The sequence below is a fragment of the Lepidochelys kempii genome, chromosome 13 (assembly GCF_965140265.1).
Source record: "Lepidochelys kempii isolate rLepKem1 chromosome 13, rLepKem1.hap2, whole genome shotgun sequence".
NCBI lineage: Eukaryota > Metazoa > Chordata > Testudines > Cheloniidae > Lepidochelys > Lepidochelys kempii.
Genome location: NC_133268.1, coordinates 30,283,842 through 30,572,199, shown reverse-complemented (window position 1 = coordinate 30,572,199; position 288,358 = coordinate 30,283,842). Strand labels below are relative to the sequence as shown.

General features: G+C 45.5%; 2 protein-coding genes across 10 annotated transcripts in view; one reads left to right on the top strand and one right to left on the bottom strand.

Moving 5' to 3' along the window:
- Positions 1 to 113,341, bottom strand: part of NDRG3 (NDRG family member 3) — a 119,418-nt gene extending 6,077 nt beyond the window's left edge. The window contains exons 1-13 of one of the 4 annotated variants that reach the window (XM_073309972.1): positions 113,269 to 113,317; positions 75,979 to 76,051; positions 37,744 to 37,849; positions 30,749 to 30,784; positions 9,663 to 9,768; positions 8,489 to 8,609; positions 7,904 to 7,966; positions 7,520 to 7,580; positions 6,336 to 6,422; positions 5,866 to 5,922; positions 2,653 to 2,756; positions 1,728 to 1,793; positions 519 to 570 (exon numbers count right to left, since the gene is read on the bottom strand). In XM_073309972.1, the coding sequence (XP_073166073.1) occupies positions 519 to 570; positions 1,728 to 1,793; positions 2,653 to 2,756; positions 5,866 to 5,922; positions 6,336 to 6,422; positions 7,520 to 7,580; positions 7,904 to 7,966; positions 8,489 to 8,609; positions 9,663 to 9,768; positions 30,749 to 30,784; positions 37,744 to 37,849; positions 75,979 to 76,037 (918 nt within the window). In that variant the 5' untranslated portion in view covers positions 76,038 to 76,051; positions 113,269 to 113,317. Of the gene's footprint in view, positions 1 to 518; positions 571 to 1,727; positions 1,794 to 2,652; positions 2,757 to 5,865; positions 5,923 to 6,335; positions 6,423 to 7,519; positions 7,581 to 7,903; positions 7,967 to 8,488; positions 8,610 to 9,662; positions 9,769 to 30,748; positions 30,785 to 37,743; positions 37,850 to 75,978; positions 76,052 to 113,268 lie in introns of all 4 variants that reach the window. The other 3 variants (XM_073309975.1, XM_073309974.1, XM_073309973.1) reach the window with 3 other exon arrangements.
- A 34,105-nt stretch (positions 113,342 to 147,446) lies between these two features.
- RALGAPB (Ral GTPase activating protein non-catalytic subunit beta) lies at positions 147,447 to 258,757 on the top strand. Of its 6 annotated transcripts, XM_073309965.1 has the most exons (32): positions 147,447 to 147,710; positions 160,740 to 160,955; positions 161,978 to 162,180; positions 172,933 to 173,096; positions 173,855 to 174,041; positions 180,116 to 180,247; positions 188,172 to 188,350; positions 189,502 to 189,549; positions 192,944 to 193,092; positions 193,229 to 193,448; positions 206,046 to 206,081; positions 208,023 to 208,224; positions 210,839 to 211,006; positions 216,499 to 216,613; positions 217,406 to 217,556; positions 218,483 to 218,547; positions 218,749 to 218,881; positions 221,464 to 221,597; positions 225,265 to 225,447; positions 229,936 to 230,087; positions 231,451 to 231,638; positions 233,611 to 233,717; positions 235,386 to 235,538; positions 236,236 to 236,445; positions 237,524 to 237,682; positions 242,978 to 243,143; positions 244,971 to 245,093; positions 247,218 to 247,354; positions 252,208 to 252,316; positions 252,545 to 252,623; positions 253,334 to 253,482; positions 254,283 to 258,757. In XM_073309965.1, exons 2-32 carry the CDS (start codon positions 160,770 to 160,772, stop codon positions 254,474 to 254,476), a joined length of 4,581 nt encoding a protein of 1,526 aa, XP_073166066.1. In that variant the 5' UTR covers positions 147,447 to 147,710; positions 160,740 to 160,769; the 3' UTR covers positions 254,477 to 258,757. The 6 variants fall into 6 exon arrangements, with proteins under 6 accessions (XP_073166066.1, XP_073166067.1, XP_073166071.1 ...); XM_073309966.1 differs by lacking the exon at positions 189,502 to 189,549 and having other exon boundaries at positions 147,448 to 147,710; XM_073309970.1 differs by lacking the exons at positions 172,933 to 173,096; positions 173,855 to 174,041 and having other exon boundaries at positions 147,449 to 147,710.
- The last annotated feature ends 29,601 nt before the right edge of the window (positions 258,758 to 288,358 follow it).

Sequence of the window (288,358 nt, the reverse complement as noted above, 5' to 3'; positions counted from 1 at the left end):
TCCTGTCGCACCCCATTACCACCCTTCTGCTCTGCTGCTGATGGCGGCGCTGCCTTCAGAGCTGGGCGGCTGGAGAGCAGTGGCTGCTGGCCGGGGCGTTCATGTTTGCGGCGTGGGGTGGACTATTTTTCTTAATCCCGCTCCTGCCCAGCAATACCCACTCTATTTTTATCCTGCTCCCCCCATGGGATCCCAGTTTCTTCATGGCCCCCCCCCGCCCGCCCGAGAATCTCTTGAGCCTCCGCTGGGGGGTGCACTCCCCAGTTTGCACACCACTGCTCTAAGTAATAGCTGATCGCTCTCTCAACTTCCAGGGCATGAAGCCTGGTTTCTTCCTTTGGGAAACGCAAGCAGCGCTACTGACTAAAATAAATAAAAGACAAGCCCTGTTTGTGAGACATTTTGGGTGAGTGCTGAGTACTAGCCGGTCCATGAGACAGTAGGTGGGGTGGGGGGTTGCTAATTGCTCACTGGGACTAAGAAGAGCATTCAGCGCAAAAGAGACCTTGTATACATACCACAGCTTCAACGGCAGGCGAGCTGTCACCAACCACTAATAAGGCAGGGCACCTGGGCAAAAGCCAGCAGAGAAGTACATTAATTGCAGTGCAATTAATCTATCCATAGCTTTCATGGCTCCAGCTTAGTTCTATTCTCCTCTAGCCTCTCAAAAACCTTTGTTAATTTAGAGCATGGCTCGGGACCCCCATTGGGGAGCGGTGTGGGGTCCAGGATTAGTTGGGGATTGGTCCTGCTTTGAGCAGGGGGTTGGACTAGATGACCTCCTGAGGTCCCTTCCGACCCTGATATTCTAATGATTCTATGACCCCTGCTACTGCTCAGGGGGCGGGGGGCTGGGCAGCAGTGCGTGGCCCGGGACTCCTGCGACTGCTCGGGGATGCGGGGCGGGGCTGGCAGGCTCCTTACCTGGCTCCACGGGGCTCCTGGAAGCGGCCGCCATGTCCCTGCAGCCCCTAGATGGAAACGCAGCCTGGGGAGCTCTGCGCGCTGCCCCCGCCCTGAGCGCCCGCTCTGCAGCTCCCAGTGGCCAGGAACTGCGACCAATGGGAGCTGTGGGGGCGGCACCTGCAGACGGAGGCAGTGCATGGAGCTTCCTGGCTGCGCCTCCACCTAGGAGCCGGACATGCTGGCTGCTTCCGAGGAGCCCCCGAGCTAAGCGCCGCCCAGACCCCTCACCTGCTTCCATACCCCAACCCCCTCCCACTCCCAAACTCCTGCTGCTGCGAGTGGGGTCACAGCCTTACTTATGACTGAGTATTCAAAAATTTAAAAAAATAACATTAGTAAACTTAAAGTTAGCCTAGGACTTAGATTTTGCTATAACCCAGAAGTGGGTCAATTTTCAAATCTCAAAAAATCAAGACAGAAAAGTACATTAAAAAAATCTCCTAAAGGAGCTGCTTAGAACCCAGTAACAGAACATTAACGCTGCTCCTTAAGTAAATGCTGTGAGCTTGGGGAGGGGACACTGTCATCCATATGCAACAAAAGGGTATTTCCTTCTTAAGGGGCTCCTTAACCCTGGAGCCATGATGTGCCCCCACCACACTGCACTCTAGATTAATATTTCTGCATCCTGAGCACAGTGCTGCTGAATTCTTCTCAGCATTCAGGCTCTTGGGTCTCTTGCCGAGACGCAGCAGCCTCTCTGTGGAACTAACTCTGCAGTTTGAAATGGGTGCACAGAGCGATCCACAGCAACTTACTTGAATGTTTTTGTTGTGTTTTCACCAATGCCCAGAACTGGCCTCTCAATTTCCAGGTCCCTGCGGCTAGAAGACAAAGGAGAACAACTCTCCATCAGACCAACCCAGATAATCCGGGTGTGGTGGGTGCCAATGAGATCCTGTGGATTCCGTCTGGAGAGAGGGCCATGGAACGAGAGGACTCAGCCTCCCCAAAGGCTGAAAGGCTCAAAGGAGACCAAAATACGAAGTGACAAAGGTCACACACAGAGGAATCTGTGAGCCTCATCTGAAAACGCAGCACGATGCCCCATACCACATGCAGGTACTGCTCAGAGGAGCAGCAATAAGTCAGAAAACAGGGCCTGGTCTCCGAGCTTCAGAAACAACCTGGGCCTGACCCACAGAGGCGGTGGTGGCAGGTTAGCAAAGCCACGTGGCTCACTCAGCAGAGCACCCAAAGCACCGGTTTGCACTTAAGGGTCAAAACCTGAGAGGATACGAAGGGAAACAACAGGTGGATGTGAGCCCTTTTACCAAGCGTAAAGCGCTCCTGAGCCTCCACGTCTCCTGTTTCTGAAGTGCCCCGGAGGGCAGAAAGGCTGATCTGGGCAGAAAGGCTGAGGAGGCTCGATTTGTAATAGAAAATCATTAGTTACAAGAGTCCAGAGCAGTGAGCTGAAGTCAAGGAAGGGTTGGGCTCTGTAGGGAGCTTCACACAGAGTAGCTCATTGTGGAAGAGACTCACTGAAGAATATTAGGAGGCACTAGGAAAGATTTGAGGGCGCCCCCCCGCAGTGGAGCTGAACTATTCATCCCCCATGGATTCCTCCCCTGCTCCCTGGTGTTACATTTGCTGCAATGCTGTTTGTACCCAGTGATGCACAAGGCGTGAGGGTAACTCTGAGATCGGCCTTCTATGCACTGGCAGAATGGAGTCCTGTACCTGTTATATGAGGCAAGAAACATCTGAAGGTTCTCTTGGTTAATGTCCTGTGCAATATGGAGTCTGTAAGTCTGGATCAGGTCCAGATTAGCTTGCAGTTCTTCCTGCACATGTGGGGAGAGGAGTTTAGAAAAAGACATCGATCAACCTCGTTGTTACTATTATACATTTAAAAATGCAATTTGAGAAATGAACTTCACTGACCGTGCAACAAATTACTGAGCTGGGTTCAGTTAAGCAATTCATTCTGCTGATAAAGCAAATGGTAAAAATCCCAAACCACACTCAGGACTGATTTACACTACAAGTTTTGCTAATAGAACTAGGTCCATTAGGCGTATGATCTTTTACCAAGATGATTATATTGGTACAAGCTCTATGGAGATGCAGTTATATCAGTAGAAAGGTGCCTTATACCAGTGTAGCTTATCTTGGTTCCTGAACTGGACTATGCTGTATTGGCATAAGCACTCATATTGGTATAGCTGCCTCCAAATTAGCGGCTTTTGCCACCTTCTCTGTACCATACACAATTTTCTCACATAGACAAACCCTTTGATGGGTGTTATTTGCAGAGAAAAATCTTACCCCACTGTCCAGGCCTGTAAAGACGCTTCACCTGAGGTTAGTGCACACTCTGAAGTTTTGCCGGCATACCTATAGCAGTTAGGAGTGTGAAATCCCCCTCCCCCGCCGACACAGCTGTGCCGACAAACCCCAGCGTAGACGCAGAGCGCTCTTGTCGACACAGCTGATGTTGCTCCTGGAGGTGGTGTAGCTACGCTGGCAGAACTCCTCCTTCTGGAGGCTTACGCTGCCTCTCCACTAGGGGCCTGCTGGCACAGCACACCAGCAGGGATGTGTCGAGTAGAGAAGCCCTGACTGTGGGATCTGATTGTACGGGGAGGGTGAGAGAAAGGAGCAATGTGAGGAGCGGGCACGAGGAGGTGAAGTGGGCAGAGCAGAGCATACACTGAACAGTCACCTACAGAGGCGGGAGGTTTGGTGATTGTGACAGAGACCCACTAGGCATTCGCTCCTGCGTGTCAGCAACTCCTGCCAGGCCTGACATATTCACTACACCCAACTCACTACTGTCACAGTCTGTGTCGAAGGGGTGTGGAAGGTATCATACGTGAACTGGTCACATGCTGGTGATTAGTATCCTCATGAAATGTCTGTGTTAAGACCAGACAAGGAATTACTGAGCTTCACTAATATTATGCTTTAAAGTCTGTGACCAAACAAAGGGAGAGAACAGGATTTCTCCCACCTAGGAGGGAAGGCTGTGTCCTGTGTAATTTAGGCACAGTGGAATCAAAACAATGGCAGCCCCGTTCACGTACAAATCAGCAGGGGGGTGGGAAGCCCACAGGAATGGAAGAACAGTGTGAGGTCATCCTGAGTCGGGGACAAAACAGGGAGTTTGGGAAGATATAAGGAGAGAGGAGAAGTCATCACTGGACAGGCACAATGGCCAGAGCTCTTGCAAGCTGGGACAGATGGGTCCTTCGCCAAGGGGGCTGAAGTCCCCGGGAACTGAATATAAGTGGAAAGCCTATTTAGGCAAACCTCTTTTGCCTAGGAAGACAAGGGGAAGCATCACTTTGTACTTCTATGGAAGATCCTGATTGAGAGAAAGCCAGCCATGGCTGGAAAGAGAAAGACTGGTAAGAAATTACCTAGAACCAGTCAGCATCTAGAGAGAATCATTGTTTCCAAGACGCATGGATCTGTTTTTCCCCCTTCTGTAAAAACTAGTTTGGGAATGGCTCAGCAGGATGCGGCCCGGCCCTGCTGCCCCTGAGGTCAGGGAGGGGGGAAAAGAGCCTCGAGGGCAGCCCAGGGCTGCTGTTCCTGAGGTCAAAAGGAAGAGCTTGACAGGACGAGTAGGGCAGGTTAGTGCCTTGGTATGTGACTGGACACATTGTCCCACTGTCCCCCCCAACTCTCATAGCAAGTAAATGTCCCACTGTCCCCCCAACTCTCACAGCAAGTAAAATGTCTCCAGACTGAACACAAAGGAACCTGCCGGTCCCCTCTTATCAGCTGCGTTGGGCAAATTTGGAGGACAGTCAGGGCAACCACACACCAGGTGCCCACTGCACTAGTTTCCATGGACAGACCAGCAGCACAGGGTCTGCAGGGACTGGGAAAAGCTTAATTGTTGGGGCAGCAAAATGTCTGACCCTGTGTGGATTTGACAAACCCAGGAAAGTCCTGTTTGCAGGCTCACTTGCCACTCACACCCTCTGTTCATAGCAGCTGGGCACATCTGTAACTTCACCAACCGAACCTGTTTCTGGAGACACTAATGTAAATTCCTCAGACCTCTTAACCAGTGGGGGAATTCAGGGCAGAATTCAAAGCTAAGTAGCAGGGATAGCAAAAGGCAGCAGAGGGACAGCTGCTAAGTGGTGACACTTGGAGAAGAAGGATTGCACACAAAAGGCTCTGTTGGAACACACTGGCCTGGAAAACCCCTGTTTACTATAAAAGAGCGAGTTTGTTTGTAAAGAACTCACCCAGATTACTACATTCCTAAAAAAACATTGCACATGGCCGTGCAAGGGATGAGCTCAAACATTTCCTGAGTTCTGCCCAAATTCAGAGTTGCTCCCTAAATAAGTTCCCAAGAAATATAAGAGTTTATGGTGACGAGTGCAGACAGCTTCCTTTGTTGCTGGCTTTTTCCCAGAAGCCAGTGGAAACCTGCTCTGCACTGGGACCACAGAGGAATGGGAGCTGTGAGGAAAGAGTCTTGTTTTTAAGACCTGAGTTTGCATTGGCGGCCTATTATAAAGCTGCTGCTTCTCAGAGAGCTTCTAAATGCCTGGATGGCATCACAGCTGTGAGACTGGCATCCGCATATGCCACACGACCCTACCATTCCTTTCCTAGGTGCAGGCAGGGGACAGGGTTGTTTAGGAAATCAGCTCTTCAGCAGGAGAGAGTGGAATTCGTTCACATTTTACTGCCTTGCCTGACGCTGAGAATGGCGCGAGTGGGCAGGGCAGGTAATAGAATCTGCATGAATGTCATTAAAGGTGCCAAGTCCTGGCTGCAGGGTTGCCCAGCAGAGAACTTGGCACCACCTGTGGAAACAGTTGTTTGGCTCAGAGAGATCTCAAGATCTGAAGGACAGCTGAGTACAAAGTATAAGGCCTACACCTTGCCTAGTATCATCAGCTCTGCAGCCTGCAGGTTACTTACATGACCAAAATGGTGAGCCAAGACAATGTCCACTATGTTGGTCGTCCAGCCTGAAAACTGAAAAGTAACAAAAACATCTCATGCAAATTCCTATGAGAAACTTAGCGACAAATGACTGAAAAACTGTAAAGGCCAAACTAGCTTTAGGTACAGGGAATGAGCCCCCAGAGTTTCGGAAGGGCTTGGCTCCTGCCATAGAAGCATACAGAACACAGCTCCCTGGAGTTCACCAGCACATCCGAGAGAAATGTGCCAATCCCCTGTCCATGCTAGGACCTTGAGTGCTGTACTGACTCTGAGCTGACTGGTGATACCCAACATCACTTGCAGTAACCCAGGGTCTCCCAGTCATGCATGACCAATCCCAGCCCTGCTTCGTTTGAGAACCCAACCTGCGGGGCCTGGCTCTGTAACTTGTACAGGATGGTCTGCAGCACTCATGCACAGAAAGAGAGAGAGAAGAGTCTCACCTTGGCTGCTGCCCAGTCCATCCAGCCTTTTGCACATGGATCAACATTGATGAGCACAAGCCCCTCCACCAGGTCGGGGTGATTCAGCTGCAAGGAGAGAAACACAGCACATTCAGTGTGAGGGGCCCCAGGGGACCAGGAGGCACAATGGTTGGGGAACTCCCTGAGAGAGTCAGAGACAGCAAAATAAGAGGAGAACCTGTAACTGAAACCCTGATTGGATAATTGCTAACAATACTTCTCACAGAGCAAGGGCAGCAGCTTCACCCCATTCTACTGAAGCAAGAAAATCGAAGTGACTCTGCCAGGGTCACATGTAGGGAGTCCATAACAAAGCAGGAAGACATTTCCAGTGCTCCACCTTAACCATGGCCACACTCAGCCTCCTGTAAATTGCAGGCCCATGACATGGGACATGTTGTCAGCATCCAGAGTTTTCAGCAGGGACTGTTTGGGGAATATAGTTACATCTAGAGTCCACTCAGTTTTAATCCACTGATAGAAGGAAAGAAGCTGACTCGAGAAAGGCATGGGGAACTCAGCTATTGTGTTTACATCGCCCACACAGCTCTGCCACCACACTTGCCCACGGGGAAGAGACCAAGACAAGTTGAAACCACTTGAGATGTCCATTTTCTGGGCAGCTGGACACTGTCTAATACCTATGACCATGCTAGAACCTGAACCCAGACTGCTTACTGTGGGAAGTGAGAGCACCCACTGCTGCACTCGGAGACCCACAATGACAGCTTTCAGTCTGGATTTCCGATCCGCCTTGGATTACTGGACGCAGCACAGGAAAGCTGTTTATGGGGCTCTAAGTCTGAACTGCAGATTTTAGAAATGGGATTTATCTTTCTAGCTATGAATGCTGAGATGAGATTCAGTACAGTGTGACCATGGAGCATCTACTTGTCTCCCCTCCTACATGTGCGAGGGGCCAATCCCCAACCCCACTGACCTCTCCAGCATTTAATGGCAATTAACTGACTCTAATGGCATCCCTACGCCAGGCACTCCCCCCGAGTCTGGCAAGGCTGTAGAGCAGCCCTGGCTCTGTTTAACCCCTCAGGTACCCTAAGCAGCTCTCATTTGGATGTATCCTGAAATCCCTGCTTCTCTGCCTATGCCCTGCAAAGAGGCAGTATGGTTAGTGGGGGCAGGGTGGAAAAAAACCTACTTACTGCAAACCTGCTGAGGATGTGAGCACCAGCTCCAACGCCAATCCCAATGATGCTTTTCAGGCTGAAATACAGACGCATCAGAGTCAGAAGAGACACTTTAAACTCAAGCCCTGGGTACCCCCACCCCATCCAGACCTCAGACCAGCTTGCCTGGATCAAAGGCTTGTTCTCTTTTGGGCCCTGCAGTCACACAGCAGGCATGCGGTGGCACATGTCACTCCATGCCAAGGCTGTGTGGGCTGGGCAAGGGCCTGGGACAGCCAATGTCCATTGCACGCAGCCCAAGCAGAGCCCCGCAGGAGCACAGGCGGAGCTGCTGGAATGGCAGCATGCCCTCTTGCAATAATCTGACAGGAGTCAGCCTGGGCCCCTCTGCACACTCACCTCAGGTGGGTTAGAACAGCAGACAGCATTTCAGCCAGTTCATCCATACTAGGATAGTGGTACCTGAAACCCAAAGGAGAGGCTGGAATCGGCAAGCCTCCGAACACTGACCACCAGAGGGGACGCAGACACCAGCCTTCCGATGACATTCCAATAGGCAGGAGCGTTCGATCGGCGTGGGCTCGGGTAACTACGGTGCAGTGACACTGCAGCATGGCACATTACGGATCCCGCCCCGTAAGCTGTGTTCGCAGAGATCTCTCCAGCACAGATCCCATGCTGGAGAATGGAGGGATGGACCAAGCAACTCCAGCTATATCTTAGTTTGGGTCGGCTGGGATCATGTGCTAAATCAAAAGCTCCCAGCAGCATCACTTCCAGCACTGGCTCTTAGTGCCTCCTCTGCTCCAGAGGACAGAGACCCTGCTGGCTGGAGTGATCCCTCCCCCTACCGCCAGGGCTGACCAGGTGGCAGCCTGCCTCTGGCAGCATGGGGAGCCCCATTTGGATTAAATAGCATCTTGGTGTGAGCAGACCCTGAGCACACACCTGGAGCTCTGAGAAGGGGCTTCGGAGAGTTCTTACCCAGTCGGGAAAGGGGGAGCTCCCTCCTGCTGGCCTGGTGCATCCACATGGCACACAGCAAAGTGCTGGGTAATCTCCTGCATGTCTTCAAAGTTAAAGAATGCATTGAAACAGGATTTGTCTGCAAGAGAAATGCCTAGTGAGCCTTGGACCCGGCCCAAATTCTGCTACAACTCATGCTTGGAACAGCAGTGCCACCTGCCTGCACTGACCCAAACAGGCTGCTCTGGAAACCCCATTGCTGCTGTGCACTGTTTGGACACCCGAAGCCTGGTGGTGCATGGTGTGACCAGGGGTCTGTTAAAGTCCATGTGACAGCAATCTAGGGAGTGTTTGGTGTTGGGAGAGCAGCGGGAGGGGGTGGGGCAGAAACAATCGCAAGCTACCCTCACTGCCCAGCCAATCAGCCAGACACCACACTGCACAGCTCACACAGACTTAGTCAATAGCAAGAGGACACAGGACTGAGGAACACTGGGGTTTGCAGCCAGACCAAGAGATCCTGGTTACTCGTATACACAGGTGCTGGACTTTCCTAAGAACAGTTACGTGAGGGGCCTGGGAAGCTCCTGGGGGTAAAACCTTTTGGAAGAGGGGCTGGGGTGATGAGGACCTATAACAGCAGTGCCTGCCTTAGAGCAGTTCTCAGCACCACGCCACGTCTGCCGCTAACTAGTCTGCCCAGCCTCTCCGTAAAGGAGGGGGCGGCGCGTGGGAAGGCCTTGGGCAGGCAGCTCCATCAGTCAGTGCTCAACTCAGCTGGGCCTTTGACTGAACTGCTGGCCGCTCTGCATCCTCACTGAGACTCCCCCCACCGGGGCCTTCAAGGCCTGCAGAGATAGGGTGACCAGATAGCAACTGTGAAAAAATGGGACGGGGGTGGGGGGTAACAGGCACCTATATAAGAAAAAGTCCCAAAAAACAGGACTGTCCCTATAAAAACAGGACATCTGGTCACCCTATGCAGAGAGCTGCACTCCAGACAAAGGCCTTGTCATGTGCTCTGTCCCCGTCGCAGCTCCAGGCCAGCTTGATTTCTGTGCTCTCCACATCAGGGGACCAGGCGGCTCCCAGGGATCACTAAGACTCCGAGTCTTGCCTTAAAACCGGCCCTTTAGAGCCGATACAGGCTGATGGGGGAGAGCGAGAGTGTCTTTGGAGCAAGAGGACTTACGGTTGAGGCCAATGTCGTGGTAAGTGAGGATGACAGGTCTCTTCCCCTTCGGGGTGCCCCGCATGGTGACATGGACAACTCCAAAAGCTGTCTCGATGTCATGCTCCTGCAGAGAGAAGACAACAGTCTCACTACAGGGACGACACAGCCAGGGGCAGACTCAGTCTGACAGGGAAGCAGGGAGCCCAGGGAGGAGAGGGGCACCCAGGGCAGGAGCCTTGGTATGTTTCATATCTACTCCTGTTCCCACAGGGACCACTAACACTGGGAAAGCCACATGAACTCTCAGCTCCTCAGAGTCACAGCCCTACCCTCACGACTGCCCAGGGCGAGGCATCCCACAGTACTTCCCGCTCCATCTCGCTCACCGCTCTGCAGAGCCAGTGCTGGCCACAGCTACTAGGCAGTTATTACACTTCACTGGTGCACAGCTAGGATGATGGTTTGAGACCAGGCTGTCTGCAACGTTAAGGTCTCTTTTCAGTCACTTTAGCAGGGTCTTTCTGGTCACATGCTGGTACAAGGTTAGAAATTAACAGAACACAGCTTCTCCTCAGACGTTTTCACAGGGGAACCCACACAACAGAGACTGTTGCATGGGCACATTCACAACAGCATTGTGCCTGCTGGCCAAACAGTATTCCTGTGGCAATGGCACCCCCAGCCTTGGAGCAGCGACCCCAGGGGGCGGGTATGTCGCTGGGACTCCTCCGAGGATTTAACGTGGGAAATGTGAGCAGCCTGCACACCTCACACCACAGCCTGGGGGATTCCCCAGCTCTCTCCCTGCAGTTCTAGGGGCCCATCCCCCGGCGTGGACGTGATTACACTATTATAAAGGTGTTTATTACCCATATAGCTATTCCTGAACGGAAAGGGGAATAAAGGATGTTTATACGGGTCTAACTGCATCCATGTTAAGGCTTCCACCAGTATAACTAGCTCACCCGCCCAGCACAGTTACTCTGGTACAAAATGTGCACAGAGTAGGCCCCAGGCTCGCACTAGATGAGAGGATACGGCACGGTGACCAAAGCCATTCTCAAACTAAACGGCCAGAGAGAACGGGCGACAAGCCTAACTGTTGGAGACCAAAAGCAAGAGGTTGTTTTAGAAGCAGAGTGACTTGTAGACCAGGCAGAGGGTCACATACTCACAGGATTTACCACAGTCAGACTGAAGAGCTGGTGACAAGCACATTCAAACTCTACTGCAAATCAGAGCTGAGATCTCTAATGCAGAAGAATATGGCCATCCCAGAACCTGAGTTGCCTTCCTTCCCACAGGGGGCATAGCCCCTCGTATGCTTTGCTGTGTTCACAGATAATCAAACCTGTCTCTGTCCACGTCCCCTGGATCCCTGACTGCTGAGCCTGCTGGCTTCCTGGATCAAAGCCTAGATGCTTAAAAGCATCTGAATGCACAGCAACTGCCCCAACAGCCAGTACAGCAGCATCCTTCCAGACTGCAGCTCAACTGCAGGCGTTCCTGGGGGAGTTTTAAGTCCATTTGCAGGACAGCCGGCCAAGGTTTTCCCCCCAAACACAGAAAAAGGGAAGACACTGGTCTACCAATTACCAGCCTCCCTGCCTATCTAGTCTCATGTATTTTAGTCATCCACCTGCTTTTATATCTGCCATACTGCAGTACCCAAGAGCCAGTCAGTTAGGCCTTGGCTACAATACTCCGAACTCAGTCCTGTCCAGTGTCTTAACCACAGGACTGCAGCAATATGTTAAATAACAACATAAATGAAATGCAATAAAATCAGCTGAATGCAATGGGAAGGGTGTCAGATCAAAGAGACAAACTGCATGGTATTCCAGAAGTGAGACACTCTACCAGAACACTTGGCCACCCTGCACAGCCTGGGGAACGTTTGTGATGCATGGAGGAGAGAGCAGCGTACACAGATTTCCGTGCTACGTGTGTGCAACACAGCCACGTTCCTGCTCTGCAGGGATTGCAGGCACGCAGTTTGTGCACCCATTTAATGACAGTTCCAAGGCCTGCTCTACACACACTGCACCAGCTTAACAAAGGTGTTGTGCAGCACCAATTTAATCAAACCAGTGCAACTTCCTGCAGCCTGTCTGCACGGTGGTTAAACTGGGTTTGCATTGGTTGAGCTTGCAGCATGGGAAAGCTGACCCAACTAAGAGCACTCATGCACAAAGCGGCACTTAATGGAATCGGTTAATGCCACACCTGCAGTTACACTGGCATAACTGTGTGCAGACCAAGCCTTGGAACACGGGCGAAGTCACAGAGGGGTTGGCTCCCCAGTCTGACCTCTAACCCTTTTCCTGATGTAGGAAAGCCCTAAGGAGAGAGGGTTTGCCTGCTTGTAGAACCCCAAACAGTCCACATTTAAAACACGTTTTTAATTGGCTTTGGGTGAAAGCATAAGCATGGAAAATCTCAGCCTCAAAGTAATTTCCTAGAAAGTTCTGAGCAACTGGAAAAGGGGGATTAGAATGGGAGTGGAATTCAGCTTTGTCTCCCTCTCAGCATTGCTAATGTGTCCATTGCTAAGGATACGATTTAGTCACAGAGATCGTGGCAGCCACGGATTCCACGACTTTACCCCATCTCTGTGACTCCTTCAGCTGTCAGTGGCTGGGGCTGGGGTCGGAACTAGGGCTGTGCGCCCCTGCCCTGTGGCTGGGGCCTAGACTATGTGCGCTTTCCCTCCCTCCATGGCTGCGGTTGGGGCTATGCACCCCTGCCCCATGGCTGGGGCTGAAGCCGGGACTGTGCACCCACCCCCAACACGGCTTCAGTCAGGGCCATGCATCCCCACCCGTGGCTGGAGCTGTGTGCCCCTGCCCCACGGCTTCAGCCAGGGCTGAGTGCCCCCCCCATCCCGTGGCTGTGCCTCCCCCCTGGTGGTAGAGTTCATGCTGTCAGTCCCCCCCTCCCACCCCAGCCCTACCCTCTGGCTATTTTTAGTACAAGTCAAAGGCAGGTCACAGGCTCCTGTGAATTTTGTTTATTGCCCATGACCTGTCTGTGACTTGTACTAAAACTAACCAAGACAAAATCTGCACTTTAGCCATCATACAGAAACAAAGTTTACAGTGGCGTGGTAGAGGTGTGGAATGTGACCCTGGATACAACCATATATTCAAAAGACAGCCATCAAAAACCAGACTTCCAGAATGGCCATCACCCCTCATGAAAATATACAACCCACCTCTGATGCAGCCTTACCACAACATTATCGGTGTGCACATGAATACAATTTAGATTAGACTGTAATCTTCCTTAGACGGCAAACAGAGACCATCAGTTACAGGCTGTACAGTGCCTAGAACAATGTGACCTTGGCCCCCAGGTGCTATCACAATACCAATTAATCATCACAATCTCACACATACTTCAGCCTCATACCACATCCATAACTGGAGCAGAGGGATAAACACACTGACATTTTCTCCCTGGGTCTTGTTTGTCCTTGCGAAGTGTCCAGATATTTCAGCAGGATGTGAGAGAGGAAATTCCGCAGCTGTTCCACGGAGGGGCTGGAGCAACACTCAGTGCCAACGGGCCCTGAGCTGCAGAGACATCCACACACTGCCCAGAGAACCAGCCCTTAAATGGTGGCTTAAATCGGAGTGCTTTGCAGCTGCCTTCAACTCACTAATGGAGAGACGGTGCCCCTGGAGTTGGCAGAGCTCAGCATGCAGTGCTCCATTTTGAACCACATGGCAGGACTGCCTGGGTCACGCCTGAAGGACTGCATCTTGGGGCTTGTTCCTGTGGCCACATCTCCACGTTAGTGATGGAGGCAGCCACAGGACACTGTGCAGAACCCCCTGGCCTCCACCCAGCCAGTCCTGAACTACAGCTGTCTAAACTGGGCACACCACAACTAATAACCCATCAAAACAAAGCTAATGCAGAGTTTAGTTTTAAAAGTGTCTGAATTTTTTTTTAAAGAGTGAATTAGGATGTGACCCTGAAATCGTGGCCAAATGTGGTATAGGTAAAAAGAAATCAAAGTCTGGGGCAATGAACAGCAGATGGTGCCACCTCCCTCCCTGATAGCTGGGGGTTGGCCAGCCTGCTGACACTCCTTCTGGAAACCCAGCACCTGAGCTCTCCACTTCTGACTGCTGTCAGTAAGTACCTCGATGATCAGATGCAAGGCCATCCCCAGCCAGCCTGGAGTGAGTGATTACAATTCTCTCCTGTTCCAGGTGGGAACATGCTGCTGCTCCCATGTACTAAGTAAAGGAGAAAAAACCAAAGCACAACAAAGCTGCCATGCACATTACGGCCCAAACAATCCCCAGCTCGCTCCACACGTTCTCAAAGGCAACGAGGGCTCACTACGGAACCCACGGCTTTGTCACACTTCAAGGCAGGATCCTTAAAATTAGGCCCCAGTGCTCCAAGGTGTAAATTGATATTCTGCCCAATTCCTGCAAAGGAGCAGCCTAGCACTGTGTAGGGTTGCCAATTTTGGTTGGACGTATTCCTGGAGGTTTTATTCCTGGCCCAAGGAGGACTGAGATGGGTGCCTCCTGTTACTCCTGTCCCGCTTCCTATTATAATCCTGCCTGAGAGGAGCAGAGTAGAAGTGTAGGGCGGGCTGAGGTTTGAACAGCTTCCTTTGGGGGGGTCGGCGTGTGAATCCCCAGGGATTTAAGGGTTGCCCGCGAGTCCTTAAGGCTATGGAGCCTAGAGTCTATCTGCTCTGAAAAGAGTCCTGAACAGTCAAAGGCCCTGAATAGTATTCTGGACCTCATGCGGGAGCCCCGAGAGCTGAAGCCAGAAGCAGCATCTCATGGTTACAGCAGTAGCCATCGTGTGTGAGTGGCCGAATCTGCTGAGTCCAACATGGCCTATAGGCAGGTCCTTGCGATCACCTTGCCCTCCTCCACGACTGCCCCGAACTCAGAGCAGGGATTCTCCAGAAGCAATTAATGGAATTGGACAAGGTGTTCCAGGAATTGTAGCAATAACGGCTGAGGACTGCCTGCTGGTTTGATATGCGAAGCTGGAGCCCCCGCGATGGAGTACACCTTCTGACCAAAGACATCTAGCTATTTAACTTCCTGGGACTTGGAGGGGGGTCAGCCCCAACTGTCCCTGCCGTTCCTTGTGGTTAGCCACCTTCACCACCACAGTACCCAGCTGCGGGTGGGTGTATAGGTGTTCATACTCTTCAGACAGCACAAAGTACTTGCGTTCTATCCCTTTAGCCATGCGGGTAATACAGGTGAGTGTTTGCCACAAAACCTTGGTTCTGGATTGTCTTAATGAGGGGCAGGGCTAATCTCGAAGGACCTTCAGGGGCCAGAATGCCCTGCATGGGATCGGTCTCCTTTGAGACCACCTCTGCTTGCATATTCAGGTTCTGGGCCACCATCCTGAGCAGGTCCTGATACCCCCCTGGTGTCCACAGCAGGCAGTGTGGTGGAGGGGAGGATGAGGATGATGTCCTCTGGGGAACTGGGTCTTCTTGACCCTTTAGCTCACGGAGATCCCCGTGTGGCTACCCCTTGAGCGGTGCTGGGGACAGCACTGGTTCCTGATACCACACCAGTCTTTGTACCGGCGCAGTGCTGGGCCCTGCATCAGTGCCGGAGCTAACCTGGGGGGCCGTTTCTTGTCCACGCAAAGGCTCCCGGGTCACCGAGGTGGCAGAGGGAGGGATCTGCACCTCCAAAGCCACCGACACGGATCTGGAACCCAGGCCCTGGGCTTGTATCCAAAAGGGACATTGGGCTGGCCCCTGCCACTGTGGAGGCCAGGACGCCATAGGCAGTAGCTGCCCTTCATCCTGCCCTGAGCAGTGTCGGGATCAGCGCTGGGATCAGTACTGGCCCCTACTAGAGGCATAGGAGTCTGCCTCCACAAAGCAGTCTGATATCGGTGACCAGGGCAGCGCGGGCCAAGACGGTGCCGGGGAACGGTGCCGTGGAGATGGTGATTGGTCACAAATCAATGTAGGCTTGCCCCTGGAGGACACGGTGCCTCTTTGTAGGGCCAGCGCGCGAGCCGGAGTTATGGCGGTGGAATGCGCCATCACCACGATCAGGACCTGGCCACTTCAAATGGATCTGGCATGGACGGGGAGGGAGGGGTCTATATCCTCCTCCAGGTCCTCCCACACCAGGAAGTCCACCGGGACCATACTCGACAGACCTCCCCGCAAGGCTGGAGTCGACAGTGCCAGTATAGGCAGGGCTAAGGTTGGGTGTCCCGACACGTGACACACCCCACAGGTGCCTGCTTGCTCCGTTACTTTAGTGGGGAAACGCCCCCGTCTGCTCCCCTTTTCTTCTGTGGCACTGGCGAATTGGAACAGTGCCTGGCGTTTGCAGTAGAGGAGGTCTTCGGCGTCGGGGAATGGCGGTGCCGACAGTCCTTAGCGGAGTCTTTTCTCGGCGCTGAACCCTCCCCCACCAAGACCGGCGTGCTGCGCACCAAAGTGCCAGACGTGGGTCAGCTGGAGGCAGAGGTTTGACTCCATCAGGAGGAGTTTTAGCCGAAAGTCCCGTTCCTTTTTGGTTCTGGGCTTGAAGCCTTGGCAGATTTTACACTTGTCCGACTGGTGTGCCTCTCCCTGGCACTTCAGGCAGGAGTCGTGTGGGTCTCCCTTGGGCATAGGCTTCAGCTTGAAACCCTGAGACCGAGGCATGACCTGGTCTCTGGGACAGGAACGAAATGTTAGTGGGAACGAAATGGTCACTGGCGGTAAGAAGGAACTGAAGCAGCAGTGGGTCAGCAGGGACCTATATACACCGCCATGAAGGTGCCACTCCAGGGGCCTCCACAGCCGACCCGATGGGTACCGCTAAGGGGAAAACCTTCCAACGACTGTGCACGTGGCGCACACACACCTACTTGGAATCGACATGAGTAATCATTCAAGGAAGAATAAGGGGGCTGCAGGGTGTCGCAGTGGGATACTAGGGGAGGCTAGTTATGGTGACATAACAAACGGCAGCATCTAAACTGACACTTTGACGCTTAAACTTTGCCACAAAACGCTTTATGCGTCTCATTGAGGTGGTTTTGTTTTGTCGGCAAAACAGGAGAGTTTTGACAACAAAAGTAGCTTTGTGTGTGAACACCTCCCCTGTTTTGTCGGCAAACGCTCCTTTTTGCCGAAAAAACTGTGTAGCATAGACAAGGCCTAAGACTGTTGGAACTTGTGGTGAGAGAGACCTTTGTTTTGCATTCACTTAGCTTGTTAAATTAGGTATTAGTTGTGTTTTACCTTTTATTTCCTTGTAACCAATTCTGACTTTTATGCCTCACTACTTTAAATCACTTAAAATCTATCTTTCTGTAATTAATAAATTTGTTCTATTGTTTTATCTAAACCAGCATGTTTGGATTAAAATGTTTGGGAAACTTCATCTGGGATAACAGGATTTGTGCATATCATTTTCTATTTATGAAATGACTGACTATCTATGAGCTTGTATTGTCCAGGAGAGTGCGGGGCAGTATAACACATAGTTCTGGGGGGAAACTCTGGGACTGGGAGCAATTTACATGCTGGAGGCTGTTTGGGAGCAGACCAGGAGTGGTTGCTCTCGTGGCAAAGCAATGTAAAAGGCACCACAGGTGGAGAATTGAGGGGATACAGCCATCCATCAGTCAAGATTGTACCCTGGGTAATGTCACAGCCATCTGTATTAAAAACTCAGCAAACACATTTACTAGAGAATGGTGAAGTGTTTTCTTCTGCATAAAGTAAAAATTACTTTAATCCCACTCAGTGCTATCTTAGCTCTATAGGCCACATAACACTTCAGGCCTAGGATCTGATCAACCCCCTCCCCCCCATATTAAACCAGCATTGGGTGAAACTCATCATTAAAATAATAAAGAAAAAGAATGTTCTGCTGCTGTTAAAGCACCCTCCCCCGCCCGGAACGTGCCTAACAAAAGTTATCACCACCATGGTTGTAAAGTAAAGACACCTAGGTTCTGGGAAATTTTAGGAAGGATCTAAAGAGAGACTCAACAAATAGTATAATAATCTCTAAGCAGAGCTTTTATGCTGACCATCTGCTTGAACAAACAAAAAAATCACAAATATGTTACAATTTACACATAAAAAACAAAATGTAAAAGACTTAAGCAGGCAGGAGGACATGTAGGTGCCAGTGTATAATTGGTTCAAATTTTTGTTAATTAGGGATATGGGATAATGTGATAGGTTTAATAATTTTTTTGAAAGTAGTTAGTTTTACCTATATAATGCAAATTAAAAAAAAAGCTCTTTGGGAACTATTCCAGGACTGTGATTCAACATCAAGCTGCTGGAATTCTTACCCCTCTGCACAACAGTGATGTGCAGAGGCATCACTGGGAACCCCCGAGCGGATCATGACTGGCCATCGGGTGAAGTCTGTCTGAACACTGGGAGTGGTGAGCATAAAAGATTTGCTTGGCATATGTGTTCTTTGTGTACTGCTAACAAGTAGATGTTTAGAACACAGCTACGTAAGGCTCTTTCACTTGGAAAAGGTCCCGCAGACCAGGTCACGCCTTGAGCCCTTGGTAGGGTATAGGCGGGATGCCCTAGATTATGTGGGTAACACCACCACAAGAACAGCTCAGGTCATGAAGATAAGTCACAACAAGGCACAATTCGTTATACTTCACATTGGCACCTCAAGCTGACCCGAAGCTCAGACTCTGACTCCAACAGTCAACACTGCTGGTGGCATGAAAAAGGAAGGCTGATTCCAATGCACAAAGAGGATTGTTTCAGTTAGCCTCAGAGCGCTCCCCATCACAGGACCGGGAGGGGAGAGAGGCTGGCAGGGAGCAAACAGGAAGAGTGCACTGAAAAAGGGCTGTTTGGAAATCGCAGCAGTAAGGGCTCATGTTTTGTCTGCAGTGTCCATTTGAGTCTTGAGTGATTGGCAGATCCTGCACTCCCGGAGTCAGAAAAGCAAGTCACAGGAACACATGTTTAATGTGGGCTTGGGAATTCCCTTTGGAGAAGGTGCCAGCCACCATCAGCCTCAAAGGAAGTGTTTATTTCTAATCCACCAGCCCACAACATATTATGTAGTCCAGGTATCTGGGTCCCGAGTTAGGATTCCAATGGGTGAAGGTCCAGCAGAATGGGAGGGGTTGAATCATCTGCTCAAAACTAAAAGTGTATTGGAGAATGGGAGTAAATCAAAGGACAATGATGAACTCTGAGGAAAATGGAGATTCATAAACAGTGGAGGGTTGACTCAGAGCAGCTCCAAGATCCATGCCCAGAAAAGGTTTGCAGGTACAAGAGCCCACCCCACCACTACACCTATGTTTCAACTGGCATTAACTATGCAATTGGGGAGGTGAACATTGGGCTCTTCTGCCTGAAAGGAAGCCACTTATCGGAAGAGCCTCTGCTTCAGTGACCTCAGACTAAAGGCTATGTCTCCACCTCCGCAGTGTGATAGCTAACATGCTGTAAAACCCTAGTGTAAACAGACAAGCTGTAGTCGTGCCACAATGTAGCTGGTTGTGTTGCACCGGAATTTGAACCCCCTGTGTGTACCCCAGAACTTGACAGTTCTGCAGTCAGCCATTTTATATGTTCAGCCACTGCCAGCTGAAAACCAAACATCTCTTAGCTAGGAATAATAATACTAGAAATATTTTGAGATGAGTAGTTTGTTGAAATTAGGAGAATTGGTGACCCAGTAGAGGTTACTATGCTGACCCACAGAGAGTCATGGTAGGTTATATGTTTTGTTAGAGCAGTGGTTTTCAAACTTTTTGTATTGGTGACCCCTTTCACATAGCAAGCCTCTAAGCGTGACCCCCCTCTCAAAAGAAAGTCTGAACAGCCACGAGAGCCCTTGGCTGGCTGTATGACCCGTATGGATCCGAAACACTGCTGTAACAGCAAAGCAAGACAGTACAAGCTCTAGTTAGCAAGAAGTTTGAGATCCTTTCCTCTCAATCACTACAACACAAAGGAAATTCTCCAGGTGACTGTTGGAACCAGGAGTGTGCTGTAATGAAGTTCACCATCCACTGCTCAGCGATTGAATTCCCCTCTCCCCCAAGGTTACTCACGCCATGTCTTTCCTTTCTCTCTGAGGGGAAGAATTCTGGGAGGGCAGGTGTACACTTAAGAACTGCAGCAACCCAGCTACACCGGTGAAGCTGCGCTACTGTCGTGCTTCAGCGAAGACACTACTATGCCAATGGGAGAGCTTCTCCTGTTGGAGTAGTTACTCCACCTCCATGAGAGGCAGTAGCTATGTTGATGGGACAAGCCCTCCCGTCAACATAGCACTGTCTACACCGGGGGCTGCGTCAGTATAACCACATAGCTCAGGGGCACCCCTGAGCAATATAGTTATACCATGTAAGTTTACAGTGTAGACCTGGCCTCAGACTCCCATCACAAGAGGGGGCTAATTAAGGAGGGCTCAGTGGTTCGCAAGTGCACTTCCAGACCGCAGAGGAGTGACAATTGCCTGAGCAGTTCCACTCTCCGCAGTCATTCTCCTCCCCCACAACTCCCAATTGTTTATTGTTGAGCTACATTGTGCATAAATGGTGTATTCAGAAGGGCTCTCTCCGAAGCTGAAGCACACCACATGCCAGCAGCAGCACAATGAAAGATGTGAAAGCCAAGGACACAGCCAAGGTATCATACAGCTTTAAAAACATAACAACCATGTGTGTGTGTTAAAATAGCAAGTACATGAACTCTGAAAACAGACGAGAACAGCACAGTCATACTTTGTGCCTCCCGACCTCGACAGTGTCACTTTACACTAGAACAGAGTCCAGCTGCACATGGTAATAGCAGGTATTGAGATTCAATTACAACACAGACTAGAAAGTGTACAGAGCTAACTTTATATTATTTTTTATTACAAATATTTGCACTGTAAAAATGATAAACAAAAGAAATAGTATTTTTCAATTCACCTCATACAAGTCTCGTAGTGCAATCTCTTTGTCATGAAAGTGCAACTTACAAATATAGATATTTTGTTACATAACTGCACTCAAAAACAAAACAATGTAAAATTTTAGAGCCTACAAGTCCACTCAGTCCTACCTATTGTTCAGCCAATCACTAAGAGAAACATAAGCTAAAGATTCATATGCCGCTTTGTGCTTCAGCCACCGTTCCAGAGGATACGCTTCCATGCTGATGATACTCGTTAAAAAAATAATACATTAATTAAATTTGTGACTGAACTCCTTGGGGGAGAAGTGTATGTCCCCAGCTCTGTTTTACACGCATTCTGCCATACATTTCATGTTATAGCAGGCTCGGACGATGATCCAGCACACGTTCGTTTTAAGAACACTTTCACTGCAGATTTGACAAAACGCAAAGAAGGTACCAATGTGAGATTTCTATAGCACTTGACCCAAGGTTTAAGAATCTGAAGTGCCTTCCAAAATCGGAGAGGGACGAGGTGTGGAGCATGCTTTCAGAAGTCTTAGAAGAGCAACACTCTGATCTGGAAACTACAGAACCCGACCCACCGAAAAAGAAAATCAACCTTGTGCTGGTGGCATCTCACTCAGATGATGAAAACGAACACGTGTCAGCCCGCACTGCTTTGGACTATTATCGAGCAGAACCTGTCATCAGCATGGACGCATGTCCTCTGGAATGGTGGTTGAAGCATGAAGGGACATATGAATCTTTAGTGCACCTGGCACATAAATATCGTGTGGCATCAGCTACAACAGTGCCATGCGAACACCTGTTCTGACTTTCAGGTGACATTGTAAACAAGAAGCGGGCAGTATTATCTCCTGCAAATGTAAACAAACTTGTTTGTCTGAGTGATTGGCTGAACAAGAAGTAGGACTGAGTGGACTTGTAGACTCTAAAGTTTTACATTGTTTTATTTTTGGATGCAGTTTTTTTTTACATAATTCTACATTTGTAAGTTCAACTTTCATGACAGATTGCACTACTGTAATTGTATTAGGTGAATTGAAAAATACTATTTCTTTTGTTTTTTACAGTGCAAATATTTGTAATAAAAATAAATATAAAGTGAGAATTCTACACTTTGATTTCTGCGTTGTAACTGAAATCAATAATTTGAAAATGTAGAAAATATCCAGAAATATTTAAATAAATGGTAACAGCATGATTAATCTCACGATTAATTTTTTTAATTGCTTGACAGCCCTAAAAGCTACTTTAAGACAGAGTTAAGGTGGAGGGCACACATCAGTGATTTAGGGAAGAACTGTAATTACTGTAATTATCTCCAGCGCAACCATTATAAACTCGAGAAATACAGAGTTAAATGCAAACATAAAAGAAACCCAAACATGTTAAGGTGTGGAAATGCAATCAAAGCACCCACACAACTTTAACTCTGTCCTGTAGTGACATCCTGAAATAACCATACAACTATGATTAATACATAACAGCGTTCGTCATCCCAGAGTAAACTGATTTTTAAAGACAGTTTCTCATTTTTCCCCTCATGACCTTACCATGTCTGGATTTCTTTTCAGGTTAACCTGGACTCTGAATTTCCTGGCTTTACAATGCTGCTTGTTATTTTGGGCATTGCAGAATTCTGGCTTTCCAACCCCCGTGAACCATTTCAGCCAGGCAGCATGGTCAAGAAAGCAGTTCCAGGTCTCAGCTCACCTTTCATAAGTAGCATGCTGACATCAGCACCCCCTTTTCTCTCTCGGTGGGGGGAAAGGGAGCCGTACCAGAGACAGACTGGATTAAATGCTGTTGTGTGTCAGGCAGAGGTCACAGCCCTAGAGTGGATTTTTTTTAAACGACAACATACATTTCAAATGTCAGGAAAAGGAGGAGAATTTTATGTCAACAGGGCATTTGCCTCTCAAAGCAAACACAAAGGGTGTGCCGGCACAATAAAGACACAAACTCAGTTCCACTAACTGCAGGTCACCAACACCATCTGCCCATCAGCCAGCCAGCCAGCCCTCAACAAGATCATTTAATCTGCCATCTGCTTGCTAAGGGGGGGATAAGCTCAGCCCAGCATTTCATTAGAGCTCACAGAGCTGGAGTGTAATGGGGATCTGAGATTCTAGGTTAATACATTTTATTTCAGAGAATAAACTAGATTACTACTATTAATGAAAAAGGAAGAAATTTACCTAGGCCTGTAAGCAGTGTGCCAAACCTACCGTTTACTCTCACGTAAAATGGTTAGCAGATTATTCAGGGGTTGTTTTGAATGGAGTAATGGCACCCTGGCACACTGACCATTGTTATCAGCATCGAGTTGTGTTTAGTAGTGGCTAAATGCGTATCAAAAAAGGAGGACAATGTCCTCCATTGGTCAGCTGCAATGCAGGCAGACAGGCTGGGAGCCCCTCCACCCCACTCTGACCCAGAGAAACGAATCTCTGGAGCAAGAGAAGGGGCTTGCCATTTGGATTAGCATAGAACTGTTTCAGACCAGTCAGGCCAAGCCTAGATTTATTCATAACTGAAAATAAATACGCCAACCACCTGGGAAGTTAGTAACAGCTTACAAAAGGGGAAGTGTACATAGCCTCACAGCAGCCAGAATGCATGGCAAATATGAACAAAGGTATTCCTAAAGACAGCAATGAGCGCTGAAGCTTTAGTGAAAGCAGCATGTATAAAATGTGCACCACGCAGTTCAGAGGAACATCTCCCTCTACACGAAGGACATTCCAAGCAAGACTGAAAATAGCAGCTGGGACTCAATTAATTTATCTTCTTAGCAGCTAAATATTTATCCCAAAACATGAGCACCTGCAAACTAATGCAAAGCACTCTGAAACTCTAGCATTCACCTGGAACGAGTTCTGGATTTGCCATACCAGATCAGACATGGTGCCATCCAGTGTAATATTCTACCAAGAGAAAAGTTCACAGTGGCCCTGGTCAATTGTGAAAAGGAGGAAAATGACTTTCTTACCCTGCAGGCAAATCAGCTTATGGCCTGAAACATGAGATGTGCTTACCCACGGTTGGTACACTCCTGACCTCTGCTCTACTCAGTCCATGTCTCCTCATGCTTGATGTCTGGGCAAAGGCAAGACTCTGAACACCAAAGGGTTAATATGTTCCAGCAAGAGTGATCATGTAAGATTGAGTTCTCTCAAACCATCCTGCTGAAAAAGGATGTTCATAATATTAGCCCAGCTCAGTCCAAGGCACTTTCAGAGTAGAAGAGTGAGGAAAACTCACTTCTAGCATAGGCCTTGTCTGTGTGCCAATTTGCACCTATTTAGTTAAACCAGTGCAAACCCCTGTGGGAACACACTTATTTCCACTTACACCAGACTTATTTAGATTTCATTTAAACCTGTTCGTTATGGAATTAAGCTAAAGCAAAGAAGCCTGGTTTAAACTAATATCTCTGCTCATCCAGCCTTTGGCACCAGTTTAACTAAATCAATTTAAAAATCACACCATTAAGTTCAACCTGTGCCATTCTGCATGCAGACAAGCAGCCCCCAGGGTCTGTGAAAATTGTGATTGAAAGCTCAGTACTGAGACAAGTGCACTTGTGACAGTATTGGAAATCCATGAAGATGTATGTTGGAGGAGAAAAATAGGGACGTACCATATAACTCCACAGAAACATGGAGGGAAAGGGTGAAAAATCAGGCAAAGATACAGCCAGAGGGACAGGACTGTGAAAAACCAAAACTGAACAGTTTAATGGACAAGTCAGTGACTCCCATCTAGAGGGTGGCCTGGCTTCTCCAGGCAGCAATTTAAAGGGCCTGGGGCTCCCAGCAGTGGCTGGAGCCCCAGGCCCTTTAAATTGCCACCAGAGCCCTGTTGCTGGAGCCCTGGGGTAGCGGCAGCGGGGCTCCGGGGGCTATTTAAAGGGCCGGGGCTCCCGCTGCCTCTATTGCAATCTCCAAAGTGCCGTTCTATTCTGAAAATTGACTCAATGTATAGTGGGTTTTTAGGTCAATAACTTCAGACTGAACTTGCCCTTGTACTCCTGGTATCTGCCTGTGTTCCTCCAGCTTGGAGGAATTTGGGTCCCCTTCTATATATGTGTCTTTTAGGAAGATCGAGCTTGAAGCGCTTTTGCAGTTTCACTTACAATTCATGGCAAGTTGGGCAACTCACTGCATGAGCAAAGCACAGAAAGCCAGACAGCAGACTGGAAGGAGTTTACAGATGAGCCCTACAGGGTTTTTAAAAACTGGACATGTCCCTTTTTGATTTTGTTGTGATTTAAGGAGGCCTGGAAGAATTCCCTTCCCCCCACCCCCGCCCTCGCCCCTTTTGTATTTTGTTAAACATGAAGGAAAAGTTGCCCTTTTAAAGTGTCTGGTTAGCTGGGTCCACAGGGACAGGAGAGGCACAGCAATCGAGCCCATTTAACAATGTAAGCAGCATCTATTGCAATCGTTCCAAACTTTATTAATCCACATACCGCCTTTCTTTATAAGTTGTCGTGAAGTGAACTGATGGAACGTGAAACTCATGTACCACAGTTTGGTAACCCGGGATCTATGGCATGCAAACATATGAGCTGGATAAAGATGAATGTGTCAGACAACACCTGGCAACAATTGTAGGTGTTCAGTTAAACAAGAATCCTACACTGCTCACCAGCGAGTTCATAGCCGTCCTCCCAGCAACAGCCTAGCCTGCATTCCCACTCGGTGAAGCTATTCGTATCAGCCTGCATGCTCACACCGACGACTGACAAAGCTACATGAAGCCTTCATAGCAATAGCTTCTCATTCTGATGCAGCACAAAGCAATGCATGCTTCTGTGTCAACGGCTAACTTGTGACTGAAGAGGAGTTGAGTTGGTGCAGGCTTTATGCTGCTTGTGCTATGCCAAACAGCAGTCAGATGAAACCAGTCTCTTTCCAGCAGTGTCAGTTAGGAGATAATACACGTGGGAATACCTTCTTGGCCCAAGTCAGACGCATGACCAGGCTGCTTTCTGCACTAAATGAAAATGTTTTTCCAAGAGCCAAACAGAAGGGTAAATCTTATGGTGGTGGTTCAGGGACACCCCTCAGAACCCACAAGCTGAAAACGTGGGATATTTTGGGCAGTGTGTCCTGCATCCCCCCCTCCCCCCAATTCCTGTGGAGTGGGCCATTCTGTTTAAGGTCATGCTGTTTCCATAGGAACCGTCCCTGCCATGCAGGATCACTGGCCCATCTAGCCTGGGACCCTGTTCCTTTGCATCACTGTGACGGTACATGAGAATTTACCCACTAATGTCATTTCTGTGGGTCTAGGCAACAGCTGAGCCCATCAGAGACTAGACCTTTTGGCAGTTCTGGCCTTGCACCCATCCCTTGTGAGCCCTAGATTTCATTCTGACCTCGCACCGACCGAGTGGTAAGACAAATGAGACCAGACACTCCTCATGAAGAGGAAGCACTGACCAAAAATATGACACTATTCCACTCCTGGGAGAGCCTGAGGACTTGCTGTCTGGGGCCACAGGAGGAAAGATTTTACTTGCTAGGATCATTTCTGTGGCTCCAGTCTAGCCACCCCAAAGGAACTCATTACAGTGAAAAACCCAGGACAAGGAGAGTGGGACAGAAAAAAACCTCTCTACCTGCTTCACTTCACATCTGCCCGAAGGTGCACAGCTGAAGAGACAGTGAGCCAGTAGCTCTTAGTAAACACATGCACTAATATCAGGCAGCCACCCTGCAGATCTCCTGTTACGTGATTTCTCATATCCTTGCTCAGGGATTTGCTACAATCCTGGCAGAGTGGGCTCTAAGCCCGGCATGGCAGGGTACCCTAGCTTCGAGAAAGGTTTGGTTAGACAGGTTCCAATTCACTCAGATCATACATCTGGAAGCAGGAAAGCTTTTTTGGCTCCCTGCCAAGAAGAAATAGAGGGAATCTCATTTGCCTTCTGTTTTTACTTCTAGCTAGTAAAGGTTTAGATGTGTGTCATGCCCGTGGATGCGAGCAAAGCCCAAAGCACCTAAAGCCAGGGACAGTTTCCTAGTGATGGTAAAGAGGGATATCAACATCAGTCAGAAAGAAGGGAACGTTTATCAGACTATTTGAGGTGTGCATTAATGGAAATACTGGTGCCCCTATTCCTCAGCCATTAGTTTGTCAGTAGCTAGTTGTGTTTAGTGGTGGCTACTTGAGGGTTTTGTCCACTGGTCAGCTGGGATGCAAAAAGACAAGTGGAAAGCTTCTCCATGCTGCTCTGTTCCACGTATACACAAGAACAGTTGAGTTATGCAGACTTTAAAAAACCAGCATGACCCCCCGAAGGGATTATAGAGAACTTTGTGGTCCTCTACTACTTAAGAAAGTTGTCTGTCCATGGTCTAGAACGCCCTAGTTTTAGGGCTCGTTAATTTATCATTCGGGGAATTACAATAGCCAATGTATTAAGAACGAAGAAGAAATGCTGCTCTGGGTCCCAGGTTTGAACTCAGAAGAGCGTGTCCGGGCCGGATCACAGTTCTGAACCCAACAGGGGCAATGCTGCTGCCGCCATTTCAGAAAGAACAAGGCGAACGTCACACTGCTTAACGCAAAGTTAAACTCCCAAGTTAACGCATGAAGTAATGGCTTCAGAAACATCCTGCCAAGCCTAAAAGGGGTGAGTTAAGCTGGACAGGAAAGCTGGAATCAGGGCTAGCCAGCTTTAAGGGACACTGTTAATAGTGACTGCTGAAAAAGGTGAACCCTGGTCACAAATGAAATACATATTGAACAGGAACAACAACTATCCTCTCAATCCCAGAAAGAGACCCCTGCCCTCCAAACACAGGCAAAGCTACCCTCCTGCAGTGTCTGGACTCCGCCACTACCCCCAAGTGCTGCGTTTGATGCATCAGTTCCTCACAATCAGAGAACAACAGTTTTGTCCATTTCAGTTCCCAGTCTGCTGAGAAAGAGGCCAGTGAAACACACACGTAATCAAACCCGACTCTACAGGGCCGCGATTGGCAAGTAGCTCTTCGGCAGAGTTGTGCTACAGGCCTTGTTCACAGAGATATTTACAAAGAGGGATTTGGGGAGGATATGATGGAAGAGAATACTAATTATATACAGCCCTGTCACCAGGTGGCATCCTTTTGTACCCCCTTTATAAAAATTGCAGACCCCCTCCCAAGCCAAGAAAAAGCACAGCCCTTCCCCTCTCCCTCCAGCACTGCACAACTGGCTTATGGGTGTAGATTTCATGCTCCTTGCACAGGCCACTGTCACAGGCAGGAGACCCAATTAGACCAGCCTCAGGTCTGAGCTGATGTAACAGATATTATGCTCCAGCGGTGGTGGGAACCTAAAGACACTGCTTAGGTTTGATCCAGCATTCCTTGGTGTGCAGATGGCCGAGGCAGATAGCCGTGCCCCGCAGTGGCACTTGGCAGGAGGATGACGAGGAGGTGGTGGCAGCACGGAATCACAAAAGCAGCTGTAACTGGATGCTAAAAAGACACTACAATGAACTGAGAGCTCCTGCAAGCAGCATCCTGTCTCCTGCTCAACCGTTGCCATAGACACCGGTCCTCCACTGATCCAACCCACCCAGATCAGGCGTTCCTCCGCCAGTGCTCACTTCCCTGCTGGCTGTGGGGCTGCTTGGCAGCTCTGCCACAATTCAGCAGCGTGGGGTGAACAAAGGCCTCAGCTACTCTGCCACTTTGAGAGGGCCTGGGGCTGAAACAAGTGAGGGCAGAACAGGCCCGTGTGGAGCTCGTCCACACATGGCTTCGCTGGCTGTCCACCCTCTTTCTATGGGGTAGGGCTCCCCTGTGTTCCAAACACATCTAGTCAGTCTCTGCAGACTGGGGTGTGCCTTGGGGAGACCGTGTGGGAGGTTCTGTGGTTTGATGGGAAAGGGGGGCCGAAGAGAAGGGAGGCCTTTTATCCTATCATGGGGGCTTTCCTGACCCCCTCCCAGACCAGCACCTTCTGCCAAGCCTGGACAGCTGCCAGCCGGGAGAAAGAGGGAGCCAGCTCTGAACAGACAAAGCCAAGGCTGCTTTGGAGATTCAGAAGATGCCCAGGGAATGGTTAATACTGCCCTCTCCCGTCTCCTGGCCCCAGCACACCAGACCTGTGCTCCCCTTACTCACCACACACAGGCCCCAACAGGTAGGGCCTGTGCTCCACGCTCCCTGATCACTTCCTGACCCAAGCACACTGCACCAGTGCTCCCCTCCTAGGCCCAAGCCTGACAAACCGGTTTGCCTCTCCCCAGCGCAACCAGGCCTGGCACCTGAGCTCCCCTCACCCTTTCCTGTGCACAGACAGGATGGTGGGGGAAGCCTGTTTTCATTGCATTAGTTACTTTGAAGGCAACAAAAGCAAAGTGATTCAGAGTCACTGCTGCTGTCTTCCCCTGCCCCTCGGGACTCTGTGGCTGTATCAGAGTTTGATTAATGCTCTGAGGACTTCAGAATAATGGCAATTTTAAAAGCCACTTGCAGCTGGGATAAGTAGGCCCAGCAGGCAGAGTTAGAGCCCAGCTGCCCTGGACTGTCGCATCCTGCCCGCCCACAACCCAGTACTTTGTATGGTTTTGTAGGGCACCCCCAAAGACACTGCGAGACAAACTGCCTGATCGCGGCTGCATTTATGGCTCTGCCTTTTCACGCAGCCAGAGGAAGCATTCCCAGAAGCCCCTCTAAAAAGCTGAGTTTTATATAGAGTGGAGTCAGAAAGCCCTGGACAGCCCACTTCTGCAGCTACATTGCCAGCACTTCACAGCAGTGAGCTGGCCCTGCCCTTCACAAGCAGCAGAGTCCTCACAGCCGGGGAGGAAGAGCAGTCAGCAGGGAGAGCAGCCACGCATGGTTCCATGTGTTGCTCCAGTCTGTTTTGACTGGGTGCAGGATGGGGTGTCACTTGGCATAGCAGTTTGGGCCTGCCCCACGACAAGTCTGCCAGATAATACCAGTGTCATGTACTGTCCAAGGAAGAATCAGCCCAACTGCAATACAGGGAAGCCATGCAGTTTAATTGTTTCTCTATTGGGATCATTCTGTAGCAACAAGACAGAGACCATGGTGGTCTTCTGCACTGGTCTGTCAGGATGAATCGTATCAGGAGGAATTACTACAGCTTTACCATGAATTGTCCTCATGCAATCTGACCATCTCTGGGTCAACTGATCCCAACACTACTTAGCACTTCACATCTTCAGAGTGCAGAACCAACCAGAACTACTGCAGGAACAAGCCATTGCGCCATCTGCCCCCCTTGCCAGCCAATGCGCGGGGTGGGATCTGTGTCTTCAGACCAATCTGGTGGCACACGCAGCAGAGCTGCATGAATTTAGCATGTTGCAAGTAACAAACTTAACAGGAGACAAATTAGTCCAGCACTGGGTGTTGCTGCAACAGCAAACATGGTACAGTGCGCCAAAGGAGCAAGTCCACTAGCCATGTCTAGTGACAGCATCCAGCTCCACTCCCAGGCCTGTTTTACCAATAGAACTACACTGCTTATTTGCTGAGACTGGCACTTCAAAGGACAACAGGAATTACTCCATCCCCATCCTGCTCCCGCCTGCCCCGCCGGCACGTCAAGCTGCGTGCAGCAGCACAGCAAAGCTACACGCCCGTGCCCTGTGATAACGATACACTGCCAAACGGTAGAGCTCATGAGGAGAGGGCAGAGATGCAGGAAAGAGCAGGCACTGCCTGACTGATGCAGCGCATAGGTGGAACACACTGAGAACAAACCCAACTGTCCCACCATTTCCCTTCACTACTTTCGACATCCCTGAAAGGGTCTGATGGTATTAGGAATTTCCTTGCCAGCTCACTGAATCCTGCAGCTCACTGAGCCCTAATTTGACATTCCTGTCATGGAGCTCACTGTGTCACCATTTGGCACTGGGACGTCACTGCAGGGGAAGCTGAGCTGGGAGGGCGATGGTCTTGTTAACACAGACAGTAAACTGAGGGAGGGAGATGGCCCGGGAAAGGAGGCTGCTTCCCAGGAGATCTTCCAGTTCTGCTCAGCGAAATCTTAACAGGCTCAAGGCAGAAGACTGGACTAATAAAGGCCCATCTGAACTTGGATGGGTCATCTCTGTGTTGGTTATGACATAGGCCATTCGCTGCTTTCTGTGTGGAGGCTGGCAGTTACAGATCTCTTCTGGCTGCATGCTCCTTACCTGGCAGTCAAAGTCCTGGAAGTTCCGAGCAGCATTCTGTCAATGAGAAAAGAAAAACAGTCAGTGTTCAGCATGGCTCCCCCAGAACAATTGACAAATCTGCTGTCAACACCAAGGCAGGGGGCTCCCTTGGGGGCCTGCGCTCTGGTACAGCAGCTTGGACTTGCTGCTCTAAAGGCCAGTTTGTCACCAGAATGTGAGCTAAATAAAGGAAAAACAGTTGGTACTGCAGAGAAAACTCCTTGGAAACCCACTACCTCAGGGACCCATGTGGATCAGCCAATCAGCCCATCGAAGGCCTGGTCTACACTACTAAGTTTTGCCGGCATAGCTATGTCGGCAAAACCCCTTGTGTGGACACAGCTATGCCAACAGCAGAGTGCTACTGGCCACTTAGCTAATGCTGTTTGGGGAGGTAGTATGTAGGCCAGCACTCTCCTCCTGCCACTTTCCACTAGGGGCTCTGCTGGCATAGTGGTCAAGACTACTGCAGTGCTTCTCAACCAGGGGTACGTGCACCCCAGGGGTACGCAGAGGTCTTCCGGGGTACAGCAACTCCTCTAGATATTTGCCTACTTTTACAACAAGCTACCTAGAAAGCACTAGTAAAATCAGTACAAACTAAAATTTCATACAGACAGTGACTTGTTTACACTCTCTATATACTATACACTGAGTACAATATTTATATTCCAGTTGGTTTACTTTATAATTATATGGTAAAAATGAGAAAGTAAACAATGTTTCATTGATAGTGTGCTGTGACGCTTTTGTATTTTTACCGCTGATTTTGTAAGCAAATAGTTTTTAAGTGAGATGAAACTTGGGGTATGCAAGACAAGGAGTCTGGAAAGATTGAGACCCACTGCTCTACTGTACACAAGCCCTAAGTCTCTGACCATAGCCAGCATCAGAGGCAGGTTCAAGAACCCTTCAGTGAGTAATTATGTAATAACCTGTCCATAAGGGAAGTGACCTGGAGTGAATGAAGAACACTTGTTTTATTAGGAGGATCTGATCATCACAGCTGCCATTGTCAATTTGAATGCAGAATTACTTAAGGCAATACTGCTAAATCTTAGGTTCACAAAATTCTCCATTTCCCCGTTATATCCTAAATGAGACCCAACCCCCATTCACTTAGCGGGACGGTGAATATTTACCAATTCATAGATTAAGGCCAGAAGGGACGGTTATGACCAGCTAGTCTTACGTCCTGCATAGCACAGGCCAGAGAATCCACCCAGCAATTCCTGCATCAAACCCGTGACCACTGAACAAGGGCAGATCTTTTAGAAAGACGTCCAATCTTGATTTAAAGGTTTCAAGGGATAGAGGATCTGCCATGTCCCAAGGTTAGTTTTTCTAGTGGTTAATTATCCTCACTATTAAAAAGTTGGACCTTATTTCTAGTGTGAATTGGTCTAGCGTCAGCTTCTAGCTACTAATCAATCTTATTATGCCTTTGTCTGCCATTAAAGATCTTCTATTAAAAGATCTTCTTCCCATGTAGGTACTTAGAGATGGGTCAACTCACCTCTTAACCGTCTCTGATTTTAGACAGAGCAGGCAGCAATACCTCTAGCTAAGGTTGCCTAACACTTTCTATTATAAGACCGTGTTTTCAGTTACTTTCCCAAACTTTGACAGTTTAGGCTGAATGTCTGCCTCAGACTGAATTTCTGTTTCAAATATTTCAGCTGTACTGGTCCCACAGTTTCCAAGAACAAGGTTGCGGAAAAGTATGCTGTTTTCCCCACGTTAAAAATACTTACCATTTTGTTGAGAACCTCTACTGTCTTCCTGCTTTGGAGCAGGGTCAGATATGTATCTTTTGCTGTTGCTGTAAAAATTCCTGCAAATTTGTTGACACTTACACTTTGCATATGGTCAACAGAGGTTTTTCAGAAGCTGGCAGCTAAATTCTCAGCAGATTCCACAGGCACTTAGCATGCTCCAGCCCAGATCTGCAGGGGTTGTGCAGGCCTTTCCTTGCAGTTGATCCTCCCACTATTAGGCCTCAGAACTGAGAGCAGAGACACTGCCTTGTTCTCTCAATGTTCCCTTAGCAGATGGTACTCAGGCAGGATAGAGGAGAAGAAGAAAGCAGCCTGATTCAAATGCAGAGGGATGTGGAGCAGAAAGGGACCAGGACAGGGGGGGACAGAGGTTGTAGGGTCTATCCATAAACGAGACTTTACTCCAGAACCAGGAACAGAACCTAGGATTCCTGAGATCCAATATTCCTATGCTCCCAACAAACAACTGTGAAAGCCTCTGGCAAAGTGTGTCTCACTAATGGCTTGTCCCTCTAGAGTAGGGGTGGTCAAAGTACGGCCCAGGGGCCGCATCCGGCCCTCCAGATGTTTTAATCTGGCCCTTGAGCTCCTGCTGGGGAGTGGGGTCTGGGGCTTGCTCCGCTCTGGCACTCCAGCCAGGGAGCGAGATCAGGGGCTTGTCCCACTCTGTGTGGTTCCCGGAAGCAGCAGCATGTCCCCTCTTTGGCCCCTACATGTAGAGGCAGACAGGCGGCTTCGCACGCTGCCCCTGCCCCAAGCGCCTGTGAACAGGGCAGCGTGCAGAGCCACCTGGCTGCGCCTCCAAGAAGGAGTCAAAGGGGGGACTTGCTGCTGCTTCTGGGAGCTGCTTGAGGTAAGCATCGCCCAGAGCATGCACCCCTGCCCCACTCCCATGCCCCAACTCCAACCCAGAGCCCCCTCCCACACCCTGAATGCCTCATTTCTGGCCCCACCCCAGAGCCTGCACCCCAACTTTGTGAGCATTCATGGCCAGCCACACAATTTCCATACCCAGATGTGGCCCTCAGGCCACAAAGTTTGCCCACCCCTGATCTAGAGAATAATGGCCAACTAGTGCATGCAGGTAGCTCAAGTAGCAGACATCTGTGCTGTGGATCTAAAAGATTCCCTGATGATGACCCATTCAGGGGATCAATATAATGGAGTTTTCTCAGTTTACTCTTTTAAAAACCTTGGAAAATTACATGGAAGCTCTCCTCCCACCAATATTAAATACAAACATTTGCAAAATCAAGCACTCAGCTTTGCTTCTCTACAAACAGGACAGTGGGGTGGGAGGAGGTATTGGTTCATATTCTCTGTGTATATATAAAGTCTGCTGCAGTTTCCACGATATGCATCTGATGAAGTGAGCTGTAGCTCACGAAAGCTTATGCTCTAATAAATTGGTTAGTCTCTAAGGTGCCACAAGTACTCCTTTTCTTTTTGCGAATACAGACTAACACGGCTGTTACTCTGAAACCTAGAATTAAGACTGTGTAACTTTAATTCAATCCCCTTGTACATATGTATTATGTTACAGACTAATTACATCAGTGGTCTCCAACCTTTCTGTGGGAATAGCACATTGCTATTCCCAGAAGGCTGTGGCGGGCCCCGGACACTCCGCCGCCGAAATGCCGCCGCCAGAGAACCGGCTGTGGAAATGCTGCTGAAAAGCAGCAGCAGCAAGAAGTGGTGCCACCGAAATGCTGCCGAGAAACGGCAACGCTTCTCGGCGGCATTTCAGGGGGCGGTTCTCCGGCGGCGTGTCCTGCGGGCGCACAAAAACGCCCCGGCGGGCGCCATGGCATCCACAGGCACCATGTTGGGGACCACTGAATTACATGATCACCTGCTACTTTTCCACAGGATCCCTGCCACATTCAGTGCACAAGACGGATCTGCTCTGGGGATGAATCAGGGTTGTGGATGAAGGAGACTATCTTGTTTGTTGTAGAAATCAGAAACGGTGTAGTGACTGATGCAGGGGATTGCAGGAAGGGAAAGGATGGTCTCATGCTTAAGGCAGTTGAATGCTACCATGGAGAACTGGATTCAATCTCTGTCTCTGCCACAAAGTTACCAAGTGCATATGCCTCATTTTCTGGATGCCCAACTTGAGACACCTAGAACCTGATTTGCAGAAGCGCTGAGCACTCGTGGCTGCAATGTGAGACACCAGGAGCCGTGCTCTGAATGTAAGGTACCATGAACACACGACGAGACCACCACCTGGTCTGACAGGAGTGCTGTGCAGAGAAATCCAAGCACTCCAATACTAAGGCAATAAGCACCATATAAAAGCGCATGAGAAAATGAATAATTTTATCTCCAGTATAAGGGTTGGCATAATGTGCAATAAATAAGGGAAGGGCCACATGAACAACGAGGATAGAAAGACATAATTGCATCCGGTGCACCAAATGAGGCAGGGGTCATGTGAGAAAAACATTACCTGGCCACGTAACTCAAGAGTGCCATAATGCATATGCACAAGGGGGCTGAATTAAAGGTGCGCAGGAAACCTAAGATCAGGCATTTTCTAACCTTTGAGTTCTTGACATTAGTTATTTGTTTATCGGAAGCCCATCCCCCTCCCTATACTTCAGGGCCCAAGCTCCAGCCTGAGTCGCAGTTTCAAAGAGCTGTCTACACAGCTATTTTTATAGCCCTAGTGCATGCCCCCACTATCCCTCGCTTGTTGACAGTGGTTGGAAGGCTGGTTCCCTGGGCTCCAAAGCAGTGTGTAGACATAGCCTCGGTATTCTGTTGCACCCAGCACCCCAAGGAACAGGGGTAACGGACCTGAAGGAACAATCCCACCAATAAAGTGTTATTTTTCAAACAGAAGGTTTTTTTGTTTATGTTACAACTACTGTAGGTTTGACACGTTTAAAGTTGAATTTCTCTCCAGTAATGCTCTTCACTGCTTTAATTTCACTGAGCGTGGACAATGAGAACAGACTGATCAATCTAGTGGCTTTCATTTCACGCAGTCTCATGCTGCTGCAGGAGAGCTGAGGTGTGCAATCACCACAGGCCAAAGTTTACATTGGAACAGAAGTGTGCTTATCGTCTTTGAATCATCACACGCGTTATAATGGTTTGTTACTTTTAGGGTTGATGTGGTCCTTTCAGTTCAGCAAGAAATTCACAGTGGGGGGGTTTCCCCATTTTCCAGGCAGCTCTGCCATTTTCACATGCAGTTTGAGTGTTAAGTTGCCACCATCTCTCTAACCTTTAGTACCTTCCCCCACCTGGCAGAAGACCAAAAAAAGCCACCCAACACCCCCCATTAAGGAGAAGCTCTAGAGAAACACACCCTGGGAACTCTGTGCACATTAAGCACATTTTGGGCAGCTGTGTTCACACTGGCATGCGAGGTCCTGGTCTTGGAGATGATGTCAGCTTAGCCATCGAAGATCTGCATGCGCAATAGCATCAGCTCTTGGTTCTCTGCAAAACCTGACATACTGAACGAAAGTGGCCTGCTTTGTACGCTCCATTTACTGGTCTTGGAGAGAACGTGTACATTTCCCTACCAGCTCTGGAAGAGTTTCAAGCACTAATGAGGCTCCGATTTGCCTTTCTGAGAGACATGACCTCATCAAGACGTTTCGTTCTTGGACAAACATCAGCATTCTTTCCACCGAGGCCACCAATGGGGGAGGGAGCAGAGGAAAAGGCAACACAGAAACTGGGCCGATGAGAAGATTCTCAAGGGGACAGATGCCATTTGCTTCTCATTCCAATTCCTGGCAGAATGACAAGCTCCTGACTGGACATGGCTCTGGAGCACTGTCAGGCATGGAGCTGCCTGTTCCACCCTTTTTTTCCTCACTCTGATGGTAGCTCCTGTAACCTTTTGACCAACTAACTAAAGTGAATTAGGTGGCTTATCTGCGACTGTAGTTTGAAGGATGCACCAAGTACTCCCATAATGCCACAAGATCTGAATTAGTGGGGTGAGGGGGGATAGCGCTCTCCTTCAATGCAATGAGGAAGAGGCGCCCTCACGGGTGAGCTGGATCATTCTCTGGCCCAGCAGTGGATATCCATGCAATTGCTGGAACAACCAAACTGGGGGGTCTACATTTGGCTATTTACTAAGCATTGAAGAGTTGGGAGGTGCTAGGGCAAGAATCTCAGCTTGGTGATTAGCTCTGCTGCCTGTCACTCAAATGAGAAGGGATCTGAAATTTCCGCCTACCAATCAGTATCTGAGATGATAGATTCCCAGATCTTACCGGGGAAGCCCAGGAGAGTGCATGTCCTGGACAGTTATAGCTTCAGTGCAGCGTAGCATTAACTGGGCCAGAGTTTCCTTAACAGCACAGGCCAGTTCAGTGCCCTCATCAAAGACGATAGCATGAAAAGATTAAATACTTGCTGGGCTGTTGTAGCTTTTCCCAAGTGCCCCAGTACTGCACTACTTTGTCTTAAGAGGGCTACAGCAATGCTCTGCAGAATCCAGTTGGAATGCCAGGTGAGGTTCCCCTGTCATCAATCTCGTGTAGACAGCAGACTTTGAAAGCCAGTAGGCAGGTGGGTGAGGTAACATCTTTTATGGGACCAACTTCTGTTCGTGAAAGAGACAAGCTTTCGAGCCACACAGCTCTTCTTCAGGTCTAGGAAGGATATTCCCAGTCTCACAGCTAAATACAAGGTGGAACAGAGTGTTTAGCATAAGTAGTTAACACATATTGTAAGGACCATTCAGAAGTTGATCCCGTAAAACAAATTACCTCACCCATCTTATCTTCTAATATCCTGAGACCAACATGCTAAAGCTACATTGCATACAATAGGCAGGTAAGGAAGTCATGGCACCACGTCATGGGAGAGAAACCGGTATCTCCTATAATTTCTATCACCAGGATGGCCCTGCTAGAAACCTCTTACAGCCCAGGGTTTTAGTGATGCCACCTGCCACACAATTTCCACCCCCACCCACAGGACTTCATAGCATAGGCTGCATCACGTTGGCAGAGTTGGATGGGGTCCTCATCAGAGCCTATCAGTGCTGCTCCTTAATGGTCTTTGGGGAGTGGAGAGCAATTGCCATTTCTAAGCATTTAAGCTTGTTCACTCTGTGACTGGAGAGTCTGGCCCCCAGCATTCCTGACTGGCTGCGAGTGGACTCAGAGTTAGCGTGAGTCCAGCGAGTGAGAGCGGAGTGGCAGTAAGCATTACCTTATCGTTCAGAAGAGGTTTGATCTCTGTCAGCTGCACATCCTGTAGTTCATCCATGGCAACTGGTGTAGAGTCCTGTAATCTGCAGAGTGGTAAATCAGTGACCCTGGAACAGAAGGAGAGGACAGGGTTAGAGATGATGACATTTCAAAAGGATGCTCCCCACTGTGACTGATGGCTATGCTTACAGCACAGCTACTAGGACATGCTAATCCTGAAACCGCCTGGCCTTGTTCCCAGTGCAACATGGTACATCTACAACACAGAGGGGAAAGCAGCTTGGTTGAGTCACACACTGAGAGACCTCCCCACGCTGCAGGGAACCCCTGCTAGGAATCTCTCACCAGCTGAAACCTGTGCAACACACTGGCCTCCCCCCACACACAGTTCATCAGTTCTCACGCAGGAGATGTGCAGGGCACACAGCTCGGATGCTGTAGAGCTTCCCACTTGTGCAACACCACAGAATTTAACCTAGCAGGAAGATTGCGGCCCTGAGTATGTTGTATGGATCTGCTCTTTTAGTGGCACTGGTGCTTTAAGACTGCTCCACTCAACAAAAACCAGCTGAGAACCAGCACTTAGAAGGGATATTGGAGCAGACACAGTTCCAGTTGTGGCTGATCTGGTATTAAGTCCCAGCAGTCTCTGACGAATGCCATCACCATTTCCAATGGCACTCCTACACTATTCAGCTTAGCCAAGACCTGACCCACCAAGAGTAGACAGAGGAACTTCAGTAGAACCTAATCAAGCTACCCTCCTCAGGCAGGGACTGTGTTTTTGCTGTGTGTTCGTACAGTACCAAGCACAATAGGATCCTGGTCTATGATTGGGGTCCTCAGGAATTACCACAATACAATTAAACAACCATCCAGGTGAACGAACAGCACAATGATAGATGGAAATCACTGGTGACAAATGCAAAGTAACACACACTGGAAGGAATATTAAATACTCCCACACATGCTGGGTTCTGTACCAACTATAATCACCGAATAAGACCTGGGCATCGTTGTGGGCAGCTCAGTGGAAACCTACGGTCAATGTGCAGCAGTGATAGAAAACCACTAACATGTTTCCCTGGATCTGCAATTTCTGCATTAGGATGAGTTGGGAGATATTTTAAGACACATTTACACTACTTCTATGCTACGAGCTGGTACACATACTTGCAATAGCTCCAGGAGCACTAGCGTGAGTATAAATAGCGGCGTAGCATGGGCAGTGGCAATGCAGGCATGGCTGACTTGTGCCGTGTATGGACCCACCATTTTCTGGCACAGCTCAGCTGTGCCTGCCTTTGCAGCCCCTGCTCATGCTACCCTGCTATTCATGCAGTCACAGGACAGAAAGACGGGTTATGGGTTACAGATTGTTGCAGGTTTCAGAGTAGCAGCCGTGTTAGTCTGTATCCGCAAAAAGAAAAGGAGGACTTGTGGCACCTTAGAGACTAACCAATCTATTTAATAAGCCATAAATCCAGTGTCTGTTCAGTCCATGAGTTTTAGAGTCTAGCAGAGTTATGCATTTAAGCTTGCAGGCTCGTTTTTGAAAGGATTGTGCAGGTGTCCTTTCAGGATAAGGACCGGCAGGTTGGACAGAGTGATCGGTTTGTGAAAAGTGTTCACCCACAAGTGATAGGGTGTTTTTATGTTCTGTCAATTTCCTATTTCCTTCAACAGCCCTCTTTTTGTCCTGCAGAGGTGTTAATGGGCCACTCTATCTTGAATGGTCCCTCACAATACGTGCTAACTATTCATGCTAAACAATCTGTTCCACCGGGCATTTTGCTGTGATGCTAGGAGTACCTTTCCCAGACCTGAAGAGCTCAGTGTGGCTGGAAAACGTACACTGCAAACAGAATGGCTGCCCATTTGGCATTTCATCATATTACACGGATGTGCCTACCTGCATCTGACCAATCTACTGGATGAGCAAGAAGCTAAAATGATGATTACAGCTCACTGTGGTCTTTCTCACAGTTTTAAATTGGGTCACTCCCCGTGCCCACCCCAGAGTTCATCATCCTGTATTTCTGGTTTGCTATGAGGAGGCTTGCGATCAAGCTGTGAATTCAGTCTCTCCGTGCAGGACGCAGGAGCTTACTCTGGGTCTGCTTGCAGCAGATTCTTTTCATGCTCAAATAAAACAGTTCCTGTAGCACACACGTAAGTAAGGCCTTGTCAATACTACAGAGTTTTGTCGACGCAAGTTACGCCGACGATCAGAAATGGCTATAATTACATCGCTTCTGCATGTTCACACAACCCTCCTTGTGTCAGCAGAGCGGGCCCACAGTTGGCGCTTTAGCATTGACAGTGAGAGCAGTGCATTGTCGGTATCTATCCCACTGTGCTACTCACCACCTTCTGCAGCTAGGATTCGGGGGAAGGCAGAGTGGATCGCAGTGCACCATGAGCATGGGGTCAACAGCCCATGATGCAGTTTTTTTCATCCCATCATTTCATGGGCTTCCGACTGCGTTTCACGGCATTTTTCCACAGCCCCTGTTACTGTGCACCTGCCACCTTTGTCTGAAAGCATAGGATCCTACTCTGCTCTCTGCTTCTGTGGTCACTGCTTTGAACACCTTGTGGCTGGTCATGCAGTATATCATGAGCTCCCAATCTGAACAGGACTCAGATGCCTGACCTGCTGCATGCCATGGAAACAAACACCACCAGATTACTTTTGACATTCACAGAGCAGCTGCACAGGGTGGACCACCACTTTTGAGCTCAGGAAACAAGTACTGAGTGGTGGGATCACATTGTTATGCGTGAACTTTTGGATGCGCAAAGCCACCTTCCTGGAATTGTGTGTGGAGCTCGCCCCAGCCCTGCAGGGCAAGGACACCCAAATGAAAGCTGCCCTCTTCGTAGAGAAGGGTGTGGCAATCAACGTGTGGAAGCTGGCGACCCCAGACATCTAGCCGGGGGTTGTGAATCAGGTTGCAGTGGGGAAGTTTACCATTGGGGCTGTATTAATGCAAGTGTGCAGGGCCATTAATCACATCCTGCTACAAAGGACTGTGACTCTTGGCAATGTGTGCGAAACAGTGGATGGCTTTGCAGCAATGGGATTCCCAAACTGCGGAGGGGTGATCGATGGCAGGCATATCTCAATTTTGGCTTTGGACCATCTTGCAATGGAGTACATCAATAGGAAGGGCTACTTCTCTATGGTATTGCAGGAGCATGTGGATCACCGTGGGTGGGATTGTCCAGGAAGGTGCATGACGCAAGCATCTTCAGGAACACCGGTCTGTACAGAACGCTGCAAGCAGGGACTTTCTTGCTCGACCAGAAGATTCCAGTGGGGGGTGTTGAAATGCCCACAGTAATCCTGGGAGTCCCAGCATACCCCTTACTTCCATGGCTCATGAAGCCTTACACAGGAAACCTGGACAGCAGCAAGGAGCGCTTCAATAGGCTGAGCAGGTGCAGAATGACTGTAGAATGTGCCTTTAGCAGGAGGCTAAGGGTGAAAAGTTTCCCCTGGGGTGGTGCGCAGAGGCGGATCGCCTGATACCAGGGCTATTAGAGGGGCACAAAAGGGAGCTGTTCGAATCAGGGAGGCTTTGAGGCAACATTTTGACAATGTGCACCAGTAATGTGTCTTTCTATACAGCACTCTGCCATGCTTTGTTAACCTGCTGCCTTGCATGAAAATTTTAATGATTTGACTGTGATTTGTAGTCAGCAAATGATAAAATTGCAACTGTTTATTAATGCCAGCAGCAACCTGTGTGTAGGAGACAAACAAAGATTGGCTATCTTTCAGAGTATGTTTTTATTAAATACCTATTAACAACACACACAAAAGGCTTGATGGAGAGGGAGATAACAATGAAGGGCAGCGTACGCTCTGATAGCTGTGTTAAGTCCAGTTATAATTTTGGAAGCTGTCTGAAGGGGTAGAGTGAATGGGGTACTGAGACGGGCTCGGAAGTAGCAAGGAATGTATGTGGGGAGCAGGGCCGTCCTTAGGCATACGTAGCTGCATAGGGCACCTGAAAATTTGGGTCACACCTAGGCCTTAATGTCCACCCTCCCACCTCTTCCTATCCCTGTTCTGACCATTCCTACAGGCTGCCAGACCTATTAGCATAACCCTGAAACTGTTAAAGAGTCATTCAAGTGGTAATGAAGCCATTTAACAGGAATTTGCAAACCTCCAGTTATATACTGTCAGTTTCTGAATTTACTTACAAAAACAGTTGTGCATGACTGTAATATTTACTTAGAACATGTTAGTCTACAGGACCTTAGTTTAAAATTTGCTTTAAAAATCTTTCATTAGTGTGTTGCTGAAGATTATAAAATCACATCTCCAAACAATCCTTGCATAGTTTTTAGATGCACAATCTGAGTATTCATCTTTAGCCTTAAATGCTTGGATCTTCAGACATAGTTTTTTAAATAAATCCTTCAAAAGACCATCCTTATCTAAAATACAAATGTGAGCCCAGGCTGCCATCAGGCATAGGGGCACCAGTTTAATAATACTGCATAGGGCCCCATAAATCCTAAGGATGGCCCTGGTGGAGAGTTTGGGGAAGGCATGGAAAGCAGTTCTGTATCAGCTGCAGAGGGGGCTGAGAACACATGAATTCAGCCTGCAGTGTGATTAGAAACTTCAACGTCTCCATCTGCTTCTCCATCACTTTTATCATCCGCTCCTGGCCCATTAATATTCACTCCTGACTCTCCTTTCTGTCCTGTCTGCATTAAAATAAAATTATAAAGTCTCTCTCCACGCCCTGCATTTCTGTTTTTCAGCCTCTGAGGATTGGAGCATCTCTTGAAACATGTCCTCCTTGCTTCTCCTTGGTTGCTTCCTTATCTGGTGGAAACACTCTGCTGGTGTGTATGGGGTTCTCCTGAAGGCCACATTTGCATGATCACAAGAAATAATAAACAGAGCATGATTGTTAGTGCACGAACAGCACCAAATTATTATAGTAAGATGCACCTCTTTTTAAATATGAATCAGTTTCTCACTGTCTCTTTGCAAGCACACAGATCGGTGAATGCCCTCAACATGGTGAGTTCAGCCCGGGCAGGGGGACGCTCAAGATGGGGCACAGGGTCTAGCAGGTTTTTTAAGGGGATCACTTGCAGGTGACTAGGGACACTATTGTAAATTCTGCCACCATTTTCCACAAGCAGGGGTCATTGATGCCGATATCTCGCTCCTGAGGGTAAGCAAGGATGCAAACGGGCATCTCCTGCATGCATGCAGCTTCAGACCAGGTCCCTGTGCTGTTTGCCTGTGAGCTGCTTTGGTCCCTGTACAAATGACTGCCGATGGGTGCAGGAAATTTCCTACAATGGGGGAAGGAAGAAAGGAGCTCTGCGGAGTATCCTTCAGCAGAGGATTGGCAAGTACCTCCAGGAAAGTTTCCTAGAGATCTCTCTGGAGGATTCCCCTGAAATCTCAGTGTGCATTAACACACTGTTCCGCTACACTGCTTATCTGCACAAAGGAAGGTGGAGCACACTCAAACACAGCTAGTCTTGTACACTTCTATCCCGTCACCCAATTCTAGAACATACAAAGCAAAGGACAGCTCTACCTCATATAACCGAGCAGCATCAACTCAAAAAGATCACTTACCAGAGCTCTCCTCTCCTGCGTCAAGATGCCAGAGACGGATTACTGGGACTGGCGAGACCCCTCCGGAGTGGAAAAAGAGGTCCTGACTCACTGCGCCATCGGATGACCCTGCCGTTGGCTCCCCATCATCCTCCAATTCGACCTCCTTATCCATGACTTCATCCTTGGGGTTTAGTCTGCTGTTTGCTGTCTCTAGCCCCGCTGAAGTATACACAGAGCTCTTGGTGGTGGATGTGGGGTCACTGCCGATAATGGAATCCATATCCTAAGGTCTTTGGCGCAGCACCAGGGAGACGGTTTGACTCCCTTGCCTTCTGGTACATTTGCCTCAGCTCCTTTATCTTTGCACGGCACTGATGCGTGTCCCGTTTGTAGCCCTTATCCAATATGCCACGAGAAATCTGACCAGGTATTGAAGTTCCTATGGCTGGAGTGGAACTGGGACTGCACAGCCTCCTCTCCCCACGGTTCCCGCAGATCCAACAACTCAGGTGTGCTCCAGGCAGGAGTGTGTTTGCTGCATGGAGCTGCCATGGTCAGCTGGGAAAATGCAACGTGAGATCTCCATGCTGACCAAACAGGAAGTGGAATTTCAAAAATCCCCAGGCCTTTAAAGGAGGAGAGGCGGATGCCTGTGTACCTGGGTGCAGGGCAGTGGAGTTCAAACTGCTGACCTGAGCAATCAGGACTGGCATTGTGGGACACCTCCTGGAGGCCATTTACAGCGACATAAGCAAACACAGTGTCTACACTGATACTTTGTTGATATAACTTTGCTGCAAAAAGCTCTACGCCTCTTGGCAAGGTAGTTTTATTTTGTCGGCAAAGCAGGAGAGTTTTGATGGCAAAAAGAGCACTGTAGTGTGTACACCTCCACTGTTTTGTTGACAAAAAAGCAGACTTTTGTCGACAAAACTCTATGGCGTAGACAAGGCCTCAAATCCTCACAATGGTTCTGCCATTTCCCACTCACACAGGTATGATATATGGATAAAACAATACCTAAGTTAAAAGAACTAACAAGGGAACGCATCCCCTCCTGACTGCTACTAGGGAATTGGGGATGAGCTGTGATTTTTATTCTGAATTTAACTTCAACATGAGATGAAGCAACTCATAAGCCAGAAGCTGCCCTGCAAGACACAGACAGTCTGGCAGGTCGTTTCCATGATGTCAGCATAGTGCTCTCCCTCCTCCCAGAGCTAATGCCCTAGCAACAATAGAGAAGACGTAAATCAGCACAGAGCCAGAAAGATTTTATTCCAGCTTAATCTCTCTGCAGAGCTGCATCAAGAAAATCCATTGCCCCACTCTCCTCCTGCTGCCCTATTAGTCCTGTTCAGGGCACTCCCCCGCAACACAAGTGGTTGGAACAGTCTCACAAAGTGCAAAACTCCTGTATGTTCTCATCAGTCCTGCCTAATGAAGGATTAGCCCTTATCCAGGCGGCCTGGATAACGAAAAGAGGGGCTGGACTATCAGCAGATGCACTGCAGGCTACGCCCTGCTAGCTGAAATTCTGGAAAGGAAGTATGTAGAGCACAAGACCAAGAAAAATTAGATTGTACACAAATCTGATCACCCCCCACTTCCATCCTGCAACAGAATAAAGGGTCCTGCCCCCAGGATTTTACACTCTCCAGCTGCTGATGATCTGAAAGCAGAGCCAGAGTGGGTGAAGGTTACAGGAGCTGAATGGATTTTGAGAGGACAGCAGAAGGTGACAGAGTGTCCTTATATCAGGAGAGTTTACTCCCTGCAGCTGGCTTACTCTCCTCTGAAGGAGGATGTCCTTTGGGCCAGACATTGGCAGGAAGGGAATGCTGACAGGACCCGTGGAAGCTCTCTCCCATTTAGCAGAATGCTCCACGCCACTGTGCTCTGACACCTGAGAGTGACTGCTCTGGCGGCTGGCCAGGCAAAAGGCTTTAATGCCACCTTGGAAATCTCATTACTGTTGGACTCCCAATCCTCCTGCCTGGCCTAGATCTGCTGCCACACAGACAAGGAGTGCAGCTGGTGGAGAGCGGACTTTTGAGGCAAAAGTTCTCCCGGGTGCCACAGACCATGAAGAGGCATCTTCTCAGAGTCTCCTATGCAACCAACGCCATGCACAGCCTGAACACTTCTTTGCTTGGGTTCCTCCAACTGAAAACGCACTAGAAGGCTGCATCTGGGGTGGGAAGCCACATCTGATGGCTGCTCTGACCTACTGGTGGAGCAGTGAAAGGCTCAGGAACAACTTGGAGAGAGACTAGTGTCACCTGTAAAATGCAGATAATACTCCCTCTCTTGGCCTTGTCGATGTAGCTTGTAGCTTTCTGGGCTCTCTCATACAGCACCTAGCTTCCCCCCAATTTCAGACGCTAGATGCTACTGCAATACTGGTGATTAACAACAACAAAACACTGATGTTAGCCTGGTAACAGTTCACTTCCTACTCTCCTATTGTTCCCACTGCCTAGCATTAAATAAAAGTGATTTAACTTCCAAAAAAACAAACAAACAAATGAAATTAAAGTTTATGAACCAGCCGGTAGCTCTTTAGAAGATTAATCCAGCGCTTCACAACTTTAAACCTATCCACGCTGGGCAGCAGGCTTCCCAAGGCCCAATATTTAGTATGCAGCAGGCTGAGAACCATACAGATCATCTCCTCAAAGGGTAGTGGGGTCTAGTATCGCCTGCCTGCAACTGAAGAGGCAGACAGACCCAGTGGGTCCTTCAAGAGCAGTGCCAGTGACTAACAGGCATGGTTCTGTCTCCTACGCAACCTGAAGACCCCTTGGAAAGGAACTGCAGACTTTTTTGCTCAGCACACTGACTTGTGTGCTCACACAGAGTTAATGCAGACACTAGTATATCAAACAATACAACACATATAGCCTGGAACTGCACTCTGAGGGAAGGTTGGTTCTCATATCCCACTTCCTCCCCGTCATCTAAGTGACCAACAACCAACAAGCTAGGTTATAACATTAACCTTAGAGTACATTCAATATGACAGCAAAGAGAAGTGTCCAAAAGTGAGAGAAACACTCAAGTGAAAAGGAAGAGCTCTGCAGAAGGCAGGGTGCAGCTGAAGCAACAGGTTCGTATGGAATGATCTACACATACATTTCTCTTTGTATGGCTCAGTACATGTCCTGGGCAATTGCTCCCTACACTTGCATTTGCACACAGATGACTCTCTCAGGAAACTCCTCCTAAACCAGTTTTTCCTTCCCAAAGGCTTCTTGGAGACTTGGCTAGATCTGCACTCTCTGGAAATGGGTTACACAAGCATCAAGACAAAGTCACCTGGTGGATACATAATTGACAAGGGGCCTAGAGCCCTGAGCAGGGGGACAGGAAAGTCCTACAGGGGCAGGGGATGCAAATACCCTCTTGCAGACATCCTCAAACTCAAACAAGTCCTCAGTAAATCAGATCCTCGCTGCTGATAATAAGTGGAAGCTCCACTATCCTGCCAGAGCATTAACAACGCTCCCACTGAGGGCTTGCTTATGTGGAAACAGGAGTCAAAAGCATGCATGTACAAGCTATTTCAGAATAAGAGTACCCTAAATAGACAGGTAAAATTTTTATTGAAATTATACCGAAATAGAGTGCTCTTATTCTGAAAGAAGCACGTACACCCACAGAACACCACCAGGATAGCTGAAGGTGCGAATTACAACCCTCTTAGTTATTTTAACTCCAGTTTCTGTGCAGACAAGCCCTCAGAGTGCTGTTCCTCACTCAGAATCAGAGGCCTGAAACACTCACTAGCCTCTTGCAATGCACCTGCTTTAACATTCTCATGTATCACGGAAACAGAATCTCCCACACACCACCTGGAAGAAACGGGATAATTACTTTCCAGAGTCAGCCACTCTGGAACAAAATTTTGGGCTCTGCTGCTGCAAGTCCTTTTTCATTCATCATAACGAATCCAGTGCTTCTAATTTATCAGCTCCATGACTTGTCACACTCCTGCCTTTACAAATTACATTAGACTTGTCACATCTCTCACAGGGACAATTCTTTAATACAGTTATCAAGCTACGATGCAAAACATGTAAAAGTCACATCTGGGAAAATGTATACTTCTCTCAGTAAAAGATATTACCTCACCTACCTTGTCTCTCATATCCTGCTTGTCAGCTACAACACTACTTGTCTCTGACTGCCAGCTTAGCAGAGACTATGTGCCTTGGGAAGCCTGTTCTTCAGAGAGCGTGTAGGTTCAGAGCTGTAACAAACTGGGTCAGTCTTCCAAAGGGCTGCTTACTCTCCCTTACAGAATTGAGTAAGCAGGTCTTATGGATATGAGAAGCCAAGAAGGAAGTTCCTTCCAAAGGGGATCTGCGAGTGGAGATGGGACACAAGGTGAAAACTAGTGTTTGCAGACTGAGCAAGATACTCAGAAGCCTACTCATTTCCTTGCATCCTACTCATTTACTCAGCATTCACACTGCTGCAGCCTTGGAGAGGCTCTTCCTCAATTTTTATCTTCTGCAGAAAAATGTTTCTCCTGCACAGTGCTTGCCTTTGTTCCACACCCTGTTTTTGAGCCACATCCGATGAAGTGAGCTGTAGCTCACGAAAGCTCTTGCTCAGATAAATTGGTTAGTCTCTAAGGTGCCACAAGTCCTCCTTTACTTATTTCCAATAGTTGTTCATACAGCTCCTCTAGACCCCTTTGATTATGCGCACCTTAATCTTGGAACATTCCTCTTTTTCCAAGTAATAAACCCCTCATTTATAGCCCTGGAGACCCTTTATTATCCTTGCTGCCCTCTGCTTTTTCCTCAGTTCTTCACTAATTCTCCTTGAGCTGTCATTAGCCATTTATACAGGCCAGTCCAAGTCCTATATTTATACATGCAGGTTAACAGTAACCTTTCAGCTAGGGAGGTAAGGGTCCAAATTTCTTTTTCAATGTCTAAACACTCAACCAAGTTTGCTCCTCCCTCTTTATGCCCTAGCCCCTACATTTTTGGTGTTGTACCAGCAATGATGACTTCATATTCTACCACATTTCCAGTTTCTTGGCACACAAGTCAAATTGTCAGCATTCTGAGAGAGAACTGAAAAACTCCATCTAATCACTCCAGAACAATTGTTATACACAACAATTTTTTAAAGCATGAGGCTCTGGCTCCTCTAATTCATGGATATGGCCAGGCAAAGGAGAGCCAAGTCCCTGAGGGATAATTCAAATGACCTGAGCCTACATAAGATGTACATTTAGCATCTATTTGAGGGAAAGTGGTCATACGTATGTATGTGTGTGTGCGCATGTGTAAAAGTAATACCAACGAAGCCCACCACAGTCGTATTTAACTTCAGAAAGAGAACTACACAAAAATGAGGAAGCTAGTTAAACAAACAGTCATAAGAAGGTTTCAGAGTAGCAGCCGTGTTAGTCTGTATCCGGAAAAAGAACAGGAGGACTTGTGGCACCTTAGAGCCTAACAAATTTATTAGAGCATAAGCTTTCGTGGGCTACAGCCCACTTCATCGGATGCATAGAATGGAACATATATAAGATACATATATATACACACACACACACACATACAGATAAGTTGGAAGTTACCATATAAATTGTGAGAGGCTAATTAGTTAAGATGAGCTATTATCAGCAGGAGAAAAACACTTTTGTCGTGATAATCAAGTGATCATAAGAAGGAAATGCCTGCAAGCTGCAGGGAAACATTTTAAAAACACCTAATAGAGGTTCAAATTAAACATATACCCTAAATATTTTAAAAAATGCCACCATGGCTAAACAACAGAGTAAAAGAGGTGATTAGAGTCATCCTTTAAAAATTGGAAGTCAAATGCGACTGAGGAAAATAGAAAGGAGCATAAACTTTGGCAAGACAAGTGTAACAGTATAATTGGACAGGCCAAAAAAGAATTTGAACAGCAAGTAACAAAAGACTCAAAAACTAACAGCAAAAATATATTTAAATACACTAGAAGCAGGAAGCCTGTGAAACAATCAGTGGGACGACTAGACAATCAAGGGGCTAAAGGAGCACTCCAGGAAGACAAGACCATGCCGGAGAAGCTAAATGAATTCTGTACATTGACCATCACTGCTGAGGATGTGAGGGAGATTCCCACACCTGAGCCATTCTTTTTAGGTGACAAATCTGAGGAACTGTTCCAGATTGAGGTGTCAGACGAGGTTTTGGACCAAACTGATAAATTAAACAGCAATAAGTCACCAGACCAGATGGTATTCATCCAAGAGTTCTGAAGGAACTCAAATACGAAATTGCAAAACTATTAATCGAGGTATGTAACCTGTCACTTAAATCAGCTTCTGTACCAGATGACTGGAGGATAGCTAATGTGATGCCAATTTTAAAAAAAGGTTCCAGAGATGATCCTGGCATTTACAGGCTAGTAAGCCTGCCTTCAGTACCGGGCAAACCGGTTGAAACCATAGTAAAGGACAGAATTGTCTGACACATAGATGAACATGATTTGTGGGGGAAGAGTCAACACAGCTTTTGTAAAAGGAAATCATGCCTCACCAATCTATTAGAATTCTTTGAGCGGGTCAACAAACATGTGAATAAGGGTGATCCAGTGGATATAGTGTACTTGGACTTCCAGAAAGCCTTTGACAAGGTCCCTCACCAAAGGCTCCTAAGCATGGGATAAAAGGGAAGGTCCTGTCATGATTAGTAACTGGTTAAAAAGACAGGAAGCAAAGGGTAGGAATAAATGGTCAGTTTTCAGAATGGAAAGAAGTAAATAGCAATGCCCCCAGGGATCTGTACTGGGACCAGTGCTGTTCAACATATACATAGCTTATCTGGAAAAAGAGGTAAACAGTGAGGTGGTAAAGTTTGCAGATGATACAAAATTACTCAGGATAGTTAAGTCCAAAGCAGACTGCAAAGAGTTATAAGAGCGTGACGAAGTGGGAATGGTCTTAATATTTTCTCTGAATACTGTGTGGGTGCCTCAGTTTCCCCATGGCATTTCTTAAGTATCTAGGTGGTGGGATAAAGGTGTGTGATTGTTGCAGAGCCCTAGAGGGCCAGTGTGATGGTGTCTGCACAGAGAACGGCCGACACCCTGTCTCCAGGCAACTGATGGCCAGGGCCCCTCCCCTGCAAGGTGAACAAAGAGATCAGGTGGCCTCCTGGCCTGGGAAAGAGACTAAGACCAGAGGAAGGGCTGGAGGGGGTTTCAGTTTGGAGCTGTCTGGGGAAATGGAGGGAGGCCCAGATGGGGCTCTGGGCTCCCTGGCCCCCAAGATGGACCTGACTGAGGGGTCCTGTTTCCTGTACCTACAAGCTCTGTTTTAGACCGTGTTCCTGTCATCTAATAAACCTTCTGTTTTACTGGCTGGCTGAGAGTCATGTCTGACTGCGGAATTGGGGTGCAGGGCCCTCTGGCTTCCCCAGGAGCCCTGCCTGTGCGGACTCGCTGTGGGAAGCGCATGGTGTGAGAAGGGGATGCTGAATGCTCCGAGGTCAGACCCAGGAAGGTCGAAGCTGTGTAAGTTTCTTGCCTTGGAGACAGTATGCTCATAGAGAGGAGGCATGGTCCCTCAGAGCCCGTATGGAGTAGTTCCAGAGCATTGCCCGGTGACTCCGTGACAAAGAGTATCTCACAAAACTGGGTGACGGAGCAACAAAATGTGAGATGAAATTCAATGTTGATAAATGCAAAATAATGCATACTGGAAAACATAATCCCAACTATACATACAAAATGATGTGCTCTAAATTAGCTGTTACCACTCAAGAAAGAGATTTTGGAGTTACCATGGATAGTTCTTTGAAAACATCTGCTTAGTGTGCAGTGGCAGTCAAGCTAACAGAATGTTAGGAACCACTAGGGAAGGGTTAGAAAAGACGACCAAACATATAATGCCACTAAATAAATACATGGTACACGCACTCCTTGAATACTGCATGAAGCTCTGGTCACCTCATCTAAAAAAATATATATACTAGAATTGGAAAAAATATAGAGGAGGGCAACAAAAAGTATGGAACAGCTTACATCTGAGGAAAGCTTAAAAAGACGGGGACTATACAGCTTGGAAAAGAAATGAGTAAGGGAGGGGAAAATGATACAGGTCTATAAAATCATGAATCGTGTGGAGAAAGTGAACAAGTGTTATCTACCCCATTCACAGAACACAAGAACCAGGAGTCACTGAATGAAATTAATAGACAGCAGGTTTAAAACAAACAAAAGGAAGTACTTCTTCACACAACGCTCAGTCAGCCTGTGGAACTTCTTGTCAGGGGAGGTTGTAAAGGCCAAAACTATAACAGGGTTCAAAAAAGAACTAGATAAGTTCATGTCCATCAATGGCTATTGGCCAAAATGGTCAGGGATGCAACCCCATGCTCTGGGTGTCCCTAAGCCTCTTAGTGCCAGAAGCTGGGACTGGACTGCAGGGGATGGATCGCTTGATAACTGCCTTGTTCTGTTCATTCCCTTTGAAGCATCTGATATTGGCCATTGTCGAAAGAGAGGATACTGGGCTAGATGGACCATTGGTCTGACCCAGTATGGCCATTCTTATGTTCTTATGACACTTTCATTCTCTAAGTGTGGGAAATATTACATTGCCTCAGAGTGTAGCAGAGTGTGACAGTGTGCTGAGCAAAGGGTTGCTGATTCAGCCCTGTCACACCAGCTCCCATTTAGGGTAATAAATTAGAGGTGGCTGGAGATAACCTGGCCTTAATTGGGGAAGCAGAGACAACTGCCACCTAATTAGCCTGACTGTGTATAAAAGCCTCAGGACAAGGAAGCCATGGGAAGAGCAGAAAGGGAAAAGGCAGGGAGAGGAAGCAGGGAGGTAGCTCTTCCCTTCCCTTTGCCCACAGATGGTGAAGGACCAACTATACATGGTGAAACAGTGGTGGGAACAAGCTAGTGAACAAACTGCACCAGTGGATACTAACCCCAGGGTCTCAGAGTGATTTTGTGGACTTAGCAGAGGCAGAAGCCAAGGGGGCCCTGCCACGCTCTGCTACACAGAGAAAATACCTTTTAGCCACCTGTTTACACTAATAGTGCCTGACTACAAGACTGCTTAAACAAGGAGGCAAGAAAAATGAAATAATGCTCTCAAAATCTTTCTGTGATACCTAAACTATCACCAATGGGTGACACTAAGCCACGTTGAAACGTTCTTCTATTACAAGACCTTATACTGAAGACACCTAACCTAGAAAGATATCCTAGATATCATAGAATACTGGTGCAATTCCCTAATAGGAGTATCCACAGAGAGACTTTTTGGAGTATAAATCAGAAGAATTCCAGGTCAGAACCCTCATTTCTGACAATAAAACAAGATCTGGCTCATTGTCAAATGCAGTAAGTTAGATGCTGTGTTGTAGTTACCAAAAGTGAGACAGCATTTTCTGGCTTCATATTTCTGCCCAAGGCCTCTTTTATAAATGGCAGAGAAACAGCTCCCTCTTTGATAAGCTGTTCCCATCACTGTGAATTAAATCTGCCGTGGATATTGTTATTCATGACTATGAAAGTGCACAGCTCCCAGCTGGCATAGCACAGGCGGGTGCTCATGATAAAGTCAAAATCACACACATCTTCCTTGTGATCACTCTATGCCCTCTCTTACTCAATTGCAAAATTTAAAGCCAATGATTGAATTATCCAATAATGGCTCAAAAATCAAAATAATCTATTGATGTATTCCCCCCCACTTTCACACTGACGGCCACCATGACAGCACACAGCCTAGGACCCATTGGGAGGGGCTCCCCTTGGTTTCTTGGCAGTTGATTCAGTAACCAGATCAGAATGCCACATTTTTCTGGAACCAATCCTACAAAAGGGACATAACTTAAAAAAACAACACTTCTGCCTGAAAAGATTTTATCTACTCCAGAGATCACTATAACTGAAAGATTAAACCAAGAATATTCTACAGATATGGCGTACTCTGAGCACTTGACAGCACTGTGTCGAGTCACTTTCATGGTTTCCCCTTTTATTTGGATGGACACAGTAACGGAAGGGGGCTCTAAAAATACAGGCAAAGGTTATTCTAATGTCACACAAAATAGCAGGAGCAGGCATAATGCCTGAAACTACATTATGCTCATTCTTTTAAACTACAATTTTAATTTCACCACATCTGTTTAAAAACTCACACTTGTGCCAGTTATGATTCAGAAACCTGAAGTTTCGGAACTACAATATATTGGGAAAGTTTAAATTTAAGCACAGCCATCCAGCCTGACACACCGTGAGGGCCCAGCCCCAACGTGTCAACTCTCTTTCGTGGGACATAACCAACTTGAAATCTAACCAGCTTAAAAACAGAAGGGAAACAGTGCCACAGCCAGTCAGATACACCGTGTAAAGCAATTTCCCCCCCTCTAAACTAAATTTATAGGAATCTTAGGTGCTACCTGTAACAACGTGCATACTGGGATTGAGTTGGTGTCCCTCTGATGAAGACTTGCTTCTTTTTCAACTAGTTCCTGTTAGTTTGTTCTCTAGATTTACGGCTGAACTGATTTCTACTTTGTTTCAACTGCCTTCCATGATAACTGACACTGTGTTCTTTTGTTTTAGAGGTAAAAGCCCAGCTGAAGTTGAAGGACGCCTCCCTTTGAGTAATGCCCCACATACATAATTTCTTCCTGTTCCCTCTCTCTTTGAATAGGCCCAACTCTCACAGTCTTTCTTCAGAACAAGCTCTTCAATCCAGGCTTGTTCCCCAACCTCACCTAGCTCCTAAATAATCTTTTTTCTTGAGTTAGTGACAGTACTAAAAACAGTCGTCGCTGTCAAAAGGCTAGCTGTACCTGTCCCCTTTCTCATTTCTCAGTGCACCCCCTCTGATGTCAGGCAGAAAAAAAGTGCAGATCATGGATAAATATACTTGATGCTTTAATAGGGCCAATTTTACAAAGCTGAAAACAGTTGCAAGCCAAATCAGCTGTGAGGAAGAATTTAATCAGAAAAATGTGGATGATAATTAAGAATTATTTAAGGTCACCTTACTAGATGCACAAAAAGCCACAATCCCACAACCATGGAAGAAGGCTGTGCTTGTCAAAAAAAAAAAACCATCCTGGTTGAGAGGGGAAGTTAGGGCAGCTGTAAAAAATAAAATATAACAAATGAAAGAAAGGGGAAGTTGATAGTAATGAATATAAATCAGAAGATAAGAACTGTAGAAAAATTATTAGGGAAGGAAATGGACACAAGGAGAAATCTATGGCCAGCAGAGTTAATAATGTAAGACACAGTTTTTTAGATATATTAGGAACAAAAGGAACCCTGACAATGGTATTGGTCCATTACTAGATGAAACTGGTAGAATTATCAACAACAATGCAGAAAAGGCAGAAGTGTTAAATAAATATTTCTGTCCTGTATCTGAGGAAAATACACATTACATAGTCTCCACATATGGTGATAACACTCTTGCCATTTCACTAGTATGTTACAGAGAAACTAGTGAAGTTAGACATTTTTAAATCAGCGGGTGCGGTAAACTTGCTTCCAACAGTTTTAAAAGAGCTGGCTGAGGAGTTTGCTGGACCATTAATATTGATTTTCAATAAGCCTTGGAACACTGGGGAAGTTCCAGAGGACTGAATGAAAGATAATGTTATGCCAATATTTAATAAGGGTAAATGGAATGACCCAGATAATTATAGGCCTGCCTGCCTGACATAGCTGCTAGGCAAGATAATGGAGCAGCTGATACTGGACTTAAGAGAGAATTAAAGGAGAGTAACATACTTAATGCAAATCAACACGGATTTATGGAAAATATGTCTCGTAATCTCATAGAAAAAGAAAGTTAGTTTGACAAGTTTGGTTGAGTCAAAGCGGGTGAGGTAATATCTTTGATTGGACCAACTTCTATTGGTCAGAGAGACACGCTTTCGAGCTCTTCTTCTGGTCACAAAAGTGGGTACAGTAATCAATATGACATCACCCACCTTCTCTCTCTAATGTCCTGGGATTGACATGGCTACAACAATACTGCATACAAGTTTGGATGATAAAGGTAATGGCTGTGATCCAGCATGGCCAGAAGGCAGCAGGAGAGTGATATAGGAGAGATATGTAAGTCCCAGGATGAGGAGAAGCCTTATTCCCTGTAGAGGGAAGAAAGGTTTCTATAGATTATTAAAAGCACTGGAAGCCAATTAGAGCACCTGAAGCTAGTCACCTGATAAAACCCCCCTGCTTCAATTAACCAGGGGAAGGAGTTGGAGCAGAGTGCAGTTTGAAGGAGTTGAAGTAGAGGAGAGTTTGGAGAAGTGCCGTGGCTGGCTAGAAGACCAAGACCCTAGGTAAAGAGACACCCGGCTTGTGCAGAGAGAAGGAAGGAAGCCCCACAAGCTGAAGAGCAGGAGAGGAAAGTAGCCTAGGGGAAGGAAGCACTAGTTCAAGTGGTTTACCACTATCCCTAGGGCCCCTAGGCTGGGACCCGGAGTAGAGGTCAGGCCCGGGTCCCTCCCTCTCCACTACCTTTCTCTGGGTTACTAGTGGGACAGTAGATACCTTAGTCCAGGGGCAGGAAACTGCACCCTGAACCTTCCCCCAAGAAGAGGAAGCGTGGGACCCATCATAATCATACTAGCAATTTGCCACATGGCACTGACATAATGTACTTAGACTTCCCATGAAAATGGGAAATGATGGCCTAGGAAGGAGTACTGCTGAAAGAGAATTGGGGGTCATAGTGGATCACAAGCTAAATATGAGTCAACAGTGTAACTCTGTTGCAAAAAAAGCAAAGATCATTCTGGGATGTATCAGCAGGAGTGTTGTAAGCAAGACATGAGAGGTAATTCTTCCGCTCTACTCCGTGTTGGTAAGGCCTCAGCTGGAGTATTGTGTCCAGTTCTGGGTTCCACATTTCAGGAAAGACAGGGAGAAACTGGAGAAAGTCCAGAGAAAAGCAATAAAAAATAATTAAAGGTCTAGAAAACAATGACCTATGAGGAAAGATTGAAAAAAATGGGTGTGTTTAGTCTGGAGAAGACAAGACTGAGGGGGAACATGCGTATAGTTTTCAAGTACTGTATGTCAAAGATTGCTACAAGGAAGAGGGCGAAAAATTATTCTCCTTAACCTCTGAGGATAGGAAAAAAAGCAATGGTCTTAAATTTACACCTGGGGAATTCTGCACCAAAAAATTAAAAATTCTGCACACAACACTTTAAAATTCTGCATATTTTATTTGTCAAAATAAAGCAATATAATCACACTAGTTCCACTTATTTTGGTAATTTATTTCAAAATGCCTGTCAGCAAGTAACAATACAGACAACAACAAATATTTCCCCAGGAGAAGAGAGTTAAAGAAACCCCTACGACAACCCAGTTTCTGTTCCTCTATTCTTTGTTGAGCAATCAGTCTGGACGTGTCACACGTGCCAGCTGGGCAAATCTTGGAGGAAAGCTCTGCCCTTCTGGTCTTTTTTCATCAGTTTTTCATCAGTTTTTCACCCTGCTTCTGTAGGGTTACCATATAGACATTCCCAAAGAGAGGACACTGTCAGGGGAAGGGGGGAGCACAGTTGGGGGGTGTTAGAGGGGATATCTGAGGGTGCTGGAAGGGTGTGTGTACTGGGAGGGAGTATTTGGAGGTGGTGGAGGGGGCTGTGTGGAGCATCCCCAGCCAGACACCTGCATCCCTTTTCCCCAGAGCCCAGGGAGAAACAGTCTGACGCTGGGTCCCTGGCTTGTGTGAAGTTTCCTGCATGTCACCTCCTTCCTTCAAGGTGGGATGCGAACTGCAGCTGCTGGGAACCCACCAGCTCCCCCTCCCCCTGGCAGTGTTCTCTATTTGCGAGCTGGGGAGCCAGGCTCTGCAGGGCCCGGCGGCCCCTAATGGTGGCCAGGAGCTCTGCAGTGCCAATTCTGTGGGGGAAAAGTTAAATTCTGCGCAGAACATTAATTCTACACAAATTCTGCATTGCATAATTATGCAGAATTCCCCCAGGAGTATAAATTGCAGTAAGGGAGGTTTAGATTGGACAAACTTCCTAACTGTCAGGGTAGTTAAGCACTGGAACAAACTGCCTAGGGAGGCTGTGGAATCTGCATCATTTTGAGGTTTTTAAGAACAGGTTAGGCAAGGACCTGTCAGGAATGGTCTAGTTATTACTTAGTCTGCCTTGAGTGCAGGGGACTGGACTGGACTAGATGACATACTGAGGTCCCTTCCAATGCTACATTTCCATGATTCTATGATTATGTAGGGCATTTGACTTGGTGCAACACAGCATTTAGATTTACAAAACTAGAAAGATATAAAATTAACATGGCACACATTAAATAGAGTTACAACTGACTAGCTGATAGGTCTCAAAATGTAATTATAAACAGGAAATTGTCATCCTATGGAGTCTCACAGGGACTGGTTCTTGGCCCTATGCTATTTAACAGTTTTATCAATGACCTGGAAGAAAACAAGATCATGACTGATAAAGTTTGCAGATGACAAAAATAGGGAGTGTCGTAAATAAGGAAGAGGACAGGTCACTGATTCAGAGCAATCTGGATCACTTGGTACACTGGGCACAAGCAAACAATGTATTTGGATACAGATAAATGTAAATGTATTCATCTAGGAATAAAGAATGTAGACCATATTTACATGATAGGGGACTCTATCCTGGGAAGCAGTGACTCTGAAAAAGATTTGGGGGTCGTGGTGGATAATCATTTGAACATGAGCTCCCTATGTGATGACACTATGTCCAATTCTAGGATGCACAAACAGGGGAATCTCATGTAGGAGTAGAGAGGTTATTTTTACCTTTATTTGGCACTGGTGTGACCCCTGCTGGCAAACTGCGTTCAGTTCTGGTGCCCACAATTCAAGGATGGTGATAAATTGGAGAGGGTGTGGAGAAGAGCCACAAGAATGATTAAAAGATTAGAAAACATACCTTAGAGTGATAAACTCAGGGAGCTTAATCAAAGAGAAGGTTAAGGGGTGACTTCATTTCAGTCTAAACGTATCTACAGGGGGAACAAATATTTAATAATGGGTTCTTTGGTCTACTAGAGAAAGGTCTAATATGTTACAGTGGCTGGAAGTTGAAGCTAGACAAATTCAGACTGAAAATGAGGCATAAATTTTTAACAGTAAGAGTGAGTAACCACTGGAAACAATTTAACAAGGGTTGTGGTGGATTCTCCATCACTGACATTTTTTAAATTAAGATAGGATAGTTTTCCAAGATCTGCTCTAGGAATTATTTTGGGGAAGTTCTCTGACCTGTGTTATGCTGGAGGTTAGACTAGATGACAAGAACAGTCCCTTCTGGCCATAGAATCTATGAAATGTCAGACCTCAGGCCTTTATCTTTGGCAGGGTGGAATTCTACAATCCTCCCACTCTTCGACCAGGCCCCGTGTACCAACCATTCTCACCCCACATGTCTGAATAAATTCAGATACCTTCTTCCCTTCAGGAGCCTGTGACCAATAATGTACAGTCAGCAGCCTTCTTAAGAGTTGTGGATTTTTTTAAGCAGTAGGAACAAATCTTTTTAGAAAAAAAAGGGAATTTAAAATATAGTCTACATTCCCGTCTATCCTACCTATAGCCCTACCATCCTGGGATGGTGACCTAGTCTAGTTTCCCCAGATACCCTGACTGGGACCTGTGTCTCAGTCTGCTTCCCCGAAAGAATTACCGCCCCTCTTCAATTTTGCCAGAGTTCTTTTGTCTTTGTGTTCACAGGCTTTTTCCTGTCCTGCTCCAAACTAGTTGTGTAGATTGGCTGGAGAGGAGGTTTGGCGTGTACTAAGAGCTGGCGACCTTGGGTGGAGCTGGGTGGGATATGGTGTTCCCGTCCTGTAAATATCAGAATTCAGAAATTTTCCCTATCAGGATCAAACTGAAACCTTTCACAGGTTTTAATGATGAATCACAGAGTGCTCAACTATCTCACTTTCTGACCAGAAATTCCATCCTGGGCCTGAGAAACCCTTTCAGCGAGTTCTGGCGAACCTGGTACGTTCCTGCAAACGGTTTCAGTTTCAAGAAATTGGCTTTGTGTGTGTGTGGGGGGGGGGGGGGGGAGGGATCGTGAAAAGACAGCTCTAATCTTGAGCCATTCTTTTCCCTCATGCCCGTTTTTCCAGACTAATTCCAGTTGAGTTAAGCCAATACAGTGTAAAGCAGTGGTCTGAATGAGCTCTCTCCTGCCACCTACTTATGAACTGGGGGGAAAAGACCTCAAGAGCAGACCATATTTGCAGAGACACACCTACTTTCCCTTGGTGACCAGCAGGCATACCTGCTTTGCCAGAGTCATCAATTGTAGTTGTTTTGGGTTAAAATTCACATAAGTCTTGGCTGCAGGGATAGTGAAATATTGTTATCCTATTGTATCACTAAAGGGCAGCAGAATTGTACTTAATAGGCTCTAACTGGGGGGGAGGGGGGAACAGTTACCCTACCTCAATCTCACTTGCTAAGCAGGAGGCAGTGATGCCAAATCCAAGTGAAAGTCAGGGTGGGGGTGCGGACAGGTGCTCCTAACCCGGTGGCACAGACTGTTTTCTTAGTTGCCATTTGACCCTCCCCATCCAGTGTTTAAAGACCGCTGACTGGACTTGAGAGTCCTTGTTTCTCAGTGGTCGCTAGAGCTGAAATCTCGATAAGCTGGGCTAGGGGCTGAGCCCTAAGATAGTGTGGGGACAGTGTTGCAGAGAAAGGCAACGCAGAAGAGGCAGCAGCAGTGAGGTTCCCCACTAGCCAGTGAAATCACTAAGGACTGAGCTAGGTGGTAGAACCTCAGAACACGGAATCACAGATGAAGGCAGAGGGGGCAGCGACAGCGGTGAGCAGAGGCATCACTCAGCTGTGCCCTCCCCCCTCCAGCCCACCCAAATGCACCCACGGACTCTTGTGACTTGCTAGCCTTGGCCAACAAACAGTGAGTAGGGTGCAGCAGTGGGAAAGTGAACTGGCATGTTAAAGGGACATTTGTCCATCAGACTTTCACATCGCAGTGGGAGAAACTAACACAAAGCACTACTGCCCAAGATATTGTGGGATGGGTGTTGTACTTAATGTTTGCATACTTTTGCATCATTGTGGTGTTTTCCCAAGTTAATACTGGGTTCCCTCTCCTCTTACTAAAATTTTTACATACACAGTGCTTGCAAGTGGGGAAGTATTGCCTCTTAGAAGCACGCAGAGTTGGTGTTTGGTTTTCCTCGAGTTCCGGGGGGAAGGAGGAGACTGAGAAGTAGAAGAAGAGGGGCTCAAGCCAATTGTGTTTTGTAATGCTAAGAGGAACCCCAAGATACTGAACCCAGCCCTTGTTGCTGCCAACACACCTGGCAGACAGAAACCAGCACAATAGCCAAGCCGACACACAATATTCACAAATTACAGAGCAACTCCAAATGAGTCACAACAGTCTTTTCCCAAGTGGGGGAAGAGAAATGCTTTTTATACAGTAAAAGTATCATCTCTGGCTTAGTATTCTAGCCTACTGGCTAATACAGCCTTGCATCTGGCTGCTGTTAAATACAAGGCTAATGGGTTTCTGTGACTATTATTCCACATGCTAGTCTGATCAGCATGCTGGATAATTTAGTCACTATGTATTCCTTATTCAAAACATCCCGCATATTTTTACAGTCGCATTCTGAGAGTCTTTATCAGGTCTATAGCTCAAATGGTGGGTAACAACATATGGCAGAATTTCAGAGCTGAAACCTTCTTATTTTGCATTGGGTTTGCTTTGTTATTTTAAGAAAAAGGAATAAAAATGGTTAACAAGAGCTAAGACAAAAAAGGCGAAAAGATGTACAGAAACATGGTGCATAGTGATACAAAAGAGTATTAGAAACCATGCACAGACACTCAAAACCTCATCAACTGCCTCACATATTTTCAGTAAACAGAGAGCATACAAGTTACACATAGATATGAATTAATCTGTGGAGTCACTCTTCCAATGCTCGCACTCTGAGTCAAGGAATGTGTACAAGATGAACAATCACAATTTAGGCAAATGCAGTAGTTAATTCACTATACAAGAATGTTCCAGCCAGTTCTCCTAATTAACATTCATTACATGCCAAACCAGGAGGTTTGCACTAAGGCTTCATGAGAGGGCTACAAACAGGAGCAGCAGAAGCCCCCTAAAAGTTGGGGGGAGCCACAGGTGCCCGAACCATGGCCCCATCCCCGCACTGCCCCTTCTCCCTAAACCCCTACCCTCATGCCATTCATTCCCCCGAAGCCCCGCCCTCATGCCGCCCCTTCCCCCAAGACCCGGCCCCCACACTACCTCCTTCCCCCCACCCCAGGCCTGGTTGCCCCTCTTCCCCACAAGACCCTACCCCACCTCGCTCCTCTCCTCCCCGTTACACCTCGCTTCTCCCTTCTCCTTATGGCTTGTAAAACGTGGAAGGGCAGTGCCCTCCCACTTTTAAAAGTGATGGGGCCATGGCCCCCTGGCCCCCCAGCTACAAATCTACAGGAATCCTTTGAGAAAAGAGCCAAATAGGTAGTTATTGTGTGTCTCGTTTAAAAAGTCCAGGAACATGCATCTAGAACACACTGACAGACCTAAGGTTTTGTTTCACTCACGGTACAAAATCCTTGTTCAGTTACAGCAGCAGTTTGTAAACACCTGCAGGAACACAAAGGTCACATGATGGAAAATTCCATCTCCTAAGACAGTTCAGCAGTAAATCCAGGCAGCCTGGAGTATCTCTGGGGATCTTAGCCTGCCACAAGCTGTATTTTTCCCAGATACCCTTTTGAAAATGATACAGAGCAGTTAACCCTCTTAGGTTCTCTTAGGAGAGGTTTATATGCATCACACGCTGGTCTCTTTTTAAAGATAGAAACAAAATCCATATAGCTTCAAAGTCATTAGTGCCCTAGGGGCGAATTGTACTAGCAGAGTCCATTACAATAACTCATTCACTAAGATGCAGTACCCTTTAGAGAAACTCCCACTGGAATGAAACCTGCTCCAACAACAGTAATAACAGCTGTTACCGAGTGATTCTCCAAGCACTAAAACAATTTCCTCCTCAGTTAACAATCAGGTCACCATATGCATCCAAGGGAACGTGCCCACTCCTCATTGCTACATCTGTTCTAGCACACAGCGACAGTTTGTGGAGAAGCATTCTCTTTAGACTTTCAGGCTACACGTCTTTAGTGCACACAATCGAAACAGGGAGGGAGGAAGCACTGCCTAGTACAGTGGTTCTCACCGTTTCTTTCAGGATTAATCCACATCCCACAATCCTTTGCTGTTGCAAAGGGATGTGGGATTGGGGTCATGGTAAGAATTCACAGCTTCAGGGTAGCATATCTTGAAGAGGTTGTGGGGCCAGTTGCACAGGCTTTTGGAGTGCCTCAGAGCTGAGCACATGCAGGTGTGGGGCAGAGGAGCAGGGTTGAGGTGCTGCATTGGGACTGCGTTGAGAGGGGAGCTGGAGCAGCAGGAGGCCGCAAGCTGCTCCTAACTGCAGGAGTGAGATGCTGTGGTCATCCCCGCACAATTCATCCATTCAGAAGACTTTTCCTAGTGGTTAGGGCATAGGACCAGGACTGAAGAACTGGCACACGAGATTTCTAGTCCAGGAGTAAGGATCTTTAATAAAAATATCTATTTGGGGATAGTACTGAATGACCCAGGACTCCAGGGTTCTATTCCTGATCTTTCAGGGATTCACAGTATGACCATGAGCAACACACTTGACCTCTACAGCCTGCAGTAAGGGCTGATCGACACGCAAACTTGTACGGAAATAACAAAAGATGCAAATTAAAACTGAGTTATTTTGGTGCAAATATCTGTGCAGACACTAACCACTTTTATTCCAAAGTAAGAGCATCCACAAAGATCTGCACCTGAGTAACGACAACAGTTTTAGGGAACCAATTCAGTTCGGTCAGTGCAAGTCTGTCAGCAGGTCAGCCCTTAAATAGGAGCAACAATTCACCTGCCATCCAAAGGAGCTGTAGTGAGTGAAAAGCACTTTAGAAAGGAACTATATCCTGCGGTGGCCCCAGGGAGATGGACAGGAGGAGGTAACAGGTCTGCCATCTTTAACATTGGGGTCTGTGCTAAGCCACACTTGGAAGGGTTAAAGTGTCTGTAGCCCACTTAAAGGAAGAAAACAAGAAAGCAAGTCTATCTGCGGATTCCATTTATAAATATAATCCCCTAATGTTGATGCATTATGAAGGTGCCCAAAACTGGTATAGTTTATTTTCCTTCCCAAACAGAAATAGCTATACTGGTATAAGGCACCTTTATACACCTTTCAGCTACTTTATTATCATCACTGCAAAAGTATTAAGGGATATATAGAATCATAGGAGTGTAGGACTGGGAGGGACCTCAATAGGTCATCTAGTCCAGTGGGTCTCACCCAGGAGTGAGAGTCTAGATATCATCTACATCAATGCTTCTCAAGCTATCTGATGTGGGGGACCGGCAACTTTTTCCCCATTGTGCACGCAGACCAGCAGCCGATGGCTCGCGGACCGACACCGGTCCGCGGACCACCACTTTGAGTAGCACTGATCTAGATATTTGCCTAATTTTATAACAGGCTACATGAAAAGCACTAGCGAAGTCAGTACAAACTAAAGTTTCATACAGACCATGACTTATTTATACTGCTCTATATACTATACACTGAAATGTAAACACAATACTTATATTCCAATTAATTTATTTTATAATTATATGGTAAAAATAAATAAGCAATGTTTCAGTAATAGTGTGCTGTGACACTTCTGTATTTTTATGCCTGATTTTTGTAAGCAAGACGTTTTTAACTTGGCGTACACAAGACAAATCAGACTCCTGAAAGGGGTATAGTAGTCTGGAAAGGTTGAGCACTACTGATTTAGTCCAGCCCCCTGTCATGCATGGTTCATTCTCTCTTAATCTCTCTCCAGTAGAATTGTGTGTGTAGTGGAGCAGTCTGTTTTGGTAGGGTTTTGTGCATGTTTTAAATGTACACAGAGTGCTTGCATTAGAGAAGGCAGGTCCGAAAAGTGTTCCTGGCAGTTGGCATGGAAGGAAGTGAGGTTTGTGATGGTCCTGCATTTGGGAGTTCATTCCACAGACTCCCTCCCCCCAAAAGCTCCATCTTCTGCACAGATGGACTTTACACTCATGCTAGAAAATTCCAGCGTCCGAGTGGAGCTGTTGACCACAGTCCTCACCCCAGAGCTTTAGGTGACCTTTTAGATATGCTGGGCCCAGGAAATGGAGTGCCTTGAAGATAAGGACCAAGACCTTGAACATGATATTCTAGGGAAGCCAGCACAGAGAGTAGAGGACAGGTGTGATGTGCTTGCGGGAGCCTGTGTTGCCGATGAGATGCACTGCAGCATTCTGCACCAATAGGAGTTTCTTAAGGATTGATGCCTTCACGATCAGGTATATAGCATTGCTATAATTCAGACAGGTGGTGACAAAGGCACAAACAACTGAGGTCAAGTCATCATCTGCCATAATGTAGGACAGGTTCCTCACCAACCGGAGATGATAGAAAGCATTACTTATGCATGCATGCTATGTGAGAGCTCAGCGACAGTGAGAAATCCAGCAACATATGGACTGAATTGACCAACTGTGGGTGTTAATCTTCAACACAAGACTGCAGCATAGCTGCAAGCTCTTCAGTGCACTTTCCTCTACCCACCAGCATAACCTGTCTTGCTCAGGTTTTACTTCAACCAGCTGTTCTTCATCCATGAGCTGATCTCATCCAAGCACTGGGCATCTAGGTAGTGGTGCAGTCATACGTGGTGAAAGATAGATCAATCTGTGTCTCATCTGCATATTGCTGGCATACTGCTTATCTGACTAATTCATCTAGTGGCTGCATAGAGATCTTGATAAGTACTGGAAAGAAAATTGATCTAGGTGAGGGGTCTCCTAGTGAAGGTGCAGTTTCCCACCACTATTTGTTGGAAGGATTCAAACCATTACCCTGGACCGCACCATCTCTCTTAGGTGGGACAACAGCATCTCATGGCCAATGCTACAGAAAGATCTAGGCAGATGAAAATGGACGTTTGCCCTCTATACACTGACAACAGAAGATCTTCCATCAGTGCCACTAAAGCTGTTTCAATGCCATGTCCTGACCTGAATCCAGATCCAATCTAGGATATTAACTTCAGTTAGAATCGCTTGTAGTTGGCATTTGGCTAGCTTTTCTGTGAACTTGTGAAGGAATGGGAGATTTGACACTGAGCACTAGAACCGATGTATCTTCTGGGTTTCTTCAGTGTTTGTCAGACTATTGTGTGTTTAAGGAGGAAGAGGAGATTCCCTCCTTAAATGAGGTATTGGCTATTTTGGACAAGAGGGGCACCAGTTGCTCATGGCTCTCTTTCACCCAATAGAAAGGGCATGGGTCAGTTAACAGGTCTTGGGTTGAGACTCCTTTATTCACAGATTCCAAGTTCAGAAGGGACCACTGTAATCATCTAGTCTGACCTCCTGTAGAATACAGGCTAGAGACCTTCTCCAAAATAACTCCTAGAGCAAATCTGTTAGAAAAATATCCAATCTTGATTGAATAATTGTCAGTGATGCAGAATCAACCACGACGGTTGGTAAATTGTTCCAGTGGTTAATTCCTCTCACCGTTAACACCTTACTTTCAGTCTGAATTTGTCTAGCTTCAACTTCCAACCATTGGATCATGTTAGACCCTTCTCTGTTACACTGAATACTCCTGGGGGAATTCTGCACCACTGCATATTTAATGAGACCCGCAGACTTCTAATTTTTTGCGCAGAAAAAAGCTTCTGCCAAAATGTTGCTGGTCTTCCACCTTTTGCCCACCAGAGGGCACTGTGGCAACAGAACAAAATTGCAGCTCCCCACCAGCGAGGAAAGAGAGCTGCCTTCGCAGCGCTTGTCAGGCCAGGTCAGGAGACAGGGACTGTGTGGGGTCAGACAGGGGCTCATAAGGGCTAGTGGAGGAGGACAGACTGGGGCAGGGGCTGAATGGGAGTGGAGGCACAGGGCCACGGGGGGAGGAAGATGCAGAGACACATGGGGACAGGGGCAGAGCTCCATAGGGAAAGGGGAGTGGCTGGGCGAGGGCACAGAGACACATGGGGGCGGGGGAGGGAGTACTGGGAGACAGAGATGGGGGAGTGGCTGGGTGAGGGCACAGCAACATGATGATGAAGGAGGGGTGCAGAGCTACATAGGGACAGAGGCAGATGTGCCTGACTCAGTGGGAGAGGCTAGGAGTCAGCCACGGTCTACATGCGGGAAGCTTCCTAACAATCCTTCTGCACTCCTACCCCCTCAAAAAAAAACAAAACAAAAAACCCTGTTCCATACTTCTCCCACTCATACCCAACAGCCCTCCAAGTTCACACCCAGGCTCCTGGAAGAGAAGGTTCAAGGTCTGGAGCAACAGGTATCGACCCTGCGATGCATAAGGGAAATTGAAGATTTCCTGGACGGATGTCAAGATAGGCTTCTAAGGACACAAGGTTCTGAAGATTCAGAGCAGGCTGCACATCGAGGACAGAAGGATGGTGAGGAAATTTGGCATCATGTGACCTCCAGAAGAAAAAAGGGGAACGTCCATGTACTAGCAGGGCAGATACAGGTAAGTAACCATTTTCATGTTCTCTCCACAGGTACTAATGCGGAGAGTGGACCAGATGATACATCTGAGGGAAGGGAGTAGAAGGAGACTCCGCCGATTGGAAGGCATGGGATGCACTGTCCTAGGGTTGGGGGTTCCACGACCACCGCTCCCAAGAGAAGGCGGCGTGTGGTGGTGGTTGGGGACTCTCTCCTCAGGGGGACTGAGTCATCTATCTGCCGCCCCGACTGGGAAAACCGAGAAGTCTGCTGCTCGCGATGTGACGGAGAGACTGCCGAGACTCATCAAGCCCTCAGATTGCTACCCCTTCCTGCTTCTTCACGTGGGCACCAATGATACTGCCAAGAATGACCTTGAGCGGATCACTGCAGACTACGTGGCTCTGGGAAGAAGGATAAAGGAGTTTGAGGTGCAAGTGGTATTCTTGTCCATCCTCCCCGTGGAAGGAAAAGGCCTGGGTAGAGACCGTTGAATCGTGGAAGTCAACGAATGGCTACGCAGGTGGTGTCGGAGAGAAGGCTTTGGATTCTCTGACCATGGGATGGTGTTCCAAGAAGGAGTGCTAGGCAGAGACGGGTTCCACCTAACGAAGAGAGGGAAAAGCATCCTCGCAAGCAGGCTGGCTAACCTAGTGAGGAGGGCTTTAAACTAGTTTCAGCGGGGGAAGGAGACCAAAGCCCTGAGGTAAGTGGGAAAGTGGGATACCGGGAGGAGGCACAAGCAGGAGCACGTGAGAGGGGAGGGCTCCTGCCTCATACTGAGAAAGAGGGGCGATCAGCAGGTTACCTCAAGTGCCTATATACAAATACACGAAGCCTGGGAAACAAGCAGGGAGAACTGGAAGTCCCGGCACAGTCGAGGAATTATGATGTGATTGGAGTAACAGAGACTTGGTGGGATAACTCACATGACTGGAGTACTGTCATGGATGGATATAAGCTGTTCAGGAAGGACAGGAAGGGCAGAAAAGGTGAGGGAGTTGCACTGTATGTAAGAGAGCAGTATGACTGCTCAGAGCTCAAGTATGAAACTGCAGAAAAACCTGGGAGTCTCTGGATTAAGTTTAGAAGTGTGAGCAACAAGGGTGATGTCATGCTGGGAGTCTGCTATAGACCACCAGACCAGGGGGATGAGGTGGACGAGGCTTTCTTCCAGCAACTCGCAGAAGTTACTAGATCGCAGCCCTGGTTCTCATGGGAGACTTCAAATCACCCTGATATCTGCTGGGAGAGCAATACAGCGGTGCACAGGCAATCCAGGAAGTTTTTGGAAAATGTAGGGGACAATTTCCTGGTGCAAGTGCTGGAGGAACCAACTAGGGGCAGAGCTCTTCTTGACCTGCTGCTCACAAACCGGGAAGAATTAGTAGGGGAAGCAAAAGTGGATGGGAACCTGGGAGGCAGTGATCATGAAATGGTCGAGTTCAGGATCCTAACACAAGGAAGAAAGGAGAGCAGCAGAATACAGACCCTGGACTTCAGAAAAGCAGACTTTGACTCCCTCAGGGAACTGATGGGCAAGATCCCCTGGGAGAATAACATGAGGGGGAAAGGAGTCCAGGAGAGCTGGCTGTATTTTAAAGAATCCTTGTTAAGGTTACAGGGACAAACCATCCCGATGTGTAGAAAGAATAGTAAATATGGCAGGCAACCAGCTTGGCTTAACAGTGAAATCCTTACTGCTCTTAAGTACAAAAAAGAAGCTTACAAGAAGTGGAAGATGGGACAAATGACCGGGGATGAGTATAAAAATATTGCTCGGGCTTGCAGGAGTGAGATCAGGAAGGCCAAATCACACCTGGAGTTGCGGCTAGCAAGAGATGTTAAGAGTAACAAGAAGGGTTTCTTCAGGTATGTTAGCAACAAGAAGAAGGCCAAGGAAAGTGTGGGCCCCTTACTGAATGAGGGAGGCAACCTAATGACAGAGGATGTGGAAAAAGCTAATGTACTCAATGCTTTTTTTGCCTCTGTCTTCATGAATAAGGTCAGCTCCCAGACTACTGCACTGGGCAGCACAGCATGGGGAGAAGGTGACCAGCCCTCTGTGGAGAAAGAAGTGGTTCGGGACTATTTAGAAAAGCTGGATGAGCACAAGTCCATGGGGCCGGATGCGTTGCATCCGAGAGTGCTAAAGGAGTTGGTGGATGTGATTGCAGAGCCATTGGCCATTATCTTTGAAAACTCATGGCGATCGGGGGAGGTCCCAGATGACTGGAAAAAGGCTAATGTAGTGCCCATCTTTAAAAAAGGGAAGGAGGAGGATCCTGGGAACTACAGGCCAGTCAGCTTCACCTCAGTCCCTGGAAAAATCATGGAGCAGGTCCTCAAGGAATCAATTCTGAAGCACTTAGAGGAGAGGAAAGTGATCAGGAACAGTCAGCATGGATTCACCAAGGGCAAGTCATGCCTGACTAATCTAATTGCCTTCTATGACAAGATAACTGGCTCTGTGGATGAAGGGAAAGTAGTGGACGTGTTGTTCCTTGACTTTAGCAAAGCTTTTGACACGGTCTCCCACAGTATTCTTGCCAGCAAGTTAAAGAAGTATGGGCTGGATGAATGGACTATAAGGTGGATAGAAAGCTGGCTAGATTGTCGGGCTCAAAGGGTAGTGATCAATGGCTCCATGTCTAGTTGGTAGCCGGTATCAAGTGGAGTGCCCCAGGGGTCGGTCCTGGGGCCGGTTTTGTTCAGTATCTTCATAAATGATCTGGAGGATGGTGTGGATTGCACCCTCAGCAAGTTTGCAGATGACACTAAACTGTGAGGAGTGGTAGATAAGCTGGAGGGTAGGGATAGGATACAGAGGGACCTAGACAAATTGGAGGATTGGGCCAAAAGAAATCTGATGAGTTTCAACAAGGACAAGTGCAGAGTCCTGCTCTTAGGACGGAAGAATCCAATGCACCGCTACAGACTAGGGACCGAATGGCTCGGCAGCAGTTCTGCAGAAAAGGACCTAGGGGTTCAAGTGGACGAGAAGTTGGATATGAGTCAACAGTGTGCCCTTGTTGCCAAGAAGGCCAATGGCATTTTGGGCTGTATAAGTAGGGGCATTGCCAGCAGATCGAGGGACGTGATCGTTCCCCTCTATTCGACATTGGTGAGGCCTCATCTGGAGTCTGTGTCCAGTTTTGGGCCCCACACTACAAGAAGGATGTGGAAAAATTGGAAAGAGTCCAGCGGAGGGCAACAAAAATGATTAGGGGACTGGAACACATGAGTTATGAGGAGAGGCTGAGGAAACTGGGGATGTTTAATCTGCAGAAGAGAAGAATGAGGGGGGATTTGATAGCTGCTTTAAACTACCTGAAAGGGGGTTCCAAAGAGGATGGCTCTAGACTGTTCTCAGTGGTAGAAGATGACAGAACAAGGAGTAATGGTCTCAAGCTGCAGTGGGGGAGATTTAGGTTGGATATTAGGAAAATCTTTTTCACTAGGAGGGTGGTGAGACACTGGAATGCGTTACCTAGGGAGGTGGTGGAATCTGCTTCCCTAGAAGTTTTTAAGGTCAGGCTTGACAAAGCCCTGGCTGGGATGATTTAATCAGGGATCGGTCCTGCTTTGAGCAGGGGGTTGGACTAGATAACCTCCTGAGGTCCCTTCCAACTCTGATATTCTATGATTCCTTCCCAGCAATTTACTTCCGGCTCCTTCAGCTCCTCCGTTACCCCAACTCCCCCAAGCCTTTGCACTGCTTCTGTGTGGTGTGGGAAATATGGTTCTGTGTTGTAGTTCAAATGAATTATGACTCAGAGTTCTCTGTTAATATGTCTAGTAAGGAATCTATTTGTCATATTTGTCAAAAAACATTTCCTGAATCTTTTATCTGTATTGTTACGGACATACTTGCTGACAGGTATTTTGAAATAAATGACCAAAAATAACTGAAACTGGTGAGATTCTTTTGTGTTATTTTGACAATAAAATATGCAAAATTTTGCAGAATTTTAAATATTGTGCACAGAATTTTTAATTTTTTGGCACAGAATTCCACCAGAAGTAACTGAAGAGCCCACTAGCATACATTTGTTCCTCCCTGCAGGTACTTTTAGACTAATCAAGTCACCCCTTAATGTTCTCCTTGTTAAACTAAACAGATTGAACTCCTTGAATCAATCACTCTACAGCAATTTTTCTAATAATTTAATCATCCTTGTGGCTCTTCACTGAACCTCTCCAATTTTTCAACAGGGAGTGCAGTACTTATAGATTCATAGATATTAAGGTCAGAAGGGACCATCATGATCATCTAGTCAGACCTCCTGCACAATGCAGGACACAGAATCTCACCCACCGACTCCTACGATAAACCTTTCACCTAAGTCTGAGCTACTGAAGTCCTCAAATCATGGTTTAAAGACTTCAAGGTGCAGAGAATCCTCCAGCAAGTGACCCGTACCCCATGCTACAGAGGAAGGCGAAAACCCCCCAGGGCCTCTTCCAATCTGCCCTGGAGGAAAATTCCTTCCCGACCCCAGATATGGCGATCAGCTGAACCCTGAGCATATGGGCAAGACTCACCAGCCAGATACCCAGGAAAGAATTCTCTGTAGTAACTCAGATCCCATCCCCATCTAACATCCCATCACAGGCCATTGGGCCTATTTACCATGAATATTTAAAGATCAATTAATTGCCAAAATCATGTTATACCATCTCCTCCATAAACTTATCGAGTTTAATCTTGAGCCAGATAGGTCTTTTGCCCCCCACTGCTTCCCTTGGAAGGCTATTCCAGAACTTCACTCCTCTGATGGTTAGAAACCTTCATCTAATTTCAAGTCTAAACTTCCTGATGGCCAGTTTATATCCATTTGTTCTTGTGTCCACATTGGTACTGAACTTAAATAATTCCTCTCCCTTTTGAGGGCTGAATGTACTGAGCTCTGGGAATGCAGGCAGGTGGTTTGTTGGCTGGTATAGGTGGGTTGGATCCATGCTGTTTGAGAAGGCTTCCTGAATGTGTAATCTTTTCTGCACAGTAGGATAATAGTTCTTTGCACTTGGAGCTGGGTTCTGTAGTGGGCTGTAGGCACTCAGCATTGATAAAGTTGTTTATCACCCTGGATTGCTCCTTGGAGTAGGATTTGGCAGTCTCAACTGAGGTCAATAGGAAGGCTCTCTTGGCCTCTAATACAGTCTCAGCATGGGCTTTGAGAAATTCTTTATGTTGAGTTGAGTTAAAACAACCTAGGCCCTGACCACTCGTAGTCATTACAGATTTCACCACACTACTCACAAGAACTTCCCTATGAAACCAGTTACAAAACCAATGCTGTGTGTGTCACATCTTCCGTTCACCTCCTGTAAGCCATACAAATATGTCGTCTTCTCCAAAGGAGAGATGGTTACAGTCAGATTACAAACCTAAAGCCCATATAACAACAGATGGAGAAGACAGAAGGATGGCAATATTCACAGCACTGGTCTTTCTACATTTAAATTTCTCAGTGACAGGCTGCTGACACAAGCCCTTGGAAAGAAACATTGTGCAAAAGCCAACAACTGAACGGCAACGTTCCCTCTAATTCTTCTTTTTCTTTTCTTTTCTTTTTTAAACTGAGTGGCCTACAAATTCCCGAGTCCTACATTTTTGTCCTCAGGCAAGTTAATTTAAAGAAGTGCGGGGCATGTGTGCTGGGGAATGAGATATTTGAAGCAGATATGCACTGAGAGGGGTAGGGTATGCAGAGTGGCTCCTTCCCAGCATCATGCACCAATTCCTGTGCCCCTGTCATAAACATAAAGGGAAGGGTAACCATCTTTCTGTATACAGTGCTATAAAATCCCTCCTGGCCATAGGCAAAACCCTTTCACCTGTAAAAGGTTAAGAAGGTAAGGTAACATCACTGGCACCTGACCCAAAATAACCAACGAGGGGACAAGATACTTTCAAATCGGGGGTGGGGGGAAGAGAACAAAAGGTTCTGTCTGTCTGTGAGATGCTTTTGCCAGGAACAGATCAGGAATGCAGCCTTACAACTCCTGTAAAGTTAGTAAGTAATCTAGCTAGAACATGCATTAGATTTTCTTTTGTTTAATGGCTGATAAAATAAGCTATGTCTTTTTGTAACTTAAGGTTTTGCCTAGAGGGATTCTCTATCTTTTTAAACCTGATTACCCTGTAAGGCATTTACCATCCTGATTTTACAGGGATGATTCTTTTACCTTTTCTTTAATTAAAATTCTTCTTTTAAGAACCTGACTGATTTTTCATTGTTCTTAAGATCCAAGGGTTTGGGTCTGTGTTCACCTGTACCAATTGGTGAGGATTCTTATCAAATCTTCCCCAGGAAAGGGGGTGTAGGGCTTGGGGGGATATTTTTGGGGAAGACGTCTCCAAGTGGGCTCTTTCCCTGTTCTTTGTTTAAAACGCTTGGTGGTGGCAGCATACTGCTCAAGGACAAGGCAAAGTTTGTGCCTTGGGGAAGTTTTTAACCTAAGCTGGTAAGAATAAGCTTAGGGGGTCTTTCATGCAGGTCCCCACACCTGTACCCTAGAGTTCAGAGTGGGGAAGGAACCTTGACAGCCCCCATTTGCAGGGTCGCTGAGGGAGATTTGCTCTGCAGCAACCATCTTAGGAGCCCAGCCAGGAGTCCATGTGGGAGAGGGCAGGTGTCAGACCGCCTCTCTCCCAGATCAAGGGTTTCAGTCCCCCTGGGGTGCTCCCAGGAAGGGGCCTGGCTGCAGCTCTCTTCCTGCCACATCCCTGGAAACCAACTGTCGGAGGGTAGAGAGGTTTGGGGCTTTGGCCCTGTTGGGAGCAGCTCCAGAGCAGTTATTGACCCAGCCAGCACCTCAGAGCCTGGTCGGGCCCCCCACCTGAGTCCCTGCACAAGGCTCATCGCTGAGCATATCCTTAAGACCAGAAGCATTTTCACTCCCCCCACAGTGAGGAGCTGGGGCATTAATGCTCTGACTTGGGGGGAGGAGGATGAGCAAAGCAGTTTCTTAAAGTGCCACACCACATCCCTGCTGCGGCCAAACACAGGATATGTGAGCAGCATGGTTTCTGACCTGTGCCATACATACAAGATTGCTGCACAGCCATGCAGTTTACAGGGAACTTTGCTGGATGGAGGGATGAAGGGAACAAAACAGCAAGGGAAAGCTGGCAGCACGGTGGGGGCAGAGTTAAGGTGATCTAAATGACTAAATGCACATTTCTACACAGTAGAACCTCAGAGTTATGAACTGACCAGTCAGCCCCACACCTCATTTGGAACTGGAAGTATACTATCAGGCAGCAGCAGAGACAAAAAAAACACAAATACAGTAGAGTACTGTGTTAAACATAAAGTACTCAAAAAATAAAGGGAAAGCAGCATTTTTCTTCTACATAGTAAAGTTTCAAAAGTTGTATTAAGTCAATGCTAAGTTATAAACTTTTGAAAGAACCACCATAACATTGTGTTCAGAGTTACCAACATTTCAGAGTTCCCAAGGTGGTCGTAACTCTGAGGTTCTACTGTACTTTTAACTGTTCATGGTTTTAACTCATCTGGTGGTTTATTAATTCTTTTGTTTACTGTGTAACAACAATATTATTTTACCCTTAAATTATTGTTCCCAGACTTAATTTCAGTTTACCAGATTTTTTTTCCCCCTGGGAATATATAGTGTGTGTTACAACCTGGCCCAGTATCCATCTGTAGAGTCACCAGTCCATTGTGAGTGGACTCAAATCGCTGGGGATCACATGTATCCAAGCAAGCTGGGTCTCAGTAGAAGCTGTTCACAGTTTCTAACTTTAGAGCCCTCTGGCACACCTGTGTCTCACACCTTTCCTTGGGACCTTGAACACCTTCATCCAGCCACCCTAGGCCCTAAAATCAGTGTTAGCTCATGCTCCCCCAAGTTCCATCTAGGCTGTGGGCACTCTGGGATTCTAGTTTAATCCTTTCAGGAACAACATGGCAAGAAAGTAAGGAACACAGCTTAGCAAAGGAATTTCTTAACCACAGTGACTTTACTTTGAACCACTCAATTTACAGTTCTTCTGTGTTATACAGGAAGTCAGAAATGATCACAGTCGTCCCTTCTACTGAAAACAATCGAAGTCCTGAAATGCTCCCTCCTCTAGTCTGATCTCACCCCTTCTGAAAGTCCAAGATATCACCATGTTTTCAGCTGGGTAGGGTCCCTTTCATCCCCTCTCTCTGGCAAGTCCTTGTATACGGTGATGGTCTGCCACCCGCACCAAGCGGAACCCTACTTTTAAGTAGGGTCATTCCTCTGTGCATGTGCTCCAGCACTGCCACCTCCTCCATGCACACCCCCTCTTGTTATGCTTGCCCCACCTACTGGCCTCTGTATAGGAAACACATTATCCTCTGGGAGGCGCCAGACTGTGGTCTTGATGGCTCTTAGTGATAGTCCTGACTGATGTCTGAGCTGGGCACGTCTGGAATGCAGTACTTACTACAGGCTGCCCTCAGGCACAGTTAGGTTTTTATTCAACACAATACAAAGTGGAGTTCATAATTTTACAGATGTATCCCATCCTGTCACAATTTGTACAATCAGTTCAAGGAGCTGTATCATTTCCGTTAGAGAAAAAATATTGTCAATTTAAAGAAAAAGCTATTTCACTCCTGTGAAATTCACTCTTGTCTAATTGGGAAACAGAACTTGTCAACACAGAGGACTGATATAGTAAATATATTCATACATGGCACTTCTGAGAGAACTTCACAGCATGCATCTCATTAGCACATGGCACACTGTTTAACAGCTTCACTCATCACAGAGAAAAGAGACATTAACAGAAAACAACCGAGCGATGAGCCCACCCCCCAAAAAACTAAGGCACGGGAAGAAGCTGAGACTGACATTCCTTGGTGCCAGGGGTACCCACACATTAGGGAATCCAGTTACTGTAAATACATTCAGGGCTTGTTACAATTTATATGGGTGTTCTTTTCCTGTTCTCAAAATTACAGTTGAGCCACTCAGTCGGTAAAGTGAGCTTAGATACCTAGTTCTCTGGTGAGATTCTGGACTAAAGTGGAGCTCTCTGAAGGGTTTTACATTCATTCCCTTTTCAGCACCTAGAAAGAATAGATTACAGATGATTAATACTTAATTTCAGCTGGCAGAAGACCAGACAGTCTTCAATATGAGAAGGAAGGTGTGTGCTTTGCACCAAGGACCGAGAGCAGAACAAAGCTGTTGATGGAGCACATTTTTGAAGATAGTTCCTGGTCCTTTTACTCCATGGCACAGTTGTTTTGAGAATAAACCACCTCCATTTACAAACCGTAACACTAATCCTTGCAGATACACAGACATTACCAAGGTTGATTTACAGGGGATTTGTACAGATCTAAACAAATGAGCTTTCTGACCTGAAAACATCACACACCCATAGCAGAATGCAGAAGCAGGTGCCTGATCAAAGCCTCCTACCCACAGGCTGAGGGGAGGTATGACTGCTCTCTATAAATACAGTAGAGGAATAAGTACCAGGGGGGAGAGGAGTTATTTAAATTAAGCACCAATGTGAACACAGGAACAAAAGGATATAAACTGGCCATCAAAAAGTTTAAACTTGAAATTAGATGAAGGTTTCTAACCATCAGAGGAATGACGTTCTGGAACAGCCTTCCAAGGGGGAGCAATGGGGGCAAAACGCTTAACTGGCTTTAAAACTGAGCTTGATAAGTATATGGAGGGGATGGTATGATGGGACTGCTTACAATCTGTGACTGCTAGCAGCAAATATCCCCAACAGCCAGTGATGGGTAGTGCTCCATTTGTCAGTCACACAGGTTGCGGAAGTCACAGATTCCGTGACTTTCCACGACCTCCGTGACTTCTGCAGGGGCCAGTGTGGCTGCCTGCTCAGGTGGCCCCTGAGACAGCTAGCCACACCAGCCACTGCTGGACCAGCCCCATGGACAGCCACACTAGCCACTGTCCAGGGCAGTGTGCCGGAGCAGCCGCATTCCCCAGCAGCTGGTGCCACTGGCCTTGGGTGCTACCCCCTCCCCAACAGCGTCTCCCCGCCCAAGATTTAATCACAGGTATTTGTAGTATAAGCCATGGACAAGTCACGGGCCATGAATTTTTTGTTTATTGCTCACGACCCGTCCATGACTTTTACTAAAAATACCTGTGACTAAATCGTAGTCTTAGTGATGGGACACTAGATGGGGAGGACTCTGAGTTACTACAGAGAATTCTCTCTCAGGTGTCTGGCTGCTGGGTCTTGCCCAACTGCTCAGGGTCTAAATGATCACCATATCTGGGGTCGGGAAGGAATTTTCCGCTAGATCAGATTGGCAGAGACCATGCAGCTTGCTGGTTTGAACTAGAGCAGCAGTTCTTAAACTGTGGGTTGGGACCCTGTTTTAATGGGGTCACCAGGGCTCACATTAGATTTGCTGGGGCTCGGGTTTGAAGCCCAAGCCCAAGCCCAAGCTCCACCACCTGGGGCTGAAGCCAAAGCCCAAAGGCTTCAGCCCTGGATGGCGAGGCTCAAGTTACAGGCCCCTCATCTGGGGCTGAAGCCCTTGGGCTTTAGCCCCCTGCCCGGGGCAGTGGGGCTCGGGCTTTGGCTTTACCCCACCCAGTGCAGCAGGGCTTGGGCAGAGTCAGGCTTCGGTCCACCCTCCTGGGTCATGTCGTAATTTTTGTTATCAGAAGGGGGTTGCGGTACAATGAAGTTTGAAAACCCCTGAACTAGAGTAAATGGTGGACTCTGTAATTTGAAGACTTTAAACGATGACTTCAGTAACTCAGCCAGAGGTTAAAAGGTCAATTACAGGAGTGGATGGGTGAGGTTCTGTGGCCTGAAATGTGCATGAGGTCAGACTAGGATGATCATGATGGTCCCTTCTGACCTTAAAGTCTGCGTATTTACAGATTCCCTAAGAATTCTATTTCTTTGTTTAAAAATTAAGACAAGAGAAGATAGATACTTCACAAAAAAGGCATGAGATGGAGCAGATACTCATCTGCCAGCAGCTTTTTGCAAGGAAGAGAGTGAACAGCAGGTTTAACGTCAAATTGCTTGTTCCATTCTGGACTGTTCTCAATAATGTCAAGAGTGCCCTTAGTCCTTAGAGCGACAGAACTCATTTCAGAGTTGGTTATTTCCCCTGGAGTTCACTGGAACCCATTTTTGACAGTCAGAAGCTCTGCCAGAGGAAGCTACACATGGATCCCTACATGCCTTGTGGTGCTAATAGAAGGGCCCCACAGCTCCATCTCCCCCTCCCTGTTGTGCTCGTAAGGAAACGTCTCCACCAGCTACGCAAAACACAGGGACAGGCCGGCCCAGGATGACAACATCCAACACCAAGATGCAGTTCAAGATGAGGCAGCGGCCCAGGAGCCAGCAAACAGAGCTGTAAAGAGGGAAGTCTGAGTGGGAGTTCTGTTGGAGGAGAAGGTATTTGTATTTGGTTTTGTATTTGTAGGTGTAGAGGCTTGTAGGGGCTTTGTGCTGGGAAAGAAGCTGAGCCCTGATTAGGGGGCGGAGCTTCTCTGACTAGGGGTCCTATAAAGGTAGCCAGCCAGTCAGGCAGCAGCACAGGAGCCAGCAAAGAGCTGTGAACAGGGGAGTTTGTCTTGTGGTGCTTGTTTGGGGTTTATTTTTGCTGTGTGTGCTGGTGTTTTGGTGTGGTTTGTTTCCCAGATTAACAGGGTTTAGGTGGGAAGGCGTTACTTAGGGAGGTGGTAGAATCTCCTTCCTTAGAGGTTTTTAAGGTCAGGCTTGACAAAGCCCTGGCTGGGATGATTTAACTGGGAATTGGTCCTGCTTCGAGCAGGGGGTTGGACTAGATGACCTTCAGGGGTCCCTTCCAACCCTGATGTCATAAATATAAAGGGAAGGGTAAACCCCTTTGAAATCCCTCCTGGCCAGGGGAAAGCTCCTCTCACCTGTAAAGGGTTAAGAAGCTAAAGGTAACCTCGCTGGCACCTGACCAAAATGACCAATGAAGAGACAAGATACTTTCAAAAGCTGGGAGGAGGGAGAGAAACAAAGGGTCTGTGTCTGTCTGTAGTCGTCTTGGCCGGGGACAGAACAGGAATGGAGTCTTAGAACTTTTAGTAAGTAATCTAGCTAGGTATGTGTTAGATTATGATTTCTTTAAATGGCTGAGAAAAGAATTGTGCTGAATAGAATAACTATTTCTGTCTGTGTATCTTTTTTGTAACTTAAGGTTTTGCCTAGAGGGGTTCTCTATGTTTTTGAATCTAATTACTCTGTAAGATATATACCATCCTGATTTTACAGGGGGGATTTCTTTATTTCTATTTACTTCTATTTTTTATTAAAAGTCTTCTTGTAAAACACTGAATGCTTTTTCATTGTTCTCAGATCCAAGGGTTTGGGTTTGTGGTCACCTATGCAAATTGGTGAGGCTTTTTACCAAACCTTGTCCAGGAAGTGGGGTGCAAGGTTTTGGGAAGTATTTTGGGGGGAAGGACGCGTCCAAACAGCTCTTCCCCAGTAACCAGTATTAGTTTGGTGGTGGTAGCGGCCATTCCAAGGATAACGGGGGTAATATTTTGTACCTTGGGGAAGTTTTGACCTAAGCTGGTAAAGATAAGCTTAGGAGGTTTTTCATGCAGGTCCCCACATCTGTACCCTAGAGTTCAGAGTGGGGGAGGAACCTTGACACCTGATATTCTATGATTCTATCCCAGGACCAGCTCTTTCTCCACTGGCCAAGACAACAGCTATGAACAGCAGGAACCCTTAAGCCAAAAATACAGAATGACATTTGCAAGGAGCATGGCTATCTCCATTCCACCAAAAATCAGGAGAACCACAGATTTTACAGATGGTCATAGACCACCACAGCCTCATCTCTGCACAACCCTTTCCTCAAATCCACAATGAGGATGACCCCATATTACTCATCTGTAGAGCAGCGATCAAATACAATTGTGATTATAATATTCCTGAAACATCCTACAGACAAGAAGTTCACACTTAGGCAGAGACTGGGCCTGGAAATTTACAGCAAAATTTAGCTTGGCATTGTAGTACGTTGGAGACAGTGCTGTTAGGGCTACAGTTACCTCAGGTGGCAAAATGGGAGATTCCTAGTTAGATCTGTGATGGGATGTCCACCCCACACATGACTGGAAGGGGTTACGATGGCCAGGTAGGCCTATTAATTCCACAGGCTATACCTGGAGGAAGAGCCAGTAAGCAGGGAATTGATGGCAAGCAGGTTCAGCCGGGCAGGAATAGATGGGGCCTATAAAGCCAGAAAAGCTGGCAACAGACAAGGGCTGCTGCTGGGAAAGGGCAGTCACTCTCTGGGAAGAGGGAGGAGGGTTTGTAGCTGGTCCACCCAGAGCAACAGGAGTGGTAGGAAGCAGTCCAGGGAAGGAGCAGCGGGGGCTAGGAAAGGAAAGCCCGGAACTGCAAGGTGTAGGATCCCTGATTGGAACCCGGAGTAGTCGGAGACCTCGGGTTCCACTAGCAGTCATTGAGGGCATAGCACAGACTGGCAGGTCAGTGAACGGGAAGACTGCCTGGGTCACTGTGGGAGTGACAGAGAATTTAAGGCACTGACCTTGTGAGCTAATCCCCAGAGTGACTAGGAGGAGGTGCCAGACAAGATCTGAACTAGTTTTTTCACTCTACACGTGTGTTCAGTTTGAAGTGCTCTTGGACAACACTGTGCAGACTTCAACTTACCATGTTTGGCACTCCATTACTATGGCAACAGATGCTACAGAAACCGCCAAAGGAGATTTCAACTGTTTTAAGGAAAGTATAGCTGAATCAGCACGAAGCCACCACTCTCGGCACAAATGTCCATCCATTCCATGGACATCAAGGTCTGTCTAGATCTCAGATACAGCGTGTGATTTCCCTGCGTACGTACCCACATTCACACTAGCTCTCATCAAGCTAGCACCAACATAAACAGCAGCACAGCAGCAGCGGAGGCACAGCTGAGCAGTGCCAAGTAGAGACCCACCAGCGTCAGTCAGGTCTGTACTCAGCACGGCCAAGCCATGCTTCCAGCACCGCTACCCACGCCACAGCTGCTTTACTACTACTTATACTTGTGCTAGCTCTCATTACGTGTACATAAGCAGGGGAAACAAATACAAAATGGGAAAGGACTGCCTAGGCAGGACTACTGAGGAAAGAGATCTGGGGGTTATAGTGGACGACAAGCTAAACGAGAGTCAACAGTGTAACACGGTTGCAAAAAAGGGAACATCATTCTGGGACGTATTACCAGGACTGTTGTAAGCAAGACACAAGAAGTAATTCTTCCGCTCTACTCTGTCCTGATTAGGGAATAGTGTGTCCAATTCTGGGCGCCACATTTCGGGAAAGATGTGGACAAATTGGAGGAAGTTCAGAGAAGAGCAACAAAAATGACTAAAAGTCTAGAAACATGATCTCCAAGGAAAGATTGAAAAAATTGGGTTCGTGTAGTGTGAAGAAGACAAGACTGAGGGGGCAGATTATAACAGCCTCCAAGCTGGTTGTTATAAAGCGTAGGGTGATAAACTGTTCTACTTAACCACTAAAGACAAGAATTAATGGGCTTAAACTGCAGCAAGGAGACTTAAGTTAAACATTCTGAAAAACTTCCTAACTCAGGTGAGTGCAGAAATCTGCTACACTGGCAGTCATTTTATTTCCAGTGAATGTAAGAGCACAGCAAATCACCATATGTGATGTAAATGGCACTTGAATAGTAAGATCCACCCCTGGCTATGGTGACTGGAGGTCTACATGAAGTCAAAATAAAAGGGGCACTGATGAATGTAAAACTTTTGTCATTCAGGAGGACGTGGCATGTACAATCAAAATATTCACTTTCAGCAAAGAATCACAGAATATCAGGGTTGGAAGGGACCTCAGGAGGTCATCAAGTCCAACCCCCTGCTCAAAGCAGGACCGATCCCCAACTAAATCATCCCAGCCAGGGCTTTGTCAAGCCTGACCTTAAAAACTTCTAGGGAAGCAGATTCCATCACCTCCCTAGGTAACGCATTCCAGTGTTTCACCACCCTCATTGTGAAAAAGTTTTTCCTAATATCCAACCTAAATCTCCCCCACTGCAGCTTGAGACCATTACTCCTTGTTCTGTCATCTTCTACCACTGAGAACAGTCTAGAGCCATCCTCTTTGGAACCCCCTTTCAGGTAGTTGAAAGCAGCTATCAAATCCCCCCTCATTCTTCTCTTCTGAAGACTAAACATCCCCAGTTTCCTCAGCCTCTCCTCATAAGTCATGTGTTCCAGTCCCCTAATCATTTTTGTTGCCCTCCGCTGGACTCTTTCCAATTTTTCCACATCCTTCTTGTAGTGTGGGGCCCAAAACTGGACACAGAACTCCAGATGAGGCCTCACCAGTGTCGAATAGAGGGGAACGATCACGTCCCTCGATCTGCTGGCAATGCCCCTACTTATACAGCCCAAAATGCCATTGGCCTTCTTGGCAACAAGGGCACACTGTTGACTCATATCCAACTTCTCATCCACTCTAACCCCTAAGTCCTTTTCTGCAGAACTGCTGCCGAGCCATTCGGTCCCTAGTCTGTAGCGGTGCATTGGATTCTTCCGTCCTAAGAGCAGGACTCTGCACTTGTCCTTGTTGAAACTCATCAGATTTCTTTTGGCCCAATCCTCCAATTTGTCTAGGTCCCTCTGTATCCTATCCCTACCCTCCAGCATATCTACCACTCCTCCCAGTTTAGTTTCATCTGCAAACTTGCTGAGGGTGCAATCCACACCAACCTCCAGATCATTTATGAAGATATTGAACAAAACCGGCCCCAGGACCGACCCCTGGGGCACACCACTTGATACCGGCTGCCAACTAGACATGGAGCCATTGATCACTACCCGTTGAGCCCGACAATCTAGCCAGCTTTCTATCCACCTTATAGTCCATTCATCCAGCCCATACTTCTTTAACTTGCTGGCAAGAATACTGTGGGAGACCGTGTCAAAAGCTTTGCTAAAGTCAAGGAACAACACGTCCACTGCTTTCCCTTCATCCACAGAGCCAGTTATCTCGTCATAGAAGGCAATTAGATTAGTCAGGCATGACTTGCCCTTGGTGAATCCATGCTGACTGTTCCTGATCACTTTCCTCTCCTCTAAGTGCTTCAGAATTGATTCCTTGAGGACCTGCTCCATGATTTTTCCAGGGACTGAGGTGAGGCTGACTGGCCTGTAGTTCCCAGGATCCTCCTCCTTCCCTTTTTTAAAGATGGGCACTACATTAGCCTTTTTCCAGTCATCTGGGACCTCCCCCGATCGCCATGAGTTTTCAAAGATAATGGCCAATGGCTCTGCAATCACATCCACCAACTACTTTAGCACTCTCGGATGCAACGCATCCGGCCCCATGGACTTGTGCTCGTCCAGCTTTTCTAAATAGTCCCGAACCACTTCTTTCTCCACAGAGGGCTGGTCACCTTCTCCCCATGCTGTGCTGCCCAGTGCAGTAGTCTGGGAGCTGACCTTATTCATGAAGACAGAGGCAAAAATAGCATTGAGTACATTAGCTTTTTCCACATCCTCTGTCATTAGGTTGCCTCCCTCATTCAGTAAGGGGCCCACACTTTCCTTGACTTTCTTCTTGTTGCTAACATACCTGAAGAAACCCGTCTTATTACTCTGAACATCCCTTGCTAGCTGCAACTCCAGGTGTGATTTGGCCTTCCTGATTTCACTCCTGCATACCTGAGTAATATTTTTATATTCCTCCCTGGTCATTTGTCCCATCTTCCACTCCTTGTAAGCTTCTTTTTTGTATTTAAGATCATCAAGGATTTTACTGTTAAGCCAAGCTGGTCGCCTGCCATATTTACTATTCTTTCTACACATCGGGATGGTTTGGTCCTGTAACCTCAATTAGGAGTCTTTAAATCTATCTTAAACTATGCAAAACAATCTTCTGACTAGAGCCGTAGAGCAAAACTTTAAGAACATTATAAATGGTGTTTTGGCAAAGTGTTAACTGCAGAATAAGACAGATTAATTTTAGAGTCCTTGTTTGATAAAAATGTATCTCATTCCCAAAGTTCACTATCCTGCACCATGGTAAGAGCACATGACAAAAATATTCAGCACATCATGGTGAGACAAATATTACTGAACCAGGAAATAATACAGAAATCGACATTATAAGTAGACAACAGAGCTGGACTGGCCTCTTATGCACTTTGCTTTTTGCCCTGCTTCTTTTAAACAGAGTGTTTTTAGTGTGCAACATTCTCTTCCCCTGTCCTAACTGTATAGTCTAATAAGTCAGATTCATGTAGAAACTGTGCAGTAAGTACGCAGCACATATCCCTCCAAGTGCACAAAGCAGTCCATTAGCCTAGGCCAGGTGGGATGCAGCAGCAGGAGGCAGCTTGGGGAGATGAGTTGCTCTTTTAAATGTTCCTCGTGGAACGTTACAGGAGGCAGACACCAATCAGGGATGAAAATTCCACTGTAAAGTAGCAAGACTCTCCCTAGCATCTTCAGTGTCTGACTAGTTTGGGGGAGATTAATCTAAAAGCAACTTATCCCCATTAGTTAGAATTTAAGCAACTAGAGCTTTTATCGTACATTAGATATTTTGTGAGTGAGGGAGAAAGCACCTAAAAGCATGGATCTTCCTGGAGCCTGGCAAATCACACATGGGATAGAGCTTTGACTGAGACTGCTATGACACATGTGAGTAGTCAGGATGGATTTCCTCCCATCAAAGCCACATAGCAAGGTGTCATCTTGTAGACGATTAGAACACCTCAGAAATTGAATTACAAATTAAAAGGATTCTTGGGCAAATTCAGAGGGGTATCTCCCAACCTCCCCAGCATATAGGTTACACCACTGAGACTTATCACTAGGGCCTTACCAAATTCATGGTCCATTTTGGTCAATTTCATGGTCATAGGATTTTAAAAATTGTAAATTTCATGATTTCAGCTATTTAAATATGAAATTTCACAGTGTTGTAATTTTAGGGGTCCTGACCCAAAAAGGAGTTGTGGGGTGGTCGTAAAGTTGTTGTAGGGGGGTTGCGGTACTGATAGCTTACTTCTGTGCTGCTGCTGGCGACAGCATTGCCTTCAGAACTGGGCAGCTGGAGAGCAGAGCCTCCGCCAGGAGCAGCGCAGAAGTGAGGGTGGCCATATCATACCAGGCCACCCTTACTTCTCCGCTGCTGCCTCCGGAGCTGGGCAGTATGAGAGTGGCCGCTGCTGACTGAGGGCCCAGCTCTGCAGGCAGCAGCGCGGAAGTAAGGGTGGCCTGGTATGGTATTGCCACCCTCACTTCTGTGCTGCTGCTGGCAGGGCGCTGCCTTCAGAGCTGGGCACCTGGCCAACAACCACCACAATCTGGTTGCCCAGCTCTGAAGGCAGAGTAGAAGTAGGGGTGACAATACCACAACCCCCCAGCAACTCCCTTTTGGGTCAGGACCCTCAATTTGAGAAATGCTCATCTCCCCCCTGAAATCTGTATAGTATAGGGTAAAAGCACACAAAAGAAGAGATTTCACCTGAGGAAACAAGATTTAACAGTCCGTGATGCATTTTTCATGGCTGTGAATTTGGTAGGGCCCTACTTATCACTTACAAACACATAATATATGCCTTCCCCTCCCCCCACATACACACTCTCTGAATTTCACCCTCCCAGTCTAAGAGACTAAAGCTTTGTCTATATAGAAAGATTGCAAGTGTATAACTCGTGTGTATCTGAATGCAGGACAAGTCACGTCAATATATTTCCTCCCATCCATGGTGCTTTGGACTTCAAATCAGAAATTACTCTGGTTCACAACAGCGGTAACCCTGCCTTGATGGGAATGCAATCAAAATGGAGCTCTGAATAATAAAACTCATTTGTGTGGGAGACAGAACTTTCTCCAAGGGTGGTCTGATGCTGGTGAATGATCTTCCCCAAGAACTATCATAAACGTCACCACTTTCTGCTCCAAATGCAATGTGCTGTTTTTTGATGCTGCCTTCTTTTACATAAACACATAGCAACAGGTATATTAAAAAACACATAAAACCCACAAAAAAACCACACATGCTACCAAGCCAAGATATTCGACATGCTTCTCTCCCTGTAGATGAGAGAACAAACATGTGACAGATGTGTAGTCACATTGCTTAATGTACTATAAAGCGGCACACAGATACTACGGTGACAAGAGCAGTATAAAAACCTATATAGAACAGAAGCGTTTAGGGGCAGCATGGACACATCACATTTCTGATTTAACTAAGCTGTTACAAAAACTCCTCCAGCAGCTGTCCCACATTTCACCAGTCACTACATAACTGACCTGTGTGGTTTCCCAGGCTATGCTTCACAGGGTCGGAAGTCATCCCCCTCTTCAGACAGCACTAGCAAACACAAGAGTCCTATTCATGAGCCACTTTCTCAGTGAGGAAACACATTTCTGAGGGAATGTGAACTTCTCTGCCCTTTGATCACACATTACACATCTGCCTGGACCTGCGAAGTGGCCAGCACCTCACTGTTCTGTAGAGTGAGGGGCACACACAGTCCCAGCTGTCAGTCACCAGAATTTACAAGTAGATGTCTAAGCAAGTGGCTGAACTGGGTAACTCCCTAGAGAGATAGGGCCAGAACAAGGATTTCAGGTCTCTAGACACATTAAAGACAAGAGCAGTCGCTCTGGAACTCCCACAAGTTATCCAGGACTTGACAGGATCTTTTCTAGGGAGCCCAGCAATTGGTATAGCCTAACTGATGATCCGTCAGGGGAGTTCCACAGTCATAGTGAGCCGGACAATGATCTACTCACCCCAACCCAACAGCCAGGACCCGTTCAAAGCCCAGATAGATACACAAGGCCATGCCAGAGATATGGGTGGAGATAACGCAGGCTACATACAGTAAGGCCAGGTCTACATTAGAAGCTTTTGCCAATATAGCAATATCAATTAGGAGTGTGATACTTCTATATTGGAAAAAGACCTAGTGTAGACACAGTAATACTGGTATAAAAGTGCTTTTGCCAGTATAGCTTATTTTATTCATGAACCAAGTCTACATTTTACTCATAAGCTGCGCCTACATTAGGAGGATTTGTTGGTGTATCTATGCTGGCAAACCTTTTCTAGGGTAGACTAGGTTTAAGTTTTAATTGCAATATATATCCACTGTGGCCTCTCTTACATATTGGTAGAATGAGAGAAATTAGGTCTAATGGAGTTAAAGTTATACCACCCAAGACGCACAAATTTGGCCCTTTATGACTCCTAAATACCAACAGTGCACCAGTGTCTCCAGCCCAGTGGTCAGGAGGGTGGTTTCAGAAGGTCTTGTAAGTCCATGTTCTCTCAATTCCAGGGTCACACAAGCACCCATCATCCAACAGCTGGAGAATTCCACTGTGCTTGCAATACACAAAACCAATAATTCATTTTAATCTATTTTTATGTTATGCTCTTAGTTTGCTTGCACCCTTCAGCCAATGCCCATTCTTCTGAGGCCACTTACCAGGTCATAAGGCCAGAAAAGACCAATCTGATCATCAAGCCTGACCACCCAATGATTGCTGCATCCAGCCCTACAACTTGTGGCTGAACTACAGCATTTCTCTTGGACTCTTCAACAATGGAGGTCTTTCTAAACGATGGGGAATGCACCATGTCCCTTGGCAATCTGTTCCAAGGGTTAACTGCTCTCACTGGTAAATATTTGCATTTGATTTCCAGTTTGAATTTAGCTGACTTCACCTTCTAGCCACTGGATTTTATTGGACTAGGTTAAACGGGCCCATATTATCACATCTCCTCCCTGTCTAGGTACTTTAAACTGTGATTAAATCCCCTCAACCTTCTTTCTTTGGTAAGCTTAATAAGCTGCAGTTCTCTCATTGTAAGGCATGCTTTCCAGACTACTAATGATTGTTGCAGCTGTTCTCTGAATATTCTCCGATTTTTCCAATAATAATTGTACCCCATCACTCCTAACTTTATCTATATACTATATTCTTCCTTCAAGGGCAGCTGTAGGCAGATGAGTGACTAAAAAGTACACTGGGGATTCCAGGGAAATTCCCCCCACCCCTTACCCGCCATTCCCTAAGCAAATATGTCTGAGCTCTGTTTACAAGCCAAAGGAAGTTATTCCTAGCTGCCAGCCCACAAACTCAGTCTGGAAGCCTAGTGTTTTTCACTTTTTATACCGTCACTAACTCAAAAATTCTGCAGGCAGAGCAAGAAAGAGGAAAATGCAAGAGGCAGAGTACTGCCTGGGTGACCCGTCCATAGTTGTACTAGACTTGCAGGGATGGTCATTACTGGTTTGCATCGGTGACCGATAAGACTCTGAGATGCAGAGGAGGAAACTTCCATCGTGGTTTTTCTGACAATAACGGCATTTTAATGTTCATTATTTTCAAGTTAACAAAGTTCAAAACGTCATTTGATTGTGTACAGATTTGCTTGTAAGAGAGCATTGTTAGCTTTGTAACGGCTACATGAGCCACTACTCCTCTTGCCTATTGTGCAATCAGCTGAAAAAAAATAAATGGCCTTCTCTTTCCCTTCTCCCCCATGGTCTCCTGTCGTTGCTTACAGACAGCCCCCCAACCTGAAGCAAATACTCACCAGCAACCACACACCACACAACAGAACCACTAACCCAGGAAACTATCCCTGCAACAAAGCCCGTTGCCAACTGTGTCCACATATCTATTCAGGGGACACCATCATAGGGCCTAATCACATCAGCCACACTATCAGAGGCTCGTTCACCTGCTCATCTACCAATGTGATATATGCCATCATGTGCCAGCAATGCCCCTCTGCCATGTACATTGGTCAAACTGGACAGTCTCTACGTAAAAGAATAAATGGACACACATCAGACGTCAAGAATTATAACATTCAAAAACCAGTCGGAGAACACTTCAATCTCTTTGGTCACTTGATTACAGATCTGAAAGTGGCAATTCTTCAACAAAAAAACTTCTAAAACAGACTCCAACGAGAGACTGCTGAATTGGAATTAATTTGCAAACTGGATACAATTAACTTAGGCTTGAATAAAGACTGGGAATGGATGGGTCATTACACAAAGTAAAACCATTTTCCCTTGTTTATCCGCCCCCCCGCTGCCTACCGTTCCTCAGATGTTCTTGTCAACTGCTGGAAATGGCCCCCCTTGATTATCACTACAAAAGGTTCCCCCCCACCACCACTCTCCTGCTGGTAATAGTTCACCTTACCTGATCACTCTTGTTACAGTGTGTATAGTAACACCCATTATTTCGTGTTCTCTGTGTAGATAAATGTCCCCACTATATTTTCCACTGAATGCATCCGATGAAGTGAGCTTTAGCTCACGAAAGCTTATGCTCAAATAAATTTTTTAGTCTCTAAGGTGCCACAAGTACCCCTTTTCTTTTTGCGGATTCAGACTAATATTGCTGCTACTCTGAAACCTGTCATAATTAGGTGTCTCAAGGGTGGCTGATCCAACAGACTGAAGCTCCAGATTCACAGACTAAGCTAATAAGGTATCTTTTCTCCCCTTCAGCTTTTGATGTTTATCCTGCCATTTCATTTTCTTGATGTTTTAGGACACGTGCAGATGACACTGCACCACACTGCACAAATGCAGAAGCCAAGACTAAACAGAAGGGTTCCCACAACTGAGGGCATGTCTACCTTGCCATCACAGGTATGACTGCAGCACACACAGACATAACTGAGCTACCCTTTACCTAGCTAATGTGAGTACAAACAGCAGTGAAACTACAGAAGAGCAGACTGTATAAGCCTTCCTAGGGCCCTGGGTACTTACTCAAGCCACCAGCACACACTGAAGTCTGTGCTGCTGAGGGATCACCTCTATTGATACTTGTGCTAGCTAGATTAAAGCTACTTTAGGGAGGTGTACATGAGATGCCATGTGCTCGGCTTGCAGTGTGGATATGCCCTTAAAGGAGGAAAGGTAGGCCCTGGAAACAAAGGGACTGGTTTTCTAAAGCACTATGTACCAACTGGTGTCAACTGATGCTGTGAGCGCTCAGCACCTCTGGAAAAAACCCATCTAAATCTAAAAGCACGTATTCCAGTTTGCAACATTAGCCTGTAAGCCACTTATGGCTTCACTAAAGGGAGAGTTTAAGAGTCATAAATCATTTCTCACTAATATCTCACTTTAGGCTTTATTAAACAACTCCATCATAACTTGAAAAGTGCTTCCATATTTTGTTTTTAGAAATGCAGAACAAAGCCAATGATGGACATTACATAGGAGAGACTGAGCAGAGATAATAATGACAGACATAACTGAAGAAAAGGACTTTCACCTTTCCATAACCAACAGCAAAACTTGGCCTTGCAGAATTTTTACTACAGAAAACAGAACACAGGAAGATCACAGCTACAGTCAAAAAACATTGTAAACTGATCCAGTTTTATCTGGAGTCACTGAGATAAGAAGCAATAAATTCCACGATGCTATTTGTAGAGGTACTTTTCACAGGGGATCTGCATTTGAAGGCCAGAGATTATGTCCCGGCAACCAGACCACACAGAAGTGAGAGATCCACACTACAGCACTTCTCAGCTCAGACAATTAGAGTTTAGCTCATGAGCTTAGCTTTCTGCTATAAGTATACAAGTAATGTCAACCTCTTTCAACTAAGCCCACTACTATAGACTGGACATGTTCAGAGAGCACAGCACAAAATTCATATTCTGCAGAACCAAAGGCTTGACATATTCCTGCCTAAAATGTGCTTGGTTTATGAAAGTCTAAACATTTAATACATTGTTCATCCCTCCACAAAATGCAGGGCTTGAGTTTTTAGTTAATTTCCAAACGTTATGTCCTTATTTTACTACGGAATGGATAAAAATAGATTTAAATCCAGTTTTAATTCAAAATAAACACAAATTTTCTTTTTAAAAATAAACCTAACTTCAAATTTAATTTGAACTTACAACCACCTATAAAAAGAACAGGAGTACTTGTGGCACCTTAGAGACCAACAAATTTATTAGAGCATAAGCTTTTGTGGGCTACAGCCCACTTCATCGGATGCACAGAATGGAACATATAAGAAGATTTTATATATATATACACACACACATATACACGCACACAGAGAAGGTGGAAGTTGCCATACAAACTGGAAGAGGCTAATTAATTCAGATGAGCTATTATCAGCAGGAGAAAAAAAAACTTTTGTAGTGATAATCAAGATGGCCCATTTAGACAGTTGACAAGAAGGTGTGAGGATACTTAAAATAGGGAAATAAATTCAATGTGTGTAATGACCCATTCTATGCATCTGATGAAGTGGGCTGTAGCCCACGAAAGCTTATGCTCTAATAAATTTGTTAGTCTCTACGGTGCCCCAAGTACTCCTGTTCTTTTTGCGGATACAGACTAACATGGCTGCTACTCTGAAACCACCTATAGTAAATTTAGACCTTAATATAATCTGTTAAAATCAAATTAAATTTTTGGTTCATGTTTGCTGCAAAGTTCTAAAGAAAGTTAAATCACTGAATTGGCGGAAGTCACTGGCTAAGCATCTGGAACCAGTTTGTTGAAGTACTAAACCAGCTTTGATGGCAGCAACCCTTTCTGCAGATGCGCAAAGAATGTTTTCTTCATTTCAGTGTATTCAATTAGTTTAGTTCAATGAGTAAGTCATTCAAAGGTGAGAAACCAACAGGGAGTTGAAAAAACAAGAAAGCTTGTTTTCATTTTATAGTCTATGAATAAAAACAAAGATGTGAAAGAATGAGATTTACTAGTTCTAAAATCTACATGGTGACCAGAAACAATCAGTTCATTCAATAACAGATATTTCCTTTGTTTAACACATCAGTTACTTTTAAATACAAATCATGTCCTGACAAACTTATTTTTCTTATGTGTCCATACTAGTGGTAGCTTTAACAAATTTAAAATACATTTTTATGCATTTTAACTGAATTGCAATTTCCATACAAATACAGAAATCACAAATAAAAAATATATCATTCACTATTTCCTTAAAGTAGTAAAAAAATGAAAATTAAGACTGAATACATATGTTAAGCTATACAGTTGCTTAATTAAATGTATATAGATAGTGTACCCTCCTGGTTAGTAAAAAGAAACACCAAGTTTAGCATAAAGGCTATATTTAGCTGTAAATCAGCACATTTTAATGACAGGTTTCAGAGTAACAGCCGTGTTAGTCTGTATTCGCAAAAAGAAAAGGAGTACTTGTGGCACCTTAGAGACTAACCAATTTATTTGAGCATAAGCTTTCGTGAACTACAGCTCACTTCATCGGATGCATACTGTGGAAACTGCAGAAGACATTATATACACAGAGACCATGAAACAATACCTCCTCCCACCCCACTCTCCTGCTGGTAATAGCTTATCCAAAGTGACCACTCTCCTTACAATGTGTATGATAATCAAGGTGGGCCATTTCCAGCACAGATTGTGGAAATGGCCCACCTTGATTTTCATACACATTGTAAGGAGAGTGGTCACTTTGGATAAGCTATTACCAGCAGGAGAGTGGGGTGGGAGGAGGTATTGTTTCATGGTCTCTGTGTATATAATGTCTTCTGCAGTTTCCACAGTATGCATCCGATGAAGTGAGCTGTAGTTCACGAAAGCTTATGCTCAAATAAATTGGTTAGTCTCTAAGGTGCCACAAGTACTCCTTTTCTTTTTGCACATTTTAATGGTTAATAACCAATGAGTCCCAACCTTTCTTTAGAAAAATAAAGGAAGTACATATGCAAAACGAGGTTAAACTTGATGATTTAAATCAACGTTTCCTGCTAGATAATTTAAATTGTTCCAACTGGTTTTACTATAAGCATGCTCCAACCATCATAGACAATTATAGTGAATAATCAAGACACACAAACATTTCTGTACATGATGTAAACTTTTATAGTAAACAACAGTATTTTACTTATTGTCTTAATCCCAGGTCTGTGTAGTTGACAATTACAAACAACTTTCAAAAACAAGTTACTATTGCTGCCAAAAAGGCCATACCTTTTTGGGATTTTGGTAAAAATTAATAAAATGCCCCAGTTTAACACAGACCCCTGGTGTGGGAAAGTAACAATCAGCTGCAGTACATCCTGCTTCTCTCCCCCGCCCAAACCCAACACATACCCAGGCCATGTCTACACTACAAAATCAAGTCAACTTAAGTTACGTTGACGTACAGCAATTCAATTACTGTGGCGGCTTTTTGCATATCCACACTATGCTCCTTGTATCGGCAGTGCGCGTCCACACTAGCAGAGTTACCACTGATGTAGAGCACAGGGCATTGTGGGTAGTTATCCCAATGTGCAACTCATCACCTTCTAGTGCAAGGTGTTTTGGGAGGGGTTTGCAATGCCTCCTGGGGGTAAACGAGTCCCACAGGGTGAGTGGGAACATGGGTTAAGCATCGCATGAGGCCATTTTCTCCATCCCATCATTCCATGGGCATCCTATTACATTTCACACCTCTTAAAAGCCCCACAAACCTGTGACAAGTGTTACGAACACAACGCGCCTGACCCTGCAGTGCTTCCAGAGCCACAAGACAGAATATGATGATACCTTACAGGCTGCCTTGCTGTGCGCAATGGAAAGAAACAACTCAAGGGTGTTGTTGGCATTCACACAGCAGCTGCACACAGTGGATCGCTGTTTCTGGGCCCAAGAAACAAGCAGACTAGTGGGATCGCATTGTTATGCGGCTGTGGGATGCCAACAATGGTGGCAGACCTTTTGGATGCACAAAGCCACATTCATGGAACCGTGTGTGAAACTCGCTCCAGCCCTCCAGCGCAGCAACACCAAATGAGAGCTGCACTCATGGTGGAGAAGTGAATGGCCATCGCTGTGTGGAAGCTGGCAACATCGACTGGTACCGATCAGTCAGGAATCGGTTTGGAGTTGGGAAATCCACTGTGCGGGTTGCTGTGATGCAAGTGTGCAGGGCCATTAATTGCCTCCTGCTATGAAGTTCTGTGACTCTGGGCAATGTGGGGAAATAGTGGATGGTTTTGCAGCAACAGTGTTCCAGAACTGCAGTAGGACAACTGATGGCACACATATCCCTATTTTGTCACCAGACCATAAACGGGGGCTGTTCAGGAAAGGTGCATGAAGCATGCATCTTTAAGAACAGAGGCCAGTACAGAAAGATCTTTCCAGACCAGAGGATTATCACTGGTGATGTTGAAATACCAACAGCGATCCTGGGAGACTGTGACAACCTGTACGCCTATGCTCACCCCTTTTATAAGACTATGATAAATTTTGTACAAAGTATGCTTTGTGAACTATCATTTGAAAATTCATAATTTACTGATCATTATTGTCCTGGTAAAATATGTGTGGCAACGCTGTATGTAAAGTTATAGGATTCTACTATAGGATATTACCAAAGACATATTCGGAGTCTGGGGAAGAGTCACAAACCAGTTCCCCACAGAAAAAAGGTTAGCCGACACCGTGGCCAGGTATCAACAAAATCAAATGGACTACCTCCCGTTAAATGGCCATTCTTTCGCAGGAAAGAGGATATGGGAAAAAGTCTACATGTTGACAAAAGAAACAGCCAGGGGGGTTCCCATCCACAGAGACTTGATGTCTTCCTGAACTCAGCTGGAGATGATTCTCGAAAAAGAGAAAGGGCTATAAAAGGAGACAGGAGATACCACAAATTGTTCCTACTTTCTCTCTACCCACAACACCTAAAAAACAAGGGAAACAGCTCTGGACTGGGGTAGGGATACTGACTGAAAAATACATCCAGGAGCATGTTTATAAGGGGTAGGCGGGCTCTCTGTGACACTGTATGGAGCCAGCATGGTCAGCTGGGCAGTTGCTATGTGAGCTCTCCATGCCAACCAAATAGGAAATGGAATTTCAAAAATTTGTGGAGCTTTAAAAGGGGAGGGGCATGTTCCTGCGTACCTGGTCGCTGGGCAGCAGAGTTCAAAATGGTGACCAAAGTGGTCATGGAAAGGCATTGTGGGACAGCTCCTGGAGGCTACTAAAATCGATCTAAGTATCACAGTGACCACACTAACACTGTTGTGATGGGTTGCGCCTCTTTCTGGGGTGCCACCTGATGTACTGGGGTACCACTGAGTCCACCTGTTCCACCAGCCTGCGCTCCCTCACCCTGTCTTGCTAAGCCCATGGAACCCTCACCCACCTCCTCTGTGGATTCTAAGGTTCCCTTCCCCAGGCTCCTCTCTGAGACATACACCTCCATGCTCTCTAGAGCAGTTTCTATCCCCGGTTTAGTTGCGTAGACTTGCAGCTACCAACTCGCACAGCCTTCTCACTGGACAGGCAATACACTCTCCTCCCCTTTGAGGACCCTACAGAATACTCCTTCTTGCTATGAGTTACCACAACAACAGTCCTGGCTTTGTGGAAAAAAATCATTCCCCACCAACATGTCCACCAGGATGTCCTCTAGTATCATCACAAGTAAATCGCCTTCCAAACCTTCCCACTCCACACTAGCTTTTGCTAGTGGCACAGGACACCTGTCTGACCTCACCCCCTTAAAGTTAAGATGTTTGGCCCAGTAAAATACTAGCCTCTGGGACCATACTTGGTCAAACCAGAGAGAGCTGGGCCCCAGTATCCCTCCGCCCCAGGCACTCTGTGCTATACATCTTGACAACCTTAATATGTTTCCTGTCTGGTTCACTAGGCCCTGTGTCCACCAAGCAGGGGTGGTAAGTTGTGGGGGTACTCTCCGGGGCCTTGGACAACCAAGCCAATAGGGGTCAGGGAGGCTTATTTTCCTTCAGTTTGGGGCAGTTACATCTCAGGTGCTCTGTAGAAGCACCTGAGTGGAAGCACCTTCTAGGGTCTCCTGTTTTTAAGGGCAGTTTGGGATGGGTATGGGAGGTAGGATTCTGCAAGGGTGAATGCCCCACCTCCCAGCCACCCTCCCTCTTCCCAGGGGCAAAGCAGTGACCTTGCTTCCCACCAAACTTAAACCCCTCTGCCTGTGATTTGTTCCTAATAGATGCTTGGGATTGTTCAAATTCGCCTTCAAAAGTAGCAAGTTCCTTGACAGTTTTTACCCTTTTATCCCATAAGTCAGGGGTTCTCAACCTTTTCCCTTTCTCAGCCCCCCCTCCCAACATGCTATAAAAACTCCATGGCCCACCTGTGCCACAATAACTGTTTTTCTGCATATAAAAGCCAAGCCCAGCGTTATGGGTTAGCAAGTAGGGCAACTACCCAGGCCCACAGACCACACGGGGGCCCATGAAACTAAGTTGCTCAGGCTTTGATTCAGCCCTGGGTGGCGGGGCCCCAGGCATGGTGGGGCTTTGACTTTCTGCCCAGGCCCTGCTTGGCGGCCCCGGACCCCTGGTTGAGAACTTCTGCCATAAATCTCTCATTTGGTTTACATCCGTCACATTACTCATTCTAGCTCCTCCCTTAAGGCTTCTAAATTTTACCCAATAGGTTTTAGGTCCTTACTGCTGGGGGAATTTTGCACCACTGCGCATGCACAGAATTCATGTCCTCTGCAGATTTCTTTGCTTCCCCACATAAAAATGACATTCTGATAGGGAAGCAAAGGGAAGCTGCAAGAGAAGTCATGCACCATTCCTTAACTGCGCAGGTACATTGTTTCGGGCACCCAGAACAGCCGGCGGCCAAGTAAATCACCGCAGGGCTTGGGACACCCCAGGCAGTAGCTCCTGTCGTGAGCCAGGATCAGCTGCTAGTCCCAGCTGGGCTGGAGGCAGGAGAGGATGGGACTTCCTCTTCCCCTGCAAGGAGTAGCTGGGGGGGTGTCAGACACCCTGCCCCCAGCCCCCTCTCCAGAAACCACCCCTACCTGCAGGAAGTTCAGCATCCTCCCCTGCTTCCTGCCCACATTGCTTCTCAGTTGCAATGGGAGGGGTCACTGTACAGGTAGCTGCTTCCCCATCCACCCAATCCCCGTGCAGCTGGACTTCCCATACCCAGACACCCCTGCCAAGCCTCACCCTCATCCAGAACCACCCTAGCCCTCCATACCCCAACTCCACCCCACTGAAGCTCAACCCCTACATCTGGAGCCCCCTTGCCTCTGTACCCACATCCTTGCACCCAGACCACCCCCACTGAAATCCCTGCACTCAAACCGCCACCCTGATGAGCCTGAGCATCCACATCTAGACCCCCATGTCATTGATCCCCAGCTAGCTGCACTGAGACCCTCACCCCACCAACCCTCACTCCCTCTGCACTCAGACTCCTCTGCTGAGTCCCAACCACTTTCGCTTAGAAGTCCCTGCAGAGTCCCATTGCCCCTACACCTGGAACCACCCCCCAACAAGCCTATGCATCCAGATCCCACACACACCTAGACCCCCACTGAGCGGCCTACACCTAGATTGTCCAACGCAGAATCCTCTCACCCCGCATCTGGATCCCTTCCCACACTGAGCCCCTCCACACTTGGATCCTGCCTGGTTGAGACTGCCTGCCCTGCACCTGGTGCAAAGGGCCCAGGGGTGTTTCTGGGGCAGGCCCTGGCCTTGTGCTGTGTCAGGGTCGGGTGCAGCCTCACCACTGAGTCCGTGTCCTGGGGGTGAGGAGGCTGCAGGGTGATCTCCCACCTTCATACAACCAGTGGCCTGTACTCTCTACTGCCATTCTGGAGCCTCTGCATTTACTGACAAATAAAACTTGCAGAATTTTAAAATACTGTGTGCAGAATTTTTAATGTTTTGGTGCAGAATGCCCTCAGAAGTATCAGGTGTAACCTGAAACGGTCTTAAAACGAATTCCTTAAATTTAGCATAGTTTGAACCATTACCCATTGGCATCTTATTGAATACCAGAGCTCTCCCAAACAAGTTTGCAAACAAAGTAGTCCTCTCATGGAGCACACACAGCCTCTCAAAGTTTATGAAATACTCAGCAATATCCCCAGTCTCGCTGTATACTGGACACAACCATTCCCATTTGTGGATTTTTGGAGAGGTGGGGCCTCCTGGGTTGAGGTTTTGTTTCTGCCACTCCATCAAGGCCACTTCATGCTCTCTCTTTTTCCCTCTCCTCCATTTCTTTGTCTTGCTGTTCCAGGGCAGCTTTTTGCCTGGCTGCTGCTTCTTTGGCTTGCTTCTGGGCTTTCATGGCCCTCTCGTTGGCTGCTTTTTGTCTGGCTTCCTCTGCTTCCTGTTCTTTTATCTGCAATTGTCTTAATTCCACCTGACTCTGGTGCCTCTTTTTGTTTTCTTCTACCTGTAACCTGTAAAGCTCCAGCTTTTTGTTAGCTTCACTTTGCTCCCCCTACTTCCCTTGCTTGAAATAAGAAAACAGAAAATAACCTGGTAACCACTTTGTCTGTTCTCTAGCCAACACACGTAAAACTCACTTAAAATCTCCACCACTGTGATGGGTTGCACCCCCTTCCAGGGTGCTACCTGATGTACTGGGGTACCACTGAGACCGCCTGTTCCACCAACCTGGGCTCCCTCACCGTGTCCTGCTAAGCCAGGCCCTCAAGCCTCCTCTAGCACACATCCAGCTGCAGAAAGACACGGACACTGAAATCAGTACTGCATGGGAAGGCTTTAGCTAGGGAATTGCCCAACACTGAAGTACACTCCCCCTCTGGAGAGTAAACCCAAAATTGTATGGTCTTGTCCTGCACTGCACAGAGCACTGTACAGCGTAAGCCAACTGAAATTCACCCTCTCCCTCAATGTGGTGAGAGATATGCATAGCTTTTTGCCCCCCACCCCCCAGTAATGAATTACACAAACTGGGTTTAAAACAAAAACAAGTTTATTAAGTACAAGAGGTAGATTTTAAGTGATTATAAGGGATAGCCAACAGATCAGAGCAGATTACCTTATTAAATAAACAAAAACCGCAAACTGAGCTTAACACACTAGATAGGTAGGATATAAATGAGCAAATTCTCACCCTGAGTGATAAACAGGCTGGCAGACCCTTAAGGCACAAGTTGCCTTGGCTTTCCCAGGTTTTCATACACAGGCTAAAGATCCTTCTAGCCTGGAACCATCACTTCCCACAGTTCAGTCCTTGCACCTCAGGTGTTTCCAGGTATGTTATTGCAGGAAGAGTGAGAAACCATCATGATGTCATTGTCCCCCTTTTATATCTTCTTCCCACTGCTGGAAAGCTCTTTTGCTGTGACCTGGGTCAAACAGTTCCCATTGTGCAGTGCTCTCTCTGAGAGGTTTCTATTGTACACAGTTCCTTGTGCTTGTCTGCATTTCCTCAATAAGCCATTAACATTGTTTGGCCTTTTTACTGTTGTACCTGAAAGGCTGTTTGTGGGAGCTTCCAACCTCACAACGTTTTAGTAACACACACATAGCCAAACTATATAGCATCACATATGATGATAACACACAATCCAACGAGATATTAATGTCTAGCAAATCAAAACTTTTAGAATGATACCTCACAAGACATACTTTATTCAAAACACAGCCTAATTACATGACAGTGGTAAACATTGGAGTGTCAGGATGTCAACCGAACGCAAACTAAATGCTACGCCTCTCGCCGAGGTGTAGCGGGTGAGTTACAGAGGCGGGAGGAACACTGTAGTGTAGAAGCTTATACAGTTAGTTAGGTTGACCTAATGCTATAATGTAGACCAGGCCTCCTAGTCCCAGCCTCGCTAAACTCATCGCCAACAAAACAGCCATCAGCTCTAAGGCCATTTTGAAGCGGCATGATCTTGGTCTTGTGGCACATGGTAACCGACAGCCCCCATACAAACAGTCTGTCTGTTCCTTTTTGCTCATGTGCTCCAGCTACAATATTCCAGCCCTTACCCTAGTCAGGCTTCTGTGTGTTGACTGTCTCAACTATCAGCCCATTGCTAGTGGTTGAGAAACAACCAAAGTTGATGGCCCTAGATTGTTCTGATGGCTTTGCAGCCTTAATCATTCAACTAGGTGCCATGTCTTGAATAGTAAACTGATGTTCTAGCCCATCACAAAGGTTACACGATGAAATGAAGGTCATAATGAAGGTTACAATCCAAGATGGAAGCTGCAATACAAAATGGTGTTCACAATTTTAGACAGACACACACTGTCAGAGAGGGGGCATTTAATGGAGTAAGTCTCCTGTGGACACCTCCCCTCCCATTTGTTATCTCATAACACTTCTGTGACAGCTACAGCAGTTGCTTATATAAGCATGGTATTCATGGATTTTCACTTTCTTCAAGGCAGTTTAGCAACTGAAAACAATCAGCAGTAACCAGCATCCTGTGGCCAGACAGATCTTTGCAGACCAGGCTAGGAATTCTACAGTATTTCCTGGTGCTTATTAATGTAGTATCAGAGCACTAATATTGATGCTAGAAAGAGGTGTATGAAGTAGTATCTTTTATTGGACCAACTTCTGCTAGTGACAGAGACAAAGCTTCTGAGCTTCTGTGCAAGCTCATCTCTCACCAATGGAAGCTGGTCCAATAAAAAAATATTACCTCACCCACCCAGTCTCTCTAGTATCCTGGAACCAACATGGATACAACACTGCATACAATATTAATGCGGTCATTCCCATTTACTGGCAAGGACCAAGTCTATTGAGTCATTGCAAAATACAGCATGATGCTACAGGATTGTGAAAAAGCCATTCCTCTCAATTGCTCAGCTTACACTTGTTTTATCCTTGTGATATCTCCATTGCAATAGTTTTCCAGCCACCATACAGCCTTGTAGCCTAAATAAGACTTTCTAGTATAAAAACAAGCAGGTAGGAAAAAACAGAACTTTCAAGCTACCTTTATACATCCTAAAACAATATGGATACATTCATTTCCCTCTTCTGCAGATCACCATTAGTACTGGCCTGCTGATTTAAGACTTCTCCTCTGCAGGTAACAATCTTTAAATTCAAATAAAAAACAAATCCTACAAATTTCTTCTGGATGAAAATATTGTATCGATTTCAGCCAAACATGAATCAAAAATTTTCCTCTACCTAATATTCAAAAACACAAAACACCTACACAAAATGAAAAATAAACTTTATTGGCTAAATAACAGCACACTAAAATCTAGTATAGTCAAAAGCCACTGTTAGAAGCAGTAGCCTCTGATTTTATTTCTGCACAGACACAATCAGAAAGACCTAACTACACAGAACAGCTTTCACTGTGTAACTTATGACAAGACAGCTGTTGAGTCAATACTGAAGCTTCCAAGAATACTGCCCAAAAGTCTGTTTAGCAGTCAGTAACTTCACTATTTTTGTTGCATTTTACAAGGATATCAACTTAAACCCAGTCAATTCAAAATAGTTTCAGGTACTTCACTTGTCTGAGTCCTGCTGCTAGAATCTATGGTTTTACAATTACATTGTTTTATTTTTAAGAATACTTTTCTCTCTCCTGCTGCTGTGTAAGACAACCACGCAAACTAAAGGTGAAAATTACTATCCAGGAGAAAGTGAAACTGGCCGTACACAGCGTAATACATGCACAAAATTTATAACAAAATGAAAGACATTTTTCATTGTCTAATCTTCTTCAGTTATAGGAAACTCGGGCATCAGTTGTAACAAAAATGGGTACAGTTTTTCAGAAAAAAGTGTGATTTTTTCAAGACAATCAATACGTCCAGGATGCATTCACAAAAATCAGAGTAATTACACACTTATGCCTCGTCTACACACCAAGTTGTGCTAATACAGGTGTGATTTTAATACTGAGTTAGTTAAATCAGTGCAACTTTGTATGTAGACACTTATTGTCTTAAAACTGGGATTACATTGATTTAAGCTTGAGCCTGAAAACGTACAGTTTTAAACAGATACAAAAGTCCACACACAAAACTGGAATTAGTTTAGTTAAACTAAGTGTGGACGGAGGCAAAACTAAGTCGACTTAGGTATTTATAACTTTGTAGTGTAGACAAGCCCTAGCATCCCAGCACTTCTCCCAGTGGATATCCCGCCACTGTGGAGTAGCAGCAATCATGGGCCTGGCAAGAGTTCAAAAGGAAGACATTGCCTGGTCCACTGTCAGTTTTCGTATCTTTCCTTTCCTCTTCTGAATGCCACCGCCACAGGGCTTACTCCATGAACACAGCAATCAGCCACTTACTCTCAGTCTACACTGATTGGAGAATGGCTCTCATATCACATCTAGGGTGTAGCAGTACAGGCAACTGCTAACAATGCCTACTGGAAAGTGCCGCAGAACAAGGACAGATTAGCTGCTTCCCTCAGCCACTAGGGGAAATACAACAAACACATTCAGTTCAGCCTGCAGGGAGCTGTTTGGGGTGGAGCAGGTACAGCACAAGAGATATCCTCAACATCACTCAGGCCACGTCTACACTGATCAAAATGCGCTGAAAGAAAATTATTGCACGTTCACACTGTCTTCCTCCGTCAACATAGTACATGCATACGTGGGGCAGTCACATCGACAGTGAGCGCAATGCACTGTGGGTAGCTATCCCACAGATCAGCTCTCCACCTTCTGCTGCTAGGTCTTGTGGGAAGGCGAAGCAGATAGCAGCTCATCATGGGTCTGGGCTTAATGTCCCATGAGGCATTTTTCCCCCCTCCATTCCAGCATTCCATGTGCTTCCATCTTCAGTTTGTGGCATTTTTCCATGTCCTTTTGTTTTCTGCTCGCCCCGCCACCTGTGTCTGAAAGAATGGATCCCGCACTGCTCTCCAATGCTCTGCTAGCTGTCAGTAGCACATCGTGAATGGCAGTGTAGTTAATTGTGACATTCCAAACTCAACAGGATTCACAGTTGCTTCATGTGCTGACATAGATAGGAGCAACATTAGATTACTTTTGGCATTCATGGAACAGCTGAATGTGGTGGACTGTCGCTTTTGGGCTCGGGAAACTAGCCCTGAGTGGTGGGATCACATTGTTATGCAGGTCTGAGATGATGAGCAGTGGCTGCACAACTTTCCGATGAGGAAAGCCACCTTCCTGGGGCTGTGTGCTGAGCGCGCCCCAACCCTGTGGCACAGAGACACCCAAGTGAGAGCTGCCCTCTCAGTGGAGAATTGCCTGGCAATTGCAGTGTGGAAGCTGGTGACTCTGGACTACTACCAGTTGGTCACAAATCAGTTTGGAGTCAGAAAGTCGACCATTGGGGCTGCGTTAACAGAAGTGTGCAGAGCCATTAATTGCAACCTGCTGTGAAGGTCTGTGACTTTCGGCAATGTGCATGAAATAGTGGATGGCTATTGGGTTTCCCTAACTGCAGAGGGCGATAGATGGCATGCATATTCCAATTGTGGCACCAGACAATCTTGCGACAGAATACATCAATAGGAAGGGGTACTGCTCCATGGTGTTGCAGGCACTTGCGGATCACTTCAGGCGTTTCACTGAAATCAATGCGGGGTGGTCCGGAAAGGTGCATGATGCATGTATCTTTAGGAACACCAGCCTGTATAGAAAGCTGCAAGCAGGGGCTTTCTTTCCAGACCAGAAGATTACAGTAGGGGACTTTGAAATGCCCATAGTGATTCTGGAAGACCTGGAGTACTCCCTAATGCCATGGCTCATGAAGCCTTTCATGGGAAACACAGATAGCAGTAAGGAGCAGTTCAACAATAGGCTGAGCAGGTGCAGGATGACAGTGGAATGTGTGTTTGGCAGATTAAAGGCATGTTAGCAATGCCTTTATGGCAAGTCAGACCTCAATGAGGATAATATTCCCATGGCCATAGCTGTGTGCTGCACACTGCACAATATTTGTGAAGGAAAGGGTGAAAAGTTTGCTCAGACTACTGAGGCAGAATACTTGGCTGCAGCTTTTGAGCAGCCAGATACCAGGGCTATTAGAGGGGCACAAAGGGGGGCAATTTGAAACAGGGAGGCTTTGAGGCAACACTTTGAAGATGAGAACCAGTAACGTATCTTGCTATGCTCTGGACTACTACTTAATGAAATCAAGTTTTCCAAGGAAGCACTTGTGATTTTGTGGCCTAGGATTCGATGTAAGCAAGTGATTTAACTTCTTGTTTATTTGTTGCTGCCATCTGCTATCAAAATTTGCAGGAAATAAAGAGTTATTCAAAAAACGTTAAAAAAACTTTGCTTTTATTGCACACACACAATTGCAGGGTGGAGGAAGAAGGTACCAGGGCAAGGTTGACTTTCAGAGCTGTGTGTAAGTCCAGCTATCATTTGAAAAGGTGTCCTTGGGGGTGGAGTGACCAGGAAAGCAAGACGTCCCAGACAGCAGAAAGGACCTCAGGTGGAATTTGGGGAGGGCATTGGAAAGAGTTTTGAATGTGCTGAAAGGGAAGGTGAGTATGCATGCATCTGCTCAGTCTGGAGGGTTATGAGGGACTGTATCATCTCAGTTTGCCTCTCCATAACTTTAAACATCCTCTTCATTGCTTCCCTAGTGTAGGCCTCACTTTTTTTTCTGCCCTGCCTTTCAACTTCCCTCCTCTGTCTGCATTCCCTGTTTTCTGCATCTGAGCACTGATCACCTCCTGGAACAGGTCTTCCTTGCTCCATCTTGGGCACTCTCTTATCTGGCAGAGGCACCTCCAACAGTGTGTACTGGGTGCCTCTGAAGGCCACATCTGAAGCAGCACAAGGAACAATACACAGAAGCATGATTGTTAAGTACACACACAGCATTGAAACAGTACAGTAAAATACACCTCTAGTAACATACCAATCACTTTCTCTCTGATCTTTGACAAGCACACATGCTGGCAAATACCCCAAGCATGGTGAGTTTACCCCAGGGTGAGGGATATTGTACATGGGGAGAAAATCAATATGAAAAGATTGCGGTGCAGTGGACTAGGGACAAGAATCTAAATTTTCCAACTCTTTTCCACAGGCAGGGGTCATTGTAGCAGATATCTCACTCTTGAGGGTAAGCAGGGAAGCAAGGTTTACTACACACTTGCAGCTTCCACCCCAGTCCCTATACTGCTCCCCTGTGTGCTGCTTTGGTCCCTGCGCAAACGATTGCAGAATGGTGCGGGAAAGTTTCCTTCAATGGGGGAAAAAGAACAAAGCAGCTCTGCCAAGGAACATTTGGCGGAGGATTGGTGAGTCCCCCCAGGAAAGTTTCCTAAAGATCTCTCTGGAGGATTCCCATAAAAATCTCGGTGTGCCTCAACACCCTGCTCCACTATACTGCTTAGCTGCACAAGGAAATGTCCAGCACACAAAAACACAGCCACTGTTGTACATTTCTATGCCCTCAACCCACCTCCGCACTTCACAAAGCAAAATCACTTACTAGGGGTCTCCTCTCTCCTGCTTCTTGCTCTGCCGAGATTGGCTAGACACCTCTGGAGTGGAGAACAGCTCCTGAATGGACCACTGGGCGACCCCAGCTTGGGCTCCACATAGTCATCTGCCTCCACCTCTTTGTTAATGACTTCATCCTCTGGGTTAGATCCACTTTCCCCTGGCTCCAGCCCTGCCGAAGTATCCACAGGGCTCTTTGCGGTGGAGTTGCTGCCAAGGATAGCATTCCAACTTTATAAAAATGGCAGGTCTGGGGCATAGCTCCAGAGCGATGGTTTGCCTCCCTCACCTTCTGGTACGCCTGCCTCAGCTCCTTGATCTTTGCTCTGCACTGCAGTATGTACTGATCACAGCTCTTTTCACACAAGCTTTGAGAAACCTGCCCATAGGTATCGACATTCCTGCAGCTAGGGTACAGCTGGGACTGCACAGCCTCCTCTCCCCAAATACTGAGCAGATCCAGCAGCTGCACATTGGTCCAAGTGGGAGAGCGTTTGCTGCATGGAGCCGCCATGGTCAACTGGGAAGATGCGATGTGAGCTCTCCACACCAAGCAAACAGGAAGTGGAATTTTAAAAATTCCTCTGGCTTTAAAGGAGGAGGCATGGACAGTTGCTTACCTGGCTTCAGGGCAGCAGAGTTGAAATTGCTGACCAGAGTGGTCAGGATGGGCATTGTGGGACACCTTCTGGAGGCCAATGAGACTGATAAAATGTCTACACTGGCACTTCAGCGACAAAACTTTTGCGTAAAAAGCCCTATGACTTTTGTTGCCAAAAGTGGCATTGCAGTGTGTACACCACCACTGTTTCATTGCCAAAAGCTGCCTTTTGGTGAAAAAACTCTGGAGTGTAGACAAGGCCCCAGTTTGGAAGGATGGCAGAACTATTTCCAAGCAGACTAACGCAATCTCTCTTGTCCCCAGACCTCCATGGCAGTGAAAACGCGGAGGCCAAGGGACAGCCTACCAGGCCACTGCCAAGGCAGAAATAATGCAGTGCTATTTTCTGTAAAGCCTCTTAAGCTACTCTGAGGAGATAAGTCCTGAGATCACTCCAGATTCTGTTTGACCTCAGATACGCAAATGTGTGCCAACAAGTGAAAGAAAGCTGAAGCCAGCCAGTACACATCAGAATGCAGAGTGTAAAGAAGGAAGCAACAGCTTGGGAAAGAGGAGATTGTACACATGTATACATCCAGACTGAGGATGCTTCTCCACAATAAACAAACAGATTCAAAATGTGAAATTTAGCAGGGTCTGTCCCAAGGCACAGACTTGTAACTGTTCTCAGGCAAGTGCCATGGACAATCAGGTTACAGAAAAATTGAACACCATATTTATATGCAATATTAGTTGTCTAACGGTAACACCTAAGCTAAGGAACACAGGTCTGCAATCTACAAAAACCCAGTGTAAAGACAGAACAGCACTTCCCAAGTGTCAGGATGAGTGCCAGATGACAAAAGTTTTCTATCTCTGTCTGACTCAGCATGTATTTGACAATTACTTCAAATGGTGCTATATCAATTACTGACATCAAACTGTATATTGAAGGTACGTTATGAACGATCAATTATTAAAGTTCCAACTACTTTTTTAAACTCAGATTTTTAGGCTCGTGGGGACCATTATGATCATCTACACTGGTGTCCTGAATAGCATACACAGGTCTGAGAATGTCACCCAATAATTCCTGCATCAGGCCCAAATTACGTTATCCTCACAATGTCTGACAACTGCCCCAAATACTCGGATATCTCATTTGGAGTGGGACACAATGACACCCCGTCTCCCGAAACTAGTCTCATAGCCCCATGTGATCACATTCAGTCTTAGAATAAAGCTCCTTGGAATCAGTTCAATACTGATGCTGAGGCAATATTATCAATGTCAATTAAAGTGTGATGATGAGACACCAATATTTATATTCAAAAACCAAACTAGGTTCTGTTACCACAAAGTATAAAATTTCAGTATGAGTCATTTATGTGGGTTTAATCCAGTGAGAGCCTTTGTCTGTAGAGCTTGAATAATCCAATGCTGGAGCCCAAGGACCAGTCAGTCATTTATTGAGAACATTGTACAGGTTTTCATTTGCTTATCTAGCTACAGCAAACAACTCTGGATAGCATTCCAGCTGCCAAGTTAAAAACAGAGTCGTCAAGATGAACCAAGGCCTCCATTACAGGAATGTCCAATAATGCAGTTAGAACAGCAGCAGGATAAAACATCTCACCTTCCTCCTTCACTACATCAGTTATGCTGGGCCAAAACAGCTGTCCTGCAGACAGTCCAAATACATCTAGAGCTACTCCCCAATCCCAGGTATAGCATACACTTTACAAACAGTCTACAAAATACACTGCTGCCAGATTATGAGAAGATAAGCTGTGGTTATGGAAGGTTACAATGTCAGCACTGAATAAAGCTATAGAAACGAGCTCACTAAGTACTCAGCTTTTACTGTTTTAAAAAGACACAACTGTGATAATCTAGGAGATAGCTATGATTTAAAGGGATACTGAATAACTAAAATTGAAAATTCACAGTGTCAGTTATTAAAGCTGAAAATTTTAACAATCTACTTTTCAACAATTTTATTGTGTACTTTTTGCACTTAACAGCGCAATTAAAACAGATGCATTATATTTTAGGTGTAGTCAATTTAATTTTCTGATTCTCATGTACTACCACATGGCTGCAATGTTTTGATTGAAGATGTAGTGGGGGAATGTTTAAATTGAAAAAGAACCCAAACTGTCTTTTTAAAATAATTTTGTGAAAAATTCTAATATTCAGTTCTACTTTAAAAAAAAACTAATTATGGGACCTACTTGACGGAGCCCCTTTAAATCCAAATGTACAGGTATGTTTTCCATCTAAAAAGATGACTAACATTAAATACGAGCTATTTAGAGATCCACTGGAGGAGTTTTAAAGGTGACCTGTGAGTAAAAAACATGAATCAAACAGCTTTTGTTAATAATGAAAAATGATCTCAGTTTACGTGCAAAGTTCCATGAGGAATACAAATAGGGCTGTGACACACAGCAGACAGCCAGCTCCAGTGCCTCTGTTACAAAGATGAACACTTATTTTGTTCCCAGCCTAGAGCTTCCTCCCGCTTCCCAACCCTGTACTGTGTAACCCATAACCTAGTTCACCAGAAAAGCTCTAGTTTTCTGGAGAGAGCCTCCCAATGACTCTATTGAAAACCCACTTTTTATTTTATTGAAATCTCATTTCAACTGTTTGCCCTGTCTCACTCCCATAACCCATCAGTCTCTGCCACCACTCCCTGCTGTGCCTTCCCTAGAAACAATCAAGTTCCCAAGTGTCCCTGTGCTGAGCCCTAGTACTATATCACCCACCAGTCTCTCCTCATGAGCTGTGCACATTAGGACAAAACAAAAAACATGCTGTTGCACAATTTGCACTCTCTTGGGTTGGAAGGACACCAGACTTCAACAGGGAGGAGGGCAGACAGAGCACTGAGGCAGTGGGGCCCTTAACTCTTAAGTCAGTGAGGGAGAGGGTGCTGGATGTCTCTACAGGCAGACAAAGGTCAAAAGGATGGCAGGGGGAACTGCCAATTCTCTCACAATGGTAAGTTTCCCCCAGTATAATCCACCCATCCTCTCACACCCCACTGCAACCCAACTGTGCTTCCCAAACATGATTTCCCCCCCGCCTTCCCCGAGACCTTCCAGGGTGCAATCCACACCAGTGAGGTGCTGTGTAACCACCTGCCCTGCAACCTGGGGTGCTTTACAGTGTTTATTAATAAGATGTTTATTTAAGCTTTGCTGTTGTAGTTCTCCCCCAAATTGCTCACAAACAGCCTGCCAACATGTAATTCACTCCCCGAATGTCTGTGTGCAGCCACAGCCCTGGTCCAGAACCTCTGATCTCTGCAGCCTGTCAGAAAACACCAGCCACACCCTGGCTCTCATCAGCCTTGGTCACTATTTGCCCAACGCACTCCCAGTCCCGAATTTTCCCCCAAAACATGTATGCTGCGCCATCCAGCTCTCTCCTGGACATCCCAGATACATGAGGTCCATTGTCACTCTAAGGGTACAACACCTGTCTTCTTAAATAGAGTTACCCAAACAGTTTAACTTATAAACACACTGGATTTGATTAAACAAAAAAACAAGTTTATTAACAAAAGAAAATATGATTTTAAATGCATTCAAGTGTGGACATTACAGTTAGAAATGGTTACAAAAAACCAACAAATCCTTTCTGATGCTAAAACTTAACAAATTAGGCTTGATTTAAGGCAAAGTTCTTACCCATATGCGCCTGTCAGCATTACTGACCAGCCTTATTGGTCAGGACCTCTCCCACAAAGTCCAACAGTTGATTTTTTTTGTCTTCTTAGAGGCAAGGGGGGGGGTCTTTTGGGGTGTTTGCCCCTCACCTTTATAGCTCATTTCCCTATTTGAAATGCAAGCTCTTGAGAAAAGAAAAGGAGGACTTGTGGCACCTTAGAGACTAAAAAATTTGTTTGAGCATAAGCTTTCATGGGATGAAGTGAGCTGTAGCTCACAAAAGCTTATGCTCAAATAAATATGTTTGTCTCTAAGGTGCCGCAAGTTCTCCTTTTCTTTTTGCGGATACAGACGAACACGGCTGCTACTCTGAAAGCTCTTGAGAGTTATTTCTACGTAAAAGTTCTTTCCAGCTGAGGGCCAGCTGGCATGAAATCTCCTGGTGAAGAGTCCCAGGCTATTTTTTCCACATTCCTGTTTGCCAAAATGCACATCTTCTTTGTCCCCTGCCTTTCCCCTTTCATTGTCCGAGGACTCTGTTTACTGTTTATATGTAAACTTGACGTAAACACACATCCCTTTGTTTAAGGCCCGTTTTGCCTAATTGTTGCTTCATGAGTTTAAACATACCTCACCAACACCACCTTACATAAAATTCATAACTTTTACATACAATGATGCCACACACATTTCACCATGATATTATTGACAAGTGAATTACGAGTTTTCCCATTATACCTTACAAGGCATACTTTGTGCAAAGTATATTACAGAAGTGTGTACTGGGTGAATACAGGGTGCATTCAGTCACACCCTCTCAAACCTCTTTTAATCCACAGTAAAATGGATCACTCTCCTACAGGCTTTGGGCTCCCTCCTCAACAAGGCCTAATCATACTGTGCTCTCAGACCTGCTGCTAACTTGAGTGGGGAGATATTGGACCAAGCACTAGAACCTAAGTCTCTTCCATGGCAATGCAACTTCTCAACCTGTGCAACAAGACCAACTGTCAATAGGGCTCTTACAGCACAGAATTTTATGAGAATGTTTAATATGGTTCCAAAAGCAGCTAAATTAACAACCACAATATTTTTGAATAACTCATTCTGCCTTACATTAATATCAGGTAAATGTAGGCACAGAGCCAAATGAAGCTGCAAATCAGGAAAAAATTGTCACAACCAACTCCTCTCCTCACTCACCCCTAGACAAAACGTCACTGATTTAAGGAATATCTTGTTTTCATCTCCCAAAAACAATTACGTTTAGGCAGACTTTGCATACTCCTGATGTGCTGAATTCCTTCCTATCTATATCAGAGGCTCTCAGCACGATATTTTAAAGCCATTTGATTTTTTTTTTTAAATTTGCAGCTGACTTTAAATGAAGTCAGAGTGATCAAGAAAAAAAAAAAAACATCCACAAAAAACATCAATACATCAGTGACTAAGGTTTATCTATGCCGTAGTTTTCCCCAGCACCACGAAGGCTTCCATAACAATCATGGATGATTTCAATGAATAAATCACATACATCTGTAAACCAGATTGAGACCACAGCCTTAAAATATACTTTTTAAAAATGGGAATATAAAGAGCTTTACTAAAAACATGACATGAAAACCACTTAGGGGTGAGTAGCGGGAGGAGCTAAAAACGTAATTCAGGCAGAACCTACCCTTTCGTGTTTCTAGCCCTTCTGTTTGCAAAGAAAACCTTAGGAATGAGACAGCAAGGCTGTGCTAAATTTGCAGGCAGACAGTGCCAATGCTTACTCCTCAGCAGCAGGAGAGTGAAACCTGACAATTGTATTACTGCTCAGTGTTCTGTCATGTCAATTTCATTCTGCTACCTGGGAAAACCTTGAGTAGCAACAGATGCAAGCGCTGGAGCACACCCCAAAATAACAGAAGATGGGGAAGGTGTAGTAAAAATCAGCCCTGCCTAAACAATCAGGTCTGGCTAACGGAGAAGACATCTGGCTTCTCTCCTTTTCAGCAAGGAGTGGTGAACAGAGGCTTTTCACAACATGAAGCTCAGGATCAGGCATAACATCCTGGTAGGAACTGGAGCACCCTCCCAATACAAGCAGCCAGGGATGAGACTAGACTTCTCAGACATTTGGGCCCTGGACCTCACTTCTCGACTGTCTTCCCCCTTCCCTTCCCTTCCCTCCCCCAATCAGTCCCAGGCTGGCAGATTTCTGGCAGCCCGGGGTTAAATATCACTCCTTCAAAGAGGAATTAGCAGTTTCCAGCACTGCATTGCTTCTCTGGTTTAGGGAGCTAGAAAAATGGGAAATTTCAGGTTTCAGAGTAACAGCCGTGTTAGTCTGTATTCGCAAAAAGAAAAGGAGAACTTGTGGCACCTTAGAGACTAACCAATTTATTTGAGCATGCTCAAATAAATTGGTTAGTCTCTAAGGTGCCACAAGTTCTCCTTTTCTTTTTAAAAATGGGAAAGAATCCTTTCTGCAAATAGCCAGTTACTTAACACAAGTGATGTGCAGAAGCCAACATTTACAGCATCAGGTTACCAAATTTACACGCTATTCCCCTATAAGAGTGGGGTTAAGATTTTTATCTGAGCCCATTATTTACAACTCAGGCAGGGATAAAGGAACCCTGTTACAACTTACTCCATTTCTAATGGAGATTTTCTGCTCACTTTTGAAAGTCCCAGGAATCAGTGTTGATGGAGATGAAGTCCTGAGAACTGGAATACTAGAAGTTTGAAACCTTATATCTTTTGGGAGCTTGAGTTAATGGGAGTGGGGTGGGGGGAGGGAAGGGGAACTGCCAAAAAGTCAACCCGCACCATTAAACAATCCAAAGAGCTGAACAAGAGGTTGAAGAAATTCACCAGAAGCCTGCATTACAATCCATTTGCCTGAGCACTAGATAACTTTTGTTAAGGTATGAGAGGGTACGTCTATAGTTAAAATACTAAGGAGTTGCAGCAGCAGCACCACTGTAGCGTTAAAGGCTTTGTTTACACGAGCACTTTTGTTGGTCAGGGGTGTGAAAAAACACCCCCCCCATCCCCCAGACATAAGCTTCACAGACAAAAGCGCCAGTGTGGACAACGCGATGTCAGAGGGGGACGCTGTCCCACCGCCACTGCCGAGGGGCAGTTTGATTATGCCAGCAGGAGCGCTCACTCCCATCAGCCTACAGCGGCTACACAGGAGACCTTAGGGCGGCGCAGCCTCAGTGTAGACGCTCTGCCAAAGGAAGCGGCTCTCCCGTCAGCAGAGCACTCCAGCTCCGCGGGCGGTGAAGAATTTTCCCGTGGACCTAACGCGGTCTGGGCGGTCTATGGCCTCCCCCCGCGCCTGCGACACGACGATACCAGCGCAAGCCCCCAGCGCAGACTGGTCCTGAAACGACAGAGGGCGCGGAGAGCTACCCGCATCCCCGCCACTTGCTCGGCTGCCCCCGGCCTGGCTGCTCCAGGGGGCCGCCGGGGCGCCCCGGGGCAGTTCCCCAGTCGCGGCTCCCTTTCCCCTGAGTCGCGTCCCGCCCTTCGGCTTCGCGCCGCCCGGGGAAGGGACCGTCCCTCGCCCGGTGCCCGGTGCCCACCCCAGCGCGCTGCCCGCCGCCCCGAGCACAGCGGGCGGGCAGAGCCCAGCGCCCTGCCCGGGCTCAGGGGACCAGGGCCCGCAGGAGCCCCCGCCCCGCCCCGCCCGTAGGTGGGAAGGGGGCGCTCTGCGCCGGGCCCCGCCGGAGAGCCCCGCCCGGCTCTTACCGGGCTCGCAGGGAGAGCGGCAGCTCCGGCGCTGGCACCAGCATGTGAGAGTCCGGAGCGCGCCTGCGCACTGCGCGGCAAAGAGCCCGGGGCTCCTGCACAGGCGCAGAGCTGCGGCAGGTCTCAGAACTACAAACAAGATGGCGGCGGCGCTGAGGGGAAAGGGAACCGGGGGGCGGGGCTGCGTGGGCAGCAGCTCTTCTTCCCTCGACGGCCCCGCGGCTGGTTCGCGCCAGGCCTGCCCCGTCCCAGAGCAGGGCCGGGCTGGGGTTACGGCCTAGCAGGGCCAGTCCCACTGCGGGGCCTGGGCTGGGTGTGAGACCCCTCCCCCTCGCCCAGCTCGCCACGCGCTGGCAGGAAGCACTCCGTGGCTGCGGAGCAGAGGCTGAGCCTTCGGCCCATGGTGGCCAGGTGCCACCACCCCCACCAGGCTCCGAGATCGTGGCTGCGTGTTGCCATCCCCGCCTGGCTCCTTGGCCTGGCTCGGTTATTAAGGCTTCGGTGCCTCTCTGGCTCCGCACCTGGGTGCGAACCTGGGGCAACGAGGGAAGGATGACTAGGGGAGAGCGCTGCAGTGCGTCTCCTTGGCAACTGAGGCCACCTGGAGCACAGCACCCGTCCTCTGCACTGGCTTCCCGTACAATGGCAGCTCACGTTCAAGGTCTCGGTGCTTAACTTTACAGCACCTCCTGGAGTCCAAACAGACTGGTTAAAGCTCAGGGACAAAGAGTGTGGTCAACAGCTTCACCCCTGTGGCTCAGTGGAATGGACCTCTCAACAATACCAGTCCTTTTGTTTATTGCCTGTGACCTGTCCGTGACTTTTACTAAAAAATAACCATGACAGATAATATAATCTAATTCCATGCAGAGTCCCTTCAAAGCAAAGCAGGTAGAGGACAGCTCTTGTTCCCTCTCGCAGTGGGCTCAGTTACATATTAATGGAGCTTAACAGTAGATCTGATGGTTAAAATTGCTACAATTCTGGCAAAGTCGTTATAGTTTCCCAAACAGATTGAGGGGGGTATATTAAAAATCCTTCTCTAAACAACCTAACAGCCTTAATACCTCTATAAGGTGCTTAGACCTATTCTGAGCAAGGTTAGATGACATAGGCCATGTCTATACTGCACTGTCACTGTTAAAACTTTTGTTGCTCAGGGATGTAAAAAAAAAAAAAACAACACACCCCGAATGACAAAAGTGATAATGACAAAAGGCGCCCGTGTGGACAGCGCTTCATCAGCGGGAGACACGCTCCCAGCAACAAAGCTACCACCCCTCATTGGAGGTGGTTTTATTTTGTTGCCAGGAGAGCTTTCTCCCAGCGACAAAGAGCGGCTACACTGCGCACCTTACAACACTGCAGCTGCAGCAGCAGCACGCTGTTGTAAGGTGTGCAGTGTAGACATAGCCATTGAGCTGTAAGCACCTGCCTGCGTACACTGGAGCTCCCAACGGCACTGACTCAGGAGGAGCTTAACCAGTATTAGTCACAGTAGGAAATGTTTTAAATTCCTTTGTGTAGACAATACCATAAATCAGCCATTAGCTATAATTGATGAGGAATGTAAGTGTGCAATGCAGATTACATGGGTTTAAAATATTGGAATCCTCTCTCCCACCCAGCAATGTGAAAGCAAGGCGCACTGGGGTTTGAACACCCCAAAGAGCAAGTATATGTGTGCACACCATTTAATTAGCAGGCCAGCAAGAAGGCCATCTCTTGTCACTAGAACCCAGAACAGAGCTACTGAGCTAAATATTCCTTTATAGTAGAGAATGGGCACCCAAGGTCACAGGAAAGATGAAGGCAAAGATAGAGATTGCACCAAGGAAGATATTAGGTGAGTGGCGATACTGGGTATGAGAATGGTTTTACTCCTGATAAGAGGAAAGTGCTTCATTACATCCATGGACATTGCACTGGAACATTTCCCCGGAGAGGGTTTCCCCAAGTTGATGTTGCTTGCATTCACAGTGCCCACCATGCTCTCATGCAGGACTGGCATTAGACACTTTGGCATGGTAGGCTACTGCTGCCCAGCATTGCAGAGGGGGCAAGAAACCCACTCTGCTGGGAAGCTTTCCCAGCTGGCTGGATTGGAGCCACTCCTACCAAGTAGGCATCATAAACAGCCTACTCTATAACACCAGCCCTGGTTTCCTGTTCTTTCCTGTACCCCCTACATACACTCTGCTCCCATCTTGAAAGGGTACTTTACAGACCATTGCTGAGGGGTGTTTGGAACAGGGAGGCTTCCATTTTGGGGAGAACAGAATTGGAATTTTTCAGCTTGTTCTTGGCTGCCCTACTTCCCAGGCAATTGCCTTCCATGGCTGCCTGGCTTCCCAGGCAAACTGCTCCCCATGGTAAGGCAGCTGGCTGGGGAATTGGCTCCCTGAGCAGCTGCCTCCCCAGGGAGCTGGAGGCCAGAGGTGTTGAGAAGCCCTGGGAGGCAGTTGCCAGGGGAGTGGAGGAGCCTGGGCTGGCAACAAACCAGTAGTTTCCATCAAAAACATTGATGGAATCGACACACTCCTGCAGAATGTTTTGGTTCCATTGAATCAGCATTTTGGGGCAGAAAAGTGTCAACCAGCTCTATGCTATGGCAATTCCTTGCCATAGACATTAATAGAACCTTGCAGGGGACAGGGGTGCATGGATTTAACAGAGTAGCCATACTATCTCATGGCAACCCTTGGTCTTCCTCCTCACCTTGTCTGCTTTTGTTGCCTTACCCCATCTAACAGAGGCTCTTTGGTGGCAGCATCCAGCATGGGTGGAACCTCGCATAGGCTGGGGGAGGCTGTGCCTCACCCAGCAGCCCAGCGTGGCCCCACCCATGCTCCTCCTTGAAGCCTTGCTTTCCCTTCCCTGCTTGGTCCCAGCCTAGGCAGGCTGCTGCCTGCTCCTCTTCAGGGAAACAGCGTACTGGGGCTGGGGCTAGGGTGGCCGGGACTTGGAGTGGCTGGGGCCACCCAGTGCTAAGGGGGCCCCGGGCACTGGGCGGGTGGAGATGCTGGGGCTGCCTGTTCTGTACTTGGGGACCGGAGGGCCACTCACCACCCGCCCTGTGCTATGGGGCTGGGGGGGCTGCACGCCACTCACCAGCCCTGTGCTGGGGGTGGGAGGGACATGCCGCCCACCCAGTGCTCCAGGGCTGGGAGGGGAGCTATAGCAGGGGAAGGGGGGCAGGTCCTCCGGTCAGGGGAGCGCAGGACTGACTGGGGACTAACCTCCCCCAGCCAGCGGCTCACCTACTGCCCATGGGGTCCAGCCATTTGTTCTCTGATGTGCCCCACACACTTTCGGATACTGTGAATAGGACAGAACACGTTGTGCTGGTGGGCGAATGGTACTATATGTAAAAGAAAGCGTAGAGTCAAATGAAGTAAAAATCTTAAATGAACCAAACTGTACCATAGAATCTCCATGGATACTAATTCCAGGCTTGAATAATAACAGTATAGCAGTAGGGATATATTACCGACCACCTGACCAGGATGGTGACAGTGACTGAAATGTTCAGGGAGATTAGAGAGGCTATAAAAACAAAAACCTCAGTATTAACAGGGGATTTCAACTATCCTCATATTGACTGGGTACATGTCACCTCAGGACAGGATGCAGAGATAAAGTTTCTCTACACCTTAAATGGCTGCTTCTTAGAGCAGCTAGTCCTGGAATCCACAAGAGGAGAGGCAATTCTTGATTTAGTCCTAAATGGAGCACAGGCTCTAGTCCCAGAGATGACTATAGCTGAACCACTTGGTAATAGTGACCATAATGTAATTAAATTTAACAACCCCGGGGGGGGAGGGGGGCGGGGGATGTCACAACAGCCCACCATAGTATCATTTAATTTCAGAAAGGGGGACTACACAAAAAGTAATTAATTAAACAGAAATATAAAGGTGCAGTCCCAAGAGTGAAATGCTTGCAAGCTGCACGGAAACTGTTTAAAAACACCATAACAGAGGCTCAATTTAAATTTTGTGACAAAGTTCCTGGTCTACCTTGGTGGGTCTTGTGCTTATTGGCGGATTTGCTTGCCTTGGAGCTTCACAGCAGCCCTCAGCTTGGCTATTTTTCTGAATTCACAGTCCAGGTCAACTCCTCCTGTGTCCAGGAGTTGGGGAGGATTTGCGGGGAACCCAGGCCCGCCCTCTACTCCGGGTTCCAGCCCAGGGCTCTGTAGAATGCAGCTGTCTAGAGTGCCTCCTGGAACAGCTGTGTGACAGCTACAACTCCCTGGGCTACTTCCCCATGGCCTCCTCCCAACACCTTCTTTATCCTCACCATAGGACCTTCCTCCTGGTGTCTGATAATGCTTGTGCACCTCAGTCCTCCAACAGTCCACGTTCTCAGCTCCTCACATGCACACCACAAACTGAAGTGAACTTCTTTTTAAAACCCAGGTGCCCTGATTAGCCTGCCTTAATCCATTCTAGCAGCTTCTTGATTGGCTACAGGTGTTCTAATCAGCCTGTCTTAATTGTTTCCAGGAGGTTCCTGATTGTTCTGGACCCTTCCCTGTTGGGAAACGGGATGTCCCTCGCTTGCTCCTCAGCTATCTGCTTTCTATTCTTTCCTAAAGCCCCCTGGCCTGGATTTTTCTTACTTTTTGAGCCTGCCTTAGTTCCCGCCCCTCCCCCCCCCCGACCGGGCCAGACACTTTTTTGTTTTGTTTTGTTTTGTTTTTCTGCCGGGTTTTTTTGCTGCCGTTTGAGTGCTGGTCGGCTGCCAGCTCGCCGCCAACACCCCCCGCATGCCTGCTCCCGGGCGCAGCTATTTGCCTTAGCTGAAACACCCAGAGGAGGGGGGGGAAGATTGCCGACCCGCTATCCAGAGGGGGGAGTGGAAGCCCCCAGAGCCAGCCGTTTTGCTGGCAGCTCGGAATTTACTTCTTATCTCTGCAACATTCTCAGCATGCCGGAAGCCTTGATACAAAGCCAGCAGAGCTGGAGAAGAAGAAGATAGCAGACAGAAGAAATCACCCAGGGAAGCTACAAATCATCATGGAGGGGGCCGTAAGACTGAGTAATTTTTTGAATTATACTCTCGTGGGGGGGAGTTTGACTGTGGCTTAATTGCGTTTGTGGCGGCACAGGGGGTGTGGCACGGAGCTGCCCCCCGATCCATCGGTGCCCCCCCCAACATTATTACAACTGTCACGGCCCCCCCGCCATCCGTCCCTGCTGGCAACCTGCCATCTGCCTCGGATCCAGCTGTTTGCTTTGAACTTTGCCTTTCGGACTGGACATAACAGCTGACCAAACGAGACGCTTTGGACAAACGTGCGTGGGTCCACACCCCCGCCCCCCGGACTGTTTATCCCACAGCTTGCCCCTATCACCGGACCCCGATTCCTGTTTTTCCCCCCTTCCAGTCCAACCCATTTGGTACCCACCCCCGCCTGCAGCCCAGCAGGGAGGAGCGGTTAATCTGCTTCCCCCTCCCCCCTCCTCCTTCCGGTGTCTCCCCGTCTCTCCCTGCTCACAATGGTGGGGAATGAGACGGGCGAGGCCCCTCTACCAATATCAGTTGTTCCTCCCTCACTTCCCCCCCATCCAACCCCCGAGGCCCCCCCCCACTGTCAAAACACCTGCCACCGCCCCCGCTGGGGCACCGGCAGCAGGAGGCACTGGGGCAATTACTGCTACGTCCACCACCCCCTCAGATTCTAGGAACGCCCCCCCCAGCTAGCCAAAAAGTCCAGGGCGGGACGAAAGGAAAGGGCCCCCCTAAAACCACTAGGCCCTCCATGGCAGGGGCTGCCCCCACCGCTGTGGCCTTGTCATCGACCGTGGCGCCCCCCCCTGCTGTTCCCTCCACCAGCTCTGCGAACGTCCCTCCCCCGGCCCCCAGGACATATGCCCGGGTGGTGGCAGGCTCCCCCCTGCCTGCCGCCTCGTCATCTCGCCCACCCACTGCCTCCGCTACCACCACCAGCGGTCGGGGCCCCTTCCCCACCTTGACCAGGAGGCACGGTGTCCGTTGCCTTCTGGTGCCCGCCTCGCCCCACGTGGAGACATATGTGCAGGCATTGGCGAAGGTGGTAGGACCCACAGCTATTGTGGCGGCCTCCAAAATGTATAGGAAGGTCGTTTTTTTCTTAGCTTCGGAGGCTGCCGCCCAGGAGGCGGTGGAGAAGGGCCTGGCGGTGGGGGGGGTGTTTGTCCCCCTAGAGCCGCTAGAAGACCTGGGCGTTCGCCTCGTCCTCACCTCCATTGCTCCCTTTTTACCCAATGCTGCCCTGTTACCTGCTCTCTCCACCCTGGGGAAACTTGTCTCTGTCATCAGCCCTCTCCCGTTGGGCTGCAGGGACCCCACCCTCCATCACGTCCTTTCGTTCCACCGGCAAGTGCAGCTTCTACCGCCGGTGGCGGTGCGTGACGGAGAGGCGCTCGAGGGGTCCTTCCTAGTCCCCTACCAAGGAGCCCGCTATCGGGTCTTTTACTCCACCGGAGAGGCCCAGTGCTACCTCTGCTGCTCAGCGGGGCATGTCCGCAGAGACTGCGCTTTGGCCCAGGGGGGAGGGGCACCCGAGACCCCTGAGACCCGGCAGGACATTGGCCCCGTCGTTGCCGACGCCCCTGGCCGCCCGGCACCTGAAACCAACCCTCCTCCTACTCGATCCACCGCTGCTCCCGTCCGGGCCCAAGAAACACCTTCCCTACAACGCCCAGGCGAGCAAGGGAGTCCCACCCTTGCTATTACCAATCTGGTAGAGCCTATGGAGGAGGGTGTGGCAAAGATATTACTGGGTATAGGAGAGAGCCCGCCCCAAGGAGAACCCCCCGCCCCTCATGCTGCCTCACCGTTACCCCCCCGAACCCCTTAACCATCGCCTCCGCCCCCCAACACGACCCCTGCTAACCAACCCCCAGACGACGCTATGGAGGGCTGGACCCTAGTCCAGGGGAAGCGAGGCAAGCGGAAGGCTCGAGTTCCGCTGCACCCATCCTATGCAGAAGCCCCCCGGAAGACCAGGAAGGGAGGCACTGATATTGAACCTTCCGCTACGGCCACGAGTGAGATCCATCTGCTGGTGTCAGGTGGGGAAGACAGACTGGCATTGGAGGGCAGAATCCCCCCTCCACGAGAGACCCACCCCTCCAAGACCCCCGAGGAAGCTCCTTCTGCCTGGATACCACCCGAACCCCCTGTGAACCCCGAGGCAACCGTTGAGGCGGGCCCTAGAGGAGAGGCCCCCGGGGTAGCAGGAGTTGGCCTCTCCTCCGTGTATGCGGAGATTGAGGGCCTAGATTTGACCCCAGTCACCCAGGGAGAGGATGATCTACTGCCGGCTGGCCTTGATCTGGGTAACCTCACCCCAGCCCCCCTTTCCCCATGCTCCCTCCCCCTAATTGCCTTCCCGGGCGAGCGCCCCGCAGAAGGTGGTCCACCACCTGATGCCGTGGCCGCCAAGACCACCACGGAGCCAGCGCCTAGCGTCACTGGGAGCCCCCTCCCTTACCCCTTAACCCTCGACTCTGCTCAGGAGGCACCTTCTCTTAGTTGCTCGCCTCCTGAAGCCCAGAGCCTTACCTCTGCCCCTTCCCCCACCCCTGTCCCTGCCCAATTCACCTCCTCCTGCAATGCTATTGCCGCCCCTGGGGTTATTTCTTTCCTGCCTTCCGCAGATCCCCCTGAGGGAGCAGCCTTTGCATTTTCTAGTTGTGACCCATTAGGAGTTGCAATTTTTCCCCCACCATCCCCTTCCACCCCAAGGCGTGAAATGGATTTAATAACCCCAGCCTGTCAGACGCCCCGCCAGTGGTCCGCACCCTGCCTACCCGCCTTAGCGGACCACGAGGCTGTATTAAGAGCCCCACCAGGGAACACCCCGGAAATCGTAACCCCACCCCCCATGAGCTGCGGCATGCACTATGGAAGTTCCTAGAACACACCCGTGGCGCCCGCAATAGGGTACAGCTAGCTCTTCAGCTATGGGGGACTTTGATCAAATTCTTCAGGCCACAAGGGCCCTTATAAAGGAGGGCAGGGGGCAAGGAAAGCGTGGTGCTGCGGCCTACGAGCAGGCCCGCGGCTTCCGAAAAGATTTATTCGTCCACGGGATGGGTCACGGGTTGCTGCGCAACCCGCCGGGGGCCACGAACACCCCCACCAATAAGAACCCCCCACCCCCCCAGCCCTCCGCATGACACCTCTCATTATTGCAACCTTGAACACCAGGGGCTGTAGGATGGCTCTCCGCAGGTCCCAGGTGCTCTCTTACCTTTGGGAAGGGGGGTACTCTGTAGCTTTCCTGCAGGAGACCCATACGGACCCAACCGTCGAGGCCAGGTGGCGGCTGGAGTGGGGGGACGGGGTATACTTTAGCCACTTCACGACTTGGCAAGCTGGAGTGGCGACCCTGTTCTCCCCCACCCTACGGCCCGAGGTGCTAGGGGTCACTGAGGCCGTGCCGGGCCACCTGCTGCACCTTCGAGTCCGTATGGAGGGGCTCGTGGTCAACCTCGTTAACGTCTATGCCCTGACATTGGGCCCGGAGCGGCTGCAATTCTATCAGCGGGTGTCCGACTTCCTCGGCACCCTAGATTCGCACGAGTGCCTGGTCCTGGGAGGGGACTTTAACACCACCCTCGAGGAACGGGACCGCTCAGGGGCCGAGCCGAGCCCAGCCGCCACGAACATTCTCTGAGGAATAGTCGAACATCACTCCCTAGTGGACGTCTGGCATGACCATCACCCAGATGACACTTCCACGTTCACCTTTGTCCAGGTGGAGGCCCATCAGTCACACCACTCTCGGTTGGACCGTATTTACTTATCCTGTTTCCATCTTTCACAGGCCCACTCCTCCACCATTCAGCCGGCCCCATTCTCCGACCATCATTTAGCCACCATAACGGTCCCCCTCCGTGCAGAGAGACCGGGGCCGGCCTATTGGCACTTTAACAACAGCCTGTTGGAGGACGAGAGCTTCGTGACATCCTTCCGGGAGTTTTGGCTGGCCTGGCGAGAGCAGCGGCGTGCCTTTCCCTCGGCGCGGTGATGGTGGGATCTCGGGAAGGTGCGCGCCAAGCTCTTCTGCCGTGACTACGCCCGGGGCACCAGCCGACGGCGAAATGCGGCGATAGAGCAGTTGGAATGGGAGGTCTTAGAGATGGAGAGGCGCCTGGCCGCCGATCCCGAGGACCCGTCCCTCTGCGGAGCGTGCCGGGAGAAGCGGGAGGAGCTCCGGGCCCTCGAGGACCACCGGGTCCGAGGTGCCTTCGTTCGGTCCCGCATCCGCCTCCTTTGGGAGATGGACCGCGGCTCCCGCTTCTTCTATGCCCTGGAGAAAACGAGGGGGGCCAAGAAACACATCACCTGCCTTCTTGTGGAAGACGGCACCCGCCTCACAGATCCGGAGGAGATGTGTGGGAGGGCCCGTGACTTCTACACAAGCCTTTTCTCCCCGGATCTGACCAATCCTGGCGCTTGCGGGGTGCTCTGGGGGGAACTCCCCACAGTCAGCGTGGGCGACCGAGACCAGCTAGAGCTGCCTCTCACCCTGGCCGAGTTCTCGGAAGCCCTCCGTCGCATGCCCACCAATAAATCTCCGGGCATGGACAGGCTGACCGTGGAGTTTTACCGCGCGTTCTGGGACATTCTCAGCCCAGACCTAGTCACCGTCTGGGCTGAGTCCTTGCAGAGCGGGGTCCTCCCTCTGTCGTGCAGGCGAGCGGTGCTCGCCTTGTTGCCAAAGAAGGGGGACCTCCGCGATTTACGAAACTGGCGTCCCGTCTCACTCCTTAGCACGGATTACAAAATCGTAGCGAAAGCAATCTCGCTGTGGCTAGGGTCCGTGATGGCGGACGTGATCCACCCAGACCAGACCTACACCGTCCTGGACCGCAGTATGCTTGATAACCTATTTCTGGTTTGGGACCTTTTGGAACTCAGGCGTAGAGATGGTCTGTCGTTCGCCCTCCTGTCCCTAGATCAGGAGAAGGCTTTCGATAGGGTGGACTATGGGTACCTCCTGAGCACTCTGCGGGCGTTTGGCTTTGGACCCCAGTTTGTGGGTTTTCTCCGGGTGCCGTACGCCTCTGCAGAGTGCCTGGTTAAGCTCAACTGGACCCTGACCGAACTGGTCAGCTTCGGGCGAGGAGTACGGCAGGGGTGCCCCCTCTCGGGCCAGCTGTATGCTCTGGCGATCGAGCCCTTCCTCTGCCTCCTCCGCAGGAGGTTGACAGTGTTGGTGCTGCGAGAGTCGGAGCTGCGGCTGGTCCTGTTGGCGTACGCTGATGACGTGCTCCTCGTGGTCCAGGACTCGGGCAACTTGGTGCGAGTGGAGGCATGCCAGGCCATCTATTCGGCAGCCTCCTCTGCCCAGGTCAACTGGGTCAAGAGCTCTGGCTTGGCTGTAGGAGACTGGTGGCAGGCGAGCTCCCTCCCACCCGCGCTTCAGACCATCCAGTGGAGTGTGGGTCCGCTGCTCTACCTTGGCGTTTACCTCTCTGCCACGCATCCCTGTCCGCTGGAGAACTGGGAAAATTTAGAGGGCGGGGTGATAGAGCGGCTCCGTAAATGGACGGGACTACTCCAATGTCTCTCCCTTCGTGGGAGAGCGCTGGTGCTTAATCAACTAGTCCTGTCCAAGCTCTGGTACCGGCTCAACACCGTGGTCCTGGCCCTAGGTTTCCTGACCAACCTCCGGACATCGATTCTGGGGTTCTTTTGGTCAGCAATGCACTGGGCCCCTGTAGGGGTTCTTCATCTACCCCTGAAGGAAGGAGGACAGGACCTGAAGTGTCTGCACACTCAGGTCTGCGTCTTCCGCCTCCAGGCCCTACAGAGGCTCCTTTATGGTGCAGGCAGTTCGGCATGGAGCATACTGGCGCACGCCATCCTGCGCCACATCCGAGGGCTCCGATATGATCGGCAGCTCTTTTATCTCTGTCTGGGAGGTCTTCCGCGAGACCTCTCCGGGCTGCCAGTCTTCTACCAGGACCTCCTCCGGACTTGGAAACGGTTTTTAATGACCAGGTCCGTGGCGGCCACTGAGGGGGCAGATCTCCTCGCGGAGCCCCTGCTACACAACCCCCAGCTCGCTCGGCGCATGGGGCTCTCCAGACCTTGTACCCCCCAGCGTGTACTTCAGGAGTTGAAGACCACTTTGCCGCCCGCTGCTAGAGCTTACCTCCATCAGGTCCTGCTCGAGGGTACGCCCCGCCCACCCTCTACCCCAGGCCCGACGGACCTTTCAATTGGACCTCTGCCCCGTAGACCCAATCGACCCCCTCACCCCTTTACGGCGAGCCGGCTGCATGAACTGCAGCTGGTATGCTTCCAAACCGCTCCAAGGAAATATCTATACACGCTCATGCTCCACACCCTTCACGGCCTCACCCTAGTGTCCCACCCCGACACAAAGTGGCGAGACCTTCTGCCACCTTTGGAGGGTGAGCAGCCCCTGTGGGCCAGCCTATATTCCACCTTGGTTCCAAGGCTCGTTGGGGACATCAGTTGGCAGCTCCTTCACGGAGCTGTGAGCACGGGCACGTACTTGGCGCGGTTCAACCCCATCCCAGATACCTGTCCCTTTTGCGGTGTGAGGAAAACCCTGGCGCATGTATATTTGGAGTGCACCAGGCTGCAGCCCCTGTTTCAGCTCCTCACAAATCTTTTATTACGTTTTTGGTTGCATTTTTCCCTTCACCTTTTTATTTATGCACTCCCCATCCGTGGCCTCACAAAGTCGCAGGATCTCCTTGTTAACCTCCTCCTGGCCCTGGCTAAAACGGCCATCTATAAAACCAGAGAGAGGAGGTTCGCCGATGGAGTTTCCTGTGACTGTGGGGCCGTTTACCGATCCTTGGTCCGTTCATGTATCTGGGCGGAGTTCCTCTGGGCAGCATCCAGCGACTCCCTTGATGCTTTTGAGGAGCGGTGGGCGCTGTCCGAGGCTCTCTGCTCGGTGTCCCCATCCGGCTCCCTTTGTTTTGACCCCTTGATTGAGGGAGAGAGTAAGGGACCCCAGCCCCAGCCATTGCTGCAGACACCACCACCTTAGAGGGGTCCTTTTACACGTGGATGCACGTGCCCCCTGCCCGGGTTGTCCACCCCACAGCCTGCCCCTTTTGTTGGGTGCTTTCAGAGGAGGCAATTGTTGGTGACACTAGGGCGTGGCGCCAGGTAACTCGAGGGGGTGGCAGACCTTGAGAGTCGATGAAGCCCCCTTGCTGTGGACTGCCAGGTAACTTGGAAGGGTGGAAGACCACGAGAGTCAAGGAAGTCCCCAGCTCTGGGCCCAAGCAAGCTTGAACACTTCCCTCCCCTGAAGCTAATGAGAAACCAATTGTGATTGGTTGCTGTGTTACACATTGCATATGCTGTTGTTTTGTTTTGTAAGTGTGTTATGCAAATAAAAAAACATCTTTTTTGCTTCAAAAAAAACAAATTACACTCCTATAGCCATCTGGCCCGACCCTGTCACAATGTATACCTCAAATTAAAAAACAAGTAAGAGGATCAAAAAAGTGCGACCATGGCTAAACAAAGTAAAAGAAGCAGTTAGATGCAAAAAGGTGTCCTTTAAAAAGTGGAATTTAAATCCTATTGATGAAAATAGAAAGGAGCATAAACTCTGGCAAGTGAAGTAAAAATATAATTAGAAAGGCCAAAAAAGAATTTGAAGAACAGCTAACCAAAGACTCAAAAACTAACAGCAAAATTTTTTCAGTACATCAGAAGCAAGGCGCCTGCTACACAACCAGTGGGGCTACTGGACAGATGAGATGCACTCAAGGGGGATAAGGCCATTGCGGAGAAACTAAATGAATTCTTTGCATCAGTCTTCATGGCTGAGGATGTGAGGGAGATTCCCACACTTGATCCATTCTTTTTAGGTGGCAAATCTGAGGAACTGTCTTAGATTGAGGTGTCAGTAGAGGAGGTTTTAGAACAAATTGATAAATTAAACAGTAATAAGACACTCAAATGTGAAATTGCAGAACTACTAAAACTGTGCAATGAAATCTATTGCTTAAATCAGCTTCTGTGCCAGATGACTGGAGGATAGCTAATGTGATACCAATTTTTAAAAAGGCTCCAGAAGTGATGCCAGCAATTACAGGCCGGTAAGCCTAACTTCAGTACCAGGCAAATTAGTTGAAACTATAGTAAAGAACAGAATTATTAGACACAGATTAACACGATTTGTTGGGAGTCAACATGGTTTTTGTAAAAGGAAATTATACCTCACCAATCTACTAGAATTCTTTGAGGGGGTCAACAAGCATGTGGACAAGAGTGATCCAGTGGATATAACGTACTTAGATTTTCAGAAAGCCTTTGAAAAGATCCGTCATCAAAGGCTCTTAAGCAAAGTAAGCTGTCATGGGATAAGAGGGATTGTGCTCTCATGGATCAGTAATTGGTTAAAAGATAGGGAACAAAGAGTAGGAATAAATGGTCAGTTTTCACAATGGAGAGAGGTAAATAGTGGTGTCCGCCATGAGTCTGACTGGGACCAGTACTGTTCAACATATTCATAAATGGTCTGGAAAAAGGGGTAAGCAGTGAGGTAGCAAAATTTGCAGATGATACAAAACTACTCAAGATAGTTAAGTCCAAAGCAAATTGCGAAGAGTTACAAAGGGATCTCACAAAACTGGGTGACAGAGGTCTGTAAAATCATGATTGGTATGGATAAAGTAAGTAAGAAAGTGTTATTTACTCTTCTTCATAACACAAGAAGTAGGGGTCACCAAATGAAATTAATAGGCAACAGGTTTAAAGCAAACAAAAAGAAGTATTTCTTCACACAACGCACGGTCAACCTATGGAACTCTTTGCCAGAGGATGTTGTGAAGGCCAAGACTATAGCAGGGTTCAAAAAAGAACTAGATAAGTTCATGGAAGATAGGTCCATCATTAGCTATTAGCTTGTATGGGCAGAGATGGAAAACCATGCACTGAGGTATACATAGCCTCTGTTTGCCAGAAGCTGGGAATGGGTGATGGGATGGATAACTTGATGATTACCTGTTGTATTCATTCCCTCTGAAGCAGTGGGCATTTGCCACTGTCAGAAGACAGGATACTGGGCTGGAATAACCATTGGTCTGACTCAGGCTGGCCGTTTTTATGTTCTTATGAAAGTAATGAATTGTAAACCGAGGGGATCTAGAACTCCATACGAAATTCAGCATTTGCATGTCACAACGCTCTTTGCATTATTGCTGTGAAACTAGTGCTCTTGCCACCTCAGCTTGCCGTTGTCATCGTTCTTGGGTTAATGCTAATGTACTTATATATAATTGTCCTTGTCTTCATTACAGCATTTTACTGTCATTTTTATATCCAGTTAGTTAGGTCACCTTAATTGGTTATAAGTAATATAGGTTGTCCACACAACAGCGTTTGTTATCTCAACTGTGCATATGCGTCAACACTTACTGTTTGTAGCAATGCATTTTAGGAAAATCTAGGCAGCCTTAGCCAGGAAAAGAGTTACCAGTGGGCCATGTTCACAGAATTGTATTGCAGATACGTATGGTAATGTGCTCTGGGGTGTCGCAGTACATAGGCTGTTGTGAAGAAGGAAGGCCAGTTAAATTGGTTACACATATATGGTTATAGGATCCTGTCCGTGCTGTAGGAAAGTGTGTTGAACTGGTTAGAGGAAGACAACCATCTAGCAGGAATGAAATGCTGTTAACTGTCTCAGGTAGTAACAGCCTCTAGCTATGTGGTATGTGTACATAACCTATACTTGGATCCAATTGTGCTAGGAGCTAATTACAAATTTAAGTTGTAGCATAGTTAGGAGCTTAAGCTAGAGTGGAAGATAGATTAGTCCCAAAGTACCATCTAATTTTACATGTCCAAGACCAAATCTCCTGTATTTATTGAGTAGGAAACCTATTTCTTCTCACTGCCAGTGAGACTTGATTTGACCTTGAATGCTGATTAGCCAACTCCTCTATTGACTCCTTTGCTCTTAGATCCAAGCATGTTAGATGCTTTAATTTGGATGCAGTCCATTAAAACACATCAGCTTTGAATATTTTACCTTAACACACCTTTTTTACTGTTTGTCCCTGCATACTGGTGGTATGAAGCCCTATTGGGGGAATATTTCTTCTTCAGGTTCTCAGCACTATTTCTATCAATAACATACACTTAGTGATCTCATAGCTTCTGCTAAACAAAGATGAAGGACAAGGAATTGTTTTCTCAATAGACATTTTCCAACAAAATAGTTTGAATAGAGATCTTTAGCATAGTGTATCCCTGTGCGTGGATCCATCTCCAAAATGAATGCTTAAACAAACTGCCCTTCATTATAATCAGTAATGTAACACCCAACAAGTATAACTTGTTTAAAAGTAATTTAGAATTGGTGAAATAGTAAACATTCCTGTTCTAGAAAACTAATTGTTTTTATAGGGAGAAATTTCAAATCCTCATGAAAATGAAGGTAAAAGGAAGACAAGCTGGTATGCAAGTTTCAGTGTCTGATGGTACAGGAAAAGATGGCACTTGTTTTTTTGAGATGGTGGGCACATTAAAAAAAATTTGGGATAGCAGAGGTTTGGAATTACTAGAATGAAGTGAGCTGTAGCTCACGAAAGCTCATGCTCAAATAAATTGGTTAGTCTCTAAGGTGCCACAAGTCCTCCTTTTCTTTTTGCGAATACAGACTAACACGGCTGTTACTCTGTATCCTAAGTGTTTTTTTTAACATGCCTACCATCTTGGAAGAGCAGGTGCCATCCTGTCCTGTATTATCAGACAGACACGGAGACTTGCACATCTGTTTGTTCTTACTTTACATTCCAGTGAGGAGAAATTAAAAAGACTGGGACTTTTCAGCTTGGAAAAGACGACTAACGGGGTGGGGAGATATGATAGAGGTAGATAAAATCTTGACTGGTGTAGGGAAAGTGAATAAGGAAATGTTGTTTACTCCTTTCCATAACACAAGAACCAGGGTCACCCAATGAAATTAATAGGCAGCAGGTTTAAAACAAAGGGAAATACTACTTCACACAGCGCACAGTCAACTTATTCTTATTCATTCTCAGTAAATATGCCAAAAATAGTTAGAAAAACAACATCCCCACAAGATAGCCTGGCCCAAATTCTGGTTTCTGGCGCCATCGAGTGGTCAAATATAGTATTTCCAATTAAATTCCCTTAATAAAATAGAGCAGACTGCCTAAGGGTATGTCTACACTACGAAATTAGGTCGAATTTATAGAAGTCGGTTTTTTTGAAATCGGTTTTATATATTCGAGTGTGTGTGTCCCCACAGAAAATGCTCTAAGTGCATTAAGTGCATTAACTCGGCGGAGCGCTTCCACAGTACCGAGGCAAGCGTCGACTTCTGGAGCGTTGCACTGTGGGTAGCTATCCCACAGTTCCCGCAGTCTCCGCTGCCCATTGGAATTCTGGGTTGATATCCCAATGCCTGATGGGGCTAAAACATTGTCGCGGGTGGTTCTGGGTACATATCGTCAGGACCCCGTTCCCACCCTCCCTCCCCCCGTGAAAGCAAGGGCAGACAATCATTTCGCGCCTTTTTTGTCTGCTGCCAGCCAAAGATGTAAAGGATAGATGGAGTGGGTCAGAACAAGAAATAGACCAGATTTGTTTTGTACTCATTTTCCTCCTCCCCTGTCTAGATCACACTGCAGTCAGTCACAGAGAAGGCGCAGCGAGGTTAATCTAGCCATGTATCAATCAGAGGCCAGGCTAACCTCCTTGTTCCAATAACAACGATAACTTTGGTGCACCATTTCTTATTGGAACCCTCCGTGCAGTCCTGCCTGAAATACTCCTTGATGTACAGGCACACCCTTTGTTGATTTTAGCTCCCTGAAGCCAACCCTGTAAGCCGTGTCGTCAGTCGCCCCTCCCTCCGTCAGAGCAACGGCAGACAATCGTTCCGCGCCTTTTTTCTGTGCGGACGCCATACCAAGGCAAGCATGGAGGCCGCTGAGCTCATTTTGGCAATTAGGAGCACATCAACCACCACACGCATTATCCAGCAGTATATGCAGCACCAGAACATGGCAACGCGATACCGGGTGAGGAGGCGACATCAGCGCGGTCCCGTGAGTGATCAGGACATGGACACAGATTTCTCTGAAAGCATGGGCCCTGCCAATGCATGCATCATGGTGCTAATGGGGCAGGTTCATGCTGTGGAACGCCGATTCTGGGCTCGGGAAACAAGCACAGACTGGTGGGACCGCATAGTGTTGCAGGTCTGGGACGATTCCCAGTGGCTGCGAAACTTTCGCATGCGGAAGGGCACTTTCATGGAACTTTGTGACTTGCTTTCCCCTGCCCTGAAGCGCATGAATACCAGGATGAGAGCAGCCCTCACAGTTGAGAAGCGAGTGGCGATAGCCCTGTGGAAGCTTGCAACGCCAGACAGCTACCGGTCAGTTGGGAATCAATTTGGAGTGGGCAAACCTACTGTGGGGGCTGCTGTGATGCAAGTAGCTCACGCAATCAAAGATCTGCTGATATCAAGGGTAGTGACCCTGGGAAATGTGCAGGTCATAGTGGATGGCTTTGCTGCAATGGGATTCCCTAACTGTGGTGGGGCTATAGACGGAACCCATATCCCTATCTTGGCACCAGAGCACCAAGCCGGCGAGTACATAAACCGCAAGGGGTACTTTTCGATAGTGCTGCAAGCTCTGGTGGATCACAAGGGACGTTTCACCAACATCAACGTGGGATGGCCGGGAAAGGTGCATGACGCTCGCATCTTCAGGAACTCTGGTCTGTTTCAAAAGCTGCAGGAAGGGACTTTCTTCCCAGACCAGAAAATAACTGTTGGGGATGTTGAAATGCCTATATGTATCCTTGGGGACCCAGCCTACCCCTTAATGCCATGGCTCATGAAGCCATACACAGGCAGCCTGGACAGTGGTCAGGAGCTGTTCAACTACAGGCTGAGCAAGTGCAGAATGGTGGTAGAATGTGCATTTGGACGTTTAAAGGCGCGCTGGCGCAGTTTACTGACTCGCTTAGACCTCAGCGAAACCAATATTCCCACTGTTATTACTGCTTGCTGTGTGCTCCACAATATCTGTGAGAGTAAGGGGGAGACGTTTATGGCGGGGTGGGAGATTGAGGCAAATCACCTGGCTGCTGGTTACGCGCAGCCAGACACCAGGGCGGTTAGAAGAGCTCAGGAGGGCGCGGTACGCATCAGAGAAGCTTTGAAAACCAGTTTCATGACTGGCCAGGCTACAGTGTGAAAGTTCTGTTTGTTTCTCCTTGATGAAACCCCCCGCCCCTTGGTTCACTCTACTTCCCTGTAAGCTAACCACCCTCCCCTCCTCCCTTTAATCACCGCTTGCAGAGGCAATAAAGTCATTGCTGCTTCACAGTCATGCATTCGTTATTCATTCATCACACAAATAGGGAGATGACTACCAAGGTATCCCAGGAGGGGTGGTGGAGGAGGGAAGGAAAATGCCACACAGCACTTTAAGCACAGCACTTTAAAAGTTTACAACTTTAAAATTTATTGAATGACAGCCTTCTTTTTTTTGGGCAATCCTCTGTTGTGGAGTGGCTGGTTGGCCGGAGGCCCCCCCACCGCGTTCTTGGGCGTCTGGGTGTGGAGGCTATGGAACTTGGGGAGGAGGGCGGTTGGTTACAGAGGGGCAGCAGTGGCAGTCTGTGCTCCAGCTGCCTTTGCTGCAGCTCAACCATACACTGGAGCATTCTGGTTTGGTCCTGCAGCAGCCTCAGCATTGAATCCTGCCTCCTCTCATCACGCTGCCGCCACATTTGAGCTTCAGCCCTGTCTTCAGCCCGCCACTTACTCTCTTCAGCCCGCCACTTACTCTCTTCAGCCCTCCACCTCTCCTCCCGGTCATTTTGTGCTTTCCTGCACTCTGACATTATTTGCCTCCACGCATTCGTCTGTGCTCTGTCAGTGTGGGAGGACAGCATGAGCTCGGAGAACATTTCATCTCGAGTGCATTTTTTTTTCTTTCTAAGCTTCACTAGCCTCTGGGAAGGAGAAGATCCTGTGATCATTGAAACACATGCAGCTGGTGGAGAAAAAAAAAGGGACAGCGGTATTTAAAAAGACACATTTTATAAAACAGTCGCTACACTCTTTCAGGGTAAACCTTGCTGTTAACATTACATACATAGCACATGTGCTTTCGTTACAAGGTCGCATTTTGCCTCCTCCCACCGCGTGACTACCCCCTCAACCTTCCCCCCTCCCTGTGGCTAACAGCGGGGAACATTTCTGTTCAGCCACAGGCAAACAGCCCAGCAGGAATGGGCTATACTGAGTGTCCCTGAAGAAAAGCACCCTATTTCAACCAGGTGACCATGAATTATATCTCACTCTCCTGAGGATAACACAGAGAGAGAAAGAACGGATTTTGGTTGAATGCCAGCAAACATACACTGCAATGCTTTGTTCTACAGTGATTCCCGAGTATGTGTTACTGGCCTGGAGTGATAAAGTGTCCTACCATGAAGGACGAAATAAGGCTGCCCTCCCCAGAAACCTTTTGCAAAGGCTTTAGGACTACATCTAGGAGAACCGCAAATGCCAGGGCAAAGTAATCCTTTCACATGCTTGCTTTTAAACCATGTATAGCATTTTAAAAGGTACACTCACCAGAGGTCCCTTCTCCGCCTGCTGGGTCCAGGAGGCAGCCTTGGGTGGGTTCGGGGGGTACTGGCTCCAGGTCTAGGGTGAGAAACAGTTCCTGGCTGTCGGGAAAACCGGTTTCTCCACTTGCTTGCTGTGAGCTATCTACAACTTCCTCCTCCTCATCATCTTCTTTGTCCCCAAAACCTGCTTCCGTATTGCCTCCATCTCCATTGAAGGAGTCAAACAACACGGCTGGGGTAGTGGTGGCTGAACCCCCTAAAATGGCATGCAGCTCATCATAGAAGCGGCATGTTTGGGGCTCTGACCCAGAGCGGCTGTTCGCCTCTCTGGTTTTCTGGTAGGCTTGCCTCAGCTCCTTCAGTTTCACGCGGCACTGCTTCGGGTCCCTGTTATGGCCTCTGTCCTTCATGCCCTGGGAGATTTTCACAAAGGTTTTGGCATTTCGAAAACTGGAACGGAGTTCTGATAGCACGGATTCCTCTCCCCAAACAGCGATCAGATCCCGTACCTCCCGTTCGGTCCATGCTGGAGCTCTTTTGCGATTCTGGGACTCCATCATGGTCACCTGTGCTGATGAGCTCTGCATGGTCACCTGCAGCTTGCCACACTGGCCAAACAGGAAATGAGATTCAAAAGTTCGCGGTTCTTTTCCTGTCTACCTGGCCAGTGCATCTGAGTTGAGAGTGCTGTCCAGAGCGGTCAGAATGGAGCACTCTGGGATAGCTCCTGGAGGCCAATACCATCGAATTGTGTCCACAGTACCCCAAATTCGAGCTGGGAACGTCGATTTAAGCGCTAATCCACTTGTCAGGGGTGGAGTAAGGAAATCGATTTTAAGAGCCCTTTAAGTCGAAATAAAGGGCTTCACTGTGTGGACGGGTGCAGGTTTAAATCGATTTAACGTTGCTAAATTCGACCTAAAGTCCTAGTGTAGACCAGGGCTAAGAGAAGTAGCAGGCTGAGTGGGCTTGGGGGCGTCCTGTATGGAGGGGAAGGGAGATTAAGGATGTTCCCCAAGAACAGAATGAGTGAGTGTGTACTATTTCTTTAAAACTGTAGCAGGAAACCAGGCAGGACATGGCTGAGGCAGGTTCTAGCTGAAGCACTGCAGTGTAGCAGAGAGAACTAGAGTAGCCTTAGGGATAATAATGTTTCCTTGTTATGATGAAGCTCCTGGTTCAGCATTAGAAAGAAGTGGTGTGCTCTGCATTTTTAACATTGCTTCGTGGAGGCCAGAGGGGTTGATGATAGTGAGAATGGGGCCCTGAACAAAGCAAAGCTGAGAGCTGTCCACATGTCTTAATGGAAAACAGAAACATGAATTAATTCTGTGAGGGGATTACAAGTTACGTTGGTAAAAGTAGTTGCATAGATATAATACACTTAGACTTAGGTGAGGTCTTTGACTTAGTACCGCATAATATTCCGATTATTGATATTGCATAGTGCTATTTTTTAGCACACAGTAGAACCTCAGATTTACGAACACCTCAGGAGTGGAGGTTGTTTGTAACTCTGAAATGTTTGTAACTCTGAACAAAACGTTATGGCGGTTCTTTCAAAAGTTTACAACTGAACATTGACTTAATACAGCTTTGAAACTTTACTATGCGGAAGAAAAATGCTGCTTTTAACCATCTTAATTTACATGAAACTAGCACAGAAAGTTTCCTTACCTTGTCAAATCTTTTTTTTTAAAACTTTCCCTTTTTTAGTAAAAAGAAAAGGAGTACTTGTGGCACCTTAGAGACTAACCAATTTATTTGAGCATGAGCTTTCGTGAGCTACAGCTCACTTCATCGGATGCATACTGTGGAAACTGCAGAAGACATTATATACACAGAGACCATGAAACAATACCTCCTCCCACCCCACTCTCCTGCTGGTAATAGCTTATCTAAAGTGATCATCAAGTTGGGCCATTTCCAGCACAAATCCAGATTTTCTCACCCTCCGCCCCCCCCCCCCCACAAACTCACTCTCCTGCTGGTAATAGCCCATCCAAAGTGACCACTCTCTTTAAAATGTGTATGATAATCAAGGTGGGCCATTTCCAGCACAAATGCAGGTTTTCTCACCCCCCCCACCCCCCTCCAAAAACCACACACACAAACTCACTCTCCTGCTGGTAATAGCTTATCCAAAGGGACCACTCTCCTCACAATGTGTATGAAAATCAAGGTGGGCCATTTCCAGCACAAATCCAGGGTTTCTCACCCTCCCCCCCCCCACAAACTCACTCTCCTGCTGGTAATAGCCCATCCAGAGTGACCACTCTCTTTAAAATCCTGAAGGATGACCCAACACTCTCACAAATCTTGGGAGACAGGCCAGTCCTTGCCTACAGACAGCCCCCCAACCTGAAGCAAATACTCACCAACAACCACATACCACACAACAGAACCACTAACCCAGGAACCTATCCCTGCAACAAAGCCCATTGCCAACTGTGCCCACATATCTATTCAGGGGACACCATCAAAGGGCCTAATAACATCAGCCACACTATCAGAGGCTCGTTCACCTGCACATCCACCAATGTGATATATGCCATCATGTGCCAGCAATGCCCCTCTGCCATGTACATTGGTCAAACTGGACAGTCTCTACGTAAAAGAATAAATGGACACAAATCAGATGTCAAGAATTATAACATTCATAAACCAGTCGGAGAACACTTCAATCTCTCTGGTCACGCAATCACAGACATGAAGGTCGCTATCTTACAACAAAAAAACTTCAAATCCAGACTCCAGTGAGAAACTGCTGAATTGGAATTCATTTGCAATTTGGATACTATTAATTTAGGCTTAAACAGAGACTGGGAGTGGCTAAGTCATTATGCAAGGAAAGCTCATGCTCAAATAAATTGGTTAGTCTCTAAGGTGCCACAAGTACTCCTTTTCTTTTTGCGAATACAGACTAACACGGCTGTTACTCTGAAACCTTTTTTAGTAGTTTATATTTAACACAGGACTGTACTGTATTTGTTTCTTGGGGTTTTTTGTCTCTGCTGCTGCCTGACTGCGTACATTGCACCAAATGAGGTGTGTGCTTGATCGGTCAGTTCGTAACTCTGAGGTTCTACGGTACTTGTTAAATGGAGTAAGAACAGGCTAAATGATCTCAAAGAAGTTGTCAGTGGGGAAGCATCATCAAATGGGATTGTTTCTAGTGGGGTTTTGCAGGGATCAGCCTGACAATATTCACCAGTTTCATCAACAATTTGGAAGGAAACACAATCACGGTTGAGAAAATTTGCAGATGATACAAAGATTGTTGGAAATGGTAAATAATGCTGAGGAAAGGGCAGTCATACAGAGCAACCTAGATTGCTTCGTAAACTGGGACCATTCAAACAAAATAGATTTTTAACCCTGCCAAATGCAAAGTTATAAATTCAGAAACAAGGCATGCAGGCCATACATACAGAATGGGGGACTGTGTCCTGGAAAGCAGTGACTCTGAAAAGGATTTAAGGGTCATAGTAGACAAAAAAAGCCTGACCCATGAGCTCCCAGTGTGATGCTGTAGCAAAAAGGGCTAATGCTATCCTTGGATGGATAAACAGGGGAGTAGTGAGTAGAGTAGGGAGGTGCTTTTACCTCACCAATGCCATATACAGAGACCGATACTGGAATATTGCATACAGGTCTGGTGTCCACATTTGATGAAAAATAGGAGAAGATGCAGGAAAGAGGCATAACCATTATTTGAGGGTTGGAGAAAATACTTCATGGGTAGAAAATCCCAAGTGCTAAAGAGCTCTTTTAATCTAGTGGAGAAAGACAGAAAACGAACCAATGGCTGGAAGCTCAAACCAGAAAAATCCAGATTAGAAATAAAGTACAGATGTTTAACAGTGAGAACAACAGTTAGAACAAACTGCAGTGCCAAGGGAAATGATGGATTCTCCATCTCTTGATGTCTTCATACCGAGGCTGGAGGCCCTTCTCAAAGCTCTAGTTTAGTCAGACACAAGTTATTGGGCTTAATTCAGGGGTAACTGGGTGGAATATAATGGCCTGTGATATGCGGGAGGTCAAACTAGGTGATCTAATGGTTCCTTCTTGCTTTAATCTCTATGGAAATAATATGTAATCATAGATTTAGTCATGGGTATTTTTGGTAAAAGTCGTGGACAGGTCACGGGCAATAAATAAAAATTCACCGCCTGTGAGCTGTCCATGACTTTTACCAAAAATACCCATGACTAAATCTCTACTTCTGGGGCCCCACTGATCCGGGGGGCCCTGCTCCAGTGCTGAGGGTTGACTGCCCCCTAGCTGCTGCTCCTGGGACCACTCTCTGGATGGCCCCTGAGCACCCCTGGGGTCTCTGCTCCAACCACCCCAGGACTGCTGCTGCTCGTGTGTCCCCAGGACATCCCCAGGACTGCTGCTTGGGCACTCCCCGGAGCCAGCCACACCGGCTGCTGCTCAGGTGGCCCAGGGCAGCTGGCTCTGGGGACTGCGCAAGCAGCGGCTGGTGTGATAGTCCCAGGGACCACTGAAGCAGCAGTCATAGGGGCGGCCCCGGGAAGCGTCTGAGCAGCGGTCCCGGGGGCTGCCCCAGGGCCAGCCACACTGGACACTGCTCTGGTGCTCCCCAGTGGCACCCCCAGGACTGCTGCTTGGGCGGTCCGTGGGGCCATCCGCACCGGCCGCTGTTCGAGCAGTCCCCAGAGCCAGCTGCCCAGAGCCTCTCGAGCAGTGGCGGGTGCAGCTGGCCCTGGGGACTGCCAGAGCAGTTGGCCCGGGTCGCTCCAGCAGCGACCGGTGTGGCTAGCTGTCAGGGCCATCTCTACCCATACACAAGGCACGCAGCTGCGTAGGGCACCAGGAAATTTGGGGCACCACATTACCTGGTGCCCTGCACAGCTGCGTGCTGCTCCAGCCCCTGCTCTGCCTCTTACCCATGGCCCCTGCCCCGCCCCGTCCCCACTCCACCCCTTCCCCAAAGCCCGTGTCCCTGCTCCGCGCCCGCCCCACCCCCATTCCCCTGAGGACTGCAGCAGGGGTCAGGCCTGCACTCACTGGCAGTAACTAGAGCGACCCGGCCTCAGTGTGCTCCACTCCGCCGGTGAGTGCTGGGGGGCGGTTTCCCTCTTGCCTCCCAGCTCCCCCCCCCCACAGAGGCCTGGGGCCAGCACCCCCCCACCCCCGCGGAATCCTGAAACCCCACACAGCCCCCCCATGGGGGGGCTGCCTAGGGCACCAAAATGGCTAGGGACGGCTCTGAAATCAGCTGCACCAGCCTTTTGCGGAAGTCACGGAGGTCATGCAAAGTCACAGAATCGTGACTTCCGTGACCTCCGTGAAAGAATTGCAGCCTTAATCATTGTTGTACCTCTGGCCTGCAGGATGGAGCAGAGTTGGAGTACAGGAGCTGGATTAGAGAGATGAAGGATTCCTGACCTTGCCTAACTCAGAAGGTTTGGAGGGACCATTATGAGGAAGGAGGGAAACAAGCCAGAGGCAGTTGCACCAAATCCTGCAAGATAAGCTATTACCAGCAGGAGAGTGGGGTGGGGGGAGGTATTTTTTCATGCTTTGTGTGTATAAAAAGATCTTCTACACTTTCCACAGTATGCATCCGATGAAGTGAGCTGTAGCTCACGAAAGCTTATGCTCAAATAAATTGGTTCATCTCTAAGGTGCCACAAGTCCTCCTTTTCTTTTTGCGAATACAGACTAACACGGGCTGCTACTCTGAAACCAAGTGAAGAGAGACATTCCTCAACAATGTGAGGAGCAGCAGCAACAGCACTAAGCCACAGTCTCAGATCAATGTAGTAGCTGGCAACAACAAGGAGAGAGGCCCCACAACATCCATGTGGCAGACTGTTCCAGAGGAGCCGGTGATGGGACACTAGATGGGCAGGGCTCTGAGTTATTGCAGCAAATTCTTCCCAGGTGTGTGTCTGCTGGGTCTTGCCCAGGTGCTCAGGATCTAACTGATCGCTGTATTTGGGGTCAGGAAGGAATTTTCCCCTAGGTCAGATTGGCAGAGACCTGGGGCGGGAGGGGGGAGTGGGGTTCACCTTCCTCTGCAGCCTGGGTCACTTGCAGGGTTAAACTAGTATAAATGGTGGATTTTCTGTAACTTGAAGTCTTTAAACCATGATTTGAGGACTTCAGTGACTCAGCCAGAGATTAGGGATCTATTACAGGAGCGGGTGGGTGAGGGTCTGAGGACTGCAAGATGCAGGTCAGACTAGACGATTATGATGGTCCCTTCCAACCTTAAAGTCTATGAGCCCTACCAGCTTACAATAAGCAGACTGCCTATCATCCCCTGCTGCTTCTGCACTGCAGCAGCTGGCAAACTCCACCATCTGTCCCACCAGAGCCCTGTTGAGAGACCAGTTACTGACTCATCCACGCTCGCTGAGGAATTTTGTTGTTGTGACTAGTGCAGAAACTAGGCCCTCCTTTGATGAGACTGTTAAAAGGAATCAAGTTATACCCCAGTTGGATGTTTTGGGGGATTGAGGGGAGAGACGAGGCTACACTCTGCACTTAGGTCCTATTTCTGATTGGGTAAGTGTCAAGTACACCTCTACCCTGATATAACGTGGTCTGCTATAACGCGAATTCAGAGATAACACGGTAAAGCAGCGCTCTGGGGGGCGAGGCTCAGTGCATCTGGCTCCCATACGCTGCTCTGAGCCGAGTGTTAAGGGTGCTGGGCCGGGGCCGAGGGGTTGGATAATGGGGCCTTGGGGGGAAGGGGAACAGGGGTCGATTCAGATGTGCAGGGGCAGCACAGCGGGGCTGCGACGGGGCTTGGCCAGGCTGCAGCGACCCGGGAGGCGGCTCACGGCTGGAAGTTCATGCCCCAGCCCAGGTGCCTGCGGCTGGAGGGAGCAGGTCCGTGCTGCAGCCCCAGCCCCGGCTCCGCACCTCCCGCACCCTGGCCAGGGGGTGCTGCACGCTCCGCCCCGCTGGGCGGTTTTGCCGCTGCTGCCACCACCTCTTCACTCAGCTCCTGCCTCCCTCTCACTCCCCCGCCGCAGACCCTCTGCCCCTACTAACACAAATGATTAATTTCGCAAGTTTACAAACAGTTTTATCCTAAAGGAATAAAAATATCTTTCCTAGTAAAATTTCAAAGCACATTATTTCTTTATACACTCTAATCCCTCTACAACGTGGTTTCACCTATAACGCGGTAAGATTTTTTGGCTCCTTAGGACCGCGTTATTTCGGGGTAGAGGTGTATATTGTAAGTGGTCCTTGGCCAATTTTGATCACTTCATTTCTTTCTCTATCTTTTATCTTTCCTCCTCTGCCTTACCCTGTCTTCTTTTCTCTCCCCTTCATGTCTCTGGGGCAGTGAGGGGGAACCTAGATCTATCAATCCTAGAGCTGGACCTAACAATAGCTCAAGAAATGACACTATTCGGGTGCTGATAAAGAGACATTTGATCTAAACACTCCTTATGGCTAATATTATAAACTGTGTTTCCAGGAACATCAAAGGGGTGAATCACCCAATAAAAAGTCACATTTTTTTGAATGCTGGGCTTTTTTAAGCCATGTTCTTAGATGCTGGAGCATTTCCCCCGCATGCTTGCATTGAGCTCTTTCAAACGTGAAAATATCTGCCAGGGATGCTAGCTTTGACAAACAGATCTTGTCTTCAAAGAATGTGATCAAACGGGAAGGCTGCTGTGGGAGAGGTTTTGATTTTGCTTTGTAACACTCTTCCCTTTGATGATTATTGTGTCAGCTGGGGAAGAGGCATACAGCAGATCCAGTGGAACCCGTTTCTTACAATATACCTCTTGCAGAGGAGACTCTCTTGCCTAGCTCAGGGCTGCCCAGAGTGGACTCCCTGTCTGAGAGCCCGAGGAAAGTCAGAGAGGTCAGGTTCTATGAGAATGAAGCACACCCAAAAGCATCTACAGACAGAACTAACCTTCCCTGAACTCTGCCCTCCTAGCACAATGGTTAGACAGAAGGTTATAGGAACAATAAATAAAACATCCACAACCCGTACTCTGAAGGGTAACAAGGCCAAGTGTTGCACAGATTGGATCCCTGTAGTGATGCCCACAGAACTCACTGGTACCTTGGGAAGGACAGGTGTCAGACACCTTTTCAGGGTGCTGTGGAGGAGGAAGGGGACCACCTTGGATTCAACCCAAGAATTGACATCCTCCAATTAACTTCTGCCTTCCAGGGATTCCATGTGGCTACAACTGATGCACATGAACCGTCAGACTGCCCAGAGCTCCAGTTAGCTGCACCAAGGGTGTGACTAACCTAGTGAAGCCTGGTCAGTCCCTGGGGTCGGTGCTGGCGGCAGATCAACACCTGCTCCTTAGACTGGAACTTACTTGACCCAATGGCAGAAGCTAGACCTGCCTGAGTGGCCAAACTGGAAATGGTGAGAAAGAGGGAGAACTGACTTCACAGCAGGCAGCTAAGAAAAATAGACCCATGTCAGAGCATGGGAATGCTAAAGCTGCCCCAAAACTCACTCCAGTCCCAGCCTTTCCCATTTGAACATTGCACCAGGTGTTCCAATGCAAACCTGCGCCACATTGTTTGGCTAGCTAAGTGTATGAGACTGGCTGATCATGAACTGTGGCTTGTGGTCAGACCTGAGGGCCAACAATAACTCATTCTGGAAGACTAGTATCTGTAAGAGTTTGACTATCAGGTCACTGGAGACGTCAACCATTAGCAAAACTCCCACCCATTTCACAGAGACACCCACTATCAACCAATAAATACGATCACAGACTCTGCACTAAGATCTACATGCAGACGTGGCCAGACCCCAGTTTCCTGCTCAGGCATGGCGGTCTTTGCTGGCTATTCACAGAACAACTGAATGGGGGGCAAGTAATTCCAAACTCACTTAACTGTCTTCTACTGGACAGCTATCACAGAAAGCTGCACATTAGCATTTTAGTTCTGCCAGGCCACAGTGAAAACCCCACAGCACTGCCTTTTGTAAGGCATCTTGTGTCCTAGTGGGGCATGAGCTGTCATGCCTAAGGGCTAGAACAGGAGTCAGGACTCAAGCTCAGGGTCAGAAGCAGAATCAGAAGCAAGCAGGGACGCAGGACTGGAGCAGACTAGGAATAAGGCTGGAGCAAGACAGGAAACAAGGCAGACACAGGAGGAACTACTTGTTGAGCAGCCAATGACCTGCTGCTGGGGTTAAAAGCAAGCCTGCCCCCTCACCCTGAGCCAATCAGATGGGCTAGCCAATCAGGTGGTTCAGCTACAACCCAGCTGAGCTGATTAATCTGCCTGGAGGCTGGGCTAGCTAGTCCTCAACTGAAGGAGCTCCCTCCTAACACCTTGAGCTACCATTTGAAGGCCTCACAGTAAACAGCCTTGCAATGTAGATTACTCATGTCTGCAATGCCAGAATAGCCCTAACACCAGCATCACAGGGTTGTGTGGCCACTTCCTGGCTACAAATTCATACCCTGTGAAAGCAGGGCTCTGTGACAGTAGCTACGACTAGTTGTTTAGCTGTAAGGGGTCCGTCTTTCCCCAGTGACACCCCATTGCTTGATGCAGGAAACACTCTCATGTCTGTGTTGGGGACACTGGGGCATGGCCACTAGGTAACTCGAGGGGATGGAAGACCACGAGTGTTGATGAAGCCCCCTCGCACTCGGCCCAGGTGTCCTTGGCCCCCCGCCTGGAGGCACTCACAGCAGTTATGCTGAGGATCTGCAACAATATGCTGCAGAGTCAGATTGCCTGAAACTAAGCAAGGCCAAACAGGGCAGATATGGAAGAACAATGCTGAATAAAGCAGCTTTATGTATAGTTTAACAAATGATACAGAGAACCAGGGAACTAGCTGGGAACTGGATTGGCTGGCTATATGGATACTTGGGGCAGCTTGCTATTGGATAAGTATGCTGGGAAAAAGGATGTATAAAAGCCTGTGTAACTTCCTGCTCTGTGTGCAGGATTTGAGATTTTATTCTCCCTGTACCTTTTTGCAGCTGCAAATAAACTTTTCTGTTTCTCCACCCCATTGTGATTATTGGGCGTAGCACACCGGGTAACGAACCAACTCAAGCTGTTGTTCAGCCTCTCGGCACTGGGTGCCGGCAACATCTGGGTGAGGTCATCTGGAGAGATGCCTGCCATCATACAAGCAGAGCCCTCCTTTCACAAGTGGGGTCTGGTGCCCACTGCTGGAAGAGTGCCACTGTCATTGGGGAGTAGCCCTGTTCTAGGCCCAAATATCTTGACAAGGGATTTATGGACAATGAGGAGAATAATTTTCCTACCATAGAGTAACCATGACATTTGAGAACCATGAACCCTAATGCCAATGCATCCTCCATGCGTAGCGTGTGCTGCTTTGGGCAGATGGAATGGAAGGCGTATGGAATGGGACACTGGCCCTTTCAGACCAATGATGCCAATTCACTTCCCCAGAGGCATCACAGGCTGACATCAGGAGGCCAGGATCTAAATACAGAAATACAGGAGCTGCAGCCCATTTTTGTTTTGGCCGCTACGAGGCGCGTGAACATGCTGGGGACCATTCCCATCCTATCCCTTGGGTTGGTCAGTTACTGAAGGGGCACCACAGTGTGGATAGGCCCTTTCGAAGTCTGCCAGAGAATGCCTGGCTGGCTGAAAGTGCCTGGCATTGAGTGTGAGAGATGGGCACAGGGGCTGTAAGAACAGCTACCTCTTCTGGCCAAAGAAATTAAAGAGGCACTGCACGGCTGTGCCCGTTGCCCTACAGCTGTAGGCAAGAATGTACTGGGGCTATCACGGCTCCCCCCGTGGAGCATGAGGCTCCCTTGCTCGGCCTGATCCAAACACTTGGGAACTATTGCTAGGCAGCAGAGTTTTCATTAGAATGTGTTGCCTTGTTAAAGAAATTAGCATCTCCAGGTTATTTTAGAACCACCTGCCAGCACAAGCAGTGGAACAATCAGTGCTTGGGGTCTCTGGTGTTTAGGAATTGGGTGGTATCCCTTTAAATCATTTGGGAGCCCTCTATGGGCCTCCTTGCCTTCTATTGCAGAATGTACCCATTGTGATCCCTGCCAGAGCAGCAGTGTACACAGGGAGCTAGGCTGGTATCTTTGCACATAAATAAACAGGGCTACAGTAAGAACCTCAGTTACGAACACCAGAGTAGCAGACACATCTCACTTGGAGATGGAAGTATGCAATCAGGCAGCAGCACAGGCAAATAAAAAAACAAGCAAACACAGTGCAGTACTGTGTTAAACCTAAACTACTAAAAATAGAGGAAAAGTTTAAAAAAAGATTTGACAGAGTAAGGAAACTGTTTCTGTGCTTGTTTCATTTAAATTAAGATGGTTAAAAGCAGCATTTTTCTTTGGCATAGTAAAGTTTCAAAGCTGTGTTAAGTCAATGTTCAGTTGTAAACTTTTGAAAGAGCCACCATAGCGTTTTGTTCAGAGTTACGAACATTTCAGACGCATTCTCCATTCCTGAGATGTTCATAACTCTGAGGTTCTACTGTATTTGGAATCCAGTTGTGCCAGTGTGGGTTCCCCATATTCTGAATGTTGTGTAGAAAGCAAAGACAACAGGATCCAGAGCCAGACTCTGCATTGCAGGTTTTTGAACATGGCTTGTGGCAATTAACTATCCCAGGAAAAGGCATTACAAACCTGCCTCAGCAGGGCTGAAACTCATGCAACCAGCATTTCACCAAACATCCTCACAAGATGCAGCAGTTCATCCTTGAACAGCCAGAGGTGGGAATGAGGAAGGGCTCAGGCACTGTGGGGTGAGCAGAGATGGCTACAAAAGTGACAAGCACCTTGGGAGACAGCCAGCTGGAAGCCAAGGAGGGGACACGTGTTTCTAATGTGGTCAGCCAGCTTCCGTGAGTCAGGTTCCTTAGCCAGGCAGCATGTAGGACCTGTAAAAACATTTCTTATCCTTGTTGTGTGAATCAAGGGCAGCGGAACTGTACTTGGCATACCCCAGTTGAGGGACTCGCTAGGGAGGGGACATGGGTTCCAAAGCCCAGTGAGTTGAGAGAGAGGGTGGTGTGGGCCCGGCTTAAGGGTCTTAGACACCATTTGACCTGTTCTCTCTCCACTGTGTAATAAAAGAACTAATTTAGACTCAATTGAGAGTCTTTTTACATACCACAGAGCTGAAATCACTGATACCTAGATCTGAGTGTTAGACCTGCTTTGGGACAATATCTCTGATGCAAGAGACTACTTAGTGTGCACCAGCAGTGAGGCTCCCCCCCTAACAGCTGAAATCACTGTATTAAGGATATAATGCATGTACCACAGGAAGTCCTATTAGCTCTGAGAAAAAAAACTGAACTTGACTGGATGGTAAAACTAGATGTGAGTGGGCACATTAAGACTGACTAGATTAACAGTATGGACATTGTAATAAACCCAAACAAGTTAAGGATTTAACTTGTTATAGATCCAGAATACTTGAATAAGGCCATCAAACACAAACACTACCCCAGGACACCAGCTTCAGGTTTGGAAACGAGCCAAAAATTCTGGCTTCATACTTGAAGTGCTAGACTTCCCCTTCACTTCCCCTTTTGGCCCCTGTGTTTAGGTGACTTCTCTAGATTACTGCTGCATGTGAGTGAAACCAAAACAGCATGTCTCACATCTCTGAGCATTTGCTGATTCAGGACAGGAGTTAACTACAATATGTGACTGTGTAACATGCAAAAAACCCTCAAACCACACCAAATCCAACACTGGAAATTGAACAAAAGCAAGTGTCAGGGCTACAATGAGATTTGGTTATGTAGGGAGTATCCATAATTTCACGTACAGTGCTTTTATAGACATTTCACACTGAGTATTAATGACCAGTGTGTTATTACTTTTCAGATGATGTTTTACATGACACCTTTCAAATAAAGATCACGTTGACAGGGTGTGAGGTGTATTGAGCTGGTCAGGTTAGCTGAGTTTTATTGTTCATACTGGGGGGAGCCCTTTTGCATCCAGTATTGGGGAGCTCTGAGATCACAGTGCCTAACTTTTAAGCATCTAGAAAATCACAGGGATGACACTGCTATCCACAAAGCTGAGTTAGGTGCCCAGGCGCCCTATACAATGACTGGGGAGACAGATGCACTTTAGACTGCGATCCACAAAAGTCAACACACTAGGTGGGGAGATGCTGACCAGAGGGGTGTGTGCTAAGTTCCTCCCCTCTCACATAGATAGGAGCCTAATGCTGAGCTACAGAGACATGTCACACTGTCTGGAGTGCCTCATGAGCATGAGTGCCAACTTCAGGGCAGACTGTCAAGAAGCAGGGCAGAGGACCCAAACTGGTTTTGTGTTCTATAATTCGATTTCACCTGCCCAGTGACAAGTGTGAACTCCTAAAGCACTATAACAGTTTTAACATGGAGTCAAAGACAATGCCCTTGGGCATTCCAGTCTATCTTGCCACCCAGGTAAGCTGGATTTAGTGATAGATAGTTGCTATACACCAAAGTTCACCAAATATTCTGGTAACTCTCACATCAAAGACAATGTTTGTAGTCAATCCTCTAGTTAAGGCTCTACCAAATTCACAGTCCATTTTGGTCAATTTCATGGCCATAGGATTTTTAAAATCGTAAATATCATGATTTCAGCTATTTAAATCTGAAATTTCAGGGTGTTCTAATTGTAGGGGTCTCTTACTTCTGCGCTGTTGCTGATGGCGGCGCTGCCTTCAGAGCCGGGCAGCTGGAGAGCGACAGCTGCTGGCTGGGAGTCCAGCTCTGAAGGCAGAGCCGTTGCCAGCAGCACCCTCAGTCAGCAGCTGCCACTCTCTGGCTGCCCAGCTCTGAAGGCAACAGGGCAGAAGTAAGAGTGACATGGTATGGTATTGCCACCCGTATTTCTGTGCTGCTGTTGGTGGGGCACTGTCTTCAGAGCTGGGCACCCGGTCAACGGCTACCGCTCTCCGGCCGCCCAGCTCTGAAGGCAGCGCAGAAGTAAAGGTGGCAATACTGTAGCCCCCTCCTAAAATAACCTTGTGATCCCCCCGCCCCCGCGCAGCTGCCTTTTCAGTCAGGATCCCCAATTTGAGAAACGCTGGTCTCCTCTGTGATATCTGGTCTTTTGTGTGCTTTTACTCTGTACTATACAGATATCATGGGCGGAGACCAGATTTCACAGTCCGTGAGGTGTTTTTCATGGCTGTGAATTTGGTAGGGCCCTACCTACAGTAAACTACCTCAGAATTTATTAACTAAGAAAAGAAATGAGAGAGAGTTATCACAGGGTTAAAGCAGGCATACATACACAAATGAGTTACATATTCCTAGGGAGCTGAGCAGAGCATAACAGTTTGAACCCCATTGCTGGCAGGTGTGGGGGGGGTCAAGGAAGGTTTAGGACTTAGTGTAAAGGTAATCTGTGGGGCAACATTCCAGGCCCTGTCAAAGTGCGTACTGTCCCTTTAAGAATAAGATAAAGGTGGAGAAAGCGGGTTGACAGTATAAAATGCGCAAGCGCAAACGACTATGCCAGAGACTTATTTGACAGCGAGGAAAATGTCACGCGCACGCGCACGCCCCACTAAGTGGAGCGCAGATAAGGGGGAACTTATTTCGCGAAGCACTCAGTGTGGCGTGGTGCACGCGCCCTGTGTGCCGAGAAACCGGGGTCCCCCGGGTGAGTTTTCTGGCGCTGCCGGAAGTGTCCGGAGAGAGCCGAGCCGAGCGGAGCGGAGCCTCCCGTGCTGTGTCGCCGGCCTCACCCACTGCGGGCACCATGGAGCCGGGCGCCTGAGGGCGGAGCGGTGCCCTGCCCCCGACATGCCAGCCGGGCTCATCGGCGCAGGTAACCGGCCCTCCCCAGCGGGCGGGCAGCGACGGGCCCCGGGCGCCCTTGCGGGCCGGGCCGCACAGCGGCAGCTGCCCTGGGGAGGCCCGGGCCCTGGGTGGGGAGGCCCGGGCCCTGGGTGGGCCGGCTCCGCCCTCGGGCTGTGGGCGCCGCGGGGGCAGCAGGGCCTGGCCGCGTAGGGGGGCTGCGGCCGGCTGCCCCGGGGCGGGCCCGGCAGGTTGGGCCCGGCCTCGCCGCGGCGGCTGCGGGGTGTCGCCTCTGCCGCCCGCGCTGAGAGGTGCCAGCCCGCGGGCCGAGCCCCGGCGATGCCCGCGCCGCCCGGGAGGCGCTAGCTCCGCGGCCCGAGCGCTCCGGGCCCGGGGACCCGCCCTGCCCCGAGCGGAGTCCCGCCGCAGCGGGTGACGTTCCTTCGCTCCCGGGCCCGGCTCACCGCCGGAGGCAGCGCCGGGCAGGGCCCGTCGTGGGCACCCTGCTGGCCGCCGCCTGGCGGGGCAGGTCCGCCGAGACTCCGGCCAAGCAGCAGGGGCTCAGGAGCGGGTCCCTGGGGACTGGCGGCGGGTGGCGAGTCTTCGCGGCCCCTGTAGTGAGCGCAGGCAGCTGCCTACATCTCGGGCATGCTGGCAACTGCCTGCACTAGAGGTTCTGGCTTAGGCTGAAGTGATACAGGGAGAGCAAGAGGGTGGTGAACAGAGAAGTGCCCTTGGACAGAGCATGAGGCAGTGAACTAGGAAGGGGTTTGAATAGCTTATTGGGAGTCGGGGTTTAGTCTTCAACTGGTTTATAATATAAAACTGCGTTAGGGGAGTACCTTGGAATTGCCAGACACCGACTAGCCATAAGTGGCTACAAAAGAGGATACCCTCTTTGGGTCGGCCATGGGCCAGCACCATTTGGGAAACCCAGGTGCCCCATGACCCAAACTGCTGTGAGAACAAAGCTGGGATTTCTGCAATGATGCTTGCTCTGAATCCTGCTGTGGGAAGGGAGCTCCATCTTTTATATTATCTCCAGACGATTAAGTGTTATAAATTTGAAAGTTTGTCTTAACTCACTGTTGAAAGAGTGAGCAAGCTTTCTCTCTCTTCTCCTGTTCACAGCTCCTTGATTGCTGCAAGTCGGAGTACAGTGTGTGGGGATGGAGAAAGGAAGGTTTCTGTTACTTTCTCCTTTCATTAGATTCCCCCGTGAATAATTTCAGTGCCTGCCTCTGTTGCTGCTGCTCAGGAAAACTATTTGCAATGGGACGTTTTCATGATTCTTGATTTTTCACAGTTGATATTCAGAACTATTGGTATCGGTGAACTCTGCTGTTGTATGGCAAAATTATGAGAACGGCAGAAGCATGGAAGGTGACTGTAGACTCAGAAAGGCAGTTCTTTTTGATAGTATTAAGATAATACTAAAACTAGAGACCGAAGAAATGATGCATCTGGTTTATGAAGAGCTGGGATCCATAGTGCTATCTACTCATGAATGGCCAAAGTGCTAGCTAGGTACAGAAATTCAGCCTACCCACTTATAGCAAAGTGTTCATTATTGTGGCTAACCTATAAGATTTTTTTTTTTTTTGTCCTTGTGAGCTTCCTTTGAAGGTTCCAGTGGACCAAGCTGAAGTGGCTCAGCTGAACTCAGCCAGTCCTGTTAGAGATGAAGTGTGATCTCTATCTGACCCACTTCAGCATTGCTCGTTGGTACATCCAAGAGACTGGACTGGAGGAGACAAGTCATAGTCCTCAAGTTTAAGGCCAGAAGGAACCACCATAACATCTAGGGTGACCAGATGTCCCGATATTGAGCAGTTTGTCCCGTGTCCTGACCGAAGTATGGTTGGGACTCCATTTGTCCCGATACTTTGTTTCGGGCACGGTAGCCCTTTTTGCTTAGGCGGCAGTGACAGGCAGGGGGAGTGGCTTTTCAATTGTTGTACTCACTCAGCATGTCCGGGTCTTTGGCGGCCAAAATGCCGCCAAAGCCCATCAGCGACTGAAGTACCTTCAGTCGCTGATGGGCTTTGGCGGCATTTTGGCGGCGGGTACTTCTTTCTTCGTCAGCAAGGTTTATTTCCCGCTGCCGAACGTGCTGGGTGAGTGTAACAATTGAAAAGGCGCTTCCCCTGTGGTGGCCCCGATATCTTGGATTCCACAACTGGTCACCCTAATACTATCTAGTTTGACATCCTGTATAGCACAGGTCACCAACACCACCCAGCATCGGCACACTAAACCCAACAACAGAAATCAGACCAAAATTCCGTGGCCCTCCGGAGACTAGACTGTTATGTGCCACAGGCAGAGAATAGGAGGGACTGATGTGCATCAATGCCTTACAACCCTGTCAATAGTTGGGAAATGGTTAAGTAAGGTATACCCAAGTAATCTTGGCAAGTGACCTGCATGCACATGCTGCAGAAGATGATGAAACCTCCAAAGTTGATGTCAATCTGGCCTGGAGCAAAATTCCTTCCTGACCCCACATATGGCAGTCCTTTAGATCCTGAATATGTGAGCAAGAACTGGCCAGCCAAGTACCTGAGCAAGAATGCTTGGTGCCATCTCAGAGCCCTGACCCTCCCTGTCTAATGTCCCATCTCCAGCAATGGCCATCCCTGATGGTTCAGAGGAAGGAGATTAAAACAAACCCAGAATATACTGGGGGGAGGAGGAATCCCTTCCTGAACCCTGTAGGTAACTTTTAGGAATATAAGACATAAACCAAAAGTGAGCCTCAAGGCTCAGAGAGACTACCATTGCCCCCCTACCATCAGAAGCAACCATGTTATTCAATCACACTCTTAATTGACAGAAAGATGAAGGTGGTGGGAAGAAATGTGGTGGTGTGATTTTATAAATGGGAGAGCAAAACAAGACAAAGGGTAGAAGTTTCAAAACTGATTAGGCACTTAAGAATCTAAGTCTCATTAACATTCAACAAGACTTGGGCCTTGTCTACGCTTTATTACATGAACTTAACTGCATTGTTCAGGTCTGTGAAAAATTTTACGCCCTGATCACTATAGTTAGGTCAATCTAACCCCTGGTGTAGATGTGCTCGGTTGATGGAATTCTGCTGTCGACCTAGCTATTGCCTCTTGAAGAGGTGAATTAACTACGTCAAGAGACAACCCCCTCCCATCAATGTAGGATGCACATATACTATGGCACTACAGCAGCACAGCTGTAGTTGCTGTAGTGTAGACGTACCCTTCCGCTCCTAGATGCGGAAACACCATCTCCTGTGACAGTAAATGCAGATTCTAAAGGGGCAGATTCCAGCATATTACAGGAGTAGTTAAAGTGGAATTGAAAGGGGGTGGGAAATAAAAAAACAAGAGAAGAGACTCCCTTCTTTTGGAATAAAATGCCTCCAGAGTGTATCTTGACCTCTCCAAAAGTTTGTAGCTGGGGCCCCCAAACTTCTGCCATCCTGACATCAGGATTTAGTCTTGCACATCTGCCAGCTGACTTTCATTCTGTATCTACTCTAGCTTCAATGTTATCACCCACCCTGAAGCTTCCCATGAAGGCTTTGCCTCTCTGTCCCAGTGGAATTCAGGCAGTTCCACATATCACAATATTTTAAAATACCTATAGGTATTTTAAATTACTTGAGGATGTCAAATGGTTTTACAAACCATGTTAAATCTCCCAGTCTTCCTGTGGTGTGGTGTAGTTATGCAGTATTATCCCATTTTATGGAGACTAGACACTGCATTTGAAATATGTGATCTTAAAGTTCATCTCCATATTTAGGAGCCTAAATTAAGTGGTTTGATTTGGAAGTGGGGTGCCTGTAAAGTCCTCTGATGTAATTGGATATTGTAGGTGCTCAGCACCTCAGGAAACCAGGTCACTTTTTAAGAAAACTGAGTACCTTATAGATTTAGGAGCCTAGCTAGAGTTGAAGACTTTGGCCACAGTTGGTTGCCCAAGGCCTGTCAAAGTAGGGAATAAAACCCAAATCTCTTGATTTTTTTTTTTTTTTCCTGACCCCTGTGTGTGTGGGTTTTTTGGTTTTTTTTTTTTTGGTTTTGTTTTAAAGAGGCTTCTCTCACAAGAGCAAGAAATCCGTGTTTTAAGCTTGCTAAAAAGCAGTTGGGAATTCTAGTTTTCAACTGACAAAACATTAATTTCTGATTGCAGTGGTTCCTAAGATAACAGCTACTAAAATCATGCCAGAGTTTAAATGGATGTGGAGGAAGCCAGATGAAAATCTGAATGACCTTCCCTATTGAAATATGTTAATAGATCCCTAGTTTTAATAAAATTCAACAAAAATATTTTAGCTTCAAAACCTCTCAATTGCTCCACTAAACAAAGTTTCGCAAAAAGAAAAGGAGCACTTGTGGCACCTTAGAGACTAACCAATTTATTAGAGCATAAGCTTTCGTGAGCTACAGCTCACTTCATCAGATGCATATCATGGAAACTGCAGCAGACTTTATATATACACAGAGAATATGAACCAATACCTCCTCCCACCCCACTGTCCTGCTGGTAATAGCTTATCTAAAGTGATCATCAGGTGGGCCATTTCCAGCACAAATCCAGGTTATTACCAGCAGGACAGTGGGGTGGGAGGAGGTATTGGTTCATATTCTCTGTGTATATATAAAGTCTGCTGCAGTTTCCACGATATGCATCTGATGAAGTGAGCTGTAGCTCACGAAAGCTTATGCTCTAATAAATTGGTTAGTCTCTAAGGTGCCACAAGTGCTCCTTTTCTTTTTGCGAATACAGACTAACACGGCTGTTACTCTGAAACCTAAACAAAGTTTATTATTTGTACTTCCTCTGTAGTTCCCTGTGAAATTTGAGAGGATGTTTTTTGCTCTGTGCTTCTTCTGAGGATATAAGCACTTCCTGTTTCCAAATTTAAGAGGCTGTGAAATAGTTTAATGAAGTTAGGTGGAGAAATACGTTTCAGATGTTTTTTCTTTAACTTTGGGTGTTAGCAAGTTGAACTTGAGGATAGCTGTGATTACAGCACTAGGAAACTTGAATATCCTCCCAAGTTTCAAAGGGACAGGGAGCTGCAGCTGAAGTAAAAATACTAACTGTTGTTTTTGGACCGATTTTAGTGGCTTGATAAAGTTAAAATTCAAGAACACATCAAAATATAAAAACAATTTAGTGCGTGTATAAATGTATGTTTTTAAATCTCGTCTCTGCCAACTTGCCATGGCTATAAACTGTTTACAAATGCTTTATTGATCAGTAAACTCTTCCAGGCAGTGGTCCTAGATTGATTACCAAAAAGATATTTCCTCTCCCTGACACTTTTTTTGAGCACTATAAAATTGTCCATGTAGGTATGGAATCTGAAAATTGTGTCTTAAATCTGACAAAAGATCTTTTTCAGCATCAGAAAAAGTTCTGTTAGGCTTTTTGGATACCAAAGCACAAACCGTTTTAGAAATAGGTTTCAGAGTAGCAGCCATGTTAATCTGTATTCGCAAAAAGAAAAGGAGTACTTGTGGCACCTTAGAGACTAACCAATTTATTTGAGCATAAGCTTTCGTGAGCTGCAGCTCACTTCATCGGGTGCATTGGGGAAGGGGTGGAGTGGGGAAAGGGGTGGAGCAGAACAGGGGCTTTGGGGCAGGGGCGGGATCAGCTTTCCTGGCAGGCTCAACCAGCCGGCGGGATTGGGCTGGCCGCTGGAGCAGCATGCAGCTGCGTAGGGCACCGGAAATTTGGTTTGGTGCCCCAAATTTCGTGGTGCTCTGTGCAGCTGCATAGTTTGCATATGGGTAAGGACAGCCCTGCCTACTGATATAATTTCCCATGTAGACAAGGCCTTGGTCCTAGAGTAGTTGGCACTGTCTGCTTTCCTGACCACCACCACCTCCTCCTGCTTCTACCTGTGGTTCATCCATTTTCCCCTTCAAAGAGCTGGGTCTTGTGATCGTCCTCTTCTCTCCAAGCTTTAGGTCTCTGGCTCCTGTGCTCCCACCACTTCAAAAAAATAAAAATTGCTTTCTTACGGAAGTGTAGGGAGGGATATCTTTCCTGCAGAATCTATGTTCTTATGCATTTGATATTGACTTAATCAGCAGTGCATCCGGCTTCTGCCTCAAACCAGGCAGCAGTTGAGTCTGGAAAATAGCAAAATAAATATCACACTTAGGCTTTCTACAGTGCTCTTTGGGAAGACAGCATGGGGGATTGCTAACCTGAGGCTTTGCTAACTTACAAAGCTGTTCAGTGGTGAGCCCGCTCTTTGAAAAGACTAATATCCTTGCAAGCCCTGCCCTGTTTGGTACTGGTCCAAGAGTCTTTTAGGGGAAAGGTTGAGTGCAAATGTTTTGAACAAATGGGCTTTTATTACTCTTGGCTTGCAAGCCATACTTCAACGTTCACATCTATGTTTCCTGGAAGATGGGCTAGTGCAGTGATTCTCAACCTTCCCAGGCTACTATACCCCTTTTCAGGAGTCTGATGTCAGCCCTGAGTGGCAGGGGGTTCGGCTTCAGCATGAATCTTAGCTTCGTGGGGCCCTCCTTGCTACCCCCTAATACTGACTGTGCACTTGATTTCCCCCCCCCCCCCCCCCGGGATCGCTACCCCTGTGTTGAGAAACACTGATTTTAGTATATAGAGCAGTATAAACAAGTCACTATATGAAATTTTAGTTTTGTACTGTCTTCGCTAGTGCTTTTTACGTATCCTGTAGTAAAACTTGGCGACTAGCTAGATGAGTTGACATACCCACTGGAAGACCTCTGTGTACCTCCAGCAAGAACCACTGGATTAGTGTCTGCCTACAATTTTTAGGGATCTTAGGACGGTAAGAAGAGCTGTGAAGTCCTGCCTCCTGTAGATCAAACTTAAAGAAAACCAAACCCAAACTGTAAACCTTAATTGAAGGGAAGAGAATCTGAGGCATTTTTTTAAATGCCACTTTTGATTATTTTGTGTTGGAACTGTAACTTAAAACTTACTGACAGGTTTCAGAGTAGCAGCTGTGTTAGTCTGTATTCGCAAAAAGAAAAGGAGTACTTGTGGTCCCACAAGTACTCCTTTTCTTTTTGCACTCTCTTTACAAACACGGCTGTTACTCTGAAACCTGTAAAGAGAGTGATCACTTAAGATGAGCTAATACCAGCGGGGCGGGGAACATCTTGTAGTGATAATCAAGGTGGGCCATTTCCAGCAGTTAACAAGAACATCTGAGGAACAGTGTGGGGTGGGGGAATAAACATGGGGAAATAGTTCTACTTTGTGTACCCCCCCACCGCTCTCTTGCTGGTATTAGCTCACTCTCCTTACAGTGTGTATGACAGCACCCATTTTTTCATGTTCTCTGTGTATATAAATCTCCCCACTGTATTTTCCACAGTATGCATCCGATGAAGTGAGCTGTAGCTCACGAAAGCTTATGCTCAAATAAATTGGTTAGTCTCTAAGGTGCCACAAGTACTCCTTTTCTTTTTACTCAAGAAAGAGATCTTGGAGTCATTGTGGATAGTTCTCTGAAAACATCCACTCAATGTGCAGCAGCAGTCAAAGCTAACAGTGTTAGGAACCATTAGGAAAGGGATGGATAGTAAGACAGAAAATATCAGCATGCATCTATATAAATCCACCTTTAATACTGCGTGCAGATCTCAACAAAGATATACTGGAAAAGCCCAGAGAAGGGCAACAAAAATGATTTGGGGTATGGAACAGCTTCTGTGTGAGTAGAGAGTAAAAAGACTGGACTTTTCAGCTTGGAAAAGAGACTATTAAAGGGGGGGGGATATGATAGAGGTCTATGAAATCTTGATTGGTGTGTAGAAGGTGAATAAGAAAATATTTTTACTCCTTCACATAACCCAAGAACCAGGGGTCACGCAATGAAGTTAATAGACATAAGGTTTAAAAAATAAAAACAACAAAAAACAGAAGGAAGTACTGCTTTGCACAGTCCACGTGTGGAACTCTTTGCCAGGGGATGTTGTGAAAGCCAAAACTAGAAAGACCAGTCCTCCAGGAACCTATCAATGGCTATTAGTCAAAGATTGGCAGGGATGCAGTCCTGTGCTCTGAGTGTCCCTAGCCTCTGATTGCCTGAAGCTGGGAGTGGACGATGGGATAAATCACTTGATTACCTGTTTTATTCATTCCTTCTGAAGCACCTGGCATTGGCTGCTGTCTGAAGACTGGATACTGGCCTAAATGGATGATTGGTCTAATCCAGTATGGCTGTTATGTTCTTAAATTATTGGCATAATTGTACTATTCTAGTTATACTGGTATAGCTCACTGCATGGACTCTTATTCCAGAATAAGTGTGTCCACACAAGGAGTTAAGCTAGTACATTTCTTTGTGTAGGCAAGTCATGAGAGAACAGGATAAAATCAAGACCACTAAATGTTGTATGTATGTATTTTTGACTAGAGTATTGGTTTTCATAACTTATATTGCGGTAGCACTTGTTGACCCCATTCTGCTAGCCATAGTGTGTGCATACCTCCCTCCCTCTTTAGAAAAGACCATCTCTACCCCCAAAGAGTTTACAGTCTGAGTGACTGGCATATGTGAAATATTACTGTTTTGATCTACTTGTTAATGTACTTTTTTTATGTATGTGAATGTAGTGAAGTCTTGATATGAGACATGACATATATCAGAAAAGGTGGGGGAGTTGCATTGTATGTAAGAGCAGTATGACTGCTCAGAGCTCCGGTATGAAACTGCAGAAAAACCTGAGTCTCTCGATTAAGGTTAGAAGTGTGAGCAACAAGGGTGATGTCGTGGTGGGAGTCTGCTATAGACCACCGGACCAGGGGGATGAGGTGGACGAGGCTTTCTTCCAGCAACTAACAGAAATTACTAGATCGCAGGCCCTGGTTCTCATGGGAGACTTCAATCACCCTGATATCTGCTGGGAGAGCAATACAGCGGTGCACAGACAATCCAGGAAGTTTTAGGAAAGTGTAGGGGACAATTTCCTGGTGCAAGTGCTAGAGGAACCAACTAGGGGCAGAGCTCTTCTTGAGCTGGTGCTCACAAACTGGGAAGAATTAGTAGGGGAAGCAAAAGTGGATGGGAACCTGGGAGGCAGTGACCATGAGATGGTTGAGGTCAGGATCCTGACACGAGGAAGAAATGAGAGCAGCAGAATACGGACCTGGACTTCAGAAAAGCAGACTTTGACTCTTGCAGGGAACTGATGGGCAGGATCCCCTGAGAGAACAACATGAGGGGGAAAGGAGTCCAGAAGAGCTGGCTGTATTTTAAAGAATCTTTATTGAGGTTACAGGGACAAACCGTCCCTATATGTAGAAAGAATAGTAAATATGGCAGGTGACCAGCTTGGCTTAACGGTGAAATCCTTGATGATCTTAAACACAAAAAAGGAGCTTACAGGAAGTGGAAGATTGGACAAATGACCAGGGAAGAGTATTAAAAATATTGCTCGGGCATGCAGGAGTGAAATCAGGAAGGCCAAATCACACTTGAAGAGTTGCAGCTAGCAAGAGATGTTAAGAGTAACAAGAAGGGTTTTTCAGGTATTATACCAATAAAAACAAAAACCAGCAGGATCTTATTAAAGGGAAAAAGGCAAAATACCACATTTATTGTGAATACAGAAAGGATCATAGTAAGCAGTTAGTTATAGCTATAACATTCCATTCAATCTCATATTTACACTCTCCCCTCCCCCCCCCCAAGGTTGTTATCATAGTTACCAGCCTTAGAGTTGCTCATGCCAAGCCACTGGCCAGGTGGCCTGACATGAGGAGGGATCAGGGCCTTGTCAGATGCTCATCTGATGCTCCTGGAAGTTGGTTTGCAGAATCAGACCCCAAAGTTCTCACTTACTAGAGTCCATTTTTATAGGAATTTCTTTCTATGCCAGTCTATGGGAATTGCTTCATCATGCTGTTGCTGAATCAGTCAGCAGATAGCACATTCCTGACAGCTTCATGCTGCTAGATGTTATCTTGTTCTTTGGTTCTCCCATTCTTGAGGCTGTTGGGTGGATTCCAGTCTGTCCTCCGGGGGTCCTCTGGCTATTTCCACTTGACACCTTCTTCAGCCAATGGACACTGGATTCTTAGGCTGGCACCTCCCTGATCATTCAGTTATTATCCACACCAAGCATGCATCCACATACATCCTCCATCTTGCTTTGTTAAAAATTGTGATTTAAAATAGAGATAAATACAACAAAAGGGTGGGGAGTCTCTGGGTGCTGTTTCTGTTAAGAGTATTGTTTTGAGTCTCTCTCTGTGTGAGTAGTTTTTATTACAAAGAATTGCTTTGAGAACAGACTCTGTCTTAGAATGTACTAACACAATTAGCAGCTTGCAAGTTTAACACATAGAAGGAGAGAAACAGTACCAAAACCCAAGAGACCTCTTAATTAGTAATACCCTGGAATTTAAACTGTGGGGAATCAAACTCATTTGTGATTTTAATACAGAACTTCTTTAATATGATCCAACAGTGTGTTAGCAACAAGAAGAAAGTCCAGGAAAGTGTGGGCCCCTTACTGAATGAGGGAGGCAACCTAGTGACAGAGGATGTGGAAAAAGCTAATGTACTCAATGCTTTTTTTGCCTCTGTCTTCATGAAGAAGGTCAGCTCCCAGACCACTGCACTGGGCAGCACAGCATGGGTAGGAGCTGACCAGCCCTCTATGGAGAAAGAAGTGGTTCGGGACTATTTAGACAAGCTGGATGAGCACAAGTCCATGGGGCTGGATGCGCTGCATCTGGGGGTGCTAAAGGAGTTGGCAGATGTGATTGTAGAGCCATTGACCATTGCCATGAGTTTTCAAAGATAATCGGGGGAGGTCCCGGATGACTGGAAAAAGCCTAATGTACCCATCTTTAAAAAAGGGAAGGAGGAGGATCTGGGGAACTACAGGCCAGTCAGCCTCACCTCAGTCCCTGGAAAAATATGGAGCAGGTCCTCAAGGAATCAATTCTGAAGCACTTAGAGGAGAGGAAAATGATCTGGAACAGTCAGCATGGATTCACCAAGGACAAGTCATGCCTGACTAATCTAATTGCCTTCTATGGCTCTGTGGATGAGGGGAAAGTAGTGGACGTGGTGTTCCTTGGCTTTAGCAAAGCTTTTGATGCAGTCTCCCACAGTATTCTTGCCAGCAAGTTAAAGAAGTATGGGCTGGATGAATGGACTATAAGGTGGATAGAAAGTTGGTTAGATTGTCGGGCTCAACGGGTAGTGATCAATGGCTCCATGTCTAGTTGGCAGCCAGTATCAAGGAGAGTGCCCCAAAGGTCGGTCCTGGGGCCGGTTTTGTTCAGTATCTTCATAAATTATCTGGAGGATGGCGTGGATAGCACTCTCAGCAAGTTTGCAGATGACACTAAACTGGGAGGAGAGGTGGATATGCTGGAGGGTAGGGATAGGATACAGAGGAACCTAGAGAAATTGGAGGATTGGGCCAAAAGAAATCTGAGGCTCAACAAGGACAAGTGCAGAGTCCTGCACTTAGGCAGAAGAATCCCATGCACTGCTACAGACTAGGGACCGACTGGCTAGGCAGCAGTTCTGCAGAAAAGGACCTAGGGGGTGACAGTGGATGAGAAGCTGGATATGAGTCAACAGTGTGCTGTTATTGCCAAGAAGGCCATCAATGACATTTTGGGATGTATATGTAGGGGCATTGCCAGCAGATGGAGGGACGTGATCATTTCCCTCTATTCAACATTGGTGAGGCCTCATCTGGAGTACTGTGTCCAGTTTTGGGCCACACACTACAAGAAGGATGTGGAAAAATTTGGAAAGCGTCCAGTGGAGGGCAACAAAAGTGATTAGTGGACTGGCACCCATGACTTATGAGGAGAGGCTGAGGGAACTGGGGATGTTTAGCCTGCGGAAGAGAAGAATGAGGGGGGATTTGATAGCTGCTTTTGACTACCTGAAAGGGGGTTCCAAAGAGGTTGGCTCTAGACTGTTCTCAGTGGTAGCAGATGACAGCACGAGGAGTAATGGTCTCAAGTTGCAGTGAGGGAGGTTTAGGTTGGATATTAGGAAAAACTTTTTCAGTAGGAGGGTGGTGAAACACTGGAATGCGTTACCTAGGGAGGTGGTGGAATCTCCTTCCTTAGAAGCTTTTAAGGTCAGGCTTGACAAAGCCCTGTCTGGGATGATTTAGTTGGGGATTGGCCCTGCTTTGTGCAGGGGGTTGGACTAGATGACCTCCTGAGGTCCCTTCCAACCCTGATATTCTATGACATCACAACAAATCTTGTAGAGAGGTGGAAATTGACTGTTTTTCCTTTTGAGTGTCATTGGGTTTGTGGGCTAGTGAAATGAGAATTCAGTGAGGTTTTAAAGTACCTTTTCTGGAGCTTCATTTTTGATTAATTTGCAACAAAAGAGGGGGCTTATTCAAGTGGCATGTTAGTTGGAGAGTGCACACTACAATTTACTCATTTTCTTAGCCAACTCTTTCCCAGTAGCCCCAGTTCCTTTACCTGTAAAGGGGAAGGATTTAACTTACCTTCCCACAAGATCATCTCTACAGATCCTTCTTAACATTTGTTTAGCCTGCCCTTTTCTTGAAATCTGTCATGTTCCTTTCCTTGGCATCATGGGTGTTGCCAGGAGCTAATGTGTAGGAATGTACATTGGAGCTTGCACTTAAATTCACTGAGTACTTCTGGAATTGACCTCCAAGTGAAAAGAGGTGTTAGAGTAAGAGCAATGTCTGTTCCATAATTGCTGGGAAAGAGCAGGGGTCATTTCAGGTGACTGTGGACCATCGATACAATGCAGGAGAGGTCTTAAGATTGTCTTCATATCTGATTTTTACCTGTAATTAAATCAACGTTTTTGAACAAATTCCATATATTCAACATACTGGTTCACTGGGCTACATTAGGGACCTCTTGGAGTTGAATGGCTGCGGTTTGATTCTTTTTTCTTTCCAATTCTCCATGAGCATGAAGCATTCATTTGCATTTTTAAATGTGTAATGGGGTATATTCTGTGTCGTGTAGCCAGAGTTCTATTAATGTATACCAAAGCATATTTAATAATTGCTTCTTTCTCTTCTCCCAGGTATTGCTTGGTGTGTAGCATAGAGGCACTATGTACTCAGAGTGGAGGTCCCTGCATCTTGTTGTTCAGAATGATCAGGGTCACACCAGTGTACTTCACAGCTATCCTGATAATGTGGGGAGAGAGGTGGCAAATGCAGTGGTGCGTCCTCTTGGGCAAGCCTTAAATACACCATCGGCAGCTGGGAGCGAGAGTTTACTAAAAACAGATAAAGAAGTAAGTGTTTCTCTACAGAGGTTCTAGTTCTGTTCACATGTTAACTCAGTGTTGCTCATCTGTGTAGTTTTCTGCAGTGTAACTTTGAATTTTTTTAAATATCCAAGCTTTCTGAAGTACATTTAAATTCCTAAATGTAGCTGCCCCAGCCTCACCCCAAGCACTAGCTCTGCAGCTCCCATTGGCTGGGAACTGCAGCCAATGGGCGCTGCGGGGGTGGCGCCTGCAGGTGGAGGCAGTGCACAGAGCCACCTGCCACACCTCCACCTAGGAGCATCTGGGACAGGCTGCTACTTGAGGGGAGCCACCTGAGGTGAGCACACCATCCCCCCTGGATCTGGCACCCTGCACTCCTGTGCCCCAACTCGCTGCCCCAAGCCTGCACCCCTTCCTGTACCCAAACTCCCTGTTCGTTAACCAGCATTTTTCACTTATCCACACCCCCCATTTTCCCAACATGTTGGATAAAACAGCTTTTACTGTGTGTTGCTTTAGTTTCCATGTTAAGTCCGCTAGGTAGCATGATTTACAATCTGTAAGTTGGAGTTTGTTTAAAGCTGTGGGCCATCCCCACAAACCCCTTGTGGTGCCCTGCCTTAATTCCTTTAATTGGGGAAGCATGGGTTTGCTTTTACAGCCCAAGGCAAGGAGATGCCAACATACACTAACCGAATACCATGTCCCCTTTTTAGTAAGGTTTCAGGACAGGAGTGACTGCAGGCCTGTCTGGCTTCTTCTCTTTGCCTTCCCATGTTTTATATAGCTTGACCCCAGGGTGTGGCAGGGCGTCCTTGATTATCTCCGGGCTGCAGGCTCCAGCCTGTCCCTTAAGGGAAACTGTCCCTTTACATATGTTATAAACACACACAGCCTGAAATACTTCTTGAAGGGATGCATATGTTCAGATGATATTGCTAAAAAGGGGTGCTGTTGGCACCATTGGGCTTGTTTTAGAAACATGTAGACATGCTCTTATGTTTGGTACATACAGTATTTTAACAACCTCCCCTTTCTTTGTTTAGGTAAAATGGACCATGGAGGTGGTTTGTTATGGACTGACCCTCCCATTGGAGGGCGATACTGTGAAGTATTGTGTTGATGTATATACTGACTGGATTATGGCTCTTGTATTACCTAAAGACTCCATTCCTTTACCTGTTGTTAAGGAACCAAATCTTTATGTTCAGAGCATTCTCAGACATCTACAAAATCTCTTCGTACCAAGGTGAGAAGCAGATCTGTAGTGACCGGGGAGGGAAGAGATGGGGGTCTGGGCTTCTTAGCTATAGTCACGTAGTTATTTTGCCAGAAAGGCAAGCTTTTTTTTTTTTTTTTCTTTTCTTTTTTTCATTTGGCAGCCAAACAAGAGTAGGATTTGTAGTAAAATAAAACTGATTTATTATTTGTCTCTGCTGCAAAACACAACTGGGCCTGAAGTTAGGAGTGGGGTGGCCACTCTAATTTGTTACAGTTTTGAATTGCAGACTCTCTGCAGCTGCTTTTGCTGTGATGGTTAGACAACTTAATTTGCAAATCAGTCCTTGACTTACACGCTAACTATTCTAAACATTTCTTACAAGAACTATGTCCATGGATAGTTGCATGATTTGGGAAAAAAATTGAAAAATGTTTTTGGATCACATCAGAGCACCCTGCTGGGCTTTTGTTGTATGGTTTCAAAAACCGAAAACCAAAAAGCACTTATCAGCTTGAATCAACAGAGGGGGATATTAAAGGCTCTGTGCCAAATAAGTGCAAAGCACGTGAGACTGAGCAGATTGACATGAGAAACTTGTGTATTACATCCAAATGCAAGATCATGTTACATAGGAACCTTGTAGGTCATACAAGGTGGGTGATTCTGTCCTGGAATGCAATGACATGGAAAAGGACTTAGGATTATGGAAGATCACACTGGGAGCTCATGTTCCTTTGGCTCTTCTGTAGTGAAGAGGGCAAACATGATTCCTGGATAGGTGGTGGTTGTCCATGACCAAAGATGATGCTGTCAGTGGTAATACACTTTGTCCTTTCTACTTTGAATGCATATGTAGCTCAATATCAAGGAAGGGATTAGTCGGTCTGCTGAAGCTGCTGCTGTTTACAACTCAGCCTCTGTACCTCAAGAGCCATATGGTGATTAGTCTCTGAGTAACCCCATTGCTGACTACTGCTTGTCAGGTGATCTATCTGTCTGATGCTCAACTGTTGACATCAGTGATGCACTGCTTCAAGTTATGCTTCAGTGTATCTGTGAAGCATTTCTTCTGGCCATCTTATGTGTGGTTACCTACTTCCAGTTTGCTGTACAGTAGCTGCTTTGGCATTCTGGTGTCATCCATCCTGAACACATCACCAGCCCAGTGTAACTGTGATGCCATGAGCATGGCTTCAGTCTTTGTGGAGTGGCTGCATTCCAGAACTTTATTTTTAACTTTATTCTGCTGTTTGATGCAGAGTTTAGTATGCAGTTGTCAAAAATGGTATTTATCTAGAAACTTGAGGTGATGTATGAGTGCGAGCCCTGCTACAGGTAGGACAGCACAACCGCTTTAATCTTTTATCTTTGTTTGAAGCTTAATACAGTATTGCTGCCAGATTCTGCCTGATAGTCTGCCAATGATGAACTGGTTTTGTTACTGCAACTTGTCAGCTCCTTGTCTAGCATAGCATCATTCACCAATATGCTGCCAGGATAACAGAAGTCTGTAACAGCATTCAGCTATGTGTTGCTGATGGTGACTTCTGGTTTCTTGTAGGGTTTTCCTAGTGCAGGTTGATACGTGACTTCTTTCTTTTAGATTCAGCCTCTGTTTTTGTAGACTCTACAAATTCGTCTGTTATCAATCGTATCTCTTCTTGAGTTCGTTTTCTCTGGAGTGCAGTCATTCGCATACAGCAGCTCATCAACTACTTCAGATCTTGGTGGAGGGTTGCAGCATGTTTAGGTTGAATAATTTTCTAGAGGACAGGAAACCTATCCTGATACCAGCATTCAGGTCTCTTGTAGCATCACTGGGTATTACTGCATAGAAGACATTGAACAGGGTTGAATTAATTATGCAGCTCTAGTTAACATTAGTGATAGGAAATGGGTCATACTGAACCAATGTGCACAGACTTGTCTAAGCATTTCGTTATGCCATAGCCTCAGAATGTTGGTGAATTTTTCTGGATAACAAAACTTCTGTAATAGTTGCCAAAGTCCAGATCTGCTGTCAGTGTCAAATGCTTTAGCCAAGTCAATGAAGACTTGGTTCATTGGTAACGGTTCTGTTGCTGTTCTCTGCATTGCTCCTGCATCTGACTAGCTACAAATATGTCTGCTGTTCCTTGCATTGTCCTGAGACAGCATTGTGAGTCTGATAGCACACGATTAGTGATGTTGCATAGCAGACAATCGGAGTACTCTGGCCAGAATCTTTCCAGTGCTCATAAGTAATGAGATACCGTGGTAGTTGCCACAGTTGGACTTTCACCTTTCCTCTTGTATGTGGTGACAATGGTGGCATCATTGAATTCGTGCAGTACATCTTCTTCAGTACTCTCTCTATATATTGAGAGAATTTCCATGTAATTGCCTCATTAAGGTCTCTCCTCAATGCTTGACTATTTCTGCAGGAATACCATCTGATCCCTGCAGTTCTTCATGGCACTGGTTGCAGTGCTGACTCCATCAAGGGACCGGGCAGATGTTGACATATCCACTGCTCTTCTTTGTGCCTCTTCTATAGTGTTGGCTGGTGTGTTCAGAAGATCACTGAAATGCTGTTGGCATCCCTGATAGTATTTCTCCTTTACTGGTGATCAGCAATAGGCTGTCTGCACTCTTTAAAGGCACTGTATGTGTGTGTGACCATTATACATCTTTCAAAGCCGCATAGAAGTCTTTGGTTTCATGACTAAGGCTAGGACTTTGTCGTAGTTATTTTTAGTAAAAGTCATGGACAGTTGCGGGAAATAAACAAATTCACGGGAGCCACGACCTGTCTGACTTTACTAAAAATAACCAGCGGGGAAGGACTGGGGGGTGAGCAGAGGAGGAATTAGTAGCTGTTGGATTTCTGAGTCCTTCTCATCATGACAGGCTTGGTGACGTCATTTTGCTGTACCCAAGATGGCAAAAGCTGCTTCATGTATAGTATGTGAAGAGTTGCCCATTTGCTGTTTACATTAGCACTAGTAGTCAAGCCAGTAAGGTCAGGTAGAGCAGCTCTGATGTTTGTTGCAGAGCTGAGCTTATGTAGCTTCATCTTGTAATTGCTGTACGTTGAGCTGTCTGGTTTAAATCAGCAGTGGGCAACATGCATCTGGTCAGTGGCCCCAAGACAATGTTTACATTGACCTTCCTGCAGCTCCCATTGGCCGGGTCTGGCGAACCGCAGCCACTTTGGAGCTGCAGGCAGCCGTGCCTGCAGATGGTCAATGTAAACACTGTCTTATGGCCCGCCAGTGAATTACCCTGATGGGCCGCATGCAGCCCACAGGTTGCTCGCCACTGGTTTAAATGATGATTTGCCATGTACTTGCCATATTAATAAATACACTCCAGAATTTTATCATGCAATGGTCTATCCATCAGTCTGTCGTGTGCAAGGCTGCAGTCATTTATACATCCCGTAGATCTTGCCACCAGATGATAGTATAGTCTCAGTGGTTTGAGCATTGGCCTGCAAAACCCAGGGTTGTGAGTTCAATCCTTGAGGGGGCCATTTAGGGATCTGGGGCAAAAATTGGGGATTGGTCCTGCTTTGAGCAGGGGGTTGGACTAGATGACCTCCTGAGGTCCCTTCCAACCGTGATATCCTAAGATGCCATTTTTTGATCCTGGGTGTGTCCATGAGGATTTCTTTTTGGTCTGGTAGGTGGAAAAAGGCTTTCATGATCACTAGCTGCTGCGTCACACATTCACTGAATAACAGAGTTTCATTGCTATTCTTTCCCAGTCCCATGCTGTCCTATGGTATTCTGCCATTTTACTGCATTACTTCCGCCCTCACATTGAAGACCCCTTTTTGATGACCAGTTTATCTGATGCCATTGTAAACACTGAGGGCTTTTGTCTAAGTCACTGTAGAACTTTTCTTTCTTTGACTGCATTTGTCATGATGGGAGTGTAAGCACTAATCATGGTAGCACACCACTTGTTTCAGTGGCAACCATAGAGTCATGAGCCAATCACTTACGCCTTTAGATTTATTTATTTTAAAAGCTTGGTACCAATGCAGTTGCTAATGGCAAAGCCAACATGCGACTGTCACAGCTCTGTGGATGGACAGTCTTGTTAGAAGAAAGTGTACCCTCCACTGATCTCTGCAAGTTGCTTTTTGTGACAATTATTGAAATCAGACTTGCCAGCGATGACCAGCTCTCTTGCAACAAGGTCTGTGCCTTTGTCAGATTTGATGCTGGTAGGGTTGTTGCCTAATCCATGAAGCCATTCCATGTAGAACATACCATACAATCATTGTAATAAGTTTTGCTCATTTGCTGACTGTATGGGGGGCATGACCTTCCAGATATAGTAAGGCCAGGTTCAATGGAAGCAGATAGTTTTGATATTCTCCTGCTTATTTATCCTTTTTTAACTAGGAGACAGAAGGTGCATTTGTATATGGTATTAGACAGTTATTGGAATATTATATCCAGTTCTGGTGTCAACACTTAAAGGATGTTGGGGGGAAAAAAGGAAGAGCTCAGAAAAGAGTTAAGAATGATTTGAGGTCTGTAAAACATGTCTTATTGCAGAAAAAACTTAGGAAACACAATCTGTTTAGTTTTAGCTTATCCAAGACAAGGTTAAGAATTGACTTAATTATGATCTGCAACTACCTATGGGGGAAATAGAGATCTGCCTTTTTCTGCTAAAATGAAATCTATCATAATGAGATCTGATGTTGAAACTAGAAAAATTCAGATTAGAAATAAAGTGCAGATTTTAAATGAGGGTAATAATCACTGGAACAATTTACTTAGGGATGTGGAGGACTCTCCATCCCTTTGCAGTCTTTAAATTAAAACTAAATAGCATCCTAAAAGAGATGCTCTAGCTCTAAAAGAAATGTATGGGCTTGATGCAAGAAACAATGAGATTTTTGGCCTGGGTTATGAGGAAGGTTAGGATGGGTGATCATAGTCCTCCCTTAATATCTATGAATACACTTTCCAGAATTCATGATTAAATATTAATAGGTTTCATGTCATAAAGATGACATGGCTTTTATTTGCAGACAGCATAGGAAGCTTTTTGATAAGAGAGATCCTCTTATAAGTGGGTGCAAGAATTTTAGTACTGATTCCCTACAGCTACATGATGGCTCTGCTGCTCACATGAAATCCATGGAAGCACAAACTATCAATTTTGTCCATCGAAAACTCTTTTTAATAAACTGCACCATAAAATGCAATATGTGGAGTTCCAAAAACTTGCCACCTTATTCCATCACCTCTTACGCACTCACTGAATATGGATTTCAGTTTTAAAAATTAAGAAATATTCTGCAAATGAAACAAAATGAAGTCAGTCTTGCATAAAACTAAGATTTAAGAGAACTGTTGGACAAATCTTAGAGGTCTCAGGTGCACATTGAGAGTTAGACATATTACTTTGTTGGCACTGATGTCAGAAGCTGAGCAGGTGTCAATTTACATCAGATCTCTGTGGGCTATAAAATTTACTTGGTCAAAGTAGACTTGGAATTTAGGACCACTGATGTAACACAGGGCATAAAAATGTTTTAGGAAGTGCTGTGCCTGATGAAACTGATAAAGGCTATACTAACCTTTATGTCTACAGGGAGGGTAAATTTGAAGAGGTAACAACTTCTGGTTGTTGAAGCAAAGCTTCAAAAAGATCAGATGTATATCCTTGAAGTCGCTGTTGAATACATGGATACCAGATTTTCCAGGCTACAGCAACCGCCATTCATGTGTTTCTTTCAATAGTTTGAATCTACACTCTGATCTAGTGATTAAGAACAATTGGCCTATTATGACAACATACAAATCAATGATCTGTTTAAGCACTTTACAAGTAGTAAATGAGGAGGAGGAAGAAGAGCATCATCTGTCAGTGGCTGACTCTAAAATTACATTTATCTATCACCAAGCTTAACGCATCAGTTCACATACCCGTTTAATAAAGTTTTTGGCAACTAAACCATTTGCCTTGCAAAATATATTAGTGTAGATGGATATACTGTTCTTGTATTGCATGCCTGCAGAGTGAGTTCAAAACACACGTCATGGCCACGCAGTAAGCACTTACCACAGCCTACTCTTACTGTAGCATAGGACTAGACCTAATCTGTACGATTAGCTCTAAAGTGCAAAGCAAAAGGACATTCACTAACTTGTTTCAAATTCTAATACCTGAATATTTAATAATCTTAGTTTTTGACTTGGTCTCAGACCACAGATAAGTGGCATTTTAGTTTATATTAAAGCAAGGTCAAAAGTAAGCATAAGATGATAGTCAGACTATTTAAACAAGCAAAAAACTATGGCAGAGGAATTCCCAACCCCATCCTCCTATCTGCATTCTCAAGCACTGACTAGGGGAAATTCTCAAAGGCATTTAGTGAATTTTATTGCATTGTCTTTTTGTAATGGCTCCGCTCCCTGCAGCTGTAGGTGCTCTTTGATGGCACAATTTCTGTTAAGTCAGTGCCTGTTGTGGGTGAGATTTCACAAGCTGGTCTTGCAGGCTAGAGAAGCAGCAGTATCTAGATATGATTTAAGAAAAAGGAGAAACCTAGATATGATTGTTATCCTTAAAGATTAAATAAGATTGGTGGAGGGTACGAAGGAGCCTCAGTTGTATGAGGCAGTCCTACTGGCCCCCATTACAGCAGTGAGGCCTTCACAATCTTTAATATGTTTACCCTCACAACACTGTCTGAGGTAGGGAGGTGCTGTTACGTCTATTTTATAGGTGGGGAACTAAGGCACAGAGAGGCAAAATGTCTTGCCAAGGATTGTGCAGGTTGTTTGGTGGAACAGAAACTTGAACCAAAGTTTTCCAAGTACTAGGCTAATGCTCTAACCACTGGACCATCCTTCTAAGCGTGTTAGACTTACTACAGACTTAAATTCCAGTTAATTTTCCGATACTTACCCTTCTCAGAAGTAAGGGAAAAAGTGAGGGCTGCGAAAAATAACATTAAAATTAGGCTTCTGATTTATCAATTTAAAAAAAATGTATTATGGTAGCACCTAGGAGTCCTAGCCCCCCTTTGAAGCAGTCATGGAAAACTTTGAAAGCATGAACCAAGTGCATCCTTAAAGTGTTGTCTACATGAGTCTATAAAAAGCCTAGTACAAGAGACTAAAAGGTGTAAAATTCTCTCTTCATGTCAGTACTGACTCAGCTGTCCAGCAATGACATAAATCACATTAACAGGAACACCCAGCCAATGTGCTTATCCCAATGGTCCCCTGGGCCTCTCCAGGTGCCAAAAGCCCGAACTGTTTCCTACCTGGCTGCCAAAACTTGCAGCTTCCCCTGACAGCTCTGAAAGTTGTGCATTATCAACCTAAAATTCTGTGGCACAATGAAAACCGGAAAATAGGGAGTCTGCATAAAATCAATTGAATTTATATCCAGATGAGCAAGGCTCTGCGGATTGCATTTTCATATTTAATTCAATAAAAACATCAGTTATAATATATGAGAAGCTTCCAGAGCAATTCCACAATTTCCGCAAAGGCTACAGCTCCAGGTGCCTTGCTACAGAATTAAGGTCCGCATTGTCAGAGTTCAGAGGAATTTTACCTAACACATGTAGGATAGAAATAAAGTAGGCCGGAGAGACTGCTGGATGATGGTGAGAGATGATGTACCCACTCTATCCCATATGACTCCTGCTATGCTCCCCATAGTTTCTTCCCCTATGTTTCAGAACCTGAACTCTGTTTCCTTCAGACTGCTTTTGGCAGCTCAGCAGTCCTCTTGCCTGTTTCCATTTGGTACCAGGTCTTACTTGCTTTCTCTCGCCTGTCCCTGCCCCACCCCCAAATAGCTGACAGATTGCTACAAGGAGGCAAGAACTGGAGCTGGTGGCTGCTCCAAGGAGGAGAAGCAGCGCCCAGTCAGTGGGCAAGGGAGACCACCTCCAAGCTCCTGGGAGAGAAGCAAAAGTGGCTTCCTGTTGCCCCACTGCAGTAGGGCAGCACGTTAAGAATTGTTGGCAGCTTCTACCTTATTTTCAAGCCCCTTTTTTTCCTACCTCTCTCCCTCCCCCAAACAAAAATGAGTTCAAATCAAAGCTTTCCCAGGAGCTGGCTCAGAACTGTCTCATGAGAGCTAAAAATGATCACAGGGTCTGCTATAGTCAAAGTTAAATGCACAGCTGAGCTCATGGATTGGCTTTTCCCTAGTAAGCTGTGTGTATATACACTACCCATGAGGTGTTCCTTCTGGAGGCTGGGAAGGAAGGAAGAAACTTAAAACTCAGAATGGTATTATTCTTTTAATTTTTTTTTCCTAAGTGGGAGTGTCTCAGATACTATGGGGAATGCTGGTGGGGATAGAATTCAGGAGAATACTTCCTACCCCCTCTTTTTGTGGAATAAAAGCATTCCCTGTATTACAGTATTCAATCCACACCATAAATATGTTTTCTTAGTGTTGGTCCTGGTGAAATAGTTTCCTTTCCCATCCCCAGGAAGTGATGTAGCTATTGGCTGCCAGGAGCGCAATGGTCCAGAGTTGTGATAAGAGGGTGCTGATATCTAAAATAGCTCAAGTGTACATCTTCCATCTAAGAGATGAATGCATGAGGAAGGGTGGCTATCCTGAGTCAACCTAATTGGTTACAAGTGAGCAGACTTGAAATGGCAGGTAGAGAACAGACAGGTTAAAGGCTTTATGGCCCCAGAAGTAAGTGTTCATAAACATTTTTATAATAGTGCAACATTTAGTCCCCTAAAACAGCAATATGTACAGAATCCATGCCTGCAATAGCTACAGTGCTAAAACAGTTAGTCTGTGCTCACTTTTGAGACCTATAGCTTTGAAATAGTGTCAAGAGCAATGAATATGAATGAGAGAGAGGGAGAGAGCAGGGTAAATTGGAATCGCTCCTAGCTGACTGACCAACCAGAAAGAAGTCCCCTACATCCTTCCCTCTCATGTCAGCCTCTGACTTCTAGCCCTAATGAAATGAACCCTAACCCTAGCTACCCTGCTTGATTCAAAAAGAACAGGAGGACTTGTGGCACCTTAGAGACTAAAAAATGTATTTGAGCATAAGCTTTCGTGAGCGACAACTCACTTCATCGGATGCCTGCCCTGGAAAACCCGCTTGATTCAAGAAGCATTGAACTACTAAAATGCAATAGCAGTGGCTGTTAGATAATGCCCCAGTGCCACACAGGCTTCCAGTTGCATTAGATGAACAAAATGCTCAGGCTCTGGCAGATCTTGTCCTAAAAGTAAGTATGGGGCATCTTCTGTAGATGGTACTCTGCTGAAATCCCTTAACCCCTTTAGTTTTCTGCTGCTGCAAACTGTTTGCCTCCATCACAGAAATCTTGTGAGCGTGGAGTGAGTGCTTTTGCCTTGTCCTTCCTAATCAAGTGGGATTCATGCATGACATTTGCATGCTATAAATTTATGATGTTAATGGCATCCTGTCATCAAGAATGGAGTGACAGAAGATATATAATGGCTGGTGCTATGGAAGAGCTTTTGTCATTGTCACTTGCCCTATCTCATCTTTATATTTCACAAAATGGCTTTTTGAATGGGTAGAGAAATCCAGACAATCTCATCAAAACTCACTCTGTTGTGGTATGTGAGAGTCAATAATATTTTCATGATGGGATAACCCTAAGAGCTAATATATTAAAACTCTGGCTTCCGCGAACAAGCTCTCTCTATATGCAGAGGACCTCCGTAATCTGCTTTTCCTATTCCAGTGACTTTTCTAGAATTTTTAAAAAGCTTAGGAGGTTTTAGGCATATGGTAAGTTGGGGATAGGCAGTGTTGGAGGAGGTGGCAAAGAAGCCAAACTAGTTTGCCAGCACCATTCTCTCCTGCTTCCCAATACAACACTTCTCTTCTGAATTAGATATCTGGCCGTAAGTAAGTCCTGACATCTCCATTATGTTCAGGTTTATCTTTGTCTTGTCTAGGAGATATTCTCTTGGATAAGTGGGCTCCTTTTTGGTGACATGTGAGGTACTGAGTCAGTCTAATCTGCATATCCTCCACAAAGAGGAAGTCCGGATCCCTTTTGCTCTCCCTATGCCATTAAAAAAAAATACTTCATCTTTGCTGGTCTAACTGTGACTTCAAAATACCCTTCTTTACGTCGCAAGCTCTTTAAAGCAGGATCACATTACTGTCCATGTTTATACATGCATATTGCACAATAGGATCCCCATCCTGACTGAACTTAGTGTAATATACATATTAAATAAGGATGCTGTGCGTATATATAGGAGTAGGTGAAAGTTGTCATTCCTGGGATGAATGGGTGAGGAAGATTGGGAACTGGTTTATTTGGTAAGCTTTGTAATTTACATGTGCCTGGAATAATTAGGAGCACTCTTAAAAATCAAAATAATACATACTACACTTTAATTCTGCCTTTCTTCCTATCCCATATGTGTCTTTGTGTTTTTACATGATCTCATGGCATTAAGTGATGAGCCATTCACTTAACAATTGGAATATAATGCAAAGGAGCTGTACTTTCTCTAACTGAAAATGTATACATGGTGTAGCATTTTGTATGAGTGCATGTTTGTTGTGTAGTGTCATGAAAGAGCTATTGTACTGTATACCTCCCTGCACTGAGCCAGAGTTGGATTCCCATGAATCACCTTAACTCAAAGTTTGGTTCAATAATATTGCCATTTTAAGTTCTTTGCATATAACAGTGAATTTTCGGTACTGTAGTCAATCTCAAAGCTATAGATTCATTTTTGTTGTTTTGTTAAGAGACTCAAATAGTGTTTTTTCTCTTGTAGGCAGGATGTGGGGTCCAGTCAGAATAGACTATGTTTGCAGGTTTTGAAGGCTGTCCAGAAATTGGCTCGTGAGTCAACCATCATGGCTCGAGAAACTTGGGAGGTTTTATTATTGTTTCTCCTACAGATTAATGACACACTTTTGGCAGCTCCCACTGTGCAAGGTTTGTGTCTTAACTTTTTTTCATTTGCATCTCTTATGGATATAAGGGTTTTGGCCCCCAAATGTAGTTTGTTTTCATGTTGAAAAACTTATCAAAAGTTGCTGGTGGCCATGTAAGAACAATCACCCATCTCTAGTATTTAAACTCTGAATTAAAGTTGGATGGCCTGAAATTGAACCTGCTTAAACAATTTCTGTCCTGTATGAATTGTCAAAACATACTCTGCAAGACATCTGATGGTCCATCCCAGATTACTGGGTCTTCTGTCTTTGGGGTCCCATAGTTCTGTCTGTCAGCTCTGTATTCTTTCTTTTCCCCTAGCTAGAGAGGCAGTGTGAAGACACGTCAGTACGTACCCAAGTGTAAACTAATACGTACATGGTCAGATCTCTCTCACACACGCGCGCGCGCACACACACGTTACTGTGATGATAACGTGTCTAAGTAGGCGAATCCCTTGTTGCACAGGTGTTCGCATTACCTATATGGCTAGGCTTTGTACTATCAGTTATAACATTTGGACTTTTTAAAAACCTGGATGCACGTGTAGAAAATAAGCAAATGGTACTGTTGTAGATCAGAATAGGTTTAAGGGTATTTAAACATTGCTTATAAACTGAAATCTATACAAATTCAAAGTGGTATGAGCATGATAGCCATGAGATTCCTTTAGGATCAATAGGGTTTCCTAGGGGAGATGGCTGAAAGAGATCTAGCATCTTAAATGGCTTTAAATGCTTGTTTTGTTCCTGCATAAGGTGGCATTGCTGAGAATCTGGCTGAGAAACTGATTGGTGTGCTGTTTGAAGTGTGGTTGCTAGCTTGCACTCGGTGCTTTCCAACACCCCCTTATTGGAAAACTGCCAAAGAAATGGTGGCCAACTGGCGGCATCACCCTGCTGTAGTGGAGCAGTGGAGCAAGGTTATCTGTGCCCTTACTTCCAGGTAGGTGAAACCTCAAAAGAAACTGACATTGAGATGAACACACTTGCAGTGTATGTTGTTCAGCCAGTTTTCTGTGATGATTGAGTCTTTAATCTGTCTGTATTTTCTGTTTGTTTGTGGAATGCAGTTTTAAAGAGACAAATATATTCCAATATTTGCAGAATAACTGCATGTCCATTATTTCATAATTACAGGTACAGTAACCATATCTATCATATGGTTGATCACACTTTTTCAGACAGTAGCAAATTTGAATAACAAGCAGCTCATCCAAAATACCTGCTAAAACCATGTAAACTTCAATATCTATGAAGTTTGGTTCTATGGATATTTTTTTTTTCTGTTCATATTTTTAGTAAATGTTAGCATTCCATAAATGAACAGTTCAGTGTATTGTCTCTTTGTGTCTGTGTATAATCTTAATATCTCTGTTATCCAAAACATTACAATGTTACCTAGTCTTGTTACGTATCATGTTCCATTGTTCTGACTTTTTATCTTGTCTACAGTCGCTTTCAGTTCAACTCTAGGAAAACTTCTGCTGTCCAAGTGCTTCTGAAAATATATGTCATGTCATGCTGTACAGCTTCTCATCACATGTATTTAGAAGATGATGATTAAGGTTGGAAGAGACCTCAGGAGGTCATCTAGTCCAACCCCCTCCTCAAAGCAGGACCAACACCAACTAAATCATCCCAGCTAGGGCTTTGTCAAGCCGGGCCTTAAAAACCTCTAAGGATGGAGATTCCACCACCTCCCTAGGTAACCCATTCCAGTGCTTCACCATCCTTCTAGTGAAATAGTTTTTCTTAATATCCAATCTAGACCTCCCCCACTGCAACTTGAGACCATTGCTTCTTGTTCTGTCATCTGCCACCACTGAGAACAGCCTAGCTCCATCCTCTTTGGAACCCCCACTTCAGGTGGTCGAAGGCTGCTATCAAATCCCCCCTCACTCTTCTCTTCTGTAGACTAAATAAGCCCAGTTCCCTCAGCCTCTGCTTGTAAATCATGTGCCCCATCCCCCTGATCATTTTCTTTGACCTCCTCTGGACTCTCTCCGATCTGTCCACATCCTTTCTGTAGTGGAGGGCCCCAAACTGGATGCAGTACTCCAGATGTGGCCTCACCAGTGCCGAATAGAGGGGGAATAATCGCTTCCCTTGATCTGCTGGCAATGCTCCTACTAATGCAGCCCAGTATGCCGTTAGCCTTCTTGGCAACAAGGGCACACTGTTGACTCATATCCAGCTTCTCGTCCACTGTAATCCCCGGGTCCTTTTCTGCAGAACTGCCTTTATCCAGTCGGTCCTCAGCCTGTAGCAGTGCATGGGATTCTTCCATCCTAAGTGCAGGACTCTGTACTTGTCCTTGTTGAACCTCATCAGATTTATTTTGCAGAATCCTCCAATTTGTCTAGGTCACTCTAGACCCTATCCCTACCCTCCAGCATATCTATGTCTTTCTTCCCAGCTTAGTATCATCTGTGAACTTGCTGAGGGTGCAATCCATCCCATTATCCATGAAGATGTTGAACAAAACCGGCCCCAGGACCGACCTCTAAGGCACTCCGCTTGATACCGGCTGCCAACTAGACGTCGAGCTGTTGATCATTGCCCGCTGGGCCCAACAATCTAGCCAGCTTTCTATCCACCTTTATAGTCCCTCCATCCAATCCATACTTTAACTTGCTGACAAGAATACTGTGGGAGATCGTATCAAAAGCTTTGCTAAAGTCAAGGTATATCACGTCCACTGCTTTTCCCCATATCCACAGAGCCAGTTATCTCATCATAAAAGGCAATCAGGTTAGTCAGGCATGACTTTTCCTTGGTGAATCCATGCTGACTGTTCTTGATCACCTTCCTCTTCTCCAAGTGCTTCAATATGGATTCCTTGAGGACCTGCTGCTTGATTTTTCCCAGGACTGAGGTGAGGCTGGCTATTCTGTAGTTCCCCAGATTCTCCTTCTTCCCTTTTTTAAAGATTGGCACTATATTTATTTGCCTTTTTCCAAGCGTCCGGGACCTCCCCCGGTCACCATGAGTTTTTCAAAGATAATGGCCAGAGCTCTGTAATCACATCAGCCAACTTCCTCAGCACTCTCAGATGCATTGGATCCGGCCCCATGGACTTGTGCATGTTCATTTTTTCTAAATAGTCTTTAACCTGTTCTTTCACCACTAAGGGACACTCACCTCCTCCCAATACATACATATATATACACATATTTGTGTGGCATCTTTTATTTTGTACAACTAAATACACAATTCTTCTGGCTATTTGTAGCTGCTTAGATGTAGTAGTATATAACGTTTATGATGTGTTTTTATGATTCGTTGGTTTGGAAAGAACAGTTGTAACTCCCTGTTGTAAACAGTTGTAAAGCATGCATCAGTGTCCTGTTCCACTGCTGCTCCATGTGTTTTATGCCCAGATCTTACTGCCCTCTGATGTCTAACAGTTTTAATGCCACTGATATAAAGTAACCTGTGGGTTCTGTGACACTTGTGTAAAATGTAGTACTTCTGTTGTGGATTTGTTTGCTTATTTAAATCTAATATATAAAGAGCTGAGGTTTTTTGATGCCAACCTTAAGCTCAGTGGTGCTTCTAGTCTGCATGAGTACCTTTTAGCCCAAAGAAATTCTAATCCAACTTCCAAAGAGCAAAGTGTCTTTTTAATAAACAACTTTCCTGAATTTGGCTGCTAGTAATATGCTCAGAGTAGGTTTCCTGAATCAAAACAATGGTGATTGGTTAGTCCCATAGGGGTGCATGTGTATGTGTAAATTTAATATTTTGGTATCTAAGAGTATTTCTTTACTTCAGAGTTAACTGGGAATCTTCAGAGATGTTGCCCTTTACTGCCTCTCCCACCAGAAAACAAATTTTTCACCCAAATTTAGTGGTGCTCTAAATCCAGGCTAGCTGGCCCTGCTGGAGTATAGGCTAGGCTCAGGTTCTGCTTTCACTTGAGCTGGTAACCCACCCACTTTGCAGTGAGGACACAGGCTAAATTGCTCAAGTGCTGGTAGTCTTCCAGTGCCTTCCCACAATTCGCTCCATGTGCTCATAAGGAAAGACAAGTTCTCCCACAGTTCACTGGGAAAGAATCCCAGAGCAGCTCAGCTTATTACAGCACCAAGAATCATAGGATGTCCCCTATAGCACCCCTAGTGAGACACACGGGTAAATGTAGCACCAGTGAGGACACTAACTTGGGTAGGGCTTTGCGGTGTGGTTGCTTAAACCTGGGCTAGGCGACCTTGGGTTCTGAATCTGATCACCTGAGTTAACTCTGCAGTAAAGATATACCCTCATTGTGTTAGAGGAACTGGTTCAAGAGTTCAACTTTAACATACTCTTACTTTGAAAGCAATTAAATTACTACCTGGCATGAATCTGTCTTCAGCATTTACCAGGTGCAAACCACTAAAATATCTAGGTGTGAAAATACAATTTCAAGAAAAGCATAATCACCCAGTTGGACGTTGCTCTTGCTGTCCTACAGTTTGGCCTCTTTGACTTGATTTTCTTCCCTTCTTTCCTGCTCTTCCTAGTATAACAAATTTGCTGCTATGAAAAGTGTGTCCCATGACCCGAAGTGCCTAGAGTAGCCCAGACTGAAAATGGCAAGGTCAGGGCAGGCCGCAAAAGGAGAGCAGATTCTCCAAAAACTGATGGTTAACCCTATAGTTAAATTCACCAGCCAGTCACAACATTGTGCTCTTGATCCCCCATGCTGGTTATCCAGAAGCTTAAAAATAAATAAATCTCACAACCTCCTTTATTGCATTCCAGTTTCTGGCTCCCAATCCATGACTAAGTCCAGTAAAGTAAGAAGTTACTTCACTCTGTTGACTTTACAGAATGTTCTTCTTATCCCCAAAGGACCAGACACAGTACCAGATCAATACTTGTTTGGATCTTACCCAAAATACAACTCTGCCAGCCAATCCTTTGTTATCTAAAACTAAAGGTTTTATTATATAAGAAAAAAACAAAAGAGAAGAGAGTTGTTAAGAGTCAAAGCAATTAGATACATACATATGACTTCAGAGTTCATATATCACGTTCTTAACAGCATTGGAGAATTTGCTGGCTTGTAAAGTATCTGTGGAACACATCCAAAGCTTGGATAGGTCTATCAGTCCATTTTTCATAGCTTCAATTTGTAGAAAACTCACTCCAGAGCTGAGAAGCAGGATTGAAGACAAACTGGAGATGATGCAGCTGCTTTTTTATATCCTTTCCCATGCGGTTGTATATCCTTTTTGTCCCAAACACAAGCTCACAGCACATGGGTACATAGGCGCCAACTTCTTCTGGTGCTGGTGGGTGCTCAACCTGCTCCTAACCTGCCCCCATTCCAGCCCCCTCCCTGCCCCTATTGGACTCCTTCCCAAAATCCCTGCCCTGGCCCCGCCTCCTCCCCTGAGCAAGCCACATTCTTGCTCCTCCCCCCTCCCTCCCAGAGCTTGTTACACTGCGAAACAGCTGTTTTGCAGCGGCAAGCGCTGGGAGCTACGGGGAGAAGCGGGGATGCGGTGCGCTCATGGGAGGAGGTGGAGGCAGAGGTTAGGTGAGGTGGGGGGGTGGAGAGGGGAGCTTGGCTGCCGGTGGGTGCAGAGAACCCACTAATTTTTTCCCGTGGGTGCTCCAGCCCCAGAGCACCCACAGAGTTGGCGCCTATGCATGGGTATGGAAAAGTACGTGGAGTCCCCTGTCCATAAGCATGTCCCTGCATGTCCTGCTGACTACGTGTAGCCCCTATCTTCTCTCAGTGGGTTCCTTGTACAGCTGATTGCCCTTGATGGGCCATCAAGCAGGTTGGATAGTGCTAATGCCAGTCTGTCTGGGGGAGTCGCCCAGAAACACAGGATAAATTTGAGATACAGATATAACACATTTATAATTCATGGTAAGATTAGATAGATATAACAATATTATCATATTTAGCAGATTATAACTTTTCCAGTGATACCTTACATAGCCTATCTTGTATACTATTCATTGCTATTTTGTAATATTGGTATCAGTATTTTAAATGTTCACCCACATTCCATACAGGGTCACAGATAGCCATCTCAATTAGCTCAGATGGGGCACTAGTTGGAGAGGAAAATATCAAGTGAGGTTTTTTTTTCCAGATTGGGGGTGTGCAAAGCATAATTTTAAGAAGAGTAAAAACTTGAGATTGAGGTGGCAGGGACTCAGTTTGGAGAAGAATGAGACCATTCTGATTGGAATCTGTGCCATTTCTCACCGGTTTGCAAGATAGAGGAATTGGAGGTGGCAGGTTGGATCCTAAGTTTCTTTTGGATGGTCAGAAAGCACAAGAAAGGTTTGTTCCATCGCTGCTTGGCCAGAAGGTTATCACTCTTTCCATCTGTGACCTCACTTCAATTATCCAGGCCTTTACCATCTTGAGATTGGATCATTGTAATGTGCTCTGTGGTGCTATACTTCGAGACCACTTGGAGACTCCAGCTTCTGCAGATTGTAGTGGGTCTGCTTGATAAGCTTGGCAACTCATGGAGAGCATATATTATACCTGGATTTGCACTGGCTCTTTGTTTCCAGGTGTAATTCAATGTGTTGATTCAAATCAATAAAAGCCCGAAGTGGTTTGGGACCTAATTACTTGAGAAACTGCCTCTCTCCTTTTGCAATACCTTGTCAGTTAAAAAAACCAAAACACATGGCACACAAGCTGGTAGTCCCCCGCTTTTAAACAGCGAGGGTGTTGTGCTGGCAAAGTGTTTTCAGAGAGGGTCCCGGCATGTGGAATGCTTTCTTAGTCTGACAGAGTCCAAGCACAGGGAACTTTCAGGCATGCTCCAAGGCTGTAGCTTTTGAGAAGGGTGGGATAGAGAGGGTTAAATGGATTGATGATTAATTTTGAATGGATGACTGTGTAAAATGTTCATGGCTTATTTAGTAAGGTTTGTAATTGGTTTTTATTTTACATGTGCTTAAAGCAATATATGGTGCATCTTTTTACATATGTACAAACAGTGCCAAGTGTGAGGAGTACTAATGCAATGACAGCCTTACTGACTTGTCCCCTAGATTGCTGCGTTTTACATATGGACCTTCATTTCCTCCATTTAAAATTCCTGATGAAGATGCCAGTCTGATTCCTCCTGAAATGGACAACGAGTGCATTGCACAGACTTGGTTTCGCTTTTTACATATGCTGAGGTAATGTAATACTTATATATGAAAGAATATCAACAAATCCATGTTGGATGTGAGTGAAGTTATCCCAGCAAGGAGAGAGAACTAATATTAAGTGTCTGAAATTAATAAAGACTACTAAAAAAGTGCTCCTTGTGACAGTGCCACAAGGGCTGTGAGTGGGAGTTAGAAAACGTTTTTCTCGTACAACTTTGAACTTAGTGGTTTTTGCAGAATTTAAGAGTTTGCCTAAAAAAAAAAAAAAATAGAAATTTTTAACTTATGATTTGGAGGAAAAAATTTGCAAATGTGACCTGATGCACCATTGTCTTTTAAGACTGTAAACAGGAAGACTAAAACAATAGCTCTAGGAGATGTGAATTGCTTCCATTCATCTCAGTGGGGTATTAAATCTTTGTAGGTCACATTTTTTAAAATGGGTGTGTATCCTTTTTTTGTTTATGATGTTCTTCAAGTGCTTGTTCATGTCCGTTCCAACGCAGGCGTGCATGCACTGCATGTACCACCACGGGAAAGTTTTCCCTCAGTGGTGTCCGTCAGGTTGGCTCTGGCGCCCCTGGAGTCGTGCCGGCATATAGCGTCCTGCCACCCCACCGCTCCTTCGGTTCCTTTTTACCGCCTCTTGTGGATGCTGGAACTTCGGCTCGTCTCTTGCATTCTGCAAATGCCTTCTTTCGGTGGACTTTTTTCTGTAAAAATTGTAAATAGTTACTGTTAGGATTAAGTTAGTGGGTAGCTAAGTAGTGTAATATAGGTAGTAGCGGGGCTAGGCCGCCCTGCACCACAGTATGCCTCGGTCCCAAGGGTTCAAACTGTGTATGGCATTCCACAAACCAATGCCGGTTAGTGACCCACATGATATCTATCTTAAGTGCCTGGGAGAGACCCACGTGCAGGAGCTTCAGACCCAGGACAAAAAAGGACAGAGAAACTAGACTTAAGTTCCTCTATACGGAGGCAGCACTCCATCCCACTTCGGAGCTGACGCAGGTGGAATCGGCACCGTGTACTTCTAGGTTAGTAAGAAGTGCCCTGCTGTCTCTGGTGGTGGTGCAGTGCGGTTCCACATCCCCGGTACCAAGAAAGGACTTTGCTACTGACGGTCTGGGGCTCCCGGCACCGACATGAGTCCCCAGCACAGAGGAAATCAACTCTGGCATGGGACTCCCGGCACCGTTCACAATCGCCGGTGCCTAAGAAAAAGCAGAAAAAGACAGACTGGGGGCGCTGTCCAACCCCAAGGTCTGCAGGCGATAGGGCTTCTGGTAGAGTGTGACCCATGCTGGGCCAGTTGGAGGCACCAACACGGTGTGCGGCATCATCGACTCTGGCCCTGGAAAGGGTGTCATTGAGTCTGGTACCATTGGACTCCCTGCCAAGGGAGAGCCACTGCAGCACAACAGCCTTGGCTTTACCGTTTATGCCGGAGGCTGTAAGGGACCTTCTTTTCTCCGTGGTGCTACCATCCTTGGCCACAGTGACCACGCCAGAACTGAGGGCCACCGTGGCAGGGAGACAGGTGCTGGCGAACGGCAAGCTGGTCATGATGTTGTGGCACGAATCCCCTCGTTCATGGCACCACTCTCTGGCACTGGTCTGTACCGCCCCGCCTTGGTTGCCAAGAAGCCACTCCTCAGACTCTGATTTGGGAGCAGAGTCCTAAGCCTCACGCAGGAGCAGACATTGCTCCTATAGGCAGCACTCTGCGACTGGACATGGGCCAGGGCATGCCGCTGGCGACATGGCCACCGGCACAATGGCAAATGCCCCTGCAGTGGCCATTTTGAAATCCCTGAGCGTTCCAACCTATCCAGGGGTCCCAGTCCATAAGGTTGTATTTTGCAATATCAGAGGCACGAGCTCCATCCCTCTTGGAAACAGGGATCAGTCCCCCTGTGCTGAGCCTGGTGCTGAACAGGAGGTTGCCTCCTTACCGGACCCATCTGGAGCAGAGGGAGAAATACAGGTGCCTGTGCAAGCTTCTCCATCTTCCTCTCTCAACGAGGCAGTGGTGGGAACAGCTGTGGTGCCCTCCCATATTATAGGGTTGCATCAGGAACTCCCAAGGAGGGTAGCCCAGAACCTGGGCATTCAACCAGAGGAGATCTCTGAATCCTCCCCCATTTAGTGGATATTATAATGGCCTCGGGACCATCATGGGCTGCCCTGCCATTGAAGAGGATGGAGAGGAGGTACATTTGTCCCTCCCAAGGGGTATACATTTTTGTATGTTAACACCCCTCCCCCACCCCCGGCTCGCTGGTTGTTTTGGTGGTGAACAAAAGGGAGAGACAGAGGCAACAGGGGCGAACCCCTAAGGCCAAAGATGCCAAAAAACTCTATCTTTTTGGCAGAAAGGTCTACTCTACTGAGCCACCAGCTCAAGATATACCAACCTACAAGCACTTGGTGGTTGGCAGACTTTAATTCCTGGAGTGCTATGGCAAAGTTCAGGGAGCTCTTGCTGCAGGAATCCAGGGGTGAGTTTTCAGCCATAGTGTAGAAGGCAAAGCAGTGGCCATGGCGTCTCTCCAGGTGGCTCTGGACACGGTAGTCTGCTCCTTGGCTTTGGTGGTGGTCATGAGGCAAAGCTTGTGGCTTCAGTCTTCGGGTCTACCCTGTGAGGTCCAGCAGGCAATCCCGGACCTGTTGTTTGAAGGCAGATCACTCTTTTTGGAGCAAACTGATTTGAAGCTCCATAGCTTGAAAGACTCAAGGGCTACTCTGAAATCTTTGGGTCTGCATACACCAGCTCCTGCTAAGAAGCACAGGTTCTACCCTATGCAGAAGAGACAGGAATACAACAGGAGAAAGAACAGAGGCTATAGAAGGAGGAACCTGTCCCAATCCTCATCTGCCCTAGCACCTGCCCCCCACCCCTCCCGAGACATTTGTCAGGGTTTAAGTAGGCCTTTTGAGGGTACGCCTCAGGATAGTGTACCAGGACGGTGTCTCGATCCTATTTCTCCTACGTTTTGTGGACCGGTTGTCCCACTTCTATCAGGTGTGGGCCTGCATTACTGCAAATTGTTGGGTAGTGTGCGTGGTGGAAGTGGGATACTCTCTTCAATTCAGTTGTTCTCCCATCCTCCTTCAGGAATCCTTCTCATGAGAGACTTCTAGCTGAAGAGGTGCAGTCACTCCTAATCCGTGGGAGCAGTGGTGGCGTTTCCAACAATGCTAAGGGGTTGGGGTTTCTACTCCTGTTACTTCCTAATCCCAAAGGTCTATGGCGACTGTGACCTGGGGTGCCTGGGGAAGCCCTCACTGAAAATGCCAGGCTCAGGGCAGGCTGCAAAAGAGTGCAGAGACTCTCAAAACTGGTGGTTAACGCTGAAGTTAAACTCACCAACCCGTCACAAACTGTGCTGCTGATCCCCCCCCCACACTGGTTATGAAGAAGCTAAAAAAAGAAATCACACCGCCCCCTTTATTGCATTCTGTTCTCTGGCTCCCAATCAGCATGCAGGTCCAGTACAGTGAGACGTTTAGGAACTCTGCTCACATCTACAAAATGTTCTTCTGACCCCAAAGGGTCTGCCACATTACTAGATCAATATTCGTTTGGATCTTACCCAAAATATTCTGCTGACAGCCAGTCCTTTAGTGTCTAAAACCATAGGTTTATTATAAGGAAAAAAGATACATACAGAGACTTCAAAGTCCATATATCAGTTTCTTAGCAGTATTGGTGAGTTTGCTGGCTTGAAAGTCCCTCTGGAATACATCCACAGCTTGGATAGGTTGTTCAGAGTTTTGTTTGTAGGAAAGTTACTCCAGAGGTAAGAAGCAGGAATGAAGACAAAATGGAGACAATGCAGCTACCCTTTATATTCCTTTTGCCATGTGGCTTGTACTTCCTGTGTCCCAAACATAAGCTTCAGAGCATGTGGAAAAGCTTCAGAGTTCTTCTCTATCCTTAGATATGCCCCTAAAAGTCCTGCTGACTCATAAAGTTTATTCCCTGGCTCCTTTCAATGGATTCATTGTACAGATGATGACCCTTGATGGGTCATCAAATAGGCATCAGCACTGCCTAGCCTGTCTCTCTGAGGTGTCATCTGGATGCACAGAACCAGTGTGAAATACAGATATATCCTACATATCTAACTCATGATACAAAGGTAATACAAACATATAAACAAGATTATCATACTTGGCAAATCATAACATTTTCACTGATACCTTACATGGCATATCTGATCAGATTCCTTGCAATTTTATAATATTGGTATCAATAGTGTTTATAAATGTCTCATATTCCATACAGCATCACAGCGACCTCAGAACAATTGTTGGATTTGTGAAACCTCAACAGATTCATGAAGAAACTGAAGTTCCGCATGGTCTCCTTGGCCTCCTCCAGTATCCATCTCTAGATCCAGGGGACTGGTAGGCTGTCCTTGATTTAAAGGACATATATTTCTAGATTGCTGTCTTTCAATGGCACAGAAGGTACGATTTGTGGTAAACCACAGACATTACCAGTTTATGGTACTCCATGCAAACCAGGCCAGAGATTTTCTCCCAGAAAGTCGGTTCAGAGCTATAGAGGCACTCCTAAAGAGCCTGAGGGATCACCACAGCAAGAAACTGCTTAAAGCTTCTGGGGCATATGGCATCATGCACCTACGTGGTGCAATGTGCAAGACTGCAACTAAGACCTCTCCAGTCTTGGTTGGCATCTATATAAACACCAAGTTGGCATCACCTGGACAAGGTGGTCTCATTTCCCCTATTTTGATGATTTCCACCCTCCCTTTGGACCTGGAGACAGAGTGTGCAGGAGTTCCATTCTTGAGACCTCCACCATCAAGGTCTCTCGTCACAGACGCATCGGAGATGGGATGGGGGCCTGCCTACGGACCTTCAGGACTCAAGGCTACTGGTCCCCAGAGGAACTTGAGTTGCACATCCAATGTGAGAGAATTGAGGGTGGTGTGCCTAGCCTGCCAAGCTTGGCAACTGCATGTCTGTCCTCACAGACAACACAACAGCAATGTTTTACATAAACAAACAGGGCAGAGCTCACTCCTCTCCCCTATGTCAGGAGGATCTGCACCTATGGGATTTCTGTATAGCCCATTCCATTAACCTCAAAGCCTCCTACCTCTCGGGGTCTCAGAACAAGCGAGTGGATCATCTCAGCAGATCCTTTTCCAACAGTCACGAGTGGTCCACTTGCATAGATGCCATGTTTTTCAGACGCAGGGATTTCCCCAGGTAGATCTGTTCGTGATGAAGTACAACAGGAAATGTCTTCAGTTCTGCTCCTTCCTAGGCCACAGTTTGGGTTCGCTCACAGACACCTTTCTCCTTCCTTGGACAGATCAGGTCTTCGCCACGTTCCTTCCCACTTCTCTCATACACAGGGTCCTGCTGAAGGTCAGAAGGGATAGGACAGGGCTGATCCTGATAGCCCTGGCCTGGCTGCACCAGCACTGGTTCACCACCCTCCTAGATCTCTCGATGGACACATCAATCACCCTACCACTATTTCTGGACTCTTATCTTTCAAGATCACGGTCACCTATGTTACCCAAACCTCCAATATCTCCACCTCACAGCATGGAAGCTCCATGGCTGAGCCCAGCAGAATGGGCTTGCTCAGGGCTGGTTCATGAGGTGCTCTTGGGTAGCAGGAAGCTGTCTTCTAGAGCCACTTACCTGGCAAAGTGAGAGATTCTTTATTTGGTCAATGCAGAAGGGTGTTTTGCCTACTGAGTCATCACTGCCCTTCATTTTAGATTACCTGCTTCACTTAAAGCAGGAGTGTCTGACGGCAGTCATCCACAAGGGTCCATCTATATGCGATCTCTGCATTTCACCCTTGGGTGGGCGGCAGGTCGGTCTTCTCAAACTCAGTCAGTGAACGGCTGTATCCACAGGTATCTCAATATGGTGCTGACAAGGCTAACAGGACCCCTATTTGAACCACTGGCAACATGCTCCCTGTTCTATCTGTCTTGGAAGGTGGCCTTCCTAGTCACCATTACTTCTGCCAGAAGGGTCTCAGAAATCCAGGCTCTTACCTCCAAGCCACTGTGTATACTGTTGCCTTCAAGGACCAGGTACAGCTGTGGCCACACCCATCCTTTCTACCAAAGGTGGTCTCACAATTCCATAGTAACCAGGATGTCTTTCTGCCAGTCTTCTATCCTAAACCACACACAAACTGAGATTTGAAGCGTGCACTAGCTTTTTCTGTAGAGGACCAAACTTTTTAGGAAAACTGGCCAGCTATCCATAGCCATTACAGCCAGAACAAAAGGCCATCCAGTCTCGGCCCAGAGAATGTCATCATGAATCACTTTCTGTATCCACTCATGCTATGACCTAGCAAAGCTTCCAGCTCCTTGGTTGACAGCCCACTCTACGAGAGCTCGAGCATTGTCGGTGGCATTCGTGGCACAAGTTCCAATCAGGGTATGTGTAGAGCGGCAACTTGGTTGTCAGTCCACATGTTCGCGTCGTCCTATGCCATCATGCAACAAGCCAGAGATGATGTGGGCTTGCTATTAGTCAGCATTCTAATGAACTCTGAACCTTCCACCTGTATAACTGCTTGGGAGTCACCTACATTGTAACGGACATGACCAAGCACTTAAAGAAGAGAAAAAGGTTACTAGCCTTCCATAACTGTTCTTCGAGATGTGTTGCTCATGTCCATTCCACAACCCAGCATCCTGCACCTCTGTCGGAGTTAGCCGGCAAGAAGGAATTGGCAGGGTGGCAGGCCCCTGTATATTGGCGCTATGAGGGCACGACTCTAGAGGGCACCAGAGTCGACAGATACCGCGGAGGGGTAACTTTCTGGTGGTGGTGCACGTGGCACCTGTACAGCTATGTTGGAATGGACGTGAGCAACACGTCTTGAAGAACAGCAGTTACGGAAGGTCAGTCACTGTTTATCCATGATGAAAACCTGGAAGGTTGTTACAGTGTGTGTATTGCTTGTTGTTTTTTATCAGAAATATGCAAATATGTCAGGTTTGGTCTGCATTGGTTTAGTTAAAGAAACTTTAGGAGTTCATTGTGAACTAAGATATCTTATGAATGGCAAGGCTGTTCTATCTTCACATTTTAGCTAAAGGAAATTTTTATTTAACTAGTTATTGCAGTTATATAGGTGTTAGTTTTAACAGTAACTAAAAATCCCTTTTCCCCTTCACCCCTTCAGTTGCTCACCTGTCATTCGTGGTCCTCTTGATGTCACCATTGGGCTAGTTCTCCATCTGCCATACTCTTCCAGCCTCGACAGGCTTTCAAGTGTTTTATATCAATCATAAGAAAAGAAAAAGGCACACATTTTTTTCTTTGTGGGTCTTCTTTAGCAAGTCTGAAACCTGATGGCAGCAATTTAAATATTCGTAATAAGTGCTATGGCTCTTAACCAGTGTTGGGTACTGTTAGCTAGTCCAGAATTTGGATGGAAAAGACCTTTTCTGAAACTGCTCCATCTGCAACTGCAGGATTGTTATCTACAGTGTATTCTCTGGATCTTCACCAGGTTTAATTTGAGATGGTAGCTCCATTCACTGACCATGATTATAATTTTTATAAACTTTTTTTTATAAAACTTCAGGTCAGTAGAAATGTTTCTCTGCTTTTTACGGATTTTTTTATTGTAATTATACCACCTGAAAGATGCTCTTGCAGCCTTAGGAACCAAAGCGTTGTAGCATTAAGATCCTGAAACTGATTTTCATTGTCCATGCTGAGAGAATAACTACAAACAATTCTCTTATAATCTAAGGTGTTCGCAAAGAAATTAGTTTTGTAAAATCAAGCTATGTTAAATTGAGTGTACTTTTTAAATTTTCATAACTTACACACGTTGTCTGACTATCAAAGGTTGCATATTTGGGTGTTAAGATTTTAACTGCTATAAGTACACTAAAATATTATTATTTTTTTTTTTTGGTAGTAATCCAGTGGATTTGAGTAACCCAGCCATTATAAGCTCTACCCCCAAATTTCAGGAGCAGTTTCTGAATGTGAGTGGAATGACTCAAGAATTGAATCAGTATCCCTGCCTTAAACATCTGCCTCATATATTCTTTCGTGCCATGCGTGGGATCAGCTGTTTAGTGGATGCGTTCCTAGGTAATCTCTCCACTTATTTGTATATAGTTAGAACATCACCATCTGTCCTAATTTAATACAAGACTTCAAGTAATCTTTGTTTATGCTTTTTAGATCTGGATTTTCAGAATTGTGTGCATTGGGTTTTTTCATGCACAACTAATGCTTTTGCCCACGTTCTCACAGCACATTTACCTGCAAATGGCAAATGAGACTTCTAACTGGCCAGTTATGTGTGCATAGTTATTACATTTGCCTAAATCATCCTACAAATGTGTACACAGTTCTGAAAAGCTGGGCTTAATATAGTACAGCCAAAATTTGTAAACTGGGCCTCCAAAATCAGGCTTCTAAGTCGCCTTGTTTTTCAGCGGTTCTGAGCACCAACAATTTAGTTTATAAAGCTCTTTAAGGCACAGTGCTTATTACTATGAAGCACTGATCTTTGATTGTATTGCTCTTGGAATACAAATTTAATAATCGTTGAAGTCCATGGGATTTGCAGGTGCTCAGCATTGGTGAAAAACAAGCCACATTTGTTTAGGTGCCTCTTAGGAGTCTAATTTAGGCCTCCAGGTTTCAAAATGTTGTTTGGTAACATGATATAATTTTATGTAGAGTTTTTGATGTATTAGGTATTATGCCTCTTACCTTCCTGAAGATTTATCTAGACTTAAAACTTCCTCAGATTTTTGTGTGCTATATTGTACTTCAGCTCTTATTGCCTGTTCTCCGCTTTTTGACTGACGTTTTTAATATTAACAAATAAATAATCTGTTCTGACTCCCAGAAGTCTGAACTGATAAAACCGGTTGTGGAAGACTATAGAGTAAATACATATCACTACTATGCTCATGGAAAAAAGTTAATCTGTAACATAATGCTACCTAATTTACATTTCTTCCTTTGAAGGAACCTGGACAGTTTAGTTCCCTCAAATTAAAAAAAAAATGTATTTGCCACACTGCTTTTATAAAGCAACTAATATTCTTTTGACTAGTAATACTTGTTTAGTAGTATACTAATGTTACATGTTAATATAATCTGTTTGTATTAGGATGTTGCTTGTTGCAAACATAATGAGCATATATTTCATTTTCTAAAGAATGGCTTTATTAAATGCTTCTATTGTATATTGCAGAAAGCAGCAAATTGATTTCTTTCTTCTCTAGGAGTTGCAGCCTTTACGAACAGTGGGTGTGAAAGATTACCCAGATATGGTATTAAGTCTTGTTGCTCTCATTTTGGTAGCAAGAATCTGGGCAGAAGGGCTGATAACTAATACTGATGTACAAAACAAAGTTGTAAAAGCTGCAGTATTCTGTCATTATTTGTAAAAGTGTTGTTTCAATCTTTTGTATGATAAGGAAATATTTGAATTTGTTAAAAGGACATTGTTATGGTATGGCAACTTAAAAATGTTAACTATTTATTATCGCCTTGAAGAGGTCTAAAATTGAAATCTGTTCCAATTTTTTTACCCAGTGGTTTGTCATAGGGCTGGTTTTTTGTTTTTTTTTGTTTTTGTTTTTAAACAAAACTCTGAAGTGTTTGATGTTTAAAACATTATACATTAATTGCAGTGATTTTGCAAACAGATATAGAGTAAAACTTTCACATTGGAACAAACTTCCAAATGCATCAACTTTAAAAATATTTGTATTAACAATATGTTGTCTATTTTGCATAAACTTTCTCAGAATTGCTACGGATTACAACATTTTTATCCCTAAACTATCGCTGCTATTTATCTGAGCTTCAGTGAAGTCATAACATTGCAATTGTGCTGCAATAACCATGCTAAGAATATCATAAATGAAGAATTATGACCTCACTGCAAGATCTAATAGAAGCTGGGTTTTGTGGAATGTGGACTTCTTCAAATCAAAAATAGGTTTAGTTCTGGTGAGGAACACAGAGTGCTCCAAGCCACTTTCACTTTGTATATAGACTCCTTTCAAGTTTGTTCCGGTATGAAAGAGGTGCCCTTAGTCATTTATAGGAAAAAAACAAGGTTAATCCTGCTCCTGGGTTCCTGCCAATGGTGTCCCTTCAAACCATTTGTTTTACTGCTATCAAGCATAAAGTTCAAACTGAACGTTTGAGTGAGTTTAACACAGAATACTGCTTCTTCGTAATTACAAAATTAATAATCCTCTCAACACGGTGTAAATCGTATTTGCTTCGTGTATTGTGCTACATGTTGCACCAGTGCAGGCAGAAGTGCAGAGGTGTCATGTTACACATTGGCTAACTGCCACTGGCCTTTCAGTTTTACATTGGTTAAGCTTTTGAATTTGCTTAGATTCATATATACTTTGAATATACTCTTGATACATTAGTCAGTGACTAAGAGTTTGAAGTACGTATTGTGTTCAGGATGAATTTTCATGGTAAAAGTACTGGAAAATAAATATAACGTATTGCCCTCCTCAGTTTGTACGGGGCTATGTAATGTTGCCAAGTCTTGCATTCCTGACTCTCTGCACTGTTTTCCTGCCCTGATATAGGAAATGTCCTGGCGCTGATTTTATTTTTAATACATTACATGTGAAGAATTTATAATTCAGCAGTTTGATAAAAATGTCTATTAATAACGTGGTACTGCCTTCTAAATAATAGATTAGTGACCTTCTACACAGCAAACTTATTGTAAGTTGTTGAACAGTGCAGACATAGAATTTACATTTTAATCTCTAAAAGAAGCTTCACTGGTATAAATGTTTACAAAGGGATGAATCTTTAAAATATAGTGCTTGATTGTGCATTTCTAAGTTGGCTCCCACATATTTGATTCTCCCCAGGTGGGAAAAACAGACTTTGGGCTGGCTAACTCCTGCCTTAGATTGGGAGGCTGGTCTTGAGACTTTTGTTGCTACCTAATAACTAATTAGCAAAACTGCTTTGTCCAGTAGTGTCAGAGAGACCTTACAATGAAAGGTGAGGGGTGAAAGTGAATAAGGACCAACTGCAGCTCCCTGCTTCCAGTTATGTATCACAGCCTGGAATGCTGTACCCAGCAGAAGACAGGGTTGTCACTTTGGGATTGGGAGCAGAAGCCGATGGGCTAACTACAAATGTTTGTTTCAGATATGCAATATTGCTTCTTTATAGCTTTCTTTTTACATTCTTCCATTCCTCTGCGGGCATGGAGCCTTAGATTACCCACCTGATTTCCTTTTTTTTTTTTTTAACACTATTCAGTGTAAATATGTGTAATAAACTATGATAATGGTAACTAAACTTTTTCTCTTTGTCCTGAAAATATTGGTAGACTTTCTGTGATTAGTATCTGGACAGGTTCAGTACTTAAGCACCTCACAGAGAATGTGTGGAGAAAGGTTTCAGAGTAACAGCCGTGTTAGTCTGTATTCGCAAAAAGAAAAGGAGTACTTGTGGCACCTTAGAGACTAACCAATTTATTTGAGCATGAGCTTTCGTGAGCTACAGCTCACTTCATCGCATCCGATGAAGTGAGCTGTAGCTCACGAAAGCTCATGCTCAAATAAATTGGTTAGTCTCTAAGGTGCCACAAGTACTCCTTTTCTTTTTGTGTGGAGAAAGTGAATAAGAAAGTGTTGTTTACCACTTCACAAAACACGAGAACCAGGAGTTACCCAACAAAATTAGTAAGCAGCAGGTTTAAAACCAACAAAAGGAAGTATTTCACACAGCGCACAGTCAATGTGTGGAACTCTTTGCCAGGGGATGTTGTGATGGCCAAAACTATAACTGGGTTCAAAAAAACATTCCATAAGTTCATGGATGATAGGTCCATCAATATAAGCAAGGATGGTTAGGGATGCATACCCATATTCTGGGTGTCCCTAAGCCTCTGACTGCCAGATGCTGGGACGGGATGAATCACTTGATTGCCCTGTTCTGCTCATTTCTTTTGAGGCATTGGCCAGTGCTGGAAGACTGGATACTGGGCTAGATGGACCATTAGTCTGACCCAGTATGGTCGTTCTTACGTTCTTAAATGCCCTGCCATAGCCTATTAATTTCTTTCTTTTTTTCTTTTTTTTTTTTTCCCTAATCTTGCAAACACACTTTCGCCTTGTATCCTGGTTTCTCAGACTGGCCTTAAAGATATTAGTTTCTCTGCAAACCACAAAGATTAAGCGCTCTATCCCACAATGATCTCCCATTACATTTTCTAAGACGGATGTTGGGGGAGGGGGAGCTTTTAATTGAAGTGGAGGGTGAAGTGGATTGTCCTTTGTTAGTTTCATTCAGACCTCTCTATGTAGAGTAAAAGTGAATTGGTTGTTCTGAACCTATGACTAGAAAGAATGTGGCTTTCTACAAACTGTCTGCATTCCATTCTACCGTCTGGTGCCCTCACTCCTCCACTTTCTTAGGTGCTTATGTGGGTGTTTGGTCACCTTTGATAAGCAGTGGTCTGTCATGTAGATTTAACTCAAATGCTTTTCTGGACCGCTTGTCAATCTCTACTAATACTGAATGATAGATGCTTTTTTAACTCTGTGGTGTTTGGGGGAATCTTTGATGCTAATGATTTACAGAATGCCTTAATATCTAGTCATACAGATTATGCCATAGGGCTCTAAAAGTACTTTGCACTGAGTTTAGCTTTATTTTGTTCTTCAGGCATTTCACGACCCCGGTCAGACAGTGCTCCCCCCACGCCAGTAAATAGGTTGAGCATGCCACAGAATACTGCTATCAACACAACCCCACCTCATAACCGAAGGCATCGGGCCGTGACTGTGAATAAGGCAACAATGAAAACCAGCACTGTAAGATGTTATGCTTAGTACTTCAGTATTTTTCCGTTTGATCTTGTTGATGGTTTCTTCTGCTTCTGTGTATAAAGAAATATAAAATTGCCTTAAAAATTTCTAATAGGGTGAAACTTCTCTTTTATTCAAATAGGTTAGCACTGTTCACACATCAAAAGTGCAGCACCAGCCGTCGTCATCCACCTCTCCATTGTCTAGTCCAAACCAGACTAGCTCTGAGCCTCGACCACTACCAGCTCCCCGCAGACCAAAGGTTAACAGCATCTTGAACCTCTTTGGATCATGGTTATTTGATGCAGCATTTGTTCACTGTAAACTTCATAATGGAATAAATAGAGACAGCAGCATGACTGGTAAATATTGCTGACCAAATATATGTAACTCTTTCCTTGCTTACTGACATTTCCTACCTGCAAGATTAATATTTGCTTAATCAAAAATAAATAAATAAATTTGAATGCTCTCTGATAAAGCACTGTATTATGGTTAACCCTTTCCAGCTGAACTAACCCAAACTGGCACCTTTGCTAGCAGCTCAGCAGAGATCTCTTCTGAGTTTGGTTTTATCTTAGAAATAAAATATCACCTAGACTTTAGTACATACTTGTTAAATCACATGTTACTAATTAGATAACCAGGCAGTTTCCATTATGTCAGCTAGGAGACTGTTATTAAACAAAAGAAATACAGTGTAGTGAGGGAGTTTCCCTTTGTATCTTGGAAAAGCATCACTTTGAGTAAGAAAAGTTGTTTGTTTTTTTTCTTATAATGGCAGTGCTTTAATACATTCACATGAAAAGACTGGCAGCATCATTACAGATGCCGTTCTGCATCTTGTAACTTCACTTGACCTTAGTATGGGAGAACAGGATTTCTACATCTTCACAAAAGGAAAAACTCAAGCAAAATCATTCCCTTTCAGTGATGGTTAACCACATCAACAGACTGGTAGTTTTCAATCCTCCTAACTGTTAGATTTGTTTTCAGTAGTGTAGAGAACCTGGTTTCCATGGCTAGATCTGTATGAGATACGACATATTGTAGAAGTAGTGCTGTCTGTATTGGTGGTGGTCTGTTCAACATGTTCTTCAAGTAATAGGTCAGATTTAGTGGCTTAAAAAAGAAAAAATCAAATCCATAACCGGGTAGGAGAAGTTTGTATTAGCAAGTTTAGGTTTAGAGGTGGGACTCCATAGCAATTAAATTGGCTAGCTTCCATGTTTGTCCTGCAGAAAATACATTCTTTGATGTGTTAAGCTGATATGATATAATTATTCAGTGAGTTTTGCAGTGTTTGTTCTAAATACATATGTCAGGCGTATAAGGCCTGATTTTCAGAGGTGCCCTTGACTTCAGTGGGAAATGTATGTTCTCAGTTTCTCTGAAAAATCAAGCCAGTAGTACACATTTAGAGAGAGAGAGAAGTGGCTGAGCTTAGGAAAACTGAACAATTTAAGAGTAAATTCACACCTGCATGCACAGGTGAGCAAACTAATACCTTTATTATTAACGGGTTTCATATCACTTTAAACACTGAATTTACAACTTGGTCTATTTGTTTCTTAAGTTGGACTATTTTAAAAGTTTACAGGTGTTCTCTTAGAACTGGATGTAGATATAAATATAGTATGAGCAATTTTGAATAAAATAAAATTGCACTGTGCACAACATCTGAGCTGTACGTTTACTCCACTCACTTCCTTACAAATACTTTTGCTACGTGGATTTTTAGAAGTAGTTCTTACGCCCAAATTACTTTTTACGTACCAGTAAATCTGAGACTGAGAGAGAGAGAGACCAAGGAATAGTTTGGGGGTGTTAATTAAAACATCTCGTTGTCCAAAAATTGTAACTTGGTTGAAGTAAATCTTTCATTCTCCAAAGCTGCTCTGTGCTAGCCTAGCCAGTGGATATAAGTCCTATGCCATTAGAGGGAGATTGTAATATTTGTGCCCCAGTGGAGGGACATGGCTTTCTGGCTGATGCTTTGCAGTTTCCTGTCTCAAGCAGTTAGACATAGCTGTCTGGATGGGTGAGGCAGACCTGTGTCTGTAGTTGCATAGACTATTTTAACCCCAATCTTTTTTTTGCCCATGAATGGAGTGCTTTGCAGTCAATTCTGTCCCTCTTTTATGCTCTCCAGAGCCTACAGGGAGAGGCCAACCTTTGCCTGACATGTCCTGCTGATTCCCCGCAAGAAGGCACTTAAGATACAATGATGATAGGCCACCTGATGAAGACCCAGATAGACAGAAAATAGTGTTCTATTTCTCTGTGGCTTGGAAGGTAGAGGTTTGGTTTGTGAGCAGAAACCTCCTGAATTTGGAAGTCTGACCCAGTCCATGCAATTCCTTGATTTCACTACTTTGTGCATTTCTCCCATTCCCACAAGGAGGAATGCCTTCTTGGGGGACAACTTTATTTATGTCGTGATATCGTTTAAGGAGAAAGCTAATGTAACACTCAGAAAATAAAAATCCTTTTCAGGGTCAGCCCTTTTGATTTTGAGACTCCCAAGTCCTGTAGACTAAGGAAGATACAGTTCCTTTCCTTTTCAGAGTTATAGATTGCCTGATCGATCTTTCTTCAGGTCAAGAGGGACTAGTTTGGCCCTGGCAGCTCCTGCATACAAATGGACTTAGGGCCACAACAGCCATACTCTTAGGAGGCTCTAGTGGTTTGCCTTCACGTGAACTGAATGCTAGTCACTGTGCCTCATAGCTTCTTACTTGAATTTGCCTATATGCCTTGTGAGAGAACTTTTTTCCTCATCTTCATATAAAAAGGAATACAATTCAGGAAATTGAGTCTTCTGGTAAAGATTCAAGCTCTAGTACAAAACAGTTGGAGAACATACTCTTTGGTATGTTGAGGCATTTGGATTCTGATCTGTTCTGTATTGAACTTGAAGTCAGTAAAATGTCCCTTCTCCGCTTGCTGCCCTGTGAAATGAAGACTCTAAGCTCCATGACTCAGCCAGGCAGTCCAGGTAGTTTGCTTTGTGCTGGCCACCTACAGACTGTTCACCTGTACATTAATCCAGCTTGCTGAAACCCCTCTTCTTCTTCATTCTGCGTCAGTATTGATAATTTGTGGCCTTTGCCTTTCGGCTCATTGCAATGACTCGTATGCTTACGACTTGTCTGCACGTGAACTAGCACTTAAATAACTACATCGGTTGTAATTCACGCCTGTTGTGATATCAGTGCAGAAATGTTAATTTTTTTATTATTATTTTATAAAACTTTTAGTGCTCAGGAGGTCTTTTAGCTGCAGAGTGTTAGCCAGACATCCTCATCATATAGATGAGTAACACCACAGAGCTATGCTTCTGTGTCCATCTGATGGTTGAAGGACTTATATCTACTTTGTTGAATGGAATAGAGAGAATTTTGAAGTAACCAAAATAAGGGGGGGAAATTACCACTAGAAGCACTAAAATTTTACTTAATCCTTCAGACGCTCACACTTAGAACTTTTCCTTTTAAAAGGATCCTGAAGACCTTTTTGTTTTCCAGAATTCTATACTTACCTTATTTGTATTGTGTGAGACACCCAGAATGCTTCAGCATGTAGGCCCCATATAAATAAAATGCTGTCTAGCTAAGGCTGAGAGACCATCCCAACCCGAGTAGACAAATTCATGTAAGCAGGGCTTGAGCTAGCATACTAAAAATAGCCGTGTGGATGTTGTTGCACCAGCAGAGGCTTGGGCTTGCCACCCAAGCTCAGACCCCTGCCCTCCCTGACCTTTTGGGTCCAAGCTTGGGTGCTGGTCAAAGCCTCCACCAGTGCAGCAAGATCCACACTGCTGCTGTTATGAGTCTGTGTACCCGAGCTGAGAGGCTGCTGCCAGAGAGCACCACAGTATGTGTTGCCATACAAACAAGGTGCATTCTGAGAACTTAGGCAATTTCAAAAGGATCCCTTTATTAAACTTTGTGACACATCACTTCTCCCATCCTACAGTAGATTCCTTGTGATGGTCTTTATGGCTCTGTCTTCCATGAAGCAAGGAGGCAAAGAGCTGTCAGTCATAGCCAGTATAAAGGAGCCAACCCATAAATGTTCCCCCTCAGTTCTTTGTCTCCTTGTCCTGGAACTCCATACCTCATGACTCCGCTTTAATTTTTTTCTCTAACTTTCTCTCTCTCTCGTTCCATAGAGAAGGCAAGAATGAGAAAAATGTGGGTGTTGGGGAGAAGAAGGGAGGGGAGGGTTGGACAGCAAGCAAATAACCTTTCCTACAGATTCCACAGCTGGATCACGGCTGAAAGCTCTTGGGTCAAACAGGAAAGAATCTTCTAAGGATCCAGCAGGAAAACTCTGTCCCTTGCACCTAACCTTCTCATGACCAGAGGGGAGCTTGGGGTTAGCCTGCCTCCTTTGGCAAGCCTGAGCTGTTCCTACAGATCATCTGGCTCCTTCAACATGGCATGACTTTTCTGCTTGTTTAGGCAGCCAGCCTCCAAACTCCTCCCTGAGCTGAGAGCTCTCTGTAGTCTTTGTTTGAGTGACAGATTACTAGCCACCACAGCAGCTAGCAAGGTAAACCCAAATGTAATGAGCCCTCACTGTTTTCAGGGGCTCTGTGTCTCTGATTTTGGACCCTCATTCGCAATGAATACAATCACTGCCCCTTTTCTGCCAGTTCAGATTAATCTTCATTGTCATTGGGAAAGCTTACAATAGTGCCCCTTGCACAGCTGATTATAGCCTGCAACATCTTATAAGTTATTTTCAAACACTCCATTTTTGTCTGCTTCTGCTTTGGGGTATGTGTGGAGTGTCTTCCTTCAAGCAAAGAGTATTAATGAGACTCCACTTCTGTATAATTCTGAGTACATCTAGAGTCTCATGGCCCAGGAGGATCCTTTGCCACTCTGCATTCTCAGGCCTGTCTCTTGCATTCTGACTCAGAAGCAGCAACTTGTCTGCTGGCTAGCCAAGATTCTTGTGCTTTGGGGGTCCTATGTCAGTTAGTGCAGGAACTCAATGGACTGAGTTGCATTCCAGGTGGCTAGAAATTTCCATCTCTTATCAGAGATGGATGGTATTAAGATCTACTGCTTCATAATATGCACCCAAAAGACTTAACTTCCTTTTATGAAGTCTTGGGGTAAAGGAGAGGTGATCTGTTCTAGATTCAGGCACTTGTTTTGTGGGGAAATTCAGTTTTGTGTGTGTGTCATTCTCTAGAATTAGACCACGTGGCAGGTTCCCACTCCAGGGACTGTTCCTTGTCTGATGTCCAGTTTGTCTTTGTGTCAGCAGAGCTGCCCATTAGCCGCTGGTGGCTAATTACCTGATCAGCAATAGATATCAATTTCTCCTCTGTACATTGTAACTGCTTCAGTGATTTTAAATTCAGTGAGGAATTCTGTATGACTTTTTATGCAACATGCTGGGCAGCAGATACTTTCAGCTGTGCAGTTTGGAAACTCCAGATGGGTGATGCATTGGATCTTCGTAATTGTTCAGCTTGCTATCATGGCTGACTTTACACAACTGAGGGGAAGCATTTGTTCTATGTCAGCTGCTAACAGGTTTTTCTTGGGCATTTGGGAGACCTTGAAAGGATATCCCCTGAGTACTACAGTCATGGCTGAATCTATTTTCTTAATAGAGCTTTGCTCTGCTGACTTCTCCAGACCATGTGTCAAGTAACATGTAATGATGTTAACCCAGCCCTCTCGACAATTTATCTTTTAAGACTAAATTTCTCTAGTGCATATGGGATGATATCCCTTGTGTCCGGTTAAATGACAGAGATCTGATTGCCTCTTGTAGTATGTCTACACTGTGATGATAAACGTATGACACAAAGTCTCAGAGCCCGGGTCAGCAGGCTTGGGTTGCGTGGCTATAAAATTGCAATATAGACAGTGAAAGACACTCTCAGTGCATCAGTTGCCTTGGGGACACTCAGGTTTCCCAAAAGTGCAGCTTCTGTGTGGAATTAAAATCTAGAGCCAGAGAAAATAGGGAGATCAAACTTCAACTACATATGGTGGGGAGCTTGCTGTGCCCCGCCTCTGATTCATGCAAGGGGGACTCCTCCGTCCGGTATGCCAGTCTCAGAATAAATTGGCTACCTCTGCTGCCTCTGAGCCCCACTCCTTGAGGACCACTAAGAGGACGAGCCAAGATATCTCATAAGATATCTGAAGACCGTGCTTTGAGTTCTCCAGGTAGGGAATCCCCCTCAAAGAAGTCGCAGTTGCTGATGACTCCAGCCACTCATCAGTCTTCGACCCAATACCTATGAAGCTGCTTGTTCTTCAGATACCAGGGCACTTAAAGACTTCAAAACTATCAGTGTCCGATAAGCCATGAGGTGTCTCTGCTCACTCGATACTGAAGATGTTCACTCAGGCCCGTCTGGACTCCCTCAGAGCGTTAGAGACTCATTGTACTGTCAACTCCCACAGCCACCATTACTTTGGCTCAGGCCATGAACACTGTACCCATGACACTCTGTGTATCACAGGAGTTTAGTTTTCCCTAAGACCTTGCTGTGTCTGAGATGCCTGGCTCACCATTGCTCAGCTGTGATCTGTGGTTTCGGTACCGAAACCAGATCGAGATCCCCAAACACCTGTCCAGTATGGACAGTTTTACCTCATGTTTCTTCCAGTGCTCCACCATGTCAGAGTGATTTGGAAGAGGAAGATTTTGATGAAGGCCATGCCTTGGTTTCTCGAATATCTGTCCAGGGCTCTCCTCTCCATCCCCAGAGAGGCTTTTTTTCCAGAGTGTATGAGGAAATTGATCTCACTTGTGAGAGATGTCTACAACGACCATCTTGTTGGTATGAGCACTCATACCAATGGATGCCTCAACCCATGCTATATGACTCACCCCCTTGGCCATACTGGGATCCCCAGCGGTCTTTCTCCAGCAGTTCTCTAGTGCTTTGAACACCTGACCGAGAGAGACCACTTTCATCACGCTTCCTCTCTAGGAGACCAGAACCTCAGGAAGAAACCATTGAGGAACAGGAAACGATGGCTGATAGATGTCTCTCCATCAGCCAACAACTCCTCCTCCTCATCATCCATGGATAAAGCAGTTATGCCACCTCTAACATCTCTGGCTGATGATTTTAAGCAGTTTCAGGATCTTGTCAAGAGAGTTGTGGGTTCTTTGCAGATCTCTCTTGAGAACATTAAAGAATCACATCATAAGCTTCTTGACATCTTTCATACAGCTTCATCTGCCCGCATTACCCTGTCTGTTAACCTTTGCAGGGTTCAGAGGGGCTCCATTATCTGGCACACCCGAGCCACAATTCTGCCCATGTGCAAGAGAACAGATTAGAAACGTGTCTATTCTAAGGACTCAGAATTTTTATTTTCTCATACCTTCCCTAAATCCTTGGTGGTTGAGGCAGTTAATAAACATGGAAAGCAGCACCACTATATAAAGATCATAAGCACCTTGACCTGTTTGATAGAAAATCATACTCACCAGCTGCTTTACAATTCAGAATCAGCAACTACCAGGCATTGATGGCAAAGTACAATCATACAAATTCTACCAAGATAATCTCCTTTTATTGAGCATCTACAAGCAGAACATAGAGAGCTATTGCAGAATGCTAGCTGCTCGCCAGAACATCTCTCGAGGCCTCTTTTGATGCTGCTGATACTCCCACTCTGATTTCTATGATAGTAGTTGTGAGGAGGGCCTCATGGCTTCAGCTCACGGGATTTCCAAAGGAGGTCCAGAATATGGTTGAAGACCTTTCTTTTGATGGCACTTAACTGTTTTGACAGCACAGATGAATCTTTGTACACGTTAAAGGACTCCAGGGGCCACTTTGTATTCTCTGGGGATCTATAACCTGCCCACAAGAGAGTCTAGTAAGTCTCAGACAGGGCAGAGATCCTGTCCTGCTTCCCAGCGTTTGATCTCACACACTTCCACCTCTAAGCACCAATTTTGATGGGGTGGTTGAGGTCCTGAGCTACTATCCCTATTCACTGCAATGATTCACCTGCCTTCCTCCCTTTTTGGCATCTGTCTTTACCACTTCCAGTGGGCTTTTGAGTCTATCAATGTGAAAAATGTATTTTGGAGATTAGGTTCCCAAAGGGTACCATCCACTTTACTTCTCTTCTGCCTGCCAGCACCCATTCCCCATCCCTCTTCAGGGACCCATCTCATGAGCACTTTCTAAGGTAGGAAATCAACTCTCTTCTACTCTTGGGTGCTATAGAACCTGTTCCCAGGCAGAACAGAGAGAAGGGGTTTATTCCAGGTACTTCCTGGTTCCAAAAAAGAGAGGCAGTTGGAGACCCAGCCTAGATTTAAGGCTACTCGACACCTTTTGTGAAATTCAGAATGGTAACACTTGCAGCAATAATTCCATCACTGGATCAAGAGGACTGGTTCTTAGCCCTCATCCTTCAAGACGCATATTTCCGTATAGCGATCCACCCATCTCTCAAAAGGTTCCTATATTTTATTGTCGGTTGTGGCCATTTTCAGTACAGGGTGCTCCCTTTCAGCCTCTCATCTTCCCCAAGGGACTTTTCAAAGGTTAGGGCTGTCCGATATATTTTTCTGCAATTTCTACCACTGATGGTGGCAAACACATAAAGGTCATGATGGATGGACATGTCATGCATGTTTTATACCAACCAACCAGGAGGGCAAGAGCCCCTTACCTCTGCATCAAAGCTGTCAAATTTTGGAATTGGTGCATATGCAATCAGTTAGTCATCACAACAGCTTACCTTCTGGGAGCTCAGAGTGTGACCATGGATACGCTTAGCAGGCACTTTTATTTCAAGATTGCAAGTGGGAAATAGATTCATTGTACTTTTGGCAATGGGGCACCCTTTGGATAGACCTGTTTGCCACAGCCACAAACAAGAAATGTGCTCAGCTCTGCTCCAGAGGCAGGCTGGGTTACCGATCCTTGGGGGATGCCTTTCACCTTCAGTGTCTTTTTGGGTCTACTGTATGCGTTCCCTCCGACTCCCCTAAAGAAGGACAAAGCCAGAGTTTTCTAATCGTTCCAATCTGGCCCAGACAGACATGGTTTCCTTACTTTAGACAGCTGGCCACTTGCTCACTGATCACTTTCCGGACAACCCCATATAGTCTCTCCCAGGAAGGTGGGCAGATTCTTCACCCTAGTCTGTGTTCTTTGTCTCAACGCATAGCTGGTTGATGATTCATGGGATTAGAAACAACCTATGCAGAGGAAATAGTGCTGTTACACAGCAGAAGCTGTCTGTTTGCTACTTACTTGAAAAAAAGGACAAGATTTGGCTGCTGGTGTGACCTCAAATGCATTCCACCAACAACCTCATTGCTGTCAGATATATTAGACTGCATCCAAGAACTGAAACACTTGGGTCTGTTGCTGAGCTCCATTAGGGTTCACTTGGAAGCCACCTGGCTTTCTGTCCCTTAAAGGGGGTTATTTTGTATTTCCTCACCCAACAACCATGATATTCCTCAGGGAACTTGGAAATCTCTTCCTGCCAGCCAAATGTCCTACTCTGGGTTGGGACCTCAGTCTGGTTCTTAAAGGCCTTACAGAATCGCCATTTGAAGCAAAGACTACCTGTTCACTCCTCCATTTATTGATGAAAACAGCATTTGAGGTAGCCGTTACGTTGGCTTGGCAAGTTGGGGAAATAGGGGCACATGTGGCATGTTTTTCAAAGATTAAGGTCACATTACAGCCATGCCCCAAGTTTTTACCAAAAGTATCTTCGGAGTTCCATATTAACCAGCCTATTCACTTTCCTGTCTCTTACCTTAAACCTGACATGGGTAAGGAAGAAGTGCTGTTATACATATGCACGCACACACGATGTCAGGAGAGTCCTGGCCTTCTATTTTGACAGGACTAAATCTTTTAAAAGTCTCCCAAATGGTTTGTCTCAATCGGAGATCGATCAGAAGGGACTGCAATTTCTAAATAAAGACTTTCCAAGTAGATATCCAACTGCATTTGTTTCTACCAGTCTCGCAGTCTCCAAGCTCCCTTGGGCATACAAACTCACTCTACAAGGTCTATTTCTACCACAGCAGCCTTTCTGAAAAATGTTCCCATTATTGAAATACGTAGAGCCACAACTTGGGCCTCTGTACATACCTCTGCTGAGAACTATGCAATAACTCATGACTCTGCTTCCAGTGCTGCATTTGGCTCAGCTTTACTTTCTTCAATATTGGACTCTACTCTGAAGCACCCTCCTCCTTAAAGGGAGCTGTTCGGTAGTCACCTAGAGAGGCACACCCGGAAGGACACTACTTCAAGAAGAAATGGTTCCTCATCCTGTGCAGTAACTGTGATTCTTCAAGATGTGCCATTTTATGGGTGCTCCACTACTCACCCGCCTTCCCCTGTGCGCCAGAGTTCTCTGCTCTGGAGCTTCGTGGTAGAGACGAGATGAGGGTGGTTCGCCAGCCCAGTGCTGTGGAGCAGAGTGGAGCACGAGACCAAGTAATATGTCTGCGTGGGCTGAACCAACACTGCCATGTGAAATGTCTGATGAAATGTGCAGGGGGCACAAGTACACCTACAGCGGAGCACCCATAGGGGGACACATCTTGAAGAACCATCGTTACTGCGCAGGGTGAGTAACCGTTTCTTTTGGTTTGAAATGAACCTTTTTTAATCCACCGAACCAAAAACCCAACTATTTGCTCAATGGCTAGCCTTCGTATAGAGAATATGTTGTAGGGTGCTGGAAGAGGAAATGAGCAAATGAAGGGAAATTATGCCCACACCACCGCACTCCCCCCAAAAAGAAAAGAAAAGAAAAAGCTCTGCAGGATTCCAGAGGTACATCGTAAACCAGGCCACATACTGACTGTCGCACATGTCAGAGAAATACATATGCAGCTCTGACCGTTCCAGACAGTTCCTTCTTGACTGACCAGCAAAGGATCCCCTTTGTAGAGATGCTATGTGTCAACAGCCATTGTTCCAACCCTTCAGCCATTCTCAGACACACCTCACTGGATATCTTTCTGTGTCTCTAGTCCTGCCTTCCGATCAAGTCCAGTGCAACCGGCAAATGTCACCCCAACCAAGGAAGAAATGTGGCGTGAGATTACATTTACTGAGATGGTAGTAGTTCTCCTTGGTGTTCCTCTAATGACCTGGAATTCAGTACCAAGACCCCTAGTGCACTGAGGGACTGAGGCTTGGTGGAGTCCCTAACTCTGCAAGCAATGGCACAAAGCCCTGCAGTTGTGCAGTTCCAATCATTGAGCTTAGCAGGAGTGTGGGTAGCCTGATCCACAACACAAAGATGGGTGTGCCGGCACTGAGCTCAGCTACACAGTGCTCTTAGGCCTGTTAAGGCTCCGTCTTCCAGGGCCACCCACTTGCTAGACTTCAGAGTGACACTCGAGTGTCAGAAGTAGCGAACTCCAATTCATTAGATGCACCCTAGGGAGAACCACCACCACCTCAGTAAGTGTATGCAGCATTGTGACCAAAAGCCCCAAACTGACAGTAATTAGCTTATTTTGCACGGGTAGGCACTCTAGGTGGACTGAACATAGCAAATCACCCAGACTGCCTGCCTGAATTACAATGCCTAGAGTCTCCGTTTGGAAGCTGGAGAAGGGACTTCACTGTCTTTGGATCAGAACCTAGATACTTGGAGATAATGGGAGAGAGAGAATGCCCCAAGCCTTTTTCTCCCTCACAGTTCCAGGAACTGTGGGTTGTTTGGTCAGCAGTACTGGTTTTCAGCAGGGTGGCACATGACAGCCAGTAGAGAGACTTGGGAATGTGCTCTACTGCCTTCACAGGACAAAAAACCATGAACTACAGGAGTTACACCAATCTCTTGCTAATGTGCTAAGACCAGGTGAATCCTGGAGGATGAGGGGCTAATTCTCAGCTGTGTATCCATGGAAGGTGCAGCTGAGAGGGTGAGCCACCAAGGAACTGGTGGCAACTCACTGATCCCAGTATGCTATAGAGCATCCCCTAGTCTGCTCTACAGTATTGTGACTGGTAACATCCTCCAAAAGCCATCTGTCAGCTGGGGATTGCTGGAGTAGAATTTGCTCACACCATGCTCCTTTCTGGCTCCCCTCTGCCCTCAACATATGCCTTACTCTGGGGGATGTGATGTGAGGAGGTGGGGTCCAGCTGTGGGAATTCCCAGCTGTTTGTTTCCAGAATAACACTGAGAGATTGCATCTCAGCTCATGATCTGTCCCAAAATATTCAGAGAAGCAGTTTTTACAAGGTAAGTAATTTTTCCCTTTCTGGTAATTGTTTGAAGTTTTCCCTCTTTTCCACCTTTCCTTGAGAATTGCATCTAAGGTGTTGAATCTTTGTCATTATTCTGCTACCTGTTTATTATTTCTGCTTTGGAAGCTTCTTGAGTGAGATGGAAGTGAGCAGGCTTGTACATTTATACTGGCCTTTGTTGAGGATTCTTTGTCATCTTGCTTCCTGGAAGCTGGAGCCATAACACTTTTAGTATAAAGAATTTGTGGTTGGGGAAAGAGGAGAATTGGGGCAAGCAGCATTACTGGTAAGTAACACTCCCATGTGGGTTCACCCCAAGTAAGCAAGTCTTATGATACTGTGCTAGTGTAGTCCTGTAATATGCTTCATTTACAGCATAGTCCAGGAGAAGCACAGCTTGAGCTGGGATGGGTTAATACATTGATTTAAAGATCAAATGTACATTAATATGAACAAAACTGAACGTTATTAGTATTTTGTAGATTTCTTTGTTCATTGTTTTGCATGGTACTTTCAAAACCATAATTTTGGACCTGAATGCCAATTTCTTATGTGTTTAACAAGCTTGCTATGTCATAAAGCTTTTAATCTATTTTTTAAAAAAAGCGAAAAGCATCTTAACTTATATTACAATTTCACCATCTTTAAAGTATTTTATAACTACTGCTGTCCTTTGATTTGTTTCCATTTTATTTCTATTATCTTGCAGCATCTTTTATCCAAATTCTTCTTTCTTATAAATCTTGTAAGTAGGAACCAGTAGCTTTTCCTTAATTGCAGTCATGTTTTTTTTTCTTTTTTCATAATCCCATATTTTTATTTGTAATGTCATTGTCATTGTCTCTTGTAGCTTTTGCACTTTTACTTGGGAAAGACAAGTAATTTTTTGTGTGTACGTTTTTTGAATGGGGAAGATTGTTGGCAAAAGCAAATTAATCTGCCTGAATCAGTCCCATCATTTATGTACTATAGTCTGTGATCATGTCATGAATTTCAGGACTTTGCACTAACCATGTTTTTGTTTTTGTTTTTTAACTTAAAGCTTATTTTTATACAGACCTAGTGTTTGATTTGTATGCATTGTGCATGTCGTGTTTTTTTTCCAACTATACTATATTGCTGGATAGCTTATTTAGGACAAAAATGGCTCATGGGAAGATGCATAAAGATTTGTGCTTATTTGCCACTTATGCCATAAAAATCTTTAAGGTAACAAACATCAAATAGTTTACACCAAGAATTTTAAAAAGAAAAACTGAGTAAAGACTTTTTTGTTAGGAACTTTCTAAAAATTAACTCTCCATACAACTTGTAAATAATGTAACTGGCAAAGCATAATCAGGACTTCTGTTTGTATGACTTCAAACTCCTCACCCTTTGCAAATGTGATTTTTCCCCCCTCCCCCCCCAAGCATCCCAGGCCCTAAATTGTGTCTGTTACTGGTGAAATTCTGATGTGTTCCTACACAAAACCAAACCAGCCTGTATGGTTTTTGAAGTAATACTGGCACATGATTGCCTTTCCTAAAAATCACAAGCAATGTGCTGTTCCAGTCTTTGGGGATCCCACAGGGAAGTGTCTCTCCTGTTGCCCAGGGAGTACTCAGTACATCCTTCTTGGCTGCCACTCCAGAGGAAATAATGGGGCAAGCAAAGTGACTAGCTTTCTCCATGTTGTGCACATGGCACTGACATAGGGGCTAGGAATATCTCTAAGAGGAATTCATAAACTACATTAGTTATGTCACTCACAGATATATTCTGCAGGAAAAGAAAACAATGCTAAAGAATGGCCAACCTCACTTAGGTCCTTGGGGCTATCCAAAGCCATTTTGATAGTTTAGAAATGTTTGTAGGGCATGTTGAAGAGTGTATTTAAACATTTTCATTAATACTATGAAGTAGCCACTAGGCAACTGCCCAGTTTTCTGGTAGCTGACACCCGGGACTGGCTAACTTCAAAGATTTCCATGGCAATTACAGGCACTGTGTGGTGGAGGGACCAGATCACAACAGCAACTTTCAACACATTCAGACATATCCCACCTCTCTCGCAGCCGTCCCTTTCACTCTGATATGGGTCCTGTCCTCTTCCTGACTTCTGGAAATAGGCAGATGACTTGCTTCAACAGTAGAGGCCAGAGGGATAAGCTGGGCCAGAGTAGCTCTGTACTCAAGAGGCAATCAAAAAGATCAGGGAGTCAGGAAGCATAAAAGTAGTCATCTGTTTTTTTGGGGAGGCGGGAGGGGGATGGAACAACTTCAGATAGTGACAAGATATCTTAGGAGATGGCAAGGGAAATTAGAATGTCTAATTTTCTAAAGGGGAAGAGGAGCAGGAAGTGAGATGAGTGGAATGGTGGATCTTTTTGTGCACAGGGCAGGGAATTAGTCTGATGTGCACCAGTGCGCACATACTCAGCGTAAGTGTACTCTTCTTCAGTACACAATGCTGAGGGTGAATATACCCATACATAGGGTCTGAAGAATTAATATCACTCCTGTGTTAGGGAAAAATCAAATACCCTGAAATAGGTTTTTAAATACAGGCATTGATTCAAATACAGTGAACTAGCAGCTTCATCATAGTCACTAAATTTGACGTGATCTTTGTGTCCTGGATCCCATGAGCCTGTTTTGTATGTTGACAAAACACAATGAAAACTTTTACTTTTTCTCTTTCCAGCTATAGCAACCCAAGCTAGCATGGAGTTTCGTCGGAAAGGATCACAAATGTCCACAGACACCATGACTTCCAATTCCACATTTGATGCAAGTGAATTTCCTGATAACTATGAAGCAGGAAGAGCAGAGGCATGTGGAATGCTATGTAGGATATTTTGTAGCAAGAAGACTGGGGAGGATATACTGCCAGCTTACTTATCCCGGTACTAAAATATCTTCCAGTTGCTTTATTGCTACAATTTTGTGATGACAATCTAATTTATTTTGCGTAAACAGCCTCCAGTTTGGTCCTGAATCTTGTAATGCTAATTAATGGATAATTGGTCTTTAAAGATGATGCATCTAGGAACCTCTGTTTAATCAAGGGGGGATTTCTTGCCCCCTCTCATCAACTCAGTTATATCGGGGTTTTCTTGAGGATGCAGAATATATCCCTTTCTTTTGATGGCTTTATTTGGCTCTTCCATGGTAATCTTTTCTCTTGTCCACTATAAGACTAAAATTTTTTTACTACACAGACACAAGGCATATTTGTGCATTAGACATTGAAAGATGTTCCTATATGGTCTCCAGTTTTACAATAATGAAGCCACGTAGGCTTAAATTTGAATATGGAAATCTCATGAGATGTTCTCTTCCAGAACCATTGTGATTAGGGCTATCAAGCAATTAATAATGCGATTAATGGCTCTGTTAAACAGTAATAGAATTCCATTTATTTAAATATTTTAGGATGTTCTCTACATTTTCAAATATATTGATTTTAATTACAATATGGAATACAAAGTGTACAGTGCTCACTTTATATTTAGTTTTGGTTACAAATATTTGCACTGTAAAAAACAAAAGAAATAGTATTTTTCAATTCACCTAATACAGGTACTGTAGTGCAATCTCTTTATCATGAAAGTTGGAGTTACAAATGTAGAATTATGTCCAAAAAAAAAAACTGCATTCAAAAATAAACCAATGTAAAACTTTAGAGCCTACACGTCCATTCAGTCCTGCTTCCTGTTCAGCCAATTGCTCAGACAAACCAATTTGTTCACGTTTGCAGGAGATAATGCTGCCCACTTCTTGTTTAGAATGTCACCTGGAAGTGAGAACAGGCGTTCACATGACACTGTTGTAACCACTGTCACAAGATATTTACATGCCAGATGCTCTAAAGATTCATATGTCCCGTATGCTTCAGCCACCATTCCAGGGGACATGTGTCCAGCTGATGACTGCTTCAGCTCAATAACAATCCAAAGCAGTGCGGACCAACGCATATTCATTTTTGGCATCTAACTCCGATGTTGAAAAAAGCAGAAGGTTGATTTGGTTTGGTTCAGGTCCTGTAGTTTCCTCATCAGAGTCCTACTCTTTTAAGACTCCTGAAAGTATGCTTCATGCCTCATCCCTCTCAGATTTTGCAAGGCACTTCAGAGTCTTAAACCTTGCTTCAAGTGCTGTAGCTATCTATAGAAATTTCACATTGGTACCTTCTTTGCATTTTTGTCAAATCAGCAGTGAAAGTGTTCTTAAAACAAACATGTGCTGGGTCATTATCTGAGGCTGCTATAATGCGTAATATATGGCAAAATATGTGTAAAACAGAGCAGGAGACATACTATTCTCCCCCCATGGAGTTGAGTCACAAATTTAATTAATGCATTATTTTCTTAATGAGCATCATCAGCATGGAAGCATGTCCTTTGGAGTGGTGCCCGAAGCATGCAGGGGCATACGAATGTTTAGCATATCTAGCACATAAATACCTTGCAATGCCTGTTCTCACTTTCAGGTGACATTGTAAATAAGAAGCGGGCAGTATTATCTCTCGTAAATGTAAAGAAACTTGTTTGTCTTAGCGAAGAAGTAGGACTGAGTGTAGGCTTTAAAGTTTTACTTTTTCTTCTTTTTGAGTGCAGTTACATACCAAAAAAGTTCTACATTTGTAAGTTGCACTTTCATGATAGAGATAACACTATGGTACTTGTATGAGGTGAATTGAAAAATATTACTTCTTTTGTTAATCATTTTTACAGTGCAAATATTTGTAATAAAAAATAACATAAAGTGAGCACTGTGCATTTTGTATTCTGCGAAAGATTCACGTAACAAACAGGTGGGAGGGAAATATTTTTTTTAAAAGCAGGAATGGCAAAACCAAAACCTTTGCATGAGGACTCAATAGAAAGTATCGCAGGCTGGATAAAAGTAGTCATTTAAACCAAATTAGGTTTTTTATATTTAGAGTTTTATTTGCATGTTGCTCATTATTAATTTAGCAATATAAAATGGAAAGTAGAATGCTTTGTACTTTTTCCTTTAGTTTCCTAAATGTTAGTAGAAACAAATATGTAAAAATCTGAAATTCTACTAAGAAATTTCATACTTACAATATTTACCTATGCTGAAAAAGACAAGACTGGGGCCTTGTTAGCATCCTTACTGTGTGAACAACACAAATTTAAACAAAATTGGTAAGACTCTAACCTGTGCTATATTTGTGACCAACATCATCTTCCAATATATGAACTTCCACAAATCAAAGCTTGAAATGCTTTGATATGGGTATATTACTCCATCAGAGTTTGCAGTCTGAAGTCAATGGGATATGTGCTCCTAAGTCATTTAGGAGCATTTGAAAATGCCACCCTTTGTTTCATATGGATTCAGGAGCATAACTGTAGGCTCCTGGTTATTGAAAAATTTTGGTCTGTATTTTAATTTAAAAGGTTAAAAATAGGTATCGACTAATGACCAGTCTAGTTGCTAATGCAAAGGCTCTTTTTGTACAAACCATTTAATCCTGTCTTTCTCTTTCAGATTTTACATGCTTTTAATTCAGGGTTTGCAGATAGCAGATTTCATTTGCCACCCAGTGCTGGCCAGCATTATTCTAAACTCTCCTCCATTGTTCTGCTGTGACCTGAAAGGGATTGATGTGGTGGTTCCTTACTTCATTTCTGCCCTTGAAACGATTCTACCTGACAGGTAAATACTTTTTTCATGTAGATGTCACAATTTTTCTTTTGACAAGTTACTTGTGAATAGTTTTCACTAGTGCATTCAAAACGGTACCCTGAGAGTCACTGACCCAGTAAATCTAGGTTAAACAGCAACATTAGTGCTTGGTAATGACTCTGGCTTTATAACAATAACCATAGTGCACACAGCCTCTTGCATTTCCTTTCCTTTAACAAGGCTTGGCAGATTTGATCTTTTTAAAATATAATTTTGATGGATAATATCAATATTTATTTTAAAGCATTTTTTTTATCTTTAATGATTTAAGTTTTCACATTTCTGGGAAATTACGGGCGGCTCAGCCAGTAAGGGAGTCAGGCAATAATTATTTAATGACGCTATATGTTGAGATTCAAAATGTTAAAGCTTTATAAAAGTTAAAACACAAATTGCCAACATCGCATGTCAAAATATACAAAGGAAATATCCTTAAATCAACTTTAATAAATTCTCAAACAGTATTTTTTGTACTTTGCCAATCTGTAAATTTCTATTAATATTGCTGGAAATATTTATTGTCTGTTTGAGTGTGCACAGTGAAATTGACATTTACCAATTAAAAATTGAATCCTTGCAAGCCTAGCTTTAATTATGTTGTTGGGGTTTTGACCCAATACTAGCATGTTACCATGGGTAGGGAAGGCTGTGCCTCCCCAAACAGCCTGGTCCCTGCCCCCATCTGCCCCCTCAGAACCTCTCACCCCCCCCCTCCCTGGGACCCCCCGCTCCTTATCCAACCTCCCTGCCCCCTTACCATGCCGCTCAGAGCAGCATGTTTGGCAGCCGCACCGCCCGGCTAGAGCCTGCCACGCTGCCCAGCAGGAGCTCACAGCCCTGCCGCCCAGAGTGCTGGCAGCATGGCGAGCTGAGGCTGCGGGGGAGGGGCCGGGGGCTAGCCTCTCCAGCTGGGAGTTCAAGGGCTGGGCAGGACGACCTCATGGGCTGGATGTGGCCCGTGGGCTGTAGTTTGCCCACCTCTGGACTAGTAGCTAAATCTTTGGAAAATACCACGGTAGGGGAGTTGGTTAAACTCAATGCTCGGTGGCACCTTACATAGTATAAGAAGTGCGCTCATAAACTGAATTTGGTAAGGTTGGAGGGAGAGCGTGCATCAAGAAAAAGTTTGAAGATTCTGGGACAACTGCCAGCTGTGGGCAAGACTCGCCTTGTATTAGGTCCTAGGGCATGCATTTCAAAAAAACACGTGCTCCTTCTGTTGTATAGAAGCACACACCCGAACACTTGTTGCCCTTTTAAAAATGATACCTAGATGTCTTCTTTGAAAAACAGATGGATGTGTTTTGAAGTTCTTTTCCAAGGGGCACAGGACTTGCAAGACCAGTTCCATGCATCCAATGTATATTCAGCTCTCTGTGACCTACTGCCACATGATGGGGAGCTGCAGTACTGCAGAATGGATCAAGAAATTCAGTGAGGTTGAATCGGGGAATCAGCCAACTTTTGAGATAGTGCAGCGATATATGAACATGATTGAGTCTTTGCTGCCCTTTATTTGATCTGTCAGGACTGCTAATTGGAATTTGCACCTTGCAGCACTGGAAGACTTTGAAATACTTTTTTGCCAACTATTCTGCACTGGTTGCCTGGGACCTTGCTGAAATAAGAGGTGTAGAAAAGTCTGACCCTGACACATGGGAGGAATTTTGAAAAGGAAATTGGGTTGTTAAAAGATCACTAGCACCCTTCTGTGTGCTTGGTTCAGACGAAGCCCTAAAACATGGAAAGAGAGCATTAAAAGTTTTTGGTTTGTTTGTGGTGGGAGGAGGAAGGGGTGTTGTGGGCATAACACAGCTTCCAAATGCCCTTTCCCAGTTTTTCCTGGCAACCTTAGAACTACATCACTTACTGTTTCGCTCAAAATCTGGTGTTGAGGGGTGTCTTCCCCAGAAATAACCAAGCACCAGCTAGACTCTTTAGGTGCTGTTAAATGCCAAAAAAGGGCAATTTTAAAGCTACAGGTTGAGCTTGTTTGGACTGGCAACCCATTCACGTATGACAGACAGGAGCTCATTAATATTTTGATTGAAAGCAGTCTTCAGTGATGAGATAGCTAAAGATGTCAGTTGAATGGATACTTGTGTGAAGCCTTCAAAACCCAAAGAATTATCATGAGCTCCAATAAAGAAAAGCAGACTAAAGTTGTGCTTGAATGCAAAGAATAAAGTCAGAGTGAAGATGGCAGGAACTATTACAGAGCTAACCGCAGACAGGTCATTCTTTTGCTAGTCTCCTGGTCGTGTCCAGATCTCAGTGTGAGACTTTGGGAAAGTATGAGTTCTCCGTGGTACCACAATTAATGTTAGAATCTGACAGAACAAGAGAGATGTGCCAGATGAAAAGCAAGATAATGCACATCATGCATAGTCTTCCTAGGCTAACAGCTACTGACAATGTCACCGGTACCTTATGCTAGCAGAGGCCTTTCAGTGTAGCAGTCATACATGGTATGGCTGAGGTACAAGCTCTTGACAAACCAGAAACTTAACACCTGCCAGGGTTTGGCTGAACACTTCATTATGAAGCTAGAGAGAAAACACTGGACCTATGACAAAGTCCACCTCATGTTTGACATGTTTGCAGGGGTGTAATCAAAGAAGGCCAAAGCACAATTAGAGTTGCAGCTAGCAAGGCATGTGAATGGTAACAAGAAGGGTTTCTACAGGTATGTTCACAACAAGAAGGTCAGGGAAAGTGTGGGACCCTTACTGAATGGCAACCTACTGACAGATGATGTGGAAAAAGTTGAAGTACTCCATGCTTTTTTTGCCTCTGTCTTCACAGACAAGGTCAGCTACCAGACTCCTGTACTGGGCAGCACAGTATGGAGAGGAGGTGAGCAGCCCTCAGTGGTGAAAGGACAGGTTAAAGACTATTTAGAAAAGCTGGACATGCACAAGTCCATGGGACCAGATGCAATGCATCTGAGGGAGTTGGCTGATGTGATTGCAAAGCCATTGGCCATTATCTTTGAAAATTTGTGGCGATCGGGGAAGGTCCTGGATGATTGGAAAAAGGCAAAAATAGTGCCCATCTTTAAAAAAGGGAAGGAGGAGAATTTGAGGAACTACAGCCTCACCTCAGTCCCTGGAAAAATCAAGGAGCAGGTCCTCAAGGAATCCATTTTGAAGCAATTGGAGGAGAGGAAGGGGATCAGGAACAGTCAGCATGGATTCACCAAGGGCAAGTCATGCCTGACCAACCTGATTGACTTCTATGATGAGATAACTGGCTCTGTGGATATGGAGAAAGCTGTGGACGTGATATACCTCGACGTTAGCAAAGCTTTTTGATATGGTCTCCCACAGTATTCTTGCCAACAAGTTGAAGTATGGTTTGGATGAATGGACTATAAGGTGGATAGAAAGCTGGCTAGATTTTCAGGCTCAAATGAGTAGTGATCAACGGCTCGATGTCTAGTTGGCAGCCGGTATCAAGCGGAGTGCCCCAGAGGTCGGTCCTGGGGCGGGTTTTGTTCAACATCTTCATTAATGATTTGGATGATGGGATGGATTGCACCCTTAGCAAGTTCATGGATGACACTAAGCTGGGGGGAGAAGTAGATGCATTGGAGGGTAGGGATAGGGTCCAGAGTGACCTAAACAAATTGGAGGATTGGGCAAAAAGAAATCAGATGAAGTTGGGGCACATGACTTATGAGGAGAGGCTGAGGGACCTGGGCTTATTCAGTCTGCAGAAGAGAAAAGTGAGGGGGGATTTGATAGCGTCCTTCAACTACCTGAAGGGGGGTTCCAGAGAGGATGGAGCTCGGCTGTTCTTAATGGTTGCAGATGACAGAACAAAGAGCAATGGTCTCAAATTGCAGTGGAGGAGGTTTAGGTTGGATATTAGGGAAAAACTAGTTCACTAGGAGGGTGGTGAAGCAGTGGAATGGATTACCTAGGGAGGTGGTGGAATCTCCATCCTTAGAGCTTTTTAAAGCCTGGCTTGACAAAGCCCTGGCTGGGATGATTTAGTTGGTGTTGGTCCTGCTTTGAGCAGGGGGTTGGACTAGATGACCTCCTGAGGTCTTTTCCAACCCTAATCTTCTATGATTCTATGAGAGTAAGTGGCACAGGATAAAGGGAGCACATTTTTGCTAAAAAGGAAGTGGCATTTAATGGAAAATGGGGTGAATTTCCCTGCTGTACGTATTGCTCCTAAACTACCATTCAGAAGCACAATTATCCCCCCCCCCCCCCCCCAAAAAAAAAAAAAAAAGGCTAAGTGCACATTCTCAATCATGGGCTCCCTTGTTTGGGTCCAGTTTTTAGCATGTCTTTGACTTTGCCAAAGGGCTTAAACTGCTTTTAACCAAATCTCTATATTTGAAATATAGTGTATATCTGCGTATTTACTCATAGAAGTGTGTTTATTCCTTCTGGGCAGTTCAGTGTAAGAGGTTAAATGTCAAATGCCCCTATTTTTCGATTGTATGCACAATCACATTGGGTTTGAATGTTAGATTAGATTAGAGTGGAGGCTAAAGAACCTTGTTCTGGCTCAACAAGGAAAGTACAGATTAAAACTATGTCACATGCTTCTTTTTTCCTTCAGTTTGATTGAAGAGGCAATTTGTCTTGCCCTCATAAAAGGAGATCCTGTTTCTAGGTCTTAGGCAACAGATGCCATACCTTATATAGCTAACTCGTTGTGTGTGTGACTGTATGCCTATGCACAACTGGTTACCTTAGTTTAAAATATAGTGTGTGAAAGGTTTAGAGGGAAATATTTGCTGCTGTATTCCTTGTCTAGCTCTTCAGTACCAAAAAGTGTACACTCAGCTGCTGGGTGGGCACCTCATAAAATACTTAGTCCTCTTAGTCCTGGTAAAACATTCTGTTGGACTAGTATGAGATGACATGCTATTGAAAATAGTAGGTGTGAAATGGTGGTGAGACTGGAAGGGCTTAATAGATGGGTTTCAAACTGCATTTTAAAAACCAGTCATGGAAGCATGTGTGTTCTTGTTTGGGGTAGATAAGCTTCATTTGAACTCACTGAAAATGAAATCGTGACACTTACCATGGTTCTGTGGAGCTTATTAGCTGATTACTGCATTGTATATCAAGCTGTTGGACTGTTTCATGTTGCAGTTGAAGGATTTGCCTGGAGGGTCTTTCTGTCTCTAAAGCTTGAATTCTTAAAGCCTAGCTCAAAAATGAAGAATCTAAAGTCCTAGGTTGTTATGCTGAAGCCAGAGCTCCAGATACTCCTTTCTGTTAAAAAGAAAATCACCCATGACATACATGAATTCAAAGTCCAATAATTGATAACACAAAGTAAGGCTTCTAAGCCCAAAGTGAAACAGCTACCATATTATACTGTGTGCTCTTTGTTAGGGTTTTTGTGCCTCTAAATTTAATCAGTATGGAATTAAATTTAATTCCAAACTCCTGTGAAAAGTTGATTACCTTTCTAATGCTTTTTCTTATTGGCAGAGAGCTCTCAAAGTTTAAAACCTACGTAAACCCTACAGAGCTGAGAAGATCCTCTATCAATATTTTGCTGTCATTGTTGCCTCTCCCTCATCATTTTGGGACCATAAAATCTGAGGTAATGAATTAACATGATTGTTTTCTGTGAGATTATTTTATATATTTTGTCAGCATTTTTCAGAAATAATCCATGTTCATGTTACACGTGAAGTTGCAGAGCTGACTCAGTGGTCCTGCGGTTTGTCCTCTGCACAAAAGGGTACAGGTTTGGTCTTTCTTCCAGATTGTTAGGGCTGTTGAACCAGCAAGCTCAGCTCTTCAGGGGCTGTAGGGGAATTGAAAGCAGATGGCACACCTTGCTTTCCAGCATTCCGTCTGGCTAATATAAGAACAGCCTTCATAGGGGTTCCCAAGAGATGTCCCTCCATCCTCAGAGTAAGAAATTATGGCAATGGGGGATGTACTTGTGGAGAGAGGGAAGAAATGTGTAAGTTAGGATATTACTGTGCTCAAGTGTGATGTCAGGCTAGTTTAGTTTAATGATATTCAAAGTCTGAATATCTTACAAATCCACAAGGTTCCTCCATCCTCCAAGGAAAGAGAGAATTGGGTTATGTTTGACTTACTCTGCTTTCTTTGTTATGCTGCAATTATACCAAGCCCAATTTTGCTATCTAGTTAACTGCTCCATTTAGCACTGACTTTCTTGTATCCAGCTCTTCACTTACAGAGGAAATACCATAGTACATCACAGATGTTGGTAATGCTGCAGAGAGTCAAATACTTTCATTTTGGATTAGTTAAATTACTTAAATTGTAAAAGTAATCAAATAACAGATGCAAGTGCTCTGAGATGATCAAATCCATGTCTGTGCTAATTGATATTAAAGGAAATGTATTCTTTCTTCAGGTTGTCCTGGAAGGAAAATTCAGCAATGATGACAGCTCATCATCATATGATAAACCAGTAACCTTCCTATCCTTGAAGTTGAGGCTTGTGAATATACTAATAGGAGCTTTGCAAACTGAAACAGACCCCAACAACACTCAAATGATACTAGGTTATTTGAATGTATTTATTTATTTATTTGTTTTTATGCTGGATTATAAGAAAAATCCTGAACTTTAGGATTTGAGTTCTCAATACCATAGAGCAGAATACTGTGCAAACTACCAGGGATCATGTAGGACTTAAATAATTGTGTGCCGCTATGCAAGCGGAAAGAGACAAAGTTCTAGCCTTAAATTCTTTTGCTTAAGAAATCACTTACATTGCACTTTTCACCGTGAAAGCATTCCGATAGACAACTAAAATTGTCCCAGTGATGTTTAGTAAGTATTATCCCCATTTTACAGATGGGGAATCATAGATACTGTGTCCGCACAGCCAGCTCATTGGGCCTTCTGAACATGTAGTTTTGTTTATCTGTCACTAGGACTGTTGTAGCACTTAGAGGACAGAGTCAAGATCAGGACCCATTGAACTAGGTGCTGTACATACACATAGTAAAAAACCGTCCCTGCCCAGCTCCTTTTAAATCAGTGTCTGGTGCCTTGTCCTTGTAAAGGTTTCATAGTGTGTGCAGCTCATAAAAAATCCCATCTCCATACTTTCTGTGCTTGCAGAGTAGACTGCTTTTTCGGAGTTGAGTTCAGGGAGTTTTTAATTAAAAACGAGTGAAGATTTAAAAACAAAAAAGCTTTATTAAAAGACAAAGGCCTTTCTGAGTTGAGAGGAGCATAAAGAACCTCTCTGTCCATCCAAGTGAATTTAAAATAATTTACAGCAAAATCTGAGCTAGTCTATCACTCCCTGTGTTGAATTTCAGAGTCTGAAGCAAATTCTTGTGGCTATCCTAAACCCTTAAACAGATCTTTTATAAAAGTGAGCACTGACACATTTTTGTAGATTTTAGCAGTGCACACTCTGTTTTTCACACATTTGAACTGTAAGCAGTTCACCTCTTATTGTGTTTTAATGTTGCAGGAGCAATGTTAAATATTGTTCAAGACTCAGCACTTTTAGAAGCCATTGGCTGTCAGATGGAAACGGTGAGTTTTTTGTGTTAAAGCTGAACTGTTTTAGTGTATTGTAATTACTGTATTATACATACTTTTCCAAGATATCTAAGCTGATTCCATTAGGTTTTGCCTTTTTATTCTTCTCAGTACATCTTCTAAGAGTGTTTTCAATTATGCAGAACCCTAACCTATACAGTCTTCTCCCTCATTGATGCTGATTTCAATCTACAGAATGGTGGCGAAAATAACCTTTTGAAAAACCACCGTCGCACTAACAGTGGCATTAGTACAGCAAGCGGAGGAAGCGCAGAACCCACAACTCCAGATAGTGAGAGACCAGCACAAGCACTTCTAAGAGATTATGGTAAGGAGTTAAACTTTTTTTTTTTTTTAATTGCCATAATATCCCAATTTTACAAAACTCCTTTCCAGGTTGTGTTTGACTTAATGAGATCTTTAGATATATGAACCTTCATGGATATTTTCAACCAGAGGTGATGGATATGGTGGGTAGCCCTTTGGATCTGGTGTTAACTGCTAAATTTTGCTCCTATATGTATTTATCTATTAGCTTTCAGTCCTGTTATAAGTGTTTTGTTAATAATCTTATAATAGTAAAATGAGCTTGAAAGCTTATGAAAAATGGGAAAAGTTAATAAATTGCTTATCTTTGTAATGTATGTTTTCGATCCTCTTACGATTTGCAGCTGATACTGGGGCAGATCCTCAGGTAGTGTAAATTGTTATAGTTCCATTGATTTTGGTGTCGGTGTGACAATTTACGCAAGTTGATGATCTGCCCTTCTTAAATCATAGTTAAAAGGATTCTGGTTTGAAAATTAATTATGTTCCTATAAAACAGGACATCAGCTACACAGACCACTTGATATAATATGTTAAAATTTTGATTTGCTTTAATTTGATGTAGTTTGGAGTTTGTTTGACCTTATAATAAAATCCACCCTGTACTAAATCTGTGTATGCAGTGATCCAGCTGAGTTGAGTGAAAGCATGGATTCTCATTGGTCGGTCTTCCATTAAATCACTAATGTTAACCAGATATATCTGAGAACAGACCACCTTAGTACGGTGTCTACTGAAGATGTACATTCTAGGGGCCAGGTCCTACACCACTGAAGATGAGTTTTGCCATTGATTTCCCCTGCCATTGAAGTCAATGTATGCTCTAAGTTTCATGTCAGCTGTTGAATTGTATCTGTGCAAGATTTCAGTTTGTCAGGAAATGGCTTAATTGGTATCTGAATGCTGCTTTTTCAGCACACGGGTTTGTTTTTAATATGCATGTTTTAATTGGTATGAGTTTGCACTGAGAAGTGCTTTTGGCATGTCTTATGCAAAGTATCTGTTTGTAGGGTTCATAGTGACCTTTTTTCTATGAATCAGTTGCTGAATTCTGTAACTATGGTACAGTCTAAAGACTGACTTCCATAATGTTTTGGCCAAAGACGTTTTAGCACTATTAGCATTCATTTTATTGGGTTCTTGTACCCTATACAGACAAAATATAGTGTTCAAAATAGAAACATAATTTGGGAAGTTCATAAAAGCAGTTTTTTTTATTTTCATCTGGAGCCTCTAAAGAAAGTTCAAAAGAATCAGGATGGTCCGTTTTCAAATTTTAACTATAGCTGATACTTGAGTTCTGTTACTAGTGTTCCAGAGTGTCTTACTAAGAATTACTGTGGTTTTTTAAAATGTGTGATACATATTCTTAATGAAGATTCCTTTTTTCCATCATAATTCTCCTGTCCCTCTTAGTCACAGGCACCTGCTTCCTCTGGGCCCCAGGGATGCTCAAACCCCGCTCTGCCCCAGGCCCCGCCCCTACCCCCATTGCATCCCTCTCTCAAGCCCCAACCCCTGCCCTGCCTCTTCCTGCCTCTGCTCCACCCCCACCCCGCCTCTTCCTGCCCAGTTCTGCCCCCTCCCCTGAGCGTGCCCCATTCCCACTCCTCCCTCTTCCCCCCCACCCCCCGGCACCTCCTGCACACTGTGGAACAGCTGATCACGGTGTCGGGGGGGGGGCACTGTGAGAGAGGGGGAGGAGTTGATCGGTGGCTGCCGATGGACGGGAGGCGTGGAGGGGGAAGAAGGGGGGAGTTGGCTGCCGGTGGGTGCTAAGCATCCACTAACTTTTTTTTTCTGTGGGTGCTCCAGTCCCTTTCTCCAGTCCATTTCTGAAATCAGTTCCCCCCCCATCTCCAGATTTAAAAAATTCAACCTAAATGACCCTCAAATATGAAATTATAAAGACGGCAGATACTGAAAACATGCCATTTAATTTCAAGCCTGGGGTGCAGGAAAATCAAATGTCTGGAAAGAATTGCAGTGCCGTTGCATCTTTTTTTCCAGGGTTAATTCTCTCCGTGCCTGGAGCTAATCTCCATGAAATGCTGTAGCAATTTTCAGCGTATGTATTTTAAGTCGAACGCTGTATAATATTTGTACATCACATTAATGTCTGAATTAGTTGAAGTTATGGGTACTCAAACTATGATCTCTTACAGAAACCTAAACGCTATAGCGAAAAGTGTCTGTATAAAGTAAATCTGCTGTTAGCCGTTCCACAGTGTTAAACGCAGTAGCTAGTATTATGCAGCATGCAGCGGCCACCTAAAATGTGTTTTCAGATGAATTAGTCTAACGACATTCCACTGGCAAATCCAATAAAATATGCATACAGAGAGTCTGCTTTGAGAGTAGAGGCTAGTCTGATTTTAGATATATAACATGCTGGAGTTATAAACCAATTAATTAATCCATGTGAAATTCACTAAATTGCTAGCTTCTGAGGTGTATGTAATTTCGTTTTCTGTGCTTATTGTGGTTGCTTTGGCCTGTGCCTGATGGATTGCCTTGCTTATTGTTACTAATGCTTAGTTATTTTCCCTCCCTGTGGGATGTGGTATTGGGATTATATCCTAGCTCTTAATACAGATACAGCAGCTGGACTACTGATTCGCAGTATTCACCTGGTAACACAAAGACTCAACTCACAGTGGAGACAGGACATGAGTATCTCACTAGCTGCATTAGAGCTTCTGTCTGGATTGGCAAAGGTGAGAGCTGAAGTTTCACTTGTTTTGGTTTTAAATAATTCAGAGATTATATCTAGCCACAAGATGTCCTGTACGAAGAAACAATGGTTCTGCTGATTGAAATATGAAGCATGTCTTGCTTCTATTCCTGGAATGATTTCCTGGGCTAGATAATTGTATAACACATTCAGGTTTTAATGAGAAATCCTTGGTTTAAAAGGCTATCACCCGGGTTCCAGAGCAGTTCACTGCCTTGGAAAATCTACCGGGGCAATGAGCCCATTTAAAAATTCTTTCTGTAAAGGCCACACCTTGCTTTTCCCCTTCCATTCTGCCCAGGAAACAGTCACTCTTGTAAACTGAAAACATACAGATTATATTTTTAATAAGGAAATAGTATTTTTCTTTTTGAAACTTGTATTTCTGCTCCTCAGTCTGAAGCTGCTCCTCCCCTCTTCCCAGTTGAGTAGTTGGATCAATCCACTTGCCTGGATTTTGGCATTCCCTGCAGCAGTCCAGACCCTGAGCAGATTTCCCCCCACTGTATTCCCCTTTTATTGTAACTTACCATTCCCGGTACCCCCAAAAAACTTCCAGCTGTCTGTCAAACCATCTTTTTTTATACCTACCTTTGGGCAATTGTCACTTGCCCCTTCGAACCTAATTTAAAGCCCTCCTCACTAGGTTGTCTAATCAGTGTGCGAAGATGCCCTTCCCCTTCTTGGGCAGGTGTACCCCATCTTTCCCAGCCGTCCTCGAGCACCATCCCATGGTCAAGGAAGTCAAAGCTATCCTGTCAGTGCCATCTGTGCAGGCACGTGTTCATCTCCAGAATGTATCTGTCCCTGCCTGGGCCCTTACCCTTAACTGCGATAATGGATGAGAATACCACCTACACGCGTGACTCCTTCACTCTGCCTCCACGAGCCCTGTAGTCACTACAGATCTGCTCAGTGTTACATCTGACATTATTATTATTATTATTTATTAGTGCCCACTAATAAGAGACCAGTACAGAGACCGATGAGCCTTGGCAATCTTTCTGTAACGTCTTGGATACAGGCTGTAGGCAGGCAGCAACTTCCTGGGATGACAGGTCAGGTCAGTAGATAGATGCCTCCATCCCCTTACGAAGGGCGGGTGGGGGGGATCCCCATCACCAGCACCCTATGTTGCCTCCTCTTAGGGGTGGTGGCCCTGAATCTCTTAGCTTCAGAGGAGATGGGGTCTCTTCCTCAGCCATGAGTCTGATCATCTCCTTCTTTTACCAGTACGGCATACTGGTTCTTGACCTTGATGGACTGGGTGAAGGTGGAGCACTGTCTACTGCCTGAGGCCTCCTCCCCACAGAGCAGCCATTCTCCTTACTGTTCTGGTGCCGCAGTCGCCTTCTGTAGTCAGCTAGTGACCTCCAACGAGATGTCCCCATGTACATAGTGTCAATGAAGTCCTTGCATAATAAATGACAATAAGCTCTTTGGCTAGGATCTGCCCCAACTTGTTCTTGGACAGCACTAAAACTGTTTAGTACTCAGTAAATAAATTAAAAATCCCAGCCTCTGTGAGGATCTAAATTCACCATGCGAATAACTGGCAGAGTGCCATTGGGAAGTCTGTTGTAATCACTAGAGAGGATTTTGCCTGAGAACAACCTTCAGAATAGTTGGAGAATTGGGAGGCACCAGACTTACCCCCTTCAACCTGCTTGTCATTGAGACCGTTTCTAATGGCGGCCCCACTCTGTGGCATCCAGCTCTGGGGTGGAGGAAAGGCTGCCTGTCTCTGGGCTCAGAGCCGTGTCCCCACCACCAGAGGCATGATGTAGATATATACACTAGCAGGCAAAGTACTGTCTGAGGCCAGGAATTCTAGCTCCTTGCTCTAGGCACCGGGGTCTGCCTTGTTACACGTTCTAAGATGTGGCTAAATTACAGGGAGCAGGGGAATCCAAGAGGGCTGATTTGGCTAGAGCAATCCAATTTGGGAGGAGGGAAGAAAGGAGGACAGTTCTTCATCTTTAACTCTTTATCAAGCCAACCTTTGCCCCCAGTTTATGGTACTGTTCACTAGCTTCTAAGACCTTGGGCTCTGGCTCCATGGTTGTCCTTTCAGGCCAGAAGTTCCTTCCCATTTATATGTTGTGGAGTTTCCCACTAATTAATCAGAGAGGGGCCTGGCAGAAGAAGCAAGATAATTACTGCTGAAAGGATCTGCTCCACCGACTGCTTTCCTTTCGCTTCCTCTTTTCCTGGGAGAAAGCTGCAATGTTAAATGAAGGCTGAGAGCAGAGAGTTCCATTGTTGGAGTGGTTTCAGAGTAACAGCCGTGTTAGTCTGTCTTTGCAAAAAGAAAAGGAGTACTTGTGGCACCTTAGAGACTAACCAATTTATTTGAGCATAAGCTTTCGTGAGCTACAGCTCACTTCATTGGATGCATACCGTGGAAACTGCAGTAGACATTATATACACACAGAGACCATGAAACAATACCCCCTCCCACCCCACTGTCCTGCTGGTAATAGCTTATCTAAAGGGATCATCAAGTTGGGCCATTTCCAGCACAAATCCAGGTTTTCTCACCCTCCGCCCCCCCCCCCCCCCCCACACACAAACTCACTCTCCTGCTGGTAATAGCCCATCCAAAGTGACCACTCTCTACACAATGTGTATGATAATCAAGGTGGGTCATTTCCTGCACAAATCCAGGTTCTCTCACCCCCTCACCCCCCTCCAAAAACCACACACACAAACTCAATCTCCTGCTGGTAATAGCTTATCCAAAGTGACCACTCTCCCTACAATGTGCATGATAATCAAGGTGGGCCATTTCCAGCATAAATCCAGGTTTTCCCACCCCCATACACACACAAACTCACTCTCCTGCTGGTAATAGCTCATCCAAAGTGACCACTCTCCCTACAATGTGCATGGTAATCAAGGTGGGTCATTTCCAGCACAGATCCAGGCTTTCTCACCCCCCCCGCCCCCGGGGAACGAACACACGCTCATGCTCACTCTCACTCTCCTGCTGGCAATAGCTCATCCAAACTGACCACTCTCCAAGTTTTAAATCCAAGTTTAACCAGAACGTCTGGGGGGGGGGGGGGGGCGGAGGAAAAAGCAAGGGGAAATAGGCTACCTTGCATAATGACTTAGCCACTCCCAATCTCTATTTAAGCCTAAATTAATAGTATCCAATTTGCAAATGAATTCAAATTCAGCAGTTTCTCGCTGGAGTCTGGATTTGAAGTTTTTTTGTGAAGTCACACAAAAGAGAGAGTTGTCTGGGTTTTGGCATCCCTGACCTCTGACAAGTGGATAGGTCCAATTACCTGCAAGAGAGAGCTGACAACCCGTAAGTTCTAAAATAAGGAAGCTAAGCAGAAATCCAATTTGCTGCAAGTCCCCTAGTAAACCAACTGGTGTCCTCTGTTCTTTAGAAGCAAACCAGTACATACTGTGGTAGGATTCTTGCACGATCTCTTCACTGTAACTTTTGTGTTCCATTGCATATCAGCATTATATTAAACCTGTCTTACTTACAGTGTTTTCATGTATGTCAGAGAGCAGCGCTGAAATGTTTTTGTATTTCTTAGCATTTAGAAGCACCTAAACAAGTTCTGTCTTCTCTGAAAGAGTTCCTGAAGAAATTCTCCGCTGATAGTGTCTCCATTGCTTGCTTTACGTAGGTGAAGGTAATTGTTGATTCAACTGACAGCAAGCGAGCTATTAGTTCAGTGTGCAGTTACATTGTGTACCAATGCAGCCGTCCAGCTCCACTCCACTCTAGAGATCTTCACTCCATGATTGTTGCAGCATTTCAGTGCCTCTGCGTCTGGCTCACTGAACACCCAGACATGATGGATGAGAAGGTGAGAGAATCTGTGCTGTTCCTGTTTAATGGAGGGAAGATTACAGGTAAATTAAATTCTTGCTGTTTTGTGTTAGAAGGCTTGCACACCTAAACCACCTGTTCTTGGGTACTTTTTCAGGTGTATATTTCCAGGTTTAAAGAAATGCAGTCTGCTTGAAATCCTACAAACATAAACTAACTTCTGGCTGACTCTAAGTAGCGTTGCTAGAGGTGAGAAGGCATGGAGAGTGGGGTGAGGGGTAGGAGAACAGGGTGAAATGCATTGGTGGTGGAGAAGATATAGGGGATTGGGGTAAATGGAGCCATCTACGGGACCTATGAAAATGGGGTTAGGATGGGGGGATATGGATTTGGAATTGTAGGGACTTAAAGGGGTGTCATAGAGCTATGTTCCCTGGTCTCAGAATGGGTGGGGACTGTGGAAGGCTGAAAGCAAATTCAGGAGGTAAGAGGGCATAGATATATAAGGGGGAAACAGGGTACCTGGGGCGGGCATGGAGAGGGGACTTGAAGGCAGAGATCTGTTTGAACAGGACTCCTCTCTGTCAGGCCTTGTCGACAAACTGACTTAAACTTTTGGCACTCATTGAAAAGACAGGGAAATCCCCCAACAGAAAGTGAGTTTGAAAAGAGTTAAGTTGAGTAACCCACACAAACCGCTCACTTTCTGTACAAAAATCTGTGCCTAAAAACAATCTTCGCAAGTGTCCAAAAAGAAAAAGTGAGGGCTCTAGCTAGTTCCCCACTGCCCCACAATCCTTCATTACTCACTCTCATTTGCCTAGGCTGGAAGATTGATAACTTGAGAACTAGTAAAATAATGATGTGATGAGTCATGAAATGGAGGTCCAATAATTGAGAGGAGAAAGGGATTTTTAGTCAGATTGCTTAAAACTATTTTATGCAGTGTAGTGGGAGCCATGTTGGTCCCAGGTTATTAGAGAGGCAAGGTGGATGAGGTAATATCAATAAAAGATATTACCTCACCAACCTTGTCTCTCTTTGGTTTGTCTGTTAACTCCCATTTAACTTCTGTGCCTAACATTTTAGCTAAAGGAAGCCTTTCTTAAAGATCTAGCATTCTTAACCCTTCAATAAGATGTGGGAGCTCACAGTAAACAAGCTCTGAGACTCGCAACAAATTCTCCAGCAAAACTGAAAGGAGAGCAGACTTTCCATAAAATTTCTGAGATAAAATAAGCAGGAGGAAAAAACCACCACTTCCTGCCATACTCATCATAAAGAAGCAAAAAAGAGAACATGTACCCAGTTTTTAAAAAATTCCTTTGGTCACCTTCAGCAATGTTCTGTAAACAGTGTTTTGTTTGGGAATCATGTTCTTAGGTGGTGGTTAGCAAGAGTAGGTTTAAATAGAGGTGTAGGGTTTTCTTCGAGGGGCAGGTTCTCAGATGGTGTTACTCTATTTATTTACTTCAGTGGAGATGTACTGACCTACCTCAGCTGAGGAGCTCACCCGTTACGGTGCCAGTGCTCCTTATATTTTGGTGTTTTAAATCACTGTCTCTGCGTCTGCATATTTTGAACATTCTGGGCCAATTTTTAATGTGCACCCACGAACAGTTATTCCCTTTGTATCCACAGATAGGCCAGGTGTGTGCACAAATACATACAATGCTCCGCAATCTCAAGGCAGCAACATGAAGATATGTATTTTGAAGTAGCACTTATACACCGTTAGCAGACATAGTCCTAAAAGGTTTTCATTTTTATCAAATGGCTTCTCCCAGTGAATCAGGGGCTGAGCTGTTTGTCTTTGGCAGCATGGTCTCAGTGGACTTTGTGTGTTCTTTCATACATTGAAGGTTTTCAACATTGATCACACATTGACTATATGCAGTTAACTCATATCATCACTTTATATTCCACATCAAGTGTTGGTTCATTCTGGATTCATGAGGTGGTCTTTAATCCCTTTAAAAATATTTTAGAGCCCACTATCGTGGGATGGCAGCAGTGCAGAGCTCTCACCTAACCTCTTAGGTCTGCTAGAGGCCTGGCACCTTATTCGTAGGCAGTATCTTGTGAAGACCAGTGTATCATCAGGAATTTCCTGGATTACAAGGAGAAAAAATTGCTACAGCTCCCCAGATGGAAGGGAGTTCAATGTGTGTTAGTAAACCATGTGTAGATTCCATGCCTTTCCTCTATAAGACACCGTAGAACCTCAGAGTTAGGAACGCCTGAGTTACAAACTGACGAGTCAGCCACGCACTTCGTTTGGAACCAGAAGTACACAATCAGGCAGCAGCAGAGACCCAAAAAAAAGCGCAAATACGGTACAGTACTGTATTAAACATAAACTACTAAAAAAATAAAGGGAAGGCAGCATTTTTCTTCAGCATAGTAAAGTTTCAAAGCTGTATTAAATAAACTTTTGAAAGAACTGAAATGTTTGTAACCCTGAAGAAAACATTGTAGAGTTACAAACAACCTCCATTCCCAAGGTGTTCATAACTCTGAGGTTCTACTGTAAATGATACTTCTCCCCTGGAATATCCAAGTTTGACCCTTTTACAACAACACTGGGAGCTACATCCTACCTTGCAACAGCTCCCAAAGAAAAAAATTTCACTCTTTGGGTTTTTATGTGACATGACTGCAGTTCAAGAAAGTTCAGCAGAATGGCCCCGTCACCAGCAAACCTTCTCTCCGTCACCGCTATGGATGCACTAATTGACTCCCTGTGTGTCTCAGTAGATTTGATGCTGCTTAGCTGTTTAGTTGTAGTTTTTTCATTGAGGCTGAATGAGCAAGCTGAGGGTTTCATTTTACATTATGAAGGTTCTTTGCAATTGCAAGGGTTAGAAACTTAGAAGAAGAAAAGCTGACTGTGAAGAAATAGTAGAAATATGGAAAAGAGCTGCAACACTCTCTGGGATTCTGCTTAAAACATCAGAAGCAATCTTTCTGAAATGCATTTAATACATGTCTGCTTAAATATTTTTATAGAAGACTTTTTCTGGATCACTCTCCTAATAACATCCTCTCTGTTGTGTTCCACATATATAACTGTGAAGAGATGGTGTATAATTTTAACTTGTGTATAACATTTAGCAGCATTCTTCTAATGTGCTTTTGTACAAATTCGGCAAAGCTTTTTTGAGGGCCTACGTTTTTGCATTCTACCATGTACGTGTGTAGTTGGGATAGTCTTCTAGCAGTGCAAGAGCCTCAAAACTATATTTGATCAGCAAAACTCACATGGCAGAACTTCATTTGAATTGACAATACATCATTAGAAAGACAAGGTGGGTGAGGTGATATCGTTTATTGGTCCAACTTCTGTTGGCGAGAAAGTCAAGTTTTTGAGCTACACAGAGCTCTCCTTGTGGTCCAGGAAAGGCACTCAGCGTGTCACAGATAAATGCAAGATTGAACAAATAGTTTAGCATAAATAGTTAGCACATATTCCAAGGAATCATTCAAGGTGAAGTGGTCCATTAACACACCTGCAGTCTAGGACAAAAAGGGGGATTAGTGGGTTACAGATTATTGTAATAAGCCATCAGTCCAGTGTCTATATTAAGACCGTGATTCTTAATATTTAGCAGAGTTATGAATTTAAGCTCCCAGACGCGTCTTTTGAAACTATTGCACAGTTTTGAGAATGAGGACTGATAGGTCAGATATAGCGTGATCGCTTTGTGAATAGTGTTCGCCCACAGATGATTGGGTGCTTTTGTCTTTCATTATTTTCCTGTGTGAGTTCATTTGAGAGTATAGCGATTCTGGTTTCACCCACATAGTTGTTTCTGGAGCACTTATGTTGTACCTCATCCAGTGCACTCATCCAGTGTTATGATAGGCATGTGTAGGATCCATGAATCTTGAAAGTTGGGTTGTGGGGGGTGTTCCTCATTGTAGCAGTGAAGATAAATCTGCGGGTTTTGCATCTCTTGTTTTGGCACGGTCTGGTGCCACTTTGAGTTGGTGTGTCCTGGTCTGTGGGGAGTTTACTTCTGTTGATGATCTTAGAGAGGTTGGGGGGTTGTTTGAAGGCCAGAAGAGGGGGCTTTGGAAAGATTTCTTTCAGAGTGGGTTCCTTGCTGAATATGGGTTGTAGTTGTTTGATGATACCCTATATGGCTTCCAGTGTGGTGTGGAAAGTGACAACGTAGGAGTGTACAGTTGATGGGGTTTTTCTGTATTTAAGCCGGTTTTCTTGGGGTATTTGGGTGGCCCGTTATATGATGTGCTCTACTTCTCTGGAGTATCCTTGTTGGGTGACGGTGGTTTAGAGTGTGTTAAGGTGTGTATCCCAGACTTTCCCCTTGGAGCATATTCTGTGGTATCTAAGTGCCTTGCTGTAGATAACAGATTTCTTGGTGTGCTTGGGTGGATATGAAGGTAGGTGTGTTGATCTGTGGCTATAATGGTGGTGATACATCATTGTTGCATGAAATTCTTTAGGGAGGACCAGATCTGTGTGTTTTGCTTTAAACAATTTGTCCCTTTCCCACTTTAGGACTGTTTAAAAGAGGTGTTGGAGATTGTGGAATTGGGCATCTCAGGAAGTAAATCCAAAAACAGTGAACAAGAGGTCAAGTACAAAGGAGATAAAGAACCAAATCCTGCGTCAATGAGGGTGAAGGATGCAGCTGAAGCTACATTAACATGGTATGGTATTCATCAGAATATGTCAGCTGCCTGGCAGGATTTTGCTGCTGGGGAAATTAGCATTCAGAAGAACACTGTTTTAATGGGTGGGCATGATGGGTGATAGACTGGGTAACTTGGGATGGATAGATATTTTTCACTTGCTAACTTTACAAGTGGCTTGCAAAAGGGGGTAACTTCCTTCTCTTTTATTCCACTTGTAGTAAATTGTCATACAGTTTAATGTGAACTATAAAATGATTCCATGTAGTTACCAAGATAAATGTAACTATTCACCAGAAACTTGCAGATAAACTAGGTATTGCATAAAAATACTTATGCATATATTGCTGTAGTCCAGGCACTTTCCCTTTATCTATGTAAATAAAATTATTAATGGGGGGGAAAAGATTTAACTATTAAATATGCTCATATCTGGTGGTGATTTTACTTCTGGTCAGCTTTTTTAAAGGGCATAATTTCTGGGGGAGAGCTCAGGTAGATCCACAGCAATCTCCTACCTGATCTCTCCCCCAGAAATTACGCCTTTTAAAAAAGCTCTGTCAAGAGGTAGTATCATCACCAGACATAATCATTCCCTCATTCACTGTTCTTGGCCAGGGTATTTCTTCAGAAATTAAACCCTGAGATGGTGCTGTTCCATTGGTGGAGACAGATAATATCTGGGAAAATAGTAAAATAATAATTAAAAAAAACCCACCCTGCATAATTTCACATTATTATTGATTATTTTTATCGCAGTAGTGCCCATGGACCCCAATCTGGGTCAGGGGCTCCATTATGCTAGGTGCTGTACAACCACATATGAAGACCTGGTCCTCATCCTGAAGAGTTTGCAATCTGAAAACTTCAAAGGCTGAACTCCTCAATTAGGGGCCTAGGTTCATGAAGGCTCTGCTGAATAATTTCTGTTCAAAGTAACACTAAAGCAGTGATAGCAAGCACACCTACTATGGCTGCTACAGTGCTTGGGATTCAAGAAGGGATTAGGAGTTAAACACTTCAATGGACAATAAGAATAGTCAGATATATACGAAAAGTTAAAATAAATAAAAAAGGGGTAGAAATTCTCATGCTTCAAAGCATTCCCAAACTGCTGATTTCCTGTGATAAAGAAGTAACTTCCCGAATGGACAGGTTATTTGTTCCTCATGGGGTTTCTTGCATTGTCCTCTGAAGCCTTCAATTATTGGTCCCTGTTGGAGACAGGACTTGGATTATGTGGATCATTGGTTTGATCAGTTGTCAAATTCCTATGTCAGGATGCAAAGGGAACAACATATCTAAAAGTTCCCATCTCAGACAGGATCAAGATGCGTCTTTTTAGGATGTGTTGTTGACTGAATTCTTCTCTGATTTGCAGTATTATGCAGTTACTTGGAGCATTTCCTTCACCCAGTGGCCCTGCCTCTCCTTGCAGCCTGGTGAATGAAACCACCTTAATTAAATACTCCCGTCTACCTACCATTAACAAACACAGCTTCCGCTACTTTGTCCTTGATAATAGTGTCATTCTGGCAATGTTGGAACAGCCTTTAGGGAATGAGCAAAGTAAGTTAAACATTTTATGTCGTCTTGGTTCTGTAGATCAAAATTCTTCGTAGCATATCTGCAAAATGAGTTTGTTTTAGTTAGGCTGTTCTTTTGCCTTTCACACACTGGTAATCCTGTTCTACAGGGTGTTCCACTGAACTGTGGAACACTGGCATGTAATTGCAGGGATTTATACAATAAGATCAACAAAGTGTCACTGTAGTTACAATGAATATAAACCCTGCCAAATTCTCCAACAAAATGTGCACTAACCTGTGAGATCGCATGCTTTTAGCTGACTGCTCTGTAAATACAGCTGAAGGAAAAAAAGCAGTAACACTTCAGTACATTTTAAAAAGTCACACATTCCACTCCATAAAAGGGTGAATGCTTAAAATGTATGTCAGACTACATGGATTTGTGTTTAACTAGCAGCTGCTGTGTGTGTTATTGATTTGCTCAGTTTAAGGCTCTGTTGCTATTAAATATTTCGGTGGGTACGGACTCCCAGCCGCTGCATTGCGTCATTGCTTTTCATCTGTAGGGGCTTAACTTCAATTGAGCTCCAATTTCTAGCAGACACTGGGTGAGCCATTCCACTGCACTAGTGGCATTAGCTGTAAAGGAGATGTGCAACAGGGTATCTGTGCCATAACCCATGTCTCCTTACAAACTCTGCGAGCAGTTTCACGTGTACTTTGAACAAGAAGGGAATTTGAGTAAGAGCTCTGCAGTACCCTGCGCAAGCATGCCCTAGAGCTGAAAAACACTAGCTCCAAATCACTATCTGGGCGTTCCTGCATAAAAAGGGGGACACTTAAGAGTGGTTCCATCCACTCTGGCAGAATGTTGACTGTATCATAAATAGGCATGTCAGACAGATCTAACAGTTAGCATGGGCGCATGGTCCTTGTATCACTGGTCAATGGCCTTCTGGCTATGGACTAGTTCATTCCCATATGTGGGACTGACCAGGATCAAGGAAATCTGAAGACTCCGAATCTCTGTAATCTTTCCCCAAAATGGGAGACGTGATACTAGCCTATAATTACAAGGTCATCAGTATGAAGTGATGACTTTAGTAGGGGCCTCACCCATGCCTCAGTGAGAGTGGCTGAGCACCCTATCCTCAGATGGACGCTGACAGTGTCCACCACAATGGGCCTATCCTCTTTGCCAGCCAAAAAGAAACATGGGTCCAGTTACCAGGTTGTGGCCCAAAGTGCCCGTAGCACTGCTCTAACTTCACTGACCATCACTAGCTTTAAATTCTAGCAGAGAGTTTTGTCCCATTTGGACACTGATGAACACCTGCACCCATATCTATCCAATCAAAGCAAGTTTACAATAACACTCCTTGACTTTCTTAGAATAGTACACACTCTCTCTCAAGTGAGCAGTTCTTCTCTCTCAGAATAATGTTGTGTTTGTCCTAAGTTGTCCCAATATCACTGGCATTAAAATTCTCCAAGGACTGGTCCAAATCCATGTTGTTGTTCTCAGATGCTGCTGATGTGTCTTGGCCTGTACAGCAAAGTAAACGTACAAACATGCACGTCCCTCTATGAATCCACTTGCTGCACATCTGAGCAGGCAGCAGATTTTTTTGATCTTCTGGCCTTCTGCACGCAGACATTACAATCTGTTCGCTGCGTTGTGATGAAACTGACCACTTCTCGCAGTCGAACCAAGGTGATCTGGAGCAAGGGTATGAGTCCACTTGGAATGTTAAGAGAGGCCAGCAGAACAGTATTTCCATGTTGCAGCAAAGATCATCCTTTATTTTTGCTACCCTTCAGGGATCTGTCTTATGGGTCAGATGGGAGGAGTTACCCTGAAAATCACACAAGTTTACATGGTGATATAGTATATTGAAACTTTTACGGGTATGAATACATTTGTCTGTCTGTGCTGATCACTTAGGTGTTTGTCAGTTGCATTAAATTATTACATAATATATTAAAATATGTTTTATCTGTGCACTCTGCAGATGACTCTTTCCCCTCTGTCACGGTTCTGATCCGTGGGGTGTCTGGAAGACTTGCGTGGGCCCAGCAACTTTGCCTTTTGCCAAGAGGAGCGAAAGCAAATCAAAAGGTCTCTATCAGAGCCCAATGGGAAATATGTAACATACAGATGCTCAGCAGAAATTTCACTAAAATTGCAAAATAACCCACAGAATTGGTGACTGTATGTATGGCTGAGTCACAGTGCCCTTAACTGTGGGTAATGATACACATCTCTGGCGCTCTTTACAAATTTATTAACATACTAGAGTGTGAGTGTTGAACAAAAATGATGCTTACTTCTCAATTGTTTGTGTGTAAGGGCAACAGTCCCCGCATTGTTAGAAAGTGTCGCATGAGGGGACTGTATATGTCCTTCAGTGTTCAGACATTAATAGTTTGAGTGGAGGTGATGCCATAGCTTCTGGGACTCTTGGCTCTTGTGAACATTTTCCAGCATTATGGTTTTGACATACATTTCTCTGGTTTTTGGGGATGACTGGAAATGGATTTATTACACTGAAACAACGACACAGACTGTGGTTGAAATTTGGGGCTGTCAGCCTCCGCTGTCCCTTTTATATTTAGGTCACCTTCTACAAATCCAAAAATATAGGGAACCCCCCAAGCAAAACTTAAATTGCTCTTAGCAGTCTACCCATGGCTAAGCAAGCTTTGGGGCAGCATATAATCCTTGTAATGCTTCTAAAGCTACCCTGGCACTTATGCAGATGTGTCCCTCAGTTAGGACATTTAATGGTATGGCAAGATAGTGAGGTTTGATAGAAACTATGGAAAGGTTCTCTTGGCATGTGAAATACTTGTTGGTGTCAGTGGGAGTGTATCAAGGATACAGCGCTGCTTACTGTTTAGCATTTTGTACCCCTAAATTTAAAAAAAAAAGGCAAGCTAGTAATGTGGCGCTCCGGGCAACCCCAAAGACTCTTATCCTGCGTAGCTTATGTGGCAGTGTGTTCCCACTCAGACTTTGGGGTTTGGATAACTCTGGTGGTCATGAGGACCTGATCGTACAGCTGAGAGCAAAATACAGTAATTACACAGTTTCCACAGTATGCATCCGATGAAGTGAGCTGTAGCTCACGAAAGCTTATGCTCAAATAAATTGGTTAGTCTCTAAGGTGCCACAAGTACTCCTTTTCTTTTTGCGAATACAGACTAACACGGCTGTTACTCTGAAACCAGTAATTATAAGCTGTATGCAAGCTTCTTGCATACCTCAGCCAGTGAGTTCATCCTGACCTGCAATATCCCTCCTGTGCAGCCCTGGGCTCATCAGCCTGACACGCAGCACCCTTCCCTGGTTTAGTCATACATTCAGTAGGGCCTAGGTGGAGACAATCAGAAATAATCTTTAGCTCTCTTTAAACATTTATTAGAATTGGTTTAACCTAAAACTAAAGCAACCCCAGAAAGGCTTGCAACTTCCATGTAATTGAATGGGATTGGTGGCGTAGAGATTGTGTTGAAAACCGGGGTTCATAGGTACCATGAGTCAAACCACCATAATGAGTAGGACTGAATATCAAACTTTGCTTTAAAACTTATAATCCTTACAAGTGAATAATATTTAGTTTTCTGAATGCTTTCTTAAATAAATAAATAAAGCCTATTGTTACCTGTGGTTATGAATCTGTGATATTGTGATAGAAATAATTTTCTTTGTGTATAATATAAATGTATTGCGCTACAGGACAAAGCATTTAAATTGGACATAAAATTGTTCCCTTCATTGTAACAGATGTTTTTACCAGAACCTCGACCTGCTCCTAAAAATGATGTTGGAATCAAATACAGTGTGAGACACCGGCCCTTTCCTGAGGAGGTGGACAAGATCCCCTTTGTGAAAGCTGACCTGAGCATTCCAGACTTGCATGAAATTGTTAATGAAGAAGTAAGAGGTTTTAGTCTTTGATTATTTCCTCTGTTCTTTGCCCATCAGCTTCAGAGTCCATTTGGTAAATTATACCCTTTACGTGGCACTTAACTCTAAAGCTTTCCTGTTGGAAAAGGTATTGTAGTAGAATGTTACCAACTTCCGTTAATGAGGTGACAAACTCACTGCAGCTTAGTGAAGTCCAGGAACTATCTAGGGATGATGGTAGGACCTGTGATATGACTCTACCTATTATTGGCCTATTGGGGAGCCCCACACAATATGTTTTGCCCTAATCCTGACACACTATAATGACCTGAAGCAGTGACTTGTTTCCTGCTGCTGCTCCAGAGACAGAGGTTAGCACCACTTCTGTCTTGTGAGAGCTCTTGTAAATGTGGCATTATTAGATTAGAGTGAAAAATGTGCTATTCTTCCAGCTCATTTGAAGGACAAATATTGGATATGTCGTTTGCCACAGTTGTCCTAAACAAATATGATACTGATTGGGGAGTTTCATGTCACATCCACTGACCCTCCTCCACATTGGTGGGACCTCACTACTCTGTGCTCCCATAAACATGGGGAGTGTTCCAGGAACTGTTCAAACTTGTGGTTTGTTCCTCTGTGAACTAGCTAGGGAGGTGCTTTGAAATGCTGGGAAAGAGATGTTGCTGGAATCAGTATTCCATATCTGTGAAATAATGTGTTTCAGTTGGAAGAGCGGCATGAGAAGCTGAGGAATGGTATGGCCCAACAGATCACTTATGAGACATCTATAGATCAGCAGAGTGAAGAGGAGTGGCGCAAGAAGAGTTTCCCTGACCCTATTACTGAGTGTAAGCCCCCGCCTCCTGCCCAGGAATTCCAGACAGCACGCCTCTTCCTCTCGCATTTTGGATTTCTGTCATTAGAGGCACTGAAGGTGACTTGATATCTCCCTTCCTATTGCACAAATAATCTCAAACACCCCAATACCCTGTAGGACAAAACAGTGTCATTTAGCAGCTTTGCTAATGGAGTTTTCTCTTGTGTAAATATACTGCTGGAGCTAGTCACTGTTATGATAGCTGTGGTCTGCTACGATGTAGGGAAATGAACCCCTGAACGTCTCAGGAGTTCTGGAAGCCAGGGGTATAGCGGTCTAATGCTTCAAGCTTTGACTGAAGAGCTCTAAGCTGGTTTTACAAAAGGTACCTCAATTGGGATAATTACATATTGTGACCTTGAAATTCTTCCTGCAATTTCAGTTGGATGCCATAGTGGCTTTCAGCCCTAAACATTTCTGTAGGATTGCAGTATTCTGTTAAACAGATCCAGTTATCCATACATATATGGTTTGTAAGTTGTTACATAAAGCACTTTTGGATACATATAATGGAAACACTAGCTAAATGTACAAGTTATTTTATGAGTTAGTACAGATAATCCAATTTTCAGATGGAAACACTGCCTCCTGCTTTTGGTCTCTCTATATCTCACCGTGGAGTTTGTCTCTAGCTCTGTAGAGACTGTCAACAAACCGAGAATTGAGCTGTTGCAGAAATAATAATCACAAGAAGTACTTAGTGATTTCTTTCTTCCAGATGGTCTGCAAAACAAAGTGCATGTGGAGTTAAGCACAGTGTTTGTGTGCTACAAGTCCTCACTAGCCTGGGTGTGGGGGAAAGCATTAATATTAAAAAGTTCAAAATTATTTCTATCATTTCCATTCAGGGAAATCTCTTGGTTCTTCTAGAATTTCTTTTGTGAACCAGGGACACAGTGACATCAAATAGTGCAAGCTTCTTTGCAAAACCATACAAAACAAGGCTTTTGTGGTGTCACATTTATGTCATGTTAGAAATTTAAGTTACGGTTTTGATCTTATTTAGAAAAAAAAATGCATTTATTATGGTCAATGTATTTTAAAATGATTCATACTGAAACCATCAAAGAACATTACTGGTGGAAAGGGGTTTTTTTAATAGTTAAAAATTTGAACTTCTTTGTTTTCTGGGTAGGAAACTGCTAACAGCCGTCTACCTCCTCATCTGATTGCACTTGACTCCACTCTCCCTGGGTTTTTTGATGACCTTGGTTACTTGGATCTACTGCCATGTCGTCCTTTTGATACAGTTTTCATTTTCTATATGAAGGCAGGCCAGAAAACAAGCCAGGAGGTAGGTGAAAAATTGGAGCACTGATTGGTCTCAGTTTGTCTTTGCTTCATTTACCTCTTAGTTATATAGCAATGTGGTCTAATGGCTGGAGCAGAGGACTGGGACTCAGGATTCTTGGCTCTGCACTGTGTTGCTGTGTGGTCTCCAACAAGTCACTGTGCTTTGTTTTTCGTCTGTAAAATGAGGAGAATTACTAGTTATGTTTGCCAAAAGGATTAATAATGCTTTGTTATCCAGTACTGGTCTAAATGTATAGACACCCGTCTGCAGAACCTGATGTTAAAGGGACACTTTCAAGGTTCACAGGCCCAACGTACGACCAGTACCATAACTTGTTCCAGTGGTGTGCAAAGACCAAGTCGTTTGCTTTTGTAGGCTTTCATTTCAAACAGAAATGTCAATGAATTGGAAAACTAAATGTACAAGTAAAAAGGAGTTATTGCTTTGAAAGGTATATGTTGCACTGACTATACTTGTTTGCGTTCAAACGTTATCAGTAGTGAGAGTATCAGGGTAGAGGACTGCAGAGCCAAACAGCGACATCCTTGCATCTGAACTGTAGCTTGGAAACCCACTTTTCTAAAAGAGAGTGTATAAATTCATCATAAGGAGACATTTTTATAGTGCCTTCCCCTCATTCCCTGTGTACTCCATGCTGTACGTAGTGTAAATGTAGGTGTCTGTCACAGAACTAATTAATTTACTCCAGGCACCCTCTCCACATCTTAGAAGCTTGGAAATGTTTAGCTAACAAAATGCAGCACAACCTTGTTTATCTTAAACACATGGGTGGAACATATTGTTACTGTTACCTGAAGCCAGGATCATGCCACCTGACAACCTTTCAGATAAGTGATGTTTGGGTGTCGAAAGCCTGTGCAGCTGGCTTTTCCCGGGCCAGACATCTTAGTATGATAAAATAGGGCTAAGGCATGTAAGTTAAAGTACCTTATTCCTGCTGAGCCAGCTGCTCTGATCCATGCATTTTTATGGGCTTAGGCAAATAAAGATTTCTTAGTAGAAACCATAATCCTGCAGAGCTGGACAGCCTTCAGGAGCCCAACCAGCAGTCTATTATTGTGGGGTCAGTCCTGTAGACTTTGACGTCTGGTGGTAAGGTAGGAGGCCCTGAGCACATTGTTTCAGACTCTGTATTGCTGGTACCCCCAAATTATCCAAAGGTTTTGGGTATTCCCTGAGGTCTTCAGGTAATGTACTTGATTTCCTGAATCACCTAACGTGCACTAAGTCATGTGATCAAAGCCAAGTTAATAAAAAATACACTACTGTTCCTATCTCCACAGGACTGAACGGGAGGTGAGGAACTCAGGGTATTTCCCACTTTCTAAAAGTACTGAGATTTAATTTTTATGGTGTTTGCACTGACCGTAATCACCTTAAGATCAAATGTAACCCCTTCTCTAGTGTTATCCAATGCTACCCTAGATGAGTGGCTGAGCCCTATCTGCAGAGGGACAAGATCAGAGCAAAGACCAAGTGAAGTTTATTGCCTCTGAAATGCTAGCTGGCTGACACTATCCAGTTGTTCTTACTCTCTACAGCAAGTGAAGGGAGCTCTTTGAGCTAGCTGGAGAGGGGTTTTTTTTCTGTTCTTGGGGCGAATTTACCCCCTTCAAACTTGTTGCTTCTGTCAGGTTCTGAGGGAGGACAGGTAGCAGCAGCTCTGTTGGCTGTCCCTCCGGGTGAATCAGCCTTGCATCATAAGAGGCCGGGATGGCATATAACTTATTCCTCTCTTCACCAGCTTCATTGAAATTGTCCCATGGTTTGTCTTTATGGTAGCCATATCCTCTTTTCAAATAGCACAATATAAAATTGTTTCTGTAGCCTTAGATACACATGTCCCATTTGCAGCTCTGACTCCTTCTCTGATTGCACCACTACAAGTGTTAGGCCTCATACTGTTTCCTTTCCTGGGGTGGAAACCTGTGATTCTCCCACTCCTAGATTGTGTCTTAGGCTACAGTACCCTGTGCATTAACCATGTTTGTCCAGCAGGTCCAACTGGACTCCCTCTCTACAGTTTTTCCGTTTTGGAGTGTGTAAATAGCAGTAAATCAGTGACTCCAAACAGCTTCTTAAAACAAAGTATTGTTTAATCTTAACAGTAGGAACAAAGCAGAATATAAGAGAAAAGGTTTTGAAACAACAAAGGCCTACCACATCCTCCTTATGGGGACCCTGCTAGTTGTAACTTCCCTTAGCCTCTGGAGTCTGGGTTCACCTTTCCCCTCCCTGAGAGTCTCTCTTAGTTCAGGCCAAAGTTCTCTCCTCCAGTATTTTCTGAGCCTGGTTAAACCAGTTTGGGTAACTCAGCAGGAACATTTGTGTGTGTGTGTCGGGGGGGGGGGGGGTAGTAATGTTAGAGTCAATAGTCCCAGGAGTTTGCTGAGGAGCAGTTATCTGGGCTGTTGTCCTCCTTCTTGCCCACATTTCTTGATCATCCTGCTATTGAATTAACCCCATATGCATACAGTAAACATTCCAATATCCCAGGTCACATACAGTATTCATGGACTGTTACAGAACAGCTTTGAATCTATCGTAATGCACACATAGCATCTTATAGTACTGTACAACACAGCACTGTACACACGCAACAAAGTCCTTGAAAATCACTGATACAAAAACTACCCAGAAAAAACATATTGTAGCAGTGTGCTACGGAGGCAGAATAGTAAATTGAAGTAGTAATGAGCAGCATTATGTGCTGACATATGTTAGGAGGTTGTAATCCCCTTTCTCTAAATATATTATTTAATTTTAAAATTTTATGATTCATTTTAGGCAAGTATGCAACCAGTCCAAACTGCTGAATAGAATTGAAATATTTAGGAATTGGAAATACCTACACTTTTATGTCCTCTTAAGGAAAAATTAGCTTTCACTTGAGTCTGTGTACAGCTTCTATATACCATTTCTCCCATGGATTTATAGGTACATATCAGCAATTTAAAGTGTATTCAGCACTTTTTGAAAGAAAATTATGCAGTTTGAATCATCGTGTAAGAACAGGTTCCATGAGAAATACATTGGGTAAACAGCTGCATAAAGGTACACTAAAATAGGACATTGCTGAGAAACAGTATGTTACTACATTGTTTTTCAGCGGTCGGTCTGTATCAAAAGAAATTTTTGTGTGACTATAGTCCATATGTAGTAACAGAACCATTAAAATACATGTAAAGTCTGTGTCGTTAAAACCTGATCTTCTGAGTTGCATTTGCTTGCCTAGTTGTGGTATGGAAGTAGTGTATCTGACCACCCATGTGCATGTGCAAATGTGTGCACAATTCTGAAACTCTGAACAAATCTGGGGCACAGTGATAACCATGTATTACCAGATGCTACGCGCTTCAGACAACTAGCAGTTTTCCAACCTAACTGGTCTTGTGTCCCATCTTTATGGGCAGGGCTGTTAATACCCGTGATCTTCTTTCGCCTTTTGATAGAGCCTCACATGTGATGTAATTATTTATCCAGGCAAATGGAAATGGCCGCATAATAGCTATTTTTTAAAAATAGCCACATAGTTATGCTCCAGAATGTAAATTTTCCTTAAAAACATCTCTAGCCTTATTTAGAGCTCTGAAGATCAGCCTTTCTAATGTGAATGAGATCTAAACCCATTCAGCTGTGTATGCCTGAGTTTGCAGATGGCCCAGAACAATACTTCTGAGACTTGTGAACCCTCATATCAATGCAGCTGAACCATAACCAAACACTGAATGTTATCATTAACTGTCTCACTACTGACCATGTTAACAAAGCCTTCCATGTAATGTGTGTATCCACTGTTGGATAGGGTGAAATGAGGCTCTTGGGATGGGTGGGTGCAAGGAGGCTCTTACTTATACTGTAAGCACATTGTTCTGGTTGTATAGTCCCTAGCACACTGGGGCCCTGTGTGCTGGTGCTGTATGAATACTGCAGACCCTTCTTGCTCCATATTTAAAGTCCTCTCTCCCATGTCCCAGGAAGGAGAGAGAGAGATGAGCTTCATCCCCCTCCTTCTTCAGGAGACCTAACCGTCTCCTATGTGCTAAACACCACAAGTGCCTCCTACCCCTTCCTGCCTGCAAAAGCTCCACAGTCTCCTACATGCTTTTCAAAACCTCCTCCCGACCTCAGTGATGCCTAAAATGCAGCTCTTTGTGCGTTCTATAAAAAACCTGTGGGACTGGGCGTGGAGGGGAGAGTAAAACTGAACTCGGACTCAAAATAACGAGACGTGGCAGAATTAGATTTTTATGTATAGTTTTGGTGGATAATATCAGTATTTATTTTTAAGCATTTGTAAAATAGATTTAAATTTTCACAGTTGCACAAAATTAAGCATTTTTAGCATTTTTGTAGTGTTTTTCTTTTTTTACATTTTCAGTTGCTGGCAATTAATGGGTGGGTTCAGCCAATAATAATTAAATGGCAGCAGACATTGAGATTCAAAAAAGTTACACCTTTATAACCATTAAAACACCCATTATCAACATATCAAAATACACAATGTAAATATCCCTAAATCAGACAGAGTTCTCAAGCAGCATTTTTCTTGCTTTGCCTGACTGTAAATTTCAATGATCTATGGAAATATTTTTTCATCAGTTTGTGTGCATGGTGGAAGTTTACTGATTTAAAAATCTAATCTTTCCAAGCCCAAGAATGAGCAAGGAACTTCATACTGATGATACAGCACAGGATCAGGAGGCGAGAGTGAAAGGGACATGTCTGTAGGTCCTGCTGCATTATTTTCAGTCTAATGTGTTGTGTAAGACATGGGGCCTTGCCTTTATATCACTGTTCAGATTTCATCCAGGTCAGCAGTGGTTAATTGGCACCAGACATCTCTGTGCCTCAGTGCTGCAATGAGATTTGCACAGAAAGACCCCAGAACTAAGTGAGGCTTTGTGTTGGCTCAGAAGTCTGTTCCTGATGCATTCATTACAGGATTAAGGCCCTGGGACCTGTGTGGAATGAGTGGGAAATGTCGGTGTTGCCCAAAACAAAGCCAACAAACTCATCAACTTGTAATTGGCTCCCTCAGTCTCAGCAAAGAGAAATGAAAGAGTCAGGGAGACTGAACTATTGTCACTCAGAGAGAGAGAGAGAGGTTCTTTAAAACCAGACTGAGGCACCTGAGTAACGTGGCCAAGGCTGTACTGCTCTAGGTATGATTAGAGGACGTTTTGTCAGCACCACATTTGCTGTATAGAAAACTTCAGTGAAAACTGCCGCCTCCAGCTTTCTGTTCATATTGTGAATTGGAATATGTTGCAGATTCTGAAGAATGTAGAGTCTTCCAGAAATGTTCAGCCACACTTCCTAGAATTCCTGCTGTCTCTTGGCTGGGCCGTAGATGTGGGAAAGCACCCTGGTTGGACTGGTCATGTTTCAACAAGTTGGTCCATTAACAGTTGCAGTGATGAAGAGGGACCTGAGCAAGGTAAGATCTGGTACTTGTTTAGTGAATTGTAACTCTGTGGCTCTTTCAGAATGCACAGGCTGTTGAAATTTCTTGCTTCGGGATGTACTAATTCCTTGGAGCACTGTAAATCTTGTTTCTTTCCATATAAGTCTGCCTACATTTGCTAGTATTTGGTGTACAGCTTTTATTATACCCAAGACTTTTTTTTTTTTCTTTTTAATGATGCTATTTATTTAAAGTTAAGTCTGAAGTGCACAAACCTGAAGTACAGAACAATAATGTTCTTGTGTACAGTTGCGAGGAGATATTGAGTCAGGTCAATTCTGCATCCATGCCTGTTCCATATTTTAATTAACAATATGGAGGGTGGAGTTTAATGTGATGTGATACAAGCAAATATTCAGATAGAATCAGAGGTTTGACATGTGTTTCAGTGCACAGGATGTACTGTGCGACTTGAGAAACTGACTGTAAATATATTAAATTGAGATTTGATCAAGATAAACTTAAAAGCAGTTCATATAGAAAGGAATAGCAAAAATATAGACTAGGGTAATATTGGCTACTCAGAAGTACCATATAGGAGTGTCAAACTCGTTATAACGAGAGGATCGGATTCCATGTTTAATTATGGTCCATTGGCCAGGATATAAATTCAGGACTTCATACTCCCTTAGTTCCCACACTGCTGTCAGTGGGTGTTTGAAGAGAGAGCAGTAGGAGAATGCAGCCTATATGTAGTAATTATGTTTAATATTTAGTCCCTTATTGTAACATTCAGTATCATTCAGTGAAAAAATTGCTGCCTTTAGGCCACTGCTATTGCTGCCCTCTCTCTCCTCCTCTTTTTTTCTTCCTTTTCCTTTCTTTGTGAGAGTTCTTTGTTCTTCATTCTGCTTTTCTTCCTAGCAGCAACTCTCACTTCCCTGCTGGCTTCATTCCCATCCATTTTCCTGTTCTGTCAGCTCAAATGGTCAGCAATGCAGTGTGGAGGCTGACGTATTCTTGGGCTTTAGTGTTGGTGCTCCAATGAGATGACTGGAGAACGTGGCAGTTCACACCCCTCAGAGATATTGTATCAGGCTGTCCAGAGACTTTGGTAGACATCGGTGTGCTGGTTTACACTTGGTTCACCTTTGGAAGGTTTTCTTTGCAACTATGATGGCTCAAACCATTTCTTTAAATGTAAAGGCAAGATTCTGGGGAGCCTAAATGTCATGAGAGCCACAAATATATCATCCAGGCTGGATCTGGTCTGTGGTCTATATGTCTGACAGCCCTGGTACAGAGTTTAGATGAGTTGATAACTGAGTGGCCAACCATGCAGTGTTGCAAAAAGGCTAGTATTTTTATTGGGCTGTAGTAATAGCAGTATCAAACAAGTGAGGAAACTATTCTGCTCTGACTAGGCCATAGCTGGAATCTTGAATTCCAGTTTGGCCACCACATTTCAGTCAATAGAGATAAATTGGAGACCACCAGAGGAAAGCTATTAATGATGAAATGAGTGGGCAGGTTTAGAGAGCTGAGGGCATTCATTCAGGGGAGGAAACATAGCTATCCACAAATATCTGAGGGGAGACTGCAATATGGCCAGGGATTAATTGTACTCTTAGTAAGCAAGTACGGAAGGGGATAAGTAGGCAATTTTAAAGATTGCCACGGCTGTGGTTGTTGCATGGTAATAACTAGATTTGAGTGTGCACTTCAGCTTTCATCTTAACTTCTTTCTTTTACTCCTTTACCCCAGGTGAGTCCTGGTGCTTGCAAGTCCTTTACTGGTGAAGTGCATAAGGAGTTGTGAAGCTCTTTCTTTTGACTTAACTTTTGTTTCTTCCTTCTCAGATGAAATTGTTTCTTCAGAAGACACTGGACCGAGCATATTCAATGGGCAGAAGAAGGTTCTGTATTATGCTGATGCCCTTACAGAAATAGCATTCGTTGTTCCCTCCCCAGTGGAGTCCTTAAGTAAGATCACTGTATACATGCCATGTGTGTTTTTAAAAACACTTTGTTTACATAGCTCTTCTTTGACCCAGGCCTGTGTTAACAGAGATAATTTAATATTTATGTTACTGGCGCACCCAGAGGCCCCAGTTAGAAACACAGCCCCAAATACAGATTCTTCACTAAATAAATGTGGGGGAAGGATCAAATCAGCGGTGTCAGTTGTAAGTGATTTGTTACAAAATTGGTTCCTAAAATGTATAATAAAAAGAAAAATCCTGATGTGGCAATATCATCTATTTCCCACTCCTTCGTATGATGGAGCCCAAGCCTTGAGCGGCCAGTCAGGTTTTCACTGCAGGAGTGCAGTCTCCTGAGCTTGTCGTAGAATAGGGGATGGCAGCCCCTGCACGGTGGCTGTGATTCCAATATGCACCTGTCTGCTGAGCTCATGAGTTCAGAGCAGCTCTGCAGGCAGTGGATTGCTTTGGGGGGGGGGGGGGGGGGTTTCTTGGATAATGTGCCCCTAGGACGTGCCTGGAGAAATACCCGCTTAATTATGCGCTCCAAGAATTAGAGCATTTGCTAACCCTTTACCCCAAAATATGCAGTGGAGTCGCTCTTGGATCAAAGGGTGGTTGTGCTGTTATCTGCACTGCCAGATGTCCCTCCCCTCCCCTCCCCTGAACACACCTTGTCTCTTAGCTCCTGTTGGCCCAATCTCCAGCTTCTCTCTCTCGGGGCTCCCTTTAGATCTCTCCTCCAGTCTGTTGTTCCCACTCCACCGGAGCATGCATACATACGCACGCTCTTCCCTCTCCACCCAAACCTTCCTCTCCATGCTCTGCTAACTACAGTTTCACTTAATCCAGCTGCCACACCAACCAACCCTGCCCATTCCATCCAACTGTTTCTCTGCTGCGCCCCAGTACCCAGATGAAATCTCAGATGAATTCAGAAATGAGAGAATGCTAGACTTGGAGGGTGAGAAATCGTACTGCATAGGAAACATGAAACCTAATGGGACATTGTCAAAAGCAGACCCCCCTCCCCCCCATGCCTAGTGATCTTAGCTTCTCTCAGTTTCTAGAGCTCCCAGACTCACTGGCAGGGCATTCTCTGAGAGGGGCCCTGAATTTTAGAGCTCACGCTAATTCACCACCCTCAGAATCCTAAATAGGTAGGTCTCTTGACCTTCAGGTCTCACTGGAAATCTAGTATTTTGAGATTTATATAAGTATCTGGATAGGCACTAACTCTGTTTTATGTAAATGTAAATAAATAGTGAAAGAAAATCCTGTATGTGTTGCAAATACAATTTGCAGTGTTAGAACAAAAGGTGGCAAACCGACTGCTAGCTTTGGTCAAGTATCACATTTTGCTGACCAAAGTTTTGAATGTGGTGAATGGTCTTCTCTTTACCATCTGGGAGATGGACTCTTGCCACACATGGCTGTTGAAAAATGGAGGAGGGGGGAAGAGAGTGCTTGGATCTGTTGTTAACTAGGATTGTCAAGGTCTCCTGTTTTGTGAAGGCAAAGGGCCAGTCAGTTTAGAGTCTGCTCAAGATACCATCTTTCCTGATGTCAAGCGTGGTCTACTTCCTCCTTGTCTAGAAAACTGCCAAGGAAAAGGGTGGATGATCAGGTTAGCAGTGACTGGCTAACTTTACTGTCCTCTAGTTTCCTACAGTTTCTTTGTCCCTTATCAGTCTGGCTTGAGACCTGAGCATAACTTTAAGACTGCAGAGAAATCTATGGTTGTTGATCACCTCCTAATGAAGGACAAGGGTCATGTGTCATGGTAGTCTTATTAGATTATTCAACAGCCTTTGTTTCTGTTGACTGAAGTGTTGACTCTCTGTGGAACTGGCTGGGGTTACTAGCTTAATGACACACCGGCTAGAGGGCTCTGTAAAAGGCAAGTGCTTCTTTGAAACAAGCTTTTGATATTTTTCTCTTATCATTCTTCTTCACACCCTTGGTTGGATTTGGCATGTTTTTCCCCACCCTGTCCCATTTTTAGCAATATGTGTAGCATTGCTGTGTACTCTGAGTAATCATGGGCATATTTAACTTCAGAATCTTAAACTTCACCTTTTTTGCCAGAAGGAAAACATTCTTTCCTCTTCCTTTTGGCTTTCAGCTGATTCATTGGAAAGCAATGTCTCAGACCAAGAAAGTGACTCTAACATGGATCTTCTGCCTGGGATACTAAAGCAGCCATCTCTGACACTTGAACTCTTCCCCAATCATACAGACAATCTCAATTCCTCGCAGCGGGTAAGGCAATGTATCATTTGCAGCAAAGGGCTGTATTGTGTGCAAATTGTTATGTTTCTACAGCAAATACAGTAGATGTTTATAGCACTGATATGTGTAATCCAGCTTTTTAGTATTTGAAACTCTTCATCAATAGGCCTTAGTGATTATTAACAGCAATCTGGAGTCTCTGTTCTGATTTTGTTGATGCCCACAGTTGCAATAGCAGTAGGAGATTGCTGTGTCATAGTATTTATATACATATTTAAAATCCTATGGTTAGATTAAATATTCTAACCCTTGGTCTACATCCCAAACTCATGAAACATGTCCAAAGAAAACTGGCATGTCGTACTTATGAAACTGGTTAGAATCTAACCCATATTGTAGAAATTCAGAATGGACCAGTATGTATTGAAATTGCAAAGTTTTCCCACCTGCTCTGTTTAAAATCCCATGTTAGTTACAGTACATGTGTAAAGTTCAAGGTGCTGAGTCCTGCAGCAGCAGCTGCTGAAATTACAAGCATGGAAGAGTTCTGTTTATGGTGGGTACAAAACCAATCCTGTCATAACTTTGTAAGTGAGGGATTTGTAGAAACCACATTTCTTATATGAAACACTGGCCCAAAGTCTAAACGTGTTGTGACAAAGTTCCTCCTCTACCTTGGTGGGTCTTGCGCTTTTTGGCGGATTTGCTCACCTTGGAGCTTCACAGCAGCCCTCAGTTTGGCCGTTTTCATGAACCCACAGTCCAGGTCAACTCCTCCTGTGTCTGACCAGGAGTTGGGAGGTTTGGGGGGAACCCAGGCCCGCCCTCTACTCCGGGTTCCAGCCCAGGGTCCTGTGGAATGCAGCTGTTTAGAGTGCCTCCTGGAACAGCTGTGCAACAGCAACAACTCCCTGGGCTACTTCCCTATGGCCTCTTCCCAACACCTTTTTTATCCTCACCATAGGACCTTCCTCCTGGTGTCTGATAATGCTTGTACTCCTCAGTCCTCTAACAGTCTCTGCGTTCTCACTCTCAGCTCCTATTGCCTCTTGCTCCCAGCTCCTCACACACACACCACAAACTGAAGTGAGCTCCTTTTTAAACCCAGGTGCCCTAATTAGCCTGCTTTAATTGATTCTAGCAGCTTCTTGATTGGCTGCAGGTGTTCTAATTGGCCTGTCATCTTAATTGTCTCCAGAAGGTTCCTGATGGTTCTGGAACCTTCCCTGTTACCTTACCCAGGGAAAAGGGACCTACTTAGCCTGGGGCTAATATATCTGCCTTCTGTTACTCTCCTGTAGCCATCTGGCCCAACCTTGTCACAGTACATTCAGTTACTGATTTGAGACCTTAAACATTTTAAACAAAATTTCTTGATTCTGCTTTAAGGTATATATTGCATTAGCTGATAAAACATATGATGTAACTAATTGCAATTGCCTTCCATGTATATTTGTCTGCAAAGAACCTTTCTTTATGTAAGGCAGTAGCATATGAAACTTCCATCTTTAAGTTGGTCTGACTTCAGTGGTCCCTTAGGTCTCTAGTTCCCTGAGTCAATGAGAAGCACAGGGACTTCAATCTGACATGTTTATCCACTTAAAAACAAATGCCTGCTAAACATGCCGCTTTGTGAGTACCTCATACAGAGAGCCTGTTGTCGCTGCAGTAACTAAAGCCTAGAAGCAGATGCAATTCTTCCTTGCCCTTTGGAGGCTGGTCATCGCAGGGGGAATCAGGGCAATATGAGGAGGAAGAATATGTCCTTCCTAATGAGTAGAGCTGTATACTTATTCTGATCCTGGAGTTAGGAAATGCCCACATTTTTTATCATTCCACATACAACCAGAATGGGAGGGGATGGGGACAGGCAATTTTTTTACCCCAACTGTACTAGTTGTTGTGTCAGTGTGTCAATTCTGTCCATATCCAGTCGCCTTAGTTTATGAGAACTGACAAGGTAACAGGCTAGAAGCTTAGGTAAGTGATTGTTACATTTATTGCAGCATATATTCCAGGGCACAAGACTTGGCCAAACTGGAGCTTAGGTAGAGACAGTAAGCAAACATTATAGTTTGTGTTTTTAAAACCATTAGAAAGCCTGGACATTCTAAGTTAGGGTTAAATTTTGTGTTTTTCTGACCCTAAACCCCCAGTTCTCTTCAGATGACATTGCATCTCCTCAAGGACTCTTGAATTTGACAAGTTTTGAAGTTTCCTGACTGACCATTTTTGAGAGATAATGTGACCAAAAACATTAACATTATTTTCAAAAATGTGATCTGTCTTTTAAATCTCCAAATATCACAAACAGCCTGAAAACTTTGAAAATAAAAGCACATGTTTCTTGGCTAAAGACAGCATGTGCAAACTTTCAGGTCCAATTAACCTTTTAAAGGTATTTGAAGGGGAGGACTAGAATCAAAATGCGCTTCATAAAGCCCAGAGCCAGTAATCTGGTCCATGTAGATAATAGAACCCCATTGAAGTCAGTAGAGGTTTTTGTGGCTGCAAGGGTCTGCCTGTCTGCCCACCCGCACAGATCAGATTGCAGCAGTGGGCCCTGAACTAGCTGCAACCATAACTATGGAGAGATGTCTGAATGCTATGACCAGGGACAGTCGATCTCTAGCAAGATTATTCCTGACATTGTCTGTTCTGCATGGCACTATCTGCTTTTAGAGTCTCATACCCCAAACCCTGAATGATGAGGGTCCATTGATCAGTATTGTCTTGATGCTGCTGGATGTATTTCTATAGAAAATCACTAACCCCTGCCTACCACAATGAGGGATCAACATCTGCCTAATATTACTGTCTAAAAATAATAGGGTAAAAGTAGTGTTCGTATGGTCAGTTATCCAAATTAGTGAGACACAGAAGACTTTTTTTGCATGTTTTTTCACTTGCAGCCTTATTACGATAGAATATCCTTTCTAATGAAGGATCACCAAGATGTGTCAGGTTTATCCAACTTCATTAGAACAGGATAATTCTGGTACAATCAGCAGTGGTAAGATTAATGTTGACAACTAGGCAATTATATCTACTAGGCTGTGTATTGATGCAGTGACTGAATACAAATATCTCAAACCACTGAGAAATAGCTGCCAAGGAGCTACTTCCCAGTGGCTGGTCACAAACAAGTGTAGGTCGTATGACATCCAGAGTGTGGCACATGATAGGAGAGGGAAATGTGAAAGACTAGCTTGGTGCCAAGACCCTCCTGATGATCTTGACCTGGATGCTTATTGTATGAATCCATGGAATAGGCCCATTTTACTGCCTTCTCTCCTTGGTGATCTCAGTGTAATATTGCAGCTGTACTGCCAGCTGCTCCAAGTATGATGAGAACTCTGCCGCCTCCTCCAGCTCATGTGTCTGCAGATTCCAGGCTGTTGCTATCTCCATTTACATTTGGATGACTGCCTTCAGGAACCTGAAGGGCTAGATACTCTTACATAAAAACATTGTTTCCCTAAGAAACACAATTGGCAGGTAACCCTGGGGAGAGCGCACCCACCCACCCACACATGCACCCCAAATTGATGGAATTTTCCAACTGGCTGCCTTATGTTTTCCTTGCTCATAACTTAGTTCAGAACAAAATCTCTTCTAACGTCCAAAGCACTCAATGGCCAATGACCTCTGGGCACCCAACTTCCCTTGAAAGTCCATGGGAGTTGCAAGTCCAATTGCCTTTTATGCATTTGAAAATATCTCCCTCCACTGTTACAGGACTGTGTGTGTATCTGTTTGAAAGGTTAAAATAAAACCATTTGGGTTTGATAGGCGAGAGGTGTCAAACTTTTTTTTAACAGGTGTGAAATATTTTTCATATCACTCCTTTGCCTTCCTAGCACCTTTCATTATAGGATCTTCAAGTATCTTAAAAACCTTGACTCTGAGTGTCTCTGAGCAACGCCCTGGCACAGGGGAATCAATGAGGCACAAGAGGGTAACTTAGCTAGTGGCACACCAGTAAGAGAACTAAAAAGGTCTGATGCCCCTTCCCTGGCTCTTCCTTCCTCCTCCACACTTCTGTGGCCACACTCCAGTGACTAAAATAAGTTTGACTGCCTTTTGCTCCCATTAGCACTGCCGATCCCCTGTAGCGATGGGAAAAGGAGCTGGATTCTGCTGTACACATCATCCCCAGCATTCTGAGCTGCGTTCCCATTGCAGCATCAGATTCTACCTTAAGTTACTTACAGCTGTGTCTGTTTTCAGCGGGGCTGATCATGTGTAAACTGATGGCAGAATCTTTGATTGATTTTTGGTGAGCCAGAAAGAACTCTGGTCAGCTTTCAATTCCAGAATGAGTTTGCAATATAGGGAATTAAGAAAAATCTTCTTATTTGTTAACTGAGCAAATTTGCTCTGGAGTTGTTGAGACAAGAAAGATACAATACCCCATTGCCGTTTTCGGAGCAGCATCATAGCTTGTGGGCTGCAAAGAATGATGTGTAGGCTTCCATAATAGCACAGGAGTATGTCACAGTGTTTATATGCATGAACCAGGATGTTAGTTCAACTAGTTGAACTCAGACAATAGCAACAAAGTAAACGGAGAGATGTTCCTCAACAGATTTCAGTGTTAACCTCCCAAGCAATAAAAATAAGTGTTATAAACCAAGTGTGGAAAAACCCCCAAATCATGGCTTAATACTGAAATAGGCTGAAAACTACCCTGAAAGCTGTAGCCTAAACAACAACAGCTCCATCTTGTGGCTGTCACATGTGCATCCTAGTGGTGCACCTCTTGTCTCTCTGATGTCCAAAAATGTCTTAAGAGTGACTACAGTATTGTTGCTTGTTTAAATGTTTAATTTAATTTTCATTGTTTTGTAAATGCCACTGTACTCTACCCTTCTTCAAAACAGCTCAGTCCTACTTCCAGATCAAAGAAGTTGCCTCAGGGCCGGACCATTCCACCAATGGGACCTGAAACCAAGGTGTCTGTGGTCTGGGTTGAACGTTATGATGATATAGGTGTGTAGAACTTCTGCTTTTTATAATGAATTAATGTAATAACAGGGCCAGTAACTGAGTTGTATGTGAAATATTTTATTAAAGAGAATTTTGTTTTTAGGTAAATAGTAGATTGTGATTTACCACTGTAGTTTGCATTTAAATTATCTAAACTTAGTTGTTTTGATTTCTGTCTAAATTTGTATAAGTGAATACTTAACCTGTACTGTAAACCTCTTTTTCTTCCAGAAAACTTTCCCCTCTCTGATCTGGTTTCTGAGACCAGCACTGGTGTAGAAACTACATCAAATAGTAGCACTTCCCTAAGGTATGACTTCGAATTTCTTTTCATTAAAATTTTTCTACTTTTTGCGAGCAATCGCTTATGTGGGGCTTCAAAATAGTTCCTGACTGGCTACATTAGCTTTGTTCAGTTTTCTTAAGACAGCTGCATGAGAACGACGTCAAAGATGCGGTCTTGTTCAGAATGATGCAGTGAGGTTCTTCACGTGGTTTTTCAGTCTTTCTTTTTCTCTGGCCACTAATGAAAGGACTCTTCTGTTGCAGGGGTTAGACTATGAGGCTGGGAATCAGACAATTTGGGGTTTTCTCTCTGGCTGTGTGACCAGCCACCGAACCCTCTCGACTTCTGTTCTACTCACTTATAAAATGGCTTAAAACTTATTAAATTGGTGTCTGCAGCACTTTGGAATCTTGTCACAGAAGGAGATCTCTAAACGCTGCATTCTAGGTGATCCCACCATTCTTAAGTACAGATCACAGGACAGTGGAAACTCTTATTGGCCAGGCTCACGGGCACCTTTTTGCTGGCGTCCTAAAAGGTTGTGACACTTTCAGCAGCTATGTGGTGTACAATGTGATTGACCATCTCGCACAAAGAAAAGCTTGTTTTATTTACTGACCATTTCTGAGTGTTCTTGCTAAGCACATTGTCTCCTTTCCCCTTCCCTTAAATGTTCTCTCAAAATACTGTCTCTGTGTTACTAATTTAACAAGTGGTTTGGTTTTTTTCTTTAGATCAACCACTCCTGAAAGAGAAGTTCCTGTGGTTTTCATCCATCCCTTAAACACTGGGTTATTCAGGATAAAAGTGCAAGGCGCTACTGGGAAATTCAACATGGTCATCCCCCTGGTGGATGGAATGATAGTTAGTAGGAGAGCTCTTGGTAAGTTCTGTTTTGTGAAAGGGTATATGTGGGAACCTAGTAGTGCCTTTGCTATCTGACTGTTCAATCATCTTTCTTTTAAATCTTCAAATATCACAAACAGCCTGAAAACTTTGAAAATAAAATGATGATTTTAGCCACTTCTCCTCCCACTGGGGCTCCCCCATGCTGGGGGAATCGCCAGGTAGAGAAAAGCAGTCAGTCTCTCCCTCGCTTTGTGCCTCTGGGGTGGGGTGGCCCAGAGAACTTGGCCTTAACAGACTTAAGTTTTACACACTCGAGTACTTTCATTCTCTGCACTGCCATGCGAGAGAGCTGGGCAGGATTGCAGCTCCCCGTGACTCCCAGGTGGGCCGACATGCTGTAGAGGTGGTGCGTTCAGCCCCTTGGGACTGCGAGAGCGGGGCAGGCAGTATGTTCCCTCACTCGGGGTGGCTGAGACTCCGTTTACGAACCACTCTCTTTTGCTGGCCAGTCAAGGAATAGCAGATGTGGCCCTTCATGCAGTCCCTGCTTCAGCCAAACGAGGAGCCCAACAGGCAATCTCTAAAGCATTACATTGAAAATTTGCTTTTAAAATAATGTTTAATAACAAAGGGGCCTCTTGGTGGTGGAAAGTTGTGATTCCTCACTAGCTACCCTTTAACAAGGGTCACTTACCCAGAGCACTGACAACAGTTGCCATTGGGCTCTAGCTGGGACAGAGCCCGGATTGAAATATCCGTCCTCTAGCTGGGAAAGCAGAGGAGAAGAACTGGGATTGATTTTGTTTAAACTTAACTCTGCTTTTTCTCTTTCAGGTTTCTTAGTGAGACAAACCATAATAAATATTTGTCGGAGAAAGAGGCTGGAAAGTGATTCATACAACCCTCCACATGTCCGCCGAAAACAGAAAATAGCTGACATTGTCAATAAATACAGAAACAAGCAGCTGGAGCCAGAGTTTTATACCTCACTTTTCCAGGAGGTTGGGCTCAAGAACTGCAATCCCTAGACCACTATCCTTCCAGGACAATTAGATCAGAGCTTGGTGGCTACAGTAATCGAAACAATTAGACAACCAAAAAAACCCAAACCACCCTGCAAAAAATCTCCCCCTCAGTCCTCCAGAGTAGAGAGAAATGACTCAGTGGATACCATGCAGGAGGAGTCAGGAATGAATAGGCTCCCAACCTTCAACATCCTAATAAGACCACATCTTTGAACGGAACTCCATGTCCCCTGCACAAGAGGAGGCAGAAATTATACCACTTTCACCATTTAAACATTTCCCCATTCTGTTAGAAAAAATATAGCAAGTATGTCTGAGAGAGGCTTGAATACAGCCCTGATAGCCTCCCATGTTCACAGAAAATGACGGGTTCCAGGCTAGGTTCAGGAACTAACAGCTGGGGCTTCCTTCCTCGCTGCTCCAGGAGATTCAGTTCAAGAACTGATCATGAGACCAGTTCCTTGCAAGACATGAAATCAAGAACATGGTAGCTGGGATATTAACTTACCTTGCCTGCTCACCCACCCACAACCAACCACTGCATTCCTCACCAGTCCTCCTGGATACTCAAAACAACATCTCTTAGCACAACCTTCATTCTCACCTAATTAGAGGAAAGAACAAATAAATATCTCATCCAGTGAGAAGGACACACCTCCATCTCTGCATAGGGGGATGGAAAATGAAATACAAATAAACCTGGCCCCCACATCTGAATGAAAGTTGTCTAAATGCTCACATGCACAAAAGAAGAAAGGAACAGAGTCATCTTCCCTTCACACCTGCTGGGGAAGAGAGACCCCATCTCGGAGCATTAACCATCCACCGTAAGGAGTTAAATAGAAGTTCTTAAAAATACCTCCAAACTCAATAGAAGAGACTTCTTTGACGGAGCGCATTCAACTTCTATAACAAGCTGAAGGAGAAAAAGGTTAGTTCATAAACATCAAGTCACAAAATCCATAGCTGAAGTGCTGTGATTCCATAGTTACCTCTCAATAAATTCCAGAATTACTGCTGGTGTTCGGCATGACTGAGTTTTATGCATATTTACACTTATACCAGGTATACACAGAAAACCTGAGATTACCTTACTTTCAAGAATTTTTTTCTACTAGATAACCGAGTTGTCTTGCACTTGTGTATAAACAAAGCTAAGGCATTACAGTCTGTTGCAAAATGTCACTTGGTTTTAATACAATTTGGTTTTATGCCGCTAACTAAATAACCCATTTTAATGGTTAAATTGCCTGCTTGCTTACCATCAGATCAAAAAATGACACTCTCCAGAAAGTCTGTTTAGATAGCTGTATGTACAAGGACTGCTACCAGGAACCATATTTCTGAGTGTGGTCCAGAACATTTGCTTTACTATTGCTGAAATGGGAGAAGAGATTTGGGGGCTTGCCCATTAAAGAATGTTTAACTCTTTGATATTTGTGCAGGTGTCAGACTGCTCCTCAAACTGTTGAACTATGCCCTAAAGAACAGTCACCCTGCTGAATGTGCTTTCTCTTCCACTCTGGGATGATCCAGGCTGCCACAGCCCCTTCGTAGTGACTATTGCACATCTAGCTCATAATTCAACATAAAATACTATAAAGACACTGTGCTTTCAGCTTGTTCATCTCAAGTAGTGGCTACTGTTTCTGAAAGTGCTTTCCTTTCCTAAGGACTGATGAAAGTGGCCAGTTGCCTTTTACAGCAAGGAGAGGGTTTGTAAGCTCTAAACTCCTCTATTCCCTCATTTTAGTGAGCACAGGTCAAACGTTTTCTTCAGAACCGTAGACCCTCCCTTTTCTGTGTCCTAACCTCACAGTTAAATATGCATATTTTAGTCCCAAGTAAAACAGGCCTGTAGCATGAAATGTGGATTATGAAAAGACATTCAGAGACTTTTAATGCAAATCACAATAAGTTTTGATATTTATTTAACTTTTCTATTTTTGAAAGTTACTTTTTGCAACAGTTCTGACTTCAAAACAGGCTTAGTAAGGAAAGTATTTCATCGCACAATATTAATGTAACAAGAAGTGGTCTTTTACAAAGAATAAATTGAAAAAGTGCCCTAAAAATCCACCTGAAAGAACTTTTGAGGCTGTGACAAAGGGGGGGTTGGGTGATGGAGTGTGCTCCTTACAGTGGGCTAGCATACTAGTAACTCACCTCTGGGAATCTGGGTTCAAATCCAGGTGGATCACAAGTGAAAAATGAGACCACAAAGAAACACTGCAAACGTTTGCGTGATTGCTTGTCCTGCCATGCCCAGGATTCAAATAGCAAAGGGGTTGCTGCAGGTCGGACATGAAGTCCAGTGGTAGAGCTGTAGAGGGAAGCTTGTGTAGCATCTTGCCAATGCTCGTTCAGTGCATGAGCACTAAATTTACCCACAGTCTTTATGTACCTATTGATCTAATATGACCAAACACATTTAGTCCACGGATTAAATGGCATGACCAGTGCATGTATACTGAAGTGGTGTAATAAACATGTTGAGCAATCAAATGTCTGCACATTATCAAGAATTGTTTTTAAAAAACAAACCACCATATATGTTTGACCAATGTAAGAATAGTCTAGATAAAGCCAGTAGTTCACATATAGACTAATGAGCTGCAAAAGACATCCGTCTGTCCGTTATTCAGGCCTGAATAAGAGTCTGAAACATCAAGACAGCTGTACTGAGAGGGACATGGGTATTTTTTGTGATGTTCAGTCCAAGAAAGCCAAATAGTCTTCACGTTTTACTTTTAGAAAGATTAAAGATCTGCTGTTGGGTGAAGACCATTTCATGGTTTATTTTTGAGTCTCTAAGTTCAACTGAGACATGAGCATACCCGTATCACTGCTGTATTTATCCAGAGCCTGGGCAACAGGGCTTTATACCTTACTGACACAATCTTAATTTGGTTTTACAATTGGCTGTTTAACACGTCACCACGTGACTGTTACGGCTTGGCCATTAATGGTTTTTCACTTGTCTGAAATAGTGAGAAGGGTAGAACTTCTAGAGAAACACTGTCCAATATAAAACTATAGTGATTACACAAATACATAACTACTCCTTAGTAGATCCAGCATATCACCCTGAGTATTTACCACCAAATTGTTAGACCACATAAGAGAGATTTGACTTGGCCATGCTTAAAGGAACACTGGCAGATTAAAAATCCAGATTTCCTCACATGTTTCTAACAACACCATACATTATTTCAACTGAAAATTAACCCCCTCCCCTCCGCGCACACAAAATTTTCTTAACGCTTACATGGCTTACTTACTACTTGCATTTCATTCTTGCTAGACAACATATTGACTGTTTCACTTGCGTATAGTTTATTTTCAGTCTAGTCTCAGGCACCAGGATAGCACTACAATATTTGGGTTACAAACATTACACAGGTCTCAATTTAAATATTCCTTTTTTCCCTTTTTATACCCTGAAAACATTCTGTTTGGGGTTTGTAAAAATGTTTAAACTGAGAGTATCCTTTTAATGATAAATTATTTCAATAGAATTTGAGAAAAGGTAACATACTGTCATCTTGTTAGCATTTCTGTCTTAGAGTTGCAATAATTTTAGGATCTTACATCTCATTTAAAGAGTTATAAAGTATCTTTGTAAAAAGTACTAAGGGTATTACAAATTTACAGCAAATGAAGGGGAAAATCCATGTCAGTGAAAGATTAGATACCTTTGTGGACAGCATCCTCAGAGAAATTGTAGGAAGCGAAGCTAGTCCTTTGTAGCCTAACTAATCGAACCACTGGCTTCACAACAGATAGCTGTGTATTTCTCTCATGCAGTGTTCTGGATGTTTAGCCTGAAGGATAGCAAACTAAATTTGACTTTTAATGGTGAGAAAAAGTTAGATGTGATTCAATGATCACACCGTTTAAAGGTTGATGTTTTTGAAGGAACCAAATGTATACTGTTTCCACACCGGGTTTTAGCAGGACTGGTTTGAAATGCGATTGCCAGGTATCATGTGCTTAAAATCATGTACACTTTGTGTGAACTTCTGTATGTTGCCAAGACATGATCTTTTTGTTTCTATTGTATTTTTCTGTAAATATTACTGGCGCTAAGTTGTAAAGTAAAGGCAAACTGTAAATATGAAGATGTGAACTATGTTCCCTTGTCTCTAGTACTTTATCTCTTATTTGTTTAGGGAAGGCACAAAGGCTTGTATGTATTTAGGCCAATTATTTGTCCAGAAGAAACACATCAAATATTGAATGTAACACAATTAGTCCAATAAATTTTAAAGAAATTCTTATCTAGTACCTGAGTGGTGTTCAATTTGTGAGCACGTTTTTGTCCAAGCCAACACATTCACCCAACATGCCACGGTCAGCATTAACTAATGGAGGTACTGAAATAGCTGCTCTGTAGCTTAGCTCTGGTTACAGTGCACAGGCTTGGCTTTAAGTAAACCAAGATCCCGCAAGCCACAATCTAGGGAGGTAGTGCCTCACAAACGTACAGTAATTTGTGCTCACTACAACCCTGTTACACACAGGGAACTGCTGTTCGGAAAGGCAAAGTGTCACATGGTCTCTATGGCAGAGTCTGCAATAAAGTCCAGATGTATTGACTTAACCACAGGGCCAGCCTTGCTCTGTGTCATGATGCCACAACCTAAAAAGCCTTGTCCCTGGAAGCAATTCAAGTCAGTCCAAGGGAGATACCACCAGGTACTGCATTCCTGCTGAAATGACACTTGGGAACCATGGCACTATCAGAGAGAAGTGGCGGTTCATTCAGTGTTCTGCCTTGGACACTGGACAGCAGATAGGTATTCAGTGTGAATCGTCTGTGCCTCAAATTTCTCCTGTGGATTCTTGTCTTGATTCATAGATTCCAAGGCCAGAAGGGACCATTGTGGTCATCTAGTCTGACCACCTGGAGAACTCAAGCCAGAGAACTTCTTCAAAATAATTCCTAGAGCAGATCTTTAAGAGAAACATCCAATCTTAATTTTAAAATGGTCACTGATGGAAAATCCACCACAACCCTTGACAATTGTTCCAATGCTTTATTACTCTTAACTCTTAAAAAATTTCACCTTAGTTCCAGTCTGAATTTGTCTAGCTTCAGCTTCCAGCCACTGGATCATGTTCCACCGTTCTCTGTGAGATTGAAGAGCCCATTATCAAATATTTGTTCCCCTTATAGATACTTAAACTGTGATCAAGTCACCCCTTAACCTTCTCTTTAAGTTAAAAATTGAGCTCCTGGAGTCTATCACTGTAAGGCATGTTTTCTAACCCTTTAATCATTTTTGTGGCTCTCTGAATCCTTTCCAATTTATCAACATCCTTCTTGAATTGCGGACACCAGAACTGGACACAGGATTCCAGCAGCGTTGCACCAGTGCCAAATACAGAGGTAAAATAACCTTTTTACTCCTCCTTGAGCTTCCCCTGATTGTGTCCTAGGATCGCATTAGCTCTTTGGCCATAGCATAATACTGGGAGCACATGTTCAGCTGATTATCCACCATGACCCCCAAATCTTCTTCTGCATTGCTTCCCATGGTAGAGTCCCCCATCCTGTAAGTATGGCTGACATTCTTTGTTCCTAGATGTACACATTTACATTTAGCCATATTAGTAACACACACTGGTTGTTTGCACCAGTTTACCAAGCAATCCAGGTCGTGCTGAATTAGTGAATTTTTAACCCAAAAACTTGCAGAATGGTAAATAATGAAGAGTGGTATTTGCCACTCTCCAATTTTTTAGTTCATCTGTAAACTTTATCAGTGATCATTTTATGTTTTCTTCCAGGTCACTGATAAAAATGTTAAATACTTTGGGGCCAAGAACTAATCCCTCTGGGATCCCGCTACAAACATCTGCTTGAGGACTATTTCCCATTTACAATTACATTTTGAGACCTGTTTTTAATCTGTTTTAATGTGTACCATGTTAATTTTTTATCATTCTCGTTTTTTTAAATCAAAGGGCGTGTCTACACTAGAAACTGTTAGGTCAACTTACAACCACTGCAGTAACTGGTTCATGTCCACACTACCCTCCTTCCGTTGGTTGTGAGCATCCTTACTAGGCTCTGAGCTTCACATGTAGCTCCCCACCAGGAGCCTTTCCCACCCGCAGCTCTCTGTTCCCAACTGTCAGGAGCCTGGGTGGGCTCCCAGCAAGGAGCTCCATGCCCAGAGCCTGAGCAGCTCCTGGTCTCTGCAGGGAGCTGGGAGCCTCTGGGCGGCCAACAGGCTCCCCAAAGGGAACCTGCAGGCAGCACCTAGGGAGCCCAGGGTGCGGCCCACCTGGGAGCCAGCAGCGAGCCTCGGCAGCAGCCACGCGGGGGAGTTGGGTCCCAGGGGGGCAGCGTGGCTCTAAGCGAGGTGGGCCCAGCCCGGCTGGCAGCTGGGCTCTAGTTGGAGCCACCCACCCACCCACCCAGGTGTGACATCCCAGTTTTCTTGTCAATTTCACGGCTCCATGACAAGAAATTGACAAGAATGACCACCAACAGCTGATATTAGTAAGGCAGAGTCTACAGGGATACTGTGTTGCCCTAACTACACCAACATAAGTCCTACGCCTCTTGTGGAAGTGGAGTTTTGTTGGTGTAGTAGGGCACTTACATCGCTGGGAGCAAGGCTGTGGTGTGTACACTGACATAATTAGGTCCCCATAAGCTGCCTTACCTCGACCTAACTGTAGGGTAGACCAAGCCAAAATATTATGTGGTACCGAGTCAAAAGCCTTACAGAAGTCAAAGTATATTACATCAATACTGTTACCTTCTCAGCCAAACTTCTAATCTTCCCCCCCCCCCCCATCAAGTTAATTGACTAGGATCTATTTTCCATAAATCCATGTTGATTTGCATAATTACATGACTCTCCTTTAATTCTTTATTAATCGAGTCCCATATCCATCGCTCCATTAGCTTGACCAGGATTTAGGTCAGGCTGACAAGGCTATAATTACCTGGGTCATCCTGTTTTACTCTTTTTAAAAATTGGTGCAATATTACCTTCCTTCCAGTCTTCTGGAACTTCCCCAGCGCTCCAAGACTTAGATAGGAAACAAATGGTAAAAATGGTCCGTTGTCACAATAGGGAGAGGTAACAGTGGGGTTCCTCCAAGGAGCCGTACTGGGACTAGTGCTGTTCAACATAGTCATTAATGATCTAGAAAAAGGTGAACAGTGAAGTGTTTAAAAGTTTACAGATGATAAACTGTAAACTGATAAACAGGTATTTAAGAGAGTTAAGTTAAAAGCTGACTGCGAAGACTTTTATAGGACGATCTCACAAAACTCGTGAGTGGACAACAAAATGGCTGATGACCCCCCACCCCCACCCTCCAGTTCACTCTCTACAGCCCCCCACCACCATCTTTGGGGGCCGTCTTGCCCCGTTTGCCCACCAATGGGGCAAGATCACCACGGATCGCTGGAGATCATACAACGCAGCTACTAGAGAGAGTTCCTCACCTTCCCCTCCCAGGAGCCTCACCCATGATGCCTTCCTCCAACACGAGGCAGACATCCTCCTCATGAAGGGTGCCATAGAACCCTTGCCCTCCCACTTTGCTGGCAAGGGCGTCTACTCCCCATACTTTCTCACCCAAAGAAGGGCGAGGGCCTCCGCCCTATCTTCAATCTCCACTTACTCAGCACTTTCATCAGAAAAACTAAGTTCCATATGCTGAGGCTCACCTCCATGATTCCTTCCATCCACCAGGAGTTGCGGTTTGCAGCCCTTAACAAGAAAGACACGTACTTCCATACTGATGTCCACCCAGCCCATCGCAAATTCTTCTCTTTCTGCATCAATTCAGGCATTGCCATGGCCCTGGGTCTTCACCAAGGTATCTGTGGTCATAGCAGCCCACCTTCGCTACCTGGAGCACTTTGTGTTCCCTTACCTGGACAATGGCTTCTGGTGTTGCCATTCCTTGCCAAGACAATGGCAGCTGTCACCACCCTCTGCTTGCTCCTTGCCTCACGAGGCATCTGTGTCAATGAGGTGAAATCCATGTTTCTCCCCACACAAGTGATCCATTTCATAGGAGAGTGTCTGGAGTTTATAGTAGTGAGAACCTTCCTCCTGGCAGACTGCTTTACCATCCTCACGGCTCTTGTGATAACCCTGTACCGCAACCTGCACATGACGGTACACCATTGTCTCTGCCTCCTCGGCCACATGGCAGCCTGCACCTCTGTGATGCCACAAGCTGGCCTCCACATGCGCCATCTATAGCTATGGCTCCTCTCCGTCTGCCCGCACCACATCGCCTCGTCCCCGACTGTCCTGCGTTGGGGCCATGCCTCCCTCACCTGGTGGACTGATCCTGCTAAGGTGTTCAGAGCCACCCTGTTTGCCACTCTCAATATGCCTCCCTGGTGGAGTTGGGTGTACACTTAGCCAGCCGTGCTGCACAAGGGACGTGGACCCCCAGGGAGGCGCGCATACACATCAACATGCTGGAGCTGCAGGCGGTCAACCTGGCTTGCCACGCATTCCTGCCTGGCCCTGACAGTTCTGGTTTCCTGATCTACTCAGACTGTCTGCCCACCCGCCAATCAGCCTCTCCACCCTGCCGGACCTACTCACCCAAGACAATGGCAGGGTTTGAAACCATAACCCAGGCCCACTTCAACTGACGGCCTGGTTTTTGGATGGGGTTCACACGTAGACAACTCCTGTTCATCACCAGTCCACCATATACTTATAATCAGCAGACGGGACTCCATGTGGGGATGGTACGCTGCAAAGTGGAAGTGCTTGACCTCCTGGGTGCAATGCTACCACCTTCCCCGCCAGGCCGTCTCCTTGCCTGTTGTTCTAGACTAACTGCTGGAGCTCAAGAACTCAAGCTTCGCATTCAGCTTGATCTGTATCCACCTTGCAGCACTTAGCGACTTCCTCCCTCCAATGGACGGACGGTTGGTGTTTACCCACCCTACCACTACCCAGTTTCCGAAGAGCCTGACTGGCTCCTGCCAGTCCTTACCCCCTACTGTTCACGGGACCTTAATCTTATGCTATCTGCCCTCGCCAGGCCTCCCTTCGAACCACAGTTCACATGCTCCCTCACCCACCTATCCATGAAGGTTCTCTTCCTGGTGGCCATCACTTCTGCCTGGCGAGTTAGTGAATTGGTGGCCAGGATGGCTGACCTCCCCCACACACAGTCTCCCTGTGCCATCACCCTAAGTTCCTCTCAAAAGTCATTTCTGAGTTTCATTTCAACCAGTCCATCCATCTTCTGGTCTTCCCTACTACACTGTATGCCACTGCTGACGACAGGACACTGCACTCCCTGCAGGGCACTGGCCTTCTACTTGGACAGGACTCGCACAGTCTGTGCTTCTCCACGCCTCTTTGTGGCTATTGTTTAATTTCAGCAGGTTATAATCTTGCCTAAGCAGGTTTCTCACCTCTATTGAAGGCCCAACATTCTGTGATTTCAAGAGCTCTGGCCCCTTGATCCCGCCTGAAATGATGGACCCCTGTCGGGTTCTCTACCCTTTCTTTTAATCGTCTAGTAAACCTCTGAAAAATGTTTTCTTTCAAAAGTAAACTCAGATAAAGTTCCTTTTCCCTGCTGGGTGTGGACACCAGGCTATGGGGTCTAGACTCCATGTTGTCTTCTCCCCCACTGGTGATTTTTACAATGCAAATGATTTTTTTCCTGCAACCTCCAATACAAATGAAGAGCCCATTGAATGTGGCCACACCTGGTTGGAGGTGTTGACCTCTTTCCTTTGTCTGGAGAAAAACCTGGGTATCCTCTCCCCCGACATGCCTGGTTTAAATCCCTTTTGGTCACAGACTTCAAAGCATAATATCAGTGAGTACCATACCCCCTCCTATTGTGCTAATACATGCATTTAACAATGATATTGATCACCAGACTGTCATTAGTTTTCATAGAAGACCTTAATTGATACACTTTGACAATACAGTAATATTGTATACAATCAGTTGAGTCAAATTCTTAGCATCTGAGGTTCAGATCCCATCTTTATAATTAAGCGGCAATCTCCCTCACTCACTAGGTTAATGGGTTTTGTTTACCTTTTATGTAAATGTACCTTCATTGTCTCTGACACCTGGTGAGAGGGGTGGGTCTCAGATCCCAGAATCCCTCCCACACCAGAAGGTCTATATTGCAATTTTTAGTCCTGTAGCCTGAGCCCTGCAATCCAGAGTTGGTAAACCTGGGCTCTGAGACTCTGTGCTGCGAGTTTTTTATTCCAGTGTAGACATACCCTAAAGGGCTGTTTCTGTGGGAGCTGCAGGCAACAGCTCCTCTCAAAATCAGGTGCTAAAGCTAGAAGTTAACAGAATTTGTCCATGTTCCTGACTGTCAGCCCTGAAAAGTTTCTGGCAAGTAAGACAAGACAGCTACTAGCTGATAATTGCCCAATATCAACTCTGGTTCTGTACATATACACAGAGAGGGTGTGCTGGGCATCACTTTGGCATTCATCTGAACAGCTTTGATATGGGCGAGTGCATTAGTACACAATCTGTTGTGTGGAGTTCCAGACGGCGAATGAGAAGATAGTGGTGCTGCTGCAAGTCTCCAGCTGTGGGAGGAGCTGGTGGGACCTCATTATGTAAGCAAACCTACCTCCATATTAAGTCTGCTGAAGCATTGTGAAAGCGAGTGGTACCTGTGCCCAGGGAGGGCAGGCATCTTGGGCTCCAGTTTGGCTGGTGCCAGCCAGAGTCTCCAACCCTGAAACCCAGAAACTCCAAGCAGAAGTCAGCTGAGATGGCCATGTTTGACTGGGTGCCAGCTCCCTGTGAAAGTGTGGTGTTTTGCAGGGTTTCCACCTTAACTATAAACCAAAGCCAGTCCATAAACTTGGCCTGACTTTTGTGCCATACTACGACCATTCTGCACAGCTGTGTAAGCCTCTCCCTCATCTGCTGCTCATCTAATGAGTTCCTGCTGGCGGTAAAGCACAGCCCCAAAGAGCTGCAGCTAGCTCTGAGCCTAGCAGTGTTGTTTATTAAAACCCCACTGTGCAATAGAGAGAAGAATATTTGACATTGAGTCAGTAAATTAAGATGCAGTCACAAAACCGCTTCATTATCTGGCGTCGTCATTTCGGAAGGGATCCTGCAGCCAATAGTTATAAAAATGTCAATAACAAAGCTTGCAGGGTACGAGCAAGAATGATTGCCGCAAACCCAGTGCCAATGGGTCAGCCGAGACTGCGCTCGTCCTCCTCCACCTGCTGCCTTCTGCTGTGGCGGAAAGCGACATTAATCTCTAACTGGGGTGCTGCAGTGCTGCTGTATTTGGTACAATGCTGAGCACCAGCACAGCGAGAGGCGGCATTCAGACTCCAGCCATGGCGCCACAGCTAGGGCCTGGTTCATTGGGAGCTGCAGGTGCTCAGCACCTCTGAAAATCAGGGCCGAGACTTGTCCGAATGGGGCCATGTTCCTGGGTGACAGCCAGAATGTTTCTGATGTCACGGCACTCTGGGCAGCCCCAGGACTGAAGCCTGGCTCACAATAGCAGGCATTGCAATAGAGCACGCTTAGGCCGCGGCGCTGGGCCGCTGCCACTCCCTGACCAAATCCCGGCAAGGTTACAGATGTTAGTGACCGGTACAGCTGTAATGTTCAACCCAGGAAGTGAATGAGGCCCAGTGACCAAGGTTTTGGCTTGTACTGAAAAAGTGTTCTAAGTTTTTAGATACATGCTGCACTAAAGACCTGCTCGTCTGCCCTGGAGATGCCCTTGCCCAGCTTCCACATTCAAGAACTCTCGGCAGGGTGCGGCAAGGAAAAAGCAGCTGAAGTGTTGTACAAGAAGGCTAATCAAAGAGAACTGGGTCAGTCAGGCAAGAGGTTTCACTTTCCAGAAGCTTCTGCTAAAGCAGCTGTGCTCTCCTGACACCTTGCCTGGGGCCCAGCGTGCCTCCCTGCTGGGCAGCACCACGTCTGGCTCAGAGCAGAGCTCTGATCCCAGTGCTAGGGCAGGGCTGGCAGCGTTACCTCCCGCAAATTGTCACCAAACTTGTTTGTCTGAGTGATTGGCTGAAGACGGACTGAGTGGATGTGTAGGCTCTAAAATTTGACAGTGTTTTATTTTTGAATGCAGTTATTTTTTTACATAATTCTACATTTTTAAGTTCAACTTTCACAATAAAGACGCTGTCCTGCAGTACTTAGTATTTTTCAGTTCATCTCGTACATTTGTTTTTTGCAGTGCAAATATTTTTAATAAAAATAAATATAAAGTGAGCACGGTACACTTGGTATTCTGTGTTGTAACTGAAATCAGTATATTTGAAAATGTAGAAAAACATCCCAAAATATTTAAATAAATGGTTTCTATTATTGTTTAACAGTGCGATTAATCTTTTTAATTGCTTGACAGCCCTAGAATAGACACTGGGGCCCACATCCCCACAGGTATTGGGCATCTCATTCCTACTGAAATCAGGGATTTATTTCAATGGCCTTAGGGAGCTAATACATTTCGGGATCTGGGCCTGAGCATGGTAATAGCAGAATTTTCCAACCCTGCTGCCCATTTCTCCTACACAAAGGCCAGCCCTAGACCAAATGGTGCCCCAGCAAGGAGCATCTTCAGTGACCCCCCCCACTCCATTTGTTAAACTTTGGAATACCTTAATTTTTATTGCATTTGCAGCCCATTCCACAACTTTGATTTGCATGCATGATTTAGCCCTGTCATAGAAGATGGTAAATCTGTATTTATTCATGCCATGTATAAGCAAATAAAAAATGGTTTCCTCCAAGCTTATAAAAACTTTTTAATTTTAAGAATAACCAAAATGTACCAACATCAAGAAACTGAACTGTGCACCAACATTGGCTGGACCAATATTAAATAGTGTTACAGTAAGCGACAGCCTTCATAGGCGCCGACTCTGTGGGTGCTCCGGGGCTGGAGCACCCATGGGGAAAAATTAGTGGGTGCTCTGCACCCACCGGCAGCCAAGCTCCTTTCCCTTCCTCTCCCCCCTGTTCCCTCTAAGCTGTGCACATGTGTGCTCGCACACAGATCCTAAACCCTGCTCACCCAGCGAAACACCACACGCAAAACAATTCGCACAGAAGCACAACAATTTGTATAGAAAAAAATTTTTGTGCACACGGCCTGTCAAAAATTAGAGGGAACATTGCCCACCCCACCCCTCCACCTCACCTCAATTCTGGCTCTGCCTCCTCCCCTGAGCACGCCACATCCCCGCAGCTCTCAGTGCTTGCCGCTGCAAAACAGCTCTTTCGCGGCATAACAAACTCCGGGGGGGGGGAGGAGTGAGAACGTCACTCGCTCAGGGGAAGAGGCGGGCCCGGGGTGGGGATTTGGGGAAGGAGTCCAATGGGGCAGGGAGGGGGCAGAGTTGGGGCGGGGACTTTGGGGAAGGGGTTGGAATGGGCAGGGGCAGAGGCGGATTGAGCACCCACCCGTGCCAGCAGAAGTTGGCACCTATGATAGCCTTAGAATGTTAACCCCTAGTCCTTTAGATCAAACGGTCACTTTTCTCGCCTTTGCCCTCACGAACTGAAGCACAGTGTCAGAGAAATCCAAAGACTGGCCAATGGCATTTTCAAGCAATAAAATAGCAAGCGATATCAGTCTGTCATCAGCAATCGTTGATCCAAAATATGTTTGAATGAGCCTGAGCTTCAAAAAGCTGCACTCACCACTCGTGACTGTGATGGGCAGAGTGAGCAGAACCCTCAAAGCTAGCCACGTGTTAGGAAAAGTGTCTGTCAGCTCTGAATCACGACTGAATTGGAGAAGTTGGAATGGAGAGTGCTTCCCATGTTGCAAAATGTGACAGATGTTGTTCAGTTTGACATACAGGCCTTTATCATTGACATCTGAAAATTACTCTTGGGTCAGCATCCAGTGAAGGTGTGTGTCATTGTTCAGGAGTGTTTCCCTGTCCACTGGCAGCTTCCTAAGGTCATACTAAATCGCCCAGGTCTTTCTGTGGGGCTTCATTTGTCCTAACCTTTTTTTGATGGACACTTGAGCAGTGTCAACGAGCGAGCAAAAAAACTCCCAGGAACACCCAGGGCCAGGCCTTCTGGGGAGCAGCTCTATTGGCCGAGGAGTGCCCTTGTAACCAATCTGTCTCTTCTTCCGATGAGTTTCCTTGAAAACAGGCTCAACTCCTGAATTTCCTGTCATTTCTTTAGCAACAGTGGTGGTGTCTTCAAATCCATTGTCTCTGTAGGCCACAATGAAATCAAAGTGGTAGCAGTCACAATGTCGTACTTCCCAAGGAGCTCTACCAAACCGAGGAAATTACCATTATGTTCAGTGAACAACTTATCCGACCAGCCCCAGAAAGCCAAATTATTCTTTGCAAGGAAGAGGGCAATTGAGATCAGATGCTCAAACATGTTCCTCCAATGCTGGGTTTCTACATTAATAATGCACTGATTTTCTGTATCATTGCGTGTATTCAGCTTGAGCCTGGACTCGACCCCCATACATTTGGAGTAGGCCATGAAATGGCCGGTGACTTTTCATATTGCTTCAGAGCATTAGCTAAATTATGTCAGGAATTGTACCTGGAAGCGCAAGCAACAATTTGGCATTCCTTGTCAAATATTTTGCAACAAAACCAGAACACTTCATCAGTTGATTTCAAGTAAACGAGCCAACACCGCTTCACCATCTCACCACTCTGACCACTCTTTCACAGTGTGCCTTTGAGAAGTGTCACTTCTGCTTATTTACTGGAAACATGTTAGCCTCGATTTTGCCCAGCCCATTCAAAATTGTATGGTTTTGTATGAATTGTATGAATCAGCAGAGTTTAGTTTCGCTGGCCAAAAGGCAGGACCTGATGTATCGATTTGTGGTGTACAGTTTTTCCCACTGATGTCTCTGTCATCATGCAAGACTGATTCTTCTTTATCGTTTCTCTCCTTTTCATATAAACCAGATTTTTCTTTGTCATCACTCTTTCCATGTGAGCCACATTCTTCTTTATCATCACTCTCCCTTACACCGCCAGGAAAACTGGATGATTCTCCATCACTTTCCTTACATTCCTTATTTTCAGGTAAATCTGCTAATTTCTTAGTAATAGGACGTCCATCATTTACACTTCACTCCTCAATTTCTTCTGCACTGGTATGATCACTACTGCCTAAAGCATGGTCTATTTGTTCTGTTTCAGATATTTTCCCATCTAGATTGCAATTGAGCTTTTCACTTCCTATTCTGAGCTCCTGAAGGCTTCTTTGGGGGCATCTTTTATTTTCTAGAGGAAAAAAGCCAATACTGGGGAAAGCAATGTTTGATGACTTTCTAAGACTGTGGAAAATGGATTTTTATGTGTTAAACATGGCAAAAGAAGTAACAGTATTTCTTTTATATTGTTGCATAGATAGGGGTTCGATAGATATCTCTGGCATCTCCTTAAATATGTCCTTTATTAGTCGCTACTTACACTGTTCAAGTCTTAAAACACCAGTACACTTTCACAATTACACAATAAAACAAAGTTCACAATATCGCAGCTGGGCTATCACTTAGTTTTTATATCTCACTAACTGTCAATGTCCCACTGCTGATATACCTGCAAGGGCATGGCTGACAACATTCTAGGAGGTTCAAGGAAAATGTAGTTCTCAGAAGGTCTGGAAGGTTCTACAAGATTCTACAAAGGTTCAGAACATTCTAGGAGGTGAGTGAAAAATGAATCCACTTATGGAATACCTGAAATATTTTACTTCAAACATTCTGTTTTCCCTTTTGTTGCTAACAACAAAAACAGCTCCCTGAGCCTGGTGCCCCTCAAGCCTGGCACCCCAGGTGGTTGCTTGCCCCTAAATCCAGCCCTGCCCCTATACAAATACACAGGGAACATGCAGTGGGAGGGCTTGAGCAGTATTGGCCTCATGCAACCATGTGTCCCCCTTTAGACTGTCTAGAGAGTTGTCCTAGGCAATTTTCTACCTTGGCTACTGCCCACCTGCTGTTTCCTTCCTGCTGCTTTGTCTCCCTGCTGAGCTGATGGTACTTAGCTCTTCAGGTAAACGTAGGGAAGCAGAAGCATGCCATGCTGCAGTGACGCGGCTTGGTTGTGAGGAGCGTCTTCTAGTCCTTGTGGCTAAGTGAGACAGAATGGGGAGGGTGAGCTCTCAGATCACTGATGAAAGGGGAAGGAAACTGCCAAAGTAATTGTAACCTTTTTGCCAGATGGAGGCAACAGCAACAAGGGTCCGGTTCAATATCTAGGGGTTCCTCTTAACAAGTCAAAACAGAACCAGCTAAAGCCCCGACCCAGTGACTGGGAAAACTAAACACCACCCCTGGGCACTTCTAAGAGGGCTCAGTTTAGGGTGACCCTCTCAGTCAGGACAGGCTAAGTACAGGCTAAGTTCTCTGCCCTTTACTCAAACAATAAGGACAACAACATTTCATTTCTCCTGCATTCAATACTAAAGTGATTTGTTACCCCAAACCAGTCAAAATTGATCACTTAAGCAAAGCAGCTCTGCCTGCTGAACACCTAGGCAGAGTAGATGTGCCCTTGCGAATACAGTCTGCTCCTAAAGTCTTTTCCCCTAATTCGTACTAAATGTCCAGGGAGAGCTCATTCCAACTCTGCTTACTGCAAAACTGGAATTTCAGTGACTCAGGTCAGCTTTTCAGTACACGCCTCCCCTTTGCGCAGTGGTCTGGTTTGCCTGTCTTCCATGGGCATCTTTACACACCAATGGTCCTGGAGGAGAAACGGAGATGAAATCAGAACTACAGTGCTCCATAAGAGTCGAGGGTGTGTCTCCTTTCCTGCTCTGCAGGTCTCTGGGCCAGGATCTAATTCCTCATCCATCCACAGCAGTTGTCAGTATCTTCCCATGGCGTGAGCAAAACTCACATCACGTTACTATTGCACCTTCTATACGTGCCAAGGAAATGGTGTAAGTTAAATGGAACAGTACACAACTAATTAAAATCCTGGCTGGATGCAAAGTGTCTTGGGCAGAGCAGGATAGCCAGAGATGGTCAGGAGAGACTCCAAGCCCTGGGAAATGCAAAGGCCAGTGCAGGTGTTGAGTTGCAGGTCTCTCTTACACCCAGCTTTCCTTAGCCAATAGAGCTGCTCCCCAGAAGGCCTGGCCCTGGGTGTTTCAGGCCCAGGGGGATGGTGACCCCATTTGCCTTTTCTCCCTCTTGTCTGGGATCCCATTTCTGCTCCATCGACAGGGCACATTTGGCTTCTGTTGATGAGGCCAGACAGCAAGAGGCCCATGCCAGTATCCTCTGCACAGCCTCTGGCTGGCCAGGGCTGTGCCACACTCATCTCCGCTGGGAGTTGCTGTTTGCACGACTCACGTTCAGCTGGCAGCTGCCTGGGGCCCGGCCCTGCCCCTCACCACCATGGTGCCGTTTGGGGAAGTCTGTCCGCTCAGCATTCCCTGCTGATACAGGCCTGCACCTGCTGCCACAAACATCATGACGAGCAGCAGAAATCCTTCATCACCTAGACCAGGGCACCGAGCGGCTGTCCTCCATTAGCACTACAGATCCTGCCCATGCTGCTTCCTCCCTTCCTCTGTGTCCCCTTTGGGTACTGGCTGCTGCTCGACGGCCTGACGGGGACAGCACCGGCATTCCCTGCCTAGCCCTCTGAGCGGCTGTACCAATGCTCACAGCCCGGTCGTGCTCATGCTGAGCTGCTGCAGGGACTGCCCTGCCCTTCGATTGCTGCTCACCCAGACTCAGTGGCTGGTGTGCTCACAGGGCCCTCTGCTGCTCCTACCTTCAGGCTTGGCACCGCAGGGCACATCCCCCCTCAACATCCCAATGGCAGAGGGGCAGCCTCTCCCCACATCCTTCCTGTCTGCCACGGACCTGGCCTCTGGCTGTGGCTCCTCTAGCCATGAATGCAGCCAGGCCTGTGGGGGTGTGAGCCTCTCCTTGGGTGCGGCCTGCCTCACAGACTGGCTAGCTGCTGTGGGGCTTTCCTCAGCAGCCCATGTGCATCAACTGTTATACGTCAGAGCCATGCCCAGCAGGGCAAAACCCACAAGTTGGCACCCAACAGCCCCTGCTATGGACCCACTGCTGCCCATGAGCACAGAGCTGCCTGCTTCACCCCAGCCTCATGATCAGCTAGCTCTGTGCCCTGCCAGCCCTCATCAGTTCTGTTCCTCACGTACGTCCTGTCCCCCCACTGCTCCTCTTGCAGCTCCAAGGGCCCTTCACTCCGCTCAGGCTGGTGGGGCTGCAGTGGGATCCCCATGGCCCCGTCCCATACCTGGTCTTGGGGTGGGGGGTGGGGGACAGGGAGCAGACGGACCCATTGCTCACAGCAGGGAAGGGCGCAGGGACCAGACTTACCATTGCTCACCGGGGGAAAGGGGGCAGAGTGCAGACTGACCCATTGCTCGCAGGAGGGGAGGGGGCAGGGGGGCAGACTGACCCATTGCTCGCAGGAGGGGAGGGGGGCAGACTGACCCATTGCTCACAGGATGGGAGGGGGCAGGGAACAGGGTGATCCATTGCTCACAGGAGGGGAGAAAGCAGGAGGGGATGGAGCCACCCTGAGCTCCTGGGTTCTGTCATAGAATCATAGAATATCAGGGTTGGAAGGGACCTCAGGAGGTCATCTAGTCCAGCCCCCTGCTCAAAGCAGGACCAATCCCCAACTAAATCATTTCAGCCAGGGCTTTGTCAAGCCTGACCTTAAAAACCTCAAAGGAAGGAGAGTCCACCACCTCCCTAGGTAATGCATTCCAGTGCTTCACCACCCTCCTAGTGAAAAAGTTTTTCCTAATATCCAACCTAAACCTCCCCCACTGCAACTTGAGACTATTACTCCTTGTTCTGTCATCTGCTACACTGAGAACAATCTAGATCCATCCTCTTTGGAACCCCCTTTCAGGTTGTTGAAAGCAGCTATCAAATCCCCCGCTCAGTCTTCTCTTCTGCAGACTAAACAATCCCAGTTCCCTCAGCCTCTCCTCATAAGTCATGTGTTCCAGTCCCCTAATAATTTTTGTTGCCCTACGCTGGACTCTTTTCAATTTTTCCACATCCTTCTTGTAGTGTGGGGCCCAGAACTGGACACAGACTCCAGATGAGGCCTCACCAATGTCGAATAGAGGGGAACGATCATGTCTCTCTATCTTCTGGCAATGCCCCTACTTATACACCCCTAAATGCCATTGGCCTTCTTGGCAACAAGGGCACACTGTTGACTCATATCCAGCCTCTCATCCACTGTAACCCTTAGGTCCTTTTCTGCAGAACTGCTGCCTAGCCATTTGGTCTCTAGTCTGTAGCGGTGCATGGAGTTCTTCCATCCTAAGTGCAGGAATCTGCACTTGTCCTTGTTGAACCTCATCAGATTTCTTTTGGCCCAATCCTCCAATTTGTCTAGGTCCCTCTGTATCCTATCCCTACCCTCCAGCATATCTACCTCTGCTCCCAGTTTGGTGTCATCTGCAAACTTGCTGAGGTGCAATCCATGCCATCTTCCAGATCATTAATGAAGATGTTGAACAATTTCTCCTCCTTCTGTCTGTACCTCCTGCCATCCAAGGTAGACAGACAATGCTGGTTGGAGATTCAATACTCAGAAGACTCAAAAGAACTGTTCTGTGAGGGACAGGCAGATGTCACTCTAAGATTGGATGTGCTTCTGAAGTCAATGGGCCAGCTGATGGTTCATACAGCACTAATCTCATTGAATTGTGGGGTACTCACAGATGGTGGATGATGATAGGGAACTCGGAAGCATGCTGAAGAAGAAGAGTGTCCAAGCGATCGTCTCTGTGATCCTTCCTGTCCCATGAGCAAAGGAAGACAGAAGGCAGAAGAGTCTGGAAGTGAATTGCTGGCTTGGTAAGTGATGTACGGTGGAGGGTTTGGGTTTTGTGGAACATAGGTCCAAATTCTATGGGGAGAGGAGGCTGTACAGTTTGGACGGCCTCCATCTCAGTAAAATGGGGACCAATCTCTTCCGGGTCAGGATGGGTAGAGTAGCCAGGAGAGGGTTAAACTAATAGCAAAAGGGGAGGGTAAAAAGAGGGAAGATATGAGCACTCACCACAAAATCAACATGTTGAGAACAAAATTAATCAAGGAACCAAAGAACATGAAGAGATTAAATTATTGAAATGCCTATGCACCAATACTAGGAGCCTGGGTAACAAACAAGAGGACCTGGAGCTACTCATTTATGAGCATAAATTTTATCTAGTTGGTATTACTGAAACCTAATGGGATGATTCACATGACTGGAATGTTAAAGATAAGTGACTATAACCTATTTAGGAAGGACTGAGTAGGAGAAAGGTGTGGGGGGGGTCCTCTGTATCAAAAATGCCATTACTTGCTTCTGAGCCACTGATACGCAGAAGAAAATGATCTTGAAATAGTTATGGATCAATGTCCTAACAGATAAAGATGGGGGTATTAGTTGGTGTCTGCTATAGACCCCGAAATCACACTGGGGAACAGGATGCCTGGCTCCTTCTGCACAACACGTAGGGAAAAATAGCTGTGTAATGATGGGGGACTTTTGAGTGATAGATGGTGGAGGTCCAATGTTGCCACAACTAAAACATGACTGAAATAAGAATAAAGTTTAGACTTGTAATTTACATACCTTGTGATTTAATAAGGTGAATTTCCAAAGATGAAAACAATTATGAGCCAAATCAGCTGAGAGGAAGAATTTAATCAGAAAAATATGAATGGTAATAAGGAAATATTTAAGAACATCTTACTAGATGTCCCAAACAGCCATAATCCCACTATTGAGGAAGAAGGCTGTGCTGGTTTAAAAAACCAACCTGGTTTAAAGGGGAGATAAAGAATGCCAAAAAGGAAGAAGTGTTCAATAAATAGTTCTGTTCTCTATTTGGGGAAAAAAACCAGATGATATAGTCTCATCATACGGGGATGACAACACTCTTTCCATTCCACTACTATCTCTGGAGAATTTTAAATAGAAAGTACTAAAGTTAGTCATTTTTAAATCAGCAGGTCCAGATAACTTGCATCCAAGAGCAGGCTGAGGATCTTACTGGACCATTAATATTGATTTTCAATAGGTCGTGGGGTATGGGGGAAGTTCCAGAAGACTGGAAGAAAGCTAATGTTGTGTCCATTTTTAAAAGGGATGACTCAGGTGTGACACACCAATGTGCAGTGCAGACCAGTGGGGAGCTCTGTCACCCCTGCCCTGCAACCTGGGGTGCATTGTAATGCTTTACTGTTGTAGCTCCCAACCTGGACTTGCCCACAAACAGCTTGCCAACATGCAAGTCACTCTCTGATTTGTTTGTGTTACTGCAGCCTGCCAGTCACACCCTGGCTCTCACCAGCCTTAGTTATACTGTGTGGTGACCCCAACACACTCCCAGTCCCAGCTTTCCCCCAGAAATGTATGTCCTGTACTGCCCAGCCCTCTCTTGGACAGTACAAATATCTTGTCCATTATTCCTTTAAGGGAATAATATACACTAGCTTTTTGTCTTAAATAGAGTTACCCGAACACTTTAATTTAAACACACTAGATTAGATAAAAAATAAAACAAGTTTATTAACTATAAAGAGAGAGATTTTAAGTGAATACAAGCAACGAGGCATAAAAGTCAAATGATTACAAGAAAATAAAGATAAAAATGCTTTCTAGTCTAGCTTCACAAACTATATTGGATTCAAAGCAAAATTTCTCACCACATGCTTCCAACTGCACCACTGACCAATCTCTTCAGGTCAGGATCCCCTCCCCCAGAGTCCAATGGCTGTTTTCCTTTGTCTTCTTAGGTGTGATGTCAGAGACAGGCAGGAAGAGAGAGGTGGGTGTCTTGGGGTGTGTGCCCCTTCTTTTTATAGTTTCAGCCCCTCTTTTGGAAAGCGCCTTCAGCTGAGAACCAGGAGACAAAGAGTCTGTGTGGAAGGATGTTCCCTGCTGGGTCTTTTTTAACTATTTGAGCTTCCTTCATTTTCCTTCTGCCCCCTTTCTGCTTGAAGACTTTGTTTACTGCTTAAATGCAAATTAAGACAAGCATACCCTCCTTTGTTCAAGACAGTCCTTTTTGACAGCTTATGCCTAGGCAGGGCAATGCGGGTTTAGAATACGGGCTAAAAACATTATACAGGGGAATTGCACCATTTTACACATAATGTTGCTATATAAATGTCACCATGATATTACTGATCAGCAAGTTATGAGTTTCCAAATGATACCTGACAAGGCATGCCTTGTACAAAGATTATTACAGTAGTGTGTAGGGTGTGAACACAGGGGTGTATTCTGTCACCCAATTTTTAAAAAAGGGTAAATGGGGCGACCAGGCTAATTATAGGCCTGTCAGCTTGACATTGATCCCGGGCAAGATAATGGAACAGCTGGTATGGGACTCAATGAATAAAGACTTAAAGGAGAGTAAGGCAAATCAACATGAGTTTATGGAAAATAGAGCTTGTCAAACTAACTTGATATCTTTTTTTGATGGGTTAACAACTGTAATTGATAAAAGCAATAGGATCCATGTAATATCCTCAGACTTCTGTAAGGCGTTTGACTGGGTAAGACACGCCGCTTTGATAATTTTATATCATTCTAGCTTTTTTTTCAGCCTGGCACATGTTAGTGCTGCGGGGTGTTGCTGTTGTGGGCGCTCCGGTGTTAGCTGCACCAGCAGACAGTGCAGCGTGTGCATTCCCCAGGCCTTGATGTTCCTAAGGAAGACCCCAGGCTCGGTTCGGTGGTGAAGGCGCTTGGCCAGGTTTATTGTCAATGAACCATGGTACTAGCACCCCCATAAGAGCTCCAGGTGTTGGATCATATTAAAGAAGTTCTGTATTAAAATCACAAATGAGTTTGATTCCCCATAGTTTAAATTCCAGGGTATTACTGATTAAGAGGTCTCTTGGGTTTTGGTACTGTTTCTCTCCCTCTCTGTGTGAAACTTGCAAGCTGCTAATTGGGTTAGTACATTCTAAGACAGAGTCTGTTCTCAAAGCAATTCACAGAGAGAGAGACTCAAAGCAATACTCGAACAACAGAAACAGCACCCAGAGACTCCCCGCCCTTTTGTTGTATTAACAATTGTGATTAAAATAGAGATAGAGGATGTATGTGGATGGATGCTTGGTGTGGATAATAACTGAATGATCAGGGAGGCGCCAGCCTAAGAATCCAGTGTCCATTGGCTGAAGAAGGCGTCAAGTGGAAATAACCAGAGGACCCCCCGGAGGGCAGACTGGAATCCACCCAACAGCCTCAAGAATGGGAGAACCAAAGAACAAGATAACATCTAGCAGCAGGGAGCCGTCAGGAATGTGCTATCTGCTGATTGACTCAGCAACAGCATGATGAAGCAATTCCCATAGACTGGCATAGGAAGAAATTCCTATAAAAATAGACTCTAAAAAGTGAGAACTTTGGGGTCTGATTCTGCAAACCAACTTCCAGGAGCATCAGATGAGCATCTGACAAGGTCCTGCTCCCTCCTCATGTCCAAGCCACCTGGCCAGTGGCTTGGCATGAGCAACTCTAAGGCTGGTAACTATGATAACAACCTTGCAGAACCTGTGTGTGTGTGTGTGTGAATGAATGTGTGAATAAATATGAGATTGAATGGAAAGTTATAGCTATAACTAACTGCTTACTAGGATTCTTTCTGTATTCACAATAAATGTGGTATTTTGCCTTTTTCCCTTTAATAAGATCCTGCTGGTTTTTATTTTATTGATACAACACAGGTACACTAACACATGTATGCCCGCAACAACGGTACCTGCTCAGTCAGCATCCCAGGATACTGTCCCCACGGTGAGTACAAAGTTGCCCCTCCTGTGACTTCTCCTTTTATACACTGATACAAACCAGTTCCATATCCCACTCCAGATGCTGTTCATTACCACCCTTATCCTTGTACCTGCTAGTTCAAACAAAACATCCTTATCCATTATCCTGTTGTCCCCTCCTTAGCTTTACGAGGGGTCGGTGTGTCCCTGTCCCATCTCTTAGGAATGTGTTCACATAGTTACTTGAGAGATCTGTGTGTGTTTGTACCATCCTCTCCAGTCAGGAATGTGCTTACTTGGTATTAGCCATTACCTAGCGTGGTGTTGTTCTGCCAAATCCAGGCCTAGTCTGGTTCACAGCCTTTGGTTCACACTGTTAGTTATGCCTAGGGCTCCAGCAAAGCCTGCGACACACATTAACAGGATTAAAAGCGGGCTAACTGATAGGTCTCAGAATGGAATTGTAAACAGGGAATCATCATCTAACAGCTGAGTTTGCAGTGTGGGCCTGCAGGGATCAATTCTTGGCCCTACACTTGTTAACATTTTTATTGATGCCCTGGAAGAAAACATAAAATCGCCATTGATAAAGATTGCAGATGACACAAAAACTGGGTGCATGGTAAATGATGATAAATCAGTGGTCACTGATTCAGATCTGGCTCGCTTGGTAAACTGGGTGCAAGCAAACAATCATTTTAATATAGCTAAATGTAAATGCATATATCTAGGAATGAATAATGTAGGCCATACTTACAGAATGGGGGACTCTATCCTGGGAAGCAGTGACTCTGAAAAGATTTGGGGTAGGGGGGTAATCAACTGAAAATGAGCTCCTAGTGAGGCACAGTGGCCAAAAGAGCTAATGTGACTCTGGGATGCACAAACAGGAGAATCTCGAGTATGAGTAGAGAGATTATTTTACCTATATACTTGGAACTGAGGTGACTACTGCTGGAATACTGTGTCTACAATTCAAGAAGGATGTTGATACATTGGGGAGGGTTCAGAGAAGACCAATAAGAATTATTATAGGCTTAGAAAACCTGCCTTAGAGTGATAGACTCAAGGAGCAATATCTATTTAGTTTAACAAAGAGAAGGTTAAGGCATGACTTGGTTACAATCTACAAGTACCTACATGGGGAACAAATATTTTATACTGGACTCTTCAATCCAGCAGAGAAAGGTCTAACACGATCCAGTGGCTGGAAGTTGAAGCTAGATACATTCAGATTGGAAATAAGGTGTACGTTTTTAACAGTCAGAGTAACTAACCACTGGAACAAATTACCAAGGGTCCTGGTGGATTCTCTGTCACCGACAATTTTTAACTCAAGATTGGGTGTTTGTCTAACAGATCTACTCCAGGATTATTTTGGGAAGATCTCTGGCCTCTGTGAGACAGGGGTCAGACTAGATGATCACAATGGTCCCCTCTGTCCTTGGAATCTATGAATCTATTAATATGAATCCCCTACACCAAACCCCACTCCGATCATGGTGGGGGAGTGAGGAGAGCTCTGCCTATGTCCTGCAGAAGCTGGGATTCGCTGCTTTTCCCCAGGAGGCAGGGCAGCGGGGAAGGCAGCCAATCAGAGGGGTTCCCACAGGCAGGCTGAGATCCCCATGACTGTGATGATGTGGCAGCAGCAGCTGCATTGTTGCTGTGGCAAAAGACAGGGGTTGCAGGGGGAGAGGTGGTGCTTCAGGCAGTCTGGGCCGGAACATGGAGGGACATGACTATCCAGACAAGGCTCTGAATAAACCTGGAGGGAGACAGTCTGCCACAGCAGTGCACTCGCAGGTACCCACTTGCACCTGATTGGGCAGGCACAGGGTGCTGGAACAATTTGTATGGTGGCGGGGGGGGGGGGTGCTGAGAGCCATTGAACCAATCTGTAAACCCTGTATATAATGGAAACCCCGTCAAGCCAGGGGGTGCTGCAGCCCTCCCCGCGCCTCTAGTTCCAGCACCTAGGGGTAGGCGGCCGTGCTCACAGGTACCCACTCCCGGGTGGGCAGGCCACTGTGTTTGTGCTACATGCAGCTTTTCCCATCCTCATCATCTCGGTCATGCCCGGGGCCAGTGGCTCTGCCCAGGTGCTGATCCCAGCGGCTTTGAGAGAGGAGAAGAAGGGCAGTTGGTGTGATGTTAGGGAGAACCTAGGCTGCTATGGCCCTCGGCCAGCAGTGCTGCCTGCGATGTGTCAGGCTCCCTCCATAGCTTCAGGCTGAAGTTGAATAAGTTGAGGGACAGGACTGATGAAAACACAGCAACTAGACAGGCGAGGGCCAATTCTGACCCCCTGGACAGTGAGCTCGGCCTGAGAGGAGCCATTTCTGGGCAAGCCCGTTCATCCCCATCGCGTCTTGAAGGGGAGTGCTTGCAGGCAAGGCACAGTGAGACGCAGCAGATGGTGGCGGTCAATGGGAAATGTTTTCCCATTCTATGAAATGTTTTGAGATTTCAGAATGTCCCACACACATGCTCTTCCCCAAACTATCCCCTCCAAACATGCCAGGAAACCCCCCAACCCCACCCTACACACCTCTCCCAACAAACTCCCCCTCCCAATACTACTGGCTGTGGATATGTAGTGGTGTTGGGGGTAGTCTGGTACCAGGGCTGCTGGAAGCCTGGCATCTCTAGAAGGAGGTCCTGGTGAGTGTTCTGTGGGGGTAGGGTGGCTGTGGCAGTGATCAGGTGCATGTCTGCGGGGGGAGGAGGAGAGGGTATATGCTATTACAGGGATAAGCAACCTTTGGCACATGGCCCATCAGGGAAATCCGCTGGTGGGCCGGGATGGTTTGTTTACCTGCAGCGTCTGCAGGTTAGGCCAATCACAGAATATCAGGAGGTCATCTAGTCCAACCCCCTGCTCAAAGCAGGACCAATCCCCAATTTTTGCCCCAGATCCCTAAATGGCCCCCTCAAGGATTGAACTCACAACTGGGTTTAGCAGGCCAATACTCAAACCACTGAGCTATCCCTTCCCCCGTTCCAGGCCAATGGGGGCTGCAGGAAGTGGCGTGGGCCGAGGGATGTGCTGGCCATCCTTCCTGCAGCCCCCATTGGCCTGGAGCGGCAAACTGCAGCCAGTGGGAGCTGCGATTGCTCTAACCTGCGGACGCTTGCAGGTAAATAAACTGTCCCGGCCTGCCAGCGGATTTCTCTGATGGGGCGCGTGCCAAAGGTTGCCGATCTTTGTACTATTAGGTGGCATTTCCTTGCTTTTGTGTCAGATATGTTATGTGTCTAGCAGCCATCACTGTTCCACAGCTAAGTGTTATGTGTGTGAATAGCTATCTGTTCTGGCAAAACACAAATGGCATTTTGCATTGTCAATACTATACACATTGGCCCAAAGGATGGTCCTGGAGAGAGCTGACCAGTATCCTTCCACATGGGAATATTTCCATTCCCATAGTTACTAGCAGGAAAAGCAGACAGGAGATCACTCCAACGCGTCTTTGCCAGTTACTTACTTTGAATGTTACATTGATTTAGCAATGCAGCCACTAGCCTCTCATGGCCCAACCCCATGGGAATGTGCCCAAAACCCTGTGCCAGACCCACCACCACGGAGCAGTCTCTGCAGGGCAGAACAGCTGGGACTATTGCTGCATCTCCAGCTGACTGTGTATAAATGTAAGTGCTTTGCTTGTTAGTTAATTCAATAACCCACCACAATAACAACGTAATCCTTCCTAATCCCCTGGGGCCTAATTTTAATAGCAATCAGTAATCTGGATAGGCCCTTTGGGTAGGAAAGTGGGTATCACAAGTGTGTCTCTTGGAATGTCACAGCTATTGAGGTTTGATTAAAAGGATTAATTATTCTGCAGAGTTGCTCTCTGAAGCTGGAACTCCAGCCTTTAGTCTCTACTCCTTTACTTTGTATAAACATGCAAGATAATTTGATGCCTTATTATTTATATAGAGTTACAAGAGTACATAGGAATTGTGCAAGCAAGGCCACTGAACAATGCAATGGCCAGATTATATTTCCAGCTCAGGCACTGAAATTAGCTGCCCACATTTCTTGGAAGTTTTTAGAGGGTAGACACCTAGTGGCTGACAATAAAGCCAACCTTTTGGAGCGAATCACTGGCTCCAGAGGACTAGAATAGGAAATTGGTCTTTCTCCTCTTGGTCCCCGGCCTGAACTGAGCTGGGTAGGTAGCACTGTTATCTGGTGATGGCCAGTGGCCTGATGCAGTGAGTCTGGTGGGAATCAGCCCATTTCCTAGTGAACAATTTTCTAAAATTGAACATAGATCCCACAGTCCCAGTAGCCACTCGCTGCCTGGTGGTTAGCAGCCTCAGCAGGAGTGAATAGCCCATGAAGACTGAAGTCCTGGGTAGTCGCCTCTTAGTCAGGCGTGAGATACGTTAGAAAGGGTCTACGTGGACGAACCTTGCTCAGCATTGGCCATGCTGCTCTTGGATAAATCGAGGACTCCAGGCTCCAGAGCTGACAATCCAAAGCCTTTCGACATCACTGAACTTATTTTAAAAAATTGAGAATTCCAGCCATGAGTGGAGGGCTTGTTCCTGCAACGTCTCATTCCCCTGGAAGTGGAAGGATCCCAGTTCTACATTATGCCTCCTCACGTGGTTTCTGTTCTAATTTCCTATGCAATGTTGTCTAGATTCCATTAAAGAGAAAATACAGTGACTAGCAGGATCTCTGGTTTTAATCCAAGACTTCCAGCCTTGCAAGTCAAGGCTCATTATGAAACTAACACGTGAAAAGAGACTTCCTGTGATCTAGTAAACTCCTCCGTCCTGACAGAGGTAAGAGCCCATTGTGCTGCCTAAGCAATGCAGTAAGCCTCACGCCGCTATGATGTTGGAAACTCGCAGACCACCCATGGCTGAAGAATTCCTAGGGTGTCACTCACTGTGCAGCTTTCTTTGCAGAATCCCAGCTCCCGGTGGAATGCGGTGCTTTGCTACAGCACAGGAAATTATGGCTTGCTCCACAGCATCTGCTATACATTTCAGAGCCATGCCGGTTCTCAGATCAACAATTTACCACAGCAAAATAACGTTTTTTAGGAGGGTTGGGTTTCGGTGCAGTTATCAGACACCACTGCAAAATAAGATAGGAAAAGATGAAAAATCAGTTAATAATTACAAATATCACAGGGTAATCTAGCTATTGGGCCTTGGTACCATGTGCTGTATTGTTTATATTGTATATATTTATAAACTGCAGGAAAGGGCTCTCTATCTAAGCAAATGAATCTTGTTCAGAGGGAGACTTGGGGAGCATAGACTTTGTTACCGCTATGCTCAGCCCCACATTTCTTCAAGGTCTAACTCCTATACATTCAGATAAACAGAACTGCCAAGACTGCCATCAGACGACCACCATAAAGAATAAAAGAATCATAAATATAAGGCTGAAAGAGATCTTGAGAGATCATATAGTCCATCCCCCTTCTCTGAGGCAGAACCATGTATGTATACCTAGACAATTCCTGACAGAAGTTTGTCCGACCTGTTCTTAATAACCTCCACAGAATTGTACCGGACCCAGGATAGACCCCTGCAGGACCCCACTACATACGTCCTCCCACTTTGACAGCAAACCATTGATAATTTATCAGTACATTTTTTCAACCAGTTGTGAACCCACCTTATAGTACTTTCATTTAGACCACATTTCCCTAGTTTGCTTACTAGAATGTCATGTAGGACTGTGTCAAAAACCCTACTAAAATCAACATATATCACATTATCACATTATCCACTAGGCCAGTAACCTTGTCAAAGAAGGAAATTAGGTTGGTTTGGCCTGATTTGTTCTTGACAAATCCATATTGGCTATTCCCCCATAACGCTATGATTCTTTAGGTGCTTACAATATACAAGGATACATGTTTTTTTCCTCAATACAACATGTCTCGGTTTTAAGGAGCATATTAACAAGTAATTTACTAATTTAAAGAATATGTTCATTAGTAGCTGACCAAGAAAAATACTATTTGGAAGTTACAATAGCTATAATTTTTACAAAGCCAAATCAAATGGATAGAATGTTATATTTTAAAATATCACTACTTTGATTCTTTTTGCTGAAAAATCATTAGAGTACAATGTACCGTTGGCATTACTGAAACCTGGTGGGATGATTCCCATGACAGGAATGTTAAAATCAATGGTTATAACCTATTTAGGAAGGATTGAGTGGGCAAAAGGGGAGGTGGAGTAGCACTCTAAGTCAAAAATGACATTAACTGTTTCTGAGTCACTGATAACTCATAAGAAAATGATCTTCAGTGCTTATGGATGAATGTCTTAACAAACAAAGCACAAGATGGGGTTTTAGTTGGTGTCTGCTACAGATCCCAAATCCCACTGGGAACAGGGTGACCAGCTCCTTTTGTACATATATATAATATGTAGGGAAAAAGCTGTGTGATCATGGGGGGCTCAATTTTAATGACATATACTGGAGGTTTCATGCCATCAGTACTAAAACATCACTGGAATTTCAGAATATTATAGATGATAGTTTCCTAACTCACCAAGTGTTGCATCCAACGTGGGGGAACTCTATATTAGATGTTGTCCTAACAGATAAAGAGGAACTGATCACACAAATAAAAAATAATGGTAGATTAGGTACAAGTGATCACAATTTGGTCACATTTATAATATGCAAGGAGAATAAAGTCCAGGCCAGTAATTTATATACTTGTTGCTTCAATAGGGTCAATGTCCAATTATGAGCCAAATCAGCTGGGAGGAAGAATTTAATCAGAAAAATGTGAATGATAATAGAGAAAAATTTAAAAACACCTTACTAGATGCCCCCAAAGCCACAATCCTACAATTGAATAAGAAGGCTGTATTGGTTAAAAACTGACCTGGTTTAGAGAACTGAAGGCAGCTATAACAATATAAAAACCAATATTATAAGAAATGAAAGACAGGGGAAATTGATAGTAATCAATATAATTCAGAAGCTAGGAATTGTAGAAAATTGATAAGGGAAGCAAAAGGGACACAAGGAGACTTCTATGTCCAGCAAAGTTTAGGACAATAAGAAGGAGTTTTATAAGTATATTAGGAACAACAAGAATCCTGACAATTGTATTGGTCCATTACTAGATGGAAATGGTAAAATTATCAATAATAACTCAAAAAAGGCAGAAGTGTTCAATAAATATTTCTGTTCTGTACTAGGGGGAAAACAGATGATGTATTTATAGCATATGATAACACTTGTTCCATTCCACTAGTGTCTCTGGAGGATGTTAAACAGCAGAAACTAAAGTTAGACATTTTAAAATCTGCAAGTCCAGATAATTTCCATACAAGAGTGGTAAAAGAGCTGGCTGAGGTGCTAACTGGACCATTAATGCTGATTTTCAATAAGTCTTGGAAAACTGGGAAAGTTCCAGAAGACTGGAAAAAAGTTAATAGTGTGCCAATATTTAAAAAGGATAAAAGGGATGACCCGGGTAATTATACACCTGCCAATCTGACATCAATCTCAGCCAAGTAATGGAGTGGCTCATACAGGACTTGATTAAAAAAGAATTAAAGGGGGGTAATAAGGTTAATGCCAATTAATATAGAATCATAGAGTTTAAGTCCAGAATGAACCACTAGAACATCTAGTATGACCCCCTGTATAGCACAGACCACCAGCACTACCCAGTACCCGCATGCTAAACCCAACAACCCAAATGAGACCAGAGTGTCACAGCCCACAGGAGACTGGCCTATTATGTGCCACAGGGAGAGAATAGTAGGAATCGAGGTTAATCAGTGCTCAGCGTCCCCGTTATGACAGGGAAATGATTAAGGGAGATCTACCCAAATAAAGCTGACACCCACACGCTGCAGATGTCATCAAAAAAGCCAAGGTCACTGCCTATCTGATCTGGGGGAAAGTTCCTTCCTGACCCCATATATGGAAATCATTTAGACCCTGAGCATGTGAGCAAAAACCAGTCAGCCAAGCACCAGAGAGAGAGAATGCTCAGTGCTGCCTCAGAGCCCTGGCCCACCCTGTCCAATGTCCCAGCTCCAGCCATGGCCATCCCTGCTGCTTCAGAAATAGGAGATAAAAAAACCCTTCCAGAATACATTGGGTTTATGGAAATTAGATCCTGTGAAACTAACTTGATATTTTTTTTTAATGAGATTACACATTTGGTCAATAAAGGTAATAGTGTTGATGTAATAGACTTCTGTAAGGCATTTGACTTGGTACTGAATGACATAGAATCACAGAAATGTAGGACAGGAAGAGACCCTGATAGGTCATCTAGACCAGCCCTCTGCACTGAGAAAGGACTGAGTATTATCTAGACCACCCCTGACAGGTGTTTGTCTAACCTGCTCTAAAAAACCCTCCAATGACAGCGATTCTACAACCTACCTAGGCAATTTGTTCCAGTGCTTAACCACCCTGACAGTTAGGAAGGTTTTCCTAATGTCCAACCTAAACCTCTGCTGCAATTTAAGCCCACTGCTTTTTGTCCTATCCTCAGTGGATAAGGAGAACAAGTTATCTCCCTCCTCCAAACTTGTATATACTTGAAGACTTATTATGTCCCCACTCAGTCTTTTCTTCTCTAAACTAAACTACCCAATTTTGTCAAGACCATATAGGTCCTGTTTTCTAGATCTTTAATCATGTAAAAGGCCTCTAGACTTTCTTCTATTTGTCCACATCATTCCCAAAAGTGTGGTGCCCAGAACTGGACAAAGTACAACAAGTGAGGCCTAATCAGGGCGGAGTAGAGCGGAAGAATTACTTCTCGTGTCTTGCTTACAACACTCCTGCTAATACATCCCAGAATGATGTTTGCTCTTTTGGCATCAGTATTACACAGTTGACTCATATTTAGCTTGTGATCCACTATAAACCCCAGATACTTTTCTGTGGCACTCCTTTCTTTTTGATTAAAACTTCTATTCCATTTTGATTTAAAAAACTAGAAATATATAAAGTTAACATAAGAACGGCTGTACGGGGTCAGACCAATGTTCCATCTACCCAGTATTCTGCCGTCCAGCAGTGGTTGGTGCCAGATGATACAAAGGGAATGAATAGAGCAGGGCATTTTTTGGGTGATCCATCTGCAGTCATCCAGTCCTGGCTTGTGGCACGCACAGGTTTAGGGACACCAAGAGCAAGGGGTTGCATCGCTGATCATCTTGGCTAATAGTCATTGATGGACCCATCCTCCGTGAACTTATCTCATTGTTTTTTGAACCCCATTATACTTTTGGGCTTCACAACATCCCTTGGCAACTAGTTCCACAGGGGTGACTGTGCATTATGTGAAGAAATACTTCCTTATGTTTGTTTTAAATCCGCTGCCTATTAATTTCCTTGGGTGATCCCTGGTTCTTGTGTTGTGTGAAAGGGTAAATAACACTCCCCTGTTCACATTCTCCGCACTGTTCATGATTTTATAGATTCTTATCGTATCTCCTCTTAGTCATCTCTTTTCCATGCTGAACAGTCCCAGTCTTTCTAATCTCTCCTCACATGGAAGCTGTTCATGGAACCTCACATGGAAGCTGACCCCTAGTCATTTTTGTTGCCCTTCTCTGTACTTTTTCCAATTCTAATATATCTTTTTTGAGTTGGGGTGACTGGAACCGCATGCCGTATTCAAGATGTGGGTGCCGGTGTACCATGGATTTATACAGTGGAATTACTATTTCAGAGTAACAGCCGTGTTAGTCTGTATTCGCAAAAAGAAAAGGAGTACTTGTGGCACCTTAGAGACTAACCAATTTATTTGAGCATAAGCTTTCGTGAGCTACAGCTCACTTCATCAGATGCATACTGTGCAAAATACAGAAGATGTTTGTTTTTATACACACAAATCATGAAAAAATGGGTGTTTATCACTACAAAAGGTTTTCTCTCCCCCCACCCCACTCTCCTGCTGGTGATAGCTTATGTAAAGTGATCACTCTCCTTACAATGTGTATGATACTCAAGGTGGGCCATTTCCAGCACAAATCCAGGGTTTAACAAGAACATCTGAAGGGGGGGGGTTAGGAAAACAAGGGGAAATAGGTTACCTTGCATAATGACTTAGCCACTCCCAGTCCTCTATTCAA

What these genes read in the sequence shown, in the direction of transcription:
- RALGAPB (XM_073309965.1), top strand. Translation starts at nt 160,770, where the DNA reads ATGTACTCAGAGTGGAGGTCCCTGCATCTTGTTGTTCAGAATGATCAG. An exon ending in TACTAAAAACAGATAAAGAA is followed by an intron (nt 160,956 to 161,977) that starts GTAAGTGTTTCT and finishes TTCTTTGTTTAG; the next exon opens with GTAAAATGGACCATGGAGGT. An exon ending in AGCACTTCTAAGAGATTATG is followed by an intron (nt 218,882 to 221,463) that starts GTAAGGAGTTAA and finishes ATTATATCCTAG; the next exon opens with CTCTTAATACAGATACAGCA.